This window comes from Heterocephalus glaber, unplaced genomic scaffold (genome assembly GCF_053883595.1).
Source record: "Heterocephalus glaber isolate CG9 unplaced genomic scaffold, H.glaber_assembly_v1.0 deba00000122, whole genome shotgun sequence".
Lineage (NCBI taxonomy): Eukaryota > Metazoa > Chordata > Mammalia > Rodentia > Bathyergidae > Heterocephalus > Heterocephalus glaber.
In genome coordinates, this window is record NW_028258138.1 from 72897537 (window position 1) to 73140406 (window position 242870).

The window sequence follows — 242870 nt, forward strand, 5'->3', positions numbered from 1 at the left end:
GACTTCCATTTATAGGTATACCTATCTCTGCAAATGAGCAAATTTTGGAAGGCAGTAATATACAGTATAAAGTGAAAGCAAACCACACCCCTTTCTAAAAGTGACCCCCTTTAGTGAAGATCATTCTTAGACATCTATTTCTTATTTACATAGAAACTCCAACTCCAGCAGCTATTGACAGGACAGTCTTTACACAATTAACCGGCAAGAAAAATCCCTTGACTCAAGCAAAGCCTTTTTATAATGCATCCCCATGTGAGGGATCAAACAGCTGAAATGTTTATTTAGCACTAGAGAAATAACTTCAAAGTTGCCCATAAGTAGCCATTTACAATAAAGGATTTAGAAGACAGTCTAGTTGATAAAATATACTTACACATTTTTTTCTTAGGTAAAATCAGCAGCAACCAATAATAATTCATTTATTATGGGACAATTGCTATTTTTTTTTTCCTCAGTGACAATAAAGTTGAAAATGACCTCGAGTTCAATCAGCTTTATCTGATATATGGAAGAAGCAATGCTAGGGTAAGTTTTCAAAACCAGCACTACTGACAAAGGCAATAATTAAAAAGGGTCTTGACAAGAACATAAAGTGCTCTACAGAGAACTCTGTCTCATCAATCTCTTTTCTTCACGTCCATCATCAGTATCTTCCCTGGTGTTTCTCCATGTAGCCATGTCTACTTGCTAGTACTTCTGATGTCAAGTGTGTTTCGTTACAAAGCTATACTTTGAAATTTTGAAGAGGGGAAAAAACAGAAGGAAAAACATTTTCCCAATAAATATATGAAACCACAAGCTTTGTGTTGAAATTAACATGTTTTTGTATGAGAAACACCTTGTGATAAAAGTATTCAATAAATCGAGAAATTATTAGAGAACTAAAAACAATTTATAGCTCCCCTTTACAATGCCATTTCTACAAAAGACTGCTTTACCAGTACCAAGTTCCAGCACATATGAATTATGCTGGGATCTAACTTTAATCAATTCTAAAATTTATACTTAAAAAAAAAATCATTTAATTATAATAACAAAGTTTAGTTCAGGGCTGGGGATTTAGCTCAGTGGTTCCAGCGCCTGCGTCAAAAGCGCAAAGTCCTGAGTTCAATCCCCAGTACCAAAAAAAAAAAAAAAGTTTAGGGCCGGGGATTTGTCTCAGTGGTTCCACCGCCTGCCTCGAAAGCGCAAGGACCTGAGTTCGTCCCTGGTAACAACAAAAGAAAGTTTAGTTCAGATCTTAAGGTTTATGAACTTCTAGGACCAGGAGAAAGATAAATTCTTCTGTTTTAGACAAAACAGATCACATCAGATAAGTGGACTTTGTTTTAATTCATTCACTGAGATACTTGTAATTGCCAGCAAAAATTCCAACTGTATGCTCTACTAATGTGGGGAGACAACTTTGTGTGCTTTATAGTTTTATCCATTCAAATTGATTTATAAAATAAAATTTTATCTAATAGAAGGTACATAATTTAAAACATTCTATAGAAATGACGTTACCAGTGATTTACAATTTAAAAAAAAAAAGTCAGCCACAAAAAAAGTCAAAGCTAAAAACAAGATTTTTACTATGAATCAGTGCTCTATTACCCTCCTGTAAGAAGTTATATTTTAATGTGATATAAAGGCAACATTGAAATTTCTTTAAATTAACCACCTAATTTATCCCTAAAATTACAAAGAATCAAAGTCTTTTACAGGTCAAGTGCAGTAAACTAAAATGTTCTCTCAGCACAAAGCAGCACTAGAAATAGTAACAGTATGGACTGGAGTTGACAAGTTTTGCAGTGGCTGCTCCATCAATAACAATAAACATCAGACAGTATCCATCCCAGAGCACAGACACAACTACAGACTGGAGGCGAAGAAAGCATCACACTCTTGGCTGATAAATGTCCTTTGTCTTTGAATCTTTTACTTTGAATGAAGTGGATTTTTTTTTAGAAGTTTAAATCAGGTCATGTAAGTTGGCTGCTTAAATATCATGATGAGGTATGAAAGCTCTGAACATCCTTTATATTCAGCAGGATTTACCAGAGACGAATAGCTTGTCAGGGGCAACTCCAGATAGTTTTTACACTTTGGGATTATAATGATTCTAGAAGAGTATAAATTCTAAGGAGGTTTAGAAGGGTATGCTCTGAAACAGAAGTGAGCAACTTTTCCTTCAGAATTCATTTTGAACAGAACATCATCAAAAATTCTTCTCTGACAGTGCATCCCAACATTGAACCATGATGGCCAACTAGCACCGAGAAGTTGTATTGAACTCATTTGCAGTTCTCTTTGCAATTAAGCTTATTTTTTCATTCCAGTCCAAGCACACATGTGGATCAGTGAACAGAGTACTGGAAGCGCCATTTGCAGGTACAGATTGCAGTCATTAAATGGGCCAGAAGGTGGACACTGGTTTTACTGGGAGTGGGCTAGACTACCAGCATATGGGGTTATTAAAAAAAGATCACTGCTCTTATTTGGGGTAAGCAGGTCATGTTGAGATTTTTTTTTTTTTAAAAGATAAGGATGCTACATTACAGGAATCAAATATGTAGCACAACTATATTAGAATCAAGCTGCAACTAAGGAGAATAAAAACCAGTAAGTAACCTGTCAGTCACAGAGGGGAAAAGCACCCACAGTAAACACCAATTTACTGAGGAACTCGATCAGGACCACAAAGCCTGAAACTTTTTTTTTAGGTACCAGGGATCAAACTCAGGACCTTGTGCTTTCAAGGCAGGTGCGGTGCCACTGAGCTAAGTCTCTGGCCCAGCCTGAAACATTTTTTTGTATTGCAGAAACACAGCCTCTACTCACACTGGTTGAGTTTGGGAAAACTGAAGAGTTTTCTTACTTTTAAAAACTGAATTACAGGGTATGTGTTTTGATTACTAAAGACTAAATCTTCGTACCAGCATTGGAACTGAACCACTTCCAAATCCTAAGACATGTAAGACCAAAGAGAAGCAAAAGCCATACACATTAATATGTGCTCCTCTCCTGTCTGCTTTAAGGGATCTGCAAACCAGTATTACATTTAAGAGTCAAAGTGTTAATTCTTCAGCATTCCTGACCACTAGAAAGCACATTCACTGAAGGCTGAAGGTGAGGGACTGGATGGTTTAACTTTAATATCTGAAGAATGGTGCCGATAGAGAAAAGAAAACCATCCAATCTCAGTAAGGATTAATGCAAATTTGGCTAGAAAAAGCCACCAGGTAATCCAAGGGTTCACTGTGGAAGAACTCATGAAAGTACTCTGAAGTATACACAACAGGTCTAAATATCTCCCTTGTTGTAAGTAGTTATGTGAAATTCAAGATGAAGGTTTAGTTTTATCTTTTAATGTCAGTATTTTTTCCCCCCATTTTAAAGGGAATGAGGAGTCCTCTTTTTTTTCCCCCACAAAAAAGGGAGCCACATTAATGTACATTCCCATGACTCTAACGTAAGTGCGGATCTCCAAAGCCTAGGGATTTTTCCGTATGAGTGGGCTGGTCTGGTTACCCTTTTATTACAAGGGTATTCCACCACAGAGAGCCAGAGGTTTTCCAGATGTGTTTAAGAGAGCAGGTGCGCAAGGCAAGCAAATGAGCGCAAACAGTATTATGGAAAACATTTGAGAAGTTAGCTCCATGAGGACTGTGGGCTCCACAAAAGAACTCAACTAGGTAGCCTGGTCTGACACAGGAACATGAAAGCAGAGTATTGCTTCAAAGCTGGAAACCTTCCATAGGAGCCTCACACTGCTGGAAGATGTACTGCTGCTGGCTAAGGTCAACCTGGGGAGCAATATTGCTGTCTTCATCTTCGGTCCCAAAATAGTGCTCAATAAGATCAAAGGCCTTCTGGTAGATCTCCTGGTTTTCATGACTCTGAAGGAACTCGATTTTATCCAGACCTAGAGTGAAGAATAAAGGAAAATTTTTATTGGAGATTCTCAAACTATTATTTTTATCCTAGGTCCCCTTCCTTGATGTAAACAAACCTCTATTTCTAAAAGTATAAAAATGATTTCTAGGATTATATCTGAAAAATAGTATAGTGGTGCCTTGGTTTACAAACTCAATTCGTTCTACAATCCTGGAAAAGATGGCCACATTTGTGTTCATACAGGATGTGTTCATCACCCAATGTCAGAGTTCACAAACAAAAACAAAACTGTGCCAAATACTTTTGTTTGCAAACCAAACTGTTTGCAAACAAAAGCATTTGCAAACCAAGCTACCAATGTATTATAGTGACATTTTAAATACGTATGAAAGAACATCGAGCCCACAGAAGCAGCAATTTCCACAATAGTCACACATCATCCACTGTCCAGGATGTTTTACTGGATGGCATCTATGGCCTAATTCATTCTTGGCCATAAATAAGCCTGTTCAGTCAAAGCATCTTACCATAAGCTTCTTCAATCAAAGCACAGTAAGGGTTAATGCCAGTGCCATTCCTTTTGGCTTCTTGTTCTCCAAGCCTCAGGATATTTTCTAAGCCATTTAAGGCAACTTGTACAATCTTAGAGTCCATGACAGTGAGAAGATCACAAAGCGGCTTGATACAACCCAGTTCTACTAGGTACCTAAATTAATACAGAAAACAATTTAGTAAAATCAATTTGATTATGTATAATTTTTATGAAACTGGTAAAGAGTCATTAAATTCACTGTAGAGAGAAAAACAGGCACCCAATTAACTATACAAATTACACCTTATAAAAAAGCTACAAAAAGGGCCAGGGATTTAGCTCAGTGGTTCTGCTGCCTGCCTTGCAAGCACAAGGTCTTGATTTCGATCCCCAGAACCAAAAAAATTTTAAAAAGCTACAAAAACTTAAAACCGATTCTCTAATAACATCTCCATTCTTTTTTCCTTTCACAATTTTTTGACTGCAAAAAATGGGAATTATTTCCCATTCTGAATATCAAAAATTTCTGTACTTTGGCTAGATTAATGTCATTTTTATATCAACAGGAAGCCACACTTCTAAAAGGTCTCCTAAAGGCCAGTACAAGCTCAAGAGGCCCATCTTTCAAACGTGATTAGAATTTTACTAAAGTAAGTTGTGAGAAGTCTATAAATATAAGACGAATGTAAGGAAGACTCCAGAGCTAGTATTTTTTCTTTTAATTCAGACAGAGTTTAACATCCAATCAAGATTTATTATAATCAAACCAACACACAAGATACAACATCATTCTCAGCAGATATTCATGTTGTTTTGTATCATTTTAGTTTCTCAAGTTGTGTATGGAGCGGCCGGGGATTTAGCTCAGTGGTGCCGCCGCCTGCCTCACAAGCACCAAGGTCCTGAGTTTGATCCCCAGTACCAAAAAAAGAAAAAACTCAAGTTGTGTATGGAAAGGCAGAGACAATCCAGGTGCATGCTGTGGATGTGAATGCTTTGGAACTTATTAAACTAGTGTTAATCTACTTCTTTTTCCAGCTGCTATTTAACATATTCACAATAGGGCTGAACATGCGTGACTGTCCCATCAGGTGGCATGTACCAGCTAATGGAACTGTCCCTGAGGTTTTTCTCTTCCATGGGACTGTCCCATGCTGCCTGATGGGACAATCATGCATACACTATTGGTGTTTCAAGTCAGCAGGAATGTGTTTTAAAAAAAAAAACATACAAAATGACCAGGCAGAGATTTTTATTTTCTAATTCCAGAGTACAGTGGACCTTTGACTTACGAACTCAATTCATTCACAAGGGGTGGATGTAACTCAAACTGGTCAACTAAAGGCTCAGGCTCCTACACACAGCCTTCAAAGTCTCTCTCTTGTGTATAGGCAGATCCCAGTGTCCTTAGAGAGAAATTGGCAGAGGATTTCTCAACCCCTCACAGGAAAGGATGATGTAATGTTTCTTCCAGAACTCTTTAAGGATTAAATTTGTATCTGAGACCATCGGGAAGCACAAGCAGCTGGCATTTGGGTTGTAATTCAAGACTTTGGTTGTAAGCTAAAACTAAAATTCTGGTCGCAACCCAAGTTGTCTGCATGTCAAGCCAGTCATAACTGGAGGGGGTCCACTGTACTGTTAAAATAAGCATTTGTTCAATACCTAAATCTTACCCACAAAGCAACAATGTAAGAAATAGCTATGATTGTCAGATTATTTTTCCCCCAGTACTGGGGATTGAACTCAGGACCCTGTGCTTGCAAGGCAGGTGCAGTGCCACCGAGCTAAATCCCTGGCCCCATGTCAGATGTTATATATGAAGAAGGGGTGAATGCTTTCTCCCTTTGGAACCATTTTCTCATCTGGTTTCCCAATTTAAAAGATTAAGACAGGCTGAGTGTCTAACTTCCATTTTTTTCTTCACAATTCCTTTTTTTTTCTGACAATACTAGATGTCAAGATGGGTGTGGTGGCAGATGCCTGTAATCCCAGCACTCAAGAGGCTGAAGTAGAAGGATCAGCTTCAAAGTAGGCTGAAGCTACTCTTTAAGTATTTCTATTGCATGAAATATCAAATTACTTTCAGCCAAAAGAAATGACAGGTGCTGAGGATTTAGCTCAGTGGTGCCTGCCTCAAAGCCACAAGGCCCTGAGTTCGATCCTCGGTAGGGCCCCCCCCCAAAAAACCAAACAGGCATAAGAAGTTAAATGTACATGAGCCTAATGATGACACTGAGAACAATCTTCCAAAGGCCAGAACTCTTAGTTAATAAGATCATCTCCCCCCTTATTCCTCAAATGTAGTTAATTTTTCATTCTAGGTAATACTGAGAAAGGAGGGCAGTAATAACTTTTCCTTTAATTTATAAAGTACCACCTGATGAGGACTTACTTAATCTGTTCAGCTGATCCTCCAGAAGTTGCATTTGTGATGGCCCAAGCAGCTTCTTTTCTTGTTCGAAACTCAGCAGTTTGTAATATACTAATGAGGGCTGGGAAAATGTTTGCATCTATCACGGTCTGAATTAAAGAAAAATTAAAATGGAAAAAAATTTAAAGAAATCACAAGATTAGTAAAAATTATCCCTAATACTATGTGACAACTGCTCGACTGTGTCAAACTGACTGGCTTAGCAGCCACCCAGGGGACTAGTAGACATACTTCTGAGTGTGAATGTGTGAGTCACGGAGGCATGACTGTATCTGCCCTGCATCCCAGCTAAGCAGCTTTGCTCTGCCACACAATTTAGCCATGATGTTTCTGCCTTGGAGCCAAAAACATGTGAATCTCCTTAAAATGGGATCCAGATTAAACCACTCTCTAAGTTATGGGTGTCCAGTATTGTATCAAGCAATGGGAAGGCTCACCAATACATACTAATTGTAACTTTTAAACTAGTTTCACTAATGATACCTATCCCTTTGTTAAAAATAAAACTGAAAGTAGTTCAAGTCCTCATTACTCTCAACTTTTAGCCCATAGTCTTTAAGGAAAACACCCTCAAAGGAGTCTGTGATCTTAAAATCTAATTTTCCCCCTGAAGTTTTTCTCTTCTCTTGTCCTCACTTTTTCTATCTCCAGTAACAGTCATACAAGTTCAATTCTGTTCCTCTACTATTCTCACTTCTCTCATTGCATCCATTCTCCCATGTGAGCTGTAATCACCTCTCCAGGCCTTACTTTTCACTGCTACTCCAGCCGGAAACACTCTGCAGCTTACTTTAGGTCTGCTACTCATCTCAGACACATGATCTGTCCTCCATAGCAGGTGTCTCTTTAAATCTCTATACAAAGTTTGGTTTTTATCTATTCATTCTAAATTCAGTTAACTAGTCTCCTTATCACTCTCAACACATCCAGAGCCCACCTCTTCCTGTCCTTTAGGATCACTGCCACTATCCTTTTCCATGGTACCACCTCTCAGTAAGATTACCAGTATGCCCTTATTAGGTGGACTGAGTATTTTTACTCAGTCCCTTTACCATATTATTATTAAAGTAGTCTTCCTAAATTACTTTCTTCATGTTTCACATTGGCTCAAGAATATAAAATGGGGTTGGTGAAAAATTTCCTGTATCAAGAAACTGAGAAGTTCTGCCTAAGATCCCAGAGGTGGTAGGCAATCAACTAGAGCTGAAATCTCATATTCATACTACAAACTGCTATGGCTATGAATCTCAGTCCCTAATTCAGCTTTCTGGGCATGATGAACCATACTCAACTGGTCTTTATGCTATACCAGTGAATGATGTCTGTCAAGTTGTTTTTTTTTTGGTACCGGGTATCGAACTCGGGACCTTGCACTTGTGAGGCAGGCTACAGAACCACTGAGCTAAATCTCCAGCCCAATGCCTGTCAAGTTTAGCGAAAGGACACCTAATACTGGTCCTGTCATTCACTGGAGGTGTCCTTGAGGAAACTTTTATTTCTCTGAGCTTCTGTTTCGTTTTTTTAAGATTTTTATTTCTACTGATAAATAATAATTATATATTTAAGGACTAGACTATAATGCTTTGATAAACATATTCATGGGACTAATGAGAATGTAAGATTAGATGACCTTTATGATTCCACTTAGCTCCAAGTCTCCTAAAGTCTAAATCCTATCTTTTCCAACCTGCTGTTCAATCTCAACCAAGGCTTATGCTGAACATGCTGGCCCACTGCTTGTCTTCTACATAGGTTAGGCTCCCACTTACAGAAAGGCAAAAAGTAAAAGGCACATAACAATTTAAAGAAAAACAGGTCTCCAGACTTCATGAAAAACTGAAACAATCTAATACATGGTCCACTGCAAAGTACATATTTTACTTGGCAAGGGTAAAGCCAATCTGCTTAGCATGAAGTCTATCAAAGCATTTAAAAATACAAAATGCATATTCTTGGATCATGTGTACATCATCAAATACTGAAGGCACAGAGAAAAACCAAGGCCCAAATAAAATTTGGGAATATTTAAAATCAGTAAGCTAGGAAAAAAATAAATAGACTATGAAACACCGTAGGAAGTTAGTGGTTTTCAAAGCAATAATAAAAACTTTATTTTAAAAGCTGACAGAAAAAAAATCTTACCAATCAATAAAAGCACAAAAAGGAAGGCTGTGTTATGAGATTACCTGGATCTGTGCCCTATTTCCAGCTGTGATATTGGATATTGTCCAACATGCTTCCTTTTTGATAGATTCTTTAGGGCTACTCAGCAAATGCAATAAACTCTGAAGAGCCGAGCAATTCAAAATTACCTAAAAGGAAAAGTTTTAAAGTTTTACTTACTATGTTGTTCCAAATATAAATAAATCTTTCCTCAAGTAACTTACTCTAGGAAAAATAGACACTGTCCCTTGAAATTTTATAAATAAGTTCCTTTACATATATAAAAAAGTATTCGCTGTTAAGAATTTCTAAGATTATCAAATAAATTTCATTACATATATTCCCAACTACTAAAACTATTTAAAATACAATAATGTCAGTAATTACAATAAAATTATTCATTCATCTTCCTGTCCCTACAGCTGAGTCTTCTATATGGATAAATATATTAAATGACTAAAAAAATCAGTAGTAGTCTTATATTTTTAAATCCTCTGGCAACTCTCTACCTTCCAGTCAAAAATCAATATATACTTAATGAAGTATATTACATGCTGTATGGGAAACAGAAAAAAAAAGACTCTACCTATCAAAGAGCTCACAAAGATAAATAAGACAAATATATATGGGAAAGAGGCCTACTGTACCAGAAATTAAATCATAAAGCTAAAATGCTTGAAATGTTGTACGGTTGCCCGGTATGGTGACTCATGCCTACAGTCCTAGCACTTGGGAGGCTGAGGCAGGAGGACTGCTGCGAGTTCAACAGCCTAAGCTATATAGTGAGCTCAAGGCCAACATGAATTACAAAGTGAGACCCTACCTCCAAAAAAAAAGAAGAAAAATTATATGGCAAGAATCAAGAATCAGTTACTAAACAAGAGAATGAGTATCTAATTCAGAAACAAATGCAGGCATTTATAAATAATTATGCATAAAAGTTAATCCTTCCTTTCCTCCAATGCCTGGAGTTTTATTCAATAGAACAAGAGTAGGAGGATAGTTATAAAAGTTTTATAAAAATAATTCTCAACCTCTACAACCAACTGGAAAGTAAAGGCAAAAACCCCCCACATAAAATAAGAGATTACCAGTAAACAGTTAAGCCTGGGATAATGAAAGCTCTTCCAAGCATATAAACAAAGAAATTATAGGAGGAAAATAAAATTTCACCAAATAAAAATTGTTTCATGTCAAAAATCTTTAAAAAATTTAAAATTTTTATGCACCACACAATGTGAAGATTTTTGTGAAAAGTAAGAGTTGATCCCTTTATCACATAAATGAAAAGAAAAACTGAAATTTTCATAGAAAATTATCTCATAAGTAATGAAAGAAATGAAAATTAAAATGAGACCATCTGCTGCCTATAAAATACAGCTCCCTAAATAATAAAACTTAGTTAAATAGATCTTAGTAAAAACAATTTGATCATAAATATCAAGTAGCATCTAAAAATCCACAAACTGACACAATTCTATGTCTAGGACAGTTACCCAGAGGAAATCATAAAGCTTATAAGTGAATGCTAAGTGAATACTGAGAACAGAGCAGTACATAAAATGGCATATATATAAAATATATCTCCAGATTGTGGAGTTATGGGCAACTTTTATATTCTTCACATTTTTCTCCATTTATTCAATTTTCTATAATGAAAAAAATATTACTTTCATACCCAGAGTCAAAACAAACTCGAAAAACAAGCAACAATATAAGAGATATAGTGAAGTAATTTTTAAAATGCCAACGAAGAGGTCTAGAAAGTAAGTATGTCAGAAATTAAAGAGACTACCTGGAGAAAAGTAGTCAAATAAACAAAAAAATTAAAAGCTTCATAGAGTGGACCTTGAAATGCAGATAAGATTTCTTAAAAGAACGGAGAGGACATTGCACATAAAGGCTGGAAATGGGGGCCAGAGATTTAGCTCAGTGGTTCAGGTGCCTGCCTTGCAAGCACAAGGTCCCAAATTCAATCCCCAGTACCAAAAAAAAAAAAGGCTGGAAATGGAAAAAAATCAGAAACAGGCTACTACAAAGTACCATAAGAACAAAAGGTTATGAAGGAAGGTTTCTATACCCCTAAAACTCAACAGGCTAGAAAGAATAAGAGTAAAATCTTAAGGCAGAAATTCCTTACAACTGTTTAAGGTAATCTTTATCTCAGACACTAAAGCAGCTCATTTTTTTTCTAAGAGGAAACTAAACAACGTGAAAAATATTAAGCTATTATTACAGGGACTAAACAGAGGAATACTTGCTTGGAAAAGTGGGGAGCTAAATTGGGTGAATACAACCAAGACTTCTGTGTATAAGAAAATAAGGAGCAAAATAAAGTAATCCTATCTGTGGTCTAACAACAGTAAGGATCAATATGTAATGACTTGCTATACAAAGGAGACACCAAAAATGAACACAAAATTTCAAATATATAGGAAAAAATCCAGACTTGGGGCTTGCTTTGTAGGGAGAAGTTAATGTGAGACAAGTGTGAGATGCAAAAACAAACGTTCAACAGGCTACTTCAGAGACATGGGACTCAACTTGAGAGAGGTCAGAACTTTATGTACAGATTCAGAACTTCATTCCATTCAATAAATATCTTCTGAGTCCCTAAACATTGTGCCAGGAATTAAAAGACTTTAGGGACACAAAAATGAACAAATGTGACCCAGACTACCTCTAGAATTTTATAACCTAGAATCAGACAGTTACAACAAACAGTATGATTAGGGTGCTGATTAAAAGAAGGACCACCTAACTTATGAGTTTGGGGTCAAAGTTTCCCAGAGAAAATGTTAATACTAAGATGTATAGAATAAGAAAATTTTATTGGCAGAGTATGGTATGTGTAAGGTGGGGAATGAAGGCAGATGGTGTTCCATGCAGAGAGAAGAAAGTATGTGTTTAAGGCTCAGAGGTGAGAGTGGTCAGATCTAATCCAAGGAAAATATGGTAAGAACATGGAGCATGAGTGGAAGAAGGGAGATAAACTTTTTTGTGTGTGCAGCTAGGGATCAAACCCAGGACCTTGCCCATGCTAGGCAAGCACTCTCACACTGAGCTATATTTCCACCCTAGAATTCATCCCCCATTTTTCCCTAAAAATACACTGATAGAAGTTTAAAAATTCAGGAAGCACAAAGCAATATATAGTTAAGACTCTTCTATTCCTGTACCCCGAACAACCAGTTTTCATCACAGATAATCAGTGTTGTTATATTATTATTATTTTTTTAGAATATCTGAAATTTTTAATCCTTTCTTTACAGGTTACTAGATCACTTTTGATTTTAAGAAAACTGTAGGAAGTTAGTAACTGCCACAAGTGAACAAAAATATGGAACGCTTCATGAATTTGCGTGTCATCCTTGCACAGGCGCCATGCTAATCTTCTCTGTATCGTTCCAATTTTAGTATATGTGCTGCTGAAGCGAGCACATCAGTGTTATTATTTCCTATGTATCCCTCCAGAGATATATTACACAAATACAATCCAACATTCATGTTCTTTTTTTCTCTTGTCTAAAATGTCCAAACTAAACTGCAAGGGATGAGCAGATACAGAATAAAAGGACTTAATAAATGGTAAGTTAGAGAAAGGGGAAGAATCAAATACATGCCTGGGTTTCTGTTGTACACAAATGGTGTGCTATTCACTGAGATTGGGGTAGCAGAGGTTCAGATATAGAGGAGGAAAAGAGCCAAAGGATTGTCCCTGGAGAATGCCATAAATGACAAAGAATGGAAAAAGGACCTTGCTAAGGAGAAATGAATGGTCAATTAGGCAAAGAACCAAAATACTGCAACATTACTGAAGGAGGACAGTTTTAAGGCATCACTATCAATGCAACTGAGGCATCTAGAGGAGAAAGAACTGGAATAATCCAGTGTGAATACGTCTTGATATCAAAAGTCATTATAGGACCCAAAACAGGTACAAACATCAACAAAGAGTTACCAAATAAACTGAAAGTAGATGCCTAAAGCCAAAAGGGGTAACAAAAACTTTTTTTTTTTTTTTTTTTGCAGTGGTGAGGATTCAACTCAGGGCATTCTTTTAATTGTTTTTTTTTAATTAATTGTATTTTATATTTTAAGATCGAAGTCTTGCAAAGTTGCTCAGGCTGGGCTTGCATGGGACAGTCTCCTGACTCAGTCTCCCAGAGTACATTTTAAACAAACTGTGGTAAAACAGTGTTCATTCTTCCCAATAATATGGAGCTAAATATTCTAACAGAAACATGTTCACAAAATTCAATGTACTGTTTTTGAAGAAAAACAGTAGTTACCACTTATTCTTACCTGTGTCTGAATATCATCCCCTGTGACAATGTTTCCCACAGCCCGCAAAGCAGGAGAAACCACTTTATAATCATTATGCCTACAACCATAAAAATAAACATTATAGCCAACAGTTCTGTTAGTCTCTTTTCTTTACTGCTAAAATCCAATATATATATGATTCAGATGTTAGAGCAAAAAAACATCTATCTTTTTTCCCCCCTTGGTACCAGGGAGCAAACTCAGGACCTTGCGCTTTCGAGACAGGCAGTTGAACCACTGAGCTAAATCCCCAGCCCCACCTATTTTGATTATTAGGGAAATCTTACCCTGATAAAATGTTTGGTGTTCCCTAGAATACCTGTCTTTCCTCTCTATTTAGTATTTTTTTGGGGAAAAAAAGGTCGTATATCTTTCCTGATAATCTTCCCCAAGTATTTCATCACCTAGACTCCAACCCGCCCATACTTTAAAATAGACTCAATTTCCTCTTTATCTGATCTTCTGTGTTGCTGGGATAATGGAGGGCATTAATTAAATTTAGACAACACTTTAAAAATTATAGAACTCATTTTCACAGAGGTAAAACGGATGTCAACAGTTGAACTATTTTGAAAATGAAAGAATTCACACTTCAAATGCTAAGCTCTTTATAATAAACTACCAAGTGGCCTTACTCCAAAAGACCCTCCATAAAGACTTATTTATACATTCAAGAGCAGATATTAAGTCCTGATTTCAGGGTAAGTCGGTATCTTTTAACTTTTCTTAAAGCTCCCATTTCTTTCTCTCCTTTAATGCTGATTCTTCCTAAAATTGCCAACTTTTTCATATTTATTTTAAGATTTGATGACTAAAAAGAAAGATTAAAATGTAATCTAGCAGCTAAAGGATACAAAGGACTACTTTTCAGATTGTGAATACTGAGCCCTGCGGTATTGTACTGCCTTTAATCCACCACAGCTCTATGTAACTGATCTGCAAGCAGTGCAGGGCCAGCTGTATCTCAGCTGTTTTCTGTACACTACACTTATCTAGTCCACTCCACATACCACATCTCAGATATCTCTGTGCATCTACTTTTTACTTCAATTAAATTTCATGTTGCCTGTAACGGTACCATTTCCCCATTATCTTATTATTTTCTACTTCACATATTGTTGAGAAACTTATTAGTCTCAAATTATTTGTCATGAGTAAATCTTCCACTCTACTAGGCCATTACAAAGAGTAAGTGTCTGATCCTAGTCTCGATTAAGGTCTAAATGAGACAGGTAAGAAAAGACTTTTTTTTTCTTTTGGTGTTTTGAGACAGGTTCTTGCTATGTAGTCAAGGCGGGTCTCCTGCATCAGCCTCCTGAGTGCTAGGATTACAGGCGTGTACCACCATCCCCCGCAGCAATATGACTTTTTTTTTTTTGGTACCGGGGATCGAACTCAGGATCTTGCGCTTTCGAGGCAGGCGCCGGAACCACTGAGCTAAATCCCGGGCCCTTTTTTTGGGTACTGGGGATCGAACTCAGGTCCTTGCACTTGCGCAGCAGGTGATGAAACCACTGAGCTAAATCCCCAGCTGGCAATATGACTTTTGATGTCCACCGGTTGATTGTTGGTCATCTACTATGGGCTCGAATTACACAGATCAGTTTTTCCCCCAATGTTTGTGCTGAAAAACTGCTTATAGCAGAATAAGTTCTTTCTAAGTTTCAAAAAACTAAACTTGCTGGATGTGGTGGTGCACATCTGTAATCCCAGAACTCAGGAGGCTGAGGCAGGAGGATTGCTGAGAGCTCAAGGCCTTAGTCCAGGCTAGTGAGTTCAAGGCCAGAATGAACTACATAAGGAGACCCTGTTTGAAAACCAAACCAAACCAAACCAAACCAAAATATCTGACCTCAATATAAACAAGTAACAAAAGACAGTAGTAGTCCAAGGCATAACAGATCAGCAAGATGTTCAATCAACTAACATTTAAGTATTAGCAAGTGGGAAACTAATATAAGGGAGAGAAGCAGACACACATTCTTAAAGGTATCTTACATCAGTAGCTCCACAAGTCTCCTACATACTCCTGCATCAATGACTGCTTGAATTTTATCATTGGGTCCATCTGATAGATAGGAGAGGGCCCAGCAGGCATCAGCCAATACATCAGTGTCATTGACAAAAAGCAACCAGGAAAGCACATTCAGACAAGGGGAAACCTGTAAAAGGAATATGGTGTGATTATAAAATTCAACAGAAGGGCCAGGAATTTAGCTCAGTGGCACCACAGGTGCCTGTCAAGCACAAGGTCAAGAGAAAAAAAATGCAGATGTGAGGTGAGATACTCAAGGCAGCTACCAGGGAGACACCTGGTGGCTTCTGGAGTGATACTATCAAGGGCCTGACCAGTCTTTGGGACTGTCAGTGGTCTTATAGTTTACTTTGCTGAGGTCGTCAGAACCCACAGAAAATAATCTCAGGGAGCAAAGTTTTATACACACTGATCCATGGAGTGAGATTTTCTTTGTTAAAATATTCTTAGTGGACCAAAGAGGTAAGTAAACCTTCACAAATGTCAAAGTTGGGAAATACAATATTGTATGATACAGACTGTGTTAGGAGCAAAAAATGCTAACGTTTTAAGCTGAATTCAGAGCCTTTTATTGGCAGTAAGAAGACCAAATAAAACAACAAAAACTCTTTCTCTAGAAACTGATAATACTAACATTCTCAATTTTATCATAAACTATCTTTTAGTAAACAATACTGGGCCACGTGCGGTGGCACACATCTGTAACCCCAGCACTTGGTAAGCTGAGGCAGGAGGGCAACTGTGAGTTCGAGGTCAGCCTGAATTACATAGCGAGACTCTGTCTCTAAAAACCAAAAAATAAACAAATCAAACAAAAAATTATTGGTTACTACATGCTTTAACTGCACTTTTTTGCCAATTTCCCACAAATTTCCCACAATTTCCTTACCTTTGCAAATTCTGGAGGTGGACTTTTCCCTCTACAGAGATTAGACAAAGCCCATACTGCATTCCGGGTCATGGTCAGGCGGTTTTGTTTTGAAAATAACCTACAAACATGAGGGTGCAATAGTAAATTTTACAACATATTAATTCTCTGATGGCAAAAGATAAAAATTGCCTTTTATCAAGAACAGTAAAACTTCATGAATTTTAATGCAAATAATACAGAATTTTGGCACTGGAGTAATATAGGGTGCATAAATGATTTGAACAAATTAAAAAGAAAATGTATGTCATGAAAACACTAGGAAATCCAAAATGTAATGTTTTCTGAGGAACTTTCCATGTTTTTGTGACTAAAAACAGAAACAAAAAACCCACAATGAGACGAAACTTACTGCAAAAGAGGAGGAAGGATATTGCAGTCTAGGACATAGTCCCTGCACATGGTACTATCTCCAGCAATGTTGCCCAGAGCCCAGACTGCCTGTGAAAAAATTATTCATTAATGACAGTTGTATAGTTTAAGAATCATAATTCTTTCAAAAAAAGATGCTAGCACATCTTGGTAATACTTTAAGAAATTACACAGTAGTTAATATACTGTACTTGGACCATTAACATTCTTAAATCCATTCATCACGAACTCAAACGACACTGTTGTGGGACTGGGGAAAGACAATGCATACTGTTCTGAAGTGTACAACAAGCAATTAATGTGATCATCCATTAAATAAATTTTATTTAAAAGGGGAACCAATTGTTCTTTAGAGAACTCCATCCTCATTCCAAGTAACAGTCGTTAGTACAGAGCAGAGATTCAAATGGCTAGGTTGATTAAAAATATACTTTACGCTTGTTTAAAACGACAAATAGTGCAAAGAGAAAGGAAGTACAATTAAAACGCAGATAACTTTATTAAACTTGTGGAGTTGATAAATGTTCATTTCATGGATACACAGACATGTCATACTGTGCATTTTAAATATATTTAGGTTGTTGCATGTCAGTTAAAGCTCAATAAAACTAAAAGAAAAGTCATACTCATTTAGTAGTGATTTAACATATCTGATAAGTTAGTAATAAAACATTCATGTTATCTGTGTCTTTTTCTGCACAAAAGCAGCAAAGATCTATTTCAGCACTAAAGATTCTGAAACAAAAAGCTTTCATATCAGTCATGCTTGCATAGGTTAAAAAAGTCTATCTTGTGCTCACTTCGGCAGCACATATACTAAAAAAAGTCTATCTACAGAGCTCAAAATATTCCAGGCTGGAAGGTGGGCGTAGTGGTGCAAACCTATAATCCCAGCACTTAGAAGCTGAGGCAAAACTGATCACTTTGAGTCTGAAGCTAACCTGGGTTGCATAGTGACTTCAAGTGCAGCCTAAACTACACAGCAATATCGTGTCTCAAAAAAAAGGGGAAATTTCCAGGTTAGAGGGAAAACATTGTTAGAGGTGTCTACAATGAATTGTGCCCACTGTTACTAAAACAGTTTCTATTTTGGTTAAATTTAGAATTCTAGAAAATTTCCTTGTAACAAAGCATGGATTATCATGACCAAGTGGTCAAACTCAGGTCCTAAATATGACTAAAGGGGAAAATTTTACTGATCTGCTTCTGCATATTTACTGCATTTTTTTTTACCTGTTCCTGGACATCTTCAAACTCTGAGCTGAGCAATTCTATGAAGATGGGCACTGCTCCTGCCTGAATCACAATCCGGGTCTGAAGAGAATTTCCTGAAGCAATATTTGTCAGTACCCAAGCTGATTCAAACTATAAAGACAAAAATAATTTTTATTATCTTTTTAGAATTTAAAAACTTGTTTACTTATAACAATAAAGGTTTCTGTACATGAAGAAATGTGTCTGAGATCATTATTTGCATATCACTTATCAGGTGAACATTATTTCAATCTTTAAGACACTCCCAGAAGAAATACCTCAGCCTAGAGGAATCTTCCAGTTGTCTAAAATTTCAGATCAAGAGAGAGTTAATACAAGACACACACCAAAATATGAGTGTTTCACATGCTGATATGGCATGATTCCCCCAAGATTTAAGTTTAAAAATAAAATGTAAAACAATATACATTAATTTGTTATCACACTATATATTGTCTTAAGGGTTAAAAGGAAATATATTCATTAATATAGCCATTGCACAGGTCATCTCTGGAGTCACAAGAAACTCTAAACACTTGCCCACATGGAAAGGCATGGATGACCAGGGAAAAAAGATAGGAAAAACAATTTCACTGGAAAACCCTACATTCCCTCGGCACTGCTCTATGTATCTTATCTCATAAAAATTTCTAGAGGATAAACAAAGTAAAATGGAAAGAATATCAGTATTAAATGTATAAAATATAGTCAGAGAAAAATGTGAAATGTCTTAAAGTAGGCCAAATTTAATTTAAATGTTAAGTAGGCAAAACAAATTAACAGGTGGGCCGGAGATTTAGCTCAGTGGTTTCACTGCCTGCTGCACAAGCACAAGGACCCGAGTTCGATCCCCGGTACCAAAAAACCAAAACCAAAAAGAAAAAAACCAACAAATTAACAGGCATACAATTAACAGATAAAACAATTTCAGAGCATACAGGCCTTCCAATAAACAAGAAAGCTCAAAATTAAGACAGAGTTTTTTTTAAAGCATTCATAACAGGAGGGGGTAAAAAGGTGAACTGAGTAAAGGCTAATCTGTTACCACAGCAACGATAAACAGAAGATATGAAAGAAATTATGGTCAAGAAAAACTACTATATATTATTAATTCTATATACACTAACAATAACTTGACTTTTTTTTTTTTTTGGTACCGGGGATTGAACTTGGGACCTTGCTCTTTTAGGCAGGTGTCGGAACCACTGAGCTAAATCCCCAGCCCTAACTTCACTCTTTAGGTTAATATGGAGGATCCAAGAATGAAAGCTTACATTTCTATTTAGGTAAGAATTCTTAATTAAATTTGAGATTGATTCTTTCCCCCATTCAGTCTTTTATTTATCCTTCACTGAAGTACAAACACAGGGGAAAAAAGTCAATGGTATGCTCTTTGAATGAGATAACAAGTTCTCAAAAGATGCACTTGTATCCCCAGTACCAAAAAAGAAAAAAATGCACATGACTTTTTCTAAGCTTCTGGATAAAATAAAAGGAAACTGCTAGAAAGAAAACAAAATCATCAATCACTGAAGATGAAGAAAGATGGAACAAAGAGGCAAGACAATCTGATCGGCACAGTCCGAAGCTACATGAATGACAGCAAATTCACAGAAGACACTTAAAAGAGGAGGATATTCAAAGAAACCTATAAAAATGACAAAAACAGGTGCAATAAAGTGGTGTGGTAACTCACCTAGGCACTGAAATTATAGCAGTTGGGAGGCCCACACTAAGAACACCACATTTAAAGAGCACATATATTTTATCTGAGAACGTTTTGTTACAACAAAAGTTCATGAAACTTATGGATTAAGTCCTGAATATCACTAAAAAAACTCTTCACACATTTGTTTCTATAATTAAATTAATGAAAGCAATGCTTGAATCCTTTCAATTTGTCTGAATTAAAAACATTTACATTTGCATAGTACTTTATACTTTTAAAGGATTATTCACATATACCCTGAAGTGATCCTCACAAAATCCAGGGAAGTAAAATGTCTGGGTTTTCTAGTTACGAATGAAGAACCAGAAAAAAAACCCAACAATGTGACTAATGGTTTGAGCAATGTTAAGCAGCCAGTCAGAGAAGGACTAGATTATAGACTCCTACTGTAGTATGCTACAAAGCCTAGGCATAATTTCTTCTCTAAAACATGCCTGTGACACTGGCATGAGACTACTTCAGATGTTTTGGTTTCAGAATCTAGGGCAAGATATTTCAAACAATGGCATGCCAGATTATTTATGCTAAAAAAACAAGAGTTCACCTAAAATAGTTCCTGTGTCTACTAGGAGAATTAGTTAAATCAGAGCCATTTGATGTGATAATAAAAGCGGACTAAGCATACTATCCTACCAGAAGGCAAGTGAAAAGTTCAATGAACAGTTATCACATGCTGCAAAAATCAAGTAAAAAGAAATGAAAACTGTAAGAAAACTCAATCTAGAAATAGTATGTAAGATCTGTATATATGCCAAAGAGAGAGAGTATTTCAGAAACATTTTGATGCAGAAGAAATGATAATAACCTGGAAAAATAAAAGATACATTAAGGTTATTAGTGAGAAAAAAATATTTATAATACTAACTGGTGCCAGGGCTGGGGATTTAGCTCAGTGGTTTCACCGCCTGCTGTGCAAGCGCAAGGACCCGAGTTCAATCCCCGGTACCAAAAAAACCCCAAACAAATATTAATTGGTGCCAGAGTTCAAACTAGGTCTAGCATCAAAGGCTCCAGAGGAAATGAGATGGAATTTCAGAAGCTACTTAAGTGAATAAAATGAAGAAATAAAATGAAATAGAAATGATGATCAAGAAAATGAAAAATAAGTGAATAACAACCTGAACACGGATGTTAAAAATTAGAAACCAGTACATCTTAATAAAAGAACAATTTGTCAGATTTATGTTTATTACTAAGATGTATATAATGATGATAACCTCCAAATGCAAAGACTCAAGAATAGAAATCAAAAGGTAGTTTTTCTGTTACAAGGAACAGAAGGAGTAAGCATAAACAGAAGGCCACTGAAAACTTAACCATATTCATGGGCATTAATAACGCATGAAAAATACACACAATGCCAGTAACTTTGGTTTTTTTCACCACATACAAACTCATCAAACTGCACTTGTAAAATTTTCTGTACCTATTAGTGTATGAGAAGCACCCCTGTTAATGTTTGAAGAATCAACTATCAAATGTGTTTAACATGTAAGAATATTCTTTAAATGCTTTGAACTATACAACTTCTCTTTGATCAGTCTACCCTTATGTATTTCACTGAGATATTCACTGTTTTTTTTTTTTTTTAAATGTTCTGGCCCTGGTACTGTATTAAAATTTAACCTGGAAAAGAGCTGTAAAATGGGAAAATAATCATGTGACTCAAGAGAAAATCAATAATCTGAAAAGAAAATCTAAGAAATCTTTATCATTTAAAGTAAAGAAAAGTTGGGCAAAATAACTATAATCTTCACTTTCCTTTTGTTAAACTACTGTATTCTTATTATTCTAAGAATGGCACCACACAAGAAAACAACCTATCCTGCAGCTATAACTGCTCATAAAGTGTCACTCCACTATTATTTTTCACTGTCCAGAACTCGCTAAGTAAGGCTACAACTGACAACTGCACACTGAAGATTTGATGTTTTCTGTCTCCCCTTTCTCAGTCTCTACCTTCTGGTGCTCAGCTCCTTAAATAAGGAAAATGAGAATCCAAAGCTGAAGTACTTCTGACCTCCTATCAAGTTTCCCACTCCAGGTTGAGGTACGCCTGGTTCCCTTTCTCCATTTGGATCAGGACTCTGTTGCTGGCCACTTTGCCGGTTCCACTCTGGTTCCTAGCAAATGCCAGGCTCACCTGGAGAGCAAGTGAAAAGAAAGGCTCACATCAGAAAAATAAACCCAGATATCAAACTCTGCAGAGAATAGTGCCTGAGTCAACTGAGCAACCTCCCAGGAAAGGCAGAGAGATCAATGAAAATGGGAAAAGGCATAGGAGGGTGAAGGCTTACTGCAGTTTATCACATTTAGCTTTTAGAAGGGATAGGAAAGGTAGGAAAAGAGGAAACTTAGCCAACTTATTTGAAACTTACAACTTTTAGTGGAGTATCTATTTCTAGACATTTTTATAAGCTTCTATTAACGTTTGGTAATGCAACATCTTAGCACTGCAAAAGACAGTACAAAGATGCAGGGCCTAGACTAAGAACCACATAGTGACCCCACAATAACATACCACAGTGGCCCAATCTCACACCAAAGGCTCAAGTATGGCTGAGACTTACATGTCACTGAGCTCAAGAAATGCTCTTAAATAAAATCCTACATTCCATCTATGTTCCCCTTCAGTTTGAGGACAAGTGAGTACTTGGGTAGCAGTACCCCAAACAGTCATTTTTAGCTCCCTTGTTTGAGGCACCTCACTGATCTGAGAAACCAGAATCAGAATGATGAAACCCTTTACCAGGATTCAGTTCCTTAGCTATGAAACAAAGAAATTAAGTTTGTCTGTGGGACTTATTTCTGAGTTAAGCCATCAAATTTCCTCTTGGCATCATAGTGTTGGCTCTCTTTCTGGAAGAGAAATGGCAAGAGCCCCACTCCAAAGATGTATTATTTGTATCCCTTGTAAGCAGGCAAGAGTATCAGAGTAGCTTACATCCTATTCTTCTCCAAGAGGACAGGAAGGAGCACCCTCCAAGCTTTTCAGAGCACATTTAATTATTGAAAACAAGGCAAAGCATGAACTTCCCTGGCTCTAAGGGTCTGTGAATTTTCTTGTTCCCCACTGCTTTCAGAGTGGCCAAGGTTACCCACTATTCACACTGGAGAGAGAATACCATGCTACACTTAAATGTGCCCAGAAGGAAAGTTGGAGATGACAACTGTAATAAATAGGTAGGTTGTTTCTCAGCCTTAGAAATAGCTATGGTGAAAATCATGGGGTGGTCAATTCCAGAAGCATCATTTTAAAATCATTCAGCCTAATTATTTTTTTTTCAGCCTAATTATTAATGTGTACAAGGGTGGAATCTACACCCTCTGTACAGACAGTAGAGTTTACATGGGGTTAACACAGGAAAGGGCACTGTCTGAGAACATACTATACTAATCGTGTACATCAGTACATGGAGATGGGGAAAGATCATCTCACTTTTTTCATTTTAGGTCTGAAAATTTATACCTTCCTTTTTTATGCATAAGAACTGGACCTCTGCAACCACCTATAAGAAATGCTACACTCAGGAGTAAAATCAGTATTCTCAACTACACTCATTCCCAGAGATAAAACAAAAACATTTATTCCACCATGAATAAAATGATAATTTTCCCTACCTCCCGCTTCCTACAAAGCATTTCAAATGATAAACTGCAGTAAGTTCCTCATTTGCTCCCTCTGGTTCTCCTGGCAGGCTGTTTAGCTCAGGCTCTGTTCTCTGCAGTGTTGGTTATCTGGATTTCCTTCTTTCTGAGCAAAGTCTCTCTTCCCTTGCTCTCAGGGTCAATGTGTTTATTTTCAGGTTTCTGGTGATTCTGGCCTTAGATGGGGCCAGAATTACAATCCAGGAGGCAGCTAGCAAAACAGAGTCTTAATTCAAATAAACATGGGGACTAGTTAGTTATCAAACTGGAGAAGGAAAACTGATGGGACACGGAAGTACTCTACCTTTTCTGGATTTCTTGCTTTTCCTCTGGAAGGAACTCATCACCGCAATAAAGATATAAAAGGAACAAAGATACAGCAGGACAAAAGAGAAAATATCAAGACAAAGCATTAAGACTTATGAATAACCTAACCTACAATAGTCTTGCCAGTAAAGAGCCAGGGGACAGGGATTATTTATTAAAATGCCCTGGTCCCTACATGGCACCAGCAAAAGCACAAAAATGGGAGAGGAATCTTTATGATTAACTTGTTACTGGCAAAAAATTACTTGGAAAAATAATCCCATTTTGTGTTCTACTTGGTACCTAGCCAAATTTTATAGCTGCATTCCCCAAGTATCTGACCCACTCAAATTAGACACTACAGAAAGAACTTACAATAAGATCACAAGTATTTGTTGATAATATAGATACTGTACTGATTCAGCTGGCTACTTCAAGGAAGCCTAGCTACTGAACATTTACCACCTTGCAAAAACTCCAACTTTATTGGGGTTAAAAAAAAAAAAAAAGTGTACAAGAATGATAGTTTTCAACTGGTTCCTTTTACTATGAGAATTATCCAATTCAGAGGTTGGAGAATTTCCTCTTGGATTCCTGCTGTATTATAGTATTTAAAGATTAAATGGACATAACCAGAGATACACAGATTCTCAACAAAGCTACCTCTCCTTGTCAGTTCTTCTAGAGTAGGAAGATTAATTAGGACCAGATTTATAGATTACGGAGTTTCTGATCCAGCCATGGTATACACCATCCTGAGAAAGCCAACAAGTATCTACAAATTCTCCGAAGCCAAATTTTACATAGTTCACCCATAAGTTCTTATTTATAATGGCTCTTATATGCAAGCATTTCCCTATTACTAAGTATTATCCACAATAACAAAACATCTTAAAAGATTAAAAATACAAATTCGAGTATAATCATGACTTTACATATCACCAAATCTATAAAAGAGTTTGCAAAGTACTTATGAGGAACATCATTATGAACAAACTTAATCCTTCATATAGAAAATTCATATACTAAAGTTTTTTTTTTTTAAATTAATACATATTTGGGCCAGGGATGTGGCTCAGTGGTGCCACGCCTGCCTGGCAAGTGCAAGGTCCTGAGGGTGATCACTGATACCACACACAAAAAAATTAATTAATACATATTTGCACTAATACATACATAATGAATACATTCACCTTGGGGAGTTGATACCTACACATATCACATCTTAGTCTTTTGTACTTTCCCTCCCCCACCACTCCCTCCAAAGTAAGTTTTCACAGAAAACTAAGTTATGAGGCAAGAAATGAAAATGTTCCGCACCTGCAGTGTACAATTCTCTTTTCGTTTGAGGAATTCCACAAACCTGGCCACAACTCCTGGTGTGCTGATAACTTCATCAATAGGAGGGTTAGGTTCTGTTTCCAAATAAACAGGAAAGAAAAAAATAACAATCCTTTGATTTCAATACAAGCACTTTATAGCTTAAAATTACTTCATAATACCACTCCATTTACCAGCTTTTTCACTTTAAAAAATCTACTAAAATAAAAAGTAAAACTGGGTCTGGTCATTTTGAGACTAGGATAGTTCAACAGGTTTCACACAAAGAACATATGACTTAATATGAAAATGAAGAATAGGCAGAATTGTTCCTTTGTTCTGTTTTTGTAGTGGAACTTACTTTTTTGTAGGGACACAATTTTTTTCAGCCTTGGAGATGAATCCAGGACTTGCACGTGCTAGACAAATGCTTTAACTGAGTTATACTCCTAGTTCCTATGAATTCTTAAAAAATTAAAATTCCTGTGGCTACTACTTAAGGAAACTTAAAAAGCAAGGCAAAAGACATCCAAAGAAAGTTAATTACTGTTATTTTGTTATACTTTCTTCTCCTTCTTCTACACATGATCTTTCAGTTTGTTTTTGTTTATTGTATATTGTCTTTAAAAAACTGCAGCACAGAATTCTCTGTGGTTACCGGACCTTGATTTAACACCTGTAATGCTAAGTAGAGGCAGCAAGAAATTAAGACTGACTTACCAAATTAACCTCATTTTCGTTTAGGACAACACAGTATCTTATAAAAGAAGTCATTAAAAAAAAAAACTATCACATGAATAGATAGGAAATATCAGCTAACCAGACTATTAATGTTAGCAAGAGAACTGACAGTTTTTGGTAACATGCGTGTGACAATACGAGAAAAATGCAGGTAGATCAGAATACCATATAGATTCTTAGCAAAGTCAATGGCCTTATTGAAAAAAGGCACTAATAGCTACATATTGACTTGTGACAGAGAGGGCTCTAATGACTTATCCTTGTTCAACATTTTTCTCTCTCCTTCAAATAAATGGTACAAAGAAATTAGATAACAACAAATATAAATTAGTATAATATACTGAATTACAGAAATGAAAAAGTAAAAACTGGCAACAAAACAAAATAAAACAAAATTCACAAATGATTTTTCTGATTTTTAGGGGATGACAGCTCAGTATGTTGGAGAGTCTGGCCTTTAATACTTGGCTCAAGTGATCCTGTTGCCTCAGCCTCCCAAGAGTACCTGGGATTACAGGTGTAAGCTATAGTACCTGGCTTCACAACTGATTCTAAAAGGCAATTTTTAAAACTCCATATCACTTACCAATAATCTAACTATACTTCATGAAGAAAAATGCTAGGAATTTAGTGTGCTGAAAATTCAATGAAACATTACTATGTCATGACACCAAAACAACTAATTAAAGAGTAATTATTAGAATGGACAGTCTTAGGACAAAAAAGGCAAACTCTCATCATGCCCATCAGTAATAACAAATCTGGAGTATCTTATTCTAGTTTGCACATTTTCAAGTGGGATGTCAGTAAACTAAAATACAAGCACGAAAGTAGTAAAGTGGTAAAAAGACATATTATGTGAGAAAACCACTATTCTCAACATGTTGAAAGAAGACTTTTTCAGAAGAGTAGCAAGATACACCTTTCCTTCATATACAGTGGACCCTCAAGTTACAACCAGCCTGACATACAAACGAGTTAATTAGGTTAATGGGAGATTCATCTGCCTCTTGTTCTATAGCGTGTACCCAGGTAAACGTCCAGACCTCAGCTCTATTAACTTACAACCAACTTGAGTTACAACCAGCCCTCAGGAACCAATAGATTTCGTAAATCAAGGGTCTACTGTATTTAGTAAGTTGCCACATAAAAGACACATTTGGTGTGTCATGATGGTAAGTTTTTATTATGTTAAGTTTTTAAAATCACTAATGATTCCAAACAACCATAACTTACCACGTAGTGTAGGGGTAGGATGAAATATTTACTATTAACATTTTAATAAGGTTCAAATTATCTTTACTTGCTCAGGGTGACAGTATCATACTCCATTCTAAGCATACCAAAAGGGTAGTGAGCTATCCTATCCAGTAACAAATCCATACTTAAGTTGCAGTGGTAAATTGCTAACATTAAAATAAACAATTACTGCTTTCTCAAGAAACATTATAAAGAAGTTTTTCTATAAGAAGAGTGGAGTTTCTTAATGACTTAAAATCTTGATTATGATTCACTAAGGTCTTTTGTAAAATGGCTGAAAAACTGGGCCGGGGATTTAGCTCAATGGTGCTCCCGACTGACTTGCAGCAAGCAAGTTCGAGCCCCAGTACCAAAAAAAAAAGATGACTGAAAAATTAAAGGTAAGATCTCATCAACAGCCAGGCATGGTGGCACATGCCTATAATCCCAGCACTTGGGAGGCTGAGACAGGAGGACTGCCGTGAGTTGGAAATCACCCTGGTCTACATAGTAAGACTCTGCCTCAAAAAACAAACAAAACAAAAATCTCATAAACACGGCCAGGGATTTACCTCAGTGGTGCTGCACCTGCTTCACAAGTGCAAGGTCCTGAGTTCGATCCTCAGTACCAAAAAAAAAAAAAATCTCATAAACAAGTGAAAAGCCATTATTCAAAATTATGCATGTGTACATGTATCAATTTTTTAACTGACTAAAATGGACTTCAAGCCAGGCGTGTTAGTGCACCCCTGTAATGCCAGCACTCAGGAGGCTGAGGCAGGATTCCCATGAGTTCAAGGCCAGCCTGAACTACACTTTGAGATCTTGTCTCAAAAACAAAAAACAACAACAACAACAAAAACAACTTTAATTCTAAAAATACACTTCAAATCAAATCATCTGAGACATGAAAACAGATTATGGGAAGGAATATTTTATAGAGATGAAAAGATACACTCATATTTAGAGCTCACCTTTTGAAAGCAGTTTTCTGAATTTCTGTGTTGCAGAAAGTTGTTGCTCTGGGCTATTAGAAAATATCATCTCAATCATGTCAGAAGTAATAACACCACCCTGGGGTAACAAACACAAAGTAAATGTAGTGAGACATTAAACTTAACTGAGAGAAAAACAAAGATAATAGAAGTTACTGCCAGTTACCAATTTAGCCATATTTCTCCAGAAATTTCACACAGGTAGAACAATATTCACACCCAAAAATGTATAAAATGATTAGTGATGTAATGAAGCCAAATTCTTTGTTTATTATTTAAAAAAGGTCTTACTAATGAGAAAGTAATCTCATTAGTAAATGCTAAGACAAGAAGCTTATTATCCCTCCTCTTCTTGCTTATGATTTGGCTGGCTGTTGTTATTATAGAAATTAAATGTTAAGATCTAAACAATGGTTTTTCATGACCTCTAAACCTCAAGCAGCTGCTCTAGCTCTACCACGTCACCCTATCTAAATCCTATGCCCAGCCAACTGTGATCACTTCTAGATATTTTTCCTGATGATTTGTTAATGTCTGGGTTCCCCCATTTACTGTAATCTTCTTGAAAGCCAAGACCCCCTTTTCTTTGTATTTTTTCAAATTAATTTTTAACTGACACATAAAAACATTAACAACTACATATTAATGAGATGCCATGTGATGTTTCAATACATGTACACACTGTGTACTGTTTAAAGCAAGACCCTATCCACCTGACCACTCTATCACTAATGCTGGCATACAATCATACAAATGTTTGGCTCAACCAACACGGAAGAAGTACACAGTGGTATTGAATAAATCATAAATTCTAGCCACTGCCAAATTCAACAGCAAACTCTTAAAATTCTTATTTTTCTTGCTTTGTTAAAACTATTTTCTCACTTTATTATAACCTGGTGCGGGGTTGGGGGGTGTCTGGTACTAGAGATTGAACCAGGGCCTTTGTACTCAGCTACAAAAGGGTCTTGCTAAGTTACCCAAGCTGGGCTAGAATTGTGACCTTCCTGCCCCAGCTTCCCAGTGTGCTGGGATTATAGGCATGTACCTCCCACCAGTATTTTAGTAATTTAACAGACATTTTCAGTTTCCCACTATTTTCTTGTTTTATTATTCTTCCATTTCATACTAAAACCCATGTCCATTATCTTCTCAGGATCATTAGTCACAATGAAACAAAAGTTCTTAACATTAATTCGCAAGATGAATTGTAAAACTGTCCTGCTGAGTGTAAATGGTGAGTGTAAATCCTGGGTGATTGGTAAGCAATATCTAACACTTAGGAACACCTATAGGGGAATATATGAAGCATATGCTCAAGAGTGAGAGAAGTAATTCCTGTCAAAGTTCCAAGACCGACTCCTAAATAAACAAAGGCACCTAAAGACTTATGAATATCTTTAAACGCACACCCACACACCCAGCTATATACATCTCTGTGTGTTAAAACATTTATATTTACATAAGCAATTATCTTTTTTTTCCTTCTCATATTGTCTTCTCACATAAGCTGTACTGATTTTACATCCTGGTATTTAAATTACAGGGCATCAAGAAAAGGAGTGAACATTACCCAAGAATTTTGCATCCTCTTCTTCTGGAAAGGGTTGATACATATTCAGCTACATGCAAGAAAGTGCTATCATCTTAGAGGGAAGAATAATTTTGTTGTTTCTTTGAGACTTGGCATGGTGTTAGATGTGAATGAATGCTAAATTGATAATAGACTTTAATTTTATGTGTTAACTTGATTAGGTTATGGTAACTAGTTACCTGGTCAAAACACTCACTAGTTTAGATGTTACTCTGAAAACATGTTTAGTTAGCAAGACCCTGCCTCATCTCAAAATAAAAAATTAAAAAGGGGTGGAGGGATTAAGGACGCAGCTCACTGTGAATTCCCTGGTTCAATCCCCAGTATGGGGGAGGGGGGGAGAAAAACAAAATGTTGTAGATGTGATTAAAATTTAACTCAGTTCATGTGAGTTAAACAGATTGCTCCTCATGATGTGGTTTACATCACCCAATCCGGTGAAGGCTGTAAGAGCAAGGACTGAGGTTTCTCGAAGAAAGAATTCAGCCTTCAGACAACATCAATTTTTGCCTAATATTCCAGACTGCTGATATGTCAAACAGATTTCAAATTTGTGAGCTAGCAACCATGTGAGCCACTTAACTCTCTCTCTCACTGGTTCTGTTTCTCTGAAGAACCATAGTACAGTTCATAAAACAATATATTCACTTAATACCCAATATACAATACATAACAATATATCGACTTAATTTTTAAATTGGAAAGACTAAATTTCTGAAGGCCCTAGAAAATGGCAGTGTTGGCAACAATGTCTAAATCAACTCCAAAAGGAATATACTCCCTTCTCAATTCCAAAAGAAAATAAGTACATGTAACCAGAGATCTATGAAATGAAATAAAAAAACCCAAAACTATAAAATACTGTGCATAATATGCCACCATTTGCACTAAAAAAAAAAGATGGATAGGGAGCATTTCCTTCACATACAAGCTCTATAAAAGAGAAAATAAGAACTGAGTAATCATGGTTGCCACTGAGGAAAAATACTGGATGACTACGTTAGATGATACTTTTCTCTAAAAAACAAAAGTGGGGCCGGGGATTTAGCTCAGTGGTTCTGCTGCCTGCCTCGCAAGCATAAGGACCAGAGTTCGATCCCCGGAACCAAATAAATAAAATAAAAAATAAAAAACAAGTGTATATATGATCTATTTAAAAATTATACAATTATAATACACAGAAATACATAGGTCTCATCCACACAAAGCATAATTTTTGTAACTATGTAAATCAAAAAAGTTACATGATGCTTTAGAACAGAATATTCCAATAGTTCTGGGGTTTTTTTGGGGGTTTTTTTGTTCTTTTTTTTGGTGCCAGGGATCGAACTCGGGTCCTTGCGCTTGCACAGCAGGCGGCGAAACCACTGAGCTAAATCCCCGGCCCCCAATAGTTCTGATATAGAATCAACTTCTAGGCCAGGGATTTAGCTCAGTGGAGCCGTGCCTGCCTTGCAAGTGTAAGGTCCTGAGTTCGATCCCCCATACCAAAAAATAAAGTCAGAATCAACTTTTAAAATCATATACTTGTTGAATTTGTAATTGTCAGGGTTTTTTTGTTTTTGCTTTTTTTTTGGTACCAGGGATCGAACTCAGGTCCTTGCACTTGCGCAGCAGGCGGCGAAACCACTGAGCTAAATCCCCGGCCCTGTAATTGTCAGTTTTAAGGAATAATTTTATTCTTAAATATAATTTTGAGGGGGTAATTTTAATTTTTAAATTGATATGCAATAATTGTAAAAAATTTGTGGTACAAAAGGGGTGTTTTGACATAAATTCTTTATAAGTTTTATAGTTGAACTAATTTTTGTAATTTAATTTTGTTTAAATGTACATTATCCAAAATACAATGAAACAGTTATTAAGAGATAAATATTAAATAGTAAATATATAGCTTCTTTTTAAAAATGAAATGCCAGGACAGGGATTTACTTAGTGGTGCTGCCGCCTGCCTCACAACTCCAAGGGCCTGAGTTCGATCCCTGGTACCAAAAAAAAAAAAAAAATGCCAAGTACTTTTTGTAGTTATCTAACCTACCCACTGATTAAAGTCAGGAAGAGATCACATTATCTTCAAAACAAGCCCTTTTGTTTTTCTGGTACCAGGGATTGAACTCCGGACCTTGTGCTTACAAGCCAGGCGCCGGAACCACTGAGCTAAATCCCTGGCCCAAAACAAGCCCTTTTTATTATTTTACTTACTGGTGCCATCTCCATGTTGTTGATCTGGGCCTCATGAAAGCCACCATCTGACATAACTTCTTCTTCTGTTTCTTCTTCTGCTGTAGCAACATTTCTTCGCTTGAATAACTGAAAAATAAGGCTATCAGTAATGCAATTCTAACACAAGGGAGTTCAGCATACAAATACTAGATATTTCATTTAAAAATCAAAAGGAGTGGAGCTCTCTGAAAGTCATCTTTAGAATTCTACAGTTTGTGGTACCTTAAGTCTTACCTGAGGAGGAATAATTTCAGATGTACTGACAATCTAATAGAATTTATTATCACTACTGTATATGCATAATCAATACCTGATGAGATAAAACCTACCTTAGAAGCCTTGTGAGTGCACGATACATTAAAAAAAAAAAAAAAAAAAAGGTTGGAAAAAGGACCACGTGTAGCCATTTCTCACATCTCTCTATACGAAGCAGGCAACAGGATGGTCTTAACCAGGCATCAAGCTCACTCTGCAGAGCTAGTTTCTCTCTCTCTCTCTTCACTTTTTCAAATAAACTTTGCAAAAAAGTGGATTGAGGCGTCTAGCCTTCCCAATCTCTCCAAGAATCAGTGACAACAAATGAGGACTCTTTGAACACTACTTTATTTTAAAGCGTCCACTAATTTGCACAGGGGAAGAACAGTTCTCTCCAAAGTCAGCGCAGTAAGATGCTTCCTGTTTTATCCTTGAGAATCCCATCAGCACATTTACTCATCAAGCCATGAAGGAGAGACAGTAACCTATCTTCCCATCCTAAACAACTAAAAAGCAGAAAAAAATACATAAAATAACATGGTTTAGTGTTGAGAGCTATTCTACATAAATTCTGCGGAAAAATCATTTCATAATAAAGTAGGACTATAGCTATCTAAGGCTCAATGTTGGGTTGTCCATGAGCCGGCTTTGGTGGTAGGAAACAACTCCAGTTTGCCTCTAGTCACAGCAGAGGCCTCAAAGGTCCGTGAGGCTGTGGTGCTCAAGGGCAAGATTACATCAGCTGAAGACATCCTGGTTCTTTGAGAACCAAGTAGTAATACAAAAAGAGAAAAGTTTCATCTGGGGAAGGACAAATTCCTTATCAGCTTAATTCATCCCACCTACTGTTGTGAGAATGCTCTCCTTTTCCCCCTGATCAGCATGAGATTCTGTGGAAGCAGGATCACCACCACCCTCTAAGTCACCCATATGCCCTCCAGTTATTGTGTGTGCCTAATAAATAATGACTAATATGGAGAGTCTTGGTCTTTGCCCACTCTGAGGCACCGACCTCCCGGCCTCCCATATACTTTGAAATTACACAAGTCTCTACTGTCTTTTTTTCTTTAGCCCTTGCCATTTCCGAGGTTTGATCAGCCTCAGACAGTTCAGACATTCAACAATCGATAGCTAGTGAAAGTGATTTCTCAGAAGGAATACACAAGATCAGATCCATGACTGCCTTGGATTACTGCCTGGACAGTTTCCAGGCTGAAATGCAGGGAGGGCAAATGCAAACAGAGCTTACATACTCCTTGAATTAAGAGTTTAGAACTGAGGAGGAGGGCAGGGCATACAGAATTCACAAGGCAGAATAAAAGGAAGGAAATTAACATACAGAGAATTTCAAAGATCTATAGAAGGTTCCCTTTGAGTCTAATTTCGTACTGATCAGTGCATAATTATCTTCTTCCAGAAGACAGAAGCAGAGGGAATACTTCCTAACTCATTCTTTGGGGGCAGTATTAACTATCATTAGTGCTACAATAAAGAAGGGAGTGTAGGTATCTCTGATATACTGGGTTCATTTCCTTTAACTATATACCCAGTAATGGGACAGTTGGAGCACATGGTAGTTCTTTTGTAGTTTCTTGAACCTCCATACTGTTTTCCATAATGATTTTACTAAACATTCCCAACAGTCCCACCAACAGTGTACAAAGTATACAAGACTTCCCCTTCTCTATCCTTGCAAGCTTTTTAATTTTTTGTCTTTTTATTACAGCCATTCTAAGAGGGTGAGATAATATTTCATTATGGGTTTTGATTTGCATTTTCTGTTGATTAGTGATGTTGAGCTTTTTTCACATACTTCTTAGCCATTTTATATCTTCTTCTGAGAAATGTCTATTCAGATCATTTATCCATTTTTAAATCAGATTGTATGTTTTGCTGTTGACTTTTTGGTTCCTTATATATCCTGGATATCAATTCCTGGACAGACAGTTGTGCCTCTTCACTCTGCTGCTTATTTCCTTTGCTGTGCAGAACCTTCTTAGTTTGATATAATTCAATTTTCTATTTTTGTTTCTGTCACCTGTAATTTCAGGGTCTTATCCAAAAAAGGACTGCTTTTACCAATGTGATATATATATATGTTCCAGGCTCCAGTCCACAGTTTCTGGCTTATTAGGCCACAGAACCAAAATTTCTCTTTCTCAAGGACAGTCACAGAAACTACAAGCCTTTCCCCTTTTTGTCCTAAGAGTTGGCCATAAAGAAATTTTCTGGCTTAGCCCTAATAGGTCATTAAGACTCCTCATTCTAGTGGGGTCCTGCCATATAACCTGAATGGAGAAACAATGCTGAGGCAAGAATGCTACAACAGACAGCCCTTGCTGCGTTTCCCCAATCAGTTTATTAGCATGAGATATCGAATGAAGTCTCCATTAACACCCAACAGGATAGGAGTCACAAAGCCTCCAGAGTGGAATACATGGAGGTTCTTTGAGGATGGCCTGCCTGAAAAGAGCATGGAAGTCCTGTGCCCCTTCTCCTATACCTTGTCCCATGCACTTCTTCATCTAAATCCCTTATAACTTTTTATAATAAACCAGTAAACATTTCCCTGAGTTCCGTGAACTGCTCCAGCAAATAAATCAAACCCAAGAAATGGGTTGTGGGAACGCTGATTAATAGCTGGCCATCAAATGGAGATAAAACAACTTGGAGCTTACAACTGGCATCTAACGTGGGGAGGGGGAAGGACATGACGTGGAAACTGAGATCACCCTGTATCTACTTGTATCCAGTTAGTGTTACAATTTAATCACTATTAGAGGATATTCAGCTGGTGTATGTTGTCTGTAGAACTGATATCTTGCTTGCAAGTAGAGAGAAATCCCTACACCTTTTGAGATCACAAAAGTCTTCTATATTGCATGGAATGAGAATAAAGACAGGCAATCTATTTTTCCAAAGTATTCCCTGGTTTCTTCCAATAGGTACATAGTTTCAAATCTTGTATCTCTGATGCATTTTGAATTGATTTTATACATGGAGATGGGGACTGGTTTTATTCTTCTATATATAGATATATAGTTTTCCTAGCGCTACTTTGAAGTGACTGTCCTTTCTCCAATGTATGTTTTTGGTGCTTTTTACTCTATGTATTTTTTTTTTCTTATACCAGGAATCAATCTCAGGACCTTCCACTTGCAAGGCAGGCACGGTGCCACTAAGCTAAATCCTCTATAAATATTCTTGAGATCTGGTATGCAGCTATGCTGAAACAGTTTGATACTTTCGGACCTTTCTTGTGATTTGTTAGGCAGATCTAGAGCAGTGCCAAGTCCAAAGCTAATTAATTTCTACTACGAAAGCCAAGACTTTCCTGAATCCTCCAAAAAGTATGAGTTTTCCTAGTCTGGTTAACGCTAAGACAATCACGACTTGTATATTACAGTTTGTCAGACTATAGGGTGCCTAGACTTGTTAGCCAAGTAAACTGAGGGGAAAAAAATTGACGGAAACATTGGATGTCCACAAGTTTATCAACTTGGTTATTCCAGAAAATATTTTTTGTAACTAAAAATATCAAACCTCCACTCTTAATCACTACGGTTTTTATGAACTTTTTTAGCAAAACCATGTTATATATTATCTTCTCACGCTGGTGCAGCAAGAATCTATGTAATTTAAAGTATTTCAACAGTGAATACAAAGTATTCCTCTTTCTTACATGAAAAACTTTAAGTACTAGCACAGTCAGAATAGTAGCAACTAGTAATCTATTTTCCAAAAAATAAATTTTTAGTTTGGTCTGTCACTATTATCTTGCCAGAGGTGATATATGCACCCAGATAAAAAAATTCTAGTCTACTAAAAGATGTAGATTATCTTTGTGTACTTGACAGCACCATCTGCCATAGCATCCTCAAATCTAGATGCTCAGTTGGCAGAAGCTAGAGACTTTTCCAGATAGATGACACAGCAACTGTGCAAAGATAAATAATTTTGTATTTCCGGATGGTTACTATTTTACAAGTTAGACATGATGTAAGCACTGCTGCGGTATTAGGAAGCCTGGTTGGGGGGTGGGGGATTGGGCAGATAACATTGGGAATTAAACCCATGGCCTTTAAACTCAGCTATATCCCCACCCTTTTAAAATTTTATTTTGAGACAGGGTTTTACTAAGTTATTAAATTGTCCAGGATGGCCGTAAACCTGAGATCCTCCTGCTTCAGCCTCCCAGAGTGCTACAGGATTACAGGCATGAGCCAACACACCCAGCAGATTTTAGTTTCACCAGTTCTCCCAATACAACTTGGCACATATGAAATGACAAAATTAAGTTATTTATTAAAGCCCTAGAGCAACTTCAGATCTCATACAATGAATATGGTAAACTTCCAACTAACTATAATTTTTATTTTGTTTTTGGTACCGGGGATCGAACTCCAGACCTTATGCTTGCAAGGCAGGTGTGGCACTACTGAGACCCTGGCTATTTTGGTTTTTCGAGACATAGTCTCACTATGTAGCTCAGGCTAGCCTCAAACTCATGGCAATCCTCCTGACTCAGCCTCTCAAGTGCTGGGGTTATATTATTTATAGGCATGCACCACCATGCCCAGCTCTTTCCTAAGCATTTTTAAAAGAAAGTAAAGTGAGGCTAAGTCCTAAGTTCTTTTATAGATGCTCTCAGCTTAAAAATAATTTTTTAAAAAAATCAGTGTACTAAATGCCCTTATGAATAATACAGAATCATAAGATACATTCCTTGAAATTTATTTTAAAATATTAGCTAGTAAAAAAATGTAAAGACAAATAGGAAATAAGGATGGCAAACAGATAACAATTACTGAACCCAAAAAACAGATTCATAATATTCTTTATCCTTTATTTTATATACAATTTTTCAAACTGAAATTTATAATGAGACACAAAGTTTTTATGGTCATTTCAGAATTCACTAACAAAAAATGCTCATAGGGGATTTAGCTCAGTGGTGCCGCTGCCTGCCTCACAAGCACAAGGTCCCGAGTTCGATCCCCAGTACCAAAAAAAAAAGCACAAAAATCTTAAGGAAGCAAACAGACCAAAAACTTAAACAGGGTTTTTGTGACAAAATAGAAACCTGAGAGATTTTCTCATTCTTGCATTCCATTTTTCAGTACCTCCTCTTCCCTGTCCAAAAATAGTGTTGGTTTGATAGTGTAGAGAGGAACACAGATATATCATTGTTGAAATATAAATAAAAGAGAACAGTTGCCAGTTTAAGATGGAACATTTCTTTTTTTAAAGAAATGAACAAAGATAGAGGACCTACCTGCTCCTCTCTTTTCTGCTTTCGTAGCTGTAATCCTTCTTCCTCCCTCCTCCTACGCATCTCATCTGGATTTAGAGATTTGTTCTTGTAACTTTTCAGGCGAAAGTTCTCTTTTCCTGGGGTGGTCATGATTTCTACAAAAGTGTAAAGAGAACAGATGAGAAAGCTTATAGTAAAAAAGTTCTCTTATTCCACAAGTTCAGCCTTAAGCTTACACATGCCCAGATACTAGAAATGATTTTTAACAGCTTTGTTAAAATACACAATTTATCTATTGTATTCATAGCTGTGTACAACCATAACCATAATGTATTTTAAGAGTATTTCCCAAACCTCAAAATAATCCTGGGGCTGGGAATGTAGCTCAGTGGTAGAGTACTTGCCTAGCATGCAAAGCATTCAACCCCCAGTATCATAAATTTATAAAGTACAAAAAACCAAAAAACCCAGAAAAAGAAATCCTGCATCATTTAGCTATCATTCGTATTTCATTTTGGATATTTCATATGAACAGAATCATACACTACACAATCTTTCATGACTTCTTTCACTTAGCATGTTTACAAAGTACACTTACATTGTAAAATATATCAGTACTTCATTCCTTTCTATGGCTGAATAATATTCCATTTTACATAGATACACTGTTATATTTATCCCTTCATCAGTGCATGGATATTTGAGCTATTACTTACTATCTTTTTTTTTTGGTATCGGGGATCGAACTCAGGTCCTTGTGCTTGAGCAGCAGGCGGCAAAATATTACTTTTTGTTATTATGAACAATGGTTCTGTAAACATTTGTGGTTGGGCATGGTGGTGCACACCTGTAATCTCAGCACTAAGGAGGCTGAGGGAGGAGTATTCCCATAAGTTTAAGGCCAACCTGGTCTACTTAATGAGTTCAAGGCCAGCCTGAACTATATAGTGAGACCCAGTCTCAAAAAGCCAAACCAAAACAACCAACTAAACACTTGCGTACAAGTTCTTACAGACATGTTATTTCTCTTGTATATATGCCTAGAAGTGGAACCACTAAGTTATACACTAATCTCTTGAAAGAACTACTGAACTGTTTTGCCAAAGCGGCTTTACCATTTTATATGTCATTTGGCAGCATGTAAGAGGTTGCAATTTCTGTACATCCTCACCAACACTTTGCTATTATGTCCTTTTTATTTAGACTATCCTAGTGGGTATGAACCAATGGTCTGATTTGCAATCCTGATGACCAATAAAATTCAGTACCTTTTCACATAATTATTTGCTAACTATATATGTCCCATTAAAATAGTCTATCCAGATCCTCTGACTATGGGTTATCTTCTTGCTGAGTTGTAAGAATTCTTTTTTTTTTTTTCATACTGGGGATTGAACTCAGGACCTTGCAGTTTCTTGGCAGGCACGGTGCCACTGAGCTAAATCCCCGGCCCTCTAAGAATTCTTTATACAATGTACATGTACCAACTGCCCACAATGAATGTAATCATTACGTACTGTGAATATGTACTAAGTTTTTTAAAGTTTTTTATATATTCTAGATAAAACTATCAGCTATGATCTACAGATATGTTCTAAATATGTTCTCCCATTCTATAGGTTATCTTTCTACTTTCTTGATGGTATGTTAAAGTATAAAAACTTCATTTTGTTTAAGTCCACATTAATCTTTTTTCTTTTTCTGTTCACGCTTTTGTTTTTCTTTTGTTGAGACTTGTAGTTCAGCCTGGCCTTGAACTCACTAAGTAACTGAGGCTGGCCTCAAACTTGTGGCAATCCTCCTGGCTCAGCCTCCTATGTGCTGTGATTACAAGAATGCACCACCACACCCAGAAAATTTCTCTTATGAGCCACCTAGTCTCTGGTGTTGTTATAGCTGCCTGAATGGACTATGAAAACTCTTGTTGACAAACAGCTCAACAACAAAGCATACTATACATATATATACATATATATACGCATATATATGTATATGTATATATATGGTTTATTGACTGTCAAATTTTATTCCTAACAAGCTTTTACCATACAGTATAATATTACCTTGGAGTTTTTCATAGATTTTCTTCATCATGTTAAGCATTTCCCTCCCATTCCTAGAATTATGATCTAGATCTAAAATATTCCCCCTGAAAGTCTTGTGCATTCAGACAGGAATTTTAAAAGGTGATTGGATTGGGGTTGACTATACTCATCAGTGGTTTAATCCACTGATAAAGTCATGTGCTGCTAGCAGATGGGGCTATGTTAGAGGGGTGGATATTGGAGACATGGCCTTGCCCCCAGCTCCTACTTTTTCTGTTTTCTCTCATCAATCCTTCTGTCATGCTTCTTCTACCTTGGAACCATGGACTAAATCTTCTGAAAACCACGAGTTAAAATAAACTTCTTTTAAGTTTTGAGTGTTGGATATTTTGTCCCAGCAATGGAAAAGCTAATACACCTAGTTGTTTAGTGATTTTTATCATTAAAAAGTACTGGACGTGGTCAAGTGCTTTTTCTGTATCTACTGAAATGACAATGTAGCTTTTTCTTTTATTTTACCTCAATTGGTTTTTGGATTTTAAACCAAGTTTGCATTTCTGGGATAAATCCCACTTGGTCATGATGTATGAATATTTCTATATGGTGCTGAACTCAGTTTGCTAGTATCTGCTAAGGAGTTTTATATTCATATTGACTACACAGTGGCGGCAAACCTATGCACATGTGCCACAGTGGGCTGTTTGTGATCACTGAAAGCTCTAAAAGGTTTGCCATCACTGGACTATATTGTACTGTCTGTAGTATTCTTGTGATATCTTTGTCTGAATTTGCTATCAGGGTAAACTGGGCTCCATAAAATGAATGGAGCAATGTTCCCCCATTCTTTATCTTTAGAATACTTTGTGAAGAATGAGTAAAGTATCAATACTTCTTTGTTTGGTAGAATTCAGCAGTGAAATCAGATGGGCCTAGGTTTTTTAATGTGTGTAGTTCTGTAACAAGTAATTCAGTGTCTTCACATCTTACAAGTTTAGTCAGATTACTCTTCATTGAGAGTCTTGGGAGTTTTTGTTTTTCAAATGAATCTATCCATTTCATTTAAGTCATTTAATTTATTGGGATCTAACTTCATAGTATTTCTTCTTACTCCTTTTCATTTTTGTAAGGTCATTAATAATGTCCCGTTTCAAATTTTTTCCCTTCACATTTTTTATTAGTGCATATTGGTTAAACAGATCAATGGATTTCATTTGGGCAGATTTATAAATGCATGCAACATACTTTCATCATCCCATTTCCCCCTCTGGCCCATCCTCCCTCCTAGTTTCACACAGGTGGGGATTTTGTTTCAGATTTGAATGTAAGGACTCTTCCCCTACCATCCACCCAATCTGTTGTTTTACCTTCTAAGGTTTCAGTAACCCAGGATCAGCCAAGGTCCAAACGTATTAAATAGAAAATTCTGGAAATAAATAATTCATAAGTTTTAAATCGCACACCATTTTAATTGTTTTTTTTCCATTTTAACTGTTGATGAAATCTCACACCACCCTACATCATCCTGTATGGAATGTGAATCATCCCTTTGTCCAGTGTATGTAACTATGGTATTTACTTGAAAATAAGATGAGCTCTTATATTAATTGTTGTTCCAAAAGACACAATAGGGCATATTTTCAGGGGATGTCTTACTTTTTCATGTACAACAATCTATGTTTATTCATGTACAAAAATTCTATTATTTATTCATGTATAACATTCTACATTTATTCAAATATAGTCAAGTCATCCCAGAACAATGTCATAGCTCTCCAAATTCTGAATTCTTGCCTGAATTTCTTGCAACTGCATTTCCTATAAAACCACTGACCCCAATCTCTCACTTCCAGCAATAGAGCTGTCCTTAAACGACCACTTCATTTCTATGTAGCCTCCTTGTAGTGCGCTGGTAACACAGCTGTCAGTGATTTTATCCTGTGAATTCCTCTCCTAAGTCATGACCTCTTGCAGGCTGGACTTCATAGAGTTTCCATTAAATCAAGTGTTATCTGAAGACTTAAAAAGATAGGAGTGGCAACAAAACTGATGAAAAGTTAAAAATGATAGTCCACATAAAAGTGATGAAAAATTCCAGGTGCCAAAATTCAGAAAATGTTTATTTCACATGAGTGCATTAAGTACGTCCATTACAACACAGGTTATATTGAATTGTGAACATTCACATTAGATACAACCACATTTACATGTTATCAGGTACGCATGTTGTTTGTGTTGTGTGTTGTGTCTGTACCTGACTTGTCATTTGGCAATTAATCTCAAGTTCACCTGTTTACATAGGCAGTTACCTCTTGTCCAAAGGGATCTGCTTGGGTATTTACAAATACTTAATTGTAATTTACATTATCATTTAAGATTCAATGTCAGTATTATTCAAAACTATAATCAGTATCAGTTATGGGTACTGCTGTAGAAATATTTAAGAAAACATTAGATAAAATTAAGTGCTACAACTTCATCAAGTGTATCAGATCCCAAGAATCAATGATCATTGAGGACTAGGAAATCCATTAACATAATTCACTGTATTTCATAGTTAAAAAGAGGAACAATGACTTCAATAACTGCCAAAGAGGCATTTAATAGAATTTAGCACATATTTGAGATTTTATTCTATTTTATTATTATTATTACAGTTTCTTCGGGTGAAAAGAGGGTATGATAAATGTCATGTTGAAGGCTTTCTCAAAACCACATAGGTACAATGTCAATTTTATAGCTTCTCGAAGAGGCAAAATTATAAACAATAAAAACCTCTCTGCTTCCTGGTCACCAGGCAGTGAGCAGCTTTCCTCTGCCATGGCTCTTTGTCCTACCATGGATCCTGCCTTGGACCTAGCCAACTACAAATTGAAATCTCTACAAACTGTGAGCAAAAATAAACCTTGCTTCCTTGGGGGGCGGGGGGAGCCTGGTGTGTTGGTGCACATCTGTAATCCAAGCACTCTGGTGGTTGAAGCAGGAGGATCACACAAATTTGAGGACAGCCTGAAATACAAAGCAAGACCAGGCCTGACTCAAAAAAAGGGGGGAAGAAAACCCCAAAATCAAACAAACAAAAAAACTCATCAAACAGTAAAAAGATTAGTGGTTGCCAAGAGTCTGGGGGGAATGAGTTGAACAGATGGAGTACAGAGAATTTTATTTTAGGGCAAGGAAACTATTCTATATGATACTATGGCTGGTACACATTACATTTGCCAAAATCTATAGAATGTAAAACACCTAAGAGTAAACCTTAATCTAAACTATCAATCTTGGGTGACGATCTCTCACTGTTGGCTTGTCAGCTGGCCTAATTTGTTTGGGCTGCTACAACAAAATACTAGAGCCTGGGTGGTTCAAACAAATTTCCCACAGTTCTGAAAGCAAAGATGTGAGCAAACAAGAACTCTACTGTACTGCTACAAGTACATAAACTACAAATTGACCCTTGACTTACGAACTAAATTCATTCACGAGGGCTGGTTATAACTCAAGTTTGTCAGGCTTCTCTATACAGCCTTCAAAGCCTCTCTCCTATGCAACTGTAGGCCACACTTTCTTCCAGGAAGATCTCAGTATCCTTAGACAGGCATTGGCTCAGGATTTCTCAATTAACCCCACCCAGGAAAGGATGTTGTAATGTTCCTTCCAGAACTCTTTAAGGGTTAAATCTGTACCTGAGACCATGTGGAAACACAAGGGCTGGCATTCAGGTCATAACTCAAGACCTTGGTCATAAGTTAAAACTATTATAACCCAAGTTGTTCATGTATCAGGCTGGTCTTAATTCGAGGGTCCACTGTAATTCTCTCATCCTATGCTGCAGAGATCAGATTCCTGGGACTATAACTCAGAGAACTTGTCACCAGGTCCTTAAGGATTTGTGATGGCAGAAAGGCAACTCAGGTATCAATTATTAGAGAATAAAAAATAAAATGTGGTAGATGGGCATTATGGAATTCTACACTGACACAAATAAATATATATCTACATACATATACACACATTCAAGAAAAACGGTCTATAATGTTGAGTTAAAAAAAAACAAGACAAGGTCTACAACATCACACTTATGCAATATGTATATCCCACTAAAAATTCATAATGATTCATATATAACAAAATAATGTATCAAATACAATGCCTTAGGAAGGAATAACAGTAGGGTTCAGAAATTTAAGGAAAAAACAATGAAAGGACCATGTATGATCTGATGAATGTGTCAATAACTGAGAAGCACAACTAACTCTAAAACATTTACTGAAGTTAAAAAAAATAAGACTCCCAGAACTAATAAACCCAGCAAAGTAGTAGGATATAAAACCAATACACAAAAATCAATAGCATTCTTGTGCACTAACAAGGAACCCATGGGAAAAAAAAAAAAAAAAATCAGGAAAACAACCATTCACAATAGCTTAAAAAAATTAAGTACCTAGGAATTACTCTAAGGAAGTAAAAGACCTCTAAAAAGAATACATTGAAATAAGAGATTGAAGACATCAGAAAAAGGAAAGGCATCCCGTTCCTGAAGCAGAATCAATATTATGAAAATGGCTACATTAACAAAAACGGTATCAAGATTTAATGCAACTCCAATCCAAATACCAACATCATTCTTCACAGAACTAAGGAAAAAAAAATCCTAAAAATATGAAAGAGACCTAGAATACCTAAAGTAATCCTAGGCAACAAGAGCAAAACACAAAGTATCACAACCCCACAATTTAAATTACAAAACTACAGTCATTAAAAACAGCATGGTACTACCACAGAAACAGACGTGTAGATCAATGGAACAGAACTGAGGATGCAGAAACAATCCCAGACACTTTCAGCCATCTGATTTTCAACAAAGATGCCAAAAACATACACTGGAGAAAATAGTCTCTTTAATGGTATACTGGGAAAACTGGTTATCCATGTTCAGAATAAATTTAGATCTGATCTCTTACTGTGCACTAAAATCAAATCGAAACAGGTCAAAGACTAACATATAAAAACAGAAGAAAAAAAATGAAAAACTCTTGGAAGACATAGGCAAAGACTTTCTGAATAGAAAATTCAATTGCAAAAGAAGTAACATCAAAAATCAACAAATGGGATTATATCAAATTGAAACGCTTCTGCACAGCAATCGAACCAACAAAGACAACCTTCGGCACGGGAAAAAGATTTTGCCAGCTATTCTTCAGAGAACCAATATCTAGACTATATAAACAACTCAAAAAATGAGACACCCCCCCCAATAAAAGACCAATCAAGGGCTGGGAATTTAGCTCAGTGGTTTCGTCGCCTGCCTCGCAAGTGGCAAGACCCGAGTTTGATCCCCAGTACCAAAAAAAAAAAAAAAAAAAAAAAACTCAATCAAAAAATGGGCAATTGAACAAACACTTCTTAAAACTAGTACAAGTCGTCAATGGGTATATGAAAAAGTGCTCAGCATCTCTGCCCACTATAAAAATGCAAGTCAGGGGCCGGAGATTTAGCTCAGTGGCACCACCAGGCCTGCCTCGAAAATGCAAGGTCCTAAGTTCCATCCCCAGTACCGAAAAAAAAGAAAGAAAAAAAAAGAAAAATGCAAGTCAGAAACATGCCTTAAATTCCATCTTATTCCATTAAAGAATGGCTACCATCAAGAAATCACATAATAACAAATGCTGGCGGGGCTCTACATTGTTGATGGGAATGTAAACTAGCACAACCACTATGGAATCAAACTCAGGACCTTGTGCTTGCCAGCCAAGTGTGACACCACTGAGCTACATCCCCGGCTTCAAAATAACTTCGGATTTCCACAGCATCACTGGAGGGAAGAAAGCAATATGGCTACAGTAAAAATTATTTTCAACCTAGAACTTTATACCCAGTCAAATTATTGTTCAAAAGTGAAGATAGAATAACATTTTTTTCAGTCATGCAAGATCTCAGAAAGTTCTGACACCCATGTAACCATGTCTCAGAAAGCTAGTAGGAGACCTACTACATGGAATAAGCCAAGAATATACAGGAAAGGAGAACCAATACAGAAGAAGGGTAAAGAGAATTTATAGATGACATAACAAGAAGGCCCAGAATAACAACTGTTGAAAGCGCCTGGATTGCATTGAGAGGACAAAGGGCTCCTATCAACTCCTAGAAAAACAAACTGGTCAAGAAAGGAAATGATGTAGTACTCCACCCAGTTTTGCAGTGAATATTTACAATACTATAAACACTAAATGTTGACCGAAAAAACACCTCTGATAACTATGTTGAGAAGAGGGGAGAGGCAGTATGTGTGTATGTGTGCAGTGCATGTGTGTTTATGTATTTTGGGGAAGTGGATATGTATGGAGAACCAAGGAATAGTATCTTGCTTAGAGCTAAATGAATAGATAATGACTAAAACTGCTATATTAAGAACAAATAGGGGCTGGAGTAGAGGTCAGTGATAGAGCACTCACCTACCATGCCCAAGGCCCTAAATTCAATCCCCAGCACCAAAAAACAAAAAAGGAAACTGTAATGAAAGGGAGGTATTTATAAGTATGAATACAAACAAGAGGAAATGGCTAAGAGAAAGGGGTAGTGTCTAAGTGCAGCAGCTAAAACAGGAAGCTTTTCAGATATTATTCTAATTTTAAAATTGTATTTTTTAAGTGGTGGTAAGAAACTTGAATAATCTTTCACCTGTTAATAAACTAGATTTTTACAGCATCATTTCAAGTTGCTGAACAAAATACCTCGTTCTAATGGTGAGCAAACAGAAAATCAAGCCTTAATGACTGATGTGAACATAGTATACAAATAGCCCTATGTTTGAATCCTAGCTCCACCACTTACTCTGAGGTAGGGCAGGTAGGTTACCTAATCTACAGTATGATCAGGTATGAGTAAGCACCTCCTCAAAAGGGGTTCTGCAAGGATAATTAAGTATCTGAAATATAGCTGAAATCAAGCCAGGTGTGGTGGTCCAGGCCTGAAATCCCAGCACTAAGGAGGCTGAGGCAGGAGAATCACTGAGTTTGAGGTTAGCCTGGGGTACACAGTGAGTTCAAGGCTACCCTGGACTATATAAGTGAGACAGTCTGGGGGGATATATATGTATGTATCTTGAACTATCAATAGATTTTAGTACTTTTCCTGGGCTTTTCTGTTCCCAAGTTACAAACTCCCTTTCTAACCCCTCTTCTTTGTTGGTCAGAGTGTAGAAAAACAGGGACAGCTCAGCATATATTCCTCTTCATGCTGGAAAATCAATCATGATGATGAAGCACTTATCTTTGTATATGAAGGACAGTATTATTCTTGTTATATGAGGGAGATTATCCCTATTATCCACATTCTGGATTGGTGCCTGCTCTTAAGAATTGTCCCAATTAGTCTACAACACTAGGACAGAGTCAATTTTTTCATTTAGGACTGCTTTATAGGATTAACATCTTTAAAAACAAAACCAAACTGTACATTCATCAGTTTTCATCCCTTCTCTTTCAATGCACATCTTCAAAGTTTTCCACTGCAGGGCCTTTGTAGCCCCCAGTTGCACTGGGGCCACCTCCTGCTTACTGCAAGGGAAGAAAGAATCAGCCTAAGTCAGCTAATGAAAATTGTTTACCATTTTCAATGTACTCTTCCATCATTATAGCGAAATTCATAATCCCTACAAAGTACAAAGCTATCTTAAAAAGAGAGTAATTAGGATTGTCTTTATCACTACTAGGTCAGTCACCTTTACCTGATCTTTTTACACATACAGAGTTACAGAGAAGTACAAGTGTGTTTAAATGTTTTAAGATTTATTATAGTAAAAGACACAGTGCCATTAATGTCAACCTACTACCCCTCTGTTCAGCTACACTTATCCCATTGTTCCTGCCACTTTCTGAAACTTTTATGCAAGTCTTTTTTCATTTTTAGTTGCACTCTCATGGCTGCCTTGATAAAGCCATCAAAATGTTACCTTTCTCGGTTATTCTGATGTTAGGAAAGAGCCAGAAGTTGCACAGTGGGCCAGATCTGGTGAATAAGGTGGATGAGAACACTGCTTCTATAAGCCTCCCTTTCCACTGGATGGCAGCAGCACTCATTGTATTTTTTTTCTCACTGTATTTTTGATCACACCTTCTAAAGATACTCACAAAAGAGGACTTCCAGAACTGCTTAAGAACAAGTGGTGCATAGTGGCGCATGCCTGTGATTCCAGAATCTGGGAAACTGAGGCAGGAGGATCATTGCCAGTTCGAAGCCAACCTGGGCTACAATAGTGAGTTCAAGGTCAGCTTGGACTATATAACAAGACCCTGCCTCAAGACAAGAACAAAAAAATCGAAGCAAAGGGAAGTACGGAGGGGGATTAATGACAATGTGTCTTTTATTGCAATAAATTTAAGTTCACCACATTTTTTCAATTACCTTTTGTATAAAGACTATAAAGTTCTTACACAGGATGGCTTAGAAAAGAAATATTCATGGGAAATAAAAAGTAAAAAATGAAAATTAAAAAAAAAAATCTCAGCACTGAGCTCTAAAAGAATTTGTCTCTAGCTAGGTATGATGGCACACATCATAATCCCAGCACTTGGGATGCTGAAGCAGGCAAACTGCTGAGAATTTGAGGTTGACCTAGGCTAGTGAGTTCAAGACCAGCGTGAACTACACAGTGAGACCCTGTCTCAAAGAAAATAAATAAATAATAATAAAGAGGGCCAGGGATTTAGCTCAGTGGTTTTGTAGCCTGCTGCGCAAGCACAAGGACCCAAGTTCGATCCTGGTACCCCCCCAAAAAAGAACAAAGAATTTGTCTCTAAGGTCTGTATTATTTTATAGGGACCAATAAACATATTAACAACAGTCTTGAGTGGCAATAAAGTATGTTTTGTAGTCCCCTTTGGTATGTATCAATTCTAAATAAAAGTCAAGGTGCATAATATTAAGTAATGGTTCTACAAAGAAACTTCCATGAGGACTGTGTTAGAAAGAACATAAATCAAATATACTGATTTCAGGTGATGCTTTTATTTCTGTCATTTAATTTATTCTGTTTGTTTTTGTTTCAGTGGTGGTGAGGACCAAAGCCAGAGCCTCGCACATGCCAGATTCTACCACTGAGCTACATCCCCCAGACGCACTCTAAGTTTTTATACATGTATGTTTTATTTCCCTGGGACCGTAAATCTTCAAGGCTGATGTTGTCAACATGTGAACTTCTTCTGCTATTTAATAAAGTGCTCTTTTACAGTTTCTGTTCAATTACAATGACTAATGAAATGTCTCCCAGTCAATATTTGTATTGTTAGTCTTTCCTATTAAACTACACATTCCATGAAGATATGGACAGTGTGTCTCAATCTTGACTACATCTCTAGTTGCATCTCCATTAAGCATTTGCTGAATGACTGAATTAAAAATAAAACACAGCAGGACCTGGTAGCACACAGCTGTAATCCCAGCACTCTGGGAGGCTGGGGCAGGACTATCACAAATTCCAGCCCAGCCTAAGCAACGTAGCGTTTTAGAAAGAGCCTGTCTCAAATTTTTTAAAAAGGGCTGGGGATGTAGCTCGGTGCAAAGGCCCTGGGTTCAATCCCCAGTATTGAGAAACCAAAAAACACAATCAAGAAATTCAAAAGGAAAAGAAAAATAATTCTTAAAATGGCAGTAATTTGGGGTTGCAACAAGAGCTGAATGACCTTGTATTAAATCACTTCTCTGCCCTTCCATGCTTTTGGGTATAAAACAGGAAAAAGTAACATCAGTTCAAAGTTATATTAAGCATTAGATGACATTTTAATACATGTAAATATTTAGCACATTACCTGGAAAGGAGCGCAATAAATGTTAATTCCTTTACTCCCGCTCATGTCCTCCACCTTACAATCACGTATAACCATAAAATAGTACCTTCGGAGAATAAACCATTTCAGTAAAAATACAATTGAGCACCTCGCTTTCCTTTGAAAAATTAAACTTTAAGCTCTTCAGTCTTTAAAATGGAAAGAGTAACTTGTGTATTACTTACAAAACATTACAAATGCCAGATTGAGTTAAGGAAAACACAGTGCCAAGAATAAGCCATAGCTAGGCAGGTTTGTTCTTGTCTGTAATCTCAGCACTCTGGAGGCTGAGCCAGGAATATCTCGAGTTCTAGGACAGTCTGGACTATACAGGGAGACAGTCTTAAAGCAACAAGAGAGGAATGTTACCTGCTAAACTGCTGCTAATTGAAGATCTTGAAGGTATTGTTTAAGCGAGTTGTTCAATTGTATGTTTCAAGTTTGACTGTTACTGCTTACCAAATCAGCTGTGAAGCTCTTCACTGTAAGCAAAACACGAAACATTCCCATCACCCCTAAAACATTCTTTCATGACGACTTCGCTGACTCCAATCATCCTAGAGTTTTCTCCTCCCCTTTTGAGCATATCTAATATTTGGCGGTTTCCTTCGCTTCGCGGCTCACCGTCTATGCTGCTGAAGTTCTGTCATTCATATAATTACCACACCCCAGTCCGCCGCCCTCAGCTCGTGTTGTGACATCTGTAAACTGCGGCCGTCCGTCTCCACTCCCCTGGCCCTCGAAGAGCCGGCTCCGGCCCGGGGTGTAACTTGTGGTACCGAGACAGTACCTTCCCACCGGGTTAGGATCTCCAGAGGCCACCTTGGTTCTCGCTGGCCTCAGACGCGGCCCTGGGCGCGGCCACCCGCGCTCCCAGCGGCGCAGGCTCGGCGCCCCGCAGTCCCCGGCGCCGCGTCCACCGCCGCGCGCCGCCCCGCCCCACTCGCCCGGCGTTCCCGACGGCGATCACCCCACCCCCACCCTCCCTCAGCGCGGCCGTTAGGACAGCCGGCCAGTGACGCACGGACGCGCCGCAGGCTTCCGGGCCCAGGAACCCGAGTCCGAGCACCGCCGGCGCCCGCCCTCGCCCCGGGGCCTCTCCCGGGCTCCTGCGGAGGACAGCCGGGTCCGCCGGCGGGAGGGGGAAGGGCTGCGGCCGCGGCTCTCACTCACCGGCTCGAGGCAACCGATCCCGGTGCCACTGCTAGGGTGAGGTGCTCGCTCGCTCGCCGGCCCGCCGTACCTCTCCCGCTCTCAACCCAGAGCTGGTCCGCTCCGCGGCGTTGCTCACCAGGCCTCTCTCTCCGCCGCCGCGCACCGAGCGCGAGACTCAGCTCAGCCGGCGTGCACACTGCGCCTGCGTGCGGTGGGGGGCGGCACGCGCGCATGCGCACGCCCCTTCACCGCCTGCCGCAGAGGCTGCCGGAAAATGTAGTCTATCTTTGGACTGGAACTCGCAGATTGCGCGCGACAGCCAAGAGGGGAGAGAATCCCGCTGAGGAGGAGGTTCGCAATTATTGGAAAAGGCCGGGAAAGTTCTGTCTTCCAACCTGCCTCTACTAGGCTATTCCAGGGCGAACCGACCCCCCTGCGGTCTCTGTATCTACCCTTTCACATAGTAGGTACCCAGTACTGTACAAGTTTACTGATTGGCGGATGATTGAAGGCGGAGGGAGTATTACAGAAGTAAGTACAGCGCTTCACCTCAGAGGGTTCACATGCAGCCTGTTTTCAGGAAGCTTCTAGGTATTCTCTTTTTAATTATTACCCATCCTCTTTGCCTGACAATTTATAAGTACCATAAAGTCATTAAGAAATTAATTTTTAACACAAATACTTGCTTTCCTCTCAGTAAGTACTCTCAAACGAAAAATTGGGGCAAATTGTATGGAATTCTTTTGAGGGAATAAATGAAGTAATGGGTTCAACAAACCAAAAACTGGAATCAGTCAAGCAGAAGTCGCCAATAGAAAAATCTCACGTGACTTGGTTTACCAAAACAAAACATCCCAAGAAACAAGGTGAAAGATGGGATCATCGTGTGTGGTGGTGCATACCTATAGTCCCAGCACTTTGGCTAAGGAAGGCTAAAGCAGGGCAATCACAAGCTTTGAGCCCAGTCTGGAAACCTAGCAACTTAGGGAGAGTCCCTGTCTCAAGATAAAGGACTGGGGATGCAGTTTAGTGCGGGGGCCCCGGGTTCAAGTCCTAGTTATAAATATAAATTGCTGTAATACATTTATAAGTGTGAGGGAGGGGAAAAGGGCCATACTAATTGAATTCTAGGCTATACAATGTTCATTTTCTTCCTTCCTCCCCCCTCTTCCTTTCTCCCTCCATTGTCCCTTATCTCTTCCTTCCTCTCTCCCACTGATGGTATGGTTATGAGAATCAGAGTTGAGTTTCAGCAGGAGGGCTGGAGAAAGGGAAGGTGTTTTATGGGGGAGACTTAGGGGCATGTATGGCTGACCATAGCTAGGCTGAGGACAGATCACCTTATTCTGATCATGAACCGGTATTAAGTATTCAGAGATGGACTTGTGAACGCAAGTTTGTTACAGTTTGCCCCAACTCCTACCTAAGGCAGAATCCTTGAAGGTCTCAGTCAAAGCTCTCAGGGTTTTAGTAGGTCTGACCTCTTTGGCAGGGTCTTCTCAGCTCCAAGAGACAGCCAAAAGCTCTGCTTAGTTTTTTTAGCCACTGCTTTTAGATTGAGCAATCACCACAGGTTTGGAAAAGTGATGACAGATGTCAGGCTCACTTCTCATGGCTTCTCTTTTCTTCCACATCTTACATCCACAAATTCCCACTGCCTGTTACCTCTGCAGTGCATTAATGTTTTTAATATTTTCTCCAGTTAATATAGAAGAGTTGGTCCAGAATAACTGCAGTAGGCCATTGCTGGAAGCATAATTCCTACTTATGTTACCTTTACAAAAATGTTATTATGCCATATGTGGTGTTCTATAAGCTGTCTATACATTGAGAAATTTAAAATTACAGAACAATATTTTTCTATCACAATCAATGTTGTTATTCATAGTCTTGTACCCCTATACTGTGTACAGGGAAACTGCCATATCCTAGGGTGTTGCATCTTTAATGTCATTAGATGTGGTAGGCAGAATGCTAAAATAGTCCCCATGATCTATGCCTTTTGCAGTACCCCTGTGTAATCCTCACATCTTGAGTATGGATGGGATCCCTGACTTTTAGCCAATAGAAATAGCATGGACAATGAGATGTCACTCCCATGATGACATTTTATTATATAAGACTTTGTCTTAGAAGACTAGAGCTAGAGACTCTCCTGCTGACCCTGAAGAAGCAAGCTGTTGTGTTTTAAACTGCCATGTGATAAGATGGCAGGGAACCATAGATGGCCTCTAGGAACCTAGGTGAGAGCCAGTAAGAAGCCAGGGTCCTCAGTCATACAACCACAAGGAAATGGATTCCACCAACAACCTGAGAGTATGAAAGTAGATTCATCCACAATCAAGCCTCCAAATGAGAAGACAGCCTGACTTATGCTTCACTACAGCTTGGTTAAACTAAACAGAGGAGCCAGCTAAGCGGTGCAACTGTTGGCTCAGAAAAACTGTGAAATAATCAATGTGTTTTCAGCCTTGAGGTCTGTGGTAATTTGTTACACAGCAATAGAAAACTAAACTAGGTATTGCTGGATTATTTTACAAAGTGTTGCCGGGGATTTAGCTCAGTGGTTCTGTTGCCTGCCTTGCAAGTGCAAGGACCTGAGTTCAATCCCCAGTACCAAAAAAAAAAAAAAAGCTTCCGCACTGCAAGAGAAACTACCAACAGAGCTAAGAGACAACCTACAATGTAGGAAAAAATTAAAAAAAAAAAAAGTGTTGTACCAACTTTTATGTTCCATGGTGTATAAGGTTCTCCTTTTTATGTATCTTCCTAACATTTGGAAATGTCTGATTTTTAAATTTTTGCCTACTAGGTGTGGAAATAAATAATATACATTGCATATATGTTATTATTTCAATATAAAAATATGAAGAATATTTACTTGAAATTATATATTCTATTATATTTCTTTTCTGCTACATACATGCTATTAACAATAGCAATAAGACCAGTTAAAAGTAGCACCTGGTAATAATTCATAGAAATACCAATTAAGCAAATAAAAGATGTAAGAAAAATACGACAATTTAAAAACAATGTTTCTAGGGCTGGGGATTTAGCTCAGTGGAACAGTGCCTGCCTTGCAAGCGCATGGTCCTAAGTTTGATCCCTGGTACCAAAAAACAAAACAAAACAAAAGATAATGTTTCTATCCTCTGTAAAACAATTTATTTTAATTTTATGGCATATTTAAGTTTTATAGGCCATATTATTCTATATTCTTTTTTTTTTTCTTGGTATGGGGATCCAACTCAGGACCTTGCACTTTCGAGCCAGGCGGTGGCACCACTGAGCTAAATCCCCAGCCCCCTTATTGTACCTTCTTAAAACACATAAATATAAGAATTTTTAAAAGAATGTAAATACAACTAAGTAAACAGATATTACCTATATTATATTATTTGGGAAGAAAGAAAAAAGAAAGAAAAAGATTCCATTCTCTCACTCTCAGCTTGGTACCACAGACCTCATATGTGTGCATGTGGAACCTCAGCCCCCCATTCCTGCAAGAAATCATCCCTTGGCTTTTTTGTTGTTTTTGTTGTAGTGGTGCTGGAGATTGAACCCAGGGTCTTCTGCATGCTAAGCAAGTGCTCTACTTCTGAGCTACATTCCCCTCCCTTGGCCTTTTTATTTATTTATTTTTTTTGGTACCGGGGGATCAAACTCGGGACCTTCCGCTTGGGAGGCAGGCGGTGGCACCACTGAGCTAAATCCCCCGCCCTCCCTTGGCCATTCTTAATGCAGAATATGGCATAATGCAGGAGAGACCAAAGAAAGATGCAATCAAGCACTGAAAGTGGACTCAGCTGTTTCAAGAAATTTGGCAGTCCTGGGTACTTACTAGGTGGCTTACAGGTGAGTAGCACAGGATCTGTTCCTCTTTGCCTTGTGGACTCATCGCCTAGTTGTGATTGGTACAGCCAGAGGAGGGTAGGGATGGGACTCAAGCATGGGTCCCATGTGAAAGGATCTTTCAAACTAGTGTTCCAAAGTAGAAGCCCCGTTGCTCAGATCCAAGGGCAACACCATATGAGAGAATAAGCATGCTTCTTTCAAGGAGAGTGCAGGTTAAGGTAAGACAAGTAGAAAGGTTCAAGAGGTTGAGGGTATGAGGTCAGGAGATTTGGAAGTACAGGAAATAGGATTTGAAAGTTACAAATAGTACCTTGGAATCAAATTTGAGCCAAATCATATTGTATTCACCCTTTATCAGAGCTGTTTTCTCTGCCTAACACACTTCCAATGATCTCAGCTTGAAGCCTTTTGGAGGCTTCTTCCCAATTCCTGATTAATTTATCCTGCTCCCTCTTAACTTTTTCCAAAGAATCTGTAATTCTCCTTTTATTATATACCTAATCATACTTCTTCTTTTTTTTTTTTTGGTACCAGGGATTGAACTCGGGACCTTGTGCAGTAGGCGCCGGAGCCACACTGAGCTAAATCCCCAGCCCCAATACTTCTTAAGTTGCTGTATCTGCCTTTCAGATTATTCAGATTAAAAGCTCTGTGATGATACTTGCCTTATCCAGTATCATATCTCTAGTACCCAGAAAGTGAGTGAAATGTTTCTCATGATCAATAACTATTTGGTGAATTACTACCTTGGCTTCATGGTGCCTGAGGAGCATTGCTTAAGATGGCTGTATCCAAACTGGAATACTGGCCTTTTGATGTTCTTCCACTTCAGATTCTTTCATTTTGCACATAATTTTTCAGAGCCAGTTACTCAAAGGTGATTTATTTTGATATTTAAAGCACTTTATAAAATTCTCTAGAAAATCTAAAATCATTCTGCTGTCATATTTTATATCATCATTTTAGAAAATCAATGGTTTGGATTATATTCTGGAAAAATCTCTTTATTGCATGTAAAATTTTTGCTATTACCTAAGGTAAAAGAGATGAAAGAATAATGACAAGGAAAAGGAACAGTCTCAAGAGTGTTTTGGTTGGTGTCTTTCTACCCTAGCCCCAAGAAATAAAGACAAAGGTGAAAGCACTAAGATCCTACTACATTGCTGGTCCTTCCAATAATCCAATCAATCCAAATGGACGACTCATTTGCAATGTTCAGACCACTCTTTGAGTCACTGGTGGTTATGATTTAGTTATTTCCCCTAAACCAAGGTCATGTGAGTCATTAAAATGATGTCAAGATTAGTCAACAGAGCTGCTTCTTGAGAATTTCCCCCAAGGCTGCTGTGAAGAGAACATCACTGGTCCTGATGAATAATCCTGTGACTGTTCATGATCCTGGGTGCATATCCACAAATACTGGGGCATAGCCTGTGTGCCACTAAAAATAACAAAGGTTTCAGGGCTGTACATATTGTCAACCATACTATCATGACCATCTATGGCTCCAGGACTCAGTGGTAGAGGGACAATATTTAATTGATGACCCTGGCAGAAGGAGCCTGTGAGTACATCAGCCTCAAACACATAGATCAGCTTATCGGTGGCAGGTGTTTTCTTGGCCTTGTCTGCTAGGTTTTTGAGGTTCCTGGTGAAGTATATGCCAGCTCCATATTTTGGGTCTAATAAAAGAAAAAAAAGATTATTATTATCTGACCAATAATATGGAATATAAAAGGACAGAAAGAAAGCAGGCTTGCTGCTTCACTGTCTCTGGCCTAGCCATGGACAGAATTATCCTCTGTGACACCCCTCTGCCATGCTACCCTGCCTTGGAGCCAACTAACTATGGACTGAAACCTCTACAACTGTAAGCAGAAATAAACCTTTCCTCTTTCAACTTTGGGTATCCAGTATTTTGCTTCAGCTCCAAGTAAAGTAACTAAGACAGGTACTAATATGTATTGTATGCTCTGTCTCTAATTCTCCAAATAATCCCTTCCTCTCAGTCCCAAGTCCCTGTGTCTGTAGCCAAGACACCCAAAGTTTTTCCCTTGAAACAAATTACTACTGACACCTGCATTTAAGGACCTCACTGTGAGCCTCCAAGTAATCCCAGTTCAAAACCATGTCTTAATTAACATCACTTAGAACGGTTGGGAGTGTAGCTCAGTAGTAGAATGCGTGCTTAGCATACACAAGGGCCTGGGTTCAACCCTGTGTGCTGAAAATAATAACCTCAGAGAGAAAAAAAATTAAAACTTCTTTGAGGCTGTATTTTCATTCCTTCTTTCCTTCCCTCCCTTACTCTTTTTCTACACTTAACAATACCACTTTAGGCTACAGAGCAGCACTGATAAGTAGAAACGCAATATAAGCTACATAAGTAATCTAAAATTTTCTAGTAGCCACATTTAAAAAGAAACAGATAAAATTAATTTTTTATTTAACCCATAAGATTCAAAATGTTCTCACATCTCAACATTTTAATCAATATAAAATTATTATAGAAATATTTTACATTCTTTTGTAGTAGGTCTGAAATATGGTATGTATTTTATATGTATTGTAAATCTCAATTTAGATGAGTCCCAAATAATCCCATGTGGCCAGCAGATACTACACTGAACAGTGCCGGTCTAGAGATTAAAAAATGATTATTTTCAAACTTCTCAAAGGTATCTCTACGGCAAGGTAATATTTCGAGATAAAAAATCAAAGATTTTTCTTTCTCAAGAGTTTCTTCTTGAACTTTATTCCTCCTTCCCTCCTTACATTGAGTTCTTGTCACTTATTGTCTCCTGGGCAAAAAAGACAAGTTTAGCTGGCCTGGTGTTGTATACCTGTAATCCCAGCACTCTGGATGCCTGAGCCAAGAGGAGTGCAGGGAGTTCAAGGCCAGTCTGGGCTACATATGTTACGTTGCTTTGTTTTGTTTTTTTGAGTTAAAGTCTCACTATGTATTTCAGGCTGGACTTGAACTCAGTATGTAGCCCAGGCTGGCCTCAAACTCACAGCAATCCTCCTGCCTGAGCCTCCAGAGTGCTAGGATTACAGGTGTGCACCACCACGCCTGGTATAAACCTAAAGGATTCATAGCATGGAGTTTTAACAACAGAGGAAAGAATAATATAAAATACTCTAGAGCAGTTTTCTCACTGCAAGACAAATAAAAGCTCTCTCCAGCTAATGGAAGGAAGAATCAGAGAAGATGTAACAGGTCTGGAGAACTTTGCAAAGGGCCTTGTTTAACTGCTCCACTGCTCAAAAGGACCCTGAGAGTCAGCATATGCAGAGTAGAAATCCCCCATGTGGAGGGAATACCCAGTACTGAAGGGACCATTGCCTGACTTCTTCGAGCAATCTCTCATTCAGCCTGGTACTGAGTGGAAAATAGCAATGCTGGGGAAGGCTCCAGAACAGGTAATGATAGTTCTGGTAGTAAAGTGTACATTAGATGGGGGTGTGTTTTGAGGCAAAGAAAGGATCTGGTAATAGTATAAGCCCAAGGGAAGATAAACTAAAGGAGTATGAACAAAGGTGGGAATGCTCATTTTAGCAGCATATATATGAAACAACAAAACTGGGCTGATCTTTATGAGACTGAATAACTAGATCCAGGTAACTACATAGATATAAGGGTGAAGCAGCTGAGTGCAGAGACAGAACTCTATAATCCCAGCACTGTATGTGGCTGAGGCATGGGCATTGCAAGTTGGAGCCCAGCCTGGGCAACTTAGTGAATCAGTGAGACCCTGTCTGAAAAAAAAAAAAAAAAAAAAAAGCAAAGGGAAGAATGAAGGATGATAATAGTTTAGCCTTGGGAGACCAGGTAGGTAGATGGTAAGGGTATTAGAATCAGAAAACAGAATATATTTCTTAAGTAAAAGCATAACCAAGAAAAGACATCAGGGTGAGGTGCCTATGGTACATTTAGGTAAAGATGTCCCAAAGACAAAGTAAGATATATGGCCCTGCACATCAGGAAAGAAGGGTTTAGAGTTAGGGATTTGTAGGTCGTCATCATTAGAATTGAGGCCAAGGGAATATATATATAATCACCCAAGGGGACATGGTGGAGGAAAAAGAAAGTATATTTCCTTTGGAACTCAGGAAAGCACCACCTTTAAAGCATGAGATCCAGGCGTGGTGGTGCACACCTGTAATCCCAGCACTCGGGATCGCTTCAATTTCGAGGCCAGCCTGAACTACACAGTGAGACCTTGTCTCAAATAATAAATAAAGCATGGGAACAAATGGGTACACAAGATTTTAAATTATAAAGCCAAGAACTCTGTGGTTTTTGTTTACTGGTGTATTTTTTTGCACCCCTAGCATAAGCCCTGATTTATAGAATGTGCTTAATAAATAACTGCAAGGGACTTCCAAGAAAATGGTGGAGAGGTAAGCAACAGCTCTGCCTCTCCAAGATTCACAGTCCAGACACTGGAAAATAATAACTTGGGGAAGGAGAGAGAGAGAGGCGGCGGCGGGGAGGGGGGGAGATCCCTCGCAACCAGGAGAGGTCTGACAGAAAACTAAAACCTACAGAGAAACTGAAGAGACAGAACACAACATGGAGAAGGGAGGAGACAATCTGCACTTTCTCCCCGGCCCCCAGGTGCAAGGTTCACATGAGAGACTAAATCTACAAAGACTAAGTAAAAGCTGAGGACTCCAGAGAGTTCAGGGAAAAACACAGTGGTGGAACAGACAAGCGGTTTCTGTGAGCTGCAGCAGGGTCTGTCCCCACAAGAGTCCTTCAACAGGCAACAGCTGGTGAGTGACTCCAGTCCAAGCACGTGCCATATTCCCTGGAGAGAGTGCTTGGTCAGACGCCATTCTGGGGAAGGGCTGATAGTCTGACTGGGGACTCAGCCACAGCACAGCTTCAATACAGGGCTCCCAGTGTTACACTCCCAAATGATTGGGTGAGAGACAGCCATGGTAGACAGCAGAGATGGGGAAGCCACAGTCAGGCCGGAAGGAAACCCCCTGACAGATTTAAGCTAAAGGACTAAAGGACTCAGGGCCTGAGCTCAATTCCCAGTACCAAAAAAAGAAGCTAAAGGACACAGGCCCTGCCCCCACAGCCAGAGGCCAGGCTCAGTCCAAGTTGCTCTGGATTTGACAGTCACAGGCCCTGCCCAGATCCTGCTGCCTGTTGGTGCCTGCACCGAGCGCAGATCTGGGGTCTGACTGCCTTCTTTATCTACCAGTGTGAGCAGGAACACATCTTGATTTGGACATTACCTTAAAATTGTAGACCCTGGAAGAAAATCACAGATAAATTTTTGTTTGTTTGTTTTGGTTTTGGATTTTTGTGGTTGTTTCTGTTTTTTTATTATTTTTTTGTTTTTATTTTTGTGAATTCGTGAATTGTTTTTAGTTTTGTTTTTTCTTCTTTCCTTTCCTCCTTTCTTTTTCAACAGTTTACAGGAGATTGGAGAATTTTCTTTTGTCCTTCTTCCTTGCTTATCTCTTTTTCTTTATTTTTCTCTTTATTTTTCCTCTTTAAATTTTTCTCCCTTTAATTCTTTCTCCCTTATTTTTACTCCCTACATGATTTCTTTTTTTCGCCCTCTTTTTCTTTTATCTTCTATTTGTCATTGGTGTTTTTCTTTTACCTTTATCTAACTCTGTAAAGACCCTTCTACTCCCCAACAGGATCCTTTGTACCGCTTTTCTCTCTTCCTTTTCATAGTCTCATACTTTAAGGTTTCAGTTCTTTTCCCTTGCATTCTCCCAATCCCAAACTCCATATCTCTAATAGTATAACTATTAAGCTTTGTTAATCATCTGATAGTTAGTTAACTCTATAAAATTACTGTTGAATTCTTTTCCACCATTAGCAGAAATACACCTTTTGCGTTTAGTACATATTATCTTTAAGTCAGTACCTTAGTTTTTACAGCATAATTGTGGATTTCTTCTCTACAGTTAGGGGTGGAACATAATTGGTGCTTATGGTGTGTTAATATGCAACTTGTCTTGGACAATGCTACTGTAGCTGATTTGCTTGATATTACCACAGTCCCATAAATATCACTCTTTCTCTGTAAGCCAATACTCAGATTACCTTAGTGACATTAGCAATACTAGAGTACATTCCCAGAGAACTCAGATATTGGGCTAATTACACTGCAACCTCCCTTCCCAAATTAACCAAGGTGTCAGATGTTGGGGCTGACACAAAGGATTATAGTTAGCTGTGCCCAAAGTACATCACAGAAAAGCAACTAAAGAGATCTTTATAATAGCCGCAATGTCTTTACATTATAAACATCCACAAACCTCAGCATAAAAAGCAAACCAAAACAAACAGGCAATAGAAACATGAGAAGTCAAGGCAACAAAATACTTCCCCAAATTCCCAGCTCCCCCAAAGCCAATGCAGGGGCACAAAAGAGCAGAATATAAGACACACACCCAAATTACTTGAAAGGGTAATGGAGGAGGTTAGAAAACAGAACAAAGAGGTACTCAGCAGGATCACAGAAGATATAATTAACAGAAAATGGGGCCGGGGATTTAGCTCAGTGGTTCCAGAGCCTGCCTCGCCTGCCTTGAAAGCACAAGGTCCTGAGTTCAATCCCCGGTACAAAAAAAAAAAAAAAAAAAAAAAAAGAACAGATAATGGAAGTAATAACCAAAATGATCCAGGAGCTTTCAGAAGACACTAATAAAACACTACATAAGCTAAACAGAACAATAAAAAACATGAATAACCAGTGTCACTGGAGCTTCTTTAAAATTTTTTTTTCTTGTTTTTGGAGACGGTCTCCATATGTAGTTCAGGCTGGCCTTGAATTCACAATGTAGCCCAGGATGGCCTTGAACTTGATGTGATCCTCCTGCCTCAGCCTCATTAGTTCTGGGATTGCAGGCATGTACCACCATGCTTTGCCAGGATAGCCTCTTTAAGAAATGGTGCTGGAAAAACTGGTTACACACATGCCTAAGACTGAACCTAGACTCATATCTTGCACCATGCACAAACTAAAATCAAAGTAGATCAAAGATATAAACATTAAAATACAAGCACTTAATCTCCTGGAAGATACAATAAGCTACAACTCTTTTTTTTTTTTTTTTTTTGGTACCAGGGATCGAACTAAGGACCTTGCACTTACAAGGCAGGTGCTGGAACCACTGAGCTAAATCCCTGGCCCTACAACTCTTGAAGGCATAGGTATAGGCAAAGACTTCCTGACTACAAACCTGCACTTGATCTTAGCCAAAACGCCGAGAAGCAATCTGAATACAACCCTGGTTGCGCAAGAAATAATACCAAGAATCAACAAAAGAAATCATATCAAATTAAAAAGCTTCTGCACAGCAAAGGAAACCAGCAACAGAGTGAAGAGACAACCTACAGAATGGGGAAAACCTTTTGTTAGCTACACCTCAAAGGATTAATATCTGGTATATACAAAGAACTAAAAAAATCAGGCCCCCTCCAAATTTAAAGACTGAATCAAAAATGGGCATCTGAAATAAACAGACACTTCTTAGATAAAGAAGTACAAACTGCCAATAAATACATGAAAAAAATGTTCAACACTACTGGCCACTTGAAAAACGCAAATTAAAACAACACCGAGATTCCATCTTATTCCAGAAAGAATGGCTATCATCAAGAAATCAACCAATAGGGCCAGGGATTTAGCTCAGTGGCATCACACCTGCTTTGCAAGTGCAAGGTCCTGAGTTCGATTCCTGGTACCACAAAAAAAAAAAAAGAAAAGAAAGAAATCAACCAATAAAAATGCTGGTGAGGCTATGGAGAAAAAAGGAACACTTCTTCATTGTTGGGAGTATAACCACTGTGGAAATCAGTGTGGAGATTCTTCATAAAACTTTAATTATAAGTTCTATTTAGCCCAGCTATTTCCTTTCTAGGTATCTTCCCCAGAGTTAAAAGACATCATATCACAGTGATGTATGCATACCCGTGTTTATAGCAGCACAATTCATAATAGCTAAATATTGGAAGTGGCCTATATATTCATCAACAGATGAATGGATAAAGAAAACATGGTATTTATACACAATGGAGAACTGCTCTGCATAAAGAAAGATAAACTTGAGTCACTGGTAGGAACCCCCTTGTAGGAAAATGGATACACATTGAGACCATAATGTTATGTGAACACACACAAGTTTAAAAATCAAATGGTTTCTCTTATAGGAGAATAAATAAATTGCAATGTAAAAGACAGACAGTGGTAAAGAGAAAAAAAGTTACTGTAATCTAGCATTGATAATGTATCTAAAAGTGTACCTTGATTTAGTATAATTGTCTTACATGTTTTAGATGGTTTGGGCCTGTTAGTCTGGCTGTTAATCTGTATTTATGATAATTAACTTGATAAGGACATATAAAGTAAATGATGCTGAAAAAAATAAATAAATGAAGGTGGCCAAAATATTTTAAAACAGGGAGGTAGAGAGAAAAGGGAATAAAAAGAATTGAATTCTATGTGTACATGTACCAATTCCCCACAATGAACGTGATCACTATGTACTGCAAACATGACTAATAAAAATTTAAAATTAAAAAAGTAATTATGGAATGAATGAATAAGCACAATAATGGAATTGCAAGTGTGTAGACTCCTTGCTTCATTCACTGAAATCCTACAAGCAAGAGATGAACTCAGGGGCCGGGGATTTCGCTCAGTGGTTCTGCCACCTGCCTCGCAAGTGCAAGGAACCAAGTTCGATCCCCGGTACCAAAAAAAAAAAAAAAAAAGAGATGAACTCAGGATAGAACTGGCTAGAAGGCAAGCATAGAATAAATGAAAGAAAGAAAGAGAGAAAAAGAAAGGAAGGAGGCAAGCTTTGCTAACTGAAGCCCCTTGCCTGTGGCTGGCCATCTAAATTAACTGAAAGTCCTATTATTTAGAATACTGCAAGTCTGAAAAAGCCAGGAGATTTGTACTCCACATGACAATAGCATCTATGGCAGTGAGATTAGCATCTCTGAGGCTTGCTTAGCACCATCAGTTCTGAGTTCTCTCCATGCCACAGAGATGAGTCCCTTGGCACAGGTGACTTTACAGGTAGTGTCTCCCCATGAAATGTACTATCTGAATTGCTCCTAAGCAATTGCTGTTAAGCTAAGGGAGTTTGCAGGTAGGCAAGAGCAAAGAGGCCCAAAGGAAAAAGATGAAATTCTTGAGGCTTAAAGGCTATATGGAAACAAGATCTTTGGCTGAGTTTAAGGATGTAAAGTTGACCAGAAGTGAGTAGGCCTCATGCCTGCGGTTTTTTGGGATTTTTATTTTGTACCAGGGATCGAACTTGGGACCTTGCTCTTGTGAGGTGGCGGAACCACTGAGCTAAGTCCCCGCCCCTGAGTTTTTAAAGGAACCATATTGATGAAGAAATCACAAACCTGGCTGTACCAGCCTGAGCATGTGATAGCCTGGGATGCAATCCATGGTCCCCTGGTAGATAGTGGGCCTACAACACATAAGGAATATTCTTCCAGAATGCAAATATAAAGGTTTTACTCCTCTCCCAGAATAGGAGTCCTTACTACTCTTGACTAGTCACACATGATAAGTAATGTGGGCCAGTGACTATTGCATGTGTGTTTGTGGTACTTGGGATTGAATTTAAGGCCTTTGCACTGAGCTACATCCCCAACCCTATTTTTGAGGCAGGGTCTTGCCAATTTGCCCAGGCTGGGCTTGAATTTTCGATCCTCATGCCTTGGCCTCCCAGAATGTTAGGATTTAAAGGCATGCACTACCATACCCTCTCTTCCCTTTCAAAATGGAAATTTTCACTGCACATTTCTTGTTCCTTCTGATATCATTATCTAATGAGTATTTGGGGGTAATTCCTTGCCTTTAATCCTTTTTTTTTTTTTGGTACCGGGGATCGAGCTCGGGTCCTCGCGCTTGCACAGCAGGCAGCGAAACCACTGAGCTAAATCCCCAGCCCGCCTTTAACCTTTTAGAGAGAACTGCCTAGACTTGAGGCTGATGATGAGCCTAGATAAGACATTGGGACTGTCTTCTTTGGGAGGGTGGTGTATATCATAGATGTTCTGGGAGGAAAGATGTGTATAGATGTTAGGTAGAAAATTAGCAATGTTGGGCACAGGACTAAAAAGCGGGTACTCACCTGATTAAGAAAACAGGAAGATACTGATGATCTTAGTGAAAATAACTACAGAAGCTAATGAAGAAGCAAATGAAAGTTGTAGATTTAAGACTTTGGCAATGAAAGGAACATACTGATCATCCTATCTTTGGTTGCACTCAGATTTCTTTGTAATGGTAATTCATTTATTTTTACCTCTCGAGAGTAGTCTATGTTCAATTTTTACCCCTGGTAATGACTATGTTCTCTCTGGGACAAAGAAAAGATGAATCCAGACCTGTTGCTTTCTAGAAACCAAGACTGTTAGAACTGACTCCATAGCAAAGGTCATACTGCATGTTTGAAAGATAAAGATCAAGAGCCACTATTTAATGGATCGGGTGAAATGAAGCTGCACTGCTAGGTTCCCCTGTGATTATTGCTAAAGTTCTTAGCCTCCTCAGGAGAGATCTAAAGCCAGAATTTTTCAATGATGACTGAAGAGGAAAGGGTACCATATGGCAATTAAATGTCTCATTAATTTTATATAATTGAAGAGAGACATGGAAGCTACGCCTAAAACTCCACCGGTTGAGAAGAATCTTAAGATGTTACTTGCTTCACCTACCATATCTAATTCACTCACTAGTAGGCTACAAGACATAGAGGGTAAAAAAGAAAAGACCAATTTTCTTAAATTTTGGGAAATGTCCTTTTAATTCAGGGCTGAGGATAGCTCAGTAGTGTTGACAATAATTTTGAGATTAGTAAGCCAAAAAAAAAAAAAAAAAAGCCCCAAGGTGCTCTCTTCTGATAAGACACAGAAACAGAAATGAGGAAAAAACAAATAATAGTGAACTGTAGAGCCTACCGCTTATACCTTCATCAACGTAAAATCCATCATCAACAACAGATGTGAAGGAAAAGTCTAAAATACAACCCTTTCCAAAAAACTTTACCTCTAAATCCCAGTGGCAAATGATTCCCCTCCCCACAGGATGAATGCTTTTACTGGTGAGCCATCTGCTGATGTCTGCTTGCCAATTCCCACACGAGTAGCCCTGAGGATGAGGGGCTGACACCTACCGCAGGGCACAGAGTACAATCTCTGGAAACCGACTCTGCATACCGCGTTGCAGAACTGACGTGGGACTTGCTGAAACAGCCTGCGGCTCACAGGCTCCCTGTGTGTTCTCCCTTCCATCATTTTCTTCTTTCTTTGGAAGGCAGCCGTAAGAACCATGTTTTCTATCTTCTCCACCTATAACCCAAGGAAAAGAAAAACTCAAAAAGAGACTGGAAAACAGTGATTTAAACTGCCTCTTTTACTGCTTAAAAAACAAGGGTGCTTCTATGCTTACTACTTTACATATAATTTGTTTTTCATATAAAGTTGCATAAGATTCTCTCCTGCCCCTAATCTTCTCATTGTTTGACTTCTATCTCTTCAGAATTCTCTGCTGTTTCTTCAATAGATTCATTTAATTAAAATTCACTGAGCAATCATGATGTACCAAGCACTAACAATGAAATGGTCAGCAATAGTGTCTGCTCTCTTAACAACTTAGTGATCCAATTATTTAAATACAAGATGTGGGCCGCGGATTTAGCTCAGTGGTTCCACCGCCTGCCTTGCAAGTACAAGGTCTCAAGTTCAATCCCTGGTACCAAAAAATAAATAAATACAAGGTGAGCAAAAATTGTGTATTTTTTGTTAATTTTTATAAAATAATATAACAAAATATACAAATGTCAATTTTATTCAATAATTTTTCTGTGTATAGTATATCTTAAAAAACATCCAATACACAATGCAATGTTGCAGTCTGGACAGGAGAATCTAGTCTCTTTACAAGTTCTTTTTGCATTATTGTTTTTGAACAACACATTTTACACTGCTGTTTTGACTTCCTTTTTTTCTGTGAGTGGTATAATTTCAATAAAATGTCTACCTACTAAATGTTGGCATTTTGCTATTCCATATTTTTCAATTATTTGGTCTACTAGACCTAATCTAAATTGTAAATGACTTTCTGAACCTTGTTTGGAATCGATAACAAATGAGTTCTATATTGTTTAGTCCAGAAGGTGCATAATACTTTATAATACTATTTTTCCTCGCTTTATGATTATAGGATAGCTTGTTAGATGTTGGTCAACTCTGTCAGCACCACCCATAGAATTATTACAATCATTGACCACTGTTGGAATTTTTTTAGTTTCATTTCTTCTTTCAAGTTCTGTCATTTCTGTATCATGAATAGTTGACAATAAGATGTCTTTTCTTTCCATTTCATAACACAGACTTTTCTTCTCTAATATGCTAACATTTCTCTCTTTTTTCAGTTTTTTCTTTTGCAGATCTTTTAGCACTTCCTTCCTATCAGTCTCAGTGTTCCAAACATGTCCATTTTATATTGTTAAAGAATTTCACTGAGTTCTGGAGAAGAATAGAAATTATATCTAATGTACTTACATTATGAGTTTTTATAGATTGTAGCACAAAATTATAGGTTATTTTTCACAAATAAAATAAACACGAATTAGTAAAAGAAGATAACCAGAACTTGTTATTAAATTTCACTAGAAACAAATACCAAAGATGAACACAACATTCTAAATAAAAAATATGCAAAAGATAGTCGATTTAAAACAAATAAACAGACATACAAGTGTATCTCTTACAAACAAGAATTGACTGGTTGAAATGACACTGGCCCAAGTGATGGTAATAGGTTAAGTGATTAAAGCTCATGGTTTAGTAAGAAGTAAAAATAGGTAACCAATTACAATACACTGTGATAAACACTATTTCATTTTCTTTTGTATTACTCAAACGTGAGCAGATGACTGGTTTCCGGATCTTAAATCTGGCTTCTCTATGTCCTAACGTGATTTCTTCTTCCTGATTCCAACTCTGCTCCTGCCCTTCTTTCCCTTCCTTGACTTCCCCGTAGGATCCCAGGTCACTGGGCAGCTAGCTTAGAGTCATTTGCAGGTGTCTTTTGGCTCCAGAACCAAGTTAATTAGTAGCAAGACGAGCCAGTCCCCTCCATAATTAGGTATACCTTTATAACCAGCAAACCATGTTTTTCAAACTGTTTCTTTTGCTCCTCAAGTTCTTGTGTTAAAAGCACTGGGAATCGCAGAAACAGGATCTTCACTTCCTTCACTTCATCTTGGGGTTTTCCTTGCTGATCAGTCCATTGTCCTAAAAATGAGTAACACAAAACTTTTGTCTCAATGCTCTGTAAACAGAAAGAAGTTTTAAAAGAAAACAGTTTCTAGAAATTTGGAGAAAGAGTTGGCCATTTTAAAGTATATGCCTCATGCTGTTCAAGACTTGCAAGGAGAGCTACAGTACAACCAGAAGTCACAGGGTAAATTGGAGGACAGACCATTTGTCCACGGATGATCTTGATCATGAGGCTGGGGGGATAAGAGAAAAAAAGCATTGTGTATAATCCTTGCACTACAACAAGTGCTCTAATGGCAATATGATTGTGTTACAGGAAATGTTTGTTCTTTCTCACCAGGATGACTCTCAGCCAAAAAGAGACAGGTACAAGAAAACATGAAGGAATGATGGAAAACAATAGGACATTTATATGATATGGTAAAACTTTCAGAGTTCACATTTATACTTCATTTGATCATCAAAGCACCACCGATATAGTTGACCCAATTTCATAAATAACAAAATTGAAATTCAGAGAAAGTAAGTAACTTGCCCAATACCTCAAAGCCTAAGTGAAGACCTAAAATCATAAAATTGGCTTTCATCAGTGCTTTCTGTACAGAGACAAGGCAAAGTACAGTACTAGGAACATGTATCATTCATGTAAGACCCAAGCAAGAGGAACAAATTTCGGAGACTAAGAATCTATGGTGGCCTTCTTTCCTTCCTTTCCCCTTCCTTCCTTTCCCCTATTCTTTCCTTCCTTCCTTCTCTCCTTTATAAAATTCAGTGGATGACCTGGTTTTGTTCAAGCAAGTTTTTTACTGGACAGATACAGGTGGAGAAATAGAAATCCCCCCAAAAAAGCTTGCTTCAGTTTGTTTTTAATTTAGCTTAAAACCAAATACACTAAAATGACCCCATCCCCAGTACATTATCTAATTGAAAGGGCTCAATTTAACCACAAAAGGCCCCTTCTCTAAAGGTCTGAGTTGTAAATAGAAGAAAGCAAGAAGGAGAAAACTCCCATAGCAGAGGAGCACCAAAGCCAGAAAACTTCACAGGAAGACTATAAATTAAATTTGGAGACCAAGAGTTCACATTTATAAGGTATAATATTAGAGTTAAGTTTACTTGAGTTCAACAAACATTTATCAAGTTCTTTCTACATGCCAGGCCCTGGAGTGGGCACTGGGGACCAAAAGGTCCACGAACTTCTGCGGTCAGTGGTGCTCACCAAGAAGGATAAAAAAAGAATAGCATAAAAGAGGGTGAGACCTAACTTCTATTTTTCTTGAACTTTTATTGTTCTGATGAATATTTGACGTTCCCTATATTAACAGCATTTCAAAATTATCCATTTTGTTAATACTCTAAATTTAAATGAGTCAGTTTGCATGAACCTCTGAAACACTGCTGTGAAATAATGTACTTGCTAAATGCTTACTCAAAAATGCTATTTTTTTTCAGTGCTAGGGATCAAATCTAGGACTTTGCACATGCTAGATAAGTGCTCTACCACTGAACTACATCCCCAGCAAAAATGTCATCTTAGGGCCTGTGACTTAGCTCAGTGGTTCCGGCGCCTCCCTCACAAGTGCAAGGTCCCAAGTTCAATCCCAGATACCCCTTTACCCCAAAAATGCCATCTTGCAGTGGAACAAAGGACTTACCTTCACTCTAATTGCCAGTTGCTGAAATAGTGGGTCAACCTTATGAATGCAGTTAAAGTAATGCCACAAGCTTTATAGATCAGTGTTTCTTTGTCTTCTGTTCTCCTGAACTAAAACCAGTGTCAGTTTAAATAACTACATTTATTATCTTTCAGAAACTAAGTTGAAATCATAATCTTGGTTGTCATGCTTGTATAATATTTTTATCCATTTTTTAGTCACTGAGTTTTCTGTGAAATGTGAACACAACATGTATTGCAAACTTGCACTCACTTTGATCATTTCTTCCAGACCTTTTTTTTTTTTTTTTTGGAGACAGGGTCTCACTATGTAGTTTAGCCTGGCTTTGAACTCACTGTGTATCCCAGGCTGGCCTCAAACTCCTGGAAATCCTCCTGCCTCAGCCTCCTGAGTGCTGGGACTACAGGTATGTACCACCACACCCAGCATTCCTGACTTATTTTTACAGACACATGAAAATAAAAGGTCCTATGAAATTCTGCATCTGAGTTGTTTTTTTTAACTTCTTTTATTGGTACATTTTAGGTATACAACACCTTTACATTTCTCATTGGGATCTTGTACTTTTACATGATGCATCTTGTTTCTTATTTTTTCCCCATTCCTAGCCTTCCCTTCACCCCCTCCACCCTTCCCTATTTACAAAGACTTTGTCTCCATTGTTTCCCTTTCTCATCATTTTTCCTTTCCCTTCTTTCCTTTCCCCTGCCCCTCCCACTACCCCTTCCCCTTTGGACCTTTTCTTCCTATTTTGCATTATCAATTATTCATTCTAATCATTGGTACATTTTAGGTATACAATATAATGACATTCATCATTAGAAATTTGCACCTTTACATAATCTCTCTTGGTTCTTATTTTTCACCCTTCCCCTGCTGCATCTGAGTTTTTGAACCTCTTCTAACTCCATTCTAAATCCATTACAACCAGAGAACTTACTAAACACATTTGATCTTTTCTTAAAATCCTCAATGGTTTTTCATTTGCTTAGGAAGACTATGAGTGCTTTCATGAAGTTTATAAGGTCTTATATAACCTAGGCTCTGCTAATAACCTTATTTCTAGAGACTTATTACTTATTACTACTTATTACCCTATTTATTACTCAGTTCTCTGTTTAGGGAACCTCCTGTGAGAAGCCTTCCTCTGACCTCCCAGTTCTGGGTGAGGTGCTTCTCTTCAATGCTTCCAGATTGCTTTCAATTTCCACCATCATAACTCACCTGCTTGCTTGCCTGTTAGTTTTCCCAATTAGAATTTGAACAAAGACAATGTCCACCTTGTTTATCCCTATTACCTAGCACAATGCTTGGCACATATCATGGGTACAGTACACAATAGTTGAATGAGTGAAATAATCCTGTTTCCCAAGATGGCATTTTAAATGGTATAATTTCCTGGTTGGCTCTAGGGCTCTGCTGCAAAGATCTTCCAGAACCCAAATTTCTGGTTATCCTGATGAATCTAGCCACAAATGAACAGGAGATACTTAAGTGTACCCTACAGTACCAATGAATACTTTTGTTGATGACAAGGCTCAAAGTAAGAAATTTTACTTGGGTCTCCTATTGATGCCTCAAATAAATATAATAAAACTCGATGAAAGAAATAATCAAGCGGAATGTGTCTATATTTGAATGCTCACTTTGCAGAATTAGGGGTGTACTTTCCCCCCATGGCTTGGGCTTAGGCTTTACTCTAGGCTTTCCATATAATAGCCTCTAAGGCAACCCAGGTGTTCCTCTCTCCCCACCTTTCCCCTCCCCTCCCCCTCCTCCCCCTCCCTCTGTGTGTGTTTTATTGTTAATAAATAACTCAGATGATAGAAAGAGAGCCTAAAAATGGCTCACAAAGCTTATGACCTAACATGGAAGTAGAATGGCTTGCTCTTTCCTCTCCCAGTCTATCTCTTATCCACACAGGTACAAGCACACTCACACCCAAAGAAGCACAGTGGGGAGAGCTGACTTCCTAAGTTAACCAGAAGCTACGCACCTGACAAGTTCTTAAAACCTTGCTCCTTTTTTCTTACAATTTCCTCCTGAACTTCACACAGCATACGTTCAATCTTCAGAACCACCTCAATGCAGTCAGTCTGAGCTCCTTTAATCTCCAATTTTGCCTTTTCCAGGCTGATAACTTCTGAGATGCAGACACTTGTGGTTGTTTGGAGGTCAGACAAAAATTCATGTTCCTTTTTCCCAAGGTACAGAATGTGATTATTCTCAATGATGTGGTGGTCCTGGGAGGTCAGGATCTTTTGGATCCATGCTTCAGCCTCATGCATCTCTTCCAGGTTGAATCCCATAAGATTGACTCCAGGGGATCCATCTTTAAGCCCATTTTCTCTTTGGTCTTCTCTGGTCCACTGGTGGGGGACTAAAACAATTATTATAAGCAACCATGGCAGGCTAGGGTTGGTTTGTTTGTTTGCAGGACTAGGGGTTGAACCTAGGCCCTTCACACTGAGCTACACCCCCAGCCTTTTTTATTTATTGAGACAGGGTTTTGCTGAGTCACTAAGTTCCCCAGGCTGGGCTTGAACTTGTGATCCTCCTGCTTCAGCCTCCCAGAGTGCTATGGTTACAGTCATGCAGCACTGTGTCTGGATGTTGGTAGATTTTAAATGATGCAGAACAAAGCACTCAAGGATACTGCCATCATTGTCAACAGTAGCAGCTCCAATTAAATACCTATCTCTAAAAAAAAACACCCAGTCTCTAAATACCTATCTCTAAAAGAGGCATTGGATATAAAGGCAGTCTACATGTATAATTTATAGCCTCCTTGGGAACACAGAATTTAGCTTGTGAAGGGGTTGGTTTTATCATATTTGGCCTCTGTTGTGTGGCATTTGTCAATTCACAGATGTGTTTACCTTGTAAACTGGGAATGTGATTTTCCTTAACCTATTGCTACTACTATGTTTAAAGTTAAACATCTCTGAAAGCCAAAGACCTTAACGAGTAAAAAATTTTTTTAAACCAATCATGAATTTCTGATTATATAAATAACACTTTTATCATTGGGAAGTTAGAAAATTAGCAAACTATACTGAAAGAAAGAAATATCTATAATTGCACTAAACAGGATTCCTTACTATACCTTATCTGTGTGTGACAGGACATACAGACCTCCTGCGGTTTAAGGGTGGAGCTGGGAAGCACCCTTCACCATTTCCACAACAAGCATTTGATGCTTATATCCCAGCAGAAAAGGACAGGGGACCTCCTTTTAGCCATCCAGATCTACCTTCCACAAGAAGTAGAGGAGAGAATCACTGATGAAACTCCGAAACTGAAATTGTAATGGATTTGAATCTGAGATTTGCAAAAAAAAGGACAATGGACTAGTTGAGGGGGAATCAATAAGTGATGCAATACCTAGGACATGTAAAGAATTGCCTTGAATTGTTAAGAAAAGAAAGAAACCAGTCACCAGTTGCCAGTCTTTCCTTTCGCAGAGAAGGAAACACAAATTGATCATAGTTATACGACAAGGGGCTTATCTTTATTAGCAATCAGATAAATAAAAAAATCACCCACTAGGATGGCAAAAATTCCTACGTGTAATAATATGGGAAGGATGCAGAGTAACTGAAACTCCTATATTCACAACAGATATAAAACTGGAACAATCACTATATTATTTAAAGAAACTTTTGCACTTGTATCAGAAGAATACAAGAATGTTCACATTCTTTTTTTTCTGCTACCAGGAATTGAACTCAGGACCTTGCACTTGCCAGGCAGGTGAGGCACCACTGAGCTAAACTCCCAGCCCTTTTCATTCTGATCAGCAACAGCACAACTGGAGTAATTACTGTCCTTCAATGATGGAGTACAATAGTAGTGAAAAGAAAAGAGCTTTACATGGATGAATCTCAGAAACATAATCTCAGACACATATTTCAAGGAAGAAAAGTAAGTTGAGCACTGACTTTGTTGTAGGCATTATTCCAAGGGCCTACAAGTATTATTTAAACTCTGTAAGTACTATTACTACTATCTTACAAATGAGAAGAATTGGTTAAGACTCAGAGTCATTAAATAACTTGCCCGTGTGTATAGGACAAATTAGTGGTGGCCACAAAGCTAGGAGGTGTGGGCATCTGATTCCAGTGTTTACAGAGTTCTGCCTCCCAGTAGTGATGCTGGGACAATAGGGTAATCAGCAACTTTCTCCTGGTAATTAGGTGGCTCCAGGAGCTATGAAAAAGCACTAAGACAGAACTAGACAGAACTTCCTCTGAGTGAAAATAAAAGCCAGTGTTTTACACAAGAGTAAAAAGTGGCAGGGATATTTTAATTACAGGCATACTTTTCTGGATTTTAAACACTAGGGCTGGGGATTTAGCTCAGTGGTTCTGCTGCCTGCCTTGCAAGCGCAAGGTCCCAAGTTTGATCCCCGGTACCAAAAGAAAAAACAAAAATCAACCCTTGTTATTCCAGGGAGCTTATACTTACTTTTGGGAGAAAATAAAAATAACGCATAGTGGTACTTAATTAATCCGTCATTATTAAAAGAAGAATTGTTCTTCTAGAGAAATTGTTCAGATCACTAAAGGATGCTCTTCTGGCACCAAAACACATTTAATTTTAACTATTTATTTGTTGGTTTAGACAGGGTCTCACTATGTAGCCCAGGTGGGCTTCAGCCTCCCAAGTGCTGGGATCACAGCTGTGTGCCACAACATTGGGCCTAATTTTAACTATTTATTACCTAAATATTTCCAATGAAAACATCCTTCTCTGCCTTCTTAACTAGTTTAACCTTTCCTTGATATTTGAGATCATCATCAATTATTACGTCAATTACTGTCCTATGCTAATTCTTTTACAGATGTCCTCAAGAATCACTATTATACATAATGAGGCTTGCCCTATGATTCAGATTAATGACATGCAGACCTTTGTATGTTCCTTTTCTCTGTGTCTGTATGTTCACCCAAAACTCCCCCTCTTACCTAGCCACTCTGTATTCCTTAATGTTCCCCAGAAATGTCCTGCATTTGTTTGCTTCAGTGGATTTTTTTTTACCTTGGGTGCTGCCCCCACAAACGCATACCGCTGGCCACCAGAAATCCTGCTATCCTCAAAGCCCAACTTAGAATTGTTCTCGTCTATGAAGCCATTCTTGACTCCCTTTCTGTCAAAAGTAATCTCTCTCTCCTCAAACTCCTGGGGAGTTTGTCCATATTCTCATTCATTATCTGTGCCTTGGTGTTTGTTTAATGTTTTGTAATTTATAGAATATCTTTACATACATAATCTCCAATTATCCTCACAATACTATTATTATCATCACTTTACAGACAGGCTCATAAGAGACACAGTCCTAGGCCAGAACTCTTAAAGTTTCCCCTTCTTTGCTGCCAGCACTGCTGAGCCACTGAAGATTCCACCTCAGTCCACTCAAACTCCACTATAGGAAGGAAATTATGAAGCAAAGCTATCCCTTCGCCAGCCCCCAACAGCCAGGATTGGTTTAACCCAGTGATCCTAAATCTAGCTCAACCACAAAACTGACTAGGGGGCATACAGAAACTGCATTAGAATAAACCAGATTTCCTGAATCAGAATCCCTACAAGTGGAACCGATACCCCTCTTCTCTGTGTCTTAAAAGTTTCCATCATGATCCTAGCAATTACTTAGGTTTGAGTTAACAACCCATGTATCTCGTACTACTGAGATGTGTTTTCTGTAATTACTAATGAGTGACTCCATTTAGATATTTGGAACAGTGTCTGATTAGCTAACCAGCTTGGGAGGACAGAATTTTTTATTAGAAGAAAAAGTATAGACCCTATCTGTGAAGGAATGAACTACCCACATTATGGATTATCTACTGCAATTTAGTTTCTCTCTGGTGACATCATGAAATGAGACTGAGCAAGAACAGAATCATGGTCAGGAGGTTGGTGTCCTAGCAGAGGCACAATGAACCATTTGGCTTATTTATTCTTCTCTCCTGCATTAGTTCAGATGATCAAATGGAATGAGCCTGTGGTAGGAGGCTCCACTTCTAGGCCTGTGAACTTCTTACTCACCTCTATGACTGTTGAGACTCAGCATCTTGGATTTCTTTGCCATTTCAGCACTGAAAGCCTACAATAAGCATAACAGAGCAGAGAGTCATAAGCAGGGGTTATAACCATTGTAACCAAAATCAATCTCTCTTTCTCTCTCCATCTGCACATACCACCCTTGACCTCATCTGCTCTGTTAGTCTCCATTCCCGCTGTCACAAATCTAAAGAAGTCTCCAGGAAAGCCCTAGGGAAAAGCAAGTGCACCACCACAATCTATTAGAACATGCAGGGGAAACAACTACAGGGAAAATGGGAAGAAAACCAGAATCTGGCCTTAAAAAAGAAGACTCTATGTTCCAAGGAAAAATATAATTATCCATTCATTCCTTCATTCAACAGCTATTTCAGACACTATTATGTTATGCCTGAATTAAAGCTGTGGATATGTCATTGAGACAAATAATGGGAGATACTCCTGTAATTAATAAAATAAACATTTATTTCTAAATATTATATGCTCATCATACTTTGTAGATAGCTTAATTTTTAAAAATAAACATTTATAAAAACAAAACAAAACAAAAAAACATTTCTAAATATTATATGCTCACCATACTTTGTAGATAGCTTAATTTTAAAAAATAAACATTTATTTCTAAATATTATATGCTCACCATACTTTGTAGATTGCTTAAATGATCTGCCTTATATGAGCTAATTCCTGTAAAGTACTTAAAATTGTAACTGGTATGTTACATTCATTCATATACGATAACTATAATTATTATTATATGAAAGTCTATAGAAAAAGAGTTGTGCATATTTGCACGCATACCCCTTAACATAGTGTCCATGTGAAATAAGTCATCTCCTCTATGATCTGGAACCATCTCACTAAGTGTCTTCCTTGTTCAAAGTTGATACAATTGGCAGTAATTATTTTATTCAAAAGATGGTTATTACTGGAGTAAAGACTAGAAATTGCTTTGTATCTCAGCTTTTAAAAATGATGTTTCTTAATTTATAAGATATTTTCTTCGTAAATTGTATTTGCAGCTGCGTTTTCCAGAGCAAAAAGCCCTTGATCTTGCCATATTGTTATCTAGAGAGGTTATGATAGGATACTTTCCTGCTCTCCCATCCAAGAAATAAAACAAACAAGGTAACATTATCTGCTGATAAATATACTAATAAAAGCTGCCATACATGATGGATAAAAATTAGCTTTCTCCAGAAGGTCATCTTTTTTTTTTTTTTTGGTACCGGGGATCGAACTCAGGTCCTTACGCTTGTGCAGCAGGTGACGAAACCACTGAGCTAAATCCCCAGCCCATCCAGAAGGTCATCTTAAAAGTCAGGATGTATGGGCACAGTGGCGCATGCCTGTACTCCCAGCATTTGGGAAGCTGGGGCTGGAGGATCGCCACAAGTTTAAGACCAGCCTGGGCTACATAATGAGTTCAAGGCCAGCCTGAACGACATAGTGAGACCCCATCTCCAGAACACAAAACAAAACAAAACAAAACAAAACAAAACATCAGGATGTATTACAAGGGTAGAAAAAATTTAGGCAAGGCTTTCATGTGAAGGAAAGATAACTAACTTTATCAGTAGCAATGACACTGAAGAATGTGTGGATAACAAGCAGGTCTTCAAGGAGCTTGGAAGAGTAGAGTCAAACAGCAAGAATCTGATAATGTCTTTCATCTCTGTCCACTAGTGGCCAACACCTGATCTGAAAAATGTCAGTACTGCTTTCTAAAGAGGGGTCCCTCGTTCTGAGGTGACATGTCTGAGGTAGATAAGCAATACGTACTTAAATAACCACCCATTGCATTTCACAGATACTCAGCTCCAGCCAGCACCCTTACATCATGAAATACTGGTGAACACAAATTTTTCAGTCAGGTGCGGAATTATTTATTTACTTCTGAATTGGAAAATATGAGTGTCTTGGGCCGGGGATTTAGCTCAGTGGCACAGTGCCTGCCTCGAAAGTGCAAGGTCCTGAGTTCGATCCCCGTGCGGGGGATATATGTGTGTGTGTGTGTGTATGTGTGTCTGAATATAAATATCACTTAATTGTGAGTTGAACGTGGGTTGATCTTCCCAAGGCAGGTGAACTCTGGTTGTCTGACAAATCTATTTTCTGGAATGTAGGAACTCTGCCAAAGTAACACCACCGTGAGGACCTGTGCAAGTCACTCTCTGATCTTTCTGTACACACATCTCTCACTGTAAGACTTATTTAGGAAGAAGAGACATGCTTATCAGAAAGGCAGAGGTGTACACATATGTACACACACTCACTCATATCTCCATGTGGATAAAATACAGTGTTAATGTTGGAAAACCCTGAAGGAATGATCAATGTTCACTATATAATATAAATCACTGGGTAAGATAATCTTCTTGAGTTACACAACAGAAAAATGTATTTCTTAGGGTATTTTTTCCATGTTTTTGGTTAGTGATTCAGAAGAACGTAGGCATTTAGGGAAACAGACTGAGACTGGAGTCTTGGTTTAGCCCCCAACTAGCTGCGCACATGCTAACCACTGGATTGTGTTTTCCTGTTTGTAAAATGGAGATGTCACCAGTGGCTTCAACGCAGGATTGCAGGGAGAATGGAATGAGACAGCTTCTGCTTAGCACAGTGCCTGGCAGTGCAGTACCCCATGCAAGGTGGCTATTTTTATTATGATCCCTTAGGGGAGCACTGAGCCTGTTTGATCTTTCCACTTTTCTTGAACTGCAGTGCACATTTCTGTTTGTACATTGGAGAGAATGAAACTTTTATCCTAGAAGTGGCTAATTCCACCTGTGAGGATATGATGCTTTGCACACGGTTCAGGGACAAGCTCAGGGTACTCTCTGGGCTCAGTGACAGTGCTCTGCCTGGGGGACCTGGTGAACTTCACGTGAAGGACGTGATGGTTCACTGTGCCAAGAAGGTGAGCTACGTCATTGGGGCGTTCACCACCACACTGCCAGTGAGCTGAGAGAGCACAGCGGTTGCTGGAGCAGTGAGAATCCACCAAGAACATCTCTTCCAAACCCATCTGCAGTGATGCTGCACTGACGGCTTACAAACAGGCATGGAAATGAGCAAATCCCTCAAACCTCCTCATCTGGTTGCAAACTAGAAGGAACCAGAAACTTTACTCTTGGTCTAGGAAAGAGCAACCTGGAACAAGTATGCATTCAATTCCTTGGAAGGAGAGGAATAATGACTTATACAAACATGGAACTGGCCAGAAGGTGGGGAGAGCAGCAGTCAGGGAACGAAGGTTCAAAACCATTCTCTGCCAGGCACTGAGTAAGGCCCCTTGTACACCAACACCCATCTGGGAAATCTCATTGATACTGGCAGAATCCAAAATGTATGTCTGGAATACCTACAAAGCCGTTATATCATGTTCATTTCCATTTTTTCTTCACATCATTAGTTTTTTCTTTCTGTCTCTGTCTCTGTCTCTCTCTGTCCCTCTCAGTCTGTCTGTGTCTCTCTCCAGGGCCGTAGTTCAGGCTGGCCTTGAACTCACAGCAATCCTCTTGCCTCACCCTCCTGAGTGCTAGGAATACAGGAATGTGCCACCATGCCCACAAGTAAGAGTCTTTTTTAAAAATGCCAACTAGGGCTGGGGATTTAGCTCAGTGGTTCCGCAGCCTGCCTCACAAGCACAAGGTCCTGAGTTCAATCCCTGGAACCAAAAAAAAAAAAAAAAAAGCCAGCTAAACACAAATAAAACAATAAAAAAATGGTTGGAACTTTAAAGGCAGAACAGTAAAGCAAAATATACTAATTTTAATGACTATTAACAGTTAGAAACTCAGCTTGATCTGGCCACTAAAGCAAAAGGCAGAGATGAAATGAAAACTAAAGAAGCTGGACACAGACCTTGACATTCAGTCACACAAGACACACTCCTCTACACACAGGTCCCTGTTCTGTGTTAGACCAAAACTGACTTCCCCCTGAGATCACCTACAAGCAAGCTAATAAAGAATAGATGGAATTCGAGAGAAATACTGGGGTTACAACAATAACCACAAACACCCCTGCTATTAATAAATTTATAATCTTAGTTAAGAAAAGATAAACAAGTTATTTATTTATTTATTTATTTTTGGTACCAGGGATCAAACACTGGACCTTGTGCTTTCGAGGCAGGCAGCAGCACCACTGAGCTAAATCCCTGGCCCAACAAGTCATTTATTTTAATACCTCAGCCCTCAGTGAACCATAGCTCACTGAAGATGATATAACTGCTAACCTACATGGAGAGACTACCATGCGTCAGACAATGTTCTCAGTGTTTTCCATGTATTAACTCATTTAATCTTCATAACAGCCCCCCAAAATGTTAGTTATTATTCCCTTTTAAAGAGGAGGAACCTGGTCGGGCACGGAGACACATCACTATAATCCCAGCACTTGGGAGGCTGAGGCAGGAGGATCACTGTGAATTCAAGGCCAGCCTGAACTATGTAGAGAGACCTTGTCTTAAAAACCCCCAAAATTAAAGATGAGGAAACTGAGGCACAGGTAGAAACTAACCAGCCCAAGTTCACACAACCAGAAGAGACAAAGCCAAGGCTGATTGGAAGTTTGGAGGAAAAAGTGATTCACTGGAGAGAAAAAGACAAAGAATTTCGTTTAAATACACTGGATTTGAGATAACAGAGATTCAAGGAGAAATGAGGGATGTTTGGGGATGTCGGTCTGGAGTTGGCTCAGAAAACAGGAGTTTACAGAGGTTTAGAAGTTGAAGGAACACTGCATTCGTGGAGGAAGGGAAGAGAGGGGGAAAGGACCCCACCCAGAAGCCAGGACACTGTTTACCTTTAAGAGGCAGAAGGAAAACTAATGCCAGCAAAGGAAAAAGGAGACACTAAGTAGTGGGGTAGACATGGCTTTTGCAATGACATCTGCTACTAGATCAGAGGTAGGCAATATAGAGAAATTAAATTTTCTGAAGTTAGAGCATCACCACACTGCATAGCACCTAGCCCTGTGTCTTCCACTGAAGATACTAAACAGATGTTCAATGAATGAAAAGACTATAAGACATTCTAAGGTATTAACTCACCTTATATGTCCCCAGATCCTCTGGAAAGATCACAAACTTCACAGTTAGTTTTTCGTTCAAATGGTACTTGGCAAATGTTAAAACTTCATCAAACATGATCTCTGCTACTGTATTCTTCTTTATACCAATGCTTCCAGTCCCAAGGGCAGGAAAGGAAATGGAAGTTTTATTTAGCTCAAGGCATTTTTCCAAACATTCCTTTACTGCATTTTTCAATAGCTGTAAGAGAAATACAAATTTAAGATCAGCTTTTGAATCAGAAATAAGCCTTCACTTATCCCTTGATTCTGTTTGCATTTTACAACACCGGCCTCCACCTGTGGTCACATTCCTATCTTCTCAGAGGGCAGGAAAGGTGTCAATCATTGGGAACCCACTACAAATATACAGTTAGATGATGAGCAACAAAAGAGCCAAGAAGCTGAAGTATTTAACGGCCCACTGTGTGCTATTCAGCACAAGGACACTAGGATTTCTCCAAATGGGTAGGTTTTGCCTATGGCACCAAGCCAGTGAGCTAGCTATCAGCTTGATCCTGCTCATCTGCCACTTCTAAGCCAACAAAAAGAGCTCTTGGAGTTTTAATAAAGGAGAGATTAAAATAAACAAACAATATTTATCTAATGTCCCTGAGGTCTATTATATAATTTCTCTTGGCGAAATGGTAGTATTTAGGCAGACTTACATTTCTTACAACTTTTCAACATCATATTGAATTACTATTATTGGAAAGTTGACTGTAGAAGGACCTTGGAAAAATGGGAGAGAAAGAATGGTTGGAGAACCAGTTTGGGATTGCAGAGCTCTGTAGCCAAGAGAGGAGAAGAATGGTACAGAAAAAAGAGAGACAAAAGTAGAGAAAGAGATTAAGTTTCTCTTTTCCTATACTTGAATAAGCTCCCACTATTCTTTAATACTTGTATTTTATAGGTCTCAGAAAGAAAGTTGCCTGGAAGAGGCACTTAGGAATAGGTAGGCACAGATTCCACTGTAGGAATAGGCAGGCACAGATCACAGATAATAGATCACGCTGAAATGGTCCAGGCAAGGAAATCCCAGCCCCTGCTGGAATTGAAGAAACAGAGTGACATATACAGAGGCTGATCCCCTGCCTACCTACGGAAAGGCCCACAGGGTGCTGGGTATGATGAGGGCAACCAGCGTACAGACTAAGGGGGCCCTGCTGTCTTGGGGTCCATTTGCAGTATTCTCACTTACAATTTAGACAGGGGTAGGTAACATTTCAAACTGAACTTCTTAAGAGCACTTGTGGCAACTGTATTCATTCAATATTTCATGCTTTTAGAGGCATGTTTGAAAATGGAAACTCCACCATTAAACAATATTTCATGAATGTAATGGAACAATGGAAATTTAACCAAATGGTTCGACCATGCAGCTATGTAAAGGTAATAAGTTTATTTGAACTTACCAGATGTTTAGGATATGTTAAATGCCACAGTACATGAAATACATATCGGCAGGACAATTCAAATCCTTCTGTGACCAGTACAAATTTGGAAACTGAAAGCAGTTTAGGTATTCTGTCAGTAAGTTCCCATTCTATTTCATTTCCTGCCTGTTGTAGAATTGATTTTGACACAGGTTCGCTTTTAATATCGAATGGGTTTACAGAGTTAACAATCACATCTGTCTGAAAAAGGAAGAAAGCACAGTATTCATTGTTAAGTTCCTCTTTTTTCTCTTTCTCTCTTTCTCTCTCTCTTTCTCTCTATCTTTCTTTCATTTTTTGGTACTGGGTATTGAACTCAGGACCTCACACTTTCGAGACAGGCGCTGTACCGCTGAGCTACATCCTGAGTTCCTCTTTCTTAAATCACTAATTTAAGTATTTCCCTAGAGAGATTTGAAAATACTTTTTTGAAGATCTTAACTCCACATACACTTATCTAATAATGGTTAGAAACCATTATAGCCAGAGAATGAGCATTTGATGGTCACGATGTTCTTTGTCCTATTCAGAAATTGTATAAATACATGGATGATATATTTTTTACTGCAAACATCTTTGAGCCCTTTGCTGTATTATACCTCTTATATTTCTAGATTCTGAGCATTCCTTGTGATTTTTTTAAAGCTGTACCAATAAATGGCTTAATTCTCTGTCCTACCACCATCACTTTTTGCTATTTCTGTGTAAGTTGTTTTATTTTAAACAGAGAGGAAATAAAATTTCTTAGGGAATTTCTACTACCTAATGTATGTTTTAAGATAAATAGTACTTGACTAAAGTCTAAATGGAGCAAAAGATCTTTCATGAAAAGTGGGCTTACCTTTTGCTGGGGTCCCCAGATCCACGTACCCACCTATGCTACAGGTAACCACTTTTACCAGTTCTTTATCTGTTTTTTTGGAAACAGACTATACTGTACATGTTTGCAGGCTGTGGTTTTTTATTTTTGTTTGGGTTTTTTTGGTTTTTTAAGACAGGATCTTGCTATTAGTTCAGGCTGGCCTTAAACTCACTATGTAGCCCAGGCTGGCCTCAAACTCATGGCGGTCCTCCTGCCTCAGCCTTCCAAGGCACTGCACTTTAAGTAACATTATCTCTTAGCTCACAGAGCTGTGCTAAAGGGGTTGTGTCTTTCCTTCCCCTGTGCCCAAATCCCACTAATTATCCCAATGGATTTGGTTCCCTTGGGGTAACTTAAGTGCTTCTATGGATGTTAGTGAATGTTTCACTTTGTTTGTTTGTTTTGTTTTTTTTGAGACAAGGTCTCCCTATGTAGTTCAGGCTGGCCTTGAACTCATTATGTAGCCCAGGCTGTCCTCAAACTCACAGCAATTTTCCTGCCTCAGCCTCCCAAGTACTGGGATTACAGGCATGCACACCATGCCCAGTGAATATTTCACTTTGAAAGTGCAATCAGAAATTGTCATTTGAGGACAATGGCAGTCTTTAAAAAGTATAAATTTTCTAATGCTGCTAGAAATAAATAAATGCAATGACATTTTAATTAAATGAACAAGTTATTTAACTACGATGTTTCCACTTTAATTTTAAGTTGGCTTTAATGACTGCTCAAATATTTTGTCTCATGGGGTCTCCTCATTCTTCTAACTATCTTGTAGGTTCTAAGTGGTAATTTAACTGTTGGTTAAGTCTATTTGATTATGGCCCTACAAGGTATCACTGATCTAGGGAGGAAAAGAATACAACCTTATGTTTCTTCTCTCCAGCTGTTGCAGTCCCCATTTCCTGCTTCCTGCTTCCCCTTCCACTTATTCATCATTAATCTAACACCTAGAACACCTAGACTCATACACTTGCCTACACCAGGCCCCAGGGCTAAGGAGACAGCAAACCTCCTAGGTGCTCTCTGCCTGACAGGGGAGCTGCCTTAGCCCAGAAATGCCTGGGTTTGCTGTTAGCCTCACCTCCCTCCCTCCTTCCCTCCCTCCCTCCCTCCCAAGGTCCTGGCCTTTCTGTGCAAAGAGCCTCAGCTAAAGGCTAAGCTACCCTTTGTATTCTCCATAGCCCCAGGCATAGCGCTCTACACACAGAACAGGTCTTCCAGCTCCACCTGTGTCTATGACTCTAGCCAATCCATTATTCCCTATCTGTCAATTCCTCCTCTCTGCTCAAGTCACTAACTACCCAGAAAGCTTTCCCCCTGCCAGTTCATGCGCATCACAACTGGAGATCAGATTCAAAACTCATCTCTTGTTTTGTTTTCTTTTTTTTGGTACTGGGAATTGAACTCGGGTCCTTGTGCTTGCACAGCAGGCAGCGAAACCACTGAGCTAAATCCCTGGCCCCCAAACTCAAGTCTCTTGAAACAGTTTTTCTTGGTCCTATACTCTACTGGTGTCACAAATTTACATGGTCTTAAATATTATTTTTGTTACTATTGATAGGTTGCTTCAGAAATGTTGATATGATTTGTTTCCTCAGTGAGATTTTTCAAGTAAAGAGCTTGTTAGATTAAAAAAAGAATATAGTAGATTTTAAGTTCCTTGGGATCAAAAGTTGTTCTATTTCTTCATAGTCCCTAAGAACAATAGCAATAGCAATAATAATGTGCCAAGCACTGTTCTAAGCATTTTATAGGTATTGATTCCAGCTTTAAGATATGTGCTACCATTAGCCTCATTTTACAGATGAGGAAAACTAAAAAGTAAAGTAGTTTGTTTGAGATTTCTCAGTTTGTAAATGGCAAAGCTGGTATCCAGATGGTGTGGTCCTGAAGTTCATTCTTTTTATGGCAGTGGAAATTGAACAAAGGACGTCATCCTGAGCTACATTCCCAACCCTTTCCATTGTCATTATTTTTTTAAATTTTGAGACAGGGTTCCACTAAGTTGCCCAGGGTGGCCTCAAACTTGTGATCTTCCTTCCTGGGGCTCCTGAGTAGCTGAAGTCTACACTCTTAACCCAGTAAGGTGCTTTCTACACAGTGTTGCAAGGTATATACTATAAAACCTCTTAATAGTTAATTAACAATTCAAGGGTCCCCTTTGGCAGTGGAAGAGAACAGAAAGACTTACCGTCTGCTGTTCAATGTGGCCCTGGATAATCTGCAGGGTCAGCCCCTGCATTGTGTGAATACTGACAGGAGGAGTGGTTTCTTGACTCATCCAGGGGCCCAGCTCATTCTCCCCTAGGAAGACTTCTGAAGCAGCTTTCAAGGCAGCCACAGTAGGGTCCTCGTTGCTTACCAAGTGAATTTCTTTCAAATTACTAACCAATTGCATCCCTTGAAGATACCACTGAATAGTTTGTAAAATAGTCTGCGTACACAAATCCAGAGGAAACTGGAAAATTCCAGAGCTCAGGGCTGGAATTGCAACTGTCGTAATGCTTGTATTTTCATAGTTCACATACTGCAGAATTCTGGCAATAACCCTTTGCAATTTATCAATACATCTCAGTGAATCCATTGCCTCCCACCGAGGCCCAACAGCATGGATAATCAGTCTGCAGGGAAGCCGTCCTGCTCCAGTGATAGCTATCTCACTAGCTGGTACTTTACCATAACTGGCCACCCATCGTCTGCTCTGCTCTTGGATTTCATGGCCCCCAGCTCTCACCAGGGCCCCAGCCAGGCCTCCCCCATGGCAAAGATCTTCATTGGCTGCATTCACCACAGCATCAACAGCATGTCTGGTGAGGTCATCCTTCCAGACAGACAACTCTAGTCCAGGACTCAGCCTTTTTCTGAAGACTTGCTGAGCAAGAGGCTGGCTGTTACCTGCCAGGGCTGGAGAGATCAGAGTGGAGATACAGCCAAACTTAGTCTGTAGGACGTCGGACAGCCGACTCTCATGATTTTTTAATATTGTGAAGTCACTGTGATTAATGGGAATTTGCCAGCTAAAGCTTTGAACAGAAAAGTCAGTCTCTGGAAAAGAAGAGAAGATAAAATAATAAAGAAATGAGCAAGTGTTCTTTTGAAAAGAATCTTATTCCATTCATACCAGGAAGATGAGTTTTTTATTTGCAAGAGAGTGAACTTCTCTAGTGCCCTTACTACTTCCCCTTTTCACCTATACAGATAATTAGACCAATAATACCTAAGAGTTTTCAATGGTAGGTCACCTATGAAGTGCTTTGTCTTGTGCCTGGCACACAGTAAGTACTCCTCAGAGCTAGCTACTATGTACAGTGATGGCAGTGAGAAAACTGTGATTTTAAATGTATGTAAAAATAGTGAGTTTAGGAAGACCCATGATGAGCACTCACATATTTAAAGGAACTTAATTATAAATTAGAAACATGGGGAGGCTTTTTAGTTCAAATGGTTTTTGCTTTGTTAGGGGCTCATACTACGTTCTCTAACAAGCAAGGCTTGAGACATGAATTTTGAGTGTAAGTAGTTTCTTTGGGAGGTGATCTTAGAAAATATCAGGGGCTCTGGTTAAGGAGGGCAGGGTGGGAAAGTAAAACAAAGGAAAAAATTAATAAAGTGTGTGTTACTTAAAAAATGAAGCTTAACTCCACTGGCAGACAGTGTGGATCGTGTGCCTCAGAGTTTTAACCCAGAGGGGTAATTACAGGAGATAGGGTATTATCCAACCTCTGTGTGTCACTGGTCAAAGCTGTTCCTTGGTGGAAAAGGGTAGAGGGACACCAGACCAGCAAGTGGGTAGAGCATTCTCAATGTCTGGTACAATAAATAATTCTTCATAGCATTTCTGTTGCATGGAACAATAAAAATTAGTTGAGTAAAATCTGTTTACTTATGTGGCAGATAAGATGCGCTGCTCAGATCCTCCTTCAATTTGGTTATGAAGTGGGAAACATGGTAAGCTTGCAGCCTCCAGCTCTCAGTCTGTGGAGGGTTCATCTCAGTTCTCTGATCAAGGGGTGCCCTTTTCTCAGGATGACCCCCATCAAGGGCTGAGCAAGGCCACCTATGCCCAAAGTGAGACACCTCTAACCAGCAGGTTTTCACTATAGTCTGATGGCTCCAGCTGCCCAGTCTGGCTTCTGTTCTTTCACAGTGAACCATTTGCACTGGTAACTCCATTTCCAACTTTTATTTTCTGAAAAACCCAACCTGGATAAAGTATTTTATGGAGTCTAAGACATTGTTATTATATGCCTCTGATAAAGGAAAAACAATGCCAAATGAACTGTGGTAGCCTTATTTCAGAAGTGTCAAAATGTGAAAAAAATGTGCATCCTGAAATAGATAAAATGTGATATTTACTTATATAGTACTTCAACTTCTAGTTCTAATCTGAGCCACCTAGAAAGACCTCTGGTGGTCTCAGGGACTCAGAGACACAGCAATCAAGTACTTGGGCTCAGCTAGCTTCAGCTTTGGCTGGCAATCTCACTTGGGCCAGCCCTAGGGTTAGGTAGGGACCATTTGTCTCTTTCAGCCCTTGCTAAGTGTTATGGTTTGGGTCTAGATGTCCCCCCAAAGCCTCATGCATTCTTTGGCTTCTTATTTGGGGGGGGGGTACTGGGAATCAAACTTGGGACCTGGTGCTTGCGCGGCAGGCAGCGGTACTCATGCATTTTTTTTTTTTTTTTTTTTTTGGTACTAGGGATCAAACTTGGGTCCTTGAGCTTGCGCAGGAGGCAGCAAAACCACTGAGCTAAATCCCCGGCCCTCATGCATTCTTTTTGGAGGTGGCTGAATCTGGAATCTGTGATGCTGAGAGTGTGATTACTAAACACTATACTTGAGTGATTGGTTTGACAGGGCCCTAATCCCAGTAGTCTGGATGGGATAAGAGGCAGGAAGACTCTTGTTACTTCCCTTGTTGCCTTTGCTACCGTTTGGGCACCATGAACTGTTTCTCCTCTTCGATGCCCCTCTGCCATAAGGTCCTTTGTTGTTTTGGGGTTTTTTTGGTTTTTTGGTTCTGGGGATTGAACTCAGGTCCTTGCACTTGCGCAGCAGGTGGCGAAACCACTGAGCTAAATCTCCAGCCTGGTCCTTTGTTGTTTTTGGCATCTTCTGCCACCATGAACTGTTGCCCCTCTGCCCCTCTGGCCCTCTGCCCCTCTGCCTTGGAGCCCGTCGATTGTGGACTGAAACTTTTATGAACTGTAAGTCAAATAAACCTTTTCCTCTCTAACTTGGGGTATCAGGTATTTTGTCTCAGCAACAAGAGAAAAGTAACTAACACACTGAGCAAGGGGAGAGTCAGTTTTCTGCTCCTGGCCAATTTCAGCTGCAGATCTGTTGTCAGGAGAGTCTTACAGCTGTTGGACAAAGGGAAGGATCAAGGGGATCCAGCAGGGGCAGCCACCTCCCGCAGCATGTGTGGGGTCACTACTGGGGCCTGCAGCCACGCACCTGTGCAGTTGTGGTAGACACAGTCTCCTTCTGTTTTCCCTTTTCTCCACTGAGGAAAGACCTGAGCAAAGCCCTTCTTAAATAAGAGTGACAGAGATTTGATCCTACCTGTTTCTTTACTGGAAGATGCTGCTCCAGCACCCTGTGAAAAATGAGAATGGCTTTTTAAAAAAATTCAAGCTGAAAGACTACAGATTACTACCACTGATTACAAATACAGTCTAATAAACACAAATTAGAATCTCTGCTCAGAGCACTGGGTTTGGGACAGAAGCCCATGGTATTTTGTTATTATGTGTTTGTTTTGGTGTGCATCTGAAACACTGAGAATATTAAATGTTCCATCAAGCATTGACCTATCTCACTTCCCTAGAGGTCAATGTACTCTTAATTCAGAATGAGATGAAGGGTTGGAGATGAACATTTGGAAAGCCCCATAGGTCAAAAACCAAAATGAGACTGCTCCTGGTCCAGAGGAAGGGGCTTCCCAGCTGCCATCCGTTCCGCTGCTCCTGGACCAGAGGTAGGGGCTTCTGAGCCGCCGTCCCACTGCTCCTGGTCCAGAGGAAGGGGCTTCAGGGCCACCATCCTTACCGCTGCTCCCGGCCCCTGTCCCACCTCTCCCAGCTCATAGGAGGTGATCCCCGTGGATGCCAATGGCACCCCCCCTCCCCGGCCTCCCCAGTTGAAATGAGAAAACATGGAAATAAGTCTCAAAACCAGACTTCCAGATCACCTACAGCAACCCCAAAGGGACATGAGATGGAACACTCTGATGCTCAACCACCTGGAACCACTGAACTGGCAACAAAAGGGGATCTGGAAAAAATGAAATCAGAAATAGTTTCTCAGATAACAGGAGAAACTGTGCTCCTAGTGCAAGACATGATTAATAAATCTAGACAGGACCTGAGGAACATGATGGAATCCCAACATAAGAAACAAATGGAATCCATAAAACAGATGCAAATAGATTTCCAGGAGATGAAAAACTCCACTGAAAGTCTACACAGCAGAACGAGCCAATGTGAGAACAGAATTTCAGATATAGAAGATAAGATTGCAATTAGTGACCAGGAAAAGAAAAATTGCTTCAAAATTATAAAGGAACATGAGAAATCAATCCAGTAGCTGCTGGATGATGATAAGAAGAATAACATAAGACTGATTGGAGTCAATGAAGAAACAGGAGAGAGTGCAGAGGACATAAAAAAAACTCTTCACAGAAGTAATGGCAGAAAACTTCCCAAGCAGGGGAAAAGAACTTGACATACAGATAAGTGAGGCATACAGGATTTCAAATAGACTTGATCAAAAAAAATCTACACATAGGCATACAATTGTTAAGATTCCAGAAACTCAACAGAAGAACAAAGTTCTACAAGCAGTTAGAGAAAAGAAACAAATCACATACAAAGGAAAGCCCATCAGAATCACAGCAGACTTCTCAACACAAACCATCAAGGCAAGAAGAGCTTGGAGTGACATATTCCAAGCCCTAAAAGAAAACAGCCTCCAACCCAGATTGATGTACCCTGCAAAACTATCTTTCAAAATGGATGGAGAAATAAGATATTTTCATGACAAAGAGCACCTTAGGAACTTTGTGAATACCAAACCAGCACTCCAAAGAATTTTACACAATATCCTAGGAACAGACATTGAGGATCACAACCCCAGGAAGCAAAGCAGAATGAACCCCTCTGGCATGATAAGAAATTAAATGTAAAGGGGGAGAACCCAACAAAAAGATAAAGTCATGGCAAAGACAAGTCAGTATGTTTCAGTTATAACCATCAACGTTAATGATCACAATTCACCAATCAAAAGAAATAGACTGGCAGAATGGGTCAAGAAGCAAAATCCAACAATATGCTGCATACAAGAAACACACTTAATTCAAAAGGAAACTCATAGACTAAAAGTTAAAGGGTGGAAAACAATACTCCATGCGATGGGAACCCAACAAAAAGCAGGAGTAGCTATCCTCTTGGCAGATCAAGTAGATTTCAAACCAACACTGATTAAGAAAGACAAAGAAGGACACTACATCCTTGTAAAGGGAACAATCCAAGAGGAAGAGATGACAATCATAAATATCTATTCACCAAACACTAGTGCACCCAACTATATAAAACAAATACTAATGGACATGAAAAGTCATATATGCACTAATACAATTGTACTGGGGGACCTCAACACCCCACTGTCACAAATAGATAGATCAACCAGACTAAAAATAAGTAATGAAATACTAGAACTCAATTGAACTCTTGAACAAATGAACTTAACAGATGTTTACAGAGTCTTCTACCCCACAAAATCAGAATACACATTCTTCTCAGCTGCACATGGGTCATTCTCCAAAATAGGCCACATACCCACACACAGAACATGTTTAAGTAAGTGCAAAGGAATTGAAGTTATCCCTTGTATATTATCAGACCATAGTGTGATGAAATTGGAGATCCATAGCAAAAGAAACTGCAAAAATTTCATAGACACGTGGAAACTGAACAACACACTTCTGAATAACCAATGGGTCACAGAGAAATTAAAGAAGAAATCAGACAGTTCCTTCGATTAAATGACAATGACAATACAACATATTGGAATCTATGGGACACAATGAAAGCAGTCTTACAAGGGAAATTCATAGCAGTGAATACGCATATCAGGAAAACAGAACCAGCCCAATTAAACAACCTGATGCTGAACCTCAAGCTGCTAGAAAAAGAAGAGCAGGGACAACCCCAGAACTCATACAAGGGAGGAAATTATAAAGATCAGAGGAGAAATTAATGCAATGGAGACTAAAAGAACGATAGAAAAAATCAATGAAGCCAAGAGTTGGTTCTTCGAAAGAATCAACAAAAGTGACAAACCCTTAGCCAACCTTTTCAGGAAAAGGAAAGAAAAGGCCCAAATCCATGCAATTAGGAATGAAAAGGGTGAAATGACAACAGACCCAGCAGAAATCCAGAGGATCATCAATACCTACTTCCAGAACCTATACGCCAATAAGATGGACAACACAGAAGAAATGGACAGATTCCTAGATACATATGAATTACCAAAGTTGAACAAAGAAGACCTAAAAATTCTGAACAACCCAATACCAACCAATGAAATTGAAAATGTAATTAAAAACTTATCAACTAAGAAAAGCCCAGGCCCTGATGGCTTCACTGCTGAATTCTACAAGACATTTAGAGAGGAACTGCTGCCACTACTGTTTAAACTCTTCAATGAAATTGAAAGGGAAGCAGTACTCCCAAATTCATTCCTGGAAGCAAGCATCACCTTGATCCCCAAAGCAGAGAAAGACCCAACCGAAAAGGAGAACTATAGGCCACTCTCACTAATGAACATAGATGCAAAAATCCTTAATAAGATACTGGCAAATAGAATGCAGAAGAACATCAAGAAGATCATAAACCCTGATCAAGTGGGATTCATCCCAGGGGTGCAGGGATGGTTCAACATATGCAAATCAATCAATGTAATACACTATATCAATAGAACCCAGGACAAAAACCATATGATTATCTCCATAGACACAGAAAAAGCATTTGACAAAATTCAACATGCATTTATGATAAAAACCCTACAAAAAATTGGAATAGATGGTCTCTACCTCAAACTGATAGAAGCCATCTATGAAAAACCAACAGCCAATATCATACTAAATGGTCAAAAACTGAAATCCTTCACACTCAAATCAGGAACAAGACAAGGATGTCCACTATCACCACTCTTGTTCAATATAGTTCTGGAAACATTAGCCACAGCAATTAGACAAGAGAAAGAAATAAAAGGAATAAAGATAGGAAATGAAGAAGTCAAATTGTCATTATTTGTGGAAGACATGATACTCTCTATAGAAGACCCCAAGAACTCCACCAAAAGTCTTCTAGACTTAATAACCAAATTCAGTCAAGTACCTGGTTACAAGGTCAACACACAAAAATCAATAGCTTTCCTCTACACGAATGACAGACTCACTGAGAGAGAAATAGGGCAAATAACTTCTTTCACAACAGCATCCAAAAAACTGAAATACCTAGGAATCAACCTAACGAAAGAAATCAAAGACCTCTTCTTTGAAAACTATAGCACTGTGAAAAGAGAGATTGAAGATGATATCAGAAAATGGACAGACATCCTCTGCTCCTGGGTAGGAAGATTAATATAGTGAAAATGGCCATCCTTCCAAAACTGCTATATAGATTTAATGCAATTCCAATTGAGATCCCAGCAGCAAACTTCATGGACCTTGAGAAAACAATCCACAAACTCATTTGGAACAAGAAGAGACCCAGAATAGCAAAAGCAATTCTAGGTAACAAAGACATGGCAGGGGGTATCACAATCCCCAACCTGCAACTATACTCCAAAGCTACTGTGATAAAAACAGCATAGTACTGGCAAAGAAACAGACCTGAGGACCAGTGGAACAGATTAGAAGATGCAGAAACAACGCCAGACACACTCAGCCATCTCATCTTTGATAAAGGAACCAAACACCCTCACTGGAGGAAAGATAGCCTCTTTAATAAATGGTGCTGGAAAAATTGGGTTTCAACTTGCCAAAGATTAAAACTAGACCTATATCTCTGGCCATGCATTAAACTAAAATCAAAATAGATTAAAGATCTAAATATTAAAATAGAAACTCTGAACCAGTTGGAACAGAGGTTAGGTAGAACTCTTGAAGACATTGGTGTAGGAAAAGATTTTATGAACAAAACCTCAGTTGCCCATGAACTAGCACAATGAACAGGTGGGATCTCTTCTTATTAAAAAGCTTCTGCATGGGCCGGGGATTTAGCTCAGTGGTTCCACCACCTGCTGCACAAGCGCAAGGACCCGAGTTCGATCCCCGGTACCAAAAAAACAAAAAAACTAAAAAAAGCTTCTGCACAGCAAGAGAAACCACCAGCAGTGTGAAGAGACAACCCACAATGTGGGAAAAAATCTTCACCTGCTTTTCCTCAGACAAAGGTCTACTATCTCAAATCTATAAAGAACTTAAAAAGATCAGACCTCCCAAATTTAAAGACCCAATCTGAAAATGGGCATCTGAAATGAATAGACATTTCTCAGACAAAGAAGTAGAAATAGCAAATAAATACATGAAAAAATGTTCAACATCACTGGTCATTCGAGAGATCCAAATGAAAACAATGCTAAGATTCCACTTCACTACAGAAAAAATGGCTGCTATCATGAAATCAACCAGTAACAAATGCTGGCAGGGCTGTGGGGAAAGAGGAACCCTGCTCCACTGCTGGTGGGAGTGTAGACTGGTGCAACCACTGTGGAAATCAGTATGGAGATACCTCAAAGAACTAGGACTGGAAATCCCATTTGACCCTACTATTCCATTGCTGGGGATCTTCCCCAAAGAATTAAAAGAATCATACCACAGTGATGTATGTGCGCCCATGGTCATAGCAGCACAGTTTGTGATAGCTAAAACTTGGAAACAGCCCAAATGCCCATCAACTGGAGACTGGATCAAGAAAATGTGGTTTTTTTTATAAAATGGAGTACTACTCAGCCATAAGAAATGAGAAATTAGAGACATTTATAGCTAAGTGGATGCACATTGAGGCGATACTCTTAAGTGAAATAAATAGAACACACATGTATAAATACCAAATAGTTTCTCTGGTGTGAGAAACTGAAAGTGTAAATAAGGACTAAAATGTATAATAGGTAATGTGAAATAGGAAGAAAAGGGGCAAAGGGGAAGGAAGTGGGAGGGGTAGGGGAAAGGATAGAAGGGAATGGGATTAATATGAGAAAATGGAAAAATAGGAACAAAATATTTGTAAATAGGGAGGAATGGAGGGGTTGAAGGGAGGGCTGGGCAAGGGTGAAAAATAAGAACCAAGAGAGATTATGTAAAGGTGCAAATTTCTAATGATGAATGTCATTATATTGTATACCTAAAATGTACCAATGATTAGAATGAATAATCGATAATGCAAAATAGGAAGAAAAGGTCCAAAGGGGTAGGGGTAGTGGGAGGGGCAGGGGAAAGGAAAGAAGAGAAAGGAAAAAAATGATGAGAAGTGGAAAAAATGGAAATAAAGTCTTTGTAAATAGGGAAGGGTGGAGGGCGTGAAGGGAGGGCTAGGAATGGGGAAAAAATAAGAACCAAGATGCATTATGTAAAGGTACAATTCCCAATGAGAAATGTAATTGTGTTGTATACCTAAAATGTACCAATAAAAGTATTTAACAAAAACAAAACAAAACAAAATGACTCCAAATTCTCAGACAGGCTCCAGTCTCTGAAGTCTTGTGGAGTTTCTTCAGACAGAACAGTCTATTTCACTAGTCCACTTTCTAGTCCACTTTCAACCGTCTATTTCATGACACAAGCCTTAAGGGAGAATATTCAGATTTAGCAAATGAAATACCTTTCCTTATCCCCTCGATTTTATTCCTTTTCTATCACCCCCTTCCTTTATCCTGAAAAAGAATTGCTGAATGAGTGAAGAAAATCCAAATGATATGGAAGGGACATTTTAAAAATGTCCACCTTCAAGTTGACACTGTCAATTAAATTAGCATACTCTTGATTCCTCATTTCCCACAGAGTGCAAGGAGAAAGCTTTTACTGGGCAATTAAAGCCACATCAGGATGCTAGATATAACCAAAGACTTCAATTTCTTGCTGTTATAGGGATAACTATCTATGTACTGATCAAGGTTCATGAAGTGCAGATGTTTATGCTTTTTACCATGGAAAAGGCCATCCTCCAGGTCCCCAGTGGGTCTTTCACTGTTTATACTCTCTTTTGTGTTTCCAAATGTAGACTCCAGTTCCCAGATACAGTGGGCTACTTCTAGGAACAAATAGAAAGAACACAGTAAGCACTGACCAGAAGTAGAGGAGATGTGGTACAAATATTCTATAGGAGGACTCAACAAGATTTCTCATCCTGAGTAGTTCTTTTTCCCCTTCGGTGAATATGCATATGTTGTTTTGCTGTTGTTACTGTTTACCTTTTGTCCTCTCCAGAAGTTCGACTGAAACTGAAACCATGGTGGTAGTTCAGAGAGGGGAAAAGCTGTAAGGGCTGGACCAGGGAGAGCTTTATGGAAAAGGTAAGACTCCAGCCAGGCTTTGAAGGATGCCACAGGTCTTTACATATGTAGAAGAGGAAGATAACAAAGTGGTGAGACTGAATGCAGCATTCAAAGAACAGAGAGAAAAACCAGCCTTGTGACCCAGTGAAAACCCCTGGAGAGTGATGGTTTTTGTTTTTGTTTTTGTTTTTCCTTTTTTTCCTCTCAGTACTGGGGAATCAAATTCAGGATCTTGCACTTGTGAGGTAGGCGCAGTGACCCTGAGCTAAATCCCTGGCTGTTTTAGTTTTTGAGACAGGGTCTCTTGCTGTGTAGTTTAGGCTGGCCTCAAACTCACTATGCAGTTTTGGTTGGCCTCCAACTCGGGGTGATCCTCCTGCCTCAGTCTCCCAAAGGACAGTGTTTAAAGAAAGACGAAATCCCGTTTGTTCTTGTAAGGGCTGTGTTACTGAGTTTGTGATAAATATCCTTGACCTAACTAGATAGCGCATATCTGGATAAAAATTAGCACACCTGGGAAAAATTACATTGTAATGTTTTTTCCCTCTAATAGGTACAAATTAAAAGGTTGTGAATTTTAAGAATGATGATGAAAATTCTTAAAGATATTGTGGTCCACACTTGCTGTTATCTTTCGGTCTCTGAAGTGATTTCTAATGTTTTTGCAATAGAAAAAATAGATACACAACCAGCTACAGTATCAGAGCACCATTAGGAAAAGGGGTTAAGTCTACAACCCTGAAATGCAAGGACAAGATGCATTTCTGCCACTAGAGGGCACTGATGTTTTCACAAAAGAAGGAAGACCTGGGTTTGCTGTAGGTTGCTGGTTTTTCCCTGTAGATGTTGCACTTGCTTCTGTCTGCAGACCAGGTTTAAAGGCCGGGAGAAAAACATGTCTGTGGAGGTGGTATCCACAGCCTCCATTTAACCCCAAAGAATTAGAAACATGAGTCACATTTCTTAAAACTTTCATCTCTTCCTTTAAAAAAATAACAGTAACAACGAAAGCCCTCCCAACTTTCCATCCCTGGTTGCAACTGTGTCTATCTCTTCACAGGGAACCAAACTTCTGGAAAGAGCAGTTGACTCCTGCTCACCTGCCTGCTCAGCCTGGCAGAGTCTGGCTCCCCACCTTGGCACTCCTCTGAAACTGTCAGGGTCTTCCCTGTGATTAACCCCAAGGAAGTGTTCTAGAGAAGATAGTTTGATTCCTTTCTGAGGCACTTCATTCTTTGATTCCTGAAACTTGGCTTTCTTGTTTTCTCCTATGCCTTCTTCTCTTGGTTGGTTGGTTACCTCTCGCTTTTTCTTTACAGGTCTTTTCCCTGAATTCACTTCCACCCATTAACGGTTTGCTCAGGTGTCTGTCTGAGAGGCACTTCTCATCTCATTCTACATAATCTGCTTCGATTATTTCATCCACTCCCAGGGTTTTGACTCTCCCACTGCAAATAGGACCCTCATATCTATATGTCTAAGTTATGGCTCTTCTGGGCCTCACTTTCCAACTCTACCTGAGAGTAACACAATCCCCTCCAATATACTTTCTGCAAAACTTATGTCCTCATTCCTATTTCCTTCTACTCCCACTAATACCCAAGCTTTATTTATCTATGGTTTCCACAGTTGAGTAAATGATACACCATTTGCCCACTCAAATAAAAAAAATCTAAGAATTATCCTTAAATTTTCTCTTTGTCCCATATCCAGCCCATCTCGGGGCCCAAACACCTAAGTCACTCTCTAATATGCCCCTACTCTGCTTTCCTTGAAACACTGCTGTACCCAAGGTCTCAGCAATACACTTGTATTAGACAGCCTTTTTGTATCACTGGGACAGAATGCCCAATACCCACAACTTAAAAGAGGAGAGATTTGATTCAGCTCAGGGTTTAGGGGCATTCAGTCCATAGGCAGCTGTCTCCAAAGGCAAGAACATCATGGCAGGAAGGTATGGCAGAGGAAAGATGCTTAGCTCATGGCATCTGGGAAGCAGAGCAGGGGATCAGTCCCAGAAAGGAAAAAGTGAGGGAACAGACATATACAGGACCCCCAAGGCCACACCTCAATGACTCCCCTAGAAGTGTGCTCCACCAATTCCCTAGACAGCTCCCAAAACCAATTAAGATGACACTCCACATTAACTGTTCTAACACTCTTTCTAAACATTTTTATGTAGTATCTGATTTTACAGTTAATTGTTTGAATAAGTATTACATTTATATGGCTCAAATTCAGAAAGTGTAAAAGCCTCCTCATATCTTGCTCACTAAATTCTACTCAGGAAATCAGCACCTCTCCTGTATCCATGGAGAGGCATCTCTTCACAAAAGGTAGCATCTTATATACACTTTTCTGTACCTCATTGTTCCCACTTAATGTATCTAGAGATCTGTCCATAGTAGCACATTGAGAGTGCCCTCTTTTCATTTTTTAAACAACTCATTGTATTCCATGGTACAGTCACACTCTAAGTTATTTAAATGTTGCCCCCTGTTTATGGACATCCAAGGAGTCCCAATCTTAAGCTATAATAAACAAGACTGTGAAGAACAACTTTATACAGAGGTCCCTTCACACAGGCACTGATACATCAATGGGACACATTCCTAGAAGTGCAGCCACAATGTATATGCAATTATAATTCTGATAGTATTGCCAGCTTGCTGCCCATAAAGGCTGATCCATTTCCAGTCTTATCTGCTACATGCTAAAGCCTCATTTCTGGCCTCTTCCTGCTTGGAAATGTATCCTGGGCCTTCTAAAATACAAAACTGCCACATCATTCTCCTGCGTCCCTTGTCTCAATCTTTCCATTTCTCTTCCCAGTCTCGAAGACCTTTCACTATCTAGGCCTGTGCTGTCTAGGGTAGACCATTAGACATATGTAGCTGTCGAGCATTAGACCTGGTTAGTCTGAATTGATATGTGAGGTCAGTGTAAGAAAAACAAAAACTTAGTATGACAAAAAGAACATACACAATCCTGTTAGTGAAATAGCACAACTGGCACTGGGAGACCCCTCCCTCTCCATCCACCTGAATTTAGGGCACACCCCAGGGCCAATCCTCCTTCCAGGGTCCTAAGAGAAGCAGAAATAAAAATGACAAAGACCCAGGAAATCTCTAATGCTCTAGGCCCGAGTGCATGCGTGTTAGAGCTCAGGGTCTGACCTTGAGTAACCTTCTCCCCATTCGATGCTTGTTAAAGTTTCATATATATGGACTGCATGTCATGTATGTGATTTAACCAAAGTGCATTCTGGGATAGGCATGTTTACTATCATGCCTTTGAGAGACTCAGCACCCTGTCAATCATTTCTGTCAGTCTTATTCAGAGACCAAATAAGAGCCATCCTGGTGGGGTATACAGCTTTTAAAATCAGAAAGCCTGATTTATCTGAGTGTTTCTTATTTCCATCACCCCTGAAACCACTTTTCTGTTTGTCCCCCTTTTTGCTTCTGTTAGCACAGAGCTGCACTGGGGATACCTTCCTGTTATCTTCGATAAATGTAGCTGCTTTTTCTTTTACCATTGGATCTACACTTGTAATTCTTTGTTTGCTGTACATAAGATCCTAGAATCTATCTCTCAGATCCATCATGTGATATCACCATTACAGGATAAAATGATTAAAGTTTGGATAGTTGGGCATGGTGGTGCACACCCGTAATCCCAGCACTTAGGAAACTGAGGCAGGAGGATCACTGCTAAGTTGAGGCCAGTCTGGGCTACATAGTGAGTTCAAGTTCAGCCTAGACTACGTAGAGACAAATAAATTTTAAAAATAAATAAAGTTTGGATTTACTGAGCTAAAGACCTTATCAGTAAAGTTAATTTCACCTATTCTAAAATATGACTAAGAATTTTAGGATTAACACTGTGGCTCCCACGATATTTCTACTGGACTGTACAGATGTGTGCCAGCCCTTCCTCGGTCCCTCATTCTCCCACCTTTCTCCCTCCCCATTCCATCCCAGCCGTTCTTGGGTTTGGCTTCTCTGTGGGCAGGTCTTCCTCCCCCTGACCCGGCCTTGAGAACATGAGCTCCCAGGGACAGAGCTGCCAGTTCAGAGCTGTTGGCCAGCCGATGAGGGAGGGCACCAAAGTCCCAAGCGTCAATCTCACAGGCGTGAGGGAACAGGTACAATGCAGGTAAAACGCTTCAATTACAAAAAATAAAAACTAGCTAACTTTAATCTGAATATAGAATGTGAATTACCTTTTAGCGTCAAATAATAGTAAGACCAGCACAGTCGAAACTTAATTTCCTCGCCCAGCCCTGAAAGGAGGAAGCCTGGCCCCGGGCCCCGGTGGTCAGGGACCCCGAGAGTCTGGGGGAGCCCGACCCCAGGTGCCCGATCTACTCACCCGACGACGGCCACCGGAGCAAGGGAGCAACCACAAAGAGGAGGGGGAGGCGGCTCTGCCGGGAACAGGGAGGGACCTCCGGGGAAGTGAAACTGAAACTTCGGGCCCAGGCGGCGGGCGGGTCGCGCCTTAGTCTGGAACCTCTCCGCTGCGTCCCGAGCCCCGCTCCGCCAGACTCGAGAGCCATGGAGCCCCTCGCCCGCCCACCGTCCCCGCTCCTCGTGCGGGTGTCCGAGTACGCGCCCCGGCTTCGCTGGAAACTGGAAAGCTATTTCCAGAGCCGGCAGTCCGGCGGCGGGGAGTGCACTGTCCAGCCCTTGGACCGCAGGGCCCAGGACACTTTCCTGGTGGAGTTCAGAGAAAGGGCAGGTGAGCTCCGGACAGGGCAGGGCGTGCGGGGCGCCTTGGGGGCCCAGCTCAAGCTGGGAGAGTGTGGCAGTGACTTGGGGGACAAGAACGGGGCCTGCGCCCACTAGACTCCCTCTGCCTTCCAACAGATGCACACAGGCTGTTAGATGCATTTTTATGTAAAAGATTTGAGCACCTGTGGATTTGGGTGTCTTTGGGGGTTCCTGGAACCAATCCACAGAGATAGGGAAGGCCAACTCTCTCTCTGTCTCTGAAACCTCTCCAATTTCTGTGTGAATATGTTTGATGTCTCCCCTGAAGCCAAGGAGAGAGTGTTGAAAAAGAGAGAGCACCAAATTCAGGCTGACAGCAAACCTGTGACCATTTTCCTGGAAACCACTGAGGATCCAACAGAGATGAACCCGGAATCCAGCATTACGTTGCCCCAGTCACAAGCTGAAACCCAGTTTGGTGCAAAGCCTTCCCATGAAGGATCTGTTCCCAATGCTGTGGACCCCTGTGTCCAAAAGGTGAGCGATGGCAGAAGGGGCTGCCTCTGTGGGCACCACACCTGTGCCATCTCTGCCCAGCAACCCAGCCCTGGCGACATGCCCTGAGCTGACCATTGGCTCAGTCATTGAGACTCAGTGGTGAGCAAAGCAAAGTCCGAGTTCTCCAGCTCACTTTGGGGCTGGAGAGGAACACAGAAAGATAAGCAAGCAAATGAAAAATAAAAACGAAAAATCACACCACTGCAGCTAAGAGGAGGATAAAATAGGGTTTTGCCTCAGAAAGGAACAGGGCCAGGGCGAGAAAGGGGAGGAGAGTTGGCCAAAAGTCAGAGCCAGATTTTCTGCAGAATTGACATTTGGCCTGCAACTTAAACGATGGGAAGGAGCCAGCCATGCAGAGATTCATGCAACAAATAGTTATCAACTGCCTACTGTGTGCCAGGCACTGTTACAAGGGTTGGGAACACAACTAGGCATGTGGGAGACTCCACAGTCAGGACCTTTCTCGTAAGGGGAAAGGATAATAAGGTTGAACAAATTGATAGTAAAATGTCTGTCAGTGGTGAAGTGCTAAGAAGACTAATAATGAAAGATAAATGATAGTGACAGAATCACTATTTGAAATAGGTTGTCAAGAACCTCTCCAATGAGGTGTCATCTGAATAGAGACATGAAGGAAGAAAGGGAGCTACCTGGGCGGGTTTCTGGGGGAAGAACATTCTAGACTAAGGGAAGCACACTTTCTTAGCCACCTAAGAGCTTCCATCCTGATCCCCAGAAACTTCAAGGAAGCCAGGGCGCAGGGAGGGCCAGGAGCAAGGGAGACAGTGCTAGGAACTTGGAGAGGTACCCAGAAGTCAGATCTTTGCGGGGATGAAAGTGTAGGCTTCCGATTTTAACTTGAACATTGGGAGATTCATCAGAGGTTTTTGAGGCAAGTGAGTGGAGCCATCTGGTTTACATTTTTCTGGCTGCAGAGTAGAAGCTCACATGTCGCAGAGCCCAGCTGGGAGAGGTTTCAGGGGTCAAGTAGAAGATGATATTGGCCTGGACTCCAGGTGGTCCCCACAGAGGTGTGAGAAGAGTCTGGGTTCAGGAAGCAGTTTGAAGACTAGAAGAAGACTATTCCATGCAGGGAAAAGAGTATGTGCAAAGAACTCGAAGGGAGGCAAAACACTAGACAATTTGCTTTTATATTACATTACATTGGCCTCTTTCCTTTTTATCCTAGTGTAATGTATCATAATTGAGCTTCTAAAGACCAGAGTTTAAAAGGGCCTAGACATTTGCATGAAGTCAAGTGTTTAGCTTTTTAAGGATGGAGAGTAAATAAGAGGAAAAAAATAGTAGGAGAGGGAAAATACCCTCCTTAGATTTATGGTTCCCTTCCAAGCTCATAGGCACATTTGTGAGGATGACAGCAACTTGGCCAGAGAACAAAAGTGCCTTTGGTCCTCCAAGGAAGGTCATACAGACAGTGGCAGCCCTAAATCATAGATCTTACAGCTGTAAAAATGCTCGTGCCCAGGCTCCACTGCAGACAACTCAGTTATATGAGTCTCTGGGTTTAGGCCTCAGACGTGGGGTCTTTTTGTTAACTTTCCAGGTGAATCTAATGTACAGACAGGACTGAGACCCTCTGGTCTGCAGCATACTATGTCCTCTCGGAGCATTTGAACAAGTTAGCCCTAGACACAGTGGCTATTTCTTTGGTCTCTAGGCTTTCTCCTGAAGAGGAGACTGTTAGGTTGAATATCTGAGAGATTTTATTTGTTCCTGTTCCTTTTAAATTTCAGATCTTTCTCACTGTAACAGCTGACCTGAACTGTGACCTGTTCTCCAAAGAGCAGAGGTCACAGGTAGCCACTGTCTGCCCCACTATCAAAAAGACGGAGGGTCACAATGGAATTGAGAGTGTGTGTGGTGACTTCAGAGATATTGAAAAAATATACCACTTCTTGAGTATGCAGCTCCTGGGAAATGAGCAGAAACAGGAGTCTTCCCCTTCCATCACGGAGAGGAAGCCCCCTGACCAGCATGACTGGGTCAGCAGATTTTCTCCTTCTGAACCCCAAACCAGCTCAGAAGAAAAAGGAAACCATTTTGAAGTTCCCTTGTTTTTGCTTGAATACTTCAAATATACCTGTCCTGATAAAATAAATTCAATCAAGGAGAGATTTGGTGTAAACATCAAAATTCAATCCAGTTCCCTTCCCAGTATGGTCTGTGTAGACTTCACCTGCAGTCAATCAGGTGACCTAGAAGCAGCTCGAGAGTATTTTGTCAGTGAGTTTCAGAAGAAAACAGAATCTCTGAAGCATGAACATGTCCCTTTAGCAGACAGTAAACAGGCAAATGAAATCAAACACAAACTAAGCTGCTGTTTTCCAAAGCTTCTCATAAAGGAGCACAGAAAGGGGCTAACTCTCCTCGGAACCATAGACGACATCACAACTGCCAAACAAAAAATGTCTGAAGGTTTTGTCAAGCCACCTGTGAAAATCTTGGTCCCCAATTCCATGACCAATGCAATTGAGGTTGATACTGCCCGTTATAAACTTCTAGCTGAATTACTCCAGGAGATAGCAGAGATAGAGCAGAAGTACAACACTCACTGTAAGGTTTGGGAGAAAAACCAGAAAACCTACATTCAATTCAATCCTAAGGACAAAGAGGTAAATCTGTCTGTGCATGCTTATGCAAGCTTCATTGATGCCCTTCAGCATGCCTCCTCTCTGCTGATGAGTGAAGTCCTTCTACTGAAAGATTTGGGTAAGGAGAGAAAACACCTGCGCAGGACCAAATTTGCTGATGACTTTAGCAAAAAACATCCAAATGTACATTTTGCACTGGATCAAGCGTCAATAACTTTGACCGGCTTGCCAGATCACCTTGCACAGGCCAAGCAGTTTTTTTTACAACTGTTGCCATCGGTTGGAGAGAAACTGAACGATGATCTTGAAACCCTCATACACCTTGATAGTAATGACTCAAAAGCAGCTTCACCTCCACTCAAGGGCTCTGCAAGTTCTGTGAGCTCAGAAATGGATAAGAAAGAAACAGACATCTGCAGCATCTGCATGGACACCATTAGTAACAAATATGTGCTTCCAAAGTGTAAGCATGAATTCTGTGACCCTTGTATCAAGAAATCCATGTCATATAAGCCAGTATGTCCTCTATGTCAGACTTCCTATGGTATCCAGAAAGGGAATCAGCCAGAAGGAACCATGACTTACACCCTGATGAAAGAACCACTTCCAGGTTATAAATCCTGTGGCACCATTGTGATTAAATACTCCATGAAGGGAGGCATACAAACAGTAAGTGTTTCTGAGGTCCCTGTGTTTCTTTCCACTGTGCTAGGTTTACCAGAACAAAAGGGACTGCTCTGTTGTTTAGTAGACAGTGCATTTCTTTGGGAATTATCCCATGGTCACATGCAAGGGACTGAAATATTGATAAAAGTCACATTGTTTGCTAATAATTTAGATATTTTCATGTCTTTTTTTTTTTTTTTGGTGGTGGTGGTACTGGGGATTGAATGCAGGATCTTACACATACCAAGCAGGTGCTCTACCACTGAGCTACACCCAGCCTGTCATGTCAGTTCCTTAAAATAGAGAAAATGTGGCTGGAGATTACGTTTTAGGATGGGGGAAGTTGGGAAGGTAGAGGGTATTCTGAGTGAGTTTGAGGAAAGAGGAGAAAATAAACTATTAGGATCATGAGTAAAATTTTTAATACTTTTCTTGCTTTTGATTTGTACTACCTACATATGAACACAGATATACATATAATAAAATGTATTTATTTTTAAGAGGCATAAAGGGATTTATTGGAAAGAAATATAAAAGTACACACTCAAAGAAGTTCAGGCCCTCAGGAGAGAGAAGCACACTACAGTTGGACCTGGGAATACTTATGTGTTTTTGGCAGTGGAATTTGTGAATCTGTAGGAATCTCTGTCTTGGTCTTTTGTAAGAAAAGGATGGTTCACCCACCAAAAGATAATGGCCCATTTTACAGGTGAAAGGCAGGAGCCCTACCAGTTTTTTTGTTTGTTTGTTTGTTTGTTTTGCCATATCGGGGATTGAACTCAGGACCTTGCACTTTTGAGGCAGGCAGTGGAACCACTGAGCTAAATCCCCGGCCCTCCACCAGTGTTTTTTAAGATGAGTGATCTAAGATGCTTTGCCTAAAAACATTCTTTGAAATCTCTCAAACTGTTCTTTTACCTCAAAATCAGGTTTCTGCCCTTTATCAACAAAGCTAATTTATGGACTTGAAGTATCTTTTAAGAAATTACATATAATAAAATTTAGACAGGGAACTGTCTTCACATAGCATTTTCTTATTTTCATACAGAGAGAGCATCCAAACCCAGGAAGGCCCTATTTTGGAACACAGCGAACTGCATACTTACCTGATAATGAGGAAGGAAAAGAGATTTTGCAACTGCTTCAAGTAGCCTTTAAACACAAGCTAATTTTCACAGTGGGATATTCTTCAACACAAAATATCTCAGATGTCATTACATGGAATGATATCCACCACAAAACATCCCGGTTTGGAGGACCATCAGAGTGAGAGTCTTTTGAATTCCAATGGTTGATAAAGCTTAGGAATTGTGAAATATGGCAATTTGTAGATGTGGATATAAGAGTTTATAGCAGATGTGTTAGGTCAGTAAAGTATTTTGAGATACTAATCTGGTATAATTTCAAAGATGGAAATATTGGTCCCTATAACCTTCTACCTGCCAGTCACAAACTATTATGCATTTATTATGTCATCTGCACTCTCCTCTTTCTTCATTGACTCCAGTCAGTCTTATGTTGTTCTTCTTTGCATCATCTAACAGCTGCTGGATTGATTTCTCGTGTTCCCTTATAATTTTAAAGCAATTTTTCTTTTCCTGGTCACTAATTGCAATCTTATCTCCTATATCTGAAATTCTATCCTCACATTGGTTCATTCTGCTATGCAGACTTTTGATGGAGTTTTTAATCTCCTGGAAATCTGTTTGCATCTGTTTTATGGATTCCATTTGTTTCCTATGTTGGGATTCCATCATGTTCCTCAGATCCTCTATTTTTTTATCTGTGTCCTCTCTAGATTTATTAATCATGTCTTGCATTATGAGCAAAATCTTTGCTGTTATCTGAGAAATTATCTGATTTCATTTTTCCCAGATCCTCTTTTGTTGCCAGTTCAGAGAGTCCAGGTGATTGAGTATCAGATTGTTCCATCTTTTCCCTTTGGGATTGCTGTAGGTGATCCAGAAGTCTGTTTTTGAGGCTTGTTTACATATCTTCTCATTTCCATGGGGGGGGGGGTTTGCCTCTGGCACCCAAACAGCTCACCTTCTCTGCCCTAAGAGTGTGGAATGGCAGCGGGGGAGCTTCCTTCCAGGTGCTGGGACTCTATTATGCTTTTATTAAATCTTGTGTCATAGGGAAAGGGATTTCAGAATTCAAGATGACTGATATCTTAAGTTGATTTAACTTGGGGTTTCCTAACTATTTGAAGGACAGATTCGAGGAATGCTATTTACTTTGCTTCCTTTAAGGTCATCTTTATTTATCTCCCCTTTCCCCATCAATCCACAAAGTATCTGAACTCACTTGGCCAATAGCACATTAGAAAAAGTCTTACTTATAAGAGACTAGTAATGGTGAAGTCTGTGTTACAGGAATTTTTTCATGTGTGAAACTCAGACTAGTTTAGACCTCTGGTATTCGAAAAGAAGTAAGTCAAGACCTTTTAAAATCTAAAATTGTAATTCTGGCATATTCTTATAATGCTTCCTCTATAAAATACAGCAAATTGCTATAACTTTATAAGAGTTACTACTTAAAAGAAACTTAAGAATTTTTTTTTTTTTTTGGTACTGGGGATCGAACTCGGGACTTTGTGCTTGCACGGCAGGAAACAGAACCACTGAGCTAAATCCCCAGCCCCAAGAAACTAAGAATTTTAAAAGCCTGGTTGTGGGGGCCAGGGATTTAGCTCAGTGGTTTCACTGCCTGCTGTGCAAGCATAAGGACCCAGGTTCGATCCCCGGTACCAAAAAAATAAAATAAAATAAAAATAATAAAAGCCTGGTTGGAAGATAGATGCTGCTTAGATAGCTAGGCTCACCTACTAGCTAAATGATTCACATCTGCACACTCATGAAAGATTATATTCACTTGTCCTCAGGATTATTGTGAATGTTTGCATCCCTGAATATTAAATCCTCATATGCCAAATGTCTACTGTACAGATTACAAAGAAGCGTTTGTAATGGAGCTAAAGGGATTTTTCTTTCTGCAGATATGGCTACCCTGATCCTAATTACCTGAAACGCGTTAAGGAAGAGCTGAAAGCTAAAGGAATTGAACAAGAAAACCACTAGAAGAATGTCTTAACCAAGCTTTCTAAAGATATGTTTGAGGAGTTATTGCTAATCAACATCCTTCTCTAGCCTTTTTAAAACTTCATCTGAAGAAGTAGTTTGTATAAGAATAGAAATCTGCTAGTCTGCATTTCTGGAGTGTTGCTTTTTTATGATAAACAAAAGCCCCAAGAACCATGTAGCTTTGCTATGGAAGTGTCATGTATCCTTCATGGTTGGGGTCTGGGTGGGTCTGAAATAATAATCTACGTCTTTCAGTTCCACTACTTGCTACCAATGGACAGTTTTTTCCTTTTCTTTCTTTTGTGGTGCTGGGGATATAAGCTAGAGCCCCTGAGCTACAAATCCTTTGATCCTCTTCCCATGGCCATCTCTGGGATGAAACTTTATAGTTTCTTATTTGTTTGCACTTTAACCTCTACCTGTTGGCAACAAGTTTGGTTTTGGAAAATTAGAGACCCATATTCCCCTCCTTCTCCCCAGCAAGAAAAGTAGGCAGGAGTAGAGATTGGGCAACCTTTGGTAATAAGAGGAATAAGAACAAGGCTATTATTTTTAAATTTTATTTTATTTTACTTTTGGTACCGGGGATTGAACTCGGGTCCTTGCGCTTGCGCAGCAGGCGGCAAAACCACTGAGCTAAATCCCCAGCCCAAGGCTATTATTTTTAATACAAAGCCTGATATATAATTAGTGCTTTATATATTTTTATTGCCCAACTCATATTGCTAGTAGCTTGATAGAGGGAAATAGGTTTCCTAAATTTGATAAGGCCCAGTGACCATAACTACAATCCACAACTCCCATCATTCAGCCCTGCTCTTCCTAGGGGGACAGCCACAACTCCTTTGTATTGAACTCTCCCCCTCAAAAGTCCCATTGTGACTTTTTCCTGCTATAGCCTTCCCCCCTTTATGCCCATGACCCTATAAAAGAATGCATGAGAGTTAGCCTGTCTGGTCTCCAGTGTCAGAGCGGTCCCTCTCAGATTTGTTCTTTTATTTTTTGGTACCAGGGATTGAACTTGGGACCTTGCACTTTCAAGGCAGGTGCTGGAACCACTGAGCTAAATTCCCAGCCCCCTCTCAGGTTTGTTCTGAAATAAACCTGTCCTGTGAACTCAGACCTCCATTTCTTTTCCTTTTTCCTAATACTTTCTTTTGTTCAGAGAGTTAAGGAAACTCAAGATAAATGGCACATCTGTGTTTTTTTAAAAAATAAGATTATATATTTAGTGTTTTTTGTTGGTTCCTTTATTGAGATAGGGTCTCACTATGTTGTCTAATCTGGCCTCAAACTCACCATCCTCCTGTTCCAGACTCCTGTGATCCTCCTGCCTCTTGAGTAGCTGGGGTTACAGGTGCACGCAGCGGCATTTGGTCTGTACTTTGAGCTATTCATGACTCATTAATTTTTATCATTACAGTGAACCGATTCTGTTCTGTCTTCTGATCTTTTGGCTAAATTGATTCTGAAGAAGCAAAAGTTGGTTTCTGCTAAGTTCTGGATCCTGTATTTCATTGTGTACATATGCACATTTCATGATGTGAAAATTGGTTAGTGAGTGTTTGAATTACTACTTTCACTCTTTGGAAGATGTTATTATCTGCTTTAAATAAAATTAAGCCCATATTTGGAACAGGTTGTCTGTGTTTTTTTCCATCAATCTTTTTCATTTTTCCTTAGGTTCAGGTTCTGGGTGTTTCCTGCAGCACACACATAAATAGTTGGATACATGTGCATGGGAGTCTTGGCTGATTTTGTGTGAAGCTGTTTGCTAACTTTTGGGGAGGGTGTTTTTATTTTTGTTTTGAGAGAGGGCCTCATTGTGTAGCCCAGGCTGGCCTCAAACCCCAGGCAATCCTTCTGCCTCCACCTCCCAAGTGACTACAGGTGTGCACCATGGTGTCTGGCTATTTGCTGAATACTGTATTATCACAGTAGCCACAATTTTACTATTCAGTTCACTGTGGCCACTTTTGGGTGTGAAAATCATATTCCTCAATTCCTTTCTTCATTGCAAATAGGTTACTATAAAGAGAAACGTAGGGGACAAATTTCCTCTCGCCTGGAGAAAGCGTAAGTAACATCCTATCAAACTACTGTTCCCTCCTTGCTCAGAGCATGAGCAGACTGGGCCCATTCTTCTCTCCAGAGCAAAAGAAGAAATAAAAAATAAAATTGATCATCTAATGTTTCCCTAAAAATAGCATCAAAGTAGGGAAAAAAATCAGACCATCATTGGACTTTCTTACACTTATCTGAATAGTTTAGTATTGTTTCTCCTTTAGTTTCCATACGTGAATTCAGCACTACTTCGTTTTTACTGACTGGGTACTGAGACTGAGGTGAAGATTAAGATGCTCTTTGTCTGGGAGGTACAAGCCCAAGGCAGTGAGTATAAGGAATAAGCAGAGAAGTGGGCATCCGGAGGAGGCAATGGGTGCTGAGGCTGTCACCCTGGCTGCCTCTTCCAAAGGCGCCTCGGGCAGGCACTGCAAGTCCCTTGGCAGCATTGTGCCCTCGGCAGCTTTGTGCCCTCGGCAGCTGAGCTGAAAAGGGCCCCCAAACCATCCTGACTAAATGCCTCCTCTTGTAGAGGGAACTCAGATTTATTTCCTGGGAAAACAAGAAGCCATGTAAAATATATATGCATCTCAGTGTACTAAAATGTGGTCATCACTCCTCTTTGCTGTCCCTGGTCCTGCTTCTCCTTTCACACTTCAAATCTCATTGTCTAGTCCGAGTTCTTGGCTATTTCACTAGGACTACTGGAATACCCTGTAGGCCAGTGATGGCAACCTTTCAGAGCTTTCCATCTTAACCAACAGCCTGCTCCAGCATGCTGCTCTAGGCTCTCTCTGTCCCAGCTCCCCTTACCTCAAGCTACCTTTTGAGAAAACAGCTTTGAGCACATCTCTCCTCTGAGGATTTGTCTTCAGTGGTCCCCTGACAGCCCAGGAGTGCTTCTGAGAGGGGATCTTGTGTCAGGAGCACTGACAAGGATTGCTAAGACCCACCCTAGAGCACCATGCAGCTGGGCCCAAGAATGTTCCTTCCTTTCTATCAAGATTCAGGGTGATGCTAATGCTGGTCTTGGGACTGCATTTTAAGAACCACTGACCTAGAAAAGAAAGCTTCGATTCTGAAGCTTGGCCATTGGGCATCTTTCATTCTACTTTGCTTACCTCACGTCTCTTCCTCACCCCCAAATCCTCCTAGGATCCAATCACACCAGATCAGCTTTACCAAAGCAGGGGCTGTCTGTGCTTCCATTCTTCTACTCCCCCCCATCTCTCCTCACCCCAAAATGTCCCTCCAGCTCATTCTCCTACTCAAATGACAATGTCATGGAACTTCTCTCCAAATCTGTGTCAAATTACAATGACTCACCTATTCCCCTGTTCTCCTAGTAATGCGAATGTATGATCAAAATCCTCTTACCTTGCTCTCTCCAAGCGTCAGACAAACACACCACCTGGAATTGTAACTACTCTGGTGCCCTCCATATGATATGCCTCCCCTAGAACCCTATAATAAAAGCCTTGTTCCAGCCACCTCTCTGAAGAATGATGGCTTTTTATTTTTTCCGGTGCAGGAGATTGAAGGCAGGGCTTTTGCACTGAGCTATGTGCCCAACTCTTTTGTGGTTGTTGTTGTTTTTTGGGGTTTTTGATACTGGGGATCGAACTCAGGACTTTGGAATTGCAAGGCAGACCCGGTGCCGCTGGGCTAAATCCCCAGCCCAGTTGTTTTTCATTTGAGACAGTGACTGGCTAAGTCGTTAAACAGCCCAGGCCTTCCTCGTGCCTCCGCCTCCGGAATGCTGGGATTACAGGCGGGCACCACCACGCTGGCTGGATGATGGCTTTTTAAGGACAAGAGTCTCCTTTCAACCTGTTGGCTTGTTTTCAGTAAACCTTTTTCTTCCCCCCTCATTCTGTCCCCCCAGTGTTTGGCGGCAGCAGAACTCGACCTTTCACAGTTGCATTTTCGCAGAAAAGAAAGCGAAAAAAGTCCAGGAAGAAGGGAAAGACGTCCAGTGAGGGGAACGCGGAGCCCAGGAGGACTGCGCCCCGTTCCTTCCCGCCGCTGGTCAGGGGTCTTAGGGCTCCGCTCCTCTCAAGAACCTGAGCACCAAGCTGCAGTTGTACCGGCAGAGCCTGGCGAGTCCTGGCGCTCTCCTCCGGGCCGCGGGCCCCTCCCTCTAAGTAGTGTGCAGAGCACCCGCCCTGCCCGAGAGCAGCGGGGATTTTGCTTTTTGTGGATTAGGGAAATTAGTCCTTTTTCTATGATATATGTTGTCAATATTTTCTCCCAGTTTCTCGAATTTGCTAGCTTTTTTTTTTTTTTTTCCTATTCACACCCATTTAACTTTTTTCCCCCCCGAGACAGTGTTTCACTAAATCACTAAATTGACCAGACTAGGTTTGAAGTTGGGATCCTCCTGCCTCAGCCTCCCAGATTGCTGGGATTACAGGCTTGGGCCAACACACCAGGCTCAGGGGGAGCTTATTAAACATGGAATTTGGATCCTGCCACTGCTCTAAGGCCACTCAGGAAAACCTGAGCCCGCTTGGCCTGCAGATCGCAGTGCTGCTTAAGTCTGATTTGTTTCCCCAGGGTCCTCTCCCCCAAGGAAGGGTCTCTGTCCTCAAAGATGAACAGGGTGAGGGCAGGGCACAAAAAGCCCAGGGAAGGAGGCAGGTTGGGCTAGGTCCTGGGTCTAAGGCTTTTAATTTTATGTAGTAAAATTAATCAAATTTTATTTTATTACATCTGGACTTTGAGTCATATTTCAGTATATGACTTATAGTCATGCCTTTCCCTACACACAAGTTATAGAGGAATCTGCTTATCTAGTACAGTACTTTCTTCTTGTACTTGTATTTAATTTTTACATTTAGATCTCTGATATATTTAGAGTTTATTCATGGCTATAGTTTTAGTAATGAAAAAATTTTTTTCCAGCACTGGGGATCGAACCCAGGGCCTTGCATATGCGAGACAACTGCTTTACCACTGAACTACATTCCATGTCCTCTTTATTACAAACGGGTATCAAGTTGTCTCAACACCATTTATTTAACAGGTTATCACTGCTCCAGTAACTTGAGATACCACTTTTATCATATATTAGCTCTGTGTGTGTACTTTGGCTACTTCTGCAGCTTTTATGTTCTTTTATTAATCTGTACATTCCTCTGTTTTAGAGGGCTTTGTATGAGATGTGATCAAAATATACGGTGAATGTTCAAATTTTAAAGTAATTGTTACAGTAAAAGGCACACAGCCATTAATTCCTCCTAAAAACAAAAAAACAAAGAAAACCCTCCCGTTCAGTTCGAAAAACTTATCCCATCATTCTTGCCACTTTCTAAAGGAGTTCTGGAAGTCCTCTTTCATGAGTGTCTTTAAGAGATGTGATTAAAACTATGGTGAATACTGCTGCTGGTGCCATCCCACAGAGTCTCATGAAACCATTATGGTGCGTCCTCATCTGCCTTATTCACCAGATCTGCACTGTACAACTTCTGGCTCTTCCCCAAGTCAAAATGACTATGAAAGGTAAATGCTTTGAATTTGTGCAGGACATCGAGGTAGCCACAACAGCACAACTAAGGATCTAGAAGACTTCTAGAACTGCTTCAGAAAGTGGCAAGTAGGGCCAGGATTTAGCTCAGTGGCACCATGCCTGCCTTGCAAACTCAGTCCTGAGTTCAATCCCCAGTACCAAAATAAATACATAAATAAAATTTTTTTTAAAATAAAAAAAGTGGCAAGAATGATGGGATAAGTGTGTTCAAAGTGAGGGGGACAGGGCCGGGGGTTTAGCTCAGTGGTTCCAGTGCCTGCCTTGCAAGTGCAAGGTCCCGAGTTTGATCCCTGGTTCCAAAAAAAAAAGTGAGGGGGTATTTTGAGAGGGATGAATGGAAATGTCTTTTACTGTAATAATTTTTAATTTAAACATTGACCATATTTTCCAGTTACCTCATAGTATATCTTTACACCAGAGCTGCTCTTCCTTCTTGGTATTTTCCTAGTTATTCTTATTAATGTTTACCAACAAACCTTTCTTTCTTTCTTTTTTTTTGGTACCGGGGATCAAACTTGGGACCTTGTGCTTTCGAGGCAGGCAGCGGAACCAACAAGCTTTTCTAATTTATGACCATGTTTAAAAAAGAGAAGGAAAGGGGCAAGGATTTAGCTCAGTGGTTCCAGCACCTGCCTTGCAAGTGCAAAGTTGAGTTCAACCCCTGGTACAAAAAAAAAAAAAAAAAAAAAAAAGAGGAGGAAAGTTCATTGAATTCTTTACTGGATTATATTAAACTCACAAGTTACAGAGTCTTAACATCTGGACCTAATTATCTCTGTAAGGTCAACCTTCAGGACAATTATATTAGGGATTCAAGCTTTAACTTGTGAATTTGGAGAGAACAGAAACATTCAGTCGGTAGCATTTCTGTACAAGTGTTTTTGTGGACATATTTTCAAGTCTGTTGGGCATATGTCTAGGAGTGAAACTGCTGGATGTTATGATTTAGATCTAGACTGTCCCCCAAAGCCTCCTGTGTTCAGAGGAGGGCCTTTGGGAAGGTGACTGGGTCATGGGGGGTTATAGCTGATTTGCTGTAAGGAGGTGGTGTCTGGTCAGAAGAGGCGGTCACTGTGGGCCTGAGCTGATCCCGCCCTTCTCTCTGCTTCCTGGCCTCCGTGATATGAGTAGCTTTCTTCCGCCAGACCTTTTTGCCATGCCCTTCTCGCCTTGAAGCCTGCTGAAAATGGACTGAATCTTCTACAAACTGTGAGACTAAATAAACCTCTCCTCATGATAAATTGTAATTATTTCATTTGCAGTGAGAAAAATAATTTCTGTGGCTACTGGTGACACCGAGCTTTGCAATTATTAAGAAGGTGCTGGCTGGGGATTTAACTCAGTGGTTTCGCCACCTGCTGTGCAGGCGCAAGGACCTGAGTCTGATCCCTGGTACCAAAAAACAAAGTGCTTGGTGAACATAATTAGACCAGAAAAAAAACTGTATGGCGTAACATTACAGAACAGTTACTTTTCACTCCAGGAGTAGGGGTGGTGGAGTGGTTAAGCTGACTAGCTCGAAAACCAGATCTGGTGGGAGGGGTGCAAATTCCACTGCACATCGAGCAGCCACTGATCTTGGTCAATATTCCTGTATTCTCCAGGTCCTTGCCTGTAAATATGGATGCTGATGTTGTTAGGGTTGTTATGAGGCTGAAATAAAATACAGTGGCACCTCGGTTCTCGAACTTACTCTGTTCCACCATTCTGGAGAAGATGGCTTGAGGTCATGTTCCTCACCTGATGCAATGTTCTCAAATGCAAGCAAAATTTTGCTGAGCCCTTCTGTTGGTGAACAGAATTGTTTTCAAACAGAAGAATTTGCGAACTAAGGTATTACAGTAATTTACATAAGGCACTTAGCTCCTACCTGGCACATAATAAGGACTCAAAAATGATAGCTTTCATCATTATCTACTTATGATAGGATTTTATCTCAATTAGTGCTACAATCTAGCTGATGAAGTTGTTATGTTCATTTTGTAAATGAAGAAACTGAGATCTTCTCGCTGCATAATGAGCTAAGTTATAACATTTATGCTAACTCACATCAGGGTGTCTTCTCTCACCACGGGGAGGTGCTGTACAAACACTGAATCCCTCTTTAACACTTCTCTGAATTCCTTTCTCTATCCAATTAGTATGCAAGACTCAATGAGCTTCCTTTCAAAATGTCTTGCCATTGGGAACCCTTATTTTATACTAACTCTAACCCTAACCTAACCGTAATTCTAACTCTAACTCTAACCCTAACCCTAACCCTCAGCACCTTTCTGTCTTTAGTCTCTGTACTCTCCAATCTGTTCTCTACAGTATTGTTTGAAGACTATTTCTTTTTTCCTCTCTTTTTTTTCTTTTTTTGGTACCAGCGATTGAACTCAGATCTAACTCGAGACCTTTCACTTGAGAGGCAGGTGGTGGAACCACTGAGCTAATTCCTTGGCCATTTGAGGACTATTTCAAAACTTTTATCGGGAGCTTCCCTGCTTTAAAATCTCTAGTGACTTTCTACTGCCCAGAGGATAAAGTAAACAAACAAACAAACAAGTTTGGTTTTCCAAATCCTCCATTATCTGGTCCCAAATCTCTTTCCAGCCCTGTCTCTTGCTGTTGAATTTCTTTGTTAGCTAAACTGGACTACTCCCTGATCTGTTTCAGTTCTTTGTGTTTTAGTCCTAGATATTCCATGTATCTGGAAAGCCTCACCTTCTTTTTACCTGACCCAGTCATATTCACTCTTCCAGACCTGCTCACATCTTATCTTTCACTTATTTTATTGGTCTTATCCCTTTTTAAAGCTTTCACTAACCAGTCCAATCTAAGTGATTCCTACCTTTAAAAAAATTCTAAATTGGGTGTGGTGCTTAATGCCTCTAATCCCAACTACTCAGGACACTGAGGCAGGAGGATTGCAAGTTTGAGGGCTTCCTGGGTAACTTTGTGAGACCTTCTCTCAAAACAAGATTTTTAAAAATGGCTATGTATTTAGCTCAACACTCCTTGGGTTCTATATCCAGTACTACAAATGCAAACAACTAACAAATTTTATAGCAAATAATGTTTGTATATATCTTCTTTTGATTACATAGAACTAATAGAAAGTAATTGAACACAAAATCTGAGTAAGAAGAGTCAGATGAATTGAATATGTGACATTTCAAGGCATCAGGCTGTGACCGCCATCTTACCAAAGGAACAGCCTTAGTACAGACATTGGAGAACATGATGCCTCTGGACAGGACAGAATGGATACTACCTACCTTCACCCCACTGCCTTTCCTCAGTCTTGGCCTTCAGGGATGACCAGGGCCCCTTCAGATTGACCTATTCTTCCTTCAGGTATGTTTCAAAAATTAAAGCACTGTTCTCTCTTCTTATCAGTCTAAAAGCAATTCTTTCTCTTCCTCTGTCTCTTTTCTCTGTCTCTGTTCTCTGTTTCAAACATTTTCATAACTTTTCTGACTCATTAGATGTTGCTTTAACAGTAATGGTTAATATATTTCTTTAATTTCCAAGTTTGGGGGGTTAACTTATGATCATGCTGAACTACTAAGACAAAATTGTGAGCTTCTTGAGGGTAGGGCTGACTGTCAGTATGATAGGTGAAAATGTCTGTGTAATATCCCACAATGCTTAGCAAAGTCAAAGGTTCTCAATCATTTATCCATTCAATCTCAGTGCCATTGTTAAAAACTGTTTTTATGAATCTTCATCTTGGAAGGGGATCACCACCTCAAGATTTTTTGCAAAAAGCTGGTCCAGTGCTCCAGAAAGAGTAAGTTCGGCCATATTCTGGACTGCAAAGCCATGCTCCATGTGGTGACTCCAGGGTGGGAAAATAGAGTGGGACCTTCTTGGCAGGTAGAGAAAGCTCTTAGTTCTCCACTTCATATGATAGCTTTGGGAATCTCCTTCTGGCATGGTATAGATCTAGGAGTTCTCAACTCAGGTCATTTACCCCTGTCCCTGGGACATTTGCCTTGCTACTGGTATCTGGTGGATAGAGGCAAGGGATGCTGTTAAACATTCTACAGTGCACACACCAGCCCCATACACTAAAAGATTACCTGGTTCAGCTTGAGAAACCCTAGTATTGATTGAATCGCCTATCTACTAAAATCTTTATTACATTCCATGAAAACTCCATCACAACTACCAGGCACTTCAGAATAGTTGACCCTTGGGAGTAGTAACAATCACAAGGGTTCTCCAAGAATGGTGTCTGAAGAGTAATGAAATAATCCTTCAGTACGACAAAGAGATGCAGCCAGAGCTGTGGTGGAGAAGTATAGTGAGTGTCCTTTTGATAACTTCATTTTTATCTCCACTCCTACTTTAATCATCAAATTTTATTTTTTTCATAAAAGTAATCATGTACTTTGTAGAAAATACAGAAATAATAGAAATCATAATCCAAGCACCTAGAAATAACTTTGGTTGAAACTGCTGTATTTCCTTCAAGTGAATTTTATAAGTATTTGTTGAGATTCCCTTACAAATACTTTGTAATCTTGCTTTAAAAAAACTCAACATAAACCTCCCCTTAGGTTGTTAAAAACTCTTCATTAACCCGACTTTAGTTGAATCAAGGCTCCATTTTTTATGGAGCCATTTCAGTACTGTGGGAGTCTCCTCTCCTCCGTGAGTTCGACTTGCCCTGTAAAGTCCTCTCCCCTGCTCTTACCCCTTCCTGACTCCTCTGCCTCATGAAGCCAGTGACAGCAGGGACATCATCACACTTCCTGGCAGCATACCTCTTTTTGTTCTCCATCAGCACAAACCCTAATTTGTACAAATGTATTTTGTGTATTTCAGCTAATGACAAGTATAATTAAGAAGTGTTTGATGACTCCTGAACAGCTAGCTATCTTTCATGTCAATCACATTTCCCATGATCAGCACAGGAAGTGTGAAAAAGAAAAGCTATTTTTGCTGAACTTAACTCTTTCAGAAGCATTCAAATTTGGTAGCAGTGAGTTCACTTTCTGATACATTCAGGTAATGAAGCTAACAGGTACTGTTACATATCTCTTCCGGTCATTCTGGCCATTGAACTCAAGTACAAGATGTCTTTGTAGATCTATAAATAATAGTATTTTCTATTTCCCTGCCTGTAAGTGTTGGCTGTGGCTGGGCTGGGAGTGTTGGTGTTGGTTATTGTATGACTTAACTATGATCTAACACTGATGACTCATACAGTCCTTCTTAGACTAGTTGTCAAGAGACATGATAACTTTAATAAATAAATTCTTAAAAAGGAATAGAAAGTTGTTGCTATAAAAATGCCCTAGACATTTTAACAGTGAGTATATAAAAGCTAAGCCATGGCCTTGTCCTTATGGAAAAAGTGAGATAAGAGAAATGTCGAGAATTTAGTCATTTGGTCCAGCCACAGTGGCACACACCTCTAATTCCAACACTGAGAGAGGCTGAGGAAAAAGGACTTCGAGTTTGAGGCCAGCGTGGGCAATTCGGTAACTGAGCCAAATTAAAAAAATAAAAAGGGCTAGGGATGTAGCTCAGTTGATCCCCACTACCACAAAAAGAAAGAAAGAGAAAAGAATTTGGTTATTTGTATAGAATATACCACTGTACACAAATCTAAGAGGATCTGTAACTGGAAATACCACATGGTATTGGCTGCAAGGGAGAAGCAGCCAGAGAACATTTATTAAACATGTGCCACTGGAATTAGAAGAATGGTGCAGCTATTTTGAATCTCCACTTTGCCATTTAAGAGTTGAGCAGTATAACCAGGCATAATGGCACATACCTGTAACTCTAGCTAACATGGGAGGATTGCTAGAGCCCAGAAGTTTGAGGACAGCTTAAACAATATAGTGAGCCTCCATCTCAAAATAAATCGATCAATAAGGAAAAGAAAAATTGTTTTATGTAACCTCTCTGAAGCTCACTTTTATCACATGTAAGATGAGCTGGGTAATAACATTTTTCTTTCAGAGCTGTTATGAGAATTAAAAGAGAAGGTGAATTGGAGGATTTTACATGGTCTCTAGCACATAGATTGCAGTAGTAATACCTGACTTTAAGGGCTAACAGGAAATTGCTATAATTTACTAACATCACCTTAAAAGGATATCAAAGATTACTTTGTTTCCTAAGTTCTTCATTATTAACATTTGGGTTGGAAGTGTGATCTTTTCAGATATGTTTCTTGGATCACTGTAAACAATTCAAATTACTGCATGATGTGGTTTGTAGATGAACTGTATTTGTCTAAAGGTGCCGGAGAGAATGATTACAATTAAAAGAATGTTTACGCTAAATTTTTCTTAGTGTTTCCCCCTATTGAATATAGAATATCCAGTGACCTAATTTTTGTTCAAAAATAGATTGGGGAAAGTTATTAGCAGAATTTCAGGATGTCAAAAGTGGACTATCCACGTGAAATTTTGTAACTCTATTTTTGTCATCCAGTGCTCAGTTTTGTCATTCACATAACCAGAAAGGCTTTTTTCATTTCTAAACAAAAATTTAAATGACGAGGGTTTATAATGTGATTTAGTGATTTCATTCAGGATACTTTGGCTACACATAAAAATGAAATATGTGTAATAGTTGTTGTTAGTCAAGCCCAGCTGCACCTGCCAGCCAGGTATGCTAAGGACTATTGGTGTCCACCCTCCACTCACCTGAAAATACTCTGTATCTTCTCCTTAGGACATCCAATGTAGGAGACTAGAGTTGTGAGGTTCAGAAGATGAGGGGTATCCTGACAATGGTCACAAAAGGCACACAACTTCTTGAACAGCCAGTGTAATAAAATGGGTCTTTATGATCCTCCGGTAGAACAATGGCACTGGATTTGGGCCAGCAAACCCTGATAGACAAGTAGAAACACAGGAAACAGTATCTATGTGGAGGTTCAGGAGACTCCACCAAAATGAAGTCCCGAACTGACTCAAACTCCCAGATTTATTGAGGAACAACAAAGGCATAGTGTTCTGCTGAGTGCAGAGGTTTGTTCTAGGTTAGCAAGGCATGGTGACAATTAGGCTGAATTATTTTTTTTTTTCACTTAAAAGAGTTTACTTACACAGTTTTTCTCCAGGCATTAAAATGCCCTCTAAGGTAAAGTAATAAAGCACGGCTATAATTTAAGCAAAAATTAAATGTTAAGTGATTTCACATAAGACAAAAATAATTAATGGAGAAATAAAGTTTACAAATATATCAAAATATCACATCAACTCTAAAGTTCATTTTTTAACTTAATATAGTCAATTCTCATACTTATTCTCATATTTTTAGAAAAATCACTTCATCAATTTTTATCTTCCAGCTTTTGTATGTCACAAATAAAAATAACTAACTTAACATAACTCAGCATAAACATCTATTTTTCAGACTAAAACTTACTCCCAAACTGTTTAAGACTATGTTCCATAAATATTATCTACTCTTCACAGCACAATGTAAAAAGTCACTTCAAATCTTCTTCTAGAACTAGGCACAGAATTTAAAAAACCAATTATTCCCTTTCCCACTCAAACTAAACTATGCCCTATTTTGGTTAAATAAAAGACAATCTTAAGAGATATTTCACTTAAGTTAGCTAATACATAAACATTATTTTATTTGATTAATCACTCTAAAATAAGATGGTTTTAAAGTTTCATTAAAGTCAATACAAAATTAAGTCTGAATTATACATAAATCTAGGATGAGTCAATACTTAACAAAGATGATTTTTTTTGAAAGTACAATAAAGTTTTATGGTAATAAGCAAACATCAAAAATATAAGGAAAAATATGTAAATCAAAATAGTTCATGGTTTATTGTCCTTTTCTGTTTGAAGTAATATTGTTAAGTGGAAGTGAGATTAGCCACCTCCTGTCCTAACATTAAATGAAAAGGAAAATTAAAGTCTTATTTCTTTAGACACTTGAATTTGACATTTCATAGTTATTTGTGCAACATCCAAACACAAACCTAAAATGAACACAGAGACAGCAGTGCCCTAGGACAGCAGTGAAATGCACAAAGAGATTCTTGCAGACATGTCTTGTGTGCTTTTCTATCAGTGCATATCATAATAGTGCATGAAGAGCACAAGTCCGTGGCTATCAACTAAACTGCCAAAGTTTTTCTAAATTTCATTGAGCTGAGAACCTTTGCTTTCATTTGCTTCAGTTCATACTTTATTCCTAAATACCACAAAAGTATGTGTTAATTTCTTAAAGCTTGAGAAATGACAATGTAGAGTTGTGCCCCAAGTATTTTGCCAGTCTATAGCTATATATTTAGAACTCTGAATTCACTAAATTAAAAGTAGATTAATGTTACCTTCTACCTTAAAAAGTCCACTAATCTAAGAAGACCCCTCAAAGACCAGCAAATACTGTCCATTTTCTCAAACTAGTCTGACCACACACTCAGTCAGAAGAACACAGGTGTTCACAGGGTCAAAATGAAGTCACCTTCTCCAGAAGGCGCAAATCACTGCTTGCAAATTCTGACAGTGATGGATTCACCAAAGGGATGTAGCACAGACCAAAAAAAAAACAAAACACTGAGTGTTCCCAAAAGGAACAAATCAGGAAAACAAAACAAAACCAAAACATAAAAACAAGACTCAATAGCTTCTTCCTGGCCAGACAAACTAAGAAAAAGGGTAAGAAACAAGTCTTTAAATATGGTACTCAAAAGACTGGTCATTAAAAACAAACAACTGTGTGCCTCCAAAATATATATTTAGGGCCTTAACTCTTAGAGTGAAGTATACTAAAGAGAAAAAGTCACACAACCCACAGTTGATTTCTGCATTCAATCTCCTCAGAGCACCCTTAACTTTTATCTGATTGTCCTCTAGGGAGTTTCCTTGTTTTCCCCTTAAGGCCCATCTCTGCAGGAATTGGCAAAACATCCCATCTTCAAGATGTTCCAGCTCCTCGGAGTTAGCAGTCTTCCACCCCCGAAGAGCAGACATTGACCCATTGGGTATTAAAAGTTATGGTGATTAGAGAGTCCCCTGAAGAAGAGAAAAATATCTTTGATGATCCTGTCCTCAGACCCCCACCTGGCTCTCAGGGAAATAGGGGTCTCTCCCATCTGTTTAACATAGAAACTTCAGATGGGACCCCAGACATCTGTGACCCAATTGTTGAACGTTTCCTTTTTTTAATTCAACAATCAAGATCTAGGTAAGAGTCAAAAGAGAAAAGCTAGAATTATAGCTGCTGCAATTGGCAATGCTTTATACTCACCCAAATAATCTAAGGGGAAACCCAAGAATGATCAAGGACAAGAAGATTGGACACTAGGCATGTGACTACACCAAGCCACTGCCTGGGCCCTGCTTCGCATGTGAGGCAGTCAATGTGCCTGACTCATGGCACTGGAAGGTTTACTGTCCCTGCTTCCAGAGAGGGGCTGGCCAGCCAAAACCCTCATTTCCTGCTCTTAGGAGGCCCAAGGGTATCTACAATGCCCTGACCATGGATATTACCTTCTCCTATGAGGAAACCTGGGTAACGCTGGATGCCATGGGTGAGCCACTTCAGTGACTTCATTCTATTTTGACTTCTCTAGAAAACCCTCCTCTAGATCTATAGCCATAGTTGGGGTCAAGGGGTCCCTTAGTCAGAGATTCTTTACTCCTGCTCTGATATATCACTTTGAAGGTCAAATGTTTAACCATGGATTTCTAATTGTCCCAATGTCCTACTTCCTTGCTAGGAAGACATTTACTAGCAAAATTGGGGCAATTCTCAAATTCTGGCAAAGGCCAAATGGATTCTAACTGTTAGGACTATGTCAGATCTTCCAGACCTAATTAACCAATAGGTAGATCCTGCTGCATGGTATAATAAGATACCTGATTTAGGGGGAGTGGGATGTAGCTCAGTGGTGCTGAGCCTGCCTGGCAAGCACAAGGTCCTGAGTTTGATCCCTAGTACTGGGAGAAAAAAAAAAAAAGAGACCTGATTTAAGGAAACCCTTTTTCCTCTACATACCCCAAAAGAGAGGAATTGCTTTAGATGTCAGGTCTTGAGACAAAGGCTAGGACAAGAACTCCTCCCACTGGCATACTTTTCAAAAAGTTAGGTGGAGTGGCTGCTGGATGGCCATCCTGCCTGAGGGCAATAGTAGCTACAGTTATGCTAACAGAGGAAGCTGCAAAACTAACTTTAGGACAGGAACTAGAAGTCCTGACTCCCCATCAGGTTAGAGTGATTCTTGAGACCAGTTCTTCTGGTTAACAGGGCAATGGTTTGCTAAGTATCAGGACATGCTCTTAAACATCCCTGAGGTTATTTTATAACAACTTGCACTATTCCTAAATCTGCCTCTTTAATACATGGAGGTCAAAACATTAGTCACTCTTATGAACAAGTTATCTTTCAGACCTATGCAAGCAGGCAGGACATCAATGACCCACCCTTCCAAGTCCCTGAGGAAGTGTGGTTCACTGATGGAAGTAGCTTTGTCCAAGAAGGACATCATAAAGCAGCTTAAGCAGTTGTCAGTTTGCAACAGGTCATTGAGGCTAAACTTTTCCCCCAGGAACCTCTGCTCAAAGAGCTGTGCTCATAGCTCTTACTTGGGCATTGATATTAGGAAAAGACAAGAAGCTATATATCTATATAGAGTCCAAATATACCTTTCTGGCTCAACATGTCTTTGCAGCAATCTGAAAAGGAGTTTGCTAATAAGCAAGCAGGAAATTCTACAATTCTGCAATTCCTACAATTCTACAATTCTACAATTCCTAGAAATTCTACAAGTCCATCTTCCCAAGCAGGTTGTAGCCACGAATTGTAAGGGACACCAACCAGACATGTCTAAAGTCTATTTGAGAAATCAAAAGGCTTGTAAGGGTAGCTCTATAGCCCCTCAGAATCCTAGCCTTATTCCCAGTTCCTGAAGAAACATTCTGGTCCTTCCTCAAGGACAGTTATAAAAAAATCCTAGGACCGGGGATTTAGCTCAGTGGTTTCGCCGCCTGCTGCGCAAGTGCAAGGACCCAAGTTCGATCCCTGGTACCAAAAAAAAAATCCTACAGGGAAAACGGTCACTAGAATTTTCACATAACTAAAAAGAAAGCTATTCCTGAGACTCTCTGGAAAAACTGAAGCTCCTCTTCAGAAAGGAAGAGTCAGGGCCAGGGATTTAGCTCAGAAGTTTCGCTGCCTGCTGCACAAGCACAAGGACTCGAGTTTGATCCCCAGTACCAAAAACACCTCCCCGCTCCAAAAAAAACAGAAAGGAAGAGTCCAGCATTGCTCTGGGTGAAGATAAGTGGAGTCATTACTGACCTAATTCACCACAGTTTAAATGGGTGCATGTACTGAGGCTCCTGATTTTAGTTAGATCCATTATGTGGGTAATCTTGCTAAGGCTAAGGCTCTCAATACTTTATATAATCTCCCTCTTTGCCATACTTTGTCTTCCACAAGAAGCATCAAAATCTGACCTGCCTTTCATATTGGGTTCTACATCCCCAACATAATAATAAAGTTACTTTCTTTTTCCCATCAAACAAGCAGATCAATAGCCACTAACTCTTTTATCATTGTCTTCTGACAGGTTTGGTTTTTTTTTCTTCAACCTAGAAAACAGAAACCTCCACTAGCTCTTAGCACCTCATAAAGAATTATAGGGATATGGGTTTCTCAGGGGAAAATGAGACAGGAGATTAGGGCATGGCAAAGCTGCCTTGGGAAGTAGGTGTGACCTGTTAATTACAAAATCCCAGGACACATGTACAGAATAGTTCCCAAATCCTGCACATGGACTTGCGAGAACTGGAGCATGTTTTCGATAGGAGCCCTAGACCTGATGTCAGCCTGAGGAGTTGGTGACACAAAAGGTACAGTTCAGGGGCCAGGGATTTAGCTCAGTGGTTCTGGCACCTGCCTCGAAAGCACAAGGTCCCAAGTTCGATCTCTGGTACCAAAAAAAAGTACAGTTCACATTGAGTTTTTGTCACTGTGGTTTCCCTTATATGGTGGTCCACCCTCATGCTGTAGGGTGTTCTTCTTTTCCTACTTTTATTTGGCTCAAGTTCTCTCTGCAGAGCCTGTTTCTTTTCCTACCTTTAATAAAACTTTGCTACCAAACACCAAAAATATAAAAATAACTTTCACTAGGGTACTTTCTCCCTAGGCCTGAACTTTTAGTCTCCTTTTCCCAAACACATTTAACACCAGAAGAAAACAATAATTGCCTTAGTTTCTATGTTTGGGGAGCTAAATCTATATCGAGAGAGGGGAGAAAAAAAAACAGCACAGTGGAAAATGTATCAGAAAGGAAAGAGTATCATCATGTTAAAGGTAAATAAGGGAAATAAATTTTTATAATTAAAAATTCATTATGCAGAACCTATCAAACTAAATATTGTACTTTCCAATTACCTTCCAATTACCAGCACTGGAGCTCAAGGGCAATCAGATGAGTAGATACCTGGCCAAGATATGGGGCAGTGTGCATAAAAATCAGAGCAGGATAGAGCTGCCTCCAAGAGTGGAGTAGTAATGCTTGACACTAGTAACTACTGAGTTATTTTTCTCTTTTGTCTAACCACAGACAAATAAATATACCCTGATAATATAGGCAAAGAGTTAACTGGATATGTTTGATATTTTAAAAAATCCAAATATTACTAATATTACCAAGTCACCCTCCAATATAAAAAATTAATTCTAACAAACAATGGAGCAAAACTGTCCATATTTTCACAAAATCCCACCATACCTCAAAATAAAAAGTACAAGATTTTAACTATTTAAAATAAATAAAGAAAAATCTTGTTTCCTTTGGCATCTTTAAAAAATAACTAAACTACAACAATTAAAGTCTGTGATTATGCTTAAGCAAATGCAGGGGGAAAACATAGCAACCTGTGTTTAGTATGTAATATTTCAATTATAAGAGATTAGTTTTACTTAGAAAAGCCTTACAAGTTTTTGGAAGAACCTTCATATCTTTAACATTATGATATATTTAATATTGGTTCTTTTATTGCTTCTAGGATCAAGATTATTTAGAAGTTGAATATAGGTTCAAAAATTATTTTCCAAACAATTATCATTTAAGATAAATAACACTTGAGGAAAGAAAAACTTTTATAATATGACTTTTAATATACAACCTTACTTAATTTAGTCTGATTCCATTTTTGTTGCTTTGCACTGTTCCTCAAAATTTAGTAAGAATTATATTTATATGTATAGAACTACCTGCATAAATCTACTTCAACTTTCATAAAATGGTCAAATTAAGTGTTTGAGTTTACAAAACTAGTGACTTTCAAACTTCTGAACTCAGAATGAAATATAACTTTAATATGAATAAAAGTCTGACTATGTACAAGAGAAGGTAATATTTTCAATTCTCATTATCAGGAACATCATAAAGAAAGCTAGATTTATAACACACCTCTATTCCTATGTGCATCTGAAGTACAGTACAGTACATAGTGCAAGCAAGGGTAGCTTTTAAAGTATCTGATAAAGCAATTTTCATAAAGCCCAAAAGTAGGCTAAAACTACTGGACAGCTGGCTGCATTCTTCAACGTTCTCAAAGAAAATTTCATCAATTTAAAAATCAATGTCAAATTCATTGCGGAACTAAGTCAGGTCCTTTCATTGCACATAGGAATAGTGCAACATCAAAGTATTTACTGTTTTTTCAAGAGAAATATTGGCAACTCCATTCTTACATTATTTACTTACATAGGAAAACTGAGTGTTTAAAGAATTATGACAGCACTTGCCGCTCTTCGGCCATCCTCAGGTTAAGAGGATTCAGCCACCACCCCCAGACCCCCAGCAATCACTGAAGGTTGATGAAGGAGCTGCTGTTTATGGAGATAATTTACCACTCTTTGACATACCATACCTGGCACAAACTAATAAATTGTGAGAAATAAAAAGAAACAAGAATGTAACCCATGATCGGGAAAGGAAATAGGCAACAGAAACTCAGTGACGTTGAACACCATAGATGAACAGGTAGAAATTTTCAGCAAAATGTTGGGAACTATATAAAATGAACCAAATTGAAATGCTAGAAGTGAAAAATGTGGTATCAGAAATGAATTCTTAAAGTGTAATGGGCTTAACAGCATAATGGATGTAACAGAAGAAAGCATCAGAAACATGATGGCAGGTTAAAAGAAATCATCTGCATTTAAGATCTGTGGGCCAATTCCAAATTATCTTAGCATATATGTAATTAGAATTTCAAAAGAGGAGGAAGGAGAGCAGGACAGATGAGATTTGGTGAGATCATTTCCAAGAAATTATTTAAGGGGGCCGAGTGGTTGCAGGCTGACCTGGACCTGCTTCCTCTGGCTTGCTTCACCAGCTTACCACCAGGTCAGGCTACTTGGTTACACACTGCAGAGGCAGAGGGGGACGTAAAAGCTATTGTGCTGAGGTGCAGAAATGAACAACAGAGAGAGGGCCTGTCTCAGGCTCCCTGATAAAAACAAGCCCACTGGAAAAGTGAAGGGAATCTCTGCAATAAAGGCACACAAGACCACTGTGATTGGTAAGTTGGAGAGATCAACAGCTCCCATCAGAACCTGGACTTTCTTCAGGGGAAAAGCAGCTGAAACCTGCAGTAGAACCTTGCAGAGTGCAACTCTGTAGGAGGACAGGGAGCTCAACTTGGGACTTGCAACCAGAAATCTGCCTGACTCTCATGGGTCTGGGACTAGCTTACTGAGATTCATTGACTTATAACTGCACACTGCTGCCCACGTTGTCTATTGTGACAGCAGAGACATACCCTGAAGGAGCCCCTTCATTTTTAAAGGTGATAGATTAATAACTACCACAAATTGTCATTCTCTAAGATGTATTTGATGCTATGGTGTTGCTGATTGTATCACTTGGGCTAAGGTGTTGTGTTTCATCTAAACAGTTGTCCTTCCTGGTGTAATGAAAATGAGATAGCCTCAGAGTCATTAGAGACTCAAAACCTAAAGACCAGCTATATCTGGAAGACATCTCTGAGAAGCAATCATTCCATAAAGGTTTTAAATACATCAACAAAGATACTTACAATAAACAACTTCAAAATATCAACCCAGGAACTAAACCAAGGACAGTACCAAAAACAAAACTGAGAAGGCATTTAAGCAAGTCACAAACCCAGACTTCCACCCCACAAAAGGCAAATTCTGGAGGAAATGAGGTGGAAAAGTCTGCTAATCAACCACCCGGACACCCTGAACTGATAGCACAGGAAGTGACAAAACAGATGAATGAAGCTCTAGAAAAATTCAAAGCAGAAATAATCTCCCAGATAACTACAGAGATGGTGAGCAGAGTGAGAGACATGATTAGAGGCTCTAGAACAGAAATAGGTAAAAAAATAGATGAGCTCAGAAACATGCTGGAAGCCATGAATGCCCAGCATAAGAAAGAAATGGAATCCATGAAACAGATTCAAACAGATATTCAGGAGATTAAAAACTCCATTGAAAGCATGCAGAGCAGATTAAGAGAATCTGAAGATAGAATATCAGATATAGAAGATAGGACTGCGGTGAAGGACCATGAAAACAGATTTCTTAAAAATAGTAAAGGACCATGAGAAATCAATTCAGCAGCTGCTAGATGATGCAAGGAAGAATAACATAAGACTGATAGGAGTCCATGAAAAAACAGGAGAAAGTACAATTGACATAAAAAACTGTTTACAGAAGTAATAGTAAAAAACTTCCCAGACAGAGGTGGAGAATTGGACATACAGATAAGTGAGGCATATAGAACTCCACCCAGCCATGATAAAAAAAATCTACACCTAGACATATAATAGTCAAGATCCCAGAAACCCAACAGAAGAACAAAATCCTACAGGCAGTTAGAGAAAAGAAACAAATCACCTATAAAGGAAAGCCCATCAGAATCACGGCAGACTTCTCAACACAAACCCTCCAATCAAGGAGAGCCTGGAGTGAAGTATTTCAAGCCCTAAAAGAAAATAACTTCCAACCTAGACGGTTGTATCCTGCAAAATCATCTTTCAAAATCGATGGGGGAAATTAGATATTTCCATGATAAAGAACACCTGAGAAATTTCATGAACACCAAATCAGCACTCCAAACAATTCTAAGCAATATCTTAGAAAAAGGCAATGAAGGTCACAACTCCATGAGGCTCAACAGAGGGAAGCCACCAGACAAGGTAAGAAACTAAAGGGACAGGGGGAAAAGAAATAAGAGCCAACAACAGTAAAACATCATGACAAGGATGAGTCAACACCTGTCAATTATAACTATCAATGTTAATGGTCTCAATTCACCAATCAAAAGAAGTAGACTGACAGAATGGATTAAGAAGCAAAATCCAGCAACATGCTGTATACAAGAAACACACCTAAGTCAAAAAGAAATTCATAGACTGAAAGTAAAAGGATGATAACGGCTCTCCATGCAACAGGAACCCTGAAAAAAGCAGGGGTAGCGATCTTATTTGCAGATAAAGTAGATTTCAAACCAAAACTAATTAAGAGAGACAAAGATGGTCACTACATCCTTGTGAAGGGAACAATCCTAGAGGAAGAGATGACAATCCTAAATATATATGCACCAAATACGAATGCCCCCAACTATAAAAAACAAATATTAATGGACATGAAAAACCAAATAAGCAGTAGTACAACTGTAGTGGGGGGCCTCAATACCCCACTATCACAAATAGACAAATCATCTAGACTAAAAATTAACAATGAAATTCAAGAACTGAACCAAGCTATTGAACAAATGGGCTTAATAGATATTTACAGAGTGTTCCACCCCACAAAATCAGAATACACAAAATCAGAATTCTTTTCAGCTGCACATGGGTCATTCTTCAAAATAGACCACATGCTAGCTCACAGGACATATCTAGGTCAATGTAAAAGAATTGAAATTAACCCCTGTATATTATCAGACCATAGTGCAATAAAATTGGAGATCAATAAAATGAGAAACTGCAAAACTTCCACAAACACCTGGAAATTGAATAACATCCTCCTGAACAACCAATGGCCACAGAGGAAATTAAAGAAGAAATCAGCCAGTTTCTACAAGTAAATGATAATGCCAGTACAACATACAGGAATCTATGGGACACAATGAAAGCAGTTCTATGAGGGAAAATCATAGCAGTGAATGCCCATATTAGGAAAACAGAGAGAACTCAGATAAATAACCTAATATAGAACCTCAAACTCCTAGAAAAAGAAGAGAATAACATACCCAAAGCCCACACAAGAGAGGAAATTATAAAGATCAGAGCAGAAATCAATGGAATGGAGACTAAGAGAATGATACAAAAAATTAATGAATCAAAGAGTTGGTTTTTCAAAAGAATAAATAAAATCGATAAACCTTTAGCCAACTTTATCAAAAAAAGGAAAGAAAAGACTCAAATCCATGCAATTAAGAATGAAAAAGGGGAAGTCACAACAGAACCAGCAGAAATCCAGAGGATCATCAATACCTACTTCGAGAACCTGTACTCTAATAAAATGGAAAACACAGAAGAAATGGACAGATTCCTAGATACATATGAATTGCCAAAGTTAAATGAAGAAGATATAGAAATTCTAAACACCCCAATTACCATGAGTGAAATTGAAAATGTAATAAAAAATTTACCAACAAAGAAAAGCCCAGGTCCTGATGGCTTCACTGCTGAATTCTACAAGACATTTAAAGAAGAACTATCACCATTACTCTTTAAACTCATCAAGGAAATTGAAAGGGAAGCAAGGCTTCTAAACTCATTCCTGGAAGAAAGTGTTACTTTGATTCCACAACCAGGGAAAGACCCAACCCAAAAAGAGAACTACAGGCCAATCTCCCTAATGAACATAGATGCAAAAATCCTCAACAAGATACTGGCAAACAGAATACAGAGGGTCATCAAGAAGATCATACACCCTGACCAAGTCAGATTTATCCTGACTTGGGATGCAAGGATGGTTCAACATTAGTAAATCAATAGATATAATACACTATATTAACAGAGTCAAGGACAAAAACCATATGATCATCTCAATAGATGCAGAAAAGGCATTCGACAAAATCCAACACCCATGCATGATAAAAACACTACAGAAAATTGGAACAGAAGGTCTTTATCTCAACCTGATTAAGGCTATCTCTGAAGAACCAACAGCCAATATCATACTAAATAGTCAAAAACTGAAAACTTTCACACTAAAATCAGGAACAAGACAAGGATGCCCACTATCACCCCTCCTGTTTAACATAGTTCTGGAAACATTAGCCACAGCAATTAGAAAAGAGAAAGAAATAAAAGGAATAAAGATAAGAAAGGAAGAAGTTAAACTGTCATTATTTGCTGATGATATGATACTTTACATAGAAGACCCAAAAAACTCTATCAAAAGACTTCTAGATGTAATTGACAGATTCAGCAGAGTAGCTGGATATAAGGTCAACACTCAAAAAACAATAGCCTTCTTGTACACAAATAGCAGACTCACTAAGAGAGAAATTAGGGAAACAATTCCTTTTACAATAGCATCCAAAAAATGAAATATCTAGGAATCAATCTAACAAAGGAAGCAAAAGACCTCTACACTGAAAACTACAGCACCCTGAAAAAGGAGATTGCAGAGGATATAAGAAAATGGAAAAACATCCCTTGTTCCTGGGTAGGAAGAATCAATATAGTGAAAATGGCCATACTTCCAAAACTGCTATATAGATTTAATGCAATGCCAATTGAAATTCCAACAATATACTTCACAGAACTAGAGAAAACAATTCAAAAATTCATTTGGAACCAGAAGAGACCTAGAACAGCAAAAGCAATTCTGGGCACAGAGACATGGCTGGGGGTATCACAATACCCAACTTGAAGCTATACTACAAAGCTACTGTGATAAAAACAGCATGGTACTGGCAAAGAAACAGACCCGAGGATCAGTGGAACAGATCAGAAGATGCAGAAACAACTTCAGACATACTCAGCCACCTCATCTTTGACAAAGGAGCCAACCACCCTCATTGGAGGAAAGATAGCTTATTTAATGAATGGTGTTGGAAAAACTGGATTTCAACCTGTCAGAGATTAAAACTAGACCCATATCTATCACCATGCACTAAACTAAGATCAAAGTGGATTAAAGATCTAAATATTAAGACAGAAACACTAAACTTACTGAAAGATAAGTTAGGTAGAACTCTTGAAGATATTGGCATAGGAAAAGACCTTATGAACAAAGCCTCAGTAGCACACGAACTAGCACAAAGAATCAACAACTGGGATCTCATCTTATTAAAAAGCTTCTGCACTGCGAGAAAGACCACCAACAGAGCTAACAGACAACCTACAAAGTGGGAAAAAATTTTTAGCAGCTATAACTCAGACAAAGGGCTGCTATCTAGAATATGTAAAGAACTAAAAACAGTCAGATCCCTCAAATTCAAAGACCCAATTCAAAAATGGGCATCTGAAATGAACAGACATTTCTCAGACAAAGAAGTAAAAGCAGCAAATAAACGTATGAAAAAATGTTCAACATCACTGGTCATTCGAGAGATGCAGATGAAAACAACACTGAGATTCCACCTCACCCCAGAAAGAGTGGCTTCTATCAAGAAATCAACCAATAACAAATGCTGGTGGGGGTGTGGAGAGAAAGGAACCCTTCTCCATTGTTGGTGGGAGTGCAGACTGGTGCAACCACTGTGGAAATCAGTGTGGAGATACCTCAAAGAACTAGGGCTGGAGGTCCCATTTGACCCAGCTATTCCCCTGCTGGGTATTTTCCCAAAAGAATTAAAAGAATCATACCACAGCGATATATGTGCATCCATGTTTTTTGTGGCACAGTTCGTAATAGCTAAAGCTTGGATACAGCTCAAGTGCCCATCAACTGGAAACTGGATAAAGAAGATGTGTTTTTTATTTTTTTATAAAATGGAGTACTACTCAGCCATAAAGAACGAGAAACTAGAGTCATGTATAACTAAATGGATGCATATTGAGGCAATACTGGTTAAGTGAAATAAATAAGACACACATGTGTAAATACCGAATAGTTTCTGTGGTGTGAGAAACTGAGAGTGTAAATAAGGATTAAAAGGATTAATAACTAATAATTGATACTTTGAAATAGGAAAAGGTCCAAAGGTGTAGGGGTGGTGGGAGGAGATGGGGAAAGGAAAAATTATGAGAAAAGAAAAAAAAATGGAAATGAAGTATGTAAATAGGGAAGGGTGGAGGGGTCAAGGGAGCACAGGTAATGGGGAAAAAATAAGAACCAAGATACATTATGTACAGGTACAAGCATCCAATGATAAATGTAAACGTATTGTATACCTAAAATGTACCAATAAAAGAATTTAAGGAAAAAAAATAAGAATTATGACAAAACATTCCAAACCCTAGATCTGAAAAGAGAGTCAGAGATACTTTGCTTGGCACATTTCCCCACCAAATATTGAGAAATCTACCATTAGATTACTAACTGTGTGTGGTAGAAGAAAAGAAGGTACAGTGCTCCAACCTCTCAACTGGGACAAAAAGGCTCTGAATAGGTCACCATCTTCATTTCTGGATAAATCTCTTATTTACGAATTTTCTAATGCTTAAAATGGTGGTCTTTTCAGCTACCTATCCTAAGAAGTCAAGTACAAGCATGCAAGTGAATTCACAGGCACAGAGGATCCATGTTAAAAACAGTTAAGGTAGCTGTGATGCCAACAACTTGAATGGCCCTGTCACACTCAAAATATTATCTTAATTATTCAACAAAATCCTGAAGCAAACTCTTGCTAGTCTTGTTACACTGCTGAACACTAAAGTAGCATGTTTTTTCCATGGTTTTATCTTTGCTCAAAGAATTTTTACACTATTAAGACAAAAATTAAAAGTATTTCCCCTTTTAAAATTTACAGGTGTTTAATTAGCTTTATTTACAGAGCAGGGATTTTTTTTTTTCAGTCTCCAATGGTTGCCTAGATAACACCATTAGGCCAGAATGCCAGTATAAAAGAAATCCATGCAGAATCCTAAAAAATAACATGTTGATGCTCCTGGAGAAGAGGCAAGCTTGGCTATCAGCTGCTCTTTCTAGGCCTCAGTTACTTAGAAGCAATTCTGTTGCAGTCTACATCCCATGATTTTGAAGACAAGGCCACTATTACTGCATTCCTATCAAAGCCCATAGCACATAGGTTTTCTTTTCTTCCTTTTTTTTTCTTTTTTTGGGGGTATATTCTGGACTCGAAACTGGTGCTCCAGCATACACGTGTGCCCAAAGTCGAGCTGTCTGTTAGAACAATTCAGGATTTTGTTTGTACTGATTTGCTACTACTGCATCCTGTGGATCATCCGGTTCTGCAGCTGCCAACAGTGCTTGCAATGACAATAACACTGTGTGGAGACTCATTGCTGCTGCCCTTTGATCTTTCAGGATATCCAAACAAATAGCCCCTGTGACAGAACTAACATTAGGATGCCAGATTTTAGTGATAAACCGGACCTTAGGGGGTTTAAATGGATACGTTTCTGATACTTTGATCTCTAGTTGATATCTTCCTCCTTCATATGGTGTGTCTGGAGGTCCTGCTATTTCTCCTCTTAATTCTGTAAAATTCTCATCAACAAGATCTACTTTAATTTGATTTTTGCTCGTCTCCTCGCTCTTCAGCACTTCCTTGAATGGCTGCCTGATTCGCTGCACTGCGATGTTGGCCATGTCTCTGCCCAACCCTGATTGATTCTGGCCTCCTCCACCACAGGTTAGGACCACCGCCCTCCGCCACCTCGCTTGCTCGCATTCGCTGCTGCTACTGCCGCCCCTGCGCTCTCCTCAGTGTCCTTTATTTAAGCAATATCCTTTATTGTAACTATTAACATGACTAATGACTGGGTGACTATCATTGCCCCAAATAAACAGAATGTATATAGAAAGTATGTGGGTCCTGGACTCAGTAAAGCATGAGTGTGAACCCCAGCTGTGCTGATTACCATCTTGTGGCCTTGGATGAGTCACCAGCATTTCTCAGCCCGTGTGTCCCAGAAGAGGATAAGATAGGGTATAGCTGATGTGAAGGAAATTGTCATGCTTAGCGTCAGCTTTCATTCCCTTTTATCTCAGGGCTACCAAAAGTCCAGACTTTTTAATTTAGTAGCCCTTAAATTCCTCTGTATACATTTCTGTTTTTATACAACTTGGTTGAGATGTGAACATCTCACCTTCTATAGCTCGTCTCTTCTGTATGTTCAGACACGAGAAATGAAACTCAACTTCTTTTTCCCTAAAATGTTCAACCACCGCCACCCATGTATGTAACACATTTTTTTTTTGGTACCGGGGATCGAACTGGCGTCCTTGCTCTTGTGAGGCAGGTGACCGAACCACTGAGCTAAATCCCCTGCCCCCATGTAACACTTTTGAGGATGCCTTCAGTACATATGTCTGTATGTTTATAACTTACATACATGTACTCTTACACTGTTATACTTTATGTATTAAAAACATTTAATTTTAATTAAAGGGATAAGATAAATAAAAATTCAGATTTTTAAAAATTGCAAAATATTATGGAACTTACTATGTAGAGGTGAAGCCATAGAAGATCCATTCAATTTATTAATCATTCAAATTGAGACATAATGAGACATAATGAACATGCAGTTACTTAAAACATGGTAATTTGAACATAAGCATTTATCCTCCCCCCACCTTGATATTCCATTAAAGCAATGTTAAAAATGGAAAAAGCTGGGGCCGGGGATTTAGCTCAGTGGTTCCATTGCCTGCCTTGAAAGCACAAGGACCCGAGTTCGATCCCTGACACCAAAAAAAAAAGCTGGAAAAAGCTGGAAGAAAACAACAGTGAACAAGACATAACATATCTTAGAAGGTGGGAAGCAGCTGACATGGATTGAAGAAAACTTAGTGCCCAAAGAGAGAACAGCTCTGGAGACACAGGGGAGGCAGCCAGGATGCAGAAAGGCAGGGGGCAGTGTGAAGATGAAAACAGAATTGGATGATGTCCCAGGTCTGTCAGATTTCTTGGTTCTCTGTCCCATCCTGGTCAGAATGGATGGTTCACTCCTTAGAGAAACATCCCAGAGAGAGCCTGGACTTAGGGCATCAAGCACAGGTAAGGCGAGGAGCTGCACTGAAAATACAAGCACTACTGAAGTGACAGCCTCTCTGCTGAGCAGTGAGCCCCGGGCCCTCTCCCTGCATGGCTTCCTGAACAGAGAGAGTGACACAGCCTGCTTCCCCTGCACAGAGGGTCGTCAGCAAGTCTTGGTGGAGATCACTTGACATTTGAGGAGGATCTCCACCCCAGCAAAGATAGGGACAAGAAAACAGGTGGGAAAGAAAGGTTTTTTTGGTACTGGGATCAAACTCAGGACTTGCACTTGCCAGACATGTTTGGCATCACTGAGCCACATCCCTGACCCAGAAAAAGGAATTTTTAAAACAGACAGTGAATAGCACACTGTAGTGCCAGGAGTGGTCACTATAGTGCTGCACCTGTAATCCTGGCACTCTGGGAGGCTGAGGCAGGAGGATCTAAAGTTCAAGCTCGGCCTGGGCAACTTAGCAACTCAGTGAGACCCTGTCTCAAAATAAAAAATAAAAAAGGATGGGAATGTAGCTCAGTGTAATGCTCCTCGGCTGAATCCCCAGTACAAAAACAAAAAAAAGACAGATACATGTCTTTTTCACAACAATAAAATAGTGAACATTTATTCCATATTTTCCATGTGCCAGGTTCTGTCATAAGCACTTTCACCCATTACGTCTTTTGTGGTTGTTGTTTGTCTGTCTGTGTTGGTGGGGATCAAACCCAGGGTCTTGTTCGTGCCTTGTAGTCCTCGAATAACAAAGTGAGGAAAGCACTCTGTTAGCCTGGGTTTAACACACGAGGGACTAGAGAATTACACATGAGGCAATTTCAACCCAGTCTGTCAAGATGCACACTCAACATTTTTAGCCAGTCTCCAGATGCCATTAGACTTCCTGGAAACGGTGAGGCTGCAGCCTTGGTTGGAATGCTCAGTGGCCTGAAGCCAGCTGTCTCATGGTGTATGTGTGGGAGGAACTTAACTTAACCTAAGTATAATATTCAATTTCATTGTAGTTTTGAGATCCACGTTTCTCATTAGTACCTGAACTTTTGTTTTTACGGTTTTCATTTTTGTTTGTTTTGTGTTGAGACAAGGTAGCTCAGGCTGGCCTCAAAGTCGCAGTGATTCTCGTGCTTCAGCCTCCTGAGTGCTGGGATTATAGGCATGCCCCACTATCTTTTTTTTCATAGTTGAACAAGAGGCATGATTTTATTCTTCTGTAAAAATTATCTTCTAAAACATAATCTCTTATTAAATATTTGCTTAATGAATGCCAGAATGAATAATGAATATGCTTCCATAAAATCCTGTATTTCTTAAGTATTTTATAATTGACAGGTCATATTTTTACATTTCATTCATTTTTCTAAAATAATACAGATAAAATGCAAAAAACCTCTCAAATATCTGCAAAAATATCCCTGTACAGAGACAATAAAACTGCAGCACCACTGTGCTGTGGGTTAGGCTGTTTGTCTGAGGCATTGGAAGAAGGTTGCTGTAGAGGAAGTGCAGGTTGCTCTAGAGGGGGGCACATGCAGGGGGAAAGGGGTGACTGGACTGTGCACCAAAGGGAGAGTCAACAAGGTCTAATGTACAAAACTGTAAGCACTTACCGAATCTCAACATGTCTTACTGAGGAATATCAAAGGCAGTTTCAGAAGGTACTGGCCAGTTGGAAAATAAATGTGCTGTAGTAGGTACAGTCACATTTGCTTTCAGCTACAGACTGTTAGCAGTCAGCTGGCTGCGAATACTGTGAGGACAGCCATGGAGGGACAGGTGGAATAAGTAGTGAGTGCTTTGGAAGAGGGCTGGTGCACTCAGCAGCAGGTGTAGGTGGTGGAAGTTGGTGGCTGTGGAGAAGAGGTCCTTTGCCCACCATTCCAACTTCCTCTTCCTTTCTGAGTAGTAAAAGGAACCCAGGAGGCTGGGGGTGTAGCTCAGTGATGGAGAATTTGGCTAGCATGCATGAGGACCTGGGTTCAGTCACCACCACCAAAAGAAAACGAAAAGAAAACCCAAAGGAACATAGGCCTAGGCCTGGGTCCTAATGAGTGATTCTGGTCATCTAACCTTTCTCAGCTTTGCTTCATTCATCATAAGTTGGTTTTACCGATGAACAGTATGGTTATGAGTGCCCTGAAGAAAGAGTAAATGTGAAAACTTTTGCAGACTATAAAGTGCAAGAGAAATGTCTCACTTTCCTCAACCTTGTTCTACTGATTGGCAGTATTAAGGATCGAACCCAGGGCCTTCTCACTGAGCTACATTCTCAGCCTTTTCACAAATTTTATATTGGGATACAGATTCTCCCTAAGTCACTATGCTCCCAGGCTGAGCATGAGCTTTCAAACCTCCTGCCTCAGTCTCCCAGAGGGCTGGGATTACCAGCCTGCACCACCACATTTGAGAAGGCATTTTTTTTTGAATGAATAAATTTCTGGGGGAGAACAGAGGAAGGTAAATACTTGATCACTAACATGAAGACCTTTGCAGGGATTTGTGCCCAAGAAGAGCAGGACTCACCTTGGAAAGCAGAAGCAGAGAATGGAGCTGGAGCTGGACAAGCTGGAAGGGCCGAGGAGGCTATCTGGGAGGGGAAGAAGGCGGAGCACCAAGGGCCACCACCATGTCCTGGCACTGGGGGTGAGGGTGGGCAGAGACTCACTCTCTGCCTTCTCTGAGGAGAAGGCTGAAGCCCAATGGCAGTTAAATGGTCTATGTGCCCAGGAGTTCTCAGGCCTGTCATGGTGTCACAGGCCTGCCATCCCAACACTCAAATACTAGGGCGGGAAGATCGCAAGTTCAAGCCCAGCCTGTACAAGTTAGGGACCTAAAAAGGACCTATCGCAAAATCAAAAGGACTGGGGATGTGGGGATGTAGCTCAATGTGAAGAACCTGGATTCAGTCCTTAGCACTGGAAAAAAAATAGAGTTCCCTGGGTCCTGAGGGAGGGAGAAGATTTGTCCTTTCCCACTGCTGCATCATTTCCACCTCTGTGAAAAGTCAATCTGGCCAAGTAGGTGTAGACATCACTCTTCTGGGACAGCAGAGCAGGGCTGAATGCTAGGAGATGGGCTGAGTCCTTGGGCTCCCAACCTTACCTCTCTGCAGCCTGTTTAATCTGTGAAAGGAGAAATGATATCCACCCCATGGACTTGTTTTGAGGATTGAGTGGATCAAGACAGGCAGAATACTTTTTTTTTTTGGTACCAGGGATCAAACTCGGGTCCTTGCACTTGCGAGGCAGGCGGCAGAACCACAGAGCTAAATCCCCAAATATTCCACATTGTATTTAAGAAATTCTGATGGTGGAGAAAATGAGCTAGTCACTGTCCCCAAAAGTGAAAGCAACAGGAGGGAAGGAAACTGGGCCTATGCCTTTCCCTGGTGTCAGCTATTTTCATTTCCCATAACTGATGTACCGTGTACTTGTTTTTCTTCCTTTTGTAGTTGCACAGCCTCACAGAGATTTTATTTTATTTTATTTATTTTTTATTTTTTTGATGTTTATTAAATGTTTTATTTAAAGATTTTTAACATGAAAAAGAAGGTACACAAATACACATTACATTATGATGACCAAGGCAGTATTCTACAAGACAAAAATCAAAACAAAACAAATTTATAAAGTAAATGTCCCGGCACTGAACAAGACGCTTGAAATTAATCCAGGCTTCATATGCATAAAATGATCTGACCACAGGTTTATGCAAAATAAATTATTTCCAAGAACACCAAAATGCCAACCATTCTGTCTGTAAACTGCCTTATTCCTGGTGAATGTTTTGAAAGACCTACTATATAATATGAAAAGAACTAGCGTGACACCTAAAGATGGCAAAAAAAAAGAATATAGTTAATAACATATTTGTAGTCCAGTTCTGCATAAAATATGCAAGTCAATCTTACTACTTAAAAATCTATACTTTAAATTAAAAACAAAAGGGTCGGGGATTTAGCTCAGTGGTTCCAGCACCTGCCTCGCAAGTGCAAGGTCCTGAGTTCGATCCCTGGTACCAAAAAAATAAAATAAAATAAAATAAAAATAAATAAACATATTTCTTATATGTTACAATTCTCTATAATGTTATGCTGTGGATAATGCTTTTTGCTTTAAAACAAGTTCTAGACATTAAGAGAAATATATATGGCTCACAAATGAATAACCAAATGTCTATAAACATTTTCCTTTACGTTTTTATTACTTTCAAACTTGAAAATTGAAGAAAAGGTAATAAATCTAAAAGCTTTGGAAAAGTTACATTTCTAATGAAATGGGGTACCTCAAAAAAGATAAAAAGGTAATTTATTAAATGCCTACAAATTTTAAATCATTCTAAATTTAAAACTAGTGTACCTAAAATTAAATTTTGTTCAGATTGTATCATTATAACCTATTTAGAAAATGATGGTTACTTTTCAAGTCCTTTGCATAAAAATAGGACTAGCACAGGAATGCTATAGATCTGGTAGCTCTTTAAATAATAAATTACTGACCAGTAATTTCGATAAAAATATTTTGAAGAACTTTGCCCCTGAAATGAATTCTACTATGTATTTCATGTGCTATCCTACTAAATAAAAAAACTTAACTAAGGAGATAGAACTATAATATATATATATGTGTTTTCTGCAGATTAATTTAAAAGTGTTATAATTTTTTGGATTCCCTGAAGACTACATAAACTGGGGTCCAAAAGGTATAGGTAATATGGTTTGAGATCAACAAGCATAGGTAAGACATTCTACTTAAAAGACAAATTATTTTCCTGTATAGTACATAACTAGAAAAAGTATTATACTTTTTGTCTCCACTCAACAAATGGAATGTTTTCATTTATCAACAAAAACATTCAATATTCCCTATTATAGACTGTAAGAATCAAGTATTAATCTAAATATAACTACAAAAAATAAATTAAAATTAGCTTCTAGACAGTTATGAAATGGTTCATTGAATCCAGGCTGGTAACCAGTTTTTCCAAGCATTAAATAGTAATAAGCAGAATGCGTAGTTGACAAATGAGGATCAGACCCACTCTTCTTCATACATTGAAAGACGATTGATATACTCAAAACCTGCAAATTCGTATCCTTCCATTTTGCTCACAATGTCATTATCATCTGGGGTGAGCTGGACAGGTTCCTCAGTAAACTGAGAATCAAAGTTGTCCAACCCGAATCCCTCAGACATATTTGGTTTGAAGGGAAGCACTACTTGCTTTTGCTCCATCATGTCCCAGTCGACATTTTGAAAGAATGGATGCTCCTGAACATCAGCAAAGCCCCTCTGAGGATGGCAACCCAATCGTTCCTTTGGGTCCCTGCTCAGAAAACTCTTCAGGACACTTGCAGCTTCTACAGACAGACATGGAGGTATGTGAATTTCTCTTTCCAAAATGACTTGATAGAGATTATTGTTTGAGTTTTGGTCAGGGTTATCAGAGCTCTTATCAAGATGAAAAGGAGACTCTCCAATCAACATCTCATACTCAGTACTCTGAGAGTCCACCAGTCCACACTGAAACCATAATCTTCCCCCCTTACAATTTCTGGAGCCAGGTAATTAGGAGTGCCACAGAAAGTGCTGGTCACATCGCCGGCTGTAAGCCTTCCTTACATATGCAATAGTTGGTGAGTCTAATGTGCCCTTCTGAGTCCAGTAGAATATTGTCCAATTTCAAATTTCTATACAGTATCCCTCGCTGATGAAGATAGTTGAAGGCTAAATTGATTTCTGCAGAGTAAAACCTGGCATGTTCTTCAGGAAGGATTCTTTTTTGCTGCAGATGAAACATCAGATCTCCACCACTTACATAGTCTAGAATAAACAACAGTCTGCTTTCTATCTGGAAGCAAGAATGCAGCCCTACAAGAAAAGGATGATTAGTGGCCTGCTGTAAAATGTGCTTTTCTGTCTGTACCTGATCAGTGTTGACAAGCTCTTTTTTCACTGCTTTCATTGCATACACACGACCTGATCTTTTCAGTTGGACTAACAGTACTTTCCCATAACTCCCTCTGCCTATCACACGAAGCAAATCAAAGTCCTGAAGACCTAAACTAGGTGAAGCTTTGCCACTTTCCCTGTTGTTCCCTGCCTCATTCTCTTCATCAACTTGTTCTAAAGCCTCATGAGTTGCAAGGTTCTGTGGGGTCGCTGTCTGTGCAGGGTCTGAAGCCATGGATGATGGATCGACTGGCATCAGGGTGTCTGATGGTAAAGAATGCTGCCCACATTCAACTGTGATGAGTGTGTGGCACTTCTTGTGAACCGAGAGTTTACATTTGGTGCACTTATATACCTGGCGGCCAAGTCCCCCTACACGGTCTGTGCAGACAGCACAGTGAGCCTACCTGCTGAAGCGTTTGGCTTGAAAAGTGTGGCCATTAGCACAATACAGCTTTCTCCAGTGGCCTGCAGCTCTGTGGTGGATGGATTTCTCTTCTCCAGGCCAAGGCATTTTAGGATGTTCTGGTATACAAGGCAGTACATGAACTAAGAGTTCATTTTGAGAACATGAGTTTTTTACTCCAGAAAGCCTAAAGGCCTCTTCTAACTCCACCTGAGGTGACACAGTGTATGAGTCTCCTTCCTCATCTACCCAGTCTGTGGTGAAAAGCTATTTATTGTCCAAATACCACATATCTCGATCTTTATCACAAAGGCCTGCAAGGGAGATAGAATTCTCAAAAGATGTTGTCAAGATGCCTCTTCCCAAAATCAGGGCCAATCCGGTAGAGGTGTGGGTCATGGAGGTGCCCCGGAAGAAGGGACCATAGATGGGTTGACTGCCCAGGAAAATGGGCAGGAAGGGCTCAGAGAATGAGTGCAGCCTGACTTCCTGCAGGGACCACACTGGCCTGAACTCTGCAAGGCTCTCTGTGAAGTTGTTTCTGATAGTGGCAGGCAGGCCTGGCTGGATGTACACCGGGCTTCTCAGTGTCTCTCGGGGGCCGCTGGCTGTGACTTCAGTCTCCCCCACTGGACTTTGACTCTCTAGGTTTTTTGTGCCCAGGTCTGGGGAGACCTGCCCAGAGCTACGGGGTGTTTCTGGGCCTGGTGATAGTTCCCCTGGGCTCTTTCCAGTTTCTGTGCCTTTGGTATTTGGGCTTAGGGAGACTTCACAGAGGTACCTTGATTTAGATAGGTCACCGGTGGTCACTCACCTGGAGACCGTCCCTAGGGTGACTGTGACAGTTGTGTGGCTGCTGCAGTGTGGCTTGCAGCCTCTGGATGGAGTCAGCCATCTTCTCAATCTTTCACAGATACTTTCTCTGCCTGGGGTCCTGAGGCTGCGGCCTCGCAAAGTGGAGAAGCAGCTCAGCATGTTCGCTGTTGACCGTCTCCGGCCAAGTGAGCTTGGGAGACAGTTGGTAATAGATTGTGACGCCCATTAGAAGGGTTCCAAGTTCTGTTTGAAGATGTTGCCAGGGAAGTGAGGTCATGTCTTGGGATTCCACAACCGAAGCTCCCCCTATGCTGTGAAAATCCTATGGCCCATCTTTTTCTTCATACTAAATAACTCAGTGCCTATTTATTTATTTATATTTTTAAAAAGAATGGGGCTGAGCACCACGAGGTCAGTTAGCCTTAAATTAGAAGTTTGAGACTTTCAGGGCCATCTCCGACCTCCTCACAGAGATTTTATAATTACACAAGGTGGACACTTATGTGCAAAATAACAATTCACATTCTTAGGGTAAATGGTGTCATGAAAACAGCCTTCGGCGCTGTAGAAGGGTGTGAACACAGGAAGTGCACAGCTGCCTCCCTGCAGCCACTGACATAAGACTGCAGCCTCTCCTGCTTCTGAAGTTCTGGGTGATGTGGAGGCCTTCAGACTTAGTCTCACTCTTAGTGAAATGAATTCTGAGTCCATCTGCCAGGAGTGCTAGTGATGTGGCCCAGATAAGGGCAGCCAGCCACGGGACTCAAGCCTCTTTCATTCTCCTTGTTTCTTTATTTTATGTTCTCTAAGTATGTTTTGATTTTTGATTCTTTTGCTCGTCTGTTTTTCATTACTATAAAAAATATCTGAGGTAAATCAACTCCTAAAGACAAAAGGGTTGTTCTGACTTCCAATTTTGGAGGTTCCAGTCCCAGATGGATTCACCCATTGCTTTGAGCCCGTGGGTTCAGAGCGCACCATGGTGGAAGCGCGGACTTCCTTCATGGCAAGTGAGTGAAGAACCAGGTCACACAGTCCCTTCCAGTGCCTGTCCCCAGTGATCCCAAGACTGTCCAGAGGCCTGCCCCTTAAAAGTGTCCACCTGGGGACTTGGCCTTTAACATGCAGGCCTTTGGAGGACATTCAGGATCCAAACTATCACAGTCCTTACTGTCACGGCTCCTCACTCTTTGTTTTTTTTTCCTTTGGGACATTCATCTGCCCTCGTGATATCAATTACTATTTCTGTGCTGATTCCAAATCAGTCTAAGTTTGTTTCTTCCTCACAGTAACTTCATGTAGGGGGAGAAATTCATTCAAGTTCACCCAGGGTGGTATCATATTCAGTACCACAGTGTCATACTGAAAGTCCAGACCAGGAAAACTGGGAAGCTTGGTCACCACACCTGTGACACAGGTGCTGTTGGCCAAGGCAAGTTCATTATGAAAAGGATGTAGTTTGGCTGACAGGACTTCATTTGCATAGGCTTTTTTAAAAGACTCTGAGAACAATTCTAATAATGTCTTCACATGGTTTATATGATTTAAGAAAACTTCACAAGTAAAATAATTTAAGCACAATGACTTCTTAGAGTTCCTCTTGCCTTGGGTGGTGTTGGAGTGGCTCTAAACACATGTTTGCTTTGGAATACAATTTTCAGCATTTCAAAATATATCCTTTGTCATGATTTATTTTTTCATTTTAAATATTCACTTTTATACAAAAATTTTTATTGGTAATTTTACATTCTTTTCCTGAGGGATGTAAATTTCAAGACCTGCAAAACCTGGGTCTATCTCTGACTACTAGTTTCCCCATTTTGCACTTGAGAAATTAAAGCAGGTCAGACAGCTAGTAAGCAATAGACCCCAGTTCAAATCCTGGTCTCAGAGCCTGCATATCTTAAACCATTACACTCTCACAACCATTACATAATGGTTTTCTACCATTATGCTCTTTATTAACATATTCTTAGCTACTGCATTATTATCTCTATCACCTACTATTAGTTGATACTACTCCAGTTGATATTACTCCAGTTAGTTGCTATTATGCCAGTTAAACTCAAGTCTAGAGGCATCAGAGTCTGACTTATGACCCAAACTAATATCTTAGAATGTGACTGTAATACACTTATGAATCACTCAAGAAGGCAAAATGAGAACTGCAGCATTAAGTGTTTTTTGGTGTTGTATAAATGTTGCAAAGTGTATTTACACAAACTACAATGGTTACAATGTCACTAGGCAATATAATCTCAAGGGGTCACTGTTGTTCATACAGGTAGTTGTTAACTAAAACTTCGTTTATGCAGTATATGTTTATACACAACATGTACTTGGTAATAGGGTCTTTAAAGAGGAAATGAAGTTAAAATAAGGCCCTCATGCAGTGTGATTAGTGTTCCTATGAGAAGAGGAGATTAGGACACCAACATGTGCAGATGGAAGATACGTGATGGTTAATCATTTTTTTTGCCAGTACACTAAGGATTAATGGCCTTCACACTGGAGCTACATCCCAGCCCTTTTCTGGAGACAAGGTCTTGCTAAATTGCTAATTACCAGGCTGAGCCTGCACTTGTGAGCCTCTGGCCTCAGCCTGCCAGAGGCTGGGATTAGGTGTATGTGCCACCATGATCAGCTTGATGGTTAATCTTGAATGTCACCTTGAATGGCTTGACAGATACCTATGAGATTAGTAAAGAAACCAATGTGTATGTCTGGCTGGGTTATGAGGTCACAATCCTAGGTCCTGTATCTGGTCCCTGGCCCCCTTTTCTGTCATTCTTTCACTCTGCTTCTTGGGTGCCATAAGGTGAGCAGCTTCCCTCTGCCACACCCTTCTGCCATGATGTTTCTTCCTTGGAGTCAGCTGACCATGGACTGAAACTATGAGCCAGGTAAAGTTTTCCCCCTAAGTTGTGTATGTCAGGTCTTTTGTCCAGTTAATGGAAAGGTGACTAATGGACCATGTGAAGGTACAGGGAAGTTGGCCATCTACAGGTCCCTGATAAAGACCTCAGAAGAAACCAGCCCTGTCAGCACCTTGATCTCAGACTTCTAGCTTCCAGAATGGTGGGAAATGAATTTCTGTGCTTATCTCACCAGTCCATGGCATTTTATGACAGCTTTAGCAAAAGAATACAAGGGTCAAATGACTTACCAAAGATACTCCAGTTACTGACAGAGTCAGAATGCAAACACAGATTTTTCTGCATTCAAACTACATGTTCTTCTTTCTGCACCACAATACCCCTCAGCTAAAAACCACAGGCAAACACACTGTGATGCTGCACACATCTCAGCAAGAGCATGAGAGAGGACTTAGAAATGGATGTGAGCTGCATTAGATGATCTGTGCCAATCTCCAGAAGGTTAGATTTTCCTCTGGATCAGATACTTTCAGGAAGCAGACTTAATTCTATGCTTAAGCATCTTAAGAGAGAAGCAAGTGTGGCTAGAGCTGTGACTGATAATGAAGCAGCAGTTGCTCAGATTAGACAGGACGGGGACGTCTGGGCATTTTTGTGGTTTGGATAATGTATGTGTTTTTGTCTGTGACCAGATGTGAGTACAGAGTGGTCCTGTTTTGTCTTAATTCATCATGACCAGAGCCGGGGATTTAGCTCAGTGGTTCTGCCACCTACCTTGCAAGCACAAGGACCCAAGTTCGATCCCTGGTACCAAAAATAAAAACAAAAACATTAAAAAAAAATTCATCATGACCATAGAATGGATATGCTGATTTTTTTTTTTTAAATGAATCTGTTCAGTAAGAGAACATTTAGACCTAGCTGTGAGCACCAGGTCAGCTCTTGACTGCCAGGGACTTTCTCAGTATCAAGAAATAAGCTGCAAGTGCCAAATTTCATCACGTTACCAGTTCTAGCTGAGATTCTTTTTTGGCACTTGAAAAAAAGGCGTGTTTTTTTTTTTCAGGAAATGTCAGGAAAAAAACCCAGTCATGAGTGTCTATAACATAAATGAAGTTATTGTAGACGTCACATGGAATCATCCCACTCTATCATCAAAGTGCCAGAGTTGACATCTTTGTATCTGAGCTGCTAAATATATTCTATGACAGCATGAAAGAAGAGATATCTGTATGTCACCTGCCTTTCAGTCTGCATTCTCCAGGGCTACAAGTAAGATGTTCATTTTTAAAAATGTCATGACTGTCTCTGACTTCACTTAGAAAATATTTAGATGTGAATGTTCACTGGTTTTATAATCTTCTATCAGTTTTAGGACTTAATAGACAACTTTCCATGACACATGGGAGAAGTATAAGGTTTAGAGAACGCAACTTCCTGGTCACTGATTATTTTTCTGAGAGGCAAAATCAAGCCTGGGAAACAGAACTGGCAAATGGGCAGGAAGAGAATAGGTGAAGAGAGAAAGTGGGAAGAGGGAAGTAGGCATTAGAGATTCTAGGCAATAGCTTATTATTTCCTTATTGGTTGGTATTGACTTCTGTGCTCCTTGTGGCTATGAGCTATCTGGGCAATCCTACTTTATTGATTGCCATCACTAGACAAGTTGCTCTGGAAGAGAAGCAGATGCAGGAAGGGAGAGACCAGGGTCATCTGGTTGTACTATACCACAAGCAGATAGATTTCCTGTTGCTACTCTGTAAAATGTGTTTCTATTTTATGTTCATGTATCTGTGTAGATCCAGTCCTCTGATTAGTCTCCCCTCATTTTGTGGTTTCTGTGTTGCTGTGAAAAATCACCAGAAAAGCTGGATGCAGTGGTGGATGCCTGTAATCCCAGCACTCTGGGAGGCTGAAGCAGGAAGATCAAAGTTGAAGCCCACCTAGGCAATTCAGCGACTTAGTGAGACCCTATCTCAAAACAAAAGAAATACAAAGGGCTTATTTTTATTCAAAAAATTAAAAGACTCAGGCCTTGGGTTCAATCCCTAATGCCAAAAAGCAAAAAAATTACTAGAAAAGCATCCTCTGCTGCAATCACTGTTTTCACCCATTTGGAGCACTCATTCCCGAGGCACTGTGTTTTGCCAGTGTCTTGTTATGCTGCCCAGGCTGTTTGCAAATTCCTGGGCTCAAATGATCTTCCTGCCTCAACCTCCTGAGTAGCCAGGACTACAGGTGTGCACCCACTAAGAGCTTTGCTAGCAATGAGGCATATGTGTCATCAGCAGCTCCCCAAACTGAGAATTGCTGTCTGTTGCTACCAGTAGGAATTACAATTCCCTCTACATTCATTTCTTGACAATTATTCCCCTCATTGTGCTTTTCTGATACAGTGCTTTCTTAAGTAGTGTAGAATCAGTGAGCTCTAAATATCTTTGGCAGGGTCATCATATTTCTAAGGAAAGTAAAAATGATCCATGCTAAATAAAATGTTACCCAAAAAAAGCTAGGCAAGGAAATAGAAGAAACAAGCCCAGATACGTGAGGAAACTGAAAAAACACATACCACACCTGTATTTTAAAATGATCAGGATATCATTATTCATTCATTCACCATTATTGTTTACATAGCTGACATGACATCAGGCACTGGGAACATAGCAACAAGCAAGATAGACAAATTTCCTTGCCACCAAGGAGCATATAATCCAGCATGCAAGAGAGACATTAAGCAAATAAATTACAGAATTAATCAAAATAGCAATAACTAATAAACAGGAAGTAGAGGGTGCTATAATATATACTTAATTGATTCTGAAAGATTAGGGAAAGTTTTCAGAAATAGCATTTAAAATTTTTTAAATGTAAGAGTTTTGGTTTTAAAATACAAGAAGGAAAAATAAAAATATTTAGGTGGAATGAAACTGTATGTAAGTGGGATGGCTTAGCTAGTGACAGATCAGTTTTCCCTCCTAAAACCACCAAAATACGGAACAAAATAGAGAAAGCACTTATTTTAAAGCAGAGGACAATTGTGAGTCAGCAAGCTCTCAAGGGGCTGAGATTCTGGAAAGGGAGAACTCAGAGAAGAGCTAAGTACCATAGCCACTTTACACAGGGCCATTTGCAGATTTTGCACATGGTTCAGAGTTCACAGCCCTAGGGCTAACACACCTGGAAGATGACTTCTGGAAGACAGAGACCAGTGCGGCTACTGGAGGAGATTTGGAAGTTCCCTGTGATGGTTGAGCGATTGTGTCAATTGGAGAAGTTTGGCTAAGAGAAGCTTAGCTAAATTGGCTCAGCAATTCCACACCTTAGGGTGTGGGAGATCCACCCTAGGGCTACGCCTCGCCTGACTGTTATAAAGGGGAAATGAGGAAGGTCGAGTTCTCTTCTTCTGTTCCTTTGGAGGAGCTCCAGCTTTGCTTTCCATCGCAGACCCTTCGGCCTCCTGATACAGACCCTGACAGGACACTACAGTGAGCTCCAGAACTTTGACTGAATTCTTTGGTCTCCAGTGTGTGGAGACACCCTCTGGACTCCTCCTCATCTGACCCTGTGGGTAGCTATTGTAAGCTAATCTTGTAAATTCTTATGTATATATCTATATATCTTGTGTTCTATCAGTTTCTCTAGAAAATACTGCATTATAGTTCCCCTAGAACACCTTTTAAATTCAGGGAATCAAAGAGTCTAAAAGTAGCAACAGATATCCTCTGACAGAAGAACACAGCATTCAGAAATCTTGTGAGACAAAGATCAGAATTTGGGGCTCAGAAAGGGTAGGGATGTGGAGAGTACATCAGGATTTCCATGGAAAATCCCAAAGACACAGCAGTAAATTCAAAGTAGATTGAGCCTTACCAGAGCTGCAATGAAGCCTCCACCAAGTACAGTCCATTGTGGATTCAGGTGATCAGTCACCAATTGGATATATAAGAGACCTTTGGAAAATTAATATGATTTTTTTTACATGAGAAAATAAAGGACAATGACATCAAAGAATACTGCAGATTTTAAAGGGGTCATGAGGAGAATTTGTTCTAGCAGACATTAACATGTGCTAGTATTGTTACTGGGTTTTGGAGTGCTGGAGTCTCCCTCTGGAGATGATTTTTAGGTTCTTTCTGTCCTGAGCAAAGAATTGATCAAGATAAGCTCAAATGGTAGCAAAGTTTTATTAAGGTGGGAAAAGAAACAGGCTCTGCAGAGTAAGTTTGAGCAAGTAAAAGTAGGAAAAGAATCCAGCACAGGGTTGGGGATTTAGCTCAGAGGTTCTGCCACCTGCCCTGCGAGTGCAAGGACCCGAATTCTATCCCCGGTACCAAAAAAAAAAAAAAGAATCCAGCACAATGCTCCATATATTTGAGAGGATTTAAGCAGAAGCCATTTTGGGTAGAGGTTAATTATTTAAGATTGAGCTACAGAACAACTAGGAAACAACTGCACTTAAGTGTCAGGTAAAAGGCCGAAAACCAAGACCAGACCAGGCCACAACAAGCCTTTATTAGGGGAACAGATCTGCCAGGCTGTCTCTGAACAAGGGAGAGATAAAAGCAATATGGCCAGGACAGAAAGTGCTCTTTATAGGAACAGGGGTGGGGCTTGTAGGAGCTGAGGTGGGGTTGAGTGAGGTAGTGGCTAGGGACTGGAGGAGACTGTGACATCACTAGTTGCTAGGAGGAGAGCAAGTATTAGGTTACTCTTTTGGTGGGAGTAGGGGCATGTTGAAAAAAGGTAGGCATTAAATACAGCACCCGCCCTAAATTGGAGGGAAATCTATCATTAAGGGTTTCTTGGGTCACTCTACCACAATGACTGTGTGGAGGATGGCCACAAAAGACAATCGTGCAGAGAGCGCAGGCTAGATATAGATCACCTGTGAGTTTAAGCTCCAGAATGGAGGACACAGGGAACCTGGCCTCTGTAGTGAAAATCCAAGCAGTCATGTGGTTTTCTGAGGGGACTGAGTCTGAAAGTGCTGGCGTTAAGTCCAGCAGACTGCTTGAAACCCTCCCTCCCATTGCCTCCACAAGCACAGAACTCAGTGGTCTGCTTGCTTTCACCATCTGCCAACGTTATCAGATATACACCTTGGCTTGAATGGGTGCTGTAGTCTGGGGTGTATAGAAAGAGGGGCCTCTGGAGATGGGGAGGAGCATCAAAAAACCCACAGGCTGTAAAGATAGGCAGAGAAAGCAGTGACACGGGGCACACAGAGGGACACAGAAAATGGGAGTGGCTGGAGTGACTAGCCCTAGGGCTGACACTATTTACCAACTATGCCCAGCAAGAAAGTCAGGAAAGGACTCAGTATTCACACTCAGAAACATAATGTGGAAGCAAAGTAGGACTTAAATACTATCTCACTATTCCTCCTGCATATCTATCTGGTGGATTTAAATAATGCAGATCCTAGAAAGAAATTGAGATAGGAAATTAGGGTGTGGCAAACTGGCTGAGCAAGGGGGCATGCAGGACATGCACCGAAAAAGAGTTCCAATCAGAAAGTGTGATCTTTAATTCTTTTCACAGGATCACAAGCAGGACTTTGATGGAATGACTTAGACCTGATGTCAGCCTGAGGAGTGGGAGATACAAAAGACAGCTGTCTTTAAACTCTTGGCCACTCTGCTCTCTCCTTCACAGTGGCATGATCTCACCTTGTAGAGTATAGCTCTTTTCCTACCTTTAATTAGCCTGTATTCACTCTGCAAACATGTTTCTTTTCCTACCTTTAATAAATGTAAAACCTCACTAAATTTTGCACTTGTCTTATCCAATTCTTTGTTCAGGACAGGAAGAACCTAGAAAGACTCTCTATAAGGAGTCTCCAGAACACGAGAGGCCAGTAACAAAGCTACTTATTAACAAACACAGAGGAATTTTTAGACTCACTTTGCTTTTCCCACATGGTGGGGGAGGAGTAGGTTATTATTTTATGCTTTTGCTCTGTGTTGTTTTATCTTCCCTTTTCCCCCTCTTTCTTTCTTTCTTTCTTTCTTTCGGTACCAGGGATCAAACTCACGACCTTATGCTTTCAAGGCAGGCACGGCAGCGCTGAGCTAAATCCCCAGCCCCTCCTTTTTTTTTCCTTGATTGTCCACTTTTGCTTTTATCTCATTCTATTTTCTTTTACTCCTTAATATGATCCATCTTGCTTTTCTCTCATCCTTCTTTTATTTTTCAAATTGTACTTCTTTCATTTATCCCTTCCCCACATCTTGCATTTTCATGAGTATTAATTTTTTTTTTTTTTTTTTTGGTACTGGGGATCAAACTTGGGTACTTTGCTTGTGCAGCAGGCGATGAAACAACTGAGCTAAATCCCCAGTCCTCATGAGTATTAATATTAATCTTTACCAATCATTAGATATTTAGTTGTCTCTATGCTATTATTGTTGAATTGTTTTCTATTGTTAATGGTGATATACTTGTTGAATTTAGTAGATGTTTACTAGATGTCAATTTTTGGTTTGTCTTTGTCTCTATATTATTATTTTCTATTATTAAGGGTGGTATAGTAGTAGTTTTTATAGGCTCATAGGGTATGTCAATATCTAGTTTATCTTTGCCAATATTATTGTCATTGATTTGGTTGCTATTGCCAAGATGGAAGAGTTGTTCTTAATTCCTTTTTACTATCTACCAACATCTGATTTGCTTTGTGTCATCAACAATGCTAAGGTTCATTTCCAGAGAACTGGGTTCTAGGCCAATACACTATATCCTCTCCTCCACAAATTAATAGAGATGGCTTAATCTTGGGACAGAGGCAAAGACCTATAGTTAGCCAAATCCATACTAACAAAAAAGTCTTTCCACTGTAATTGACTTACCTCAGTGTGAATGCACATGCACTTGTGTTTGTACACACACACACACACACACACACACACTCCATAAGAAAATAAGACAACAAAATGCCTCCAAAAATTCCCGGCTCCCCCATAGCTGATCCATGGGACATCAATAAAGAGGAAATAAGAAGCCAAGTACTTGAACTATATGAAATGATAAAAGAGAAGACAAAAAACAGATCAATAAGGTACTTAGTAAGCTCAAAGATAATATAAGCCCAGATGATTTAAGTCCAGGTAATATACTTCAAAAACAAAATAACTGAGCTTACAGAAGACACTAATAAAAAGCTAACTGAGCTAAACAAAATGATGCAAAACATGAATGAACTGATTAGCAAGGAATTATAGTGGAATTCTAATTGGAAAAGTACCCATCAGAAATCTAGGAGATAAAAAAGTATATTGAAAAACAAAAGTGTATTGAAAGAATGGGCAGAAGGGCTGGGGATGTAGCTCAGCAGTGCCATGCCTGCCTGGCAAGCACAAGGTCCTGAGTTCAATACCCTGTACTGAGAAAAAAGAAAAAAAGAAAGAATGGGTAGCAGAAGTGATCAATGTGAGCAAAATGCCAGAACTATAAGATAGGGCTAGGGCTGGGGATTTAGCTCAGTGGTTCCGGCGCCTGCCTCGCAAGTGTGAGGTCCCAAGTTCGATCCCCAGTACCAAAAAAGAAAAAATAATAAAATAAAATAAAATAAATTACTATAAGATAGGGCTAATGCAAGTAACCATATACTCAGATATCATGGAAACAATAAGATATAATGGAAAATAGATTCAATGGCTGCTAGATGATACAAAGAAGATTAATCTCAGATGAACTGAATTAGTAAAAAACCATAAGAAGGTATAAATGGCAAAAAAAAATTTCAGAAAAAATAGCAGAGTGTTCCAAAGATGGGGAAAAAATTTAACATACAGATAATCAAGGCATATAAAAATCCCAAATAGCTATGATAAGAATTTCTACTTGACACATCATAGTCAAAATCCCAGAAGTCCAACAAAAGAATAGAATGTTAAAAGCTGTTAGAGAAAAGCAACAAATCACTTACAAAGGTACATCCATTAGAATTACAGTAGACTTCTGAGCACAAACTTTAAAGGCCAGGAGAACTTAAAGTGTTTCAGACCCTACAAGAAAATAACTTCCAATCCAGACTAATATGTCCTGCAAAACTATCTTTCAAAATAGATGGAAAAAAGAGGTTTTTTCACAGCAAAGACTACCTTAAAAGATTTATGACCGCTAAACTAACACTCCAAAAAATTCTCAAGGATATCTTAGAAAGACAATGAAGCCAACAATATCAAAAAATCTAATGAACTGAATACATCAGGTAGGGTGAGCAGTTATCCAGAAGGGAAAAAAAAGAATTAATAGGAATTACAAGAAATTAATAAGAATATATAATTTATAAGAATTATATAACAGGAAAATAAAACAATAACAGGAATAAATCAGCACTTTTCAGTAATAGCACTCAATGTGAATGGTCTCAATTCCCCAATCAAAAAGCACAGATTGGCAGAATGGATCAAAGAAGAAAACCTAACAATATGCTGTGTACAAAATATGAATTTAATAAGAAAAGAAATTCATGGACTAGAAATCAAAGCAATCATGCAATAGGAACCCAAAAATAAGTAAGAGAAGCTATCCTATTTTCAGAAAAAGTGAAATTCAAGCCAAAACTGATCAGAGAGGCAAAGAAGGTGACCGCATACTGGTGAAGGGAACAATTCTACAGCAAGAGATAACAATTATATACATATGCACTGAATGCTGGCACATCCAACTTCATAAAGCAAACACTGCTTGACATAAAATATTAGATAAACATGAATACAATTATAGTGGAGGACCTCAATACTCTACTATCACAAATAGATCAACTAGCTAAAAAAACCAACAAAGAAATATTAGAATTGAGCCATACCTTTGAACAAATGGACTTAACAGATATCTACAGAGTTTCCACCCAACAACAATGGAATACACATTCTCAGCAGCACATAAGATTTTCTCCAAAATAGACTTCAATGCCTGCCCATAAAGCATGCTTAAATAAATACAAAAGAACAAAATTATCCCATACAGATCAGATCACAGTGGAATGAAACTAGAAATCAATGATAAAAGAAATCACAAAAATTATACAAACAGATGGAGACTAATTGATACACTCTTGAATAATCAATGGGTCACTGAAGAAATCGAGAAAGAAATTAAACAGTTCTCAGAATCAAACAATAATGCCAGTACAATATACCAAAACCTATGACACATAATGAAAGAAGTCCTAAAAGTGACATTTATAGCTGTTAATGCTCACATCAAAACAAAAACAACAAAACAAAAAACCAGAGCAACCCAAAATAAATAACCTAGTGGTGCACCTCAAAGTACTAGACAAACAAGAACAAACCAAATCCAAAGGTAGTACAAGAAGGAAATTATAAAGATCAGAACAGAAATTAATGAAACTGAGACTAAACAAATACAAAGAATCAATGGATCAAAGAGCTGTTTCTTCAAAAGAACTAGTAAAATAGACAAACCCTTAGCCAATCTTACCAAGAAGAGGAAAGACACATATCAGTGCATTAAAAACAAAAAGGTGAAATCACAACAAAGACCACTGAAATCCAGAAGATTCTTAGTATCTATTTCAAAAACATGTAGTTCAATAAATGGAAAAATCCATAAGAAATGAATATATACATATAAATTACCAAAACTGAGTCAAGAAAATTTAGAAACCCTGAATAATGCAGTAACAATTAATTGAGGCAGCAATAAAAAAACCTACTAATGTAGAAAATCCCAGGACCCAGTGGATTCACCACTGAATTCTACAAGAATTTCAGAGAAGAACTAACACTAATACTCTGCAAACTCCAATGAAATTGAGATGGAAAGACTACTCCCAAACCCATTCCTGGAAGCTAGCATTACTGTAGTTCCAAAACCAGACAAAGACTCAACTGAAAAAGGAAACTAGAGGCCAATTGCTGTAATGAATATAGACGCAAAAATCCTCAACAAGATACTGAGAGACAAATTCAACAAATCATAAAAAAATCATATATCATGACCAAGTAGGCTTCATCCCAGGGATATAAGGATGGTTCAACATACACAAATAAAAAATGTAATACATCACATAAATAGAAGCAAGGTCAAAAATCACACGACCATCTCAATAGATGCAGAAAAACCCTTTGGAAAAAATTCAACACTCATTCATGATAAAAACCATGAAAAAATAGATGTAGAAGGATCTTAGTTCAATATGATAAAAGCCATGTATGGAAAACTTTCTGCCAACATTATATTAAATGCGGAAAATTTGAAATCTTTCCTTTTAAAATCAAGAACAAGACAAAAATGTTCACTATCACCATTCCTGTTCAATACAGTATTCAAAACACTAGTTAGAACAATCAAGCAAGACAAATAAAAGGGATATGTATAGAAAAGGAAATAAAAGTACAGTTATTTGCATTTGACATGATCCTATACAGAGAAGATCCAAAAAATTCCACCAGAGGAGTATTAGAACTAATAAACAAATTCAGCAAGATACAAAACCAGCACCCCCAAATCAGTAGTATTCCTGTACATCAATAATGAACCCACCAACAAAGAAATTAGGAAAACAATATCATTTACAATAGCTTCAAGAAAAAGTAAACACTTAGGGATTAACCTAACTAAGGAAGTGAAAGGCTACTAGAGTAAGCTAAAAAAGAGATTGAAGAAGACATTTGAAAACAAAGATATCCCCTGTTTCTGGATAGGCAGAACCAATATTGTCAAAATGTCCATACTTCCAAAGCTGGTGTATAGAGTTAATTTAAGTAAACCTCAATCAAAATACCAACAGCATTCCTCACAAACATAGAAAAAAAAATTCTAAAATTGATATGGACCCAAGAAGAGACCCAGAAGAGCAAAAGCAATTCTGAGCAACAAGAGCAAAGCTAGAAGAATCATAATCTCAGATTTCAAGTTGTATTATAAAGCTACAGTGACAAAATAACATGGTACTGGCCCCAAAACAGACATGAGGATCAATGGAACAGAAGAGAGGATGCAGAAACTACCCCAGGCACATTCAGCAATTTGATCTTTGACAAATGTGGAAGCATTGGCCAGAGGTATGTATGAGATGGATATGCAGAAGTAAGGGACTTTTTGAGGGCACAAGCCCCAAAGCCTCTGGAATGTGTGGTTAGAGAATAAAAGCCTACAGGGCCACAAGTCCATGTAGGATCAAAACACACTGCCTTAAGGAATGTATGCCCTGGCCCTACTCCAAGTTATTACTTAGATTGGCCCTAAGGTCAGTCATGTAACAGACCACCCTGTCCTTTCCCTGTCCGCTACATGAATTGCTGCACAGGTGTCCTTCTTTTGTCCTTTATCGTTGCTTTCTGGTTCTATCAATAAAAAGTCACCAAAGCTTCAGTTTGGGGCTGTCTTTATGAGACTTTCTCATGCTGAGGAACCTCAATAAGGCCAGTCCCTTTGGCTTTCTTGGAGTTTGAACTGGACAATGACTCAAAGTAACCTTTCATCCTTTGCACTGTGCCACAGTCATGAACTGTGACAAAGTGGCCAAAAACACACACTGGAGGAAAGATAGCCTCTTTACCAAATAGTGCTGGGAAAACAGGCTTTCCACATGCATAAGATTGAATCTATACCCATAACTCTAACACATACTAAACTAAAATCAAATTGGATAAAAGATCTAGATATTAAAATAGAAACAATCTGCTGGAAGATAAAATAGGTAAAACTTTTGAAGACACAGGCATAAGCAAGAAATTTCTGGGCAGAAACTCCATTGCAGAAGAAATAACACCAAGAATTAACAACTAGGATCATATCAAGTTGAAAAGCTTCTGCATCACAAAGGAAACAACCAACCCAGAGAAGAGACAATCTACCAAAATGGGAAAAATCTTTGCTACCTATTCCTCAGACAGAGGACTAATATCTAGAATATATATAAAGAACTGAAAAAAATTAGACACCCACCAAAATTTAAAAACAAAATCGAAAAATAGGCAATTGAAATGAATAGACACTTCTCAGAAGTATGAATGCCCAATAAATACACAAAAGGTTCAACATCTCTGGCCATTCAATAAATGCAAATTAAGCCAGGGATTTAGCTCAGTGGTTTTGCTGCCTGCCTCACAAGCGCAAGGACCCAAGTTCAATCCCCTGTACAAAAAAAAAAAAAAAAGAATAAATTCAAATTAAAACAATATTGAGATTCCATCTTGCTCCAGAAAGAATGGTTGTCATCAAGAAATCAAATAATAATAAATACTGCTTGAGTGGAAAGAAACCTTCTACATTGTTGGTGGGAACATAAACTAGTACAACCATATGGAAATCAGTATAAAGATTCCTCAAAAAACTAAAAACAGAAATTCCATTTGACCCAGCAATCTCTATTTTAGATATCTTCCCAAAGAGTTAAAGACACGATATTTCAGTGATACATGCCCACTGATATTTATAGCAGCATAATTCATAATAGCTAAATCTTGGAAGTGACCTTCAACAGATAATTGGATAAAGATAACATAGTATTGGGCTGGGGATTTAGCTCAGTGGTTCTGCCACCTGCTTTGCAAGTGCAAGGTCCCGAGTTCGATCTCTGGTACCAAAAAAAAAAAAGATAACATAGTATTTATACACAATGTAGTAGAATTCTGTCATAAGGACGGATAAATTGAGTCATTCGTAGGAAAATGGATGCAACTTCTGACCATAATCGTAAGTGAACTAAATCAGACACATAATTTAAACATTGCATGGTTTCTTTTAAATGTGAAAGACCAAATGAGAAATAATTTAAAGAGCAAAATAAAATATAAATACTAGGAAACAGGGAGATATATCTTTTACAAATGGGAAGGGAACCAAGAGATGGAGGGATGGGGGAGTGTCTGGAGCAGGAGGGAAGTAAAATGAATTAAGGTGTATCATGTACATATACCGAGTCTCTACAATGAATGTAATCATTATGTATTGTAAACGTGTACTATGAAAAATAAAAAAACAAATTAAAAAAGTAATAATCATGATAGTCAACTTGATTGGCTTGGGAACCACCATGGACTAGTAAAGCACAGTTCTGGGTGTGTGTGGTGGATCGCGGAGGCATGACCTTGGAATTGATTTCTGGTCATTGGACCCTTCCTCTCTAGTGATCTCCCGTGCTTTACTTCCCAGCTACTGTGAACTAAGCAGCTTCACTCCACCATGATTTTCTACTATGATCTTCCTGAATGCTGTGGAGTCAGTTGACCATGGACTAAATTCTCTGAAACTAGATCCATCTAAATCTTTCCTCCTCTAATTTGCTGGTGCCATGTATTTTGTCCAGAAACAGAAAAGCTAATGCAACTGGTGACCAACTCAAGAACCTTGTTATACAGGAATATGAATAATGAGAATATAGAAAGACCCTCACTTCCCACTATACAAAAAAAACAAAAAAAAGATTTCAGGTGCACTAAAAGGTAAATACTTTAAAAACAAAACAAATAGAGTTTGATCCCCAGTACCAAAAACGAAAAAAACCAAAAAAACCCAAAAAACCCAAAACAAATACATGCACACATACATGAAACACCAGCAACAGGGGCAATCACTTTTTGATTGTTAATGCAATAGAGAGGAAAAAGATAGTTTCAATTTCAGGTTTGATAGAATGAACACCAATAAAGCTGAGATTTTAAAATTTAGCACAGTGGAGTAAATGTTTGCACATAAGGTAAAACCTTAATAACTCAACAGTATAAAAAGCACAAATAGGTAAAAATATCAATTGTCTATTAAATGATTAAAGGACAGCTCATACAGAAGTAGTGCCATCAGCAAACGATGACTTTAAAAATATGCAGTCAACCTTGTTGGTAAAATAACTGCAAACTAAATCTACTGTGAAGTTTAATTTTATAGCTAAAAAATGAATCAGGAAAACTTGAAGAAGCTCTGAAAGCCCAGGCCTGCAAGGCTTCAGGAAAGCAGCTGCACTCATGTATTAATGATAGCAATGCAAATTGATCTAGTCTTTCTGAAGGGCAAAATAGTACTTTATTGAAAGAATCATAAATATGTCTAACCCTTGACTGAGTAATAGAATTTATCCTAAGGAAATAACGTTTAATAAAAAACAAAAATATATACATATGTTTTTTTATGACACTAAAATGCCAGAAGAAAACTAATATTCCAACAATATAGATATACAGAAGCTAACCATGGTATATTAAAATGATGTACTCTAGTCATGTATGAAAAATGATGAATGTAAAGATAACATAGGAAATAGAATAGATTCGGTTAAATCACGCCTCATAAAAGAATACCAAGTTGAACACACACATATATATATATATATATTCACAGGGGGAAAGGTCACAGGGGGAAAAACACAAATATAAGGTATTTCTCTAGTTGGGTTAAGATCAACAGACTTATAATAAATTATTCTGTAAAATTGTTAGAATTTTAAAAAATTTATTATTGTTATAAGCTTTTTTCGGTAGGACTTTGCACTGGCTTGTAGAAATACAATTATTACTTGCCTTTCTTTTTTTTTTTTTTATTACTTGCCTTTCTAAACTGGGCTGACGGACAGATGGCAGTGTTTCCATTTAGTTACCTGAACTTTACTGAAAGAATATTTTGATAAAAAGATCCTAGAGGCAAATAATGGTCAGAGTGGCTCAGTGTAGTCCAGGGGAATGTTCCAACAGAGAATATTACCAAAAAAAAAAAAAAAATTCCTAGTTAGTGAGCAGGAAAGAATTGCTAGATCCTAGATACCAGCCAGAAAGTAAGTGGAACTATAGTGCGTAGTACTATGTCTTCCAAAAGATATGTTGAAGTCCTAACTCCCAATTTGTGAATGTGACTTTATTGGATACAGGATCTTTGCAGATGTGATCAATTTATGAAGGGGTCATTCTGGACAAGGTGAACCCTAATCCACTGATGAGTCCTTGCAAAAAGAGGGACGTTCATTCGTGCACTTGCAGACACTGGGACAACGCCAATGATGAAGCGGGGAGAGGTTAGAGGATGCACCCTCAGGCCAACAAATGCCAGGGCAACTGTCAGAACTGTGGAGAGAGGCATGGGAAGGTTTCTGCCTCACAGTCTCCATCAGGGCCCCCACCTCTGCGGACACCTTGATTTTGGATACTACCCTCTAGAACTGTTATAGAATAAATTTCTGTTGTTTTGAGCCACGCAAGTTGTTGACTTTGTTTATAGAACCTCTAAAACTTAACACAAAGAGTTCATTTTCTGGAGGTGAGTGGGATTTGGTAGAAATACTGACTACAGCTGACTACTGGCTTCCAAGGCAGTAGCAAAATCCATGGCTCATTTTTTTAGGAAAGAATTTATACCAAATCTTCAACCCTCAACCTCCACGCCTCCACCCCAAGAGTTAGACTCTCAGGGGTTGGCAAATCCAGCCCACTGTCTCTATTTGTACTGTGCCACAAGATAAGTATTTTTTCCCAGTTTTTAATGTTTGCAGGACAAATCAAAAGTTTATTACATTTTGTGACATGTAAAAGTTAAATGAAATTCAAGTTTCTGTGTCATGTTTTATTAAAATCAACCACAGTCACTTATTTATGTATATTTTATGGGTGCATTAGGGTGAATACAAATCAAAAATTAAAAATTTAATTCTGTCAGAGGCAAAAAAGTGAAGAAAACTCCCTGCCCCATTTGAACCTTCAAAAACTTATACTCAGCCAGGTCTGGTGGCATACACCTTTAATCCCAGCACTCTGGGAGGCAGAGGCAGGAGGACTGCAAATATTTGAGCCCAGCCTAGGCAATTCAGTGACTCAAAATTTAAAAATAAGAGAAGTGCTGGGTGTGTAGCTCAGCAGGGAGGCCCTGAGTTCAATTCCCAGTACTGTAAATTAATTAATTAAATCAAAATTAGAAAGGGACTTGGGATGTAGCTTAGTGCAAGGTCTTGAGTTCAATTCCCAATACCTCAAAACACAACTTGAATTTTCATTCTTTCCCTGCCTTTTTCAGATGTATAAAACTCTTTTTTTAAAAAGCTTTATTTAAAAGTCTTTTGCCTGTTTTAAACCCCAGAAATGTTTTTGCAAAAACCTGGATGCTATCACTCTGGAATGTAATCATCAAGGAGGACCATACCTTTCTCTCCCAGTTTCCCTGACAGGGCAGCAGGCTGACGACAGCTGGCCCTTGGCTCCAATTTACAATGACTGACCTGTCAGAGAGATATGAAGATTTTTATCATTCCTTTGCACAAAGGCAATCGCTAACATAGATGGCGACCTCAATGACAGGAACATTTAGGATGAATGGAGTGGTGTCAAATGGTGTTAGGTCTTCTTATTGAGGATTGGTTACCATTTATCTTGAGAACTTTGTATAACCAGTTCTTCCTGCCTGATGATGTAAAAAGGTGTGATTTCTTTCCATCTTTGTGATCTCTTTATTGGATTACCTGTGATAACATCACATTCTGGGTTAATAATTATCTGATAATAAAACAATTTTCTTTCTCTTCTACCTTGTGGAGAAGTTTTCAGGAAAGGTAAGTTATTTGGCTTTTACTTATATCTCCCCAATAGCTGCTTTTGGTCTGTAATGGCAGAATGGAGCAGCTGTAATAGAGATCATTACCAGATTAAGGTCCAGACCCCTCACCACATGAAAGACAATTTTCGGGAGACAATTGTTTGTAGGAGCCTCTGGAGTACTGCATAACCGTCGTCCTAGCACTCTGACTGGCTGAGAATTGCAAGTTTGAGCCCAGCCTGGTAACTTAGCAGCTTAATGAGGCTCTATCTCAAAATAAAAATTAAAAAGGGTTGGAGGTATAATTCAGTGTAAAGGTCCTGGGTTTAATCCTCAATACTGGGGGGCGGGGAGGTGGTAGAAAGGAATCCACTTTATTCAAAAGCTTAGAAATTGGAGAAAGTTCTTATCCTCAAGCTCCATCTGAGGGGCTTAGGGGTGCAAAGGGCTTTTATAGGGAGGGAAAAGAGGAGGACAGGAAGGCTACAAGCGGAGTGAGGCTTTTGTCATCCAGAGCATGTCCCCCCTGTTCCTCTTCTCTTCCTTTCTTCCTATATTTCCCACCTTCCCCCTTTGAGTATTTGCGTTACTGTGGGGCCTGGAGACAGGTTCTTGGGTTCTTGTGTGATGAACAAAGACTTGGATGTAGCATGTGATGGTGAGGTTTATTAAAGGTTATTAAAGTGAAAGTACACTTGGAGTGAGGGAAAGGGAAATGGTACAAGCCCCAAGGGCGCGGGTTAGGGGTTTAAATGTCCTACCTGCTTGGAGGCGCCTCTCATCAGTTTCTTCCAGACCGTGATTGGCAGCATGACTGACAGTGTGCTCATGTCCTCTTCCATAACTCAGTCTGTTGTAATTGTACATATAAGATGCAGTCTGTATGCATAAACTTCCAGAGTAAGAAAGTTACTCTAGGGCATGCAGGCAGGTCCAGTGCATCTGCCTCTTGGTTTGGAATTTTCAGAGTGTTCCTGTGTGGGCTTGGGGTCTCTTTTTTCCTTATCTGGACTACCATGTTGTAAGCCTTGGGGCGGGGTTGAGGGTTGGTCCTGAAACATTGTCCAAATTTGGGTGAGTGGAAGAGAGTAGTTCTGTAGCCCTCAGTTGTGCTGTCTGTATCACTAGGGGTCAAACAGGACCTCACACATGCTAGCCAAGCACTCTACCACTAAATTACATCCCCAGCCTTCCTTTCTTCTCTAGAACACCACAGTGCACTAAAACCTTCTGGGGTTAGCTCCTAGAGTCTTTTCCCCTCTCTCATTCTTTTTTGTAGTACTGAGGATTGAACAAAAGGCCTTTGAACTAGATATTTTCCCAGCCCATTTTCACCTTCATTTGAGACAAGTTCTCACTAATTTGCCAAATTCCCCAGGATGGGCTTGAATATGAGGTTCTCCAGCCTCAGCCCCCCAGAGTGCTGGCATTAGAGGCATATACCACCATGCCCAGCTTCCTGAAGTCTTTTTAGACAGATATTCTACTTTTCTGCAAGCTAAATTCATGACAATTTACATGGTTTTTGTTAGTTGATGTATAAAACTAAAAGCTAAGGAGAGCTTTTACAAAGGTCACCAGATGTTCAGGGTTTTGTAAATCTAAAGAAAGATAATTTAATAGTTAACATCTTAACCTCTTATGCACATTTCTTTGGAATTTAGAATGCTGGGCTAAAGGGAAAATAATTAGAGAAATCTGGGTGGTGGCACATGCCTGTAATCCCAGCATTCAGAAGGCTGAGACCAGCCTAGGCTTTGATTTTGTTTCCAAAAAGAAAAAAAAAAAAAAAAAAATTAGGGAAGCGAAAAGAGTGGGGAAGCAAAAGTAAGTACTCTGCCAATGACTCCCAAAGGAGTGGTCACTGTTAGAAGAGCCTATGTCTGGCAAAGGTTAAAAGGTTGTTGACTGTGGGCTAAGTGAGGAGCTATGTAAGCAAGAGACCTGGAGAAACCTGAATCATTCAGTCTAATAAAATGCGAAGAATTTTGAATTTGTATATGTTACCTAAAGAGGAGTGGTAGGGACCTGGCAATACAGGGAAGCAGGTTATAGGAGGAGGTGGCTTTTAAGGCAACAGGTTGCAAACGAAAGTGTCTAGGGGTTAACACAAATGAGTACAATGGGCCAAATGGAGCTGTAAGGGAAGGGTCGGGAGCAGCTGGTCCTGACACTACAGTTAATTGCTAACATGAGAGGAGGTGAATCCAGGGTTAGCAAACCATGCAATTGTATTGAAGAGAGGCCAGAAATCTGAGGTTTAATATGAAAACTCACATTTTAAAAATGTTTACACTTAATTAAAAAATAGGTTTCTGGGCAGGCTCCAGTTCAGTGGCCACTAACTTTTAACTTCAGATCTTGTAGGTATGGCAGAATACCCCCTTGTTAACAGTAACTGAGGAAGTAGTTGGGCAGGAAATGACTGGTACATTTTTAGTTACACCTCTGCAGGAACATTAACCTGTGAGTTAGTTCCTACATAGAGATGTAATTAGGCTAAGCCTTCATTAAGTGCATTAGTGATGATGTTTCTAGAATAGAGCAATGGGGAATATGGACTACAGATCAAGATTTTGGTGTGGACTTTCTGTGAAAAAATGTAACTCCTGCAGGCAATTACATTAGGAAGGGTGCTAGCCCTTCCCATAATGCACTGGATGGAGATGTGAGACATTCTATTTATTTGGATATTAAGTGAAGAATGATTCTGAGTTACAATAGAAGAAATAAAGGTAGAAAGGAGATGAGGAAAATCATAATTTAACCTGTGGCACTCCTCCCCCAGCATGAGCAAGCAGGACCACACAGGAGGATAGTGCCATCCCCATACCAGGGGGAGACCATCCACCAACTCTGAGCCTGCTCTACATCTTGCTTTCCTTTGGCACAGGGCAACAGAGGCAAGGCCTAACCAAATGATCTGATCCTGGATGAGGACAACACCAGGAAGAGAAGGGAGCAATCAGACCCCGCTACTGTTGACATTAAGTCCAATAGTCCGCTCAAACTCCAGCCCTGTGGCCTATATCCAGCAGAGACCAGAGGGCTGATTGCATTTCCCATCTACCAGTGAGAGCAAGGACATGCCTTGGCTTGGATGGTAACCACAGTCTGGGGTGAACAGAGAGAGAGGGGGGCTTTTGGTGCAGAGAGGACACCTCAAAAACCCATAGACGCTAAACTAGGAGAGAATCATTCCTGGGTGGATCCTAAGATTACAGATCTTGAAAAGAAACTGCTCATTCAAAAACATAGGAATTTTTTCTTTGACTCAATCATTTATTTTTCTGTTTTGTATTCTTTTATCTTTCCTTCATTGGGTTTTTTAGGAGTTTGGATTTTTTTCTCTCTCTTTTCCCCCTCTTTTAGTTTCTTTTCTCTTTTCCTCTTCCAACTTTCTTATCTTTTATTTTCATATCTTTTATTTTATTTTATTTTCATATCTTTTATTTCCTGAATTTTGTTTTCATTTGTCTTTTTTCTTCTTTTTCTTGTTCATTCTTCCCTGTGACTGTTCTTTAACACTATTAATTTCATTTCATTCCTCAATAAGATCCCCCCATGACACTTTTCTTTCCTCCTCCTCATATCTTATTGATTAATTTTTCAAATTTTGCTTTTTTCATTCTCTGGTTCCCAATCCCCTCTACCTTTATTAGTATAACTACTAAACTCTATATCTCTAGCTAGCTAGTTAACTTCACACTGTTGCTCTTGAATACTGTTCTTTTGTTAATAGAGCTAAAGTTTTTCCATTTAGTAAATATTTACTGTAACTCAATGAATAGTAGGTTAATATTTGGTTTGTTTTAGTGTTCATACTATGATTATAGATTTCTTTTCTATGTTCAAGGGTGGTACATGATGGTCCTTAGAGTTTTTCAATATTCAGTTTGTACTGGATACTATAATTGATGCTGATTTTATTATTATAGCCAAGGTGACATAGCTATGGCTATTAATTGGTTTATTTGAGATGCCTATATCTGGATTGCTTTGGGGTCATTAACAATACTCTAACCACATCCTGGAGAACTAGGTATTGGGCCAAATACACTGAAACCTCCAGTCCCAAGTAAATGGAGGTGGTTGGATCCTAGGACAGAGGCAAAAGCCAAAAGTTAGCCACACACAGAAGATATCACTGAAAAGTAGACCTTAACTAAATAGGTCTTCATACTAGAAACAAACCTTTCTACTACAATCAACCTGTAAGCTTCATAACAAAAACAAACAGAAAACAGAACCATGAAAAGAAAAGTCAACAAAATTCCTCCAAAATCTCTCAACTCTCCCAAAGTTAATGCATGGGGCCTCAAAGGGGAAGAAAGCAAAGGCCACACACCTGAGTTATTTGAAATGATATCAGGGGAGATAACAAAACAAATCAATAAAGTATTTGGCAAGCTCACAGAAGACATGAATTATAAGAACTTTGGGCCAAATAAATCAATCAGCAAGTGTACAGAAGACACTAATAAAAAGCTAGCAGGGCCTGGGGATTTAGCTCAGTGGTGCCACCCCCTGCCTCACAAGCACAAGGTCCTGAGTTCGATCTCCAGTACCAAAAAAAAAAAAAGCTAGCAGTACTAAATAAAATGATGAAAAACATGAATGACTGGCACAGAGTTCATTAAAAGGCTCCAAAAAGAAATTCAGAAGATTAAAAATGCTATGAAAAGTATGGGTATAAGAAATGACCAATGTGAGGACAGAGTACCAGAACTAGAACACAGGGCTGTTGTTGATGACTAATTAATAAGAGATACCTTAAAAATCATCAAGAGAACATGAGAAATGGATCCAACAGTTCCTAGATGACACAAAAAAGACTAACTTAAAATTAATTGGAATTAGTAAAAAATTAGAAGACAGCACAAATGGTATAACAATCTGTTACTGAAATAATAGCAGAAAACTTGCCAAATAAGGAAAAAAATTGACATATAGATAAGTGAGACATATGGAACCCTAAAGAGTCACAGTCAGAAAAGTACCTCTCCAGGACACATCATAGTCAAAATCTTGGAAGTCCAACACAAGAACAGAACCTTAAAAACAGGGAAAACCAATGGATCACTTATAAAGGTAAATCCATTGGAATTACAGCAGGCTTTTGAACACAAACCTTAAAGGCAGGAGAGCTTGGAGTGAAATGTTTCAATACCTAAAAGAAAACAACTTCCAACCTAGGCTGACATATCCTGCAAATTGGTGGAGATTATCTTCCAAAATTGGTGGAGAAATAAGGTATTTTCATGACAAAGAACACTTAAAGAAACTCATGACCACAAACCAGCATTGCAAAAAATTCCCAAGGATACCCTAGAAAGAGATAATAAAGCTAACAATGACAAAAGATCTAGTAGAATGAATACACCACAGAGCGTGACCAGGTAAGTAGAAGAGAAAGATAGGGAATAAGCAATAGGAATATAAGGCAATGACAGGAATAAGTCAATACCTCCTAGCAATAACTCTCAATGTGAATTGTCTCAATTCCCCAGTCAAAACACAGACTGGAAGAATGGACCAAGAAACAAAATCCAGTGGTATGCTGCATACAAGAAACACATTTAACCTGAAAAGAAACTCATAGACTAAAAGGCAAAGGATGGAAAATAATATTTTATGCAACGGGAACCCAAAAATAGGCAAGAGTATCTATCCTATATTCAAAGTGAACTTCAAGCCAAAACTCATCAGAAGAAGCAAAGAAGGTCACTACATGCTGGTTAAGTGAATAATTCTACAGTAAGACATAACAATTATAAATATAAGGGCCAGGGATTTAGCTCAGTGGCTCCACGCCTACCTTGCAAGTGCAAGGTCCTGAGTTTGATCCCTGGTACCAGAAACAAAAAGAGAAAGAAAAAAAACAATTATAAATAGATATGCACTGAACACTGGTACATTCTACTTCACAAAACAAACACTACTAGACACAAAAGATCAAATAAAAATCAGCAACAATTATAGTGGGGGATCTCAAAACCCCACTATCGCAAATAGGTCAACTAGACAAAAAATCCTAACCACACCTTCAAACAAATGGACTGATTTCATAGATATCTACAGAATGTTTCACCCAACAACAGATCACACACCCCTCTCAGCAGCCCATGGATCTTTTTTCAAAACAGACCACATATTATTTAATATTAGCAAGGTAAAGTAAATGTAAAAACATTTAAATTATACCACACATATTACTAGATGATAGTATAATGATGCTAGAAATCAACAAGAAAACACAAAAATTATGCAAATACACAGAAATTATACAAATAAATAGAAATATACTCTTAAATAATCAGTGGGTTACAGAAAAAAAATCAATGAAGAAATAAGACAGTTTCTAGAAATAAGACAGTTTCTAGAATTATAACTGCAGTACAACATACCAGAACATACCAGAACTTATGGGTTACAGTGAAAGCAGTTCTAAGAGAGATGTTTATAGCTGTGAATGCCCATATCACAGAAACAGAGTGAGCCCAAAAAATAACCTAATGCTGCACCCCAAAGTCCTAGAAAAGAAGAACAATCCAAATCCAAAGCTAGTACAAGGAAGGAAATTATAAAGATTAGAGTAGAAATCCATGAAATTGAGACCAAAACACCAATACAAAGAAGTGTTGGTTCTTTGAAAGAATAAACAAAGCAGACAAACCCTTATCCAATCTAGCAAAACAAGGAGAGAAAAGACCCAAATCAATGCAATTAGAAATGAAAAAGGTTAAATCACAATGGACATTGCCAAATGAAAAAAGGTAATTAACAACTACTTCACAAACCTGTATGCCAATAAACTGGAGAAGTCTGAAGTGGATAGATTCCTAGATACATATAAATTACCAAAACTGAACCAAGAAAGTTTGAAAACCCTGAATAATCCAATAGCAGGTAATAAAATCGAGGCAATAAAAAAAAAAAACCCTACAAACTAGGAAAAGCCCAGGTCTGGATGGGGTTCACCCCTGAATACTACAAAAACTTCAGGGAAGATCTAACACCAATACTCCTCAAGTTCTTTAATAAACTTAAAGTGAAAGGAGTACTCCCAAAGTTATTCCTAGAAGCTAGCATTATCTTAATTCCAAAACCATGTGAGGACTCAACTAAAAGAGAAAACTAGAGGCCAATCTCTTTAATGAATATAGATGTAAAAATTCTCAACAAGATACCAACAAACAGAATGCAATGAATCATCAAAAAGATACATCATGACCAAGGAGGCTTTATCCCAGGGATAAAAGGGTGGTTCAACATATGCAAATCAATAAATGTAATATATCATATAAATAGAACCAAGGACAAAAATCACATGATCATCTCAATGGAGCCAGAAAAAGCCCTTAACAAAACCAAACATTCTTTCATGATTAAAAAAAAAAATTGCAGAAAATAGGTATAGAAGGGCCTTATCTCAATCTGATAAAAGTCATTTATGACAAACCTATGGTCAACATGATATTAGATGGGGAAAAACTAAATACTTTCTCTCAAAAATCGGGAAGAACACAAAAAAGTCCATTCTCACTACTCCTGTTCAACATAGTACCTGAAACATTAGCAAGAACAATAAGACAATAAAAAGGTATGTACAGGAAATGAAGTCAAATTATCATCATTTACAGATGACATGATCCCGTATATACAAGACCCAAAAATTCCACCAAAAGACTCAGAATTAATAACCAAATTCAGTAATGTAGCAGGATATAAAATCAACAAACAAAAATTAAGTGTTTCTGTGCACTAATGGTGAGCTTACTGAGCAAGAAATGAGGCCAAAAATGCCATCACAATAGCATCAAGAAAAATTAAATATTAGGAATTAATCTAACCAAGGAAGTGAAAGACCTCTACAGTGAAAACTACAATACTCTGGAAAAGGAAATTGAAAAGAACATCAGAAAATGGAAAGATATCCTCTGTTCTGGGATAGACAGAACCAATATAGTAAAAATGGTCATAAACTGGGAATTTAGCTCAGTGTCGCCTGCGCCTGGCTCTCAAGCACAAGGTCCTGAGTTCGATCCCTGATACAAAAAAAAATGGTCATACAATACTTCCAAAATTGATATGCAGATTTAGTACAATCTCATTCAAAATATCAACAACATTCTTTAAAAAATTAAAGAAAACAATCAAAATTTATATGGAACCAAAAGAGACCCAGAATAGCAAAAGAAATCCTAGACAACAAAAGCAAAGCGGAGGGATCACAACCCCTGGCTTGAAGTAATATTCCAAAGCTGCAGTGATAAAAACAGCATGGTACTGGCACAAAACAGACATGAGGATCAGTGGAACAGAACAGAGGATGCAGAAACCACAACAGCCACATTCAGCCATTGGAAAGGGGTCAAAAATATTAGTGTTGGGTAAACTGGCTATCTATATGCAGACGATTAAATGTAGACTCATATTTTTCACCATGTACTAAACTAAAATCAAAATGGATCAAAGAACTAAATGTTTAAACTGGAACATAAAGTAGGTTAAACCCTTGAAGTCATAGGGATAGGCAAAGACTTTCCAAACAAAACCCTAGTTGCGCAGAAAGTATACTGAGAATCAACAAATGTGGTCCTATCAAATTAAAAAGCTCCTGCATGGGCCAGGGATTAAGCTCAGTGGTTTCGCCGCCTGCTGCGAAAGCACAAGGACCCGAGTTTGATCCCCAGTACCAAAAAAAAAAAAAAAAAAAAATTCCTGCATGGCAAAAGAAACAACCAACAGAGTGAAAAGAAAGCCTATAGAATGTGAGAAAAATTTTCCAGCTATTCTTCAGAAAGGACTAATATCTAGAATATATAAAGAACTGAAAAAAATTATACCCTCTCAAAATAAAAGACCAAATCAAAACCATAATTTCAAGTGAAACAGACACCCAAGCTTAAATATTGCATGATTTCTCTTATATGAGAAACCCAAATTATAAATAAAGAGTAAAATAAAAGACAGATAATAGGAAACAAGGGGATAGATCTTTCTCAAGGGGGAAAGAGATCAAGAGATGGGGGGAGAGGGGTGGAGGGAAAGGGTGAAAAAACTTATTAAGATGTGTTATGTACATGTACCAATTCTACATAAGGAAAGTAAATATTATGTACTTCAAACATGTACTAATTTTTCAAAGAAGAAGAAGGGGGAAAAGGATAATAATATTTTAAATTGTACTTTCAATTGGGCCTTTAATCCCAGCACTTGGGAGGCTGAGGCAGGAGGGTTGTCACAATTTCAAGGCCGGCTTGGGCTACATAGTGGGTTCAAGAACGACATAGATAGACCTTGTCTCAAAACATAGCAACAAATTGTACTTTAAAGACTGCAACTCCAGGACACAAAGTTACCTGATGTTATCCATATCTGTACTCCCTAGGCTTATTTATGCTTTTCTTTCAGTCTATCACACCCCCAAATCCCAGTCCATAAACTAGCTCAGTTGATGAAGTAAAGAGCAGAAACCTGACCTTAAAATAAATAAAAAGAGTGAAAAATGCCAAAGAATATTTTAGGCAAATCATCTTAGATCACTAATCTGAAAACAATACAACAACAATGTAAAAACAATAGACTATGCCCATGCCTCTCTCTTGAAAGGGGCTATCCTTTCACCTATAAAAATGAGTTATTATCTTTTACCCATTGGTGAGCCATTGCTTTTCTCCTATAGTAAATCAAGCCCAAGCTTGGGTCACAAATTCCACAGATTTCCATCACCGAAACACATGAATATTATCACCTCCAGACTGTAGTGCAATGGTGGTGAACCTATGGCACATGTGCTGCAGTGGGCACATGGAGCCCTCCCTGCTGGCACATGAGCCAAATCACCCCAGACCTTTAAAATAGGTAGCTGAAATATTTTCCAAATCTAAAACACCATTTAGAAAATTCTTCAACTTTTGCAGACCATTCTCTGAGCCATCAGGAAGTCTACAAGGAATTTTCTAGCATTGTAACAACTGCAAAGGGGAATTTTGGTAACAGATTTTTACAGTTCCATAAGATGGAGACAAGCCTGTGTTTTCTCACTTCTCCAGGTAAAGCCAAATTTGAATAACTTGATCTTTCCTGTTTACACTGGTCAGATTTTGGAAGTCTGGAAATGGAGCTATTGAAATTCAAGAAAACTCTTATCTGGAAAAATAAATTCTATGACCTGCATGCAACACTTGAGAAGATAGAGTGTGAAGGGATGACAAAGGACAGCACAGCTGGTAGTTTTGAAGGCGAAATCCTTAAAGTGTGGAATTCTCTGTCAAATAATTTTGTCATCAAAAGCAGTTGGGATTGCTTTTCTTACTTTGTTTGGATATTATGCTGGTGAGCAGATGTTTTCAGCTTTGGATTATATCAAATATGATACAAGAAACAGACTAACAGATAACCTGAGAGCTGCATGTGTTGCTCTTAAACTAACAAAGCATGAGCCAAGGTTTGACAAGTTATTAGCATGCACACAGCAGTGAAGATCACATTAATGGTGCAAAAGCAAACCAAATGCACTTTTACCTTTCAATAAAAAGCTGTTTGCATCATTTAAAGTTCTGTTATTGTGTTTTCCTTTTAATACAAAAGATGTGAATGTACATGTTGTTTCTAAACTAAAACCTCAGTGTTCAAGTTTAATTGCACTTTTGGCACTTTTCGATAAATAAGTGGGTTTTGGGTTGCAGTTTGGGCACTTGGTCTCCAAAAGTTTAGCCATCACTGCTATAGTGTGTCTCTCTCAGGGGCCTGCATTCACTTTCTTAGAGTGTGTACTTTAAATTTTGCCTAATAAACCTCTTTATGCCTCTTACTGATACGTCCTGAAAATTCTTTTTCTTTGATGGAAGTCAGTGAACCTGCAACCTGTCTCATGGGTGGGGTGAGTCAAGGTTCCCATGTTCACTTTCGGGGACCACATTGGACCCTGTCTTGTGATAGTTCTAACAGGACAGAAAAGGTGAGAGGCTTAGAATCATGACTGGCACATAGAAAGCCTCAGTGAATATTGGCTGTTGAAATTAGCTGTTGTTTTCTGGAATGTGTATGTAGAAACACAGGTCACTAGGCAAGGATGAAGCACCTGCAAAGAAGAAACAAAGGAAGCTTGACCACTTTTCAGCTCAAAAAGAAAACATCTGGTATATATGTAGTTTTAAAACTTGTCTGCAAATTCTTAAGCACTCCTCCTGTAAGGACATGGACTCTAGTTTTCCACTTCTTCAACATGGGCTGGGCTTTGTGATTTGCTTTTAATGAATAGATTGCTTGAGAAGTAACACTGTAACTTCTGAGGAGTAAGTCAGAAAAAAATGACCCAGCTTTAAAGTCTCAGTCACCACACATCTCCCCTTAGGAGCTGAGCCACCATATTAGAAATCCAGCTACCCTGAAGCCACCATCCCCAAAAACCTATTAATCTGATATATTGATGGAGATGTCACAGAATCCTTACTCATTCTGGTGCCCAGCAGCTTGAGTTTTCCTGTCATAGCAACAGTCACATGTAAGTAGCCTTTGAGATGCCTCTAACCTCAGCCACAATCTGACTATAAACTGTGATGGACCTGAGGGGAAAAACAACTGCCTGGCTAAACCCAGGCAACCCCCAGAATCTTGAAAGATAACAGTAAAAAGTGAATGTTATTTTATACCACTAAATTTGATGTTATGTAGCAAAAGATAACTAGAATAATATATTCAGCTCCCACTGTATCAAGAATTTTTAAAAGCTGGGTCATTGAATGGTATAAAAAGAGTGATTTATTCTTAAATTTCTTTATGTTTATGTTTTTAAATCACTGACAGATTATGGGATTTAAGGAAATGATTGATATGTAGAATGGAGATTTAATTTAATGTAATTCAGGCATATCACTGATTTATGGAGGCAGAAGAGATTGTACTGTCTGACTGATGATAGACATCCACATACCCTGCACTTGAGATTGAAGGGAGGAAGACACTGCCGATCTCCTCAAGGAGATACTAATGATTGGGCTGTGAAAGACACAGACTGAGTAGATGGCATCTGTGTCTAGTCACTGACCTGCCCTCGTTCCATGGTATTAAAGGGGCTTTAATGCAGAACTCAATTTTGTAACAGGTTGGCTCCTCCAGGATTGGACTCTGACATGAAATGTCATGTGAGCATGTTTATTAGTAAGTGACCTTGGGGTCAACACCTATGGAAAGGAGTCAGAGGAAGCAGAATTAGACAAAGTGATCAGGCTGCAATGCAGCCCTGACAGCAGCCTCAGCTGATTCCATGGGGAGGTTGCAGGCTAAAACAGTCCATCAGAGTTGTGCCTTGCTGTGCCAGAAAGGCTGAGCTTCTATGCTCCCACCCGAGTCATAGTTGGGTAGGGGTTGCCCTAGGCAAGGCCTGGCCTTGGCAAGGCAGCTCTGGAGTTGAAGCAATCCCTGGTGCCTCACTCAAATACCTCAAAACAGATTGAAACTGAGTACAAATCATCCATTTATTTCTAAGGATGACTGTGGAGCACAAATCTCAGGATTCCAAAGAGGATGACAAGTGTCAAGTGGAGCTAAGATGTAAGAAAAGGAGACTCAAGAAAATGACACAGTTTCCCACAAGTTCTGGGAAATTTTATAACCTGTGAATTATTCTGAATTTTCTGGCTATGTGGCTGAACTCGGCATGTTAGTCAATCCATGTCAATGAATGTATTTTAGTTTCTTGCTGTGAGCCACATTTCTATGACTCTGTTGGGCTGAGGTTAGATTTGACCACATCTTTCACAGCTTACTCAGATTTCCAAGGATGTTTTTTAAAAGGAAAATTAGTAAGGCTGTGGAATTTAATAAAAACATATTTGGATGTTGGTTACTAAAACCTACTTTTCTTGTACTTTATGTATGGCCGAAGGAATCTGACCACCACCAACCTAGGCTGACCAGAGAGCACTCTAAACTCCCCCACCCCAGCACAGCTGCATTCAGTGACTCATGTCATTATCAGCACTGCTATTGATAGCAACTACTACTCCCTGAGCTTTCCCAAGCCTCATCCTTGGGCTACCATTACCCCTTGTGCTCTTTCAAGCCTTGTTCTTGGCAGGTAGCCTCTTCCCTCTCCATCTTTTATGGGGATAAAAGACCCCATAGCCTATATGAGAGGATCTGGTCTTGTCTCAAGGACAGAGTGGTCCCTCTCAGGTTTGTTCTGAAATAAACCTGTCCTGTTGAGCTAATACCTTTGTTTCTTTTCCGTCCTTTTCCTCATAATGGCTCATTTAGTTACAGAAAGCTTGTGATTCCTGAAGACCATGTGATATAGGACTTTGAAGAATGTGGTATGAGCCAATCAATTTAATAGGAACATGCTTGTGTGGAAAAGAAAGTCAGCATAGCAGGCTTGAGACCATTATCTTTAGAAAGTCCTGCTTGCAAAGCTGGCCTTGATTGGTGTGTCTGAATTTAAGATTAAAAGGGTTCCCTCAATTCCCTGATAAGAAGGGCCCTCAAAGAGGGCCCAAAACATTGGTACAATGGGAGGTTTGTGCTGAACACCTGCTTTCCTTTAAGGAGTCTGGGATTCTGGAACATGTTGGGCAGAGGGTACTTATATAACTGGCCCTAAATAAAAACTCTGGGCACCTAGTTTCTAGTGAGACCATGGGTTCAATCCCCAGTACCACAAAAATAAATAAAAGTTAAAAATAAATTAAATATAACAGCTAACATGGTATTGAAATTTATGAATTGGGTACTATATGATGTTCTTTATATATATATATATACATATATACATATATATATGTATATATATGTAATTTTATCTTATGTAATCTTGAAAACATCTTTGCTTGGTAAGTACTATGTCTATGTTTTAAGATAAAGAAGTAAGATTTATATATTTGGCTAATTTACTGAAGGTCACATAGCTGGTGAAATTTAGAATTAAGCTTGAACCTAAACTACCTGACACCCAGACCTTAACTTTTTTTTTTTTTTTGGTACCGGGGATTGAACTCAGGTCCTTCCGCTTTCAAGGCAGGCAGCGGAACCACTGAGCTAAATCCCTGGCCCACCTTAACTTTTAATATCTCGAGAAGGATACAGAGATATTCTATCTAGATTCCTGTTTTAGGAATGACCAACTTACCCCCCCAGATGCTGAGTGCATATGCTACTGACAGATCACACCCCATTGGAAATTGATCTTAGCCAGCCAAGAACTGTTCCCCCAGGACAGGATGAGGTTGAGATTCAAAAGCATGGCCCTCTTGGCTGCATATGAGACAACTACAAAGGCTACCCTGGTTCCAGAGCTCCTCCTAAGATCCGTTGATCCCTTAGTGCAATGTATCACACACCAGTTCCTTCCTGCACCAGACCTGCCTTCCAAACTTCCTTATAGCTATTTCTCCCCAGGGCACCCTTTAGTCACCTTTTGTACTCAACTCCAAGCATGTACCCAGGTGACCCACTTAAGGCATATCCTTTTCATATTGTGTTTTGCTTTTCTAAATAATTGAATATTAAATAATTATAATGAAGTTAATGTAATTATACATATTGGGAAATGAAATAAATAATCTAAGATAAAAAAATTCAAAGGCTTCCTGGAACATTTTAAGTTACATTGGCTACTTTCCTCACAAACTACCATGCCCCTTGCTTACTTTCTGTCTTTGTCACTTTCCTTATATGTAGCTGGGACAAAATACCTAACACCCTCATCTTAAGAAGGAGAGGTCTGCCTGGGCTGGGGATTTCTCTCACTGGTTTCACTGCCTGCCTCACAAGCACAAGGACCCAAGTTTGATCCCTGGTACCAAAAAAAGGAGAGGTTTATTTTAGCTTATGATTACATCCTGTGGTTCACTGGCTCCAAGAAGAAATGGGCAGGAGATAGAGAAGAGAGGAGGTGGGAAGAAAATCTGCCCTTGCCGGGGATTTAGTTCAGTGGTTCCGCCGCCTGCCCCGCCAAGCACAAGGACCTGAGTTTGATCCCCAGTACCAAAAAAAAAAAAAAAAAGGAAGAAAGAAAGAAAATCTGCCCTTGCGGGCCACGACCCCAGTCACAACCCCTAACCTGGGCCCACCTCCTAGCAGCACACTCAGCTACTGAACTGGCTAGTGGATGAATCCACCCATGAGGAAAGTGCCCTGTGATCCAGCCATCCTCCAAAAGGGCCGCCACTGAGCACATGAGAGTTTGGGGGGCAGTACAGATCCAAATCATTTATGAAGGAATCCAAGCACCACCATCCTGGGCTAAGCAGAGGTCACTTTAACCCTCTTCCATCCCCTTATGCTTTCATGTCTGCTAAAGATCTATAATTATGGGTTAATAAGGCCCAGCAACTACAGCCACACGGCATAACTCCAATCACATTCTTCAGCCCTGCTCCTGAGAGACAACCACCACACCCTGCATTTCTCAAGCCTTATCTCTAGCAGACAGTGAACTCCTTCCACTGAGCTTTTCCCCTCACAGCCCCCCTTATGCTCCTAACCCTATAAAAGACCTCATAGCCCGTGGTAGAGTTGCCGCTCTGGTCCTCCTACCAGCATTCCCTCTCAGGTTTGTTCTAAATAAACCTGTCCTGACTGTTGAGCTCATATCTTTGTTCTTCCTTTTTCCTCACAATTTACATGTCCCCTTTCCTTAAAAAAAGATATAATGCTTGATATACATGTAAATGATTTATATAACATTTAATTTAAAAGCAAAATTATAAATTAAGCATTTGAAAATCCCTTACTCAGACTCAGAAAAAACTCAGACTCAGACCAATAGTATTGAAGATGTTTGTTTCACTCCAAACCCATTATCCTGGCTCTTTTTTATGCAGAATTAAGCATTATCCAGAGGTTTGGACTCCTTTATTTATTTCCTATAGTATTTTTTTCAGTTCTTATGTTTTTATAAGTACATGTTTATAGTACATAATGATTACATTCCTCATGGGGAGTTGCATCATAAGTCTTTTTTTAAATTCCCTTTCCCTCCCCTCAATATGCCTATTTTTTAATCTTCAAAAGTGACAAAGTATTGAGAGTAAAAAATGGCTGAAGAATTGTTCCAGATTGAAGAAGGAGAGTGACCAATTGTCTTGGTTACTTTCTTGTTGCTGAGACAAAATACCAGACCCCCAAAGTTAAGGGGAAATGGTTTATTTTAGCTCACAGTTTGTAGAGGTTTCAGTCCATAGTCACCTGTTCCAAGGCAGGACAGATGGCAGAGAGACAGTCTATGGCAGGGCACACAATAAGGCAGCAAACAGTAAGCCTGGCTTCCTTCTGTCCCTTCATATTCTGAGGCCACAAGCATATTGGTTGGTGCCACCCACACCCAGGGTGAGGCTTCTGTTTTCGGTAAATCCACTCAGCCACACCCAGAACCACACATAATTCAATAAGTGGACTGATCCAGTTATCATGCCTATAATTCATATTCTCATACCCTAGATGCAGCCACCTCCAAAGGCCCACCTATGAGCACAGGAGGCTTTGGGGGGACATCTAGATACAAGCCATAACACTAACCATCTTGAAGTGATCAAGACTGAAAGACTTTCTGGGATGTAAGAATTTCAGTGATAAAACTAGGAAAGTTCCTTAGTCAAATCAGAATGAGTTGAGCACCCTACAAAGAAAATTAAGGAGACAGAAAACTAAAAGTAATGATTCTAAACCTGGTCTTTTGTCTTTAGAAGACATTATTCGGACAACTGCTGAAACTTGAATGAGTTCTATGGGTTAAATGACATAAAGTCTGTTATGGTTTGCATCTAAAATGTCCCCCAAAAGTCTCATGTTTGGAGGTGGGGGTTGGGGGGACGGGGCAGATCACTTGGGGCATGACCTGGAAGGGTGTATTCTTGTCCCCAGCTCCTCCCTTCTCTCTGTTTCTTGACTGTCATGGATTTAGCACCTTTCCTCTGGCAGCCCCTCTGTCCTGCTATTTCTGCCTTGGAGCCAGCAACCACGGACTGCAACTACGAGTCAAAATAAACTTCTCTTCCTTTACACTTGATCTTAGCCAAAAGGCTGAGAAGTGGTAACTTCTCTTCCTTTAAGTCATGGGTGTCAGATATTTTGTTCTGGAGGTTGGAAAGTTACTAATACAATGTCAGTGTTACTTTATTTACTTGCTTGCAGGTATTAGGTAAAGGGATGCCCTTATTTGTAGGAATTATACTCTAAGCCAGAAGCTGGGAAATTGTTTCATTTAAGGGCTAAAAAATACAGAGGATGACAGGGATGTGGGCAAAAAGGAACCCTGCTCTACTGCTGGTGGGAATGTAGACTGGTACAACCACTGTGGAAATCAGTATGGAGATATTTCAAAGATGTAGGATTGGAAGTCTCATTTGACCCAGCTTTTTTTCTGCTGGAGATCTTCCCAAAAGAATTAAAAGAATTATACCACAGTGATATATGTGCACCCATGTTCATAGTGGCACAGTTTGTAATAGCTAAAACTTGGAAACAGCCCAATTGCCCATTAACTGGAGACTGGATAAAGAAGATGTATTTTTTTTTTTAATAAAATGTAGCACTACTCAGCCATAAAGAATGAGAAACTAGAGACATTTATAGCTAAATGGATGCACATTGATGCCATATTCTTTTTTTTTTTTTTTTGGTACTGGGGATTGAACTCAGGTCCTTGTGCTTGCACAGCAGGTGGCAAAACCACTGAGCTAAATCCCTGGCCCTGATGCCATATTCTTAAGTGAAATAAATAGGACACACATGTGTAAATACCAAATAGTTTCTGTGGTGTGAAAAACTAAAAGTGTAAATAAGGATCAAAATGTATAATTGATAATGTGAAATAGGAAGAAAATGTCTAAAGGAGTAGGGGAAGTGGGAGGGGTAGGGGAAAGGAAAGAAGGCAAAAGAAAAAATATGAGAAAAGGAAAAAAATGGAAACAAAGTTATTGTAAATAGGGAAGGGTGAAGAGGGCGGAGGGATGGAAGGGGAATGGGGAAAAAATAAGAACCAAGATACATCATGTAAAGGTACAAGATCCCAATGATGAATGTAATTGTACTGTATACCTAAAATGTAACAATAAACTTAATGAGAAAAAAAAAAGAACATAGCCCAGAGATAAGTGAAAGTCAGCTTCATTCTAGAAAGGTCACTGGGAGGGAGAAACCCACCACCCAGGTCCTAGAATGCAGCAGCCACAACAAAGAGAGCCAAGTTCTAAGCATCTCCAGGGCCGAAAGACAATCAAGACCAAAAGCTTTCCTAGCATGATCTCCACTCCTTAGCAACATGCTTCCAAAGAGAAAAGCTATGATTAACTCCAACCTTGCCAGGCAGAAAATTAAATCAGTAATAAAAGAAACTGAAGTACTTACCTTTTAACTGAGAGAGAGAGAGAGAGAGAGAGAGAGAGAGATCAAAGAACATATTGGAGATCCTCTTTTGAGCTTTATAGCTTTGGGCTCATGTATGTGTGTGCTTGAGCCTTTGTGAAAAATACTGATGGAATTCCTTTTTCCTGATAAATTTGTCCCAGTTTACCATAACTTCTTGACTTGACTTTTGTTGTCTTTAGCTTTCTCTTTTTTTTTCTTTTCTTTAAATTTAAATTCTTCTTTTCCTATTTTCATTTTTTATTTTTCTTTTCTTTTTTTCTTTTTTCCTTATTTTTTATTTTCTTTATATATTTTTTCTTTTCTTTTCCTTCCTTCCTTTCTTTTCTTTCTTTCTTTTTTTTTGTAAAAGAAGTCCAATTGGCATATGTATGGTATTATAATTAAAGAGCTCTCCCTCTGGCCACCTTTTTTGGTACCCTAGGGAGTCAGAGGGGGAAATGGGTTTTCAGGAGGGAACCGAGGGAGGTGGAGGAAGCCTTTTTGGGGGAACTTCTTTTGTTTGAGTAGATCAAATATCAACATGAAGATACAGATCATATAATACTATGCTAGCTTTTATATAAAAAGAAAGGAAAAGTCATACACACACACACTTCTGCACAAAGATACATTGGAAGACTGTTTCAGGAACTAATAACATAGCTATCTAGTTATCTACAAATGTGGTGGAGATGGACTGAGTGGATTAGAGACTTCTCTGAATACACATTATTATATGGTTTTGATTTTGTGAGCCAAAAAAATCAAACATTAAAATTTTCCATTTCTTAAAAGTAAATAAAGTCACCAGAATGGGGAGAAACTCTAATATTAAATCTGAACAGAAACAATGACTCTGTGTATCTTACAAATAACAAAAAACATACGGAAGAATATTTTAAGTGGCTTTTTCCTTTTTAAATTTTTGTTAGTACATGTTTTCAGTACATAATGATTACATTCATCATGCAGACTTGGTACATGTACATAGCACATCTTAGTTCTTTTTACTTCCCCTACCCTTCCTCCCATCTACCTCCTGCCATCTCTAGATCCCCTTCTCACTTGCAAAAGGTCTATCTCCCTGATTCTTATTATCTTTTATTTTGCTCTTTGTTTACATTTTGAGTTTCTGCTATAAGTGAAATTATGCAATATTTAAGTATGTATGTCTGATTTATTTCACTTAATATTATAGTCTGAATGTGCAACTATTTTCCTGCAATGATGCAAGTTTGTCCTTATTTATGATAGAGTAGTACTCTATTGTATCTAAATACCACATTTTCTTTATCCATTTGTCTATTGATAGACATATACACCACTTCTAATACTTAGCTATTACGAGTTGTGTTGCTATAAACATGGGTACACATGTATCATTGTAATATGAAGTCTTTAACTCTTTTTTTTTTTTAATGTCTTTAACTGTTTTGGGAAGATAACTTGAAGGGGAATAGCTGGGTTGAATGGAATTTCTATCTTCAATTATTTTTGAAGAAGTTCCACACTGATTTCCATAGTATTATGAGTTGTGTTGTTATAAACATGGATACACATGTATGATTGTAATATGATGTCTTTAACTCTTTTGGGAAGATACCTTCAAGGAGAATAGCTGGGTCAAATGGACTTTCTATTTTTTTTTTTTTTTTAAGAATTTCCACACTGATTTCCATAGTGGTTGTACTAGTTTACATTCCCACCAACAGTGTAGAAGTATTCCATTTCCCCTGCAGCCTCACCAGCATTTGTTGTTATTTGATTTTTTTTCTTCCAGTACTGGGGATCAGACTCAGGATCTTGAGCTTACTTGTGAGGCAGGCATGGTCCCACTGAGCTAAACCCCCAGCCTTATGTTATTTGATTTCTTGATGATAGCCATTTTTCTAGAGTAAGAGGGAACCTTAGTGTTGTTTTAATTTGGATTTCTTTGATGGCCAGAGATACTAAACTTTTTTTTTTTTGGTACTGGGGATCGAACTTAGGACCTTGAGCTTGCCAGGCAGGCACAGCACCACTGAGCTACATCCCTGGCCCAATTGAACATTTTTTTCATTTATTTCTTGGGCATTTGTACTTCTTTTAACATTCATGTCAGTTGCCTATCTTTTCATTGGGTCTTTTATTTGGGGGGGGGTTGCAGTTCTTTATTCTAAATATTAGTCTTCCGTCTGAAGAATTGTTGGCAAATTTGTTTCCCATTCTATAGGTTGTTTCTTCACTCTGTTGGTTCTTTCCTTTGCTGTTCAGATTCTAGTAGCTTTTGAGTCCAGCATTCTGGCTGTACACCCTCAACAGATTGTATTCAGTGGATAAAAAGAACTACAAAGTAGTCTTGTACTTTATTCAGCATATTTGTTGCTGCTAGTGGTATTGGCATTTGTTGTAGCCCATTCAGATTTAGACTTTGTAAAGTATCACGTATTAGATGTCTCATAAACAACAGAACTTTATTGCTCACAGTTTTGGAGGCTGAGGAACTTAAGATCAAAGATCAAAGTGCCAGCAGATTTCATATCTGATGAGGCCCTCTCCCTGATGCAGAGATGGCCCTCTTGTCCTTGTTTCCTCAATAGTAAATGGCAAAATAGAGCTCTCTTTTATAAGGCATTAATCCCACTCATAGGGGCTCCACTCTCATGACCTAATCACCATTAAAGGCTCCACCTTCAAATATCATTACATTTGGAATTAGCTTTCAATATAGGAATGTAGAGGGACACATTTAGTTTCTAGTAGTGTTCAAATTCCAAATTCCAATTTTGTATGCAATAGGGGATTATGAAAATTAGTCAATATATTGATGCTCTTAGGAAACAAAGTTCAAACTGTGAGATAAAGGTAACACAAATATGGAAAGTCAGAAAGATAGAATCCTGTGGTCATTGAATTTAGAAGTCTGTCCACAAGGCTGCATTGAAGTGTCAGTCTTATTTATTCTTCATAATCTTCATTTCCTGTTCTTCTATTTCTGAAGTTTCTATTTCAGCCTTCAAAGGAAATACCTTTTCTTGTAGTATAATAGTAATATAAACAAATTATTTCCTTGAGTTGCATGATGTGAGGTCACTGCTATGAGGGAAAATGAGGTTAGAGGTTTTAGTAGAACGTCTGGAAATATCTTTCTGGCTTTATTATTCAAGGATTTAACAGGGTTAGGTTTGGGTAACTTCCTGGAAATTGACCCTAGAACTCAAAAAAATTCTTTTGATTTTCAGATTGAATTCTATCAGGTTTTGTTGCCATTTTTCTTTACGTTTAGTTCCCATATTGATTACTTAGCTATATTTCCTACGCTCCATAATTCAATAAAACTTTCTTGCCTCAGCTTTGATGGATCTAGGACTTGGAGGTTTGTATAAAGAATATCTGTGATTCCTACCTTGGTGTAACCACTGGTGAGAAGGAGGGTAAAGTGGGGTAGGAGCTAACATCATTTCTATGTTGTCATTGTTGTTCGCTCATTTCTAATCATGGTATCAGTATTAATTATATTCAATTTTTACTACATTTGCCCTTGTTTTATAATTTTCATCACTGCTTTTATTATTTCTTCCAGAGTAGATTTCTCAAGAGTAATGAATAGATTAACGAATGCTTGTCTGAGGGACTAATTGGCAATAGGGATTGAGGGGAGAAATCAACTTTACAATCTACAGGACCAGGAGAATATTAATACAACTATCCTGAGGGGATGATACTGTTCTATCTAATAATACTACTTTTCTGGGAAAGAGTATAATTTTTGCTAGAGTTGGTGTGCACTAGAGCTGATTGTTAAATTTTCAAAAATTGTATAAGCCGATTGTTAACCTCAGGATTATATTGTATAAACTTACATCCAAATAAATTTATTTATTTATTTAATGATACTGGAGATTGAACTCAGGGCCTTTGCACTGAGTTATACCCTCAGTGCTTTTATTTTTTAGTATATTTTTTTTGAGACAAGTTCTTGCTAAGTTGCTGATTTGCCCAGGATGGGCTCAAACTTTTGATCCTCTTGTGTACCCCTCCTACAGTGCTGGGATAGCAGATGTGTAACACCATGCTAGGCTTAGGTTATATTTTTTAAAAGTAATAAATCTGAGAATTCATCACTTCCTAATTGATTATGCTTTGCTCCTATCTCTGCTCTTGTCATATATCTGTTGTATGTGTATGGTATAATGAATGGCTTGCGTGTTTTTCTCTTCCCAATTCTGCATTCAGTGATGTCACACCAGGAATTTAATCAGCCATAGTAGGAGCATTTACATCATGGAATTGTCAAACACTACAAATTAGGCCTTAGTTTTTTGTTTATTATCTGAGCTTGGGAAGGTGATGGAATATGCTGATGAGTGCTTAAAAGCTTGTCACGTCTGTATCATTACACTGAAAAACAATGCAATTGAAAAAATATGTTCCTGGTATTTGAAATCTAATATCCAGTTCAGTGAGGGAGTCAGGTCAATAAGAGTTCTGACATATGCTTTCATTGTTTCATCTGTGCCTTACCTATTTAGGTAAATGAAATGTCAAGCAGCATTTTTGTCAGAACTATATTTATCCACCAGTCGCAACCATCGATAGGCTACAGACAAATTTAACACAAATCTTTGAAACATACTTTGAGAATCAAATGGGTATCTGAAAATTACAGTAAAGCATTATATATTTTATTATTACTTATAAATTATTTGCTAGGCAATCATTATATATGTAAAATTTATAACATACATACCTACACACTTTTTTTTTCCAGCACTGAAGATTGAACCCAGGGCTTTTCCACTGAGCTACATTCTCAGCCCTTTAAAAAAAATTTTTTTAAATTTTGAGACAAGGTCTCAATAAGTCACGAAGTTGCCCACAGGCTGGGCTTGAATCCTTCTGTCTCAGCCTACTAGAGTGCTGGAATTACAGTTCTATATCACCATACCTAGTATATGCAAACATTTACCCCAGAAAGCTGATTGTTTAATAATTATTAGCATCACTGGTGGAAATCAGGCATAATATGCTGTTATTAAAATACTGTTATTCTTTTAAATATGATCTAGATTGTGCTGAGAATTAATGCTTGTCTTGAGATGTATACATGTGTGTCTGAGTCAGTGGTTAACTGCAGCCAGGGAAGATGTTAATACCCTTCACCACCAGCTAACCATGGTATCAGTGAACCTGCATTACTCCTGGAGAAAGGGAGAGCCTGGTGCCAGTTTGTAGGCAAGTTGAAAGGAGCCTGGTGCTAGGCTATAAAAGGTTGTAGAGAAGCTGAAAGGAGTAATTTAGATAAAATAGGCAAAGGGAAGCTCAATCTCAAATGCAGACCTGGGCTGTTATACTCTCACTCGCTGTGGCTGAGGTAGGAGAACCAAGGCATAGCGACATGAACACAGCCGATTCTGCATTGCAAGGTCACCCCCTCCACCCCCATCCCTGCTCCCAGGCCCTCAGGTGATACTTGCTTCCTAGGGAGGAAGAAGGTTTCAGGAAGCAGAAACCCATGGGAGATGAAGAATTGAGTGGGAATAAGCACACTGTGGGAGGAAGAAGGGTTTGAGTAGGATGAAAATAACTTGGAAGACAAAGTTCTGCAGGAGCCAATGATGCGCAACAGTTTGCTCCTTCTAGAATCTTCTTTCCATTGTCACCAGGAAGCTGGGTCCTGATGCAGAGAGGAACAGGCCCCTCACTTACTAGTCCTCAGTTCTTCCTGCCCTTGATGAAAGATCTCAGTCAAGGCATATAGGCAGCTGTGCAGAAGAAGTATAGGCAGAATTTATTGTAAAGCAGATATAGAGTTAAACCTAAGAGAGAGACAGAGAGAGAGAGAGAGAGAGAGAGAGAGAGAGAGAGAGAGAGAGCACACTTCCTCAACAGGATCTGCACCAAGTGAGAGTCTGGATAACTTTTTATGTACATAAAAAATTACTTCTGGGGTTCAAGGAACTATGACAGTTATGATGCTTATGGACATTTCTCTTAGGGGTTACTTTGGAATGTCCGTGTCTCAAAAGTGTCTTTATTATTCCTTTAAGGGCCGGGGATTTAGCTCAGTGGTTCTGCTGCCTGCCTCGCAGGTGCAAGGTCCTGAGTTCGATCCCTGGTACCAAAAAAACTCCCCCAAAACAAGACATATTATTCCTTTTACACCATCAGTATTCCCTCAGAATCTAAATCAGTTCTCAGCCCCAGGTGGGAGGATCTTCAAAGAACGCTCCCCTTTCTCATATCACTGGGTATGGGCCATGACACGGAATGTGATGTGCCTTGTCATGGAGAGAGACGACCAGGCAGCCAGGTGTGTCTGAAGGGCTGTGCAGTGTATAACCTGAGCAAGTCCCTGTGCTCCGTGGGATCGCTTTGCATCTGAGACCTGATGAATGGCTGTAAGTGTATTATACGTTGAAGTCTTTGCTTCTTTACCTGTAGCCCGGAAAACATGCTATTTTGACCCCTCCCTCGTCCATCAGGCCTGATAAGGTCCAACAAGCAACCTAACATCGTGGCTTTCAAGACTCCATCCTGCTCCTCTCATGGCTCCTTACCAGTCCATCCAGGAATGATAAGCAAAGCTCGAGTGGCGAGGCACCTTGCTGATAAATAAATCTTTAAAAGCAATCCAAAATGGCCAGCTAAAATGTCATTTCTTATAACATATGGATGTGAGGATAAAGAAACCACTTGCCCAGTATTGAACCCCCAAACTTGGAGGTGGGGATTGCTGATTTTTGTTGTGGTTTGAAGTGAGACAGAGGGGTCACCCTGGGAGAGTCCCCACTGTTTGGCCGGGCTTTGACCTACCCTGTTGTGTCCTCTCCACTCGCTCCTTCTGCGGTCCAGGGTGGTTTGGGGATCAGATGCTGAGCGCCCCCTGGAGGTAGAAAGCTGAAATCAGTGGGATGCTGTTCAGCGGTTATTGTATGCGGTGTGATCATCAGGCAGATATTTAAATTAAAAATAATTACAGTAAAAGACACAGTTTCATTAAGTCCCCTCAAAATACTCCCCCCACTTCGACCACACATCCCATTGTTCATCCTGCTTACTGAGGCAGTTCCCGAAGTCCTCTTTTGTGAGTGGCTTTACCAGGTGTGATAAAAAAAAATACAGTGAATGCTGCTGGAGGTGTCACCCAATGGAAATGCAAGCTCGCTGTGTCCTCATCTATATTATTCACCGGATGTGGCACCGTGTGACTTCTGGCTCTTCCTCAAAGTCAAAATGATCACGAAAGGTAAATGTTTCAAATCAATTCAGGACATCAAGGTAGCCACTACCTGATGACACTCATGAAAATTGGACTTGCAGAACTGCTTCAGAAAATGACAAGATTGATGGGATAAGTGTGTTTGAAGCACAGGGGTGTTTTACAAGGGAAATTAATGGCAATATATCTTTTACTGCAGTACATTTTTAAAAAAATTTAAATATTCACTGTTTTTCAATCACACCTCGTAGATCAGAAGTAAAAGCCCAGGAAGCTGTCTTTGGCCCAACTCTGGTTCTCTTCATCCTGCTATTTAGCTTCACCGTGACCAAGAGGCAACGTACAATGTGCTTCTTTGCAGAGGGGAGCAGCTCTGGTTTGGAGGGTCCTCAGAGACCTCACCCCTCATCCACAGACTTGGAATCTCTTGGGTGAGAACTCCCAGGCCTCCCCATCAACATGCACTGAGAAGGACCTGCTGCCTGCACTCCCCTGCCTTGCTGCTGGTGCCCAGGGGAAGGTGTTTGGCTCCTAATGGCACCTTCTCCCCTATCAGTGTCTTTAACCTTCCCTTCTTCTGCCAACTTATAGACATGCCTAAGAGTTTTCTATCTTACAAATATTTAAAATGGAGAAAGTAAAAAATAACACCTCCCTGGGATCCTATAGCTACCTAGCTACTGCCCTGCTCCTTCCTCCTCACAGTCATACTTCTGGAGAGAGCTGGCTGCCCTTTCAGGCCTCAGGCTGCTGCCAGCTCCCTCCAGGGCTCCCTCACCAGGAAAGCAGGCTGGCAGCCCACAGTGGGGTGACAGACACTGCTGTCTGACTCCTCCCTCTGCCTGGAAACACTCTTTTCACGGTGGAGGACACACATTCTCAGCTTCTCTTCCACCTCTCTGGCCACCCCACATGCTGCCCATCGAAGATGAAACCACTTTTCAGCTACCTGCTCAGGCCATCCATTGAAGACCAAAGGGTTATCTTCGAGCTTTTTCTTCTCTCCAGGCTCCACAAGCCCTGCCTTCACTATCCGAGAGCAATCCAGTAGCTGCCAGGATGGCTTCCCCTCCTCTGCTCCAGCCACCAGCAGCCAAAGGGACCGCGGACCCCCTTCTCAACCCTGTAAAGCCACCCTGGATCCTTCTAGGGCCAGGTGCCTGTCCTGCTCACTTGTTCTGCGACACCTGAATATTCGTTCTCAGAGTCATAACCCCTGTGTCCCCACGGCTGCTGAGCTCAGCGAGGGCAGGGACTGTGTCTTTCCACATGGCACCTCGTAAACACTGCACAACATCTGGGAGGGTGTCGTTTCTCCCACGCTTCTAGACATATAATACTGACAGATCAGGAAGCAAATTTAAAAGAAGGAAAGCGAGGTAAAATTCTAAGTACAATGACTGTTGAAAGTAGTTTCAAAATGAATGTCCCAAGAGGATCCCAGTTTGCTAGCCATTTCATTTCCTTGTAAAATGTCAGCGCGTGGCATTCAGACATGAACCAATCTGTGTGCGTCCGCCGCCGTCCAGTGACCCGGGGCTGCAGGTGCGGTGAGCGGCCGGCGCGGGCTGGGGACCTCGCAGGGCGCAGGTGGAGGGGACCCGAGGCCCGAGTGGCTAGCGCCGAGGTCCATTGTCTTTGCCGTGGCCGAAGAAGAGGGTGTGGACTTGGGGAGGGGGCGTCTCCAATCCTGGGGTGGCTCAGCTGAAGTCAGAAACTCGGGCCGGGCGGGGTTTTCTAGGAAACGAAAGCGAAAGAGCGAAGTTAACTTGCTGGAGTAGCGCCGGCTGCGCAGTCAGGGGACAGCGGCGCACAGGGATGGCTGCGCCCCGCTCCTTCCCGCTGCTGGTCGAGGGGTCCTGGGGCCCTGACCCTCCCAAGAACCTCAGCACCAAGCTGCAGTTGTACTTCCAGAGCCCCAAGCGGTCCGGCGGCGGGGGGGAGTGTGAGGTCCGCAGGGATCCGGAGAACCCGGCGCGCTTCCTGGTGCTCTTCTCCGAGGACGGTGAGGGGCGCGGGGAGGGCAGGAGGGGGCGACCCACTCTTTCTCCGGAGGAGATCGGGGTCCGCCCGGCGCCAGCGGAGGCGGTCCCGGGGTGGGGGGCAGGAAGGACTAGGGGCCAGGAAGAACTAGGGCGCACAGGGCCGGCGGTGCCTCCGCGCTGAGCCTCAGGCGCGTTCCGGCCGGGCCGCAGGTCCGAGCAGAAATGGGCGAGCGAGTCTTCCTGTCCTTCTCATCCTTTTTTGTTTTTCCCTGCTGCTGCTGCTGCTGCTGCTGCTGCTGCTTGCTGTTGCTGTTGTTGTTGGGACACTAAGAAAAATGAGGACTCCCAATAGTCCTCACGGGTCTCGGAGACTCCCTGTGCTTCTAGACGCAGCCCTGGGTCGCTTAGAGGGGGGCAGTGGTGCTGCCAAAGTCACCTGGCGGGGTGTAAATACGCAGCCTTCGCAGTGGTCTGAGCTTGGAGGGGAAGCTGGACCCCACAGATCAACAACGTAGGGCCCGGGTCGAGCCCGCTGCTGCCTCTTCCCCTCTCAGGGTGGCTCGTAACCGGCAGAGCATCTGAGGTGATGCTGGGCTGGAGAATTTCCTCCTCTCGGGCCTGAGCGGCTGAGCTCTCCCCGCCTTCCCAACTTTGCTCCTACTCGGGAGGGGAGGCAGGGCGCACAGATTGCGCCCTCACTGCACCCACAGGGTCTGAGCCCTCAGGATGCAGACAAACCAATCCGCCTTGCTGGCCGTCACTGGGCGGGGAGACGCAGGGAGGCTTAGGAGGCCTTGCGGTTGGGTTGGGAAGACTGGAATGGTCCAGCAGTTGTCCAACCAGGGGATGTGGCACAGAAAGAGAAGGTCACACAGGTATGTGTGACGGGGGGAAGAGGGAAGAGGATAAGAGACCCCGTATTTCTGGAAAACTAGGGAAAGTGTCGACCGAGGATGCCCTTCACGGAGTGTCCAGTAGGCTGGCTGGGTAGCCAAGTCACTGCCCAGGCTGTCTCTTGCCCAATTCGATTCCGACTGTCGACACCAGGATCCTAGCGGCCCTAAGGGATTCCTTTCTTAGGATCCCACCAGCCTCAGGAATGGCGCTCAGACTGTGGGCACAGACCACCTGCGTGAATCCCCTGGAGAGCAGCTTAGCCAGGGACCTCGGTGGCTCCTAGAGAGATTCCCACAGTAAGTGTGGGTGGGAACCAGCCCCTCAGGTGACCTAAGCGCCTGAACTTGGAGAATCTCTGTGGTCTGTTAAAAACACCAAATGGATAAAAATGGAAATAATTATACAAAATAGCAGCCTAAGAGTACAGACAATACAAAATATAATTTTGTGATGATAAAAGAACTCAACTGTAGCCCTCAAAGGGTTGCAGACTTCCAATTAGGCTTGCGTTCTTCACAGCTGCCAGCCTACCACCCCTCTTCCTCCACCTCGGCCTGTTCCAGTGGTCCCCTTTCTCTTACTCCTCAGCACAAGTAACTCAAAACCTGATACTGTTCTTAGGGGGTGGAAAACCCCGTTTCAGTTTCAGTTTCCTGCTTGGGAACCATTTTCTCACTTAGAGAGTCCTCAAGAATTTGCTGACAGTGAATAGCCTCTCGTGGCAGTCCTACCCAGCATGGCTTTCCCGGAAAGAGAGTGCCCTCCACCCTCCATGCCAGGAAGTGGCCTGTCAACAGGTGTAGGCTCACGATGTAACATGACTTCATTCAGAAATGAGCCTACCAGCACTCCTCTGTGGAAACTGGCATTAGCAAGTAGGAATGAATAGGAAGTGATATTTGGCTTTTATAGAGTGAACTGGATTTCTGAAAAGTGGATTATTCCCCTAACTCCTCCTCCTCCTCCCGTCCTCCTCTTCCTCCTCATCTTTTTTTTTGGTACCAGGGATCAAACTCGGTCCTTGAGCTTGTGCAGCAGGCGACGAAACCACTGAGCTAAATCCCCGGCCCCCCTCCTCTTCTCTTTTTCTGTGCTGGGAATGGAATCCAGGGCCTCACACGTGTTGGTCAAGTGGTCTTGCACTGAGGTATACCATCAGCCCCTGGCCTAACATTTTAAACCCTATTTCAGATGTATACATTTTGTCATGCTTTCTGGTCATAATTTGGCTCATGCTTATTGTCAGACACTGTGGGGTAAGGAAACTCATCTATTTAAATTAAATTAAACATAGATGATCTGAGGTTGATGCAGGAGGGAAACTGTGTGGGCAAGGGAAGTTGGACATCAACATTTCTGCTCTTTGCCCTCCCAGCTTCACCTCCTCCTTGTTAGGTGGGGATCATACATTGATATTATTACCTTTGCTCTCCTGAAATGCTTGTGTCTGTACATAGTGCATACAATTAGAGAAAAGCCTGGCACGTTTAGAAGCCTAAACAGGACTGTCAAAGTGTCTTAGTCACTTTTCTGTCAGTGGACAAAATACCCAAACTCCAATTTAAAGGAGGAGAGGCTTATTTTGGCTTATGGTTTCAGTCTGTGATCAACTTGCTCCAAGGCAGAAACAGATGGCAGAGGGGCATGGTGGAGGGGAGGGTGCTCAGTCCTGGGCAGCCAGGGAGCAGAAGGAGAAGAGAGGAGCTGGAGGAGATCTACCCTCCAGGTCATGGCCCCAGTGACCCACCTCTTCCCACCAGGGCCCACCTCCTGACAGCACATTTAGCTGTAGGTTCATCAATGAATTAATAAATTAATTATAGTATGTGTCCCCATGATCCCACACGTGAAAATGTAGGGGGATATTTTAGATCTAAACCATAACACAAAGTCTGGGAAATAAAATGAATGCAACCCAAAGGAGCATGCGGTCAGATCATGTGGCTTATAAAACAGCTTGTTTGTGGGCTTCAGGGCTCCCAGCCAGTCCTCAGGCTGCAGTCCAGCTCAGCATAGGCCCTCAGGAGTTCATGTAGAAATATCTGCCCTGCCCTTAAAGAATGAAGTTATTGTCTGGCATTCCTTCCCAGGCTGTTTCCGAGGCCTGTTTCTGAGTGGGTATCCAGGTGAGGTTCCCAGCTGGACCAGAATGGGAAAGTGATCATCCCTCTCTTTATGACAGACTCTGACATTGTCAGGCCGGCCCACCAGTGCACAACAATGACACCCAATACTCTTGTCAGAGCTGCAGCCGTGTATTCTGGGGTACTGGCAAACATCACTTTCTCCTCAACCTCTGTAGCATCTGACTATGCTGACCATGCCTCCTCCCTTAACTCACTCCTTTCCTTTTCTCCAGGGTCTGAGATACACTGATTTTTCTTTTTTCTCCCTGGCTTCTCCTTCTGATAATTTCAACTCACATTTGCATTACTCTTGATGGTATTGCAGAAAGCATTCCTAGACTTTCCCCACTTTGAGTGGAGAAACAGATTCCAGAAAAGTTAAACCATTTCCTTACAGTCGCTCAGCTACTTTGTGGCAGAGTTGAAGGCCAAATTCAAGTCTTTGGACTCTTCTGTCCACTGTTCGGTTTGTTCACTGTTGCCCGGCTTCCTCATGTGCTAGTTATGTATTTTTTTGCCAGTCTCACGCTTCCTTTCTTTTATACTCCCGTAATTATCAGAGTTGAGGCCCTTACCATTATAGACTAACAAATGGGCTTTCTTTTTTTTTTTTTTTTGGTACTGTGGATTGAACTCGGAACCTTGTACTTGTGCGGCAAGTGCTGGAACTACTGAGCTAAATCCCCAGCCCCACAAATGGGTTTTCAACCTAGGCTCCTGGCCATTTTGCTCATGGCCACCTGAATCCTTTCTGAAAATGTGGCTTTCATCATGTCATGTCCCAGCACCCAGCCTGCCCTGGCTCTGCATGAGGGTTGCTTTAATTACTTCATGTCAGTGTAGAATGAATATTATTACCTTTTTGAGTGGCTGCCTGATAGGTACTATACCAAGTTCTTTATAATTTTTCTTCAGTTTAATCTGAATGGGTACAAAACAATCTCCATTAACCTCATTAATAGATAAGAAGCCTGAGGTTTTTGTACAAAGGCTTATTAAGGAAAATGCTAAATGTGTTTGTTAGTCAACTTACCATTACTGTGACAAAATACCTGAGATAAGCAACTTTAAAATAGGAAAAGTTTAGTTTGGCTCAATAATTTTGGCCAGTTTGGCCCTGGATCAGTCGCCCTGTTGGCTTCTCGGTTGATGGCCAGGCCATACATCATGGTATGAGTAGTTGAAGGAGGAAGCCCTCATCTCATGTTGGGAAGGAGAAAAGGGAGGAGGAAGAAGGGGATGGGTCGGTCCCCTTTCCCTTTCAAGGGCTGGCACCTGTGACCTAACTTCCTCCCACCAGGCTCCACCTCTTAAAGGTTCCACCACTTCCCATTGGCTCATAGGTTGGAAACTAATATTTCAGTACTGGGCCCTTGGGGGATACTCCATGTCCAAACTCTAGCATTATTTACTTAAAAATACTGTGGACCCTTGACTTATGAACTCAATTCATTCTCAAGGGAGGGGTGGTTGTAACTCAAGTTGGTCAGTTGAAGGCTCAGGCTCCTCTACACAACCATCAAAGTCTCTCTCCTGTACATAGGCAAATCTCAGTGTCCTTAGAGAGACATTAGCCCAGGATTTCTCAGTTAACCCCATCAGGAAAGGATGTTGTAATGTTCCTTCCAGAATCTCTAAGGGTTAAATCTCTATCTGAGATCATCTGGAAGTACAAGCAGCTGGCACAGGGTTTGGGCTGGAGACCCACGCTGAGTGTTTCTGTCCCTGGTGCTGTTGGAGCGTCTGTGATGGGACATGGCTAAATTTCAGTCATGGACCTGAAGCCATGGTCTCTTTCACTCCAGAAACGAGTGTTCCTGTGAGGCGGGCCCCAGCAAGGCCTTGTAAATGGTTGGGATTTGGTTTAATAAAAGGTGAAATAAAAAAAAATAGCAGTTGGGTTGTAACTGAAGACTTTGGTTTTAAGTTAAAACTAAAATTCCATTAACCCAAGTTATTCATATGTCAGGCCAGTTGTAACTTGAGGGTCCACTGTATGTTTGAAGATGAACTTCAAATACACATCTACTTGCTGAGTTTCCCCTCTTTTTACTATATATAGTGTCTCTTCAGAAACTAGCTGAGCCAGGACTGAAGGTGAGGAAGCCCATAGAAATCATAGAACACTCATTTGGCTTTTTTTTTTTTTGACATTTCAGTTCGGCAGAAAGTTCTGCAAAAAATGAATCACGAGTTAGTCTTGCCAGGAAAAGGGACATTCCAGTTAACTGTCCAGCTGCCCACTGCTCCAGATGAACCCCCAGTCTCTAAGGAGAAAATTTCAGCAAATGTAAGTAGACCTGAGGGGCCACAAGAGTCCAGAGAGGGATGGGAATCTCAGTGAAGGGGACAGAGAGGAATGAGAAGTATAAATCAATATGGTGTGAGAAAGCGGGCCCCACATGTGTAGGGTGCAAGGGCAGTGACGAGGCAGCATGGAGTAATGAAGGAGGCAGCACTTTGGTTTGATTTTTTTTTTAAACTTTAAACTGGAATTTCTGTTATTTGTGCCTCATTTTTACCAATGATTGTTGTGACTGACAAGTGGCTATGCTATGACATGTGGCCCTAGATGAGTGCAAGGGCCCCATTACTGGGGTTTTTCATTATGGTTTCTATTTACTCTGTATCTCCAGGGTGATCCCAGGGTCATTTTCTTTTTTTTGTACCGGGGATCGAACTTGGGTCCTTGTACTTGTGAGGCAGGCGGCGGAACCACTGAGCTAAATCCCTAGCCCTCCAGGGTCATTTTCTTAATGTAAAGAAATTATTAGCAATATATTAATGTTACTTTATTATCTGGGTTTCAGGAATCCAAGATGGAAGAAAATGTCAAAGAACCAGGTAAAATGTCAATTGAAATGACTCTGACCTTCATCAAACAGCTTTGTTTTTATTAAATAAGACACTTGATACCATTAAACTTGATTAATTAAAAAAAGACACTTGGGGAACCTATCCTCTCTTTTCGTTTGTTTATTTTTGGTACCGGGGATCGAACTCAGGCAGGTGACAGAACCACTGAGCTAAATCCCCGGCCCCCTATCCTCTCTTTTTGACATACACAGCACAGAGTTTGGTCAGCTGGGAGCGGCCTTGCGAAGCATGATCTTCATACTTGGAGCCAGCTGTGCAGAAGCCAGACACTGGGGGAGCTTCTTCAGCTCTCAGGGGTTAGGTCAGAAGAATGGGAACACCTCTCTCTGGAAACTGGGAAGTGTCTTGCAGTTGAGGGGAGGGAAAAAAGTTCCTAAAAGTGGCAGTGAACTGAATTCTAGAGTCTATGTGTGCCCAGGTGGCCAAGAGAAGCAAGGCCATGCATGATGTGTTTGTGGATGCGGGGCACGGTCAAGTCAGTTAGCATTGCTTTGTGAGCACCGGTTGCACAAGGTGTGTCCTCCAGAGCCACCTCAGGGAGGTGTGACTCTGCTGTGGGCAACAGCTTCCCAGAGGTGGCGCAGGACATGGGAACATACCCCCACCTCCAAGGCAGCAGCTCTTCTGATCTCACCTGCTGTAGGAAAAAGCCAGCAGCCACGTAGCTGTCATGTACTCTGGTGCTTAATGAGCTATTGAGCATTGGTCTGTAGTGTCACCTGACAGTTACTAAAGAAGCAACTAATTTTCATGATTAACCTTGTTGTTGTAAAGGGCAAGGAGTGAGGAACTATACTGAGTGAGCCTAGCGAGACAGATAGTGATACATGTACCCACACCTTAGGGAAAAAGAGATTCTAAAAAACATTGGCCTCTAAGATTCAACTGGTTGTGAACATGTGTAGTTTTCTTCTACATTCTCTTTTTAAAAATGGTGCTAGGATGAGAGCTTCCATTACCTGGAAAAATAACTAGTTAGTGGTTAGGAACATGCAGATTGTTTTCACTTAATATGGATTTACAATTACACTGTAGAATCCAATAAGCATCTTTTTTTTAAGAAGCTTAAGATTCTTATGAGATAGGAATCTTTTTTTGTCTTTAGATTAATTCCTGCTTTCCATCTTTCAGATTTGGAATTGGCTCATCAGCTCCAAATGTTTATTATTGTGATCCCTTAAATCCTTATTATTTTCTTGGAAGATGCCTTAAGTTCTATACTCTCAAGCTCAGGAAGTAGCTATTTCTCTATTTACACTTGTACTACTGTATATTCCTGGATGTAAAATTTATTTTTAAATTAATTTTATTGGTACACTTTTGATATACATAATGATCACAGTCTTCATAGGGAATTTGTACCTGTACATGATATATCTTTATTCTTTTTTTCCCCATTCCCCTCCTTCCCTTCAACCCTTCTTCCTCTCCTAATTTACAAAAGCTTTGTTTCCATTTTTTCCCATCTATTCTCTTTTTTCCTTTTCCTTTCCTTTCCTCCCCACTCCCTTGTTCTCATTTCTATTTGAACATTTTCTTCCTACTTTCTAGTATCTGTCATACATTTTGGTCCTTATTTGTGCTTTTGGTTTTTCACACAAGAAAAAACAATGAGTTACTTAAACACATGTGTCCAATTTATTTCACTTTAAAGTATGGTCTCAAGGCGCATCTATTTACCTAAAAATGTCTCAAGTTTATCCTTCTTTATGGCGGAGTAGCACTTCATTGTATATAAAAACCACATATTCTTTACCCATTCATCCGTTGATAGGCATCTGGGCTATTTCCAAGATTTAGGTATTACAAAGTATGCTGCTATAAACATGGGTGTGCATACCTCACTGTGGTATGATGCTTTTAACTCTTTTGGTAAGATATCTAGAAGGGAAATAGTTGGATCAAATAGAACCTCTAGTTTCAGTTTTTTGAGGAACCTCCATACTGATTTCCATAGTGGTTATACCAATTTACATTCCCACCAACAATGGAGAAGGGCTCCTTTTTCCAAGCCTCACCAGCATTTGTTATTGGTTGATTTCTTGATGATAGCCATCTTTCTGGAGTGAGATGGAATCTCAATGTCGTTTTTATTTGCATTTCTTGAATGATCAGTGATGTTGAACATTTTTTAATATATATTTTTTTCTGTTTGTCCTTCTTTATCTGAGAAATGTCTGTTCATTTCAGATGTCCATTTCTGGACTGGGTCTTTAAATTTGAGGGAGTCTGGATTTTTTTTAGTTTTTTATGTATTCTAGATATTAGCCTTTTGTCTGAAGAGTAGCTGGTAAAAATGTTTTCCCATTCTGTGAGATGTCCCTTCATTCTGTTGGTGGTTTATTTTGCTATGCAATAGCTTTTTAATTTGATGTGATCCAAGTTGTTGATTCTTTGTAATGTCTCCTCTGTGATCAGGGTTTTGTTCATAAAGTCTTTGCCTACACCTATGTCTCCAAGAGTTCTACCTATTCTATCTTCTGTTTTAATATTTAAATCTTTGATCCATTTCAATTTTAGTTTAGTGTATGGTAAGAGATATGGGTCTAGGTTTAATCTTCGGCATGTAGAAAGCCAGTTTTCCCAGCAGTATTTATTAAAGAGGCTGTCTTTCTTGCAGTAAAGGTGTTTGGCCTCGTCAAAGATAAGGTGGCTGAGTGTGTTTGTGAGATGCATTTCTGCATCTTGTACTCTGTTCTATTGATCCTCAGGTCTGATTTTTTTTTTCTTTTTCCCAATACCCAGAATTGCTTTTGCTATTGTAGGCTTCTTCTGGTTCTAAATGAATTTTAGAATTGTTTTACCTAGTTTATCTATGGTATTGGTATTTTGTTTGGGACTGCATTAAATCTGTATAACAGTTTTGGAAGTATGGCCATTTTCACTATATTGGTTCTGGCTATCCAGAAAAGGGGTTATCTTTCCATTTTTTATATCAAAATTTCCTTTTTCAGAGTACTATAGTGTTCAATGTACAGGTCTTTCACTTCCTTCATTAGTTTGATTCCTAAGTGTTTCATTTTTTGGTGATGCTAATCTGAAAGATGTTGTTTCTCTAATTTCTCTCTCAATGAGTTTATTATTTGTGTACAGGAATGCTATTGATTTTTGAGTGTTGACTTTGTATCCTGGCATGCTACTGAATTTAGTTATTAAATCTAGGCATCTTTTGGTAGAGTTTTGGAGGTCTTCTAGAGTATCGTGTCATCGGCAAGTAATGATAATTTAACTTCTTCCTATTCTTACTCCTTTTGTTTCTTTTTCTTGTCTAATTTCTCTGGCTAATATTTCCAAAACTGTATTGAATAGGAGTGGTGATAGTGAGCATCCTTGTCTTGTTCCTGATTTTTTTTTGAGTGAAAGCTAAACAACCAGTTTGTCCCTTACCTTCTAGAAACTTCAGGCATCTCCCTTTAATCTTTCCCATGTGGTGGACACACAGACCTATTAATTTGTTAAAAGTCTTTTTATCACTCTTTCTCCCACTGCAGGCTCCCATTATTACCTTACACATTTGGCATGGGTGGCCTGTCTGTTTCTGATGACCTGCTCCTTGGTCTGAGCAGTCCACTGCAGTGTTTGTAAATATCCTGTGATCCTTTCCACAGAAACTGTCCACCACTCATCATGAACTGCAAGATAGAGGCCAGACAACATTCTGGATCTTGCCTCCTTTTCCTGGATCTAGCCTACCTTTCATCCCACTTGTCTTCCAATTCTATATACCCTTCAGTACTGCACCTTTCCCTCCTCTCAGAAGCCTTTCCATACCAGCCCATTCCTTTATTTATTTCTTGGACTCCTGAAATGCTCCTGGATGCTCTTTATTTGGCAGTTCACCACCCTTCTTCCAGTATAAAACTGCTGGTAGTCACAGGGTTATAAAACTGTGTTGCTGGAATGACTCTTATCTCTTCAGTTCACATAGGTCTGTGTTTTCATTTTATAGTTAAGGGACTTGTCCAAGGTCATGTGGCTAAAGAGTGGCAGTCAGAGATTGAACACACATAGCTGCATCCCTAGCCTAGTTCTCATTCTTTTTGTTCATACCTGTCTCCTTTAATGCTATGTTATTTAATCCTTAAACTGGTTTTTATTTAGCATGAGAGTGTGTGTGTGTGTGTGTGTGTGTGTGTGTGTGTGTGTGTGTGTGTATGTGTGATGGGACATTCTTGTTTTCCTCCAGAGAGCCAGGCAGTAATTCAGCAAACACTTACTGAGTTTCAACTGTATACCATGTGCCAGCAATACAAGCATGAATAAACATGTGCCTTACTTTTGAGAAGCTTAGTTTAATAATTTTAATATAGTGGTATGATAGAAATATATGTCACGAGCTATAAAGGATACGGTAAGTTCCTCAGACAGACAAGGCAGAAAAGGGTGTGATAAAACTGAACTGAAAATAATACTAATAATAGACAATGGAATACTACATTTTATTTTTATTTAAATAAAGAAAAAAAAGCTACCCAAGGTCTGTTTTTAGTTGAGTTAACCAAGATGTTTGGAAAGTCAAGGGCATGCCTCATGATTATTTACTTTGCTAATACCACAGTAAATAAAAAACATTTTGTATCTCTTCTTTGTTCTCCTAACATCAGTTGTGTCAGAAGAACCAGATATGGAACTCTCTCTCAATAGTAGATCAGAAAAGATGGAAGATCTCCCCAAAGAATGTGAAAATGTTTCCAATTTGGTGGCATTTGAAAATATCAAGGCAAACATGACTGACATGATGATGACCTTGTTAGTGGAGAATGTAAGTGGCCTGACCAGTGATGACTTTCAGGTGGAAGTAATACAAGATTTCAGCGTTGCTGTGGTTACCTTTAAAAAACATACAGGTAAGCTCTCATGACATTTCATTTGCCTGTCTTCTTGCACCACACCTTGGGTTTTGGGATAGCCTGTTAATGAAACATTTGTGAAAGTCTGGTTTTTGATGATAGCAGTAAAAGAGGTGCCCAAGTTAATATAGATGCTTTTCTTTCTTCTTTTTTTGAGACAGAAGCAAGTTTTGAAAATAAATTCTGGTATGAGTGTGTGTGTGTGTGTGTGAGAGAGAGAAGAGAGAGAGAGAGAGAGAGAGAGAGAGGGATTCAAATAGAAACCTAAAGTTTTTATTTGGAGTCAGCATTTTCATGTATTATCTCATTGGGAGAAGTAAATATTGTGTTTCCAAATTGGATTTACTGGAAGATAATGATGATAATAATAATAAGCACTCATGTAGTGCTTACGATAAGTCAGTTACTATGTTAAGCTTTTTACATGTATTAAATTATTTCTTCCTTTCAACAGCCTTATGAGATTACTCTTATTAACCCCAGTACACAGTTGGGATTGAGAGAGGCACAAAAGTTCTAATAAGTGGAGGAACTTATTATTGAACCCAGGCAGCCTACTTCTATAGCCTATTCTCTTATCCACTTTACCATATTTCTCAGTACTTTGATGGTCGTTCACATATGCAGGCATGAGAAAGTACGTGTGATATAGTAAATGAGTGTTCTTAAAGGTCATTGTCAGGAGAGGAGCTATCCCCACCTAAAACAAGGAAACTTTCCAGTTCTGAGTCCTCACTAGTACAGGGTCATGGCTATGGAATGGTCAATTAAGAACAGAGATCATGGAGCCAAAATTCTAGCTCTGCCACTTAACTAGCTATACAAGGCTGGCTAAGGTACTATCCTGTCTGCACCTCACTTTCTTTATCTGTAAAATAGGGATAAGGCTGGGGAGGTAGCTCAGTAGCAGAGCAGTTGCCTAGCATGTAAGAGGCCCTGGTTTGAGTCCCAGCATCAAAATAAAATAAAATGAGGATAATAATACTTAATAAAGTTGATATGAAGATTAAATGAGATGTTTGAAAGGTTCTTACCATAGTACCTGAGAGATGATAAGGATTTAATAGAGCTATTCCTCATTCACGTTATTACTATTATTATTATTGCTATTATTATTTTAGTTTTTTGAGACAAGGTCTTGCTAAAGTTGGCCTTGAATTCACTGTGTATCCTAGGCTGGCCTCAAACTTGTGACTCTCCTGCCTCGGCCTCCCAAGTGCTGGGATTAAAGGTACACTCCAACACACCTGACAAGTTTATTATTATTTCTTATAAGGGCAATCTCAATGGACTTTCTTTTTGTTCATTTATCAAAAATCTTGAACACCTAATGTGTGTTAATCAGCTTTCTATTACTGTAACAAAAATACCTGAGATAACCAACATATCAAAAGAAAAAGATTATTTTGGCTCACAGTTGTTGAGGGTAAGTCTATGGTGGGTTGACCCTGTTGCTTTTGGGCCTGTGGTTAAGCAGAACACCTCGGTGGCAGCACATGGCAAAACTGTACACCTCTTGGCCAAAAGAGAGAGAGAGGAGGGGTCGGGATCCCACTGTCCCCTTCCTTCCCACCCAATGACTGGAAACTTCCTGTTAGGCCTCACTTCTTAAAGATTTTGCCACCTCCCAATAATGCCAAGCTGGGGACCAAGGCTTTAACACTTGGGCCTCTGGGACACATGCAAATCCAAACTGTAGCACCCCCCCCCCACACACACTGTATGTGCCAGGCACTAGTCTTGGTGCTGTGGGCATGAACATGAATAAATTGTAGTTCCTGGTCTTGAGAACTTAAGCCTGTATGTAAATGAATAGTGAGGGTGAAAGGAGAGAATCTGTCTCTCTCAACTGTGAGGAACAAGCTATGGGAAAGGGGAGGTAAGGGAACCCAGTCAGAGTGGCTTCATCTTGCTTCTGTGAAGGCTGTACTCCAGAAGTATCAGTCCATCAGGTCCAAAAACACACTGAGCTGTTTCATGCTGCTGCTGTTCCCTCTGACTGCCATGTGTCTTTCTGCCTATAAGCCCCTCTTCATTCTTCAAAACCCAGATCAGAGACCTCACTTTGGGAATCCAAGGCCGATTCCCAGTATTAGTCTGTCCTCATCTGATCCCACAATATGTAATTCATTTGCTTTCCAGATCTTCTCCTGGCTGAATGGTGCAGCTGACAGGGATATGTCTTCATCTCTCTATCTCTGACTAGCACAGTGCTTGGCAAACCCTGAGCCCACCAGCAATACTGATTCATTTGAAAGAGATAGTTAGGCTGAGTTCTGAGGATGAGTAAGACAAAGGTAAAACAAAATTGGACAAGAAGGCAGGGAGTGTAGCTTGGTGGTAGAGTGCTTGCCTAAGATGCACAAGGCCCTAGGCTTGATCCTCAGCATGCGTGTATGTGTGCACACATACAAAAAACACCCCACATAATTTTCTAGTTTTTTCTTTTGTAGACACTATGAAATTTGTTCATGATTGTGCCAGACACCATTCGATTCAACAACTAAAACTGTTTCCAAGACTTCTGGAAGAGACAAAGACAATCCGGGTTGAAAACCTGCCCCCTGGTGTTGATGACTACCAGTTACAACTTTTCTTTGAAAATCCTTTCCATGGAGGGGGAAGAGTGGCCCATGTTGAATGCTTTCCTGAAGAGAGTTCAGCTCTGATTGAATTTTGTGACAGAAAAGGTAGTATCTCTTAGCCTACCACACCTGGCATAATCTAGGCAATTTTCAGCAGATCCTAGAAGTTGGTTAAATTCTGATGCATTTTACTTGCTTATTCATGTATTGGATATGGAGTTAATCATTTGTCGTTCTGCTAAATCTGAGCTCAGATATGGAACCAAATTCAAGCTCTCCAGCCTCTATTTTATCATTTTATCAAAAGAGATCATAATCATAGCCTCTCTACCTCAAAGGGTTGTTGTGAATATTAAATGAATTGAATCTATGTGAAGCACTTACAATGGTGTCTGATACATGGTAAGCTATTGCAATAAACTTTCTCCTTGTGAAAATATTAATGGAATTTAAGTTAACTTTTTTTTTTTTTTGGTACTGGCGATCAAACTCAGGTCCTTGCGCTTGCGCAGCAGGTGGTGAAACCACTGAGTTAAATCCCCAGCCCTTAAGTTAACTATTGAGGCTAAAGTTGTGGGACTGTAGAAGAAAGAAAAAAACAGCATGCTACTCAAACGAGCTTCACTTTGAACACCAAAATATTCTTTACAATGCAGCAAACATCATTTCCATGCTTGTGACCAAACTCATATCTATTTCTTAGTGTGATGGTGATATATCCGTGCTATTAGAAAAACAGAAAATAGAGTTTAACAGAATTTCAACTTGACTTTGTTATAAAGTAACAATTCCATCAAATAGAGGCCACCTGTGCATTGGTAATACATGTCAAACTATATTTGAGCACTTTGGAAGTAGAGCTGCTTTTAATAATATGTCATCGGGGCCAGGGATTTAGCTCAGTGGTTCCGGCACCTGCCTCGAAAGCGCAAGGTCCCGAGTTCGATCCCTGGTACCAAAAAAACCCAAAAAACAAAACAAAACAAAATAATAATGTCATCAAAGTTCTACAAACATTAGGACTTATTTTCCTGTAGAATGAGAGTTTTGTTTTTATTTGAAACATACAACATTGCAATCACCTTATTTTTACTTTTTATTTCTTTTGCTTTTAAAGTGTTAGATACCATCATGACCAAGAAACACAACTTCAATAAAATGCCGCTTTCTGTCTTCCCCTACTATACCTCTTTGGGCACAGCCTTGTATGGAGAGGAACAGCCTCTGATTAAGCTACCAGCACCATTCCAAGAGTCACTTGATCTGCCTTTATGGAAGTTCTTTCAGAAAAAGGATCACTTGATTAAGGAACTGGATGATGAAATGAGACGTCATCACTGTGAGCTAACATGGTCCCAACTGGACAGTAAAGTTACCATCAGACCTGCAGCCACCTTAGTCAATCAAGGAAGACTGAGAATCAAGACATGGCAGAAAGATGCTTCTACAGCACTCTATGGCATCAGATCTACATATGCAGTTACCTCATTTAAGGTGGCTCCAGTAGTTTGGGACATCATAAAAAATGACTTAGAAGATGATAGGATTTTGATTGAGTTTGATACATCTAAGGAGACTGTAACCTTAGCAGGAAAATCAGAAGATATCCAAAATGTTCATCCACAAATCAAAGAATTACTAGAAAGAACGACTCAAAAAATTCAAAGGGAAGAGCAAAGTCTGAAGGAAAAAGTGGCCATTTCTTCAGAAAAGCATTTTCTTTTGCACCACAGTGGTGTTCTGCAGCATGTGTGCACAGAGTGCCCGGAGATGGAGATTTGTTATGATGCAGACACTCAGTGCCTGTGCCTTAAAGGACCCCAGGCAGATGTGTACAAAGTAAAGTGTGAAATCCAGGAAAAGGTGTACACCATGGCTAAGAAAACCACTGAGGTCTCTCCTGAGGTCTTTCAGTTTTTGCAGCAAGTAGACCATAAAGAATTCTCTAAGTCTTTTTTTATAGCACAAAAAAATCTTACCGTTTATGAGCTCAAGGACACAACTGTTCTCTTAACCAGCTGTTCTTCTGAAGTCTTGGTAGAAGCTGAAAAACAAATGCTCAGTGCCTTAAATTATAAACGCATTGAAGTTGAGGACAAGACAATTCTTACAAACAACAAATGGAAAAAGTTCATTGGCAATATCCAAAAGAAATCTAATTCCTCCACATGCATTATGATAATCAGTGAATTCACTGTAGGAAGCCCAGCTGGAGTCATTGTTGCAGGCCTTGTGAAGGAAGTAAATGAAATCTATAGTGTGATTTTTGACTTCTTGGAAAAAAACATGAAAATAGAAAGATTGATTGAAATAAAGCCATCCTTGGTTATAGACTATTTAAAGGCAGAAAAGAAGCAGTTCTGGTCAAAAATAAAGAAGGGAGATGTGCAGGTAGTTTTCAATCCAGAGCACAACCAAAAAGGCATTTTACTAATTGGACCCAAGTGCCAAGTTCTAGAAGGTATGAATTTTGTCAAGGAAGCTGAGAAGTCTGTCTTTGTTAAAAGCATCCCTATTGACAAGCCAGGAGCCAGGCAGTTCTTCCAAGATAAAGCATGGTTTTATAGAGGTGAGGTCAGGAAGTTATATGGTTGTTTCATTGAACTCCTAGAGAATGAAGAAAAGAAGGTAGGAGGCAAAACTGCTGGGCAGAAGTACCTCATCCAGAGGGAAGTGGCCCCTGGTATCTTCCTGATTGTCCAGCAGGGTGACTTGACTCAGTTTCCAGTCAATATAGTGGTGAATGCAGCAAACGAGGACCTCAAGCATATTGCCGGCCTTGCTGCTGCTCTCTCAAAAGCAGCTGGCCCGGAACTTCAAGCAGACTGTGACAAGATAGTGAAGAGAGACGGCCGGCTCCTGCCAGGCAATGTCGTCCTCTCGAAGGCAGGGAAGCTCCCTTGCCAGCATGTGATCCATGCAGTAGGGCCCCGGTGGGATGGACATGAGGCCCCAAGGTGCGTGTACTTGTTAAAGAAAGCTGTGGAAAATAGTCTTCTTTTGGCAGAAAAACACAAGTGCCGGTCCATAGCCATTCCTGCTATTAGTTCTGGAGTCTTTGGCTTTCCCTTACAGCAGTGTGTGGAGTCCATTGTTCTGTCCATCAAGGAAAACTTCCAACATAGGCAGGATGGGTGGACCTTGAAAGAGATTTATCTTGTGGACTCATTGGAGAAGACAGCGGAGGCTTTTGCTAAAGCTGTGACAACTATATTTAAATACCCTCTGCCTGAGAGATCATCCCCACCTAATACAGTGTCCCAGCCCAGTATAACTTCCCTGCACAGTGGACCAGCAGCAAAACCTGTGACAACATCCCAGGAAATGGCATCTCTGACAGCCCCAGGAGGCCTGAAGATCCTGTTGGTGAAAAATGGTGTGCAGGATGCTACGGTGAGTCTCCCTTTTTTTAGAACACCACCCAGGTGCTATGATGCCATTTAGTCTGTGGCTTTCTCATCAAGTGCCAAAGGGAGACAAGGATGGGAGGGGTGCATCCAGGAAGAGAATCTGTTACCCTCCCTCCCTGCCTTGAAGCATGTTTCCTTAGATGATTTTGAGAACTGAAAGCGTACTGAGATCAGATCACTCAGGTTCCAGTGAATGTGAAAATCTCTGCAACGGAGCTGTGCAGTGAGAGCTCGGGCCGGTCTGCGGGCCATCGGCACCCAGCGCCAGTGTCTCGGCCCTCTGTGGGGAGGGCAAGGGTGAGTGGGCCTGAGGAAGTCCAGGTGCCAGGTGTCAGGTAGGACTGATTCTCGGAGGCAGTGGTGTGTGGTTAGGGGGTTGATATGTATTTTAAAAGTATTCAAAGTATTCAACGCTATTCCCAACACAGGCCATAACCGATCAGAACAGCAACCGTCTGAAGTAGGATTGGACACCCCCTGCTATGCCAGACCGTATTTCTTTATTGGAGGATGCTGGGGTCCTGGGGAGGGTTTCCTGGGGGGATGGTGGTGGGCACAGGACAGCTCCCATTTACCAGCAGTCGCCACACTTCTCTGTACTGTGACAACCAGCATGACCATGGTGTGTCTCCCAGGGCTTTATCAGCTCCAGCCCCCCTCTGTTGGCTTCAGAGCAGTCACTGAAGTTTTTGGGGTTGCCAAAGGGAGAACAGAGACAATGCCTTTCCTGACCCCAGAGAGCTCTGAGCCTTTTTTTCCCCTCCAGTTTGGTTTGGTTTGGTATTTTTGAGATAGAGTCTTGCTATGTTCAAACTGACCTTGAACTCACTGTGTAGCCCAGGCTGGCCCTGAAATCATGGCAATCCTCCTGCCTCAGTCTCCTGTGTGCTGGGATCACAGATGTGTGTTACCACATCCAGTTTAGTGAAAATTTTAATCAAGCCTGAATGTTTTATTCAAAGACCAAGACCAAAGTCCTAAATTGTCACTACTAGGTCCACTGGGTGTCACTTGTCCTCATTATCTTTAAACAACACACAGTTGGATATGCTTTGCATGATATTAAATGAAATGAGCTAGATTTAATAAACTTGTCAAATGACTTCTTTTAAAAGAAAAAGTATCTCTCAGCATCCATCCCATTGAAAAATGTAATATGGTAGAAGATGACAATTAAATATATGTGTGAGGGGGGGCTCACTATGTAGTCCAGACTGGCCTTGAACTTGGGGCAGTCCTGCTTCAGCCTCTCAAGTGCTGGGATTACAAGTGTGTGTGCCCCCATGTCCTGCTGAAGGTGACACATTGAAACTATTTTAACCTGAATACTGTTACAGCTTCAGCATATTCCTACCATATAATTACCTTGAGAAAAACTGAAAATTGTTCAGTAGTCATGATCACCCATCCTTCTTTTTGTGGTTAAAGAACTTTATTAAGATATAAATCACACTGCTGCGCAAGCACAAGGACCCGAGTTCAATCCCCGGTACCGCCCCCCCCCGCCCCCCCGCAAAAGATATAACTCACATACCATATCCATTTAAAGTGTACAGTGCTGCCACCACCACAGACTAATTCTGGAACACTTTGTCCCCCCGGAAGGACAATTTATGCCCATTCTCAGTCCCTGCCCATTCCATCCACCCAACTACTCCCTCTCCCAAACCCCAGGCAACCACTCATCTACCTTCTGGTTTTTCATAGGTTCATCTCTTCTGGAAATTGCATGTAAATGGAATCATACAATTCGTGGTCTTCTACACCTTCTTTCACAGAACAAAAGCTTTGCAGGGCTCATTCCTCCTGTAGCTATATCTGTGCTTTGCTCCTTTTCATAGCTGAACTCTGCTCCATTGTATGGATATACATTGTATTTATTCATATATCACTCAGTGAACATTTGGCTTGTTTCTACTGCTTGACTTTTATAAGTGATGCTGCTATGAACATATGTTTACAAAGTTTTGTATGAATGACTTTTCAATTCTTTTCAATGTATACCTAGGAGTGGAGGGGCTGGCTCACATGGTAACTCCACATTTGACTTTGAGGAACTGTGATGCTATTTCCCACAGTGAACATACCATTTTATGTTCCTGTCAACAATGTTGAGAGTTTCAGTTTCTCCATGTCTTTTTCAACCATTGCTATTATATAGCTTTTAAAAAAAATTATAGCTATCCAAGTGAGTGTGAAGTTGTGTCTTACTGTGGTTTCATTTGCATTTCCCTAATAACTAATGATGTTGAGCATTCTTTCATGTGCTTTTTGGATGTTTATATATCTTCTTTGAAGAAATGTCTATTTAGATCCTTTGCCTTTAAATTGGGGGATTTTTTTGAAATTGAGTTCTTTATATATTTTGGATACTGTTTTTTTTATGAGATGTCTGATTTGCAAATATTTTATCCTACTTACAGGCCAAGTTTTCTCCTATTCTTTTGTACAAGATGTTAATTTCTTTCTTTTTTTTCACATTACTTTTTTCATTAATTTTATTGGTACATTTTAGGTATACAATATGCTGACATTCATTATTGGAAATTTGTACCTTTACATAATATATCTTGGTTCTTATTTTTTTCCCCATTTCCCTACCCTCCATTCAACCCCTCCACCCCTCCCTATTTACAGAGACTTTGTTTCTATTTTTTCCTCTCTCATATTTATTCCTTTCCCTTCTTCCCTTTCCCTTACCCTTCCCAGTTCCCCTCTGGACCTTTTCTTCCTATTTTACATTATCTGTTATACATTTTTTTCCCATTAAGTTTATTGGTACATTTTAGGTATAAAATACAGTTAATTCATCATTGGGATCTTGTACCTTTACATGATGTATCTTGGTTCTTATTTTTTTTCCCTTTCCCCTGCCCTCCCTTCACCCTCTCCAGCCTTCCCTATTTGCAAAGACTTTGTTTCCGTTTTTTTCCTTTTCTCATATTTTTTCTTTTCCCTTTTTTCCTTTCCCCTACCCCTCCCACTTCCTCTGCATCTTTAGACCTTTTCTTCCTGTTACACAATATCAATTATACATTTTTAAAATTACAATATCATGATCTAGAAGACATTACCACAGATTTTACAGAATTTAAAAGGATATAGAAAGCATATTACAAAAATCTGTTTTGAAATAAATTTGACAACTTCTAAGAAATACCTTGGAAGACAAATTAATGAAACTAACTCTGGAGGAAATATAAAATTTGAGTAGCACCTATTAAAGAAAGTATATTCCTAGCTTGAAAACCTACCTCTATGAAAACAACAGGCTCATATACATTTTAACTGATGAATTATATCAAACATTTAAAGCAGAAAAAAGAAGGAACGCTTCTCCTCTCATCTTAGGAACTCAACATTGTGCTAATCCTAAAACTGGATAAAGATAATAGAAGAAAAAAGTATGAACATAGATAAAAGTTTGTTTAACAAAACAAACTATTAGAAGTCAGACCTGGCAGTAGGTAGAAAGTGGTTTTATTATAGGGATGGCAGTATTGGTTCAGCATTGGAAGATCCATCCCCATAAGTCGTCATTTTAACAGAGGAAAGGAAAAGCCATATGATCCTGTTAGTAGTTGGAGAAAAAGTATTGTACTAAATTCTACAGCTGTTCATGGTAAAAGCTATCAGAATAGAAGTAGAACAGAACCTTCTCAACAGATCAAAGACATGTACTCCACACTTCCAGCAAAAACGCCTTATATGAATGGAGAAGATAGAATGCTTTCTCCTTAAGGTGGGGAACAAGGGCAGATATGCCCACTCTTCATCTGTCCATTAAACTTTGAAACATAGACCCAAACCAAAATAGTCTGGCAGTAAAATGACACAATTAGGATAGGATTGGCAAGGTAGAAGCAAAATCTTTATATGTAGATGAAATAATCACCTACAGAGAAAATACTAAGAAATCTCTAGGAGCCCCTAGAACTTGTATTTGAATTTTAGCAGGATTAGAAAACACAAGGTATATATATATAAAAATTCGGGTCTATTTATACTTGCTATAAATGAAGAATTGGATATTGAAATTTAAAAGTTATGTAGGAGTACAAAGGACCTAGAAAAGTAAAAAGAAAAAAAAACAGTGTTGGAAGACCTTTAGTACCTAATTTTAAGACTTCCTCTAAAGCTACAGTAATCAAGGCAGTGCTGGTGTAAGGAAAGACATATAGATCACTGGAATAAAACAGAGAATCTAGAAATAGAACCACACATATATGGTCCACTGAGTTTTGAAAGATTATTTAACATTAACATTTTATAGAACATAAACTCAATTCAAGAGCAGGGGAAAAGATAGTGTTTTCAGCAAATGTTACTAGAACACCTGGTATCCATATGTTAAAAATTAACCTCAATCTTTTATTTCCATCCATAAAAATAACTTGAAAGGATCTATAAACCTAAATATGAAAGACTAAAACTATAAAATTTTAAGAAGAAATTATAAGGGAAAATGTTCATGAATTTAGGGTAGGCAAGAATTTCCTAGGATATAAAAAATATGATGTAAAAAAGAAAACAATTGATAAATGAGATTCCATCAAAATTTAGAACTTTAAATGGCATCATTAAGAAAATGAAAAGTAGTCCTTAAACAGACCACATTTATAATACACATAACCTATGATGAGAGTATATAAAGAACTCTTACAGCTCATTAATAGACAACCCAATTAAAAAGTAGACACAAGAAGATGATAAATAGCCAGTACCGCACAAGGAAAGGTGTGCAACCCTAGAATCAGAAAAATACTAATCAGTACAATAACAAGATCATATTATACACTCATTAGGGAGATTAAGTTAAAAGTTTTAAAAGAACAAATGTCAGCTTAGGTGTGAACCAGTTAGAACTTTCTAATGCTGTGAATGTGAATGCAAAATGATAAAACTATTTTGGAAAGCAATATAGAAATTTCTTGTATTACTGTTAAGAACCAACAGTTGTGTTCTTAAGTTTTTACTTAAGAGAAATGAAAACACATGCTCACAATAGATTTGTTCATACCATTTGACTGTCTCTTATCTGAAATTCTTGGGACCAGAAGTGTTTCAGATTTTGGTTTGAAATCCACTTGATCTGCAAAGAGGACAGCTACTCCTGCTTTTTTTTTTTTCTCCTGTCATATGGAGTATTGTTTTCCACCCTTTAACTTTCAGTCTATGAGTTTCTTTTTGAATAAAATGTGTTTCTTGTATGCAGCATATTGTTGGATCTTGCTTCTTGACCCATTCTGCCAGTCTATTTCTTTTGATTGGTGAATTGAGACCATTAACATTGATGGTTATAACTGATACGTATTGACCTATCATTGTCATGACTTTTTCTTTTTGTTGGATTCTCCCCCTTTGTGTTTAATTTCTTCTTACACCTGACGGATTCATTCTGCTGGGCTTCCGGGGGTTGTGATCCTCGCTGCGTGTTCCTAGGATATTGGCTAAAATTTTTTGGAGTGCTGGTTTGGTATTCATGAAATTCTTCAGGTGCTCTTTGTCATTAAAGTATCTTATTTCTCCATCAATTTTGAAAGATAGTTTTGCAGTGTACATCAATCTGGGTTGGAGGCTGTTTTCCTTCAGGGCTTGAAATACATCAATACATCACTCCAAGCTCTTCTTGCCTTGAGGGTTTGCATTGAGAAGTCTGCTGTGATTCTGATGGCCTTCCCTTTGTATGTGATTTATTTCTTTTCTCTAACTGGCTGTAGAATTTTGTTCTTCTGCTGGGTTTCTGGAATCTTAACTATTATATGCCTATGTGTAGTTTTTTTTTTTATTAAGGCTAGTTGGAGTCCTATATGCCTCATTTATCTGTATGTCAAGTTCTTTTCCCCTCCTTGGGAAGTTTTCTGCCATCACTTCTGTGAACAGTTTTTTTGTCATTTGCACTCTGTTTTTTCATTGATTCCAATCAGTCTTATGTTATTCTTCTTTACATTGTCTCGCAGCTGCTGGATTGATTTCTCATGTTCCCTTACAATTTTAAAGCAATTTTTTTTCCTGGTCACTAATTGCAATCTTATCTTCTCTATCTGAAATTCTGTCATCACATTGGCTCATTCTGCTACGTACACTTTCAATGGAGTTTTTCATCTCCTGGAAATCTGCTTGTATCTGTTTTATGGATTCCATTTGTTTCCTATGTTGGGATTCCATCATGTTCCTTAGCTCCTCTATTTTTTTGTCTGTGTCCTCTACATTTATTAACCGTGTCTTGCACTATGGGCACAATCTCTGCTGTTACCTGAGAAATTATTTCTGATTTCATTTTTTGCAGATCCTCTTTTGTTGCCAGTTCAGGGAGACCAGGTGGTTGAGTATCAGAGTGTTCCATCTTGTTTCCCTTTGGCATTGCTTTAGGTGATTCTGGAAGCCTGGTTTTGAGACTTGTTTAAGTGTCTTCTCATTTCAAAGGGGCGGGTGTGCTCCTGACGCCCATGTGGCTCCTCTGTGCTGGGGGTTGTGGTACAGCAGCCTGGAAGCCTCCTCCTGGGCACTGGGAGTGGCTCACCTCCTCTGTTCTCAAGATGTTAATTTCTTTAAAAAATACTTTTTCTCTTAGTTTAACACAGCAAAGTAGAAGATTAATTAGCTTGTGACTTAAGCTTAAGTAATAATTACAAGAGTCACAGCTAACATGGATTATTACTTTGTGCCAGGCACAGTGCTGAGTGCTTGGCATGCATTTCCTCATTTGATGCCATGAAGTAGATTCTGGGATTATTATTCTCATTCACTCATGAGATTTAGAGGCTTTAGGTAGTTTGCCCAAGTCACATAGCTAGCAGTTGGTGGAACTGGAATTTATTTTGGTTCTTAACCATTGTACTAATTTAAAATATTAAAATAATTTTATTTATCATGTTTTAAAACCAAACAAATAAAATGCTTTTTTAAACAAGAGTCAGGAATGGTAATGGGTTCCATTCCTAAGCCCCTTGACACTGAGCATGAATGGAAATTACTAATATTGATGTTAGTAATGGACTGCAGTGCATTGCTCCTCGGTGACCCATGTGGGGCATGTCACATTTCTTCTCTTCTGTTGGATTGTCTAACACAGCCTGATTAATCTGCTCGTTGCCCTCTCTGATGCAAAAGCTTCCACAGCTGCTGACTGAAGTGCCATTCTGCGGTAACACGGTTAGCCTGGTTGGCACCATTTTGCTGCAGAAGCTGTCGATCAGGTCAAACTAATCTGCTCACAGCTCACAGTCTACTGTGAGTATGTTTGTGCTGTTGCCTGTTGCTCTCTCCCATTTCTCAGGCCCCACATCTTGAGTGCATCTTCACCAGCCACTGCGGGGCTTTCCTCTGGACTCCTTGAGCCATCCCATACCATTTATGTATTATTTCTGGCAGCTCTCCTTTGTTCTGAAATGTTTCTCAAATAAGTATTTAAAAATGCTTTGTCCTGGGTTAGTATTTCAGTCTCCAAAACCTTAACCATTTTAATTGCCCACTCTTTACAGCAAGCCCAGCTGCTCACCTGTAGTTAATCATTGATGAATGCCTTGTGTTAGAAGTTGAAACAAATCTTTGATTTTGTCCTTAAGACTCATGTTGTTGTTAACTCCATTCCTTCGGATCTTGGACTCAACCGAGGGCCCCTTTCTCGGGCCCTCTTGGAAAAAGCTGGGCCAGAAATCCAGAAGGAGCTGTATGCAGCTGGACAAGGCATCACTGTGGACGTGGGCGCGATTCTCCAAACAAGTGGTTGCAATCTGCAGTGCCGCCATGTGCTTCACGTGGTGACTCCATCATGGACAAATGACACATCTGCACAAAAGGTGGAGGCCAGTTTTAATTCTCCAGGGGATGCGTAGCCCTTTGGACTCTTCTTTCCATTTACTACAGTTTAGGCCCTATTTCTCATCTGCCAGTTTTTGGCAGGTTCTATCATTATGGCCCTTTCTTTGAGCTTAGCTGACTTTGGGGGACTAGTTAATAATATGAATAGATTGTTGTGCTCATTACTTATTGGGGGACAGGGAAGGACTATTGAAGACTGTACTTCAGTGAGGAAAGTGATTTGAGGGCCTGAGGGTGGAAGATAATGAAGGAACAGAACAGTTGTTGCTTTCTTGTTTCCTTCATGGTAGAGGAGTGGAGTGAGTTTGAATCATTTTAAAGGATCTCTCATATTCTCTTTTTTCTTCTCTTCCTGTATTTTTCTTTCTTCTTCTAATTACTTATAACCTCTATAGGAAGTAAAATGGAGTAGACAGAGATTATAGTCAAAGTTGCTAAATTCTTGTTTTTTTGGTTCTGACTCTCATTTCTAGGCAAGATGTATAAGGATGTGCTTTGTGCTTTTCAGATCATGGAAGACATAATCAGACACTGTTTGGAGATCACTGAGAGACTGTCTTTACAATCAATTGCATTTCCAGCAATAGGAACGGGAAACTTGGGATTTCCTAAAACCGTACTTGCTGAATTACTCCTTTCAGAAGTGCTCAAATTTAGTAGCAAAATGCAGCTGAAAACTTTACAAGAGGTTCACTTTCTGGTGCACCCAAGTGATCATGAAAATATTCAGGTAAGGTCTATGCTCATTTCTGATTGTTCTGGCAACCTTGGTTTGGAACCTGATGTTGTCAAATATTTTCTTGGTCTATTGAATATAATTTTTTTTCATGTATTCTTCAGACAGGAAAATAAGAGAATAGTGTTGACTAGCTATAGCATGTTAAGTCTCAAGGAAAATTATGGATATAGAAAAAAATTTAACTTCTTATTCCAGCAAATTTCAAACATATACAATGGTAGATAAAATAGTCTAATGAACTCCATTCTGTCTTTTAGATTCAGTCCATTATCAACCTGTAGCCATGTGTGTGTTACTTTTCTCTTTGCTAAGACAAAATACCCCACACTCAAAGTCAAAGGAGGAAAGGTTTATTTAGCTTACAGTTTGTAGTGGTTTCAGTCCATAGTTGGCTGGTTCAAGGCAAAGTGTCACATGGCAGAGGAGGAACAACATAGCATGCACAAGGTAGCAAAAGCAACAAGGGAATTTAACAGTGTCTTTCTGCCCCTTTTATCTTAATCAGACTACTTATGGCGGGTAGCACTCACGCCCTTAATCCTAGTGCCCTTGAGCCTAGGATTGCACCATGAATCAATTCCAGCTTCACACACTAGATCCAGCCACCTCTGCAAAAGCCAATAACCACATGAGGCTTTGGGGGGGACAGCCAGACACAAACCATAACAGGCCAGTATGTTTGATCTCTCTCCCCACTTCCCTTCCTCTCATAATTATTTTGAAACAAATCCAACACATACAATTTTATCTCTAAATAAATCTAGCAATTTATTTTAAACAACAGGATTCTTTTTTAAAGAGTAACATAACCAAGTATCTCATAAATGTTTTATTTTGTCTTTACAGATTTGTGTTTGAGTCAGAATCCAAATTAGACCTCCATACTGTAATGGAATTGACATATTTCTTCCTTTTTTGTTGTTTTTGCTTCTATTTATTTAGTTTTTCTTATTCCAGTACTGGAATAAGACTCAGGACCTTGCATTTGCCAGGCAGGCATGGTGCCTCTGAGCTAAATCCCGGCCCTGTTTTGATTTATTTATTTATTTTTTTCCACCATTAAGTTTATTGGTACATTTTAGGTATAAAATACATTTACATACATCATTGGGATCTTGTACCATTACATGAGTCTCTTGGTTCTTATTTTTTTTCCCCTTCCCCTGCCCTCCCTTCACCCCCTCCACCCCTCCCCACTTGCAAAGATCCTGTTTCCATTTTTTTCCCTTTCTCATATTTTTTCCCCTCTTTCCCCTCACCTCCACCTCCCCCGCCCCCCAGACCTTTACTTCCTATTACACAATATCAGTTGCACATTTTAAAAATTAAAATATCAAGACTTAGGAGACATTACCACAGATTTTACAGAATTTAAAAGGATATAGAAAGCATATTTCAAAAATCTGTTTTGAAATAAATTTGACAACTTCTAAGAAGTACCTTGGAAGACAAATTAATGAAACTAGCTCTGGAAGAAATATAAAATTTGAATAGCACCTATTAAAGAAAGTATATTCCTAGCTTGAAAACCTACCCATAGGACAACAGGCTCATACACATTTTAACTGATAAATTATATCAAACATTTAAAGCAGAAAAAAGAAGGAACACTTCTCCCCTCATTTTAGGAACTCAACATTGTGCTAATTCTAAAACTGGACAAAGATAATAGAAGAAAAAAGTATGAGCATAGATAGAAATTTGTTTAACAAAACAAACTATTAGAAGTCAGATCTGGCAGTATGTAGAAAGTGGTTTTATTATAGGGATGGCAGTGTCGGTTCAGCTTTGGAAGATCCACCCACAAAAATCATCATTTTAACAGAGGAAAGGAAAAAGCCATATGATCCTGTCACTAGTTGGAGAAAAAGTATCGAACTAAATTCTACAACTGTTCATGGTAAAAGCTATCAGGAGACTAGAAGTAGAACAGAACCTTCTCAACAGATTAAATACATGTGTTCCATACTTCCAGCAAAAATGCCTTATATGAATGGAGAAGATAGAATGCTTTCTCCTTAAGGTGGGGAACAAGGGCAGATATGCTTACTCTTTATCTGTCCAGTAAACTTTGAAACCTAAGCCCAACCAAAATAGTCTGGCAATAAAATGACACAATTAGGATAGGATTGGCAAGGTAGAAGCAAAATCTTTATATGTAGACGAAATAATCACCTACAGAGAAAATGCTAAGAAATCTCTAGGATCCCCTAGAACTTGTATTTGAATCTAGCAGGATTAGAAAACACAAGGTATATATAAAAATTCAGGTCTGTGTATACTTGCTATAAATGAAGAATTGGATATTGAAATTTAAAAGTTATGTAGGAGTACAAAGGACCTAGAAAAGTTTTAAAAAAGACAGTGTTGGAAGACGTTTAGTACCTAATTTTAAGACTTCTTCTAAAGCTACAGTAATCAAGGCAGTGTTGGTGTAAGGAAAGACATATAGATCATTGGAATAAAACAGAGAATCTAGAAATAGAACCACACATATATGGTCCACTGAGTTTTGAAAGATTATTTAACGTTAGCATTTTATAGAATATAAACTCAATTCAAGAGCCGAGGAAGAGATAGTGTTTTCAGCAAATGTTACTAGAACACCTGGTATCCGTGTATAAAAAATTAACCTCAACCCTTTATTTCCATACATAAAAATAACTTGAAGGCATCTATGAACCTAAATATGAAAGCCTAAAAGTATAAAACTTTAAGAAGAAATTATAAGGGAAAATGTTTATGAATTTAGAGTAGGCAAGAACTACCTAGGATACAAAAAATATGATGTGTAAAAGAAAAAAATTGGTAAATGAGATTCCATCAAAATTTAGAATTTTAAATGACATCATTAAAATGAAAGGTAGTCCTTAAACAGACCATATTTACAATGCATATAACCTATGACTAGAATATATAAAGAACTCTTACAGCTTGTTAATAGACAACCCAATTAAAAAGTAGACACAAGAAGATGATAAATAGCCAGTACATCACAAGGAAAGATGTGCAACTCTAGAATCAGAAAAATACTAATCAGTACAATAACAAGATTGAATTATACACTCATGAGAGAGATGAAGTTAAAAGTTTTAAAAGCCTTGTCATGACTTTTTCTATTTGTTGGATTCTCCCGCTTTGTGTTTAATTTCTTCTTGTGCCTGATGGATTCATTCTGCTGGGCTTCCTGGGGTTGTGATCCTCGTTGTCTTTTCCTAGGATATTGTCTAAAATTTTTTGGAGTGTTGGTTTGGTATTCATGAAATTCTTCAGGTGCTCTTTGTCATTAAAGTATCTTATTTCTCCATCAATTTTGAAAGATAGTTTTGCAGGGTACATCAATCTGGGTTGGAGGCTGTTTTCCTTCAGGGCTTGAAATACATCACTCCATGCTCTTCTTTCCTTGAGGGTTTGCATTGAGACGTCTGCTGTGATTCTGATGGACTTTCCTTTGTATGTGATTTGTTTCTTTTCTCACTGCTTGTAGAATTTTGTTCTTCTGTTGGATTTCTGGAATCCTAACTATTATATGCCTATGTGTAGCTTTTTTTTTTGATCAAGGCTAGCTGGAGTCCTATATGCCTCACTTATCTGTATGTGAAGTTCTTTTCCCCTGCTTGGAAAGTTTTCTGCCATCACTTCTGTGAACAGTTTTTTTATGTCATCTGCACTCTCTCCTGTTTCTTCATTGACTCCAATCAGTCTTATGTTATTCTTCTTTGAATCATTTAGCAGCTGCTGGATTGATTTCTCATATTCCTTTACAATACAATTTTAAAGCAGTTTTTCTTTTCCTGGTCACTAATTGCAATCTTATCTTCTATATCTGAAATTCTGTCCTCACATTGGTTCATTCTGCTGTACAGACTTTCGATGGTGTTTTTAATCTCCTGGAAATCTGTTTGCATCTGTTTTATGTATTCCATTTGTTTCCTATGTTGGGATTCCATCATTTTTCTCAGCTCCTCTATTTTTTTATCCGTGTCCTCTCTAGATTTATTAATCATGTCTTGCACTATGAGCACAATGTTTGCTGTTATCTGAGTAATTATTTCTGATTTCATTTTTCGCAGATCCTCTTTTGTTGCCAGTTCAGAGAGTCCAGGTGGTTGAGTATCAGATTTTTCCATCTCGTTTCCCTTTGGGGTTGCTGTAGGTGATCTGGAAGTCTGTTTTTGAGGCTTGTTTATGTGTCTTCTCATTTCCATGGGGGCCAGGTGGGGTTCTGGCACCCGCTCGGCTCACCTTCTCTGCCCTGGGAGCATGGAATGGGGGTGGAGGAGCCTCCTTCTGGGTGCTGGGACTGGCTCAGCTTCTCTGCCCTAGGAGCATCTTGTTTTATTTTTTGAGGCAGGGTCTTTCTGTGTAGTCTCAGCTGATCTTGAACTCACTATGTACTATGTAGCCCAGGCTGGTCTAGAACTCACGGCAATCCTCTTGCCTCACCCTCCCAAGTTCTGGGATTAACGACTGTGTGCCACCATGCCTGACAACACATTTCTCAAGACTCTTTCAACGTAAAGAATTCCCTTTCATGTGGACATAGAAAATTTAATACATATTATATAAAAGTGTAATTGTGGTCCTGTCAATGGGAAAGTTTCACCATAGGATACAAGTGATTTCTGCTTCTGTTGCTGGGAATGCAGGAGATTGTAGGTTGTAGTTAGAATGAATCTAAACATCCCCATGTGAGTAGGAGAGTCAGGACTGGAAATAGCATCTTTAGTCTGTCAAGTCAGCTCATGTCTTTGGAACATCTGCTATGGGTGAGCCACTAGAGTTGGTATCATGGGAGCACCAGAGGCATTTAAGCCTTGCTCCTTGACCTCAAATCTTTATAATCTAGTAGAGGAGATAGCATTGAATGTTTAACAAGTTCTATGATACTGCAGAAATTTAACCAATTGGAGCCAGCAGCCTGAGCTATCCATAGATCAATCATTGGGCCATCTGAATTTTTGGGGGGGTTTTTTTTGGTACTAGGAATCGAACTTAGGACCTTGCGCTTGCGAGGCAGGCAGCAGAACCACTGAGCTAAATCACCAGTCCTGGACCATCTGAATTTTTAGTTCATACTTTTATTTTTTTTTTCTAGATCTAGACACTACCTTTAAGTTCCTTGAAAGCAAGTAAATCTAGCGTACATCTTAGTCAGGCAGCCAAACCACTTGAATAAAATGTGGTCCATTAGGCTGTATAATTATAATTACTTCTCCTCAAAAAGGAGTTTTAACAATCTCCCTATGACTTGCATTATGTGAGGTAACATGACTCGTACTTTCCCTCCTATAAATCATAATTGCTTTGGGAGATTAGCTTTATACACACAAAGCAAACTAAACTAGAGACATGCAGTGGTGATCATTTTTCAATGAATGGCTGGCTGGATGGGGTGCAAGTTCTGTGACTCAGCCCTGAACCTTAAATCTCACTATTTTCTAGGCAGCACGAGGCTTCATTTTCTTTCCTGAACACTGAGTACTCTGCAAGTATTCTGTAAAAAAAGATTAGTTTTTATAGACATCTTAAATGCCATTCAAAAATACTACAAATTCTCCATATGTGGCTATTACACTTTTAAGATTTTTTTTAAGATCAGCAAAACTTATTGAGATATTTATAAGTGGAAGCTTAATGGAGCTTACAAAACAGTACCTGGTGCTACTAAACATGGCTTCAAGGTGTGATTTATTTGGGCTATTTAAGTTTTTTTGAATCAGTTGTTAATGCATAAAAATGTAAAATTTTATATAAAACCCTAGGTGTCCAAAAATGATTTGACCTAAAAACTCCAATGTTCTCCAGTGCAGACAGGGACTCAAATCTATAGCACCGTGTAATTGTCTTTCTCTTAATGCTGTGTTTTTTACAAACTGGCAAGTTTTTTGCTTTTACTGATTATGAAGATAATATATTTTCACTGCAAGAACTTTGAACAATATAAAGAAAATGCATACATTCTTTAGTTGCCACTCATCCCAGTCTTTGTAACAAGTGTACTTTTGAAAGTAGGATTATATAATATATAATTCAGATTTTTTTTTTTCTAAATTATGTATACAGGCTCAAAAGCCCTGATGAGTCCAATTCATTCATTAACCGAGGAGTGTAATTGTCAAAACTGTGTTTGTTTCCAGGCCTTTTCAGTTGAATTTGCCAGAAGGAGTAATGGAAATCTTAATGATACAGTTCCCAAGGCTGAAGATGATAAGCAAGGTTGGCTAAAGCTTTTAAATTCACAAATGATTTCTAGTTGCTAAGTGTTCATTGGTAGGTAAAAGATTTTAGTGATGATGTTTCTGGAAAATATTGAGTGGTAAATAATACACTAAACTATGTTCCATACACCTAAGCATAATTTGTTTTTTTGTTTTTGGTACCAGGGATCAAACTTGGGACCTTGCGCTTGCATGGCAGGCGCTGGAACTACTGAGCTAAATCCCAGGCCCTGCCTAAGCATAGTTGTATGTCCTAGGGTAAAAGAGAAGGTGGGACAAGTTATATAATCACACAATGGTTTTTTTAAAAAATGGCGAGACCACTGCTTCCAAAGAATCATCCAATATGCATTTTCCAAAATAGACACATTGAGAGATAACACCAACCAAATGCTTCTCTGTCAAATTTGCTGTAGCTCTTTTTGAGTTTATCCTGTTGGGAGTTCCCTGAAGTCTTGTGTTTAAAATACAGGCTTTGCTGTGTTACCCATGCTGGCCTTGAACTTTTGATCCTCCTGCCTCAGCCACCTCCCAGAGTTCTGGTATCACAAGCATGCACCACATTACCCAGCTTTACTGAGGCTTCTCAAATTTAAAAATGTATGTTTTTTTATTAAATTGGGGGATTTTAAAATTATGACTTACTCAGTTTTGTATTTTGCCCTGTTCCCTTCTGTTTCCTTTTGATAATCCAATCATATGGCCAAGAACCCTTTCACAGTGTCCCTCAGGTCTCTGAAGAGCTGTTCTTCTCCCTGTTCTCAATACTTTTTCTCTTTTCTTCAGATGGAAAATTTATATTGATTTTCCTTCAAGTTCACTAAGTCTTTCCTCTGCCTATTATGCTGTTGAACCCAAGCAGTGAATTTTTAAACTTAGATAGTGCATTTTAAAGTTATAAAATGTCCATTGATTCTGTTTTGTATAGTTTTCTTTTATTAGTACATATTTGCTATACATAATGATCACATTCATCATAGGATATTTGTTTCTGTATGTAATATATCTTAATTGTTCTTTTTTCCCATTCCCCTCCTCTTCCTTTAACCCTTCTTCCTCTCCCCATTTACAAAAAATTTGTTTCCATTTTTCCCCTTCCATCTCTTTCAGTCTCTTTTCCTTTCTTTCCCTTCCCTTCCCTGTCTCTTTCCTCCCTTGTTCCCCTTCCCATTTGAACATGTTCTTCCAACTTCCCAATATCTATCTCCTGTTTTGCTTCTTATTTACCCTTTGGCTTTCTCACATAAGAGAAATAACACAATATTTAAATTTGTGGATCTGATTTACTTCACTCAAGATTATGGTCTTGAGGTGCATCCCTTTATTTAAAAATGACTCAAGTTTATCCCTCTTTATGGCAGATCAGTACCCCATTGTATATAAATACCACATTTTCTTTAGTCATTCATCTGTTGATGGGCATTTGGGCTGTTTCCAAGATTTATCTGTTACAAATTGTGCTTCTATAAACATGGGTATGCATATATCACTGTGGTATGATGATTTTAACTCTTTGGGAAAGATACCTAGAAGAGAGACACCTGGGTAAAATGGAACCTCAAGTTTCAGTTTTTAGAGGAATCTCCATACTGATTTCCATAGTGGTTGTACCAATTTACACTCCCACCAACAATGGAGAGGGTTCCTTTGTCCCCACAACCTCACTGGCATTTGTTATTGGTCGATTTCTGGATGATAGCCATGCTTTCTGGAGTGAGATGGAATCTCAGTGTTGTTTTAATTTGCATTTTTCAAATGACCAGTGATGTTGAACATTTTTTCATGTGTTTATTTGCTGTTTGTACTTTTTTATCTGAGAAATGTATTCATTTCCGATGCCCATTTTTGAAATGGATCTTTGAATTTGGAGGGGGGGTAGTGTTTTTTTGAGTTCTTTATACATTCCAGATATTAGTACTTTGTCTGAAGAGTAGCTGGTAAAATTTTTATCCCATTCTGTGGGTTGTCTCTTCACTCTGTTGGTGGTTTCTTTTGCTGTGCAAAAGCTTTTTAATTGGATGTGATCTCAGTTGTTGATTCTTTGTAATATTTCCTGTATGATCAGGGTTTTGTTCATAAAGTCTTTGCCTACATCTATGTCTTCAAGAGTTTTACCTATTCTGTTTTCCAGGAGATTTAGCGTTTCTGTTTTAATACTTAGGACTTTGATCCATTTTGATTTTAGTTTAGTGCATGGTGATAGATGAACCTAGGCAAGTGATGGCAAACCTTTTAGAGACTGAGTATCCAAACTGTACTCAAAACTACTTATTTATTGCAAAGTGCCACCACTGCAATTAAACCTGAATACTGAGGTTTTAGTTTAAAAAAACCCACCATGGCAACTTGGCTCACATGCCAACAGAGAGGGCTCTGCATGCCCTCTGTAGTATGTGTGCCATGGTTTCACCACCATTGGCCTAGGTTCCATCTTTGGTATGTGGAAAGCTAGTTTTCCCAGCACCATTTATTAAAGAGGCTATCTTTCTTCCAGTGAAGGTGTTTGGCCCCTTTTTCAAAGATAAGGTAACTGAGTATGTCTGGAGTTGTTTCTACATCTTCTATTCTGTTTCACTGATCCTCAGGTCTGTTGTTTTGCCAGTACCATACTCTTTTTATCATGGTAGCTTTGTAGTATAACTTCAAATTGGGGATTGTGATGCCCCCTGCCATGTTCTTGTTATCCAGAATTGCTTTTGCTGTTGTAGGTTTCTTCTGGCTACATATGAATTTTAAGATTGTTTTCTCTAGTTCTGTGAAGTATGCTATAAGTATTTTGTTTGGGACTGCACTAAATCTGTATAACAGTTTTGAAAGTTGCCATTTTCACTATATTGGTTTAGGCTATCCAAGAACAGGGGATATCTTTCCATTTCTTATATCCTCTTCAATTTTCTTTTTCAGAGTACTGTAGTTTTCAATGTACATGTCTTTCACTTCCTTCATTAGATTGATTTCTAAGTATTTCATTTTTCTTGATGCTATTGTGAAAGGTGTTGTTTTCCTAATTTATATCTCAGTGAGTTTGTTATTAGTGTACAGGAATGCTATTGCTTTTTAAGTGTTGACTTTGTATCCCTCTGCCAAATTTGGTTATTAATTTTAGAAATCTTTTGGTGGAGTTTTTGGGATCTTCTATGTAGAGCACCATGTCATAAGCAAATAATGATCGTTTAACTTCTTCCTTTCTTATCCATATTCCTCTTATTTCTTTCCCTTGTCTAATTGCTCTGGCTAATGTTTCCAGAACTATATTGAACAAGAGTTGTGATAGTGGACATCCTTGTCTTGTTCTTGATTTTAGACTGAAGGCTTTCAGGTTTTGATCATTTAGTATTATGTTGGTTTGTCATACATGGCTTTTATCAGATTAAGATAAAGACCTTCTATTCTAATTATTTTTAGGACTTTTATCATGAATGGGTGTTGGACTTTGTCAAATGTTTTTTCTGCGTGTATTGAGGTGATCATGCTTTATTTGTGTTGTTTTGTTTGGTACCGGGGGTCAAACTCAGGACCTTGCACTTGTGAGGCAGGCGAGGTGCTTCCGAGCTAAATCCCCAGCCCTGATCATATGGTGTTTGTCCTTGGTTCTGTTAATGTGATGTATTACAATTTTTGATTTGCATGTGTTAAACCATGCATGCATCCCTGGGATGAATCCTGCTTGGTCATGGTGTATAATCTTCTTAATGATTTGCTTCATTCTGTTTGTTAGTATCTTATTGAGGATTTTTGCACCTATGTTCATTATTGGCCTGTAGTTCTCTTTTTTGATTGGATTCTTCTCTGGTTTTTGTATCAAGGTAATGCTTGTTTCCAGGAATGAGTTTGAGAGTGTTACTTCCTTTTTAATTTCATTAAAGAGTTTGTGGAGTAGTGGCATTAGGTCTTCTCTAACGTTCTTATAAAATTCAGCAGTGAATCCATCAGAACCTGAGCTTTTTTGGTTGGTAGCTTTTTAATTATTTCCTCAATTTCATTGACTGATATTGGATTATTTAGAATGTTTATATCTTTTTGATTCAGCTTTGGTAATTCATGTATATCTAGGAATCTGTATTTTTTTCTGAATTTTCTATCTTATTGCAATACAGTTTCTCAAAGTAGGTACTGATGGTCTTCTGGATTTCTGCAGGATCCATTGTGATTTTACCCTTTTCATTCATAATTGCATGGATTTGGGTCTTTCCTTTTTTTGATAAGTTTGGCTAAGGGTTTGTCTATTTTATTTAATCTTTCAAAGAACCAACTCTTTGATTCATTGATTCTTTATATTGTTTTCTTGGTCTCAATTGCATTCATTTCTGCTCTGATTTTTATAATTTCCTTCCTCGTATGAGCTGTGAGTTTAACTTGCTCTTCTTTTTCTAGAACCTTGAGGTTCAAAATTAGGTTATTTATTTGAGCTCGGTCTATTTTTCTGATGTGGTAATTCACCACTATAAATGTCCCGCAAATGACTGCTTTCATTACATCTCATAAGTTCCAGTATTTTGTACTGGCATTATTGTTTAATTGTAGAAACTAATGTCATCTGTGACCCATTGGTTGTTCAGGAGGGTATTATTTAATTTCCACGTGTTTATATAGTTCTTGCGGTCCATTTTGCTATTCATTTCCAATTTCATTGCACTGTGATCTGATAATACACATGAAATAATTTCAATTCCTTTGCATTAACTTATTCTTGTTCTATGAGCTAGTATACGGTCTGTTTTGGAGAAAGCCCCATGTGCTGCTCAGAAGAATGTGTATTCTATTGTTATTGGGTGGAACACTCTGTAGATATCTACTAAGTCCATTTGTTCAAAGGTTTGCTTCAGCTCTGATATTTTTGTTGATTTTTTTGTCTAGTTGATGTATTTGTGACACTGAGATCCTCCATTGTAATTGTATTAGTGTTTAGGATTAGTGCTGTGATGTCTGGGCCTGCTACACATGTGTGCAACTCTGGGGAGCAGGAGGACCTCAGGACTTTTTCCAGTTCATTTTTACAGTTAGAAGATCCCCCTCTGCAGCTTCCACTACTCTCTGATTACCCTCTATTGTCTGGCTTACAGAGCCAATTTTCCAGGTCCTCTGGCCACAGGATTTTTCCTGAGTTCAAGCTGCCTGTTGTGTTATGTACTCATTGCATCACCAGAGTTGCCTTCTGGAGAAAAAAGTGTGAAAGAAGTAACAGGAATGTTGTAGGTGCATATATATGGGGAGAAACCAAGGATTCCCTCCCATAGTCTTTCAGCTGACAGGGTCCCTTCCCAATCCTCTGGCCATGAGGACAGGCATTGTCTGAGAGTTTTGCTGCCTGTTTCACAGTTCTATGACTGGGGCTACCTGGAGTCAAAGCTTGGGGAGAAAAGAGGAAAAATTTATAAACAAAACCTAATGGGAAACTTTCCCCTGTACAGGTTGCTTCTTCAAGTTTTGACTCCTTTCCCTAATCTGCCTGCTGCTGTTTGCAGAGTTCTCAGGTGGTGGCACTTTCTATTAGGCTTGTTTTTGTTTATAACTGTGGGAGAGTCAGGCTCCAGAAGGTTGACTTCACCTCAGCCAGCTCAGAGTCTGTGTTTGATATGCACTATATTTTCTAATCCTTTTGTGGAAATAGACCATCCCTGGGGCTCTGGGTCCAAGTTAGAGGGTGGAGCTCACAGAGAGAGAGAGAGAGACAGACAGACAGACAGACACTGAGACTGCCTGAGACTCTTGCTGACTTGATGACTGACCCATTTTTCTCTTTGTAGGTTTCTATGGCACTATTTCGAGCCCTAATTTAGGAGTGCATGAAATGAAGATCGGCCCCATCCTCTTCCAGGTGGCCTCTGGGGATATCACCAAAGAAGCTGCAGATGTGATTGTAAATTCAACGTCACACAAATTTAATCTTAAAGCAGGTACTTTACTTGATTTTGACTAGTTAATAATGAGCATAGTAGACCATACAAAGGAGAGTTTCTGTAGCCAAACTGGTTTGGATAAAATTGACTTGTTAATAGTAATCAATAGCACCAGGGATTTAGCTCAGTGGTTCCAGCGCCTGCTTTGCAAGCACAAGGTCCCGAGTTCGATCCCTGGTACCAAAAAAAAAATAGTAATCAATAATTTTAACATTATTTGTATAGTGTTTTGTATAATTGCCAACAGTTACTTTACTAATGTTGCTTTTTTGTCATTAGCAATACCTGGGTTGTAGGATTGCTTTGGTGATGGGAGTGGATTTAGAGAATGGGGTAGTCTATCTGTCCCAAATGCACTATAGTGACTTTCTTAAAGTCATGTTTGCTGTCATCTTCATTTTCTCATTAGGGGTCTCCAAAGCAATTTTAGAAAATGCAGGACAAGAAGTGGAACAGGAATGTGCTCTCCTAGGTAAGGCACAATGCTGTTTTGGTCTCAAATGATGAGTGGAAGACTGAGTATGGGAGGCTGTGAAGAGACTGAGAACAGTCTTTGGGTTGGGAAGGCAACACATTAATCTTACAATCACACATTTTATGAAAGAATTCCAATTATAGACAATTAGAAGTGGAAAGTAATCTCACAATTAAAAAGAAATTAGTCCATACAATTTCACGAAAGATAGTATTTCAGAAATTTCTTATTCACAAAATGCTTCCTTGCCAAATCAGACATTTTGCTTTCTAAACAAAGAGTAGGTTAAACATCTAATGTTGTATCTTTTTGTCTCTGTTTCTCAGGTCAACAGGGCAAAAATGAGTATATAATTACCAAAGGTGGATCACTGATGTGCAAGAACATTATTCATGTTGTTGGAGGTAGTAATGTCAAGAGATCAGTTTCTTGTGTTCTACAAGAAACTGAGAAACGGAATTACTCCTCCATTTGCCTTCCAGCCATTGGGACAGGTATGTAGCCTCTGGCTGTCAGGGCCAAGTGCCAAGGCGTCCCCCTTCCCACAGATTTGGTGCTGAATGTTAATGTGGTTGGTATAAACTGAATCTGAGTGAGGTTCCCTGTGATGGTTTATCTAAGAGTGGACAGCTTTTTCACCCCCTTGGCAGCCCTGAAGAAATAAGTGAAGCCTGTGGGTGGTTTAAATAAAAGGAGAAAAAATGAGCTGGGTATGATCCCAGCTACTTAGGAGGCTGAGGCAGGAGGACAGCTTGAGCCTAAGTGTTCTAGGCTAGCCTGGGCAACATAGCAAGATTTCATCTCAAAACAATAACAAAAAAAAACAAACAAAAAAGAATCAAGTGAGTTGGGATATTAGAGGGCAGATAAGGGGAAAGCAAGGGAGGGAACAGAAAGAAGGGGGAGGTGAGAAAGGCATCCCTCATGCTCTTGCATCTGTTCCTCTCTCTTTTCTCTTCCCCATGTAACCTCCATCGTGTTTGACCCTTCACCTCCCCCTCTATCCTTCCCCGTGAAGAGCATCAGTGCACCGCTTCCTGGCTGCCAGGTGAACATTTGCAGTCCTCAACTCAGCATCACCTGCTTCTGGTGGCTTTCAGGACTCTCTTGGTCACTCACATCCAGCGGGTCAGAAACTCCACGCTCTGTCTTCTTCCTTCAGCCTGCTTGCTGCTTTTGAGTTTGTTTTCCTCCAACTATGTAATGATCATGCGATTCTTCATATGGTAGTATAGTGTTCTGGTTTATCAGCAGTTGGCAGGTGCCCTTGAGGCTCTGTGCCTCGATGAGGAACTTCTGCCTGGTCTCCCTTAGGGAGCTCAGCAGGCTGGGAGAGCAGTGGGTCTGAGCGGTCTGCACTGCAGCTGTCGGTCCCTTGCTCAGGAACCTCAGTTTGGGCGTCCTGGCCTGGCATGTCAGGCTCTCCAGAAGTTTAGAGACAATAAATTTAAACATCTCTGTCACTTTCTGGGTCTTCGAATCCTCTTTTTGCTTTCTTTAATCTATACCATTCCTCATAATGTTCCTAGATGGCATTGTGTGGCTACTTTACTGCTTCTCTGTTTCTAAAAGTATAATTAATGATGTTTTCATGTTTTTCTTCCCCTTATGGTATTATCCATTCCTAGCAGTTAGCCAACATTTCCTTTATTTGTTGATGTTTTAGGCTAGCTATCTGCTTATCTGTCTTGTATGGACACCCAGTCTCTGTCTCCATCTGTTTCTTGTTTTTTCCCCTGTGCAATCTAGTCTTAAATTGCTGTGAGTCCAGGAAACAACAGCCCTGGGTGGCACAGATCTTTCCAAGGTAGTCCTTGGGTGGAGTCAAAATGCAAAACACAGAAAGGAAGCAGCTTTCATTTGTAGGCAAAGTACTCTGTCACTGAGCTACATCCCCCAGCCCATCTTTCATTTTTATATAAATCAGTTTGGGGTTGCTGCCTGTTGTCTCTCCCACTGGCCTGGCTGCATTGCTGCTCTACACAAGTAAGTCAGGGCTAGCAGGTTCTCCTTGCTTGTTGTCTTAGCTATCTGTACCACTGCTGAGCGGGCCTTTAAACCCACAGGCGGGGTGCTTCCCCCTCGTGCTGTATACAAGTTGAGTTAGGACTATGACCAAGACAGCCTATGGCAGTAAAGGGAGTGACCTTGTCCCTTACAGACACCACACAAGCGGGGAGTGAATGGGTGGTCAACAACAGCTGCAAGCGGCTCGGCTCGAGCTCAGTGCAGACTCCAAACTTCCTCTCATTGTCCTCCCACCCTTCTTCTGTCCCCAATCGTGTGAAAAATATAACTTTCCCTCTGAAATCCTTGACTCCCCCCTCTTTATTACCCTTACCTTTATTAGCTCATTAATTAATTATCTCAATATGAGGTTCAATATTTAAACACTTAGGCAAAGGAAATAGATGACTAAGGAAAAGGTCCAGGCCACAAGGAACATCTAGCCTAGTAGCAAAGTCAGGCATATAAACGAATAATCGCAGTAGTGTGTCCCTTGGTATCATGAAGGCTTGTGGGTGGCAAAAGAGGGGGAAGGAAGGGTCAAGGATTAACTCATTTGGTCACTGGGTCCTCCTGACTTCACTTCCTAAATGTCCCCTCTGTTCCTGCACCAGACTCTTCATTGCAGCCTCCTCTCTCTGTTCAGCACTTGTCTTCTGTCTAAGCTTTTATGCTAGCTTCCCAACCAGACATATATTCTCTACTTCTGTGCCTCCTCCAACCCCGGAGATTAATCTTTCTCCTGTTGATCTTAGACAAAAGGCTAAGTAGCAATCAGATTCATCTTTCTCAAAAACCAGGCTGCTCCCCTGTCCGTGACACCCTGAACTGCTTCTGCTCCTGTGACGCAGTTCTCTCTGGCAGAGCCCTTCCCTCACTTTTCCATATTTCACCTATTGAGCACCTGTTCCTGGCCGAGGATTTAGCTCAGTAGTTTCGCTGCCTGCTGCTGAACACCTGTTCCTCCTCCCTATCACCGTGTCCCAGCTGAGTGGCCTGTGATGATGGGACATGGCAGATGTTTATTGAGAGTATAAAAATGCTCTGAATACTTCCATTTAAAGCCTTCCAAATATCATGGGAAAATAACAGCTTTATAAATGAGAATTTCCCTCTTTCTCTCTTCATTGGATTGAAAAAAAACACCTGAAAGAACTCTCTTGGTTAATTCTGTATGGGGTTTGCTACATTCCCACAGTTGTGTAGGTGACCAAGTCAAAGAGGTCTGCTGTCATTTTCTGCAATAGTAGTGGGCACCATCGACAGGGATAATCTGAATAGGCTCTTAATCTATCACACCAGCTTGGCCGGGAAGCTTTTACTTCACCTACCATGTGACTTTTGACTATGCCAGCTGCCATTCACGTGGGACCACTTCCTTGGCAGGAAAGGTACTTTTCATGAGCTTGCCAAAACAGTGGCTTTCATAGCTTGAGAAACAGGATGGAGTGTGCTGGAAACATCGGGTTATCTGCTCAGTGGCAACTGAGCCCTGCTGGTCAGCTAAAATCTCAAGTAGTCTGGGAGTAAAGACTTCCTGGAGACTCAGGATAACTTGTATCCAAAGAATTAGAGATTATAACAAATAGCTTACAACTTTGCATGTCTTACAAAATTGCTTTTGTTTAAATCTGGTCCCCAGAGATAGTTGGGAGACTATAGATACATAAAATCAAGTGATGACTTAAGAAAAAAACATGTTTTTCTTTCTTGGGAGCTGTGTCAACAAATATTAGTATCTTTTGTCTATTGTGGATTTTTGTTTGTTTTTTTGGTGCCGGGGATCGAACTCAGGACCTTGCACTTGCGAGGCAGGCGGCAGAACCACTGAGCTAAATCCCCGGCCCTTTCATGGATTTTTTGAGGACACGAGTGAACTAAGAAGACAAGTTGGTGCATCCTGTAACTGAAGGGAAGGAGCACAGTGATTTGGAATCAGCTTAACAGGCAAATGAGAAAGTTGGAGACCAGAAGTTAGGTTTCAGGATTGCTTGTTCCTTGCTGGCCAGTTGACTTCCTGACATCCTGGAACAAAAGCTCTCCACTTCATCTAGGACTTCAAAAGTATCTGCTTTTACTTACATTGCTAGAAAAATTACATTGATGAAAGAGTTGGGGCACTGGCATTTATTTTGTAAGAACTGGCATTCCTAATTTGTTTTTTGCATTTTCCAATTGGATTTTTTTCTCCAGTCATTTTTATTATTTGCTTTTCCAGGAAGTGCTGGACAAGACCAAAACAAGGTTGCTGAAGCTATGCTTGATGCTATTGAAGACTTTACCCAGAACGGGTCAGTTCAATATGTGAAAAAAGTTAAAGTTGTTATCGTTCAGCCCCAAGTACTGGATGTGTTTTATGCCAACATGAAAAAGAGAGAAGGGTCTCGAGCTTCTCACCAACCATCGATGATGTCTAAATTTGCCTGTGAGTTCTTTATTTTTATGAAATACATGCTCCTAATATTGGGTTTACATGAGGAATAGCTAATCTTCCTTTTTTTCTTGTTAGCCTTTTTTGGCCTTTCAAAACCACCTCACCCCAAAAAGAAGCCCTTGGTTTTGGAAAAGAAAACAGAACTGGCGGTCTTCCAGTTGTGTGGTGAAAACAGCAACTGCGTGGACCAAGCTATCCTCTGGTTAAAGGACCTGATTACAAAGGAGCAGTATTCTTACACCAATACAGATGAGTGTATGAAAGATTTTGATGAAAAGGAGTATCAGGAACTGAACGAGCTGCAGAAGAAGTTAAATATTACCATTTTTCTGGACCGGAAGAGACCTTTCATTGAAGTTTTGGGAATTACCAGAGATGTGATGGAGGCCAGAGATAAAATTGAAGAAATGGTCAAGAAGGTGAGATCAGCCAAAGAAGAAGAAAACAGGGCAGATTGTATCAGTGAATTTATAGAATGGCAATATTGTAAGGATAACACTTTTCATCGTTTTGACAAAATAACCAATCTGCAATTGGAAGATGCAAGGAGAGCAAAGAACAAGAGCATTGTTGTCAAAATTAACAATCAATCCTACACAGTGAACTTGAAAGACTTCACTGCCAGGAGTCCACATGGACACAGTGTAACTATTCAGCGCTTCACAAAATCTGAAGGTGAGTTAAATTTTCATGCTTGTCATCCATTATTTCACATCTGCTTTGGACTTAATTTTTGTACATACATCAAATTTTCAAGGAGATAAAACTCAAGGAACCTTAATGGAATACACTCGAAAACTTGGTCTCTGGGTTCAAAAAAACCTACATTGTGGCCAGGAAAAAAAAGCACGGACGTGCTCAACAGCCCAAGGATCCTGAGGAAAGGGGCAAGCCTTGCATTTGTTCCCATCTCTATGGTTTATACACTTTCCAGAGCCAGTTCTGCTAGGGAGGTAATAGCTGCTTCAGCCAGAGGAGGGAAAACAATAGGCTTAAAAGAAAAATGGCCCAAGGCTTTTTAGAAAAAGGGCAAAGGGACAAAATGGAGAGGACAGGCTGTGACCAATGGGCCCTCTCTGTGTGACTGATGACCGAGGAAGATTCTTATTTTCCTCCCAGAAGTCACTCTGCTCCAAGCAGTTTCCTTGGCATACACATCCAGCAGCAGCCTCAGAATTCCTGATTGCATCTGCTCCCCAAGAAGGAAATCTTGTCTTGTGTAGACTGCCATTCCTCCTTGCAGACCATATAAGTGCCCTACTAGAAATTAGTGACTTTGTTTCCAGTATACTGTATTCATCTCTTGTGAAAGCAGCATGAACAAACTCCTAGGGTTTTGAGCATACCTGGGAAACAACAAATCACCTACAGCATTCTGCTTAACAGAGTAGGAAATAGAGCTGCCACCTCAGTGTGTCACATAATACAACCTACCACCCACCCACGTCTCAGAGAAGTGAAGAAATGGTGGTGGTGAGGCATGCTGGCAAAAATCCATCCCTGAGGAAAACAATAGCTACTATTCACAACATGGCAAGGAAATAATCTTTTATTACATTATGAGAGTGGAGGCTGAACAGAAGATCCAGATGGGGTGTACTGTACCAGCAGGTCTCATATCCTAGCAGGATCAAGACATAAGATGAAAAAAAAAAAAAAAGACTTAAGATACAGATGCACAGGGTCCACCCCTCAGAGACTCTGATTCAATATATCTGTGACTTTTCTTTTTCGGTTCTGGGCATCAAACTCATGGCCTTGTGCATGCTAGGCAAGCACTCCACCACCAGGCTACACCACCAGCCCCTCTTCTTTCTGTAACCAACATTTGAGCTGGTTCTGATATGGGTAGCTCGCAGTCCATTCTTTGAAAAACATTCTCCTAGAAAGATAAGGAACTTCTTGAGCACAGAGAATTAGGAGATTGTAACACAAGAATACAGATGATACTCAGTTTTTCAGAGCATACTGGGAATATACGGGGGTCCTCATATGTCTGCTTTGCAGTTGACCTTCCTGGGCACTGGAGTGACATGAAGCAGCAGAATCTCTGTGTGGTCCAGCTGCAGCCTGGTGATACGGAATTCAATACCGTGGCAGGAACGTTTAATCAGACCTGCTCACAATTTGTCATTGAGAAGGTAAGCCTTCTGCTGACATGGAGTTTCTTGAAGGTGGAAATAAGTGATATCATGGTCCTGTATAAGTACCTTTCAGACTCTTCTTATCATTTTTTTTTCTATGCAGAATTAGAATGTTTATGGTAAATAGATTGTAGAGTCTAGATTCTATAACATCACCATAATTACTGAGACATTAAGATATTTGTGTCATTTATACAATATAATCTTAGATGGCAGTGTGATGTTAGAATAATAAAGATATGCCATATCTACTTGGCGAAGCAAGCTAATAAAAACTTAAAGCCACGAGTTCAAAGTTGGATTTGATAACTAGTAAGCACAACAAAGAGACACACAGAGGCTCCTAATTAGGATTCCGTTTATCTGCCACCTACTTGCAGGCCAATGGTGCTTATTCCCTTGATAAATTCAATGGGTCTTTCCTTGTTTATCTCAATTATTTTCACATCTTCCACTTTAAATGTTGCTAATATCACCCTTTAGAATTATGTTTTTCCTGGACTTCTGTGGCAATATACTTTCATTCTTTGATCTGATTTCCCTTGGCGTTTGTTTTTCTTCCAAACCTCTAGCTCTGGTTTTAGTCACAGGGCTCATACTTTGCTCTTCTGTCTCTGCACCTCAGCAGAGAATGTTTTTACCTTCTTGGCTTCAGCTATTATTTCAATGTTGATAGTTCCCAATTCAGGTTTCTAGGACATACTCCCAGTGGCCCTAAAAAGTGCTGAATTCCCCTTTTTCTTATTTCCCCATTTCTGTCCTTGGTTCTACCACTTTCTGAGTAAAGTCAGAGATCTTTAAGTACCTTCCCTTTATCCATAGCAACGAGTCAGCCAGTAAAGCCTAGATCCTTTGCAAATTTTCTCTTACTCTGTATTCCTACTGCCACGACTCTGATTATTCATGTAGTTAAGCACCCAATTTAAAGAGTTAGTGTCCCACAAAGATATATACCATACTATTAAATGAAACAGACAAAGAAAAGTGAAGAGAACAGGAAGAAAAATAAGATAATAAAGAAGTAATGCTAGTTCACAAAAATATATAACATGAAGTCCTACACAGTTGTGCATTTGTCCTTGAACTTCCTAGTACACAAAGCAAAGAAGTGAATGCCTAGCACACAACTCATAACATCCATAACAAAAAAAAGCAAAGCATTTGATAGGAAGACTCAGCCTGTTACAGTACTCTTGAGAGATTTCTCCTGTGGATCAAGTACTGGAGAATACCTTTAATACCATCTTTATAAAAAATTCAATATGAAATTTGTATCACTTTTTTAAAACATCTCTTAATGTAAACCAGTTGAACAAAACTGATTGAATGCAAACAATTCTATAAGGCAACGGGATGTAGGGATGCAGCTCTTGGATGGCCTACTTGTGATAACAAAAACCAGATACCAATTACAGACTCCTAGTAGTAGCTGACTGGCTCACTGTGATGAGATGTCAATTCAGATACAGCAGGAATAAATGTCCCAGTCGGTCAGTATTGCCTGTGTTGGCCCTAGAAGGCCTGCCACATATCAGCAGACCCTGGCCAGAGAAACTGTTTCAACATTGTATTACAGTAGAACCCTCTTTTCAAATAAAATCATAAATGCACTTCCAATGTGTGAATCAGCTAAAAGCAGAAGTAAGTAGAACTGTAGCCAGCTCTGGAGGTCCCTGGTAGTGTGAAAATCCCAACAAAATGATGGATCTGTCACCCTCCAGCACTGTTATGTCTTATGATTAAGATTTTTAACATCTATAATCCTTCCACTCACATTCACCAATTTTGCATACTATCTTTTTCTTGTTTTTACTGAAGCTTTTGGAAGTGAGTTGCAGATATCATGACACTCCTGTTATAGTATATATTTTCCAAGAATTAGGACATTCTTCTAAATTACAAAAATACCATTATACCATATAAGAATACATTAATCCAATAATATCCAATATTATTGAATATAAATCAGATTTCTCCAATGGCTCAAAAAATCTTATACCCCCCCATTTGGGTTAACATATTATATTTGGTTATTATATATTTTCCCTCTCTTCTAATACAGGCTAGTCCTCTTACAGTTTTAAAAATTATTTTTCATGAGATTGAATTTTAAAGAGCTTAAGTCAATTCTATTGTAGAATGTCCCACATTCTGGATCTTCTGTGCCTTGATATTTTGGGAAGAATTCAAGCCAGTTTTTAAAAATGAATGTCTAGGTTTGTCTGATTCATCATAGTGTCATTTCATTTATTTCTCTATCCTCTTTATTTCTAATAAAGTGGGAGTTAGTTTTAAAGGCTTGAGTAAGTTCAGATAATATATATATAATATATATAATATATATTATATATATAATATATATATTTTATATATTATATATATAATATATATATATGGTGTTTTTTTTGTTTTTTTTTTTTTGCAATACCTCCTAGGTGATACATCCCATCAGCAACCCTGCTGGCAGTGCTGTCCCACTGTTCATGATAGTGCAGTTACCCAACAGCCTTTTGCCACCAAGTTTAACATCCACTGATGATACTTGCCTAAATCCATTATCACACTGGAGGTAGGGAGGATATTTTCTAATGCTGTCATTCCTTCTGTGTTTGTTATCTGACAAATTTTCAAAGAATAAATTTTCTTCCCTCCTGCTTTTTAGAAGATGCAGTATGTTGTATTTAATTACAGTGATTATTCTATTAGATGCACAAATTATCCTATAAACAGCCAGTAGCCAGTTGGCTCCCATCTCTCTTGATGACCCCATAGTCCTGGAGCATTTCTTTGCTTTCTGGCACAAGTTATGTCACATTCCCCCTGGACTTTACCTGCCCCAGGCTGCAATCACATTTCCCTAAAGGCCTCAACTCCTTGCAGAGGGGGAGAGCAGTAAAAAACCAAGAGCTGTGGGCTGAATGTGCTCACTGCTACTGAGGTGTTGTTTCCAGGCTAAAGCTGAGAAACCCACAAGCTCATATTTGTGTTTTCAATTAAACTAATATTATAAAATTTTTCTTAATATATTTTGTTTTGTTCTTTACCTGTACAACAGAAATTTTGGTTCCTAGGAATAGTAATTGACTTATTTTATCCTACAGTATACATAAAATTGTTTTAAAATTATGATACCAAAATTACTAGTAGTAATTTAAAAATAGCTACACTAGCTGTCTTAGGTTATTTCTATTAGCACGCTATATTTTTTCATTATTTTTCTTTTAATCTTTTTATAACTATAATATTTAAGATGTGTTTCTCACTAGCAGCATATACTTGAGTTTTTCTTTTTATCTTTTTTTGTTTGTTTTTTGGTACTAGGGATTGAACTCAGGACCTTGCACCTGCGAGGCAGGCGTGGTGCCACTGAACTAAATCCCTGGCATTCTTTTTATCTTTTAACTACAGTACTTATTCTGTTTACTGTATTTACTATGTTTCCTGATATATTTGGATTAAAATATTCCACATTAATCTTTGTTTTCTATTTATCCCACCTATTCTTTGTTCCTTTTTCTCTTTTTCTGCCCTCTTTTGGATCAGGCATTTCTATTATTCTATTTTCTCCCCCATCCGATTGTTGGTTATGTATTCTAATTTTTTTTACTCTAGAAATTATGTGTGTCCTTGACTTATTAAACTCTTATGTAAACCAGTATGCTTATCATCTCCTAGACGGTGCAGTGATCTTTGAATGATTTAAGCCACATTTATCCCCCTCGTGAATTTTGTGCTACTTTTAACAGCTACCAAAATATTTACCCTTTCCTGTCACTGTTCTGCAATACTTTCTGGCTTTCCATGCTTCCATGAGGATGATTTTGTCTGGATTTAGTTCTTCTCATGCAGATTTGGTAGTAGTTAATTCTCCTCAGTTTTTGTTTTTCTGAAAATGTCCTTATTTCACCTTCATTTTGAAGGATATTTTTGTTGAGAATAGAATTCTGGACTGGCAGTTGTTTCCTTTAGGCACTTTGAAGAAGTTATTCCACTGTCTTCTGACTTTATTGTTTTGCTCTGTATTTCCTTTCCCTCTAGCATCTTGGCTTATCAAATCCTTGTCTGCAAACAGGTTTTTTTCTCCCTTACCTCTTCTGGTAGTTGTTGGTGACAGCGTTGGTCTAATGTAAGTAATCTACCATAGCCAGAAACCTGTTTCTAATAATAAACCTACTAAACAAAGTTTAAGATTGAATTTATTTGCAATATTTTTTTAACCTTGGTATTTATCCCACTGGGAATATTGACTCAGAGTACTGTGTTCAAAATTATTTGAGAGTTGTGGGTTTACCTCAGAGATAGAGTACTTGCCCTAGCCTGCTTGAGGCCCTGGGTTTGATCCCTAAAAACTGAAATAATGTGTGAAATAATGTTAGAACATGGTGTGTACGTGTGTATACATGCTAGGGATGGAAACCAGGGCTCCATCGGTTAACTATACCCCTAGCCTTGAAATAAGTATTTTCTTTGTGTGTTTACTACATTTTAAAAGTCTAAGAAACAACCTTTGTAAATTCTAGAATGAAAACTAAGAAATCAAGAATGATTTCAAAACTCTTAAGAAAAAAAATTGAAGGTTTTAAAAATTTGAGTTAAATAAACTTAAGGTACATGGAAATAAAATGGACACAGTTTGAACACTGGAAATCTGCTGTAGGTAAAGAAAAAGAGGAAAAGATGAGTCTGAGAATGTTATTCTCTTATTATGAAATTTTATTTTTTCATAAAATAATTTAAATCAAATTAAATTGACAAATTAGGTGGTAATGCTGAGACTTCACACTAGAGGGAAAATGGTTATCTTAATTAAAAATAGGAAAGTCAAAGCTAAGTGACAACAACAGAGAAAACCAGGTGAAGTCAGGTAAGAGTGTTAGGACTGAGAGTTCTGCAGAACAGAAAAGGATTCTGACAGCACGGAACCTTTAGCTTGTGCCTTTCCATGAAGACCCCTGGCCACTTCGGCCCACTGCTCATTCCCCCCCAGGGCAGCTTTATGGAAGTACCCCTACTTGGTGAGTAGAGGAGTATAAATGGTGAACTGTGACTGGGGAGCCAGGCAGTTTCTGCCACATCCCCAGCAGCCACTGCTCAAAGGCAGCCAAAGGCATGGCCACTTTGGTCTACAGCCAGATCCCCTCCCATCAGGGTTAGTGCTGCACTTTTCCAAGTGGATCAGTTCTTTTTCCATTAATTTCTTTCTTAGATGCTCTGCTGCCTCTCTCACTGTTAGAACATGGACAGCTGCTGGACATGATGGCAAACACCTGTAATCTCAGCCCTCTGGGAGGCTGAGGCAAGAGGATCACAGGATCAAGTTCAGCCTGGGCAACTTAGTGACTTAGCAAGACCTTGTCTCAACAATAGAAAAAGCCTGGGGTTGTAGCACAGTATGAAGGTCCTGTGTTCAGTGGCTAGTTCAGCCAGTGTCCCAGGAATGCTGGGGTGGCAAGAGGCAGTGACAGGGCCAGGCAGGCAGTGACAGGAGTAACTGGAGTGCACATAATAAGCAGCCTTTGGAGAGTCTGGGTCAGCCTAATATATAATGAGTGCTTAACATCCTAGACATTGTTTGCTCGCGTGCAGCACATAAAAGATGTCAGAAGTTAAACCAATACTGGTCCCAATGCCTGTTTTTTATGATTAAAATACTGGATCTAAAAAGATTTCTGGAGGCCAAAAGCTGCCATCTGGCATTGGATTTGCTGTTGAATTTTTATTTATGAAAAACAGTGATCATGTTTCGTTCGTTGCATTTTGGCAAGTGCTCTTGGCACTGGCAGAATGTTTGTCTTTAATAATTTGTAGATTGAGAGGATCCAGAATCCAGATCTCTGGAATAGCTACCAGGCAAAGAAAAAGATCATGGATGGCAAGAATGGCCAGGTCATCAATGAGAAGCTGCTCTTCCATGGCACAGATGTTGACTCGGTGCCTCACGTCAATGGGAATGGATTTAACCGCAGTTACGCTGGAAAGAATGGTAAGGAAGCGGGGAATCTGGCTGCCCAAAGCGGGTGCTGGCCGTGAGAACCCAAGGTAGCGAGGAACACTGCGGATTTATTGTGTTCCCACAGTTGGTGGCCAGGCTGTAGCCGAAGTTTCAGGGTAGGACTCACTGTATTTCAGCTAGAAGGGGCCTGTCTGGGCTGTGAGGTGGGAAATTTGACTTTTAAAAATGAAACACACTCATGATGTTGAAATCTGACACCTCTTTTACATGACTTGACATATTGGGCCAACATGTCAAATTATACACGAAAATGAAATTCTTAAAAGTGTTTTGTTTTCTCTTCACAGCTGTGGCATATGGAAAGGGAACCTATTTTGCTGTCAGTGCCAGTTATTCTGCCAATGACACATACTCCAGACCAGATGCAAATGGGAAAAAGCATATGTATTATGTGCGAGTACTCACTGGAGTGTACACAAACGGAAACAGCTCGTTAATTGTGCCTCCTTCAAGGGACCCTCAAAATCCTACTGACCTGTACGACACGGTCACGGACAATGTGCACAACCCGAGTTTATTTGTGGTGTTTTATGATTACCAAGCATACCCAGAATACCTCATTACTTTTAGAAGATAACATTTTGGTTTTCTTCCTGAAAGACATCATACATAGCTAGTTATAAAATAAGTTTAACCCCCACACACACAACGTTTTCCTAAGATCAAAAGATCATCCCCCCCCCCCTTCTTTGGGAGATCAAACCCAGGGCCTTGTGCATGCTAGGCAAGCATTCTACCACCGAGCTACACCCCCAGCCCCAAATCAGACTTCTTTGCCACCAAAATCACTTCCCTCAGCTTCTCTTTCATAACGGCTGGAAATGAACCCAACTTGACAACAAATAAATTTGAGAATTTAAATCAGATAACAAGTTACAGCTGTGTGTCCACAAGTGTGTGGACATCAAATCTGTGGGAGAAGAGCACGTTTCTGTTTTCAGGAAGGACAGAAGAACAGTCTTACAGGCAGAAGGCACAAGTCATGCAATTCTAGCTGCTACTAGTGGAAACTGAGGGCTGGAATAGTGTCAGGATGCCATAGTGCTGAGCGGAGCATGAAGGGTAGGGCTACCGCCTTCCCTGAACAAGGATGGATCTTATTTATGTTTTTGTCCTTGGGTTGAGCTCTGTGCCTGTGATATGGACATCCCATAAATGTTTGATAAGCCAATTAGGAATGAAACAGCCTGGTCGGACTCCTGTCCAGAGTAGGAATCGTCTCATCAACATCCATGACTTATTTGCCTCCAGTTGAACATATTCCATGATGGGAACTTCTTTCACCACAAAGCAGACCATGCCATGGGGGTGGGCAGCTGCATCCAGGGCTCTGGTACTGCAGTGCACTTGCACCCTGCACAGACTGGACACTGGGATTTAGCTCACTATCTGGGTGAATTGTGTTCCCTGGAGCTGTGTGGCAGGCAGAAGGTCCTTTCCAGTGTTAAACCCAAACCTGCTTTCTCCACTGCCCAGTGAAAACAGTGGGACAATGGGTGCTACATCTTCAGTGGAAACCTACTGTGCTATGATTAGTGAACTGTAAGGTTATTAAATAGCTTATTTCCTAAAAGTCAGAATGAGAGGAAAAAAAGAAAAAATAAATTACCGTAATACAACATGGACAATGTATTAACTGTCTTTAAAAAAAAATTTCTAAAAAATAGCATATTTCCCTTCGCAGCCTAGCCTCTGATAAGCTTTTAAAACCTTGCATATAAATAAACCAAAGGAGTTAAAGTAGTCATATTGCTAATCTGCTTTTTTTTCCCTTAGGTAAATTTCAGATTCAAACACCACTTACTGACGACCTAGATTGTCCAGGTCATATAGTAGGTGCTTCCCATACGTTACCTTACTTGCACACACAATCCTGTGAGGTAAGCATTACACGCACATTTCCAGGGCTGAGGAAACCTGCTTAGAACTCAGGTTTCTTTGCCTGAGGTCAATTAGGCAGGAGCCCTCCACCTGAGCCAGCAAGTCTCAGTGACTGCACACCAAGCCTTTGCTTCCTCACCACAGAATATGGCCTCCAGAGACTGCTTCCAGAATATCTCAGACAATCTGCGAAATACCTCTGTATTCCTTTTTCCTTCTGGCTTCTTCCCTCGGGTCTCTTCTTTTCAACTTCTATAAGCCAAGAAACCAGAGCTGATTGTAGTGTGGAGCCAGCGCAGGTGGTACCCTCGGACACTAGGGGGCGCCGGAGGACAGAGGCGCCCTCCCTCCCTTCCTGCCCACTGGGAACTACTCACTTGGAGTCGAGGAGCGCGACAGGACCGGCGCCATATCCTGAAATTTCTGCTGCTGCTGTTTTTTTTGAAGCGGACTGGCAAGGACTCTTACTGTCTCAGGAGTGACTTCCTAGCCACTGTTACCTGAGCTCAGCGCGAACACTAGAGTTAGAATAAAAAAGATAAACTTGCTCTGATTTGATTTTGTTCTGCAGGGGTTGGGCAAACTCAGAGCAAGGCTAAATAGCAGGGGATGTTGCACTGAAGAATGATCCACTCGGTAAATCTAAAGAATATCAAATATGTCATTTTCCTTCTTTTTCAGGAAAACTACCTGAAAAATGTCACTTGGTCAAAACAATTTTTCTCCTAAAGAGCAAATATAGGGGAAGCTTAATGATGAGCAGTGGCCATTGCTGATGAAAATTAAAGACAGCAACAAGAGACCCTTAGAGTACTAATATTTACTGGCAATTTTAGGAAGGTGAAATGCAGCTGCAGTTTAGTAAATCTGGAGGGAAAACAGCCTGGCAAGCAGCCCTGCCAGAACAAGGCCACTGTGGTATTGGGAAGGCCTGGTGGGTGGCCAGAGAGAACAGCAGCTGTGGTACATACTGCAGGGCAGGCTGAGAGTGGGGTCCAGGG

The 242870-nt window shown here is 39.5% G+C and overlaps 4 protein-coding genes, 2 long non-coding RNA genes, 1 other non-coding gene and 1 pseudogene across 33 annotated transcripts; 4 read left to right on the top strand and 4 right to left on the bottom strand.

The window, feature by feature from the left end:
- Positions 1-232: 232 nt before the first annotated feature.
- Positions 233-50459, bottom strand: Kpna1 (karyopherin subunit alpha 1). Of its 10 annotated transcripts, XM_087209351.1 has the most exons (16): positions 50270-50429; positions 49466-49578; positions 40640-40698; positions 37252-37385; positions 31701-31808; positions 27884-27983; positions 24930-25024; positions 17906-18037; positions 16653-16741; positions 16262-16361; positions 15336-15499; positions 13317-13395; positions 9035-9160; positions 6810-6937; positions 4410-4588; positions 233-3910 (listed from the first exon to the last, which is right to left on the bottom strand). In XM_087209351.1, exons 4-16 carry the CDS (start codon positions 37378-37380, stop codon positions 3723-3725), a joined length of 1617 nt encoding a protein of 538 aa, XP_087065477.1. In that variant the 5' UTR covers positions 37381-37385; positions 40640-40698; positions 49466-49578; positions 50270-50429; the 3' UTR covers positions 233-3722. The 10 variants fall into 10 exon arrangements, with proteins under 10 accessions (XP_087065477.1, XP_087065489.1, XP_087065471.1 ...); XM_087209363.1 differs by lacking the exons at positions 40640-40698; positions 49466-49578 and adding an exon at positions 21676-21798 and having other exon boundaries at positions 23608-25024; positions 50270-50459; XM_087209345.1 differs by lacking the exon at positions 49466-49578 and having other exon boundaries at positions 50270-50446.
- LOC147830489 (U6 spliceosomal RNA) lies at positions 12346-12452 on the bottom strand. Its single transcript, XR_015439416.1, has one exon. It is a non-coding gene; the product is annotated as a U6 spliceosomal RNA (small nuclear RNA).
- A 55-nt stretch (positions 50460-50514) lies between the features above and the next one.
- Positions 50515-57913, top strand: LOC110347304 (uncharacterized). Its single transcript, XR_002391838.2, has 3 exons — positions 50515-50782; positions 53999-54109; positions 54644-57913. It is a non-coding gene; the product is annotated as an uncharacterized LOC110347304 (long non-coding RNA).
- Positions 54712-189153, bottom strand: Parp9 (poly(ADP-ribose) polymerase family member 9). 10 transcript variants are annotated; one of them, XM_087209303.1, is made up of 13 exons: positions 188451-189153; positions 187096-187165; positions 118964-119151; positions 94732-94836; positions 87977-88118; positions 84711-85564; positions 81634-81855; positions 80202-80420; positions 75128-75185; positions 71073-71456; positions 67273-67415; positions 65291-65465; positions 54712-55791 (listed from the first exon to the last, which is right to left on the bottom strand). In XM_087209303.1, the coding sequence occupies exons 4-13, from the start codon at positions 94744-94746 to the stop codon at positions 55412-55414; spliced, it is 2592 nt and encodes an 863-aa protein (XP_087065429.1). In that variant the 5' UTR covers positions 94747-94836; positions 118964-119151; positions 187096-187165; positions 188451-189153; the 3' UTR covers positions 54712-55411. The 10 variants fall into 10 exon arrangements, with proteins under 10 accessions (XP_087065429.1, XP_087065441.1, XP_087065432.1 ...); XM_087209315.1 differs by lacking the exon at positions 118964-119151 and having other exon boundaries at positions 88085-88118; XM_087209306.1 differs by lacking the exon at positions 118964-119151.
- Dtx3l (deltex E3 ubiquitin ligase 3L) lies at positions 99082-108353 on the top strand. Of its 3 annotated transcripts, none has more exons than XM_004873604.4 (5): positions 99082-99238; positions 100124-100332; positions 102111-103637; positions 104683-104900; positions 106633-108353. In XM_004873604.4, exons 2-5 carry the CDS (start codon positions 100219-100221, stop codon positions 106712-106714), a joined length of 1941 nt encoding a protein of 646 aa, XP_004873661.2. In that variant the 5' UTR covers positions 99082-99238; positions 100124-100218; the 3' UTR covers positions 106715-108353. The 3 variants fall into 3 exon arrangements, with proteins under 3 accessions (XP_004873661.2, XP_004873660.2, XP_021106935.2); XM_004873603.4 differs by lacking the exon at positions 99082-99238 and adding an exon at positions 99640-99823; XM_021251276.2 differs by lacking the exons at positions 99082-99238; positions 104683-104900 and adding an exon at positions 99640-99823.
- LOC101698265 (ubiquitin-conjugating enzyme E2 K pseudogene) lies at positions 132684-134713 on the bottom strand (annotated as a pseudogene).
- LOC110347305 (uncharacterized) lies at positions 145384-151699 on the top strand. Of its 4 annotated transcripts, none has more exons than XR_015450587.1 (4): positions 145384-145488; positions 146528-146733; positions 148879-149038; positions 151003-151699. It is a non-coding gene; the product is annotated as an uncharacterized LOC110347305 (long non-coding RNA). The 4 variants fall into 4 exon arrangements; XR_002391841.2 differs by having other exon boundaries at positions 148879-149025; XR_015450589.1 differs by having other exon boundaries at positions 148906-149038.
- Positions 189154-189252: 99 nt separating the features above from the next.
- On the top strand, positions 189253-242417 carry Parp14 (poly(ADP-ribose) polymerase family member 14). Of its 4 annotated transcripts, XM_087209280.1 has the most exons (18): positions 189254-189506; positions 194669-194799; positions 195320-195353; positions 199991-200233; positions 202675-202926; positions 203939-206214; positions 213800-214033; positions 214564-214785; positions 220935-221013; positions 226763-226912; positions 227325-227387; positions 227717-227884; positions 231616-231822; positions 231907-232506; positions 233839-233972; positions 236411-236544; positions 239784-239958; positions 240276-242417. In XM_087209280.1, exons 1-18 carry the CDS (start codon positions 189320-189322, stop codon positions 240423-240425), a joined length of 5439 nt encoding a protein of 1812 aa, XP_087065406.1. In that variant the 5' UTR covers positions 189254-189319; the 3' UTR covers positions 240426-242417. The 4 variants fall into 4 exon arrangements, with proteins under 4 accessions (XP_087065417.1, XP_087065406.1, XP_087065403.1 ...); XM_087209277.1 differs by lacking the exon at positions 236411-236544 and having other exon boundaries at positions 189255-189506; XM_013068813.3 differs by lacking the exon at positions 236411-236544 and having other exon boundaries at positions 189257-189506; positions 202690-202926.
- The last annotated feature ends 453 nt before the right edge of the window (positions 242418-242870 follow it).

Coding starts and splice junctions, on each gene's coding strand:
- Parp9 (XM_087209306.1), bottom strand. Junction 80,421..81,633: donor TAACATATCCTAAACATCTG/GTAAGTTCAAAT, acceptor TTTCTCTTACAG/CTATTGAAAAATGCAGTAAA. Junction 71,457..75,127: donor GAGTCTCAACAGTCATAGAG/GTGAGTAAGAAG, acceptor TAATTGTTTTAG/TCCCCCACCAGTGGACCAGA.
- Dtx3l (XM_004873603.4), top strand. CDS start 99,640: ATGGAGCCCCTCGCCCGCCCACCGTCCCCGCTCCTCGTGCGGGTGTCC. Junction 100,333..102,110: donor TGGACCCCTGTGTCCAAAAG/GTGAGCGATGGC, acceptor TTTAAATTTCAG/ATCTTTCTCACTGTAACAGC. Junction 103,638..104,682: donor TGAAGGGAGGCATACAAACA/GTAAGTGTTTCT, acceptor ATTTTCATACAG/AGAGAGCATCCAAACCCAGG.
- Parp14 (XM_087209277.1), top strand. CDS start 189,320: ATGGCTGCGCCCCGCTCCTTCCCGCTGCTGGTCGAGGGGTCCTGGGGC. Junction 194,800..195,319: donor AGGAGAAAATTTCAGCAAAT/GTAAGTAGACCT, acceptor TCTGGGTTTCAG/GAATCCAAGATGGAAGAAAA. Junction 202,927..203,938: donor TGAATTTTGTGACAGAAAAG/GTAGTATCTCTT, acceptor TTGCTTTTAAAG/TGTTAGATACCATCATGACC.
- Kpna1 (XM_087209341.1), bottom strand. CDS start 37,380: ATGACCACCCCAGGAAAAGAGAACTTTCGCCTGAAAAGTTACAAGAAC. Junction 25,025..27,883: donor CAGAAAACTGCTTTCAAAAG/GTGAGCTCTAAA, acceptor ATTTGGAAACAG/AACCTAACCCTCCTATTGAT. Junction 15,500..16,261: donor CACCTCCAGAATTTGCAAAG/GTAAGGAAATTG, acceptor TTCCTTTTACAG/GTTTCCCCTTGTCTGAATGT.